The sequence below is a fragment of the Apteryx mantelli genome, chromosome 1 (assembly GCF_036417845.1).
Source record: "Apteryx mantelli isolate bAptMan1 chromosome 1, bAptMan1.hap1, whole genome shotgun sequence".
Classification (NCBI taxonomy): domain Eukaryota; kingdom Metazoa; phylum Chordata; class Aves; order Apterygiformes; family Apterygidae; genus Apteryx; species Apteryx mantelli.
In genome coordinates, this window is record NC_089978.1 from 201699114 (window position 1) to 201987471 (window position 288358).

The window sequence follows — 288358 nt, forward strand, 5'->3', positions numbered from 1 at the left end:
TAACTAAAGATAAACTGATGAATGTCACAGTTGCTACTACATTATCTTTATGATTATTTGCTGTTCCTGAATTGTCACTATGCCAGAGAGTCAAGGTGTGTTCTAGCATGATAATACATAATGTAATGTAAAAGTTAAGCTTTGCAAGGAAGTCAGGTCCCATCGTTCTCTGACACGTGAAACCAGAAGTAAATACTTAAATTAAATATCTAATATATTCGGAGAAGACTTGAAGTGTGAACTAGCCAGCATTTTTTCAGCAATTATCATTAATTTCCATGAAAACAGAAAATGTATGTTTCATAAAACTGAAATTTTCCATTGGTTATTTTCAGTTTTCTGTTGTATTATCAAGAAGAGAGCTATAACTGCCCACGTTGACTGCTCTTGCCCCCTGTATTTCAGCCTTTGGGGAAAACTGCAAAACTGACAAAACTCCCTGACGTGGGCAGCATAAAAGCATCAACAAAGAGGAGCACAAAGATGAAAAGACTTCACATTTAGCTGCTAGTAACCTCAGTTGAAGACTAATAATTTCATTTTTGGTAAAGGAAGAAGAAGTTGAGAAGTACTTTCTGGGCAGGCAGACAACTAGCAAGCCAATACTCTGTAAACAGCTTTTTTTCAGAGATCTCGCTCTGTTGAAATGACTACATGTAATGTTTAGGGGGGAGTTATTTTATTTTACTTTTCAACCCAATGCAGAAAGCAAATAATTTACAAGCTTTTTTTTTTTTTTTAATGTTGTTTAACCAAATGGATTTCTATTTCCAAACAGATCTACTTATGATCACTTGATTTCTGGCCATGTGCACAACAGACCTCATATGTTTATGTGGCATTTCACTAGAGGAAGGTCTACATGGCTCAGTGAAACCACCCCCACTCTTCCCTGCTCCTGCCAGCTCTTCCCGAAACTAAGTCCCACAGACTTGCAGGGCTCTTCATTCTCCTCCGCTTGGCCCACCACCTCTCAGTGCTATCCCAGCCAGCCTGATCCTTGCCAGCACACTGCCCCGATCCTGACCTTATAATCCTAAACCTGATGATATTTCTGAGGGAGTCTACTTGTGAGTCACAGATGTCACTGTCCTGTTCCGATCAGGAAAGGATTCTTATTCATTTTTTTTCCTTTCTGTATTCTTAACAGATGTCAATAGCTAGGTGGAAGTCAGAAATGGGTCTGAGGTTAGGTGACATTCGGAAATAAATGTGTCTATATATTACTTTTGTAAATTACTTTTCATATACAGGTGCCATTTTAATTTTTCATACAATGTTAGATTTTTATTCTACTGACATTTTCTATGCAAATTTTTTATATTTTATTTCTTAGTTTTTAAAGTTTTTTATTAAAATGTATATGAACTAAGTTTCTTCTCTGGTAGACTAGTCTGATTTCTGGCTGGAGACTTTGTTTTGACAAATATCTTTTATTTTTAAAAAATCATTTTTCTGCACAAGAGTTAGCAATGAGGCAAACACTGAGCAGAACAGATACAACAAGCAGTACTGAAAATAAATAAGGGTGGGAGCTGTTATTGTTTTCCACAAATACAATTTTGTGAAAACTGGAGCATGAGCTCAGAAGGTGCCTTCCATCAAAATAGCTGTGATTTCTCATCAGCGAAATAAAGTCACAAGCTGCCAGAATCAAGCAGCTACACAGGTAGCAACCTTCAACTGTTTCAGCACAAAGATGTTATCTGTTTATTTATTAATATATGTTTACAATGATAGCAGAGAATAGATTAATGAAATCTGGGAGAGAAACAGCATTTTTCCATTTGTCAGACAAAACCTCAGTGAAAGAGCTTTACATTAATATGTTTTTTCCCACAGCTGTGGCAGACACAAGGTCAGTTATGTTGATTCAGTGGATAGGTCATAACTTGTTAGGCTGCCACAGCTCAACTGTGTTCAGTTGTGTGTCCTGGCCTTCAGCTTATTAACACAGTGTTTCCAGCTGTCTCACTCATTGTTCTATTAATTCCTCAGTTATGCCATTGGTATTTCAGATTTGTACTGTGCAGACCCTTGTATAGTGCTAGCTATATCTGATCCAATCACTGCGGCTTTATATTAGTTCAAAGTGGAGAACATCAGTAGCTGTCAAGTTTTATAAGCCACAAATGGATTATAAAGTGGATGGTTATAAATTTATTATATATGTATAAGCCCACTAAGTCAGAAGAATAAATTACTGTGCTTTACTGTGTGTTTAGCATCATAGGCCCCAACACATACAAACAGCTGCTCCAGTGCACAAAAATAAACATTATGTCTTTAAATCTTTATAGAAATACAAAATCTTCCCTCAGTGTGCTTTATGTCATAATAACATTTTCAGGGAAATTGTAATTACTTCAGGTTTTAATCATTTGGTTAAATCTTAGAGAGCCTCACAAAAGGTTGTAAACTAATAAGCACACTCTTAAATAAGGCAAAACCAAACAAACACTGGCTTTTGTGAGAGGTGGGAATATATTCAGGAGATAATTATGCTTGATACTGTCAGAGTTTGACCTGTTGGAGCCCCCAAAGCTATCATGCATGTGACTGAACAAGGGAACTCTGACTTAATCTTGTGAATGTAACAGTTAAATAAATTATAACTTGTACAGTGAGCCATAGCACATGGGATTTAGCTGCCCTTGGTTTACATATTTAGAGCAATTTAGGTTAAAAAATGTAGCTCAGTTATGCAAAGATTCTTTATTTCTTATTCCTCTGGATAAAATTAAAACCCTAATTTTCTCAGGACTAAAGGAAGAATACAATATCAGGTAGGTTTATCTACCCTGAGTAATGTACCTCCTTATCCATCTATCCAGCTGTATTGCTGTAATCCCATTAACTTCCACAGTCACCTTCTGAGAACAAGATAGCTTCAAGCAGGGATCTGTATTTAAAGCAGGCTTCTCTACTAGCCCAGCAAGAAAGTAGAGATACCAAAACAACTTTTGTAAAGTCTTTCCTTCTTGCTCTGTAGTTGTAATGTCAAACCAGACCAGTCTATAATTAGAGAGTGCAGGGACCAGTGAGTAATTCACATAAAGGTACAATGAAAGCAGCTGCAGTGTTTTCATTATTTTTACTAGTAGGCGGGAATACTAGACGTTCTGATGCTATTCCTCAGACTGCAAATATTGGCACACCCTGCTCAAATACAACCACAGAAAGAAAATACAAAAGAAAAACACCAACTACAGATGCTATAGCTGCTTCTACAGTATTTACAATGTATATGTTCACACCTAGCATGACCAGACTTCCAAAATAAAATTCCCATGTCACTTCTGTAGTGATTCATTTATATTTGTGACCATTAACACAAAGACAACAGTTTTTAAGTTGCTCTAGCATTGTTCTTGTTGCCTTCTCCCTTGTCTTTCACACTTCCTTTGTCTGTAAGACCTTTTCAGCAGCTTGGAGCTTTGGCCAAATGTGTCAGGAAGCAATGGACAGTTGTCATCATTATTCACTAAGACCCAAGAGAATGACTTTGATAATACCTTCACTCTCACTTTCCCCATCAAACCAAACAGTATCTGCAGTACTAAATGCTCAGTCACTGGACTGTCAGCTTCTTCCTGGTAAACACAAAGCTTCAGTAAATATTGTGCAGTTGCAGACAGCATGGATGTTTTGACTGATTAAGTGGCAGGGAGGGAAAGCTGGCTAGGAAGAATTGTGCAAAATATGTTAACACAAGATAAAAAAATAGTAGATTGTCCCAGCAAAAGTCAAGACAGCTGGTGTGTATTGCTATGTGTGCATGTATTTCAATGTGCTCTATTGTTTTTAACATAGATATATAAAATATGTTGGTTCTCATGAGTTATGTACTTTGGTGAAATCCATCTCAATGCCAGGAACCAGTTACAAGATCAATGCACCTTTGAAGTAGTGCCTAGGTTTTGTGTTGACCTTTGATAAGAGGATAAATTTCACCCTATGCTGCCCACAAACATAAAAGGGATGTGTTTACCTTGCCTTAATATCTTTGATATTTACCCACTGGTTTGCTTGAGATATTAGGTATAAAGATGACCCTATCTTTCCTGACTATGCTGAAAAGGAGAGATATTTGTGTTTAAAATAAGGTTCAAACCTAGGCCAATGAAACAGCTCTTGCTGAACCTTTCCCAGCACAGTGCTAGAAGCCAGTGCAGGTGAGCTGATGTAACTTTACTGTAATAGAAGTGAACAAAAAACATTCATGATTTGTCAGTCCAGAGGCCAAAACTTACCCTGAGATAGGGAGTCATGATACTACAGAGACCAGACATTGCCCAGTGACCATGCTCCTCCAGTGGAGGAGAAGAAAAGGTCAAAACAGAAGTTCTCCCATAGTCAACAAGGACGAGCAGCATGGAGGGTGAAGGCCCAGCTCAATCTGCAGGGGCAAATTGCATGGCCATGGCCAGTGCTGCATTACTGAAGCTGATGGTATGACCCTTCTAGAGTAACACTACTTATTCTGTTACTCAGAATGTATTCCTGGAGCCCTTGTCTTGCTGTGACTTAATTTGGGGAGTGTATTACAGAACCAAACATGAACATTTTAGATATAAGCACTGCTGCTATCCGAAGGACAGCTTATAGTCCTTCGAGACAGTGTATATCTTCCCCCAAATCAGTAGATCCAATCTCTTCCTCTTCTCATCTTTACACTGGCTCTTAAGTTAAAGGATTTGGGGGAACTGGTCAGTTGACTGGCAGACAGCAGACAACACAGGTCGCCTGCAAAAGCTGAGTAAATGAGACTGTCTCTGCCCATAAATCAAACAGGCCTTGACCCGTCCTTTGAGCCTGGGAGCAAATAGAGGAGCCCAGCTCGTGTTGCACAGTTGGGATCCCTTACCCCCCAAAACAGGTTGACCTCAGCCGTAGTGTCTGCAGAGAGTACTCCCTAGCCTGCCTTAATTCACAAATGGTTCCTACCATGGTTCTTACAATGGGGATTACCTGAGATAGCACCTCAGATACGCCAGCCAAAACAGTGCCATGGAGCTGGTTTACTTCTAACACTAACGATTAAACTAGAAGGATATTTGTGGGCCAGATCAAACCTGCCTTGGTTTACTAGTAAACCATAGCCTAATTCCCTCAGCAGTTACAGAAGACTCTTAATTTTCACCCATAAATCCCCACAAGAACATGCAAAAGATTATTCAGTGAAAGGGTTTATTTAGTTTAGGACCGCTACCACAGTTTCTCAAGAAGCAAGGGGGAAATCAGACAGAATGATGAATAGACTGATTAATAGATAAATAAATAGCTATATTCACATGCTTTTCAAATAATTAATAGTATAACAAAGCACAACACTCATTAGAAACATCTGGGCTGTGTGTGATTCAATGAAAAGTAGGTCCTCTCTTCAACTTTAGTAATAGTATCATTAGTATTATCAATATCTAAAACATTGATCTAAGTCATAAAAAATCTGACAATGAAATTATTTCAGAAATAGATTCTACATTTAAATAAAGAATTCTGAAGAATTTTCTCTCTCTCCTCCTATTTTGTCAATTATTTACTCCCTATTTCTACTCTCCACTAAGTTCAAGAACCTGCTAGCATACATACTTAAAGAAATGCTAGCCTGAATCGTAGCTTTGAACATCTTCACTAGCATCAGATCAAAATCATTCCCAATAAGTGTCAATTCCCAAGCTATGCTGCAGTGATGTGGAACCTGCTCTGTGGGAAAGTGATTGCACCCATGTCCAGCTCTCTTGTGGGATGGCTTAGCCTACTCCCCTAGCTTACCTCTTTTCTCCTCCATCTCTCAGCCTATTCTATCCAACCTTCTTTATCTCTTTGAAGGAAATGTGTCCTCTGTGTTGCATACGAAAGAAACAGGCCTTATTATCCTTATGTAAGGAAGGCAGAATATTTTTACTGTCTTTCACCTATGTACCTGATAAGGTACCAAACATATTGGGTTTATGATATTAGCACAGTACATAATCAGAATGTTGTGTGTTTGTGTTTGACATTGATATTAATTTCCTTTATGAACATAGTATTAAGAAAATTACTTTGTGGAGGAGCTGGATGAAGTGTGCCATAATGTTTAATGATGTTACCTGTTTCAGAGATGGAATTAATGACAACTGAGTCCATATCACCTTGCTGAAAGATGGATTTATGGGTGATTTAGCTTCAGTTCAGTTACTCTGTTTATCGTCTTTCTCAACTGTGGGAAATATACTATTCAAACAATGCAGCAATAAGAAAAATAAATGAAACTGATGATGACAGTTTCCCAATTTAATTGTCCTCAATGTTTTACAATGTAGATAGCTGCATTATTAAAACAAATTGCTTTACTTGAGTTACAAATCCTGCAAATATTCGTGAATCAGTACATATGTGAAACTTCCAGGTTTTTTGTGAGGTACGGTCACCTCCCTGGGTAGATTATCTGTACAGTGGATGTTGGCTGACTCAGCACCATGAAAACCCAGCTGTACTGCTTCCTGGACTGTCTTGGGTCTGGTATTAGTACTACATCTTTTATATCACAGCCAGGGTGAACAAATAAACTATGCAGGACCTTACCTGGCTCCATGAAGGACAGGCAGCTCTGAAATGCTTTCCCAGAACAGGCAGTCCATTAGAAAACAATGGACAGACAACCAATTGCCTCCAGACTGAGTGACTTATTAACCTATGCTTTTCACAAACCTTCATGGATTTGGCAGTAAAGTGAGCGATGGCAGCAGTGGAGTGAGAGGAAAGTAATAGGCAGTGTCTGCACTACGTTGCTCAAGGTGTATTAACTCAGGTGTAGAGCACAACAAGTGCACAGAGTCACCTTGAAACTGGTGCTGCATATAGTCCTGGAATTCAGCACTCTGGGAAAATGGAAATGTGGAAAGCTCTATAGTGAGCAATGGACAGAAAGAGAATCACCAAAGTTTTGGAAGGGACCTTCAGAAGTCATCTGTCCCTTAGCAAGGATGTTGGGAGCTGGAAGCAGCATGGAAGACCACATAATGTAGTTTAACCAGAGACTGACTCCTTCCAGAACTAGGGCAGGTTTGGGTATTCCTGTCCTTCTCACAAAGTATTCTATAGACTAACCAGCTAGTTTATTCCTCTTAAGTACCTAAATCCAGGTGCACAGATGAAGTATATAGTTGCCTCAAGGTCCCTCTGGAGCCAACGCAGATGGAAAGGCATCATGAGAATGCAATCCAGCCCTCATAAACACTGTTTAAAGTATAAGGGATACAGATAAAACCAGCCCATATAGAACTCAGGGTTAATTCTGCAAGAAAGGGCTTCAGGAAAAAAAAAAAAGTGGCAGAGTACTAATAACTGCAATAGTGCAAACAGCAACATAGCTTAACTTCAACTGAGAATTGCTAGTACATCTGTCCCTGGCAAAATTAGGATAAGGAAAACTATTAAATTTGAGTTTCTACACATTTATTATGATTTCAGAAAAGATATGAGATCTCTCAAGATGTATTTTCTGCACTCTTTTTATTGCCTTGTGAGCTACAACAGCAGCCAGTGAACATGCAATAAAAACTCTAGCTTTCCTCTGGACAAGTGGTTTTCCAGATATTTGGTAAGGTTAAGAATCAATTTTACATGGATCTACCCTACAAAAAAGTGTTCAAGAGAACAGAGTTTATTTAAACTAGAATCTCAGAAGCAAAGATAATCAGAGGCTGTTTTGTGCTTAAACATAGGAACAGAGTTTGAAAAATCCAGTGAGAAACCTCAGGCACATCACAAAGTCTTTCTTTCTCCATCCTCCAGCTGTAAAACGGAGATAAGTTTTCTCCTCTAATTCTCCAGGAGGTTATAGCATGAATTCATTAACATTTGCAAGGCATTCAGATGTTGCATGAATATCTAAGAGCAAAATAGAAAACTGCCTCTAGTGAATGGAGGACTTACATATAGATAATCTTTTTTATATTTCCCATGGAAATTTAAAGCTAATTGTGGAAATGAATGCAAGGATAGGAAATTGGTTCTTTGAATTCTGTAGCTGGAAATCATTAATATCTCTAAGGGAGGAAAGGACTAATAAAAGGACTAATATTAAGCCCTTGCTTAAAAAAAAAAAAAATTAATTTTTGCAATCTCTGCTCCTATCTCTGTTCACTTTCATACTATTTATTCCTTTCCTATTGCCCTTCTATTCCCTTTATTTATGATGTGTGATAAGAGAACTCTTCCATGTAATGTAACATTGAGTTATTTTAATGAGACTGTCTGAAATTTACTGTTTTTAATAACGAGTAGAGATAAGTTGTGAAATCTTGGTTTCATTGAGATCAGTGGGGATTTTTCTGTTGATTTCAGTAAAACCAGAACTTCATGCAGGAATCAATATAGGATCCCTTAGACCTGTCAAAAACTTTGATATATCTTTGATTATGAGAATGCATTGATTTGCTGCAAATCCTAACAGGAATAGATGGTTTCAAAAATCACTCTTTGAAGGGTTCTTCTTCTACCCACAAGAAATAATCGGAACCCAGGACAACAGCTCATTCAGTAGGAGAGTGGCCTCACACACTTGCAGTTTGATTCCCTTGCTAATCAAGCCATAATGAAGGTAATTTTGAAATGGCTTTTGACCTCTTTCCTTTTGTAGCTGAATGGCTGTCCATGCGCAAATTGCAGAACACACAAAATACAAGGAATATTTTTTGGCCAGAAGAAAATGTCTCAGTGTATCCACAGCAGGTCTGTCCACCTCTTACTAAATAAATAATTAGAATTGCTCATAAATTTATGATCGTGACTGAAGTCCCAGGCTGGAAGAACATGTGACAGGTCAACATGATGGAGCCAAAATCCACTGGGGGAAGATGTATTTAGGTCTAATATTTAAAAGGGCAACAAGAAGCAAAAAATGAACTAGAATAATGTCAAGATAGCTAGACCATTTGAAACAGAGTCAATAAACAGCACTACCACTTTCCATTTCATTATTTTCATCCTTTTTTCTTCCAAATACAGTAATTAAGCAGTCACTTTGAAATAAGCAAATAGTTGTTTACTTTGGAGCTCTCTCAAACACAAGAAGCTAACTACGTTGTCCATATCACTGAGGACACCCAGATCACTTTCCTGTATTCGATGGTAGGATCATCTTCCTGCGTTCTTTCTGTCACGAAAGACTATTCAAAGAAAGATATTCTTCAGCCTCATCAGAATTACAGTGTGTCTTGTCTTCATGTGCAAATACCTGTTGGATTAATTGTGTGATATCAGCAGCTATTCTGAGCAATCAGCAGCAAAAATGATGATGGTCACATAAATTAAAAAGAAAAGTACATTGTACATTTTGACAAAAGAATATGCAAAATAAGAATAAAAACTTATGTTTTTATAATTGCAAAATAACAATGATTATCTGGAAAGTAAGAGATTGTCTTAAGGACATTTGCTGCTACAGATTTGCTGTTTATTTTGATCTCTTCACCATTATAGATATCTAGGGCCCAATCTGTTGACTGTCACTCCTTAGAAATGCTCTAATTGACAGATTCACTTGACACCTTACTAGACTCATCTCAATGTTTTGCAGTTTTTTGCCTGATTTCAGTGTAAAACTAGTTTTCAGTATAAATCCATGACAAGCTGGGACACTTTTGTCTAAATTTGTAAAGCCTTTAGATTCAGTACAATCAGTTCTACATGAATACGAATATATATATATATATATTTTTTTTTTTTTTTTTATGTGAGTGCATCTTTAAGTTCCTAGTAGTCTTTAGGGTCTGATTTAACTGACATTGTTGGTTACAAAATGAAATGGATCCTGCCAATGTAAAACACAAGAGGGAAACCTAAGGGGTTAAGAAGAACTTAAGAAGAATGTAAAAATTTTAATTAGAAATGGGTAAATGTAAGATTCCCCTCTACTGAGAAAGGCCTGAGATCCAAACTCCATTTTGGCTGATTGCCACTGATTAAGCTTTGTAAGACTTACTCACAAGGAGTGTAAAACCCCGGAAAACCTAAAGTCAGTTATGACCTTCAAATCAGAACACAAAGTTCCCTGTGGACCTATGTCCAAAGTTATTCCTGGGGATGCTCATGAGTGTTTCGATCTGGGGATCAGTTGCTTAAGTTCTGTTATCACACAGTAACACCCTGCTATCTGTTGCTACGCTACCTTTCATTTTGGAGTTTTGTCATCAGGCATTTAATATCCTATTCTGCTAACTGCTACCATTATCCCATTTTTCTGCCTTTCACCTTTGACTGATTTGATTGACCTTTATGAGAAGGAGATGTCTGAGGATGGTAGTGACTATGATGAAAATATAACCATTCAGAAAGAGGTGACAAGAACACACATGCCAGAAGATTTGCATCAAGCATTTGGTCTTATGAGTTGATAAGATCTCCCAGAACAGTGGCTCATTCCAAGAAGGTCTGGACAAGGTCACCAGGGTGTTGCAAGATTCAGTCTCACATTATAAGAAGACCAAAATCAGTACATAGGTCATATCTCGAGCTTTGTTTTAAAAAGTAGTCAGCATTCTCAGCTGCCAGAACCTCAGCTGCTGAAAAAGTCAGCTTCTTCTTCAGTTAATTAATGATCCTAAGGATCTTATTTCTGCCTTTCCATCCTCCACACTTTATGCACTGTCCCTGTGCACTTTTGTAAGTTTGATGAGAACTCCTCTGGCATCATACCCACAGGTGAGAGTCATTGGGAAAACACATGGGGAGCAGTTAAAGCAGGAAGTAGAATTAGCTTCTTCCTCTCCCTTTCTCCCTACCCATATGTAATTTTTCTTAGACAGGATACACAAGCCAACAAGGAGGTATGGTATGTTCCAGACAGGACTCTGGTCTAGATGAGTCAGAGACCTTTTTCCTAGGGTGCGGTAAAGCTTGGTACAGCCATATTTTATATGACTACTGACATAGTTAAAGCCTTCTGTAAAATCTGCTCATATCTACTGCATGCAGAGAGTGGAAGAGGAGAGCAGTAGAAGCAAAGTATGGAAAGGGATCAAAAGTGTCCTTGTCTTTTTATTTTTAATGGAGAACACTTTGACACATACCAAACTGCAGTAACACCAGAAAGAAAGGTTTAGCAAGGGTTTAAAGTCTGTCAACACAAACTAAAATTAATCCTGGCAAAGGAGGGTAAATTTCCACTTACATCCTGAAATTCAGTGACATTTCTGTTCTCTACAGCAGACGCAGTCCAGGAGAGTTTTAGGATTTTGGGACACCTAGACATCTTTTATAGCAGACAGCTCAAACTCATTTATTTCAACTGGCATTTACTGTGGAGAGGAAACTGAAATACTCATCAATAAGGGGGCACGTAGACCTATTGCGCAGTGGGGAGGCAGTCAGTTGCCATTTTAAAATCAATGTGGACAGCTGAAATTATAAGGTGTTCACAGCTAGTGAACAGGTATGTTTCCTTGCTTGAACTGCAAGAAAATAAAACACACATATATGAAGTAGGGTCAAAGCAGATCGACAGCACACAGGTGCCTGGTGCTAATCATGCTTTGCTTCCTCTTATGTCCGCTGGAGCCAGGACTCAGTCCCTGGAGAATTCAACAATCGTATCATGTGCCATCGGGACACAGACTTGCCCTATTTAACATTACAAAATAGATGTAAACTGGGTTTTTAGGAAATGGTGCTATTCATTATTGACATAAAGATCAAAGCGTGACTTCTGGGTCACATGTAAAAATCTCTAAACAAGAAGTTAAACCAATTACAGTGTTTGAAGCAAGTAAACAAGAGGAACTTCTTGCAACTATTTCATAATATTTTTAATAAGCAACCATTTGAAACACAAGATTTTACACTGAAAGTGAAAGACAGCCATATTTCATTAAAAGCATTACTTTATGTAATCAGAAACAGCACCAACTAGATCAAAGTTATGGCTCTTTATTGATTAGTCCTCAGTGTGTGTATTTAATCAGCTACTGGCCTATTCCAGTTGGACTGAGGATAGTAAATTAACATAGACACTGATCTGATCTGTTCTTGGAAATATCGTGTTGTTGGGCGCTAGGAAGTTCTTTAAAGTACAATGTTTTTAAAGTGAACTCACATGGCCATAGTTTAAATTATCAGCAAGCAGAGGATTAGAGATCTGATGTTTAGCAGCTAATAAGCAAACATATTCCTTTTGTACTATATAATTATACTCTTACCCTTGATGGTAACCTATGCATTTTCTTTTCTTATAGTTATTGTCTGTAGTTACTGAAAGCAAGGTACCTCTTTGAGTGAATTTATTAGGTTCCAGACTGCTGTTCAAAAGTTATTTTGGTTATAAGATTTCTGTTGCATAGGAAGCCCCAGCGGGGATTTTAAACATTCAAATGACAGCAAAGAAAGTGAGAAATCAGTTCTCAGCCCTTTTTAAACAGCTATATTCTCGACAAGGTGTTCTCCATATTTGTGTGTTTAGAACATGTGTCCAGCCTAGATCTTCAGAGGGGATGTAACCAGTCTATACATATTCATCCAGGTTTTATCAATACAGTTGTTACAGTTATTGTTACAGTTCTCATACTAGAGAGCTACTTTGACTACTCTGGCCATCAGCTAGTCAGTGTGCTCTCCAGTCTGGATATGTGTGCTTGTAAAATGCTTGTGGTTCAGATTGTAAATGCTACTCATATAGGGATCGGAAAAGCTCATTGTCCGTATGATTGGAGACACCAGGACTCTTCCTGGAATCACCTCTCCCTAGTTATGTGGCCTCAGCCCAAAGGCAGAGAGGCAGTGTAGTCGAGGGCAGGCTGACACAGGACCCTGACCTGTGTACACAGCAAGTTTGTAAATGCTTGACTCTACTAAGTGGCAGCACTGACCCACGTTTCCTCATGCCATGTTCCTCACGTTCCTAAGCCTATGCCCACCAGCTTGCACATGTGTCCATAAGTCTGGACTCAGCGAGGTTCAGACCTATACCTATATGGGATATTCATAAGGTAGAACCTACCCATATGATTATCAAGCTGAGCCAGGTGCTCTTATGACAGTAACAGTGGCACAACCTCTCTTTTGCCATAGAGGAGAAAATGCTATTCACTGTGAATTCTAGGGGAGGGACTCTTCACCCCCACCCCCTTTCACTGGCTCCAAGCAATCCTGCACATTCTCAGCAGGTACAGTCCCACAAACTAATTAGGTTTATAACATGACCTTATTATAAGCTATCTGAGTCCCATTCATATTATGAATGCAATATGAGCAACTCATTTGCAACTGAGACATTTTTTTCAGCTTTTATATAGGGGGGTTCTTTCTCATTTTGTAGTCTTTCTTTCTACTTTTTAATGGGAAATGCCTCAAACCAGAAGAAAATTCTGAAACTGAGACAATCATTCCGGTGACCTCTTCGATTTTCTGATTCTAGTGAAAAAGGCAGGGGTTTTGCAACTGTGGTTTTCTTTGAGGGCTAGACATATGCTTTGTGTATGTAAGTGAGGTCAGAATATGGCCTTTATTTGAGAATTTGTTTGGTACTTCTGAGACTAGAGCATTTTTTTCAAGTTCCTCAGAGAGCTTGAAGCTTCAGGACACATTACTGCTAGTGCTACCATCCTGATCGCCACCTTTTTCCTGAAGGATATGGAAACAGCTGCTTAAACAAGAAACACTGCCCGAACTATCCAACACCTCCTGCATTTGCACATAGCTTAATCAAGGCAGAGTGCAGCCTCATTTTCTTTCTGTGATAGGGATATCCACACAAACTCCTGGCTTGAGTACTTGTATCACTCCCACCCTGGTCCCAGCTATCCTAGGGAAGAGTATTGAGCATTTCATGGTTTGAAAATGGTCTTCAAAGTAGGGGAGTATTATCACTGTTTCACCAGTTAGGAACTAAGACAGAGCCTGTGTGAACTTACTTGCATGAATGGAAAGCTGAAGCTAAGCAGGAATTCAAGCAGTTTTCCTAGGCCTGTGCTTGTATTTTGGAGGGGATTTCCTCTTGCCTGGCTGTGTAGTAACATGGAATACCATATTCTGGACAAGAGAAAATGACAAAGTGATGATCATCCCAGAACCGCATCCTCATACTCTTCTTGACAAAATCCATGCTCAAGGAAGGAGTACTACCTGGCTATAACCCAGAGAAGAAAATCAAATGGACAGCTATATTGATCCTGCCATATTGAGGAGTTTGATGCAAATACTACATTTAGGGCAGTACTTCAGTCAGGGCAAAGGAAGATGGGAACAGGAAACTTTGAAATTGAAAAGCCAACCATTCAACTGACATAAACCAGCTGGTTGAATTTGCACCAGTCCAGGTGACAGCACTATTAATAATATAGGCAGCAATTCATTTGGGAATCAAAGGAATTGTGGATGTGTGATTAGCAAAATACCTGCAAATCCTGTCTGAATAGAGGGGGGAGCTATGTTTTGTCTTATAAATTATGATCTTAGTTGCTGTGGTAATGTTGCTTGTATAGCTTGCCTGCATAAACGAAACTCAATCTCTGTTGTCTCAAGCCACAGAAGATTATAGAATAATGAAAAATAAAACTAAACCAAGGGAACCCAGTCAACTGAAGCCTTAGGAGGAAAAACATATGTAAAAGTTGGGTTTAATAATAGTTGAGTATTAGTTTATGAGAACACAAACAGATTTGCTCTTTTTGTTGTTTTCATTTCACTGAGGAAAAAAAAAATTGGAAATACTTTACAACTGCAAAACACAGCATTGAGGTTAAAACAACCATGAGCAGCTGTGTCTCTCTCCTGCACCTGCCTCTGGCGCCTTGAGTAGATGTCTTGGAGAAAAAACTTAGAGGTGCTGACTAGCAGCTGATGAAAAGAAGGCCAGGAATAGCAGGGGATAAAGGCAACAACATTTTAGGGTGTAGTATTATAGGATTATAGGATAGATTTGAGGCCACGTAATAGGTCAGTCTCACTGTAATCGATTATGCCCTACACATAGTAATTTTCTTTCTTTTAGCACTGCAAGACAGTTTAAATACACCTGTCCTCGGTACACTGAGTTGGAAAGAGCAAAATAGAGGCAGTTATAGTTTACTAAATAACACTACATTATGTCCAATGTTTTACTGACTTTATCAGCACGTGTAAAGTGTTGCATAAACAGGTTGAGCCAGTGCACAATAAAGCCAGAAATTTGTACCCAGTGTAGCTGCCATTCTACAGTAAACAACCCTGGTCTAATCATCAAATATTATGAAGCCCTGGGAACAGTTTTTGGAAGACACAACATAGCACTTTGTCCAAGTGGCTGAAGCTGTTGGCTGTGGCACTGCAGTAGTTTGGGTCCCTCAGGGAAATCAGTCTGCTTCCTGACACTCATGTCTTTGGCTAAAGAGGGGCCAAAAAAAGCAATAACAAGTGGGCAAATGTCAGGATTATGTAATCAAACCACCTTATTATTTGTCCGTTTTTCCCCTCTTCTGCAAAGGGCTAGAGAAATTAATACGGCATATGCAAGTCATGAGGGAATGGCTCACTTCGCTGGTGGAGGACATTGATTTAACTGTGTCTTACTGATGTAGGATTTTATATGCCTCGTCTGACTATCGAGCTATAAGGAATACAAGCCTTCCGCCATTGCTGACATGTAACTGAATCTTCAAAAAAAAAAAAAGAAAAACCCTGGATTGTACTTGATTTTTTGTAAAAGGCCAAACATTCTGTCCTCATAGCGCTTATCCAGGATTCCTGTGTTGAACAAATCGGCATTTGCTCTTAATCATTAAATTAACTCTCCACCCAGTTATCTACCTCTCTGACTAATTATATCTGGCAGGCCAGTAAATACAAGGTAGAGAAACTTTTGTGTATTTATCTCATATTTGCACCTGGCTAGTAGTGTAAACTTGGACTCCTCCCACAGCTGAGCTGACGTGCCATAACACGCTGTGCCACAGGAATCTTATCAAGAGGTTGATTCCTTTCAGACTGTGCCATTGTTGTCACCCATGGCTTTCTCACCCTAGGATGCAAAGTTCTCCGTGTCCCTAAATCCTGGGATCCCTTGGTGGCTCAGTCCGATGGATCACACAGACTTCCTGAGCTGAGCTGTTCACATTGGCAGGGCTCTAACCCAGGTCCGTGTGGCTGGCAGATGTTTCCAGGTGACTTCAGAGTGTCGGTTTGGAGTCAGCAATCTAGGGATAGCTCAAGATAATGTCTCTGCTGCCCCACACAGAGTAGAGAAGTGGAGGCAGAAAAGTATAGGACTTCCCTTCTCTCCCCCCCATCTGTAATATATGTTTTGAAAGAGACCCCCTAGAGCTGTGTATAACCCAAATTCTGACTGAACTGAGGAAATCAGCATGCTGCAATATCTCACAGCTGAGAACAGCAAAGATACTGGTGATGGAGCCAACATGAACGAGAGGAACTATTTAGCAGAATTGCCTCCACCTTTGATTATAAAGCCTGCTCCATACGCTCAGGTTCAACAGAGACTAGTTTGTTTGGCTGGGCTTTTTTGTATTTCTGATTATGCTACATGGAGTACAGCTTTTTTTTTCCCCTCTTTTTTTTGAGGCAGTTGGAAAAAGTATGAGATAAAGGGAAGAAAGTGTGGGGAAAATATTTGTAAAAAGCATTTTGTCTAAACTTATAGTATCTTTTTTTAATTTATGAGACAGAGAAGCAGAGACCTAAAAAAAAAATGCTAAAGCTGCAACATCAAAATATTAATAGTAAATGTATTATTAAGAAATGTGAAATGAAGAATCAGCTGGATTTTATTGCGGTCTTAAACCATTCCAGATCTCTGTGACATCCCTGCCTCAATCCACTGCCAACCTGCTTCAAGGCTGAAAGCAGCACGTAACTGAGCTCCACAACTCATCCAGTTTGTCCTTGCTTCCAGGCTGCCAGAGTGCAGGTCAGTTCATGGTCAGCAGTATGGGAGGCATCCAACAAATCCAAAGGAATCAGCAGTGACACCTGATTCATCCATCATTGACAAAGGATTATCAGCCAACACAAATATGCGCTGTGACTTCTGTATCAAGTGGTTTGTAAATAACCATGCATTATGGACTAGATTTCAAATAAGCTCAGTGTTGGCCTATCCAAAAAGAAAAGCAGACTATAGCTACAATAGAGCACTAATGCGTGCTGATATGAACTTATGCAAATTCAGTGCTCATAGCACATATGGAGAGTAGAATTTTCTGACCATCTATTGAAGGATCTGGGATCTGACAGAAGGATTTAGAAGCAATTTCCTACAGAGCAGAGATATTTAAGGAAACAGCTAAGATGAAAGTGATATATGTCACTGTGTCAAAAAGTCTCTGTTTTTAAATTTGGATTTATTAGGCACATTTGCTGTGGGAGAAATGTTCAGAAACAAAACTCAGTGTCTCAAATCAACAGTCTTCTAGCAAATTTTCATATGGCATAGTAATTCCCCAAATCACTCGGAGTACAGGTCGTTCATGGTTCTGAGAGTATTCTCTATGTTATTTAGTCCAAATAGGGCTATTTTAATTACTGAAAACAGAGGATAAAGGAGGAATGGTTCTTTATAGGGGTAGAGGGAGGAAACTGTCTGTGTATGTGTCTCTGGTCTAACACCAGGGCCCAATTAGAGATGTTTAGTGGGGAGCAGATTGGTAAACCTAACCTCCCCCTCACACCCTATTGCCCTCAGTCCCTTCTGTCCCAGGTCCCAAATCTCCCAATTCCTCCTGCATCAAAGTCCTCTGAACACTTTCCATGCTGAACTTCCCATCCCACATTGTCCTTTCTCAAAGTCTCTACCATTTCAAAGCACTTTCTGCTTGTACCAAAACCACCCATCTTCCTCTCCAGCTCGTCCTCCTTAGATTTCCCTCAATTCTTGCAACTGTTTTCCCATACCTTTCCCTATTTTTTTGTAACCCAATCTCCAGGGCCAGTCTGCTCAGTCCCAAAACTTTCAACCTATTACTTTTTGAGCCCCAAACCTCCCTTGGGGCTCCTGCCACCTTTCTTCTCCAAACTCTTTATCAAATATTTCTCTAGACCTTAAGTTCCCCCTCTATTTCCAACTCCAGTTTCGTCTTCAGCTTCCCCTCTGCTCCACACCTTCAACTCATATTCCCACCCTTGTTCCTATCCCATTCTCTGTATATCTACTGAACAGTTCTGCCCATTTATTACTTCTCTGTTGACTGCCACAATTTAGTACTATCATCTCATCAACCACTGCCTCCAACAGAGACTTTCCTTTTCTTAGGTTCTTCTCACAGAAAATAAGTAGAAATCCTGGACACAGACCGTACTCATCAGAAATCAATACTGGTGGGACCCTGAGAATAGAGAAAGACATGTATAGTCTAGTTGAAGATGTTGCATATAAAAGCTTAATTCTTTTTTTGTTAGATTTTTGAATAATAATCTGAAAGTTCATTCAATTTGGTTTCTTTACATAAAACAATATCCCCAAATATAAAGTTGTCATCAAGAATAACTATGAGGACAGGGAAAAGATAAGGATGAAAATAAATATTTTATGAAATAGAAAATGACACTAATTATTCTGCAAGAGAGGCAGAAAATGATTAGTAAATTCTATACATTTTTGTTATGTGGTTACCTGAACATAAAAAAACCTAGTCTTTCATAAACTGTTTAATTACATATTTATTCCTGTTTAATTCTGAAATACTCAGAATTAGTGCTTAATTATATATCTCAGCATCAGCAGATTCATTTTAAGTTCACAAAACAACATAATTACAGTAGACTTGTATCTGATATACATAAGAGCAATTATATTGTAATTATTACTAGAATCATTTAATGAAAGTTAAGTTTCTCAGTATTATGCCAGAATGATTACGAAGCAGTTAGTTAAAATTTTGCTTTTAATTACATCTTCATTAAATTCTACTGACCAATGAAAGAAAATTAAAATGGGAAAGAAATGTATGGCAATTCAAAAATGCCTTTTTTACCAGTACCAAAAAGAACTGGATCTAAGAAGTTTTCAGTCACATTATAACTCTGGAAACAATGATTCATGGCTGGCTTCTGGAGCCAGCTGAGACATAGATGCTCATAGACATGTATTTTGTCACTTCAGTCCAAGAATAAAGTGTACATTAATGTACATTAATGTCTGATAAAGCTTCTTTTTTCACCCCCGTTTCCCTGGACAGCTGAAGTTCTACTTTTGTGCATTCCTAGAATTGCCACAGACTGGGCAGCTCAAGGTCTATCCGACTTATAAGCATGGTCATGTTTCTAGAATGGCATATTCTCTGTCCCTCTGGGTTGATAAGCCTGATCCAGTGTGCATGAGCACACCATGTGAAATGCATACCTGCAAGATTACACTTAACTACTTTGCACTGAAGCATGAAATCACTTGAAGAGTCTTTTACGGAGTTGCCAAAAGGGTCAAGGTCCCATATTTATGGTCTAATCTGCAGCCCTGATGTTCTGGTGAGCTGAAAACGGTGGAGGTTCCTGCCATCCTGGATCCCAGGGATTCTCACTAGGGCTAGGAAAGCAAGGAGCTGCATGCATTAGGCAAAGCTGGGGGCACCACAGGGAAGACCATGGTGCAGGTTATCAGAACTAAGAGTTCAGAGCATCTATCTAAGCATTTTGTTCTGAGACATCTGGTGATCAGAGTTAATGGGACAGTGAAATAAGAGACAGAATGGATGGAAGGGCAGGTGATCTGAGAGCTTTTGGGAGCAGGAAGAAACCTCCTGAAACAGAATCATTGGAAACTAATCTGGATGTATTTGCTGTGACATGTTTCTGAAGGAGCATAACCTGGCACCAGTTGAACCTTAATCCCAGTCTAATGCCATGAACAAGGATATCATTTTACAGGACAGGGTAATGGAAGAAAGAATAGATATAAACTTTTTAACTGCTTTCATTCAGTCAATCACATGACAAAAGTTTTTGTACCCAGATTATCTCATGTGATAGGTAGTAAAGTCACTCTGAAACATGAATTGTCCTGCTTACAGTTTTGGATATATAAGACATAGCAAATTATATCTACTGACTATGAAGGCACTTCATTGCAAATGAATTTTGTTATATCCCCTTTCTACAACCTATTAGATGTCCCTCCATGAACAAAACTTTGGAACATCCAAACTTGGATTTTAATCATTTTCCCAAGAAGTATGAGCTTTGGCTTCATTTCCCTTTTCAAACAATGGGAATTCAAACCCATTTCTCCTCCTATTTTGATATTAATCAGTCACTGAATAAGGTGAGCAAACATTCGTGGAAGTAGTAACCAGCATCAAGAACTCTTTCGTCATCCTGAGATGTTTATTCTATAATCCCTAAGCTTCAGGGTCAAGTCCTCTATTGTGTCCTCTTTTTGATTCAGTTAGTCTTTTTTTCTGTGTCGTGTTCCAGCTTCAACCCCCCAAAATGCAATGAGGACTACAGAATAACCTGCATCTAAATAATATGACGCTCACTCAAATAGTGAAGTATTTGACTTTGAAGTTTCTCGGTCTAGCCAAGGAAGGTCTACAGACCAAATTTCGTAATTTTTCCAAATATTAGAAATGCTAATCTTATCATATTATGAACAGAGTTTCACAAGTTCCCTTCTGTTTGCTTTAAAAAAATATGCATGGCTGTTCTGCGAGCAGCTTACTGTTCTCAGTGTTTGCTAGGAATGTTCTGAGAATATTTTATAAGTTAAAGAGGGACTTAGAAGGAAAATTCCTATTTCTGAAACCCGATCAAGTGTTGAACCAGCTGCTGAGCTTCTCATACTGGGGCAATCTGAAATGGGCTGCACAGAACTAAATTCTCATAATAGTAACATTTAACATCAAAGAGGCCCCTAGTGAGTTTAGGTATCTAATATTGGTTTAGCTGCATCTGAGAAGGGGATTTGGGGATCATAATTACATTCAGCTACACTCACATTCCACCAGAAATTCCTCAATTCCTTACTGGATCAAAACCAAATCTTTTTGTGGATCTGCCCTTGTTTTGATTTTTTTGAATATCAGTGCTTCAAAATCTCTTCCAGATCATTCTGGGAAACAAAGAATTTTGAACTGTTTTTTTCCTTCTGTCCTCCATGCTTGGACAGAATTCAGTGGTTCAATAGCCTAGGAAGCCTTTATAGGAGGGATCATGAGATGCTATCACAGAAGTTTACCAAATTCCTGATAGATATTTATGCTGTCTCTTCCCAAAAGCCAGGAACTCTTCAGGAAGGAAGAAAAAAATTTCTAAGTCAACAGAGAAGAGAGGCGCATCTGCCAGAAAACTTTTTGATAGTGAGGAAAGGACCACCAGGCTCTGGGCTGACTCTGTCTATTGTCTGTTATCCTCTGTCAAAGGAGCACATGAGGACAGCTTGTGTCCCTCTCCATGTGTCCGGGGTGCTGGGACTCCATCGTGCTCTCAGACTGAGACCTGTAGCCGCTCTGCAGAACAGTTCCAGCTGGAATGTTGTTTTGACAGATGGATTGACAACTGTCCACTGGAAGTGACCGGAACCACCAATCTATTATGTGAAGAGTGACAAAAGCATCAGATAAAAATTGTAATAATTTCAGTATCCGTGTTTCTTCCAGTTTATACAATATTTCAACATAACTTTTTTTCCTACTTTTGTATTTCCTGTGCCAGAATCTCCTTCCTTTACTTTTTCCTTACATTTCCAAGCCTTGCAACAGTCATTTAAAAGTTGAGTAACCAGCACTGAAAATAATGGACCAAATTCTTTCCAACTGTAACATCCATGATGTTAATGGACTTACATCTGGGGTGGATTCAGCCCTCCTATTTAAAGTTTTAAATTTGCAGTCGCAAAACAGAGTTTTTACAGCAGCCCCCACACTGTCTAGCAAGCTTTGGAAATAAAGCTGCCAGTCCTTTAAAAATCTGTTCTGTCTAAACAGCACCTTTCAATGAGGTAATTGTTGCTGAGACAGAAAACAACAGTGTGAATAAAGCAACATTACGCTGGGATCCATTGCTGGAGTCCCCATCTTTTTAATCTGCTTAAAAATTAAAGAATACTTTTAAATGATACCAGCCTGAAACAAATTAAATCATCTCTGTTACAATTATCGCTCACTTCTGTGAACTTTCCAGAATAAATAAATAGGAAATACCTGTCACAGACATGATGAGCTGCAAAGTAATTTTCCATTTGCTTCCTCCCCAAACAGAATTCTGGTTCTTTTCCAAAAAAGGTTAAAATAAATGTTCTGTAAATCTCTGCATACTGTTTGCTTTCATTTCACTACAAGGAAGATTTCTTCAGTGCTAGTTGTTAGAGCCAGACTTGCTTTACAGTGACCACTTAAGATAACAGTCAAATCACTCACCCTTCTCTTCTGATTCAGATAATACTGATCCAGCCATGCCTTGAGCATTTTACTGCCTAGCTGATTCCCTTGGAAGTGAAGGACTGACTAAAGGACTTGTTACAAAGTCATGAGCTGCTGCTGATAGATAGTTTCTACACAAATTACACACAACATTCGCAGAAAGATTTATCCTCTTGTAGAAAGACTTATACTCTTGCAGTCACACAACTGGGCTGAGCAGAGTTCTGGGGTTGGAGAAATCAGGTTGAACCAGCTAAGCAATCCACACCAGCCATTTAGCAGGTGAGCAAATGTGGTGACTTAAAACTTTTCCTTTGCTTCATTAGACTGAAGATTCAAAGTCTACCAAAGGAGCTTGAGAACTGAAACACTGTTTTGTCTGGCATCAGTAACATTTTTTGCTATATGACAACTGAAAGCCTACCCGGATACGCTGTTTAGCTATTTGCATTGTTCAATCCATGGTGAGATTTACATGGTGCAAAGAGCTCTGCTAATATTTAAAATGTTCCTTGTGTTGATCCTGGAGCATGGTCCCCTATTTTATGTTAGTGGCAGCCAAAGACTGGGCCAGCAGCATGATGAAATGGGAGGCAGGAATAGGAAAGCCATAGAGTGAGATTCATCAGGAACTGAGCATGTTGTTATGTGCAAAGCATGACTAACCATGCAATATGCTGATCCCATCCAAACCCATAATGCCTGACTTTAAGCTGATTTAGCTCCCTCTTTTCTGCTCTTTGTTAAGTCATCACAAGGCTTTCTTGTTCAGGATTAGACCTAATCTTTCTGTGACATCATCCTTTACACTGAGTAATGTATAAAGTGAAGGCGGGACACTGGTCACAATAGCTTCCACAGATTTGGGAATCATAGCATACATAACACTGTTCTTTTTTGCCTCTGTCATAAAATTCAAGTTTGTGTTTTCTCTTTCTAATTTCCACTTAACAACACAATGTAATTTGTTCTACTTCAGTAATTTTTTATAAATAATATATAACACAGCCCAACTTGGGAGAAACATTTCTAGAAATCATTAAATGTTATATTGTCTACAAAATACTTACATTTCAGCTTTAATCCCAAAATTTTCAAATGATATGTTTATCATGTATTAAGAGTGTGGACAGCTATAAGTCCATCACTGAGGTAGAGGTTCTGCTTCATGATACCTGTATTCTTCTTCATCTCTTCATGTATGCATTGTCCATTTTCTCATTTTACATTTCTGTTTTTCCTGTGATTGCCTCCTTCTTTCCATAATTTCCTTTGTTTCAAGATTCTCTTATTCCCTGTTCCTGCTCTAATATGTATTTCTTTCTTTCCCTTTGTTTCCCTTCCTCCTTCTCCATTTCTTCTTCTCTTTTGATATCCCAGCCCCCTCACTATTCCTCTCCATCCCTTTCCCTCTTCTACTGTAGTAAAAGTACTGAGATGATAAAAAAGGCAAATCAGTTATCTGAAGAAAGGTGAAGGTAGGAGAGAAGGGTACCACAAGCCACACATGGCCTGAATTGAATAGGGTCTACTTTTGAATAGGCCACATGAGTTAAGAGGAACTCTTTCAATTCTGGAAAGAATGGAAGGCTGCAGAAAAGCTGAAAGACTAGAACAGAATTTTCTTCACATACAGACTGCTGTAGAAAGCAAAGGAGTGCGGTAACAGAGGGCTTTGAACTACTTAACTTAAAATGCTTGTGGAGTCCTAGGACCCCTCTGCACTCTGTTCCGCCATCTGAATACTCTAACTGCTCTGTCCAATTTACAGAGTCAGTCTCCTTCTCACTGGAGAAAATATCTTTGATTTTCTTTGGAACAACCTCAATGTAAGAAAAGGCAAAGTCCCATCCAGATCAACCTTTAGGAGTTGATGCCTGTCATTGGTTTGAACATTCTCAGAGAGCAAAGAGAATTAAACTTTGTTCTCTAATTCCCATTCTTATGTTAACTGTTGGGCTATTATAATCTTCAGGATGAAACTGAATTTTTGGATTACAGTTTGGCACCACAATATAATTTTAAGGCTGTTTTCCTAAGCCAGTTACTGGATATCACCCAGAAACAATAAGACACAGATCCTCAAATATATTTAGGTGCCTAAATCCCATTTATTTTGGTACAAACTTCACATAAATTGGAAAGGGTCCAATCTCCCCAGTTCTTAACAAGCCCAGCTCCACTGGAGTCAAAAAGTAGACAGATTTAGCTAATTAGTTCCATTTAACAATGGGAGGAGGTTAAAGATTACAGTTATGGCTTGAGATCTAAAAATCTTCAGTCATTGAAAGAGGACTGGTTCAAGTTATCCAGAGTAGAACCAGTGAAGGAAGGGATACTGTGCATAGAAAGAATCAAAGTCAAAGAGCAAAGAGAAGTCTCAGACTAGAAAAGTGCAATGTGTGGGTGACATGGCAGTACTTACTCCTTTCATACCACATAAAAAGCCTGGGTGGCAAAAGGAGGAGCCAAGCAGAAAAAAATTTTGAAGTTATAGATCCTGCACTATCAGTGAGTAACAAGACTGTCTTCTGATGACAGTCCTGTAAGTCATGTCATGTCACTTCCTTGCAGAGAGATTGCAAACAGAAGGGATGTGCAATGCTCAAGGCATTTCAGGATCTCACCTCAGGATTAGATTCCAGGCTGAGCACAGCAGGCTGAGGAGTGATCTGTAATTTAGATAGGACAGCATCCGGTTTAAATTCTAATGTCTAAATGATGCTGGAGGTTTCTCCAGACTGAAAATCACAATGCCCCATTTGCGCTCTGAAATACAAAAAATCTCCAGTTGCTTCAGACAAATGGCAGCTTTGAATATGCAGACCAGTCTGCACAGGTACAGCAGTTTTCCAGCAGCAGCTAGCAAACCCAGAAGAAACCACCCAAGAAAGCTAGGAACCAGCCAGTTGGTAATCCTGTGTCATGCCCAACTATCTTGGTGAATGCCTGTGCTGCACCTTTCAGTCATGGCTAAGAACCTCTTCTGGGCAGATGGAATCACCTCTTTGGACCAGAGAGTGAGTACATTTGTTTTGTTACTGTCTCTTCATTTGAAAAGCTGGTAATCAACTTCTCCTCCAAAAATTAAAAACTATTAAAAACTCCTGAGCCTACAAACATGTGTACACACAGAGTTCTTCACACTAGAACTTGAAGTGATCATTATTCTCTCTCAGTCACAAACTCAGTACTGTATTAACATCAGTGCAGACAATAGATATTAATTTTATTGAAAAGCTTTCATCATCAGGCCCTTCTTACAAAAATTACTTTTAGGAACACATTTGTAAGCAGTTTTGCTGCATTTGCCTGTATGATTTCCATTAACTCTAATGCAAATCATGTAGATAAAACTCCCTATACTACTCCAGTGCTTCAGCCATTGCCCTGAGGTTTTCAAAGCAGGGTGTAGAAATTTGGCTGGAAACTTTTTGCAGATTTTAGTGGGAGTCATATATCTTAATTCATAGATAAATTCAGAGACTTAGTGAGTATTATTTTCTTAAAGTACCTTATCTGTTCAAATCTGAAAACAAGGAGTTGCCAGGGGAAATCCACTTATCAGAAAATAATTTTAACTAATTGCATTGGTTATATTATTGAAATATGACTGTATTTTGAATGACTTTCAGTGTAAATCCACTTAACAGGATTTAGGAAATTCTTTTTTGTAGTCCTCGCAAAATGAGCTCTGATTTGTGAGTAGGATTCCTAAGTATGGTGATAATACAACTAATTAAGTAATAATAATAATGAAGAAAATTCACCAAATGGAGCTACATTGTTTTAAACCACTTTAGAATCTAGTGCTATTCCTCAACATGTCTTTTCTTAAGAGTTATTTGGACTTTCACTGAATTAAGTCAGCATCCCCCAAAATGAGTAAGCCTCCAGATGGTCTCTTCTTTGAGGTGGCTAAGATATTTTGAATAGGTGGGGGATACAATTTCTTTCAGACTGCATCTGTGAGACATTTAGGAAGTTATATTGGTGTTCACATAACAACGATGCTTATCCTGAAAAATCAGCCTGCTCTTTTATGAAAGTTTGTTTTAATTGGTTGCCTACTTAGTGTATCTGTCTTTTCAGCCTACACTTTGCCTGAGTTGGACTGAGATGTCAGAAGTGGAAGAAGAAAATGAATTATTTAAACCTCCACTTAAAAAAACCCACTTGATTCTCTTCCCATTAGACTGATTTTACATTAGTGCATTCAGTTCATCTCTTATATTACTGCATTTTAGGAAGCCACTCCCTACTGAGAGCCTTGTGAGATGTCAACTAGACTTCAGCAGTTTTTGTCATAGTTAAAGATGGGTCTTTATTCTGATATTTGGCTTTATCACCAAAATTTTCTTGGCTCCTGGGATATTCAAATTTATGGAAAAGTTGATTCTGCATCACCAAGTTTGAATCTGAATCAGAACCCTCAAGACCTAGTGAAACTGCATACTCAGTTATCACTTGAAAATCATTTCTCATGCTTTTCCGCAGGGTCTTCTGAACTCAGCTGATTCCAATTTTGTATTATCAAAGACTATCTTAGATATGACTCCATCATTTATTTTATTTGATTGAGACTGTCAAAATTGCTTAAAAGTCCTAAAATCCACTCAAACAGCCTTTTGACGTACTTTAAAGTATTACGTGAGTACAATGTAACAATTTCAGTTAATTTAACACTTAAGTTAAACGTCCACTGACATTTATGAATGTCATATTAGACCCTTGAAAAAGTGCATATAAAATTCAAATAATTCTTTCTAGGCTTGTATCAAAAATTCAATCTTTTTTGTTACATTAACTAAATAAAAATAGCGTTTGCATAATTTAAAATCAGTTTTGGTTCATATTTTAAAAACTGGATTATTTCAGTTGTGGTTGACAACACCCAAATGGAAAATAGAAATGCTTTTAACAATTTTCCAATTAACTAATATTCCCTTAAAAAGTAACCAAATTTACCAGCCAGCCCAACTACCATTTTAGAAGAATTTCACCTGGAACAATTACAAAAGTTATCTTAAATACACTGGTTCATAATTTAGAAGGTTTTTCAGCCTTTATTACAGTCCCAGGGATTTACACTGAGACTCTAAATAATCTTTCTACATCTTTATTTCTGTGTTCTTCCCTTTTCCTTTTTTCCCTCTCATTCAGCTGCTTGTTCTTATCCATACTCAGGCTTCTCACCACTCTTCACAGGTGCTTTAAGAATAATACTGTTACCAGACTATTCTGTAAATGTTACTATGGCTGCCTTCTGATATGTCAGCTGGCCTTCTAGGATAAAGTATTTTGTTTGAAAGCATCAGCTCCGTGGTCAAGGTGAAGAGTAGCACATTAATTTCTTTCACCATCCTAATTTAACATGACATGAGAACATGAGAATCTCAGAGGTGGTGCTGAAAATACACCTGCCTGCTGACTTTCTTGTGTAATGATGGCAAAGAAAGGCAGAAAAAGATTGTATTTTCTTAGAGATACTATTCAATCTCCTTTTTTTACTTGCATAGCTTTCTGTATCACTTTCCAGTTTTCCTAGATAATATCACCTTCACTTTGAGAGAGTGAAATATTTGTGAGAGATTTGTGTGAATATTTACATCTGATTTTCTATTCTAAAAGTCTATTCTTTTTTAAAATCTAAAATTTGCTTGGATAAGAAACTTCAGTTATTATATTTTTATATGCACTCCACTGCAGCATACTATTGTTAAAATTGTACCAATGAGTGTGAAAAACAAGATGCATTAACCAAATACATTATATAAATATTACAGATGCTTCCTATGAAAGAACCAATCAGAGCCATCCATTCAGTAGCTCTGTTAAAATATGCTGAGGTGAGGTATTAGGTCCCTGTTACTGATATAAAAATCTTCTTGTCCTGTGGTTTTTGATTGGATTTATTGTTGCTTGCTGGGTGGATAGATGCTAAATGATGGTCCTTATATGATATCAGCAGGACCTCTTTGTCTCAGAGTCTGTGAGCTAGGAAAGAGTGATTACACTCAATTTTCTGTTTGTACTGAGAATCAGAGGGTATTCTGATTGCTTACCATGTTGCCTAAGATAGATGTAGGTGGAATTTAATTGTGTCTATCTTGATAATGCAAAAGCAGAATGCCCACTGTCCAGGCTGCCAGGCTCAGGACCAGTTGTCACATTCGTATTGGACTGTAAAGACCCCTGACTACCAAAACAGATGTTCTCACACGCATTTCAGCCTAACCTGGTAAGCTCCTGTGTGGTTCTCAAAGAGGGAGAGGGATGTTTGAATCTCACCCACCTCCCCTAGCATTAAGCTTTCTCAGACCAAACATATCATTGACAGGCAGCACTGAGTTCAGTTCAAAACAATTCCTGATACTACAGGCAATATTTTACTGAATAGGCTAGTGGTTAGAGAAGTGGAAGGTCAAACCATCATGAGCTAATGCCACTGTACAACCAAAGTCTTAAGCTCCTGGACAAATGTTCTAATTAGTGGAGTGTTGCATAAAGAGTTGCTGTACTTCCTATTCCATATATGTGTAAAAACAAAAGCATGAGCCTTCAAAGGAATGTCTCCATTTCTAGAAAGGGAGAATAAGTATCCAGATTCAGACATGCTCCCATCCTCAGCATATCCTGGTGGTTAGCGCTAAATAGCAGTGTGCTCAGCATGTTAGTTGTTTCAGATGTCATTCCACAGCAGTTAAGTGCCTAACAGTGAGTTACTGCACCCAGTCAGGAGGCCAAGTGCTTAACTCTTAGGTGCTTTAGCTCCCTTTATTTATCTGCCCTAATGAATTTGCCTCGAGTTCTTCAGGTAGCCTGTCGGGTAGGAAATTAAACTCAGCATTCCCAAGGGCCAGACCATCAACAACCAAGATTTGCTAATTTCATGATGCAAAGTACCTTTTTTGTTTTTTTCTCATCAGGAGCTCTGCAGTGACAATACATCTGTTCTTTGCCTGAAGTGGCTTGGCACTGTTCTATCTAATCTGGCAGATTCCTATAGCTCTTTAGCATAGCAATTTGTTATGAGCAAGTCCATTGTGCTTCATCCCCTCATGGAAATTTGCAAAATGATATACTAACTAGTCCCTCCCTGCCAGCTGATCTTTGGATGTGACACCATGCATCATCACTGCTTGCCGGAGACAGGACAAGCTCCCCTGTAACAAAAATATCATTGAAGATTCCTCCTTGTCTGGAGCTACAGAGCCTAAATTTTGGTTTTGTGTGCATTCCCTCCATATGGACAGGCATCTGTAGCTGTCTGCCTTGCTCTTTCACCTCAATAGTAAGCAATATTGATATGTTTGTCATGAAGGTGCCACATTATAAATGAAAGAGCCATGCGTTCTTGGAACAGAATTTTTGAAGAACCACATCATGCATAGAGATGGAAGGATATTAAATGAAGGTGTTGGGTCTTGGTGGTGCAGGCTACATGAAACAACTTTCTGAGATATGCACAGAAAGATTCAGTGATCTGCTGTTGGTTTGACAGTGTGAATACGATAGAAGGTGGATAATCCACTCTTTTCGCAGGGAAACCCCATAGCATGCTATTAGACCAAGGCCCCTGGAGGCCAAGGTCCGAGCCAAGGTCCCTGGATCACTTGATATACTATCTGACATGCTCTAAGACACCTAGAGAACACTCCATAGGGTATTCTATATGGAAACATTGTGTTAAAGATTTTGTGCCTAGCATGCCACTGTAAACATTGTGATCGGACAGGGCAAATGAAGATTTGTTGCTCATCAAGGAAACAAACCCAAGATTACTGTACAAGGAGGACTTACTTTGCATACACATCCCTTCATGTGAATGGAAAAGAGAATTTAAAGGAGGCCTCTTCTACATGATTTATCTGTGCTGACTTCAGCCAGACCAGGTGGTAGGTGGCAGTCAGATCAGTTGATGGAGGGTATACAGTTTCTTCTACCCCTTTCAGATCTCCTGAAAAACAAAATAATGAGCATATTTCATTGTTCAGCCATGCCTAAAAGGTGGGGAAACCCATCCATTAGGGGATATATTATCAATCACAGAAACAACTAAAAATAACCTTAATGCAGTCTGAACAACTACCACAAGAAAAGACTACATAAAAGCATGGGGATATTATAACGTACTCATTTGCTCCTTGTGTAAGTACCAAGAAAAATGTATATTCATTACCTTTTCTTCCAAAAATAATCAAATCAATTCATAATAAAAGATCTCCTTTGTATATTTATACAGTCCAGTCATCTTGGAATACAAGGTTCATCTGGGAATCCCAAGGATCTCAAAATTGCACTTTAATAGGAGAGAATGGCTGTGTTTTTCCAAATACTCCATCAGTTCCAGTAAGATTTCTTATTTTAAAAACAAACAGACTAAAGCATGTGATCGATCAAGACATTAGACAGGAAAATCGTATTGTGTTTTCTTGGAAGTACTTGGAAATGTTTTGATAGAAGACATGAGGCTCCTTCCTTGGCAGTTTTCAACAAGTGTTCAAAGGAGCTGTGTAGAAGCGAAGGAGGGAGAACTGTTTACAACTTCCCTCTTCAAGGGCTCATTCCATACTGACTCCATCCTTGCTGTAATGTGGACGAGTCTCAGGTCTGCCTAACCAAGGCTGAATGCCCAGCGCTCCCCACCATGCTCCCCACAGAGACTGCGCCAGAATACAGAGGCAAACCTTTCCCTCATGAAATGACCCAGCAAAATGGCAAGGAAAATCCCTGCTTATGACAGCTTCTGGGATCCCCTGAGTTGCCAGAAGAGCACAGTGGGGTCCAAGTGGGGCTGAAGTTCCTGCCTGCAGCTTTTACAGAAATGGCTGTGGAAAGCCAAGTCCCAAAACTAACTTTATATGATTAAAGGTCTCTGTCATTTATTTTACAAATCTCCTGGAACGTGGCACCACCCAAACACTAGTTGTGCCTCATTATCAAGATGAGAGCTTAGGTAAACATGAAAATATCACAGATAAGCTAATTCCAATCCCTGAAGAAGAAAAAATGCCAGAAGTGAACTGAGATGTAACAAGGGCTAAGTCTTGGACTGTCCTGCGACACGGAAAAGCTTGCTCCGGGAAGGGCCCTGGGTCTCGATTGGTTAATTTCCTTTCTCTACAGCATTGGCAGTAACAAGGACATAAAAGGCCTTGCGGCCTTTTTTTCCCCCCCTGATTTGTACTGCGTTTTTGGAAAATGTTCTGTGTCTTCACTGATTCAGGCACCCACAGGGTGTGGATGGCACTGCTACTCTCAATGCTGGCCAACATTCTCCCACTATTTCAATGTTTTCTGTCATTCTACAACCTGCATTGCTAGTTAAGGCAACCCATCATCTTGACCAGTATTATCACCAAGGGATATAAAAAAACTAAGGGGAATTTAAATTGAAGGAGAGCTGGTTGGATGTTTGAATACGGTGATATCGGTAATGCCAACCATGCTAAACCAATGTCTGAATCAGCTGCTTATATTACCTCTCTAAAAGTGATGCATTTTTAGGGAGCAAATTCTGCTCTGATTTACACTCATGTATATCCAGATAAACTCCACAGAAATGAAGGAAGTATTGTGGAGTTGTGTCAGAGTAAGTCAGAAGCAGAATATACTCTGCTGTTTAAATGCCTTGTGGTTTCAAGACTACAAACGAGTTGGGAAGACCTTCTTTAAGTCTTATGAACTCAATGGAAAAAATAATCCAGAAAGACAAAGGTTTCTTAGGACTCTCATGTAGCCATCAAAACCACAGATAGGATACTACTAGATTATAACATTTAGAGTCACACTTGTGGGACAAGAAATCCTACTCGGACAGAGAAAAAAGGAAAATCAGAAGCATCTAATTTCCATTGTGCATAACAGTTTTTCTTTATATTTATTTCCACTTGGAAACAAGTTATTCTTTTGACTTTATAATATATAAAAAGGTATTGTAAACTCATTTGTGTGAGAGCTGGGATTTCCCCTGGTTCTATATAGCAACAATCACAATGAACTGAGAGCTACACACTGGAACTGAAGCTTTTCATCATAATATTCATAATGTATCACTTTTTCACTGTATACCACACAGTACCAGCTTTTATTGCTTTTTTGTGCTATCTTTAGTGAAACAGAAAATTAAATCACTAAATGTCAAGCCTGGAATAATGACTGTAAGAACGGAAGGAAAATGGAGGTCAGTGATACTGGATGGTGTAAGACTTCTGAGAGCAACCTATTCACAGTGGCAAGGTGTAAGAGGGACAACTGGAAACCAATTGCTTTATCTCCTGCTCCCATGAAGCGAATGGTGATATTATGAAGTGTTAGGGACTGAAAGTCCCCACTGATGACAGGCTGTGAAGAGAGAAGTGTCACCATTTTTCCAGTGACATTAAATGAGCAAGCTTAATCCTAATGAAGTCTCTGAAGAACTTCAGAGGGATTCACTGTAGGAAAGCAGCTGCAGGGTTTTGGAGGGAGCCTCTGCCTTGGTAGGAGGTAAGCTGTGAAAGAGAGCTGTGGTCAGATGGGTTCTCCGAAGTTTGCCAACTCCATGGCTTGCTTAGCCCTGAAAAGGTCCCAGAAAACGTCCCTGACTATTACATAGACCTGACAACTCTCACCTTTCCTGAACAAGTTATGTAGTAGGCTGCTGTAGTCTCACATATGACTAGGTATGTTAAGCAGAGCAGAACACACAAACCGTGGGTCAGGAAGAATCATGCTGTATCTTCCCCTGTCCCACTTCCCTTGGTTTTCCAGGCCTGAAGTAGCTTATAATGAACAGAACCAAATACAACTCTGAGCCATGAGACACAACCACAAGGATTTGATATTCACAGCCAAGGTTCATATCCAGTTCTTGTTCTCCTCCCAAAATAGAGAGATAACCAGCTCTGGACTGGTCATGCCCACATGTCCCATCTAAACTCTCTGCCCCTCCAGAACAGAGTACTGTTATCCTTGCTGCCTACTGGGCACAATCCCTGGCTCATGCTGTCCTTAGCAACAAGCCTAGATATTGTCTGTGAGAGTGCAGGCTGGCTCATTTGAAAATATGCCAGAGGCTGTGCTAGCTGTTAAACACTACAGACAATCACAGGAGAGCTTTCAAGCCATCATTGCAGCCCTGATTATTGGTATATACACAGCCCTTCAGAAGACTGAGAAGTCAGCAGAGATTGCAGCACTCAGCAGATCTGAACTGCACATTACTTGAGATCACCCTCTGCTACCTGCTGTGGGCCATCTCTTCTTTGACCTTATCAATGCAAAGCCAACCAGAAAGCCAGAACAAAAGTCCTACATAACAGTGCTCTGAGTAATCTCAACTACCATGATGATTGCCTTTGTCCAAAATAGCGCAGATGGCATTTAAGATGATGTACATAAATGAAGACGAAATATTCCTATTCCAGAGAATCCAGCTAGGGACTAAATGTCCAGAGGAGGCTGGGCAAATTTCCTGAAGACACCGTCCAAAATATCCTGTTTGAAAAAAAAAACATGCAATCACAACACTGATATTTTGTCTTACTTTGAAACCCCTACCCAGTTCCCAAAGAAGAATAGCCAAGTGACCCTATCAAATCTGCTTTTGGAGACAGAAGCTGTTCAGATAAGAAGCAGTATACAGATTTTGGATAGACTCCTAAATAGATAGCTTTTAAATAAATAGTTTAAATAAATAGTTTAAATTCAATTCAGAAAAAAGACACACACAGTTTATTTCTTGAGCCCTCTCATTAGTTTTCTTTTTTATTTATTCAGAGCTCACCAGGGGTGCTAACCAGTTCCCTTAATATTGCCAGCAGTCTCAGCAGTTCAGCATCACTAGCAAATACCAAGGCTTCCAGGGTATTTGTGACATTTGGAATAGAGTTATGATTATGGGCATCTATTTAGAAAGCACTTTCACTCCAGGATCCCAAAACACTGACCACAAACTCAGTACTGGTGCTAACAGGAATCTCTTCGATGCTCCCTGGGATATTAAACCTCTGGCAAGAGAACAGCAGCTATTAATACTACAGTGGAGACAAAGAGGGAATAATAAGGTATCTAACTAAATTACATGCAAGTGTCAGTCAGACAAAATATGTTACCCAAATGGACAGAACCCTCTTGTTAACACCCTGGCTTTGTCCAAAGTGCCAGAGCACTTCTGAAGGTTAAGGGTAGCCAAGAACTTGGTTTTACAGCTCATCCAAAAGCCCATCATGTTTGCATTAGCTCTTGGATTACTAATAATTAGCATTTTAGCAATGTGTTGCAGCTTTGCATATATGAGATTTTTATTGTTAATAGTGCTTGCCTTAAGAGGATCTATCAATCACTGCTTTTTATTTCGAAATTCTGGGCATTTTCAGTCCATTTTAATTCCTGCAGGCATTTTTTATTTTCTGATTCTCTCCCTGATAACAAGCATTTCTGCTTGGTCAAGAATCAGTTATCATGACAATAAAATCAAGCCAGACAGGTTAGGCAGTTTTTCAGAGAAGAGCTCTTAGATTTAAAGAAATGCAGATTTTACACTCTGATCTGCAAAAGCCCACTGCAACTCAAGGATAGTCTGTGACCTGTTCACTGCAGATTTTAGCAAGTCACTCCTTTTTCTTTTTCTTTTTCTTTTTTTTTGTTAGGCGGGTACAGGTGAAAAATGTGAGCAGCAGAATTTATTATATTCTAGTGAGCATCATGGGGAGAGTAATTATAAAGCTTTAATACAAGACTGACACCAGCTGGCTACTGCAGAGTTTGCGGGCTTCATTACATCTGTGTGAAATACTGTTTTTACCTCAGAAATTAAAGTATTTCAACCTCCAGTTCCAAGCGGGGGATACTCTGTACAACCAGCACTGTCTGTGTGTGCCCTGCGGAAGCTGGAAAAGCCAAAGGCTCCCTTCCTTGTGTAGCTGCTCTCAGGGCAGGTGCAGCTGTTTTATTACAACAGCCCTGTGATGTTCCCAACTAAAAATTGTCATTTGGCATAAGCATTTTCTATTAAAACTGATTTGAATTTTTATATGTGTGTGGTGAGCCTACAGCTTTTGTGTTATCTTCTCAGGAACATTCAAGCAAATAAGGTTAGTGGCAAGAATGCCCACTGAGAAACCACAACATTTCTTTAAGTAAATCAACAGAGGCTTAAACTAATGCACTTGAACAATGTACTGAAGTCAACGAAATTGCTTACATTATTAAACTTAAGTGATTGGTTAAGCACCTTTGAACCACAGTTTGAAATAGAAATTTAACCAAACATTGCCTGTTATTCACACAAAGCATGTACTGAACACAACCTATGAACTTCACATCCCCAGTCAGGAAACAAAAATAAGGTAACAACCAAAATTACACTGCAGTTGAATAGCAGACCACAAAAAATATTTTTTTATTTCTCTAACTGCTTTTTTCCAGATGCTTGTAACTTGCTTATTTGCATTTATTTGGAGCAGGATTACTCCTAGCTTGCACTTTTCCCAGAAGTGAGTAAAGCTCACTGCTTTCTCAGACTTGGTGAGTTAGAATGAGTCAGACCGCAAGGGCAGGAGAGGGGTCTTCAGCACGAAATTCACCTCTGAGGAAGGTTTGAGCAGGAAGAGAATTACAAGCCGTAGGCTTCCCTTGGGGAGCCTTTGCTGAGATGGCGCAGCTTTCCCACTTTCCCCTGCCTGGATCAGCAACAAAACTGAATTTAGCCTTTCCTGATTGATAAGCTGAATATTTGCATCCTGGGGGAAGCAGTGGAACTGTGTAATAAACAATAGAGAATGTGACCTGAAGAGACCATCATTACAATTACATGGAGAGATGCTTGAAAGATATTACAAACAGATGGAGAAATAGGATTTTCAAAGTATGAGGTTTCCTTAATAAGAACTCCATCTGGGATTTAAAGTTTGCAGCTTTTTCTAGTTTCCATAGAAAACTATTTGCATATCTTAACATAATTCAGATTATTACTGTGTGTCCATGAAATTTGCTGAAGGAGTGTTCAAACTCTTCCAGGAAGAAAGGAATTGTCGTTCTTCACATTGCATACTAAGTTCAAATTTAGGTGCTTCACCTTGAAGGGATATGATTTTTTTCCTCCTTGCAATCCTGAAAACTGAATACAAGTGTAAAGTAAAACAGATATTTGAAATCCTGATTATACTTTCCTTCCTAATGAGTGGACTTGTGGGAGCCTAACTGATTCCCTAATACATCTTGGAAAACTGCCACCAGCAGAACTACAAAATAGAGCTATGTGAATATCTGTTTGTTTGGTTTAGTTGACAAAAAAAAAAAAAAAAAAAAAGATAAAATAATAAAATAAAAGACAATTTGACCCCAAATGATCTTTTCTTTCCTCATTGCCTTGGAAAAACAGACAAATCAGTGCAAATCATTAGAGGACCAACAGGAAATTAAAACCATTTTTAGACTTTGTGTCTTTTTAAGCATATTTAACATACTACAAAGGTTTGTATTTTTTTTGCTGAAAATAAGGCAACTAGTTTTAATCCGGTGACTGGATTAAATACAAATGCTTCTTCCACTGTTTGTTGTTCTGTGTTTTGTCCATAAAGAACTTAGTGCTTCTGACCATGGCCCATTAGTAACACTGCAATGACTCTGTGAGATGGAGTCAAATACTGCTGCAGGGAGTTGTTTCCCAGATGAGTAGAGGATACCCAGCACCTTGCTGGAGAGAGCTGTATATTACAGACTGGATTCTGTGCTAGGGAAGTACCTGTTTTCTGTATTGTATTTCCTTGATGCATTTATGTGCAGTTTTCTAGCTTCTCTCATAATAGGCTAGTGACAATTTATTAAAAATTCACACAAGCATTTCCATTAGTTCACACTCTTTTCTTATCACAGATGGACCCAAATTGCAAAATCTGGATCCTGAATTAAATGTTCTTTTGCTTTGGTATGTCATATGAAAAGCCTTGCCTTCACTAATGAAAAAAAAACAAAAAAAACAAAAAAAACCAGGGTGTTCTTATTTTGAATAGTTAAGGTAAAATCCTACCAAAGGCAAAGAAACTCATAGTTTTCATTTGGCCTTCAGCTCAATGTTTAATTCATTTGAAACCTATATATGGCCCTGTCTTCACTGTAGTATTATTATGCATTATTGCTCTAAGTTTTGTTGGGTTTTTTTTTAGTGAGGAAAATATCTATGTATATAAGTAAGATCTATTTCCAATCTCAGAAAAATAGTGATGTTAAAAGTATGAAACATGTACTCACTTATCATCTGATTGTGCTTCCAGCATATCGCACGTTGTCAGAGGCAGTACCAAGACGGGCTCCCTGGATGACAGGTATCACTCAGACCTCCTGTACCCTGAGGGAGGACTAAGGTATTCTGCAGAAGACACTGCTGTTTTGCTAGTTTGCATGCAATGACAAGAAAGCACCTCATTTTGCCTGTGCTGGTTTGTGACCCAGGGCCAGTAGCAACAGTATTTGTTCACAGTTATTTTTGGCTGATCTGTGTATTATGACATAAGGAAGAGAAAATGAAGACAGTCAAAATGTAGCGTAAATGAGATGATAATGAAGAAATACTTTCTTTTCAAGGTGCACTGAACAGTTTTTCTGTACCCAGCGATGCTTGGAACAAGATTAATGTGTTTTGTAGTACTGCCAGATCCCTTAACATTGCCCAAGATCAGTCCAGAGAAGGGCTGCTCTTTCAGAAGATTCCTACAGTCATTGTCCTTCCACTGAAGACTTGACATTAAGTAGTCTCATAAGAAGAAATGTGTTTAAGAAAGGAACTGGAAATAGATAAGATGATTACCTGATGCAATTATTCAGAAAAAGAACTCAAATTTAAGGATTGACACAGAAGACCTAATAGAGAAGAGTCTGAAAGAACGCAAACCAAACAATAAAAAATGAAGTCTTTTTTTCTGTCTTGCATCCAGCATCTTAATAAATACCATAATGGAACTGCTAAACTAGCCATTCTTTTTCTAGCCATTCATGTTAAAAAATCCTTCTGTCACATTCTGAATCATGCAAAGGGTTAAGTGCATAAGCTGTGAACTGTTAAAATTCACTGGATCACAAATACTGCAACCAAAGCCAAAATCTTTGGATTGCACTGTCAGCTTTATGATTGTACTTTGTAGCATGAAAAGTATCTATTTCCATTTCATAGCATTTTTTGTTTGTTATGCTTACTGTATGTTTTTTGAAATCCAGAAAACCTTTCAGCACAGCATACTATATCATCAGACAATTTTTCCTGTGGATTTTCCTTGGAAGATTATCATTGTGAATTTTGCAATGTTTTATGATTTATGGTTTTTCCCCATGCCAAATAGATACATACTAACATACTATAATGTATTCTCTCAGTATCATGTCTAAACCAAACACAAATACACAATCTATTAAATACCTGCAAAGTTTACCATATTAGATCATTTACATTATGTTTAAGTGACTCCTCCAAATTCATTTAAAGCCTAAAGAGCTGGCATAAGTCCAGAAGTATCAGAAGGAAGCCAAGACCTACAGGAGATCGATAGGAAACTTTAAATTTAGAGTCTTTGAATCCAAACTGCTGACAAAGACTGAAGAAAAAAAAATCATGTAAACCAGCTAATGGTTTTTCCAAGTAAACATCCAAGATATTTTTTATCATGCAATGAAGCTTTTTATATGTGCAGTTTTCACTCTATTCCAATTCAAATCTGTCAGTAGAAATGTAATCTTTTTCATACCAACAGATGAAAGATCTCAAAAAAAAAATAAAAAAAATCCATGGAAGTGTACCATAGCTATCAGTTTTCAAAAACACAGTTGACTAAATATTGACCATTTTAACATTGACTACTGTCAGGATAGACTTCATGTCAAAACATTGTCTTCCCTTTGTTTTTATTTTTAAGCAGTGACTAAATATAGAAGCAGCACCACATTTATGCTACCATAATTAATGTAGTGACAGCTTTTCTATTATAAATTTCTGTTTTCAGGAATTTATAACTCATCTGTGAAAGTTTGTTCCAGGCAAAAACTTTCTGAAGTGTAAAGATCAAAGACCATACTAAGCTTTATGTTTAAAAGAAAACTGTACCTTTTTTTCTTCAGCACAGCAAGCCAGAAGTTCAAAACAGCAGTGTAAGAAAGGATAAATGAGTCTGGCCTGCTTTATTTTGGCTTCACACTGGAAGAAGCAATAAACTTTATATTATTAATAGTAAACATTAATACCAGAAGATCATTAAACTGTCTTTCGGACAGCATGGAGGCTGGCATTCGCTATCACAATTTAAATTATTTCAGTTCCCTGCAAGACAAGACTGTGTCCCAGGAGTTTCAGAAATAACAATTTTCACTTAAATATTGGGCAAATATTGATTTCAGCAGAGCTATGATTTCACCCCTAGCAGCTTTTGCACAGCAAAAATTTGATTTCATCAAGGGAATGTTTGGGTAAAAGGGATAAATAAAATGAAGATTTATTTAAGCACTGAAAAGAATGATGAATATTAAATCAAGCAGAAGGTTCTAAAAGATTAAAATAGCTAAAACATACTATCTAAATCTTGTTAAACAAAACAGCCCTCCTAAAGCACCCTTATGCCTGTATTTCCACTGAGGTCTGTATTTTTGCAGGACTGGAGATGAAATACAAGAATATCTGTAAAAAAAAACTGCTAGGGATGAAGTCCAGAGAGAGAAACTATCCAAAAGGAATCTAAATGGTTTGGCACCAAAAAAGCACTGTGTCTGTGCTATTTAACCACCAATATTTTTGTAAGTTGTTTGTTGTTTTGTTTTGAAATATGTGTCATGGTTTTTATGTCACGTGGTATATAAAATAATAAGTTATAGATCATTAAACCTGAGGCTATTTTTTCATGTAACATTTATGGTTTATTTGAATGACGGATTTTTTTGCAGTCTGTCTCTAATTATGGGAAAGATTTTTTTTTTTTTTGGTACTGTATTTGCCCTCCATTCACCACTTCTCAACATATGCCATATTTAGGACATGATGTAAAGAATAATGTGTACAGAGTCATATTACTGCTTTCGTTTCAGGGCCAACTAATGAAAGTATCCCTTCAAGTTTGCATCTAAATCTCATTCAGTCAAATGTAAGTCTAACCATGCACTTTTTGGGCCAGCCTGCCCCCAGCGAGGGCTTGGTGGAGAGTTTTGTCAATGGCTTTGTGGAATGACACTCAACGTGATGTTTTTGTCTTTTTAATTGTACGTCAGAAAATGTGGCATTATGCAAGCTAACTTCAAACTGCTATAATCCGATAAACCAAAAATGCCAGTGCATGCAAGTAAGAGGAGACAGAGTTAACACTCAGGATCCCTGCCTGCTGGCCGAGCTGTGCCCGGGATGCACAGCCACCCCCGCAGCTGCACGGGGAGCCCACAGGCACGGGCATGGGGAACACTACCTAATAAGCAATGACAAACTTAAGCTGCCTCTGCATAGCATCCACTCAAGTGCCTCTGAACATGTTCCCAGACCTGCTGCAGAGATGCCCTAGGAGGTGCCTACCAAGCCAGTTCAGTTGTAGCAGGGTTTATCTGTTGGGGTTCAGCGCTGGCCTTGAAGGTTTTAGCCTGGTTCCTTCAGGAAGATAAATTCCAGAGTCAAAACTGCTGGACAAGCTGACATTTCATTTCCTTGCCTCTGTGGGGTTGTGTCTGGTTACTCTGTATTCACATCGGCCCAGTTTGCTGCGCATAGCTGACAAGGTATGTGTTTCCTCCCCCGTGGAGATGGGAGAACGAGCCCGAAGAAAAAGACCTGTGTGGAGATGAAAGTGCAGCTGCTTGTGGAATATAACATTAGCTGATTTTAGGAGACAACCCCAGTGATGGAGTTCTTCTGAGGCATTTCCACTGGGCACTATTGGCTTTGCAGAAGCAGCTCAGGAATCTAACGTTTTAATCTTTAATTTCTATAAGCCCAAACTGTTTCTGTTTATATCTTGCTCTGGATTGTATCTTTCTAGTTCTTATCAGTTATATTTGGCCATTGGCAATAATAATGTCTAAAAAATGATCTTTTACAAATTGAGTATTTGGATAAGATTTCAGTGTTTAGAAAAAAATTATGTTATTTTCAACAGATTCTTTGAAACAATTGTCTTTCAGTTGCCAGGCAAAAATGCACATTTTCTTTTGTCTATTTCCTTATTTCTAGCTGGTTGATTCATTTATGAAATATACGAAAATTCTGCATCCAGGCTGTACTTTATAAGCATAAAATAGAGATCTAACCTCCACATTTTATTCATTCTGCATAGCTGCCTACAATCCAAACCCCTACCACATCACTGCCCTACCAAAGATACATGCATTTTTGTGAATCAGCAGCGGTGCCTGGAACAAATCTAAACCATCCATCCAGTTGAATGATAACACTAACAATTACCATATGTACAGAGTCTATATCTTCTGTTTTCCTATAGACAATAAAGGTCATTAAATTATCTAGTCTGTACTCTTATACATTGCATGTTATTACATTTTACCCACAAAGTCTCTTTATAAATTTAAATATCTTATTTTAGGACTCTGAAAGAAGAGCTGAAATGGTCTGAGTTAAGCTGTTACCATACCAGGTTTTCTGCTCCTTCCCTCTCCCAGCGATTGCTGCCCCTGTAGAAAGGCAAACAGATAACTGTTCCAGCTTGCACTCCGTTGCTCCACCTTTGAACACCAAGGGGGCAGGTGGGAATGCACAGCTGGATGTAATAACACCTTCAAACACAGAAGTTAAATCCAAGCCTGAGCTCATCTTTTAAGTACTTAGATTAAAATATTTTGAACCTCGGTGAGTGATACTGTTTACAACAGGGGGAATCAAGATCTCATCAGTGTACAAGGCCCTGTAGATGATATAATGCTGAAATGGTTTCTGTTGATAACCTTGCTGCTATTCTCTGCATTTCCCTCGTAGTCAAACAAGAGTGAGCTCAAATATAAATAGCAGACCCCTTTATCCCAGGAATCAGAGCATTCTCATGGATTGCCATTGAAGTCAATAGAAGGACTCCCACCAAGGATAGTATTGGTCCTTCTGTTGCCTTTGCCTCGTAAAAATACATGCACCTGTCTTTAGTGTAGAATCTGTGAGTCATGCTCAGGAGAAAGTGTTCATAAAAGGCCACTAATTGGCCACGGGAAGTCCTTCATTGGTATGTACCTTCCCACAATTGCATTAGTCCTGTCTGCACTGCCTGTCTTCCCTCTGCTGCTTGACTTTTTGCAGGTGATGTTTTGGGATTTAGGATCTGATGTATGCCAAAAGGGAGGTTACAAGCCAGGGGAGAGCTCTGTTTTATCTGATTTCCCATAGAAACTTTACTTCAAACAGCACCCATTAGAAAATCCTGCTCTAGCTTTCACTGGGATCAGATATCCTGAAAGCAGAAGCCTGTCACCACTCTCCAGCACACCAAACAGTATTTGTGTAATGCCACGAAGTACACAAGTTAGCTGCCTCGGCTGTACTGCTTCCTGCACAGGATAACTTGGGTGTTCACTATCTAATACAGATTTGCCATGCATATAACCTAAATGAGGGACCCAGATACTTCAAGTTTGCCTATGGCTAGGTGTTAATGCTGTCTTCTCTTTGCCTTCTGTCATGCAAGTTCTTGAAGAAAGCAATGTAAGAAAAGTCACCAGGAAGACTGTCACTTCTGTGGGAAGGCTGGGTGCTATAACCTGTTGAAGTGGGAGTGACAGGCTAGGGAAGTTTTATGTTTTACTTGTTTTATTTCAGGAAACTTGTTTTGTTTTATGCCAAGGAAGATTTGATCCCACTGATTAATGCTGTCTTACTTGTCTTGAGTCACCTTACAATGCAACCACTAATTTCTACTGTCTCAGTAAAAAGATAAAAGATGGAGCAAAGTTCCCATAAAAGTCATCTCAATTAACACTGTGACTGAGGGCTATCTATATGCAGAGATTATACCAATTTAACTAAATGTTTTCAAACTGATTTAGTTAAAATCAATGTAACTCCCATATGTTTCTTTAAGAAATGTATTTGATAGGATGTGTATTAATTTTTGGCACCAAGACAGATTGATGAGTGCCCACAAAAGGGAGTCAGGCCCAATTTATATAAATCAATTTATTATTTGATTGAAAAAGTCTCTATTTTCACATTGGGACTAAGAACAGCAAACTCTCCCTTTTTATCTTATAGCTTTATTGACTGAAATGATTAGAGTCATGTAGCCCTGATTACTGCAGAGAAATCAAACAGCATCTATGTTTGCAGTACCAAAGAGAAGTACGGTCAGGTCTTTACTAAAAGATTTCCTAGAAATGACTGCATGACTTTCTCACAAATCAAGAAACTGTTTTCCTTAGCAGTTGAGAAGACTATCTATGCATAATGTCAGGGATTAAGCAAAAAAGCAGAAACAGAAAAAGGAGGGAAATGTTTGTAAAAGTAAATCTGGTAAATTTCTGTGGAATTTCTGGGGTGTCAACTATTATTATGTGCATGCTTTGCAGTGTGTGTCTCACAGGCGGCACTGAGGATATGGTCCCTGCCCCAACAAGTTTCAATGTGGTTTTAGATTTTAGGTGAGCGGGAACACACAACAGGAAACATTGCAGGTTGTGTTGAACTGCTTATTACTTTCAGCTGGAAAAAAAATTGGGAGAGATGAGATTCATAATAAAATGATGATCATGAGTTTTGCTGAGCCAAGAGAAAATGCTCACCTGGAATGACCACAGGACATGGCAGGTTCAAGTCTGTGCTTGATATTTCAATCCCTGTAATCCAGAAAATTTTCTCTTAAGCATAAAGCCATGAGTCTCTCTTAATCACTTCTGTGGTATAACATATTTGCAAATTCCTCAGAGGAGGGACCTGAAGAAGCCTCTTACCTGTAGAGATGAGTGTTTCACCCATCAGGCCATAGGACTCGATCCCCAATTTTTCCTAACCTATACATCCCTCTATAATGGATCCCACAGCACTTTCCACACATAAAAAGATAAAAAGAGCTCACCAAGAAACTAGTTTATCCAGTACTAAATTGCTGTAACCACCCTAATAAAATATGGTAACTGTTTAATCTCACCGGAACAGAAATTCAGCTTAAAATGAGCGAAGGAAGGGGAATATTGTGGGTTTGCAAAGGGAAAAAACAGGGATGTGTCATGGGCCTGTCAAAGTGTCTTCCACTGGGACACACACCTGCCTACTCTCACTTGATTTCGCTATGCTGAGAGCTTCACACTTCAGGCATTTTCTCTAGCTCAGAATATTCTAAATAAACTTGCAAGCTCTCACATGTTCTCTCCTAAGAGATGAGCCCCACTTGACCAAATGCTGAGCCCCTGCAGGGAGTGCTTGTTCTCCCACACTGTCTGGCATCCTGACACACCTTTCCAAGAATTTCCAAGGCTGAAAATGTTCCAACAAATATTTGTCTCATCAGAGATACAGGTCAGCTGAAGCACAGAACATTTCTGGGTGACTCCAAGCAATTCATGCAATCTTCTGCACTTTGTTTCTCCACCTGCAAAACAGGGCTAATAATGTTTTTTTTTTTCTTTTTCCTATTCTTTTATCTGTCTTGTTGAAGGTTACAGTCTTACTATGAGATATAAATACAAGGAAACATCCCTACAGAAATATAAAGCCATTTTAGCTTTAAAACATCCTGTTTGTGTGTATCCTTGAAAAGAACTGCTCAAAGCTAATATAAGATTCTCACCTTCAGTACCACAGGTCAGCATATCTATTTATATATATGTACGGTTCCTAGCACAGTGCATCCACTGTCTTGGCTCAGGAGCCTTCAAAACTACTATAATGGCATTTTTGGACACCATATAACACCTTGATCTATTGCCTTTTGAAGTATATATTAAGGGAGATACACACAAAGTTGCACCTCTAGGAGCAAAGAATACTGGCCATAGTCTCAGGTAGTGAGGCTCTACAGCGGAGATCACGGCTGAAGAGCACAAAATTAACAAAAGTGGTATAAAACAAACACAAGGAAGTGTGCCTACATCCAGTGCAGATTTAAGGTATGGCTCTTGTCTCAAGTTGCAATGGATGCTAAATGCTGACACAGGATCAAAAATCATTTAGACCAGTTTATGGAAGAAAAATCTGTAACGAGTTGTTGAAAACAAAGACACCTTGCCTGCCTCAGGAAACCCCTTAGCCCCAAACCACAGGTGTCTGGGAGAATATTCTGAAAATTACCATTGGATAACTGCCATGTTCTTATACTCTTCATTAGACATCTTCTCTAGGACACCCTTGGAGACACAGTCCTGGGACCAAGGGAGCTGTTGCTGATGTGGAATGAGGACATTCAAGTGTTCTGATGCAAGGATCACAGTGAGAAGTTGTTGGCTGAATGGTCCCTGGGATCTTATAATGCTTATAGCAAAGAAGGCTAATATGATCTTTGGATCATTAGCTCAATAGTGATTCAGACATCTGAGCTATGCTCTGAGGGTGGGAAAAATGAGGGGCTCTGCAGTACTCTTACTGTAATAATGCTGACCTTGACCTCACTGGAAAATAACTGGTGCCGTTCCAAGGGGTGCTTCTGGGGCAGGAGATAGGCAGAAGGCGCTGGGGAATGGCTATGTCTTCTGCTTTATCACCTCTCTGCCTCCCCAGCTCCCCAGGTGGTTTCGCCTGCTGTTTATTCTCCTATTAATATTTTGTCCTCTCAAGCAGAATCACAGAGACATGGAAACATGCATGTCTGCATCTGTGCGCACAAGCACACACTTGTGAGTGTTTAGCGATGTCACATCTGTACACCATCAGGAGTCAGTGTGTGGCTTTGATACCAGTAAAGAAACCCACAGAGTCAGTCTCACCAAGTCTGTGGACTAGTTGGGACTCCATTAGAGAGTGATATGTGGGTATTTGTTTGTCATTCTTCCACAATAGCTACATGCTCATAGCCTGTATTTATTTATTTATTTATTTATTTATTTATTTTGTTGGCATTGCTCATGGAGATCTTAAATCTAAATGAAACATTTGAATAAAAATGCCTGAGAACTGTCAGTATGAAATCCCACTCTGCATTCTTTTCTAAGCTTTGCATCCAGCCTTCACAGTACAGATGCTTGCAGTCTGGTGTGATATAACTTGCTTTTATTTTCAAATGGTGCATTTGTCAACATTTCAGAGCCATCCAACCTCCATCAGGACACAATGACAGCTGATCACAGGTTTTAAATAGCTGCCTGATATTTGGAAATATAGCTTTTTAAGTGTTCATGATTAACTTCATGATTCATTCAAAGTTGAGAAGGAAGGCAGTTACTCTCTTCTGATGCACTCTGCTTAGGAAGATGATCTATTTTTAAAAATCTCAGACTGGCCAAATTATAAAGTGAGGGAGAACAGTCAATGTGCTAATGAGTGACCACTGCATAACTGTACAGGAAGGTCAGGTATCAGCATATGGCCAGTCAGACACAGAGATGTCCTTCAACACAAGGTGAGGCTGAATTGTCTATAAAATGTTCAAATAGCATTGGCAGCAAAGCAAAACAAAACAAAACCCATCAAATCTCATTCTTGTCTGTTCTTCAGTATATGACCGAGTAGTGTGTGGAGCTGTGCAGACCTGCGGTGGCAGGACCTGAGGCCAACAGAGCACCCAGGAGGTGCTGGCAGCCCACAAAGGAACTCGCTGCAGAGCCCTGGGAGACTGATCCTAGCATCTAGGAGAGGGCGAGTAGTGTAGTGATGGTTGCACAGACCTGAGCTCAAGCTGGAGGCAGAATTAGTCTGGGCTCAGAACAGTGTTCACAGAAATATACTGTTTCTATGACCAAGCCAGCACCAGTGTCTGGTGCAGCATTACACTTTGTAGACACAGCTGTCGCTGAGTTAGCTTAAGGCTCTCTTGAGCATGCACCATTGCAAAACCTAGTCTTGCTTCACTAAAATCCAAGAACCAGAAATGAAATTCCAACTTTGTCGATGTCAAACTTACTGCTTCAGGTACTCACTGTTCTCTACCATTTCTCTTGTGCAATTACTTGCTTTCATTCCACACTATTGTTTCTGCACTTAGACACATTTTTAAAGAGAGAGACAGGGGGGAAAAAAAAAAAAACACAAAAAAAGCAGATAATGAAATCCAATTTTCTAGTAAGCTTTGAAAACTGAGGTAAAATTCCTGAAATAAATTTAGTTCTTCTTTGCATGGAACTATTTGCAAATTGTGAAGTTTAGTTATTTTTGATAATCAACTATTTAAGAAACAAAGTACAAAGAAACAGTCATAAGATGCTACCTGAGACAACGAATACCAGTCAAGTCTGTTCTATAATTCTGAGCAATTCAGGACGACTGATTTGTTGTATTTTAACAGAGGTATTGTAACTAGTTTCAAGTGTGATGATAAGAGAAACTCTTGTTCGTATAAATAACTATTCCAACCTAACAACCTTCTTTACTTTTTAAATAAATGTTGGTCAATGACAAGTCCTAATATTTGATAAAATTGGTATTGTATCTCTTGCCCTACTTAAATATCTTTCTAATGTCCCCTAAAATTGTGTAAACTGATAAGAAATGTGTCACATTCTTATGATAGTAGATAACAAATGACAGCTGACTATAACTCTAGACACTGCCAGAATTTTTCATTAAAGTATCCCCTTCTAGTAAGCAATATTATAAAGAGAAAAGCCAGCACAATATGCACTGTTCCCTGAAGTGTGGAGAGTCTATTTCTTTAAAATATTTGACATGATACTTTGTGGATTATTTGTCTACCAGCCATTTTACTGACTGACTGATTGATTGATTTGCCTAGTTTTGTACCTCAGACATTCTGTTCTGCACTAGCCTGGAGCTTCAGAGATTGACCTGAAATCCTGCAGTTTTGAAATCTGACTTAAAAGAATTATGAATTAAAATTAAAAAATAATAATAAAAAAACTCTCTCCGGTCCCAGTGAAGAGAAGAATCAAAACTGTGGAAGAAAAAATAGGAAACTCAGTGAGCTCATAGTACACCATTCATTCCCTTAGTGTTCTTAACAGAGCCCCTGGAACGGAAAATGAGTAAAACCATGCCTCTGACTCGATATGGAAACAATTCATCTGAAACACTGCCTTTCTTAACTGCTGAAATCTCTTCAAATCTTTTCAAGATCACCATCTACTTTAAAGTAGTTTTAGAGATAAGTTATGGTGTAGACAGGTCCAGCAAATTCATTCCATTTGGAAATGAAAACTTCATTGGGTTCATGCAGATCTGTTGAGTATCAAGCTTTACATGCTGAAACTCATTCATGTAGTGCTCATCCCCGTTCTCCTGCTGCAGTGCTGGTGACCTACACGTTTCGGTGCAGTAACACAGCTTCTCTCTTGCTCTGGAAATCAGAGCTGCTGTGCACAGGGTCCCAGAGCCAAGGAGAGACTGTGCAGCAGCCTTTGTAGTAAGGTCCTGAACACCCGAAAATTAGAAGACCCCCGAGGCTCTTACCAGTGGGTGAGAGAAAGGAGCAAACACGTTAATGTTATATGACCCAAACTGGAAGGCATGCAGCTCTCACTTAAACTAGTATATAAACTGAATAAAAGAAGGATTCTCCTCAGATCTCTGCAAAATATCCTTGTTCTAATTTCTCACTTAAGGAACAAAGAAAGACAATACCAGTTCCCCTTTATGCTGTTCCTCACATTGGTCCAGTCCACTCTCACCATGAACACCCTGCATGGCTCAGCTCCTCCTTGGCTCTCATTTCATATTTGTCCAGTGCCACCAACAATAGCAATAGTCTTCCAGCACTCTCTGGACCTGTTTCCATGCCAAGCAGTTTGATAACTTATTGCCATCATCCCATTCATATGCCTTCAAAAATCCCCCCTCCTCCCCTGCTACTTTCCCTGTGAAAATGGATTACTGGCAATGTTTTACCAGCAACCCCTAGTACTGACGGAGTGACACAATTTACCAGTAATAGTGGCCATTTATTAGCCCTTCCCCACTCTATGCTTTTTCATGACTACTTGATACAACCTGAGATCCTTTCTGTGTTATGTTGAATTTAGTTGGTAAAGAGTTGCTGGAACAAATGCACAAACAGATATGAAGCAAGGAGCAGAACCAAGGTTTTCTCTGTGCCAAGGACGTACTTCTAAATAGTAGCCTATGAAGTTAGGCTCTTTTTTGCTTGCTGTACTCCCATCACTCTTGCATTTCACCTGCACAGTAGATGAACATCACCACAGCCTTGTCCATAGACTGCCAAAGAATGCTGTCTCCTGGGAAGAACAATCTCTTAGTTTGAATCTCCTCAGGATGAGAGAAATATTAAAATCTCCCCCTTTTTGATTAATTTCTCTAATCTTGCTGTAAAAGGCAGTGCGGGGCTACCACATCCTTCTTTAGCTGTGGTTTGGCACCAACTGCTTTGCTCTGCACTGAACTCAGTACTCTCAGTATGAGTTAGGCAGTTAACTTGCTCCCAGATTGTCTTCGACATGAGACAGATGTCAGAAAGCTGCCCTAGCTATGATGGCAGTGGCTCAAGGCACAAGCCACAGAGCTGTGACTACCTCTACATGTGAAGGAAGACCATGGTGTCCAAAGCACTGTTGTGTCATGTGGAAGCATCCAAGCCAACTCTGAGCAGCCTGGCCTGTACTGGAACTGGTGCAGCCCATCTGGACTAACTGGCATTGCTTCCAATTAGCCAGGACTGACATCTACGGTAGCAGAGCTATACAGTTGCATAGCTGTATTTATCTGTATAACTACTTAGAGCATTCCATAGACGTTTTCTCTCCTGGACATTTCCTGTCACCACAGCAGGATGGCTAAAGAGCACAGCACATAGGCCCTGAGCCACGGCAGTTTGTATGTTGGAACAAATTCAGATGTTCAAGTTCAGTCTAGCAGTCTTTGTAAGACAACGCTTTGAACTCTAGCCCAGTTTTCTATCTGCTAAATGAGGGCAGAGACATTTTCTCCTTAGTAGAGAGGTTATGAGAGAAAACATTAAATATTGTGAAGCATGCAGACATTTGGGGACCATGCATCTACCTGAGATAAATTGTTAGAAAGCGCATAATACACTTCTGATTTGTTAGATGGACTGCTTTGTGACCACTCCAATGTATGTATGTTTTACACAGTTATATAGGGGTTATAATCCCTGCATTTTGCAATAGGCAGATTTTTTTCCTTTCTACTTTCTGTCCCACAGTGAAATATTTTTTGAGAAAGGTTCAGCAAATCATTCCATCCACCTGTAAGTTCTGTGAAGGTCAAAAAATACATTTTTTTCCCCTACATTTTACAGAATTAGAAGTGTAGTTTATCCATGACAATAAATTGGGAACATTTGAGAAGAAGAGACAGATTGCCTCCTACAAAACACACAAAGCAAAATAAAAATGCAAGCCCTATCCTTCATGGCAAGTTCTACTTTGCACCTATGAAAGATATTTTTTAAGCTAAAGGCTTAATTCCATTAAACCAGTGATATCAGTTACTACAGACTAAATTAAAATGGCAACATCAAACTATGAGGCATGCTCAAATAAGTCTAAAAGCTAGTGTGAAATACTCCTTCAACAGCATGTCTGGTCGGATTAACTGGTAACAAGCTTTGTTACAATGTGGCTGCTCCCAGGTGATAAATCTGCTCCATCGAGACTGGGTGAACACAAACAGAGCTGGTCCATGGAAGAACAGCCACCGTACCAAAACCATAATTAGCTACCTGACACTATCCAGATGAAGCACTATCTAGACAATAAAAGGGATGAGTGATAAAAACAGAGGCTGTTTTCATGTCACAGAATCACAGAATCACAGAATGGTTGAGGTTGGAAGGGACCTCTGGAGATCATCTAGTCCAACCCCCCTGCTCAAGCAGGGTCACCTAGAGCACATTGCACAGGATTGCATCCAGGCGCGTTTTGAATATCTCCAGAGAAGGAGACTCCGCAACCTCTCTGGGCAACCTGTTCCAGTGCTCTGTCACCCTCACAGTGAAAAAGTTTTTCCTCATGTTCAGATGGAGCTGCCTGTGTTTCAGTTTGTGCCCGTTGCCTCTCGTCCTGTCGCTCGGCACCACTGAAAAGAGTCTGGTCCCATCCTCTTGACACCCTCCCTTCAGATACTTGTACACATTGATAAGATCTCCTCTCAGCCTTCTCTTCTCCAAGCTAAACAGGCCCAGCTCTCTCAGCCTTTCCTCATAAGAGAGATGCTCCAGTCCCCTAATCATCTTTGTGGCCCCTCACTGGACTTGCTCCAGTAGTGCCACATCCTTCTTGTACTGGGGAGCCCAGAACTGGACGCAGTACTCCAGATGTGGCCTCCCCAGGGCTGAGTAGAGGGGGAGAATCACCTCCCTCGACCTGCTGGCAACACTCTTCCTGATGCACCCCAGGATACCATTGGCCTTCTTGGCCACAAGGGCACATTGCTGCCTCATGGTTAACTTGGTGTCCACCAGCACTCCCAGGTCCTTCTCCGCAGAGCTGCTTTCCAGCAGGTCAACCCGCAGCCTGTACTGGTGCATGGGGTTATTCCTCCCCAGGCGCAGGACCCTGCACTTGCCTTTGTTGAACTTCAGGAGGTTCCTCTCTGCCCACCTCTCCAGCCTGTCCAGGTCTCTCTGAATGGCAGCACAGCCCTCTGGTGTATACACCACTCCTCCCAGTTTTGTATCATCAGCAAACTTGCTGAGGGTGCACTCTGTCCCTTCATGTAGGTCATTGATGAAGAAGTTGAACAAGACTGGACCCAGGACTGACCCCTGGGGGACACCGCTAGCTACAGGCCTCCAACTAGACTCTGCGCCACTGATCACAACTCTCTGAGCTCTGCCATTCAGCCAGTTCTCAATCCACCTCACTGTCCACTCATCTAGCCTGCACTTCCTGAGCTTGTCTATGAGGATGTTATGGGAGACAATGTCAAAAGCCTTGCTGAAGTCAAGGTAGACAACATCCACTGCTCTCCCCTCATCTACCCGGCCAGTCATTCCATCATAGAAGGCTATCAGATTGGTTAGGCATGATTTCCCCTTGGTGAAGCCATGCTGACTACTCCTGATCACCTTCTTGTCCTCCACACGCTTGGAGATGGCTTCCAGGATGAGCTGCTCCATCACCTTTCCAGGGATGGAGGTGAGGCTGACTGGCCTGTAGTTCCCTGGGTCCTCCTTCTTGCCCTTTTTGAAGACTGGGGTGACATTGGCTTTCTTCCAGTCCTTGGGCACCTCTCCTGTCCTCCATGACCTTTCAAAGATGATGGAGAGTGGCTGTGCAATAACGTCCGCCAGCTCCCTCAGCACTCGTGGGTGCATCCCATCAGGGCCCATGGATTTGTGGGTGTCAAGTTTGCTTAAATGATCTCTAACTCACTCCTCCTCCACCAAGGGAAAGTCTTCCTTTCTCCAGACTTTCTCTCTTTTCTCCAGGGTCTGGGGTTCCTGAGGGCTGGCCTGAGCAGTAAAGACTGAAGCAAAGGCGGCATTCAGTAACTCTGCCTTCTCTGTATCCTTCGTCACCAGGGCACCCACCCCATTCAGCAGAGGGCCCACATTTTCCCTAGTCTTCCTCTTGCTGCTGATGTATTTGAAGAAGCCCTTCTTGCTGTCCTTGACATCTCTAGCCAGATTTAATTCTAAACAGGCCTTAGCCTTCCTCGTCGCATCCCTGCATACTCTGACAACGTTCCTATATTCCTCCCAAGTGGCCTGTCCCCCTTTCCACCTTCTGTATACTTCCTTCTTCTGGTTGAGTTTTGCCAGGAGCTCCTTGCTCATCCATGCAGGTCTCCTGCCTCCTTTGCTTGACTTCCTACTCATAGGGATGCACCGCTCTTGAGCCTGGAGGAAGTGATGTTTGAATACTAACCAGCTCTCTTGAACACTCCTTCCTTCTAGGGCCCTCACCCATGGGATTCCTCCAAGGAGGTCCCTGAAGAGGCCAAAGTTTGCCCTCCTGAAGTCCAGGGTTGCGATCCTACTTGGTGCCCTGCTGCTTCCTCGCAGGATCCTGAACTCCACCATCTCATGGTCACTGCAGCCAAGGCTGCCCCCGACCTTCACATCTTCCACCAGTCCTTCTTTGTTTGTTAGTACGAGGTCCAGCAGCACACCTCTCCTTGTTGGCTCCTCCACCACCTGTGTCAAGAAGTTGTCACCAATGCTCTGCAGGAACCTCCAGGACTGTTTGTGCCTAGCTGTGTTGTCTTTCCAGCAGATATCGGGGTGGTTGAAGTCCCCCATGAGAACCAGGGCCTGGGATCGTGAGGCTACTTCCAGCTGTCTGTAGAAGGCCTCATCAACTTCCTCATCCTGATCAGGTGGCCTGTAGTAAACACCCACAACAGTGTCACCCATGCTAGCCTGCCTTTTGATCCTTACCCATAAGCTCTCGACTCGCTCTTCATCCACCCCTAGGCACAGCTCCATACATTCCAGTTGCTCTCTCACATAAAGAGCAACTCCACCACCTTGCTTTCCTGGCCTGTCTTTCCTAAAAAGCACGTAGCCATCCATGACAGCACTCCAGTCATGCGAGCTATCCCACCATGTCTCTGTAATGGCAATGAGATCATGGCCCTGCAACCGCACACAGATCTCTAGTTCTTCCTGTTTGTTCCCCAAGCTGCGTGCATTGGTGTACAGGCATTTCAGGGAGGTGATCGAGCGTGCAGGTTTCCCAGGAGGGGTGCAAGAGGATCCTCCATAGCCACATCCCATGCGCACTTCCCTGGCTGCATTCACCTGTTGGAGGCATCCTGACTTGAGCAGTCTTTTGCCAGCTACCCTGTCACTATAACTCTCCCCTTCCCCCATCTTTCCTAGTTTAAAGCCCTCCTTACCAGGTTGGCCAACCTGTTGGCAAAGACCTGCGTGCCCCGCCTCGTGAGGTGGATCCCATCTATTGCCATCAGTTGTCGATCTTCAAACAGGGTCCCATGGTCGTAGAAACCAAACAACACCAGCGCCAACACCAGCGGCGCAGCCAGTCATTAACCTGGAAAGTCCGTCTCCTCCTCCTCTCATCCATCCCCCTCACTGGCAGGATTGAGGAGAAGATGACCTGGGCTCCCAGACCCTTGACCACCATCCCCAGAGCTCTGAAATCCTGCCTGATGGTCTCCAGTTTGCCCTTGGTGTCATTAGCGCCCACATGGAAGAGCAGCAGTGGGTAATAGTCCGAAGAATGGACGAGCCTAGGCAGTCTTTGCATGACATCTCTCACACGAGCCCCCGGCAGGCCACAAACCTCTCTAGACAAGAGGTCAGGTCGGCAGATAGATGCCTCCGTCCCCTGTAGCAGGGAGTCCCCCACAACAATCACCCGCCGCTTTTTCCGGGTGTTCCGGCAGGGCACAGGGTCTGTTGTCCCAGGTACTTCCCTGGCAGCCATGCCCATCTCCTCCTCATCCTGGAGGGCACTAAACCTGTTCTTCAGCTTCAGGTCTTCAGGAGGAGTAGGAGCCTTTCTCCTCCCACGAGCAGTGACCAGTTTCCAGTCTTCTTCTACGATGTTATGATGTACTGTTTCACACGGCACAGAGCCCTCTGGCAACTCCACTGCTGCAGGGGTTTGGGACTCCCGAAGCTGCACAGTCTCCGAGAATACCCTGTCTATCTCTTGCTCTGCTTCTCGGATGCTGCGCAGCCTACTGACCTCCTCCCGTAACTCCCTTACCTGACGACACAGCTCGTCAACAGCAGCACACCTCCTGCAGGAGAGCTGGCTGCCAGCCCAGGCCTCCCGGAGAGGCCCCAAGCACTCCCTGCAGCCTGAGACCTGTAGAGCCGCATCTACTGTCAGAGGGTCGGTCTGGGTCCAAGCCTCTGACACAGCAACTCCAACAGCCACTAGGGAACGCGCTGTGCGGCGTGTCAAAGGCTTTGAGTTACCAACATTCAAATGATACAATAAAAGCAAAAGTTGTGGCTTGGTCAATGCTGTGAAGCTTATTCCGTGTACAATTCCACACAGGGACCAAAATTAGCAGTGACACAGAGGTCAGAGGTAGTGCAACATTTATAGACAGATTAAATTGCTTAGATTGTATTTGCCTCAAGCAGGAAATCACCATAGTCATCACAGCGTATTGAAGTGAACCCCAACAGCCACATTCACATGCACATTTTGGAAACAGAAAGTCTTGATATGCTCTATGTCTTTCATACTTTGCTGTGGAATCCGTGTCTGTCCATGTCTCAGAGGCCTGTGTCTGGGCAATTAAACTTCTGTAGCATATTAAAGGTTTAAAGCAGCACATTTAAAAATCTGTCATTCAGACCTGATCTCGTGATAGTGTTATGAAAGAGGATATCAGGTGCTTAGGGATGGTGTCAGTCTCTGCTATGTACCATTCAAGCAATATCAAGAGAAAGTGTCTGCCATGGAAATCTGACCGTCTTAATTAAGATCAGAAGCAACAAATGTGCAATAACAGAACCAGCAGTACAGAAAAGCTAACTAAAGGTTTTTCCACAATAAAGGCTACTAAGGAGAATAAGGTGCCAATAGAATTAGAGGAAGGATTCTTTAATTGTTCGAAAGCTAGTTAGATAGAAAACTAACTATAGGGCTGAAAGGTCATTTTCAGGATGGAGAAAGTTAGCAGTGGAATACCCCCAGGCACAGGTGCTGGAACTAGCTTTATTCAACATCTTCATCAATGACCTGGAGAAGCAAGCATGAAATTTAAAAGTTTTCAGAACATACTAAGCTTTTCAAGTAGACAAAGGCCATGCCAGTGGAGAGGCACTGCAGAAGGACTTCACAAAACTGAGCAAGAGAGTAAAATGTGGCAGATGAGCTTGGTGTAGGTAAATGTAGGATAATGTATCTAGGGAAAAATTATCTGAACCATGCCAACACTATGCTGAATTTTGGAACTGCCAATTCCAGCTCAGGAAAGAGTTTTTGGAGCCACTGACTTCTCACATTTTCAAATCAATGTGGAGCCAGAAAAACTAACAAAATTCTGAGCCTCATTAGGAATGGTACTGAGGACAAGACAGAGGATGTCAGTCTGCCACTATATAAAATTTCTATGCACCCGTATCTTGAGCAACTTGTGCAGTTCTGGCCCCTGCATCTCAGGAAGGATGTGAAGGCATTAAAGAAGGTACAGAGCAAAGCAACCAAAATGGCCATGGAAATGGAACAGCCACCTTACAAGGAGAGATTAAAGATGTTGGTACTCTTCAGTTAGAGAGGGGATTGGTTTGGACTGAGGTTAGAGAAATCTAAGGAGGGACTGGACTGAGGTTGGAATCACCGGATTCCAGTGAGGAATGACTGGAAAGATCATTGATAAGCTGAATGCATAACTGTCACCAAATCTCTTAATAGAAGAATTAGGAAGCATTTGAAGAAGAATTAGGGAGCACTTGATGAGATCACTATGAAGAGATAAGTTTAAAACAGGTAACAGACAGTAGTTCTTTAGGGTGCAGCTGGCAGTGTATGTCTGGAACTTGCTGCTACAGGGAGTTGCAGAGGCAGACAGTATCAGCAGGTTCAAGAAGAGATTAGGCAATTCATGGTTTGTAAACATAAAATTAAAAGAACCTGGTAGTAATCCTCTTGTTTCATCTAACATTCCTAATATAACAGTGAGTACTTGGAAGAATACAAGAGCAATGGATTACAGAAAGTGGTCAGTCCCATGTGCTCTCTCTAAAGTGCATGCCTTGCTACCACTGTAGAAGGCAGAATACTGGGTTCGAGGAACCACTGCTCTGGCTCAATGAAAGTCTTATAAGAGTCATTTTATGTGCTTACTAAGGACCTAACCACATTTCAAGCCACACTGCAAAAGCCTCTGTTCCAGATTTCTCTCCTCCTCCATTAGATCTCTTTTGATTATATGGGATATATGTGAGCACAGTTAACAGACAGAGTGGTTTGTGCAGCATTTCGCGCAGAAGGGTGCACAGGAGGGGGCCAGAAACTCTTCACACATGCTCGGTAATGGTGGTAACATGCCGCAGGGCATGGTCCCTAGCACCTGCCGGAGCAGCTACCCCTGGCACCGTCAGAGGTCTCAGCTCAGACTGAGCTGAGCTCCCGAGAGAGGACACAGCTCTGCAGGTCTGGGACTGAAGGGGTGTTCAGGGCTTCTTGCTGAGGTTGGGGTAGGGAGAGATGATGTACTTGCCTGCAGAAGGAGTGCACTAGCAGAGTCTTTGTGTCACCAGGAACTATGGGAGGAGGTCTGCTTATTGCACAGTATCAGAGATGAGGAAAAGGAGATTGTCTGGACCTTCTCCAACACCCTGCAAATATAAAAGGATCCTCAACTTCTAACTGTACCAATGGAGACACAGGCATAGTCTGAGTTTATCAAGCTGGGCAAAGGAGACTCCTGTGATGGTGATAGCTGGAAGTTTTTGATTCCTGGCAACAGGAGGAAGGCTCCTGCCCCACCTGTAGATTTGCAGCTATAGAAGGGTCACTGTCCTGGTAGCAGACAAGGAGCTGGGAGCTCTGTCCAACAAAGCCACTGAGCTGGCTGACACAAGCCTGAGCCATGCAACAGCATCAGGAGGAAGTGGAGAGTGGTAGCAATGGGAGACTCCCTGCTATAGGGGTTGGAGGCCCCCATCTGCCAACCTGACCTGCTGTCTAGGAAGATTTGCTGCTTGCTGGGGACTCAGAACTGGGATGTGGTGGAAAGGCTAACAAGGCTCGTTCTGCCTCAGACTATTACATCCTGTTGCTCTTCTATGTAGGCACCAACAATATGGCCAGGGGAGACCTGGAGCATATCAAGTGTGAATGCATGGCTCTGGGAGCAAAGGTGGAGGGCATGGGGACCAAGGTGGTAACTCTTCAATCCTATGGTGTCAGGGGGAGCGCTTAAGGAGGAGTGGACAAATCCTGCCAGTCAACAACTGGTTGTGCAGCTAGTGTTGGCAAAAGAGATTTTATTTTTATAAATAAAAATGACCTCTCTGAGGGTCAAGGACTGCTAGGAAGAGAAGGAATCTACCTGACAAAGTGGGGCAAAACCATCTTTGCCAACAGGCTAGCCAACATGGTAAGGGGAGCTTTAAACTGGGAGCAATGGGAGAGGGAGATGATGACCCACAATCAAGTGATAAAGTGGTGGACCAGGCTGGTAAGCAAAGGGTGCAGCATGAGGTGGACAAGAGAGACATTGAAAATGACCAAACAGGGTTGAACAGAGCCAACCACCTGTGTATGCACATAAATAAGGGAGTGTGAAGAGCACAGCACTATGAAGAAAACTCTCATGCTTTTTCTGGGTGCCCATCTGAAGTGCCGATACACATGCAGCATGGGGAACAAACAGGAGGAATTAGAGGTCTGTGTACAATTGCAAGAGTATGATCTCATTGGGATCACAAAGACACAGTGGGATAGCTCACTCAACTGCAGTGCAGCAATGGCTGAATACAGGATTTTTTGGGAAGAACAGGCCAGGAAGGCGAGTTACCCTTTACATGAGAGTGTAGCATGCATGGAGCTCTGCCTGGGGATGGACAATGAGCCAGCTAAGAGCTTATGGGTCAGAGTTAGAGGGCAGGCCCACGTGGATGATGTTATGGTGGTGGTCTGGTACAGATCACTTGATCAAGAAGAAGTAGACTAGGCCTTCTTCAGAAAACTGGAAGAAGCCTCATGTTTGCAAGGCCTGGACCTCCTGCAAGACTTTAACCACCCAGTATCTGCTGGATGGACAACACAACAGGGCACAAAAATCAAGGAGGTTTCTGGAGTGCGTTGATGACAACTCCCTGACACGTGTCATTAAGGAGCAGATAAGAGAAAATGCTCTGCTGGACCCCATATTTTCAAACAAGGAATGACTGGTCAGAGATATGAAAGTCAAGGGCAGCCTTGGCTGCAGTGGTTGTGAGATGGTGGAGTTCAGGATGCTGTAGGGCAGGATGTCGCAGATGAGTGGGGAGTAACACACTTCACTTGCAAGAGAGATGCAGCACTATGTTTATTGCGGTAAGATAGTGACTTAACAAAGTTCAGTCATAAATAAGAATGATTTAACAAGGTTCAATTGGCAAGGTTCACTTGGTTATTTACTTCATGGAGGACAGGGTCAGATGCAAGTGCAAAGGAGACCCTCCTGTTGAGTCATGAGGTTCGGAATGGACACCCTTGCTTTCCAAACTCCTTCTGAGAGGAGTCTGGGTGTGGCTGGATCTGATCCTAACCTCAGACTTGGTCAACGGTTTATGTCTAAGGGATTATGTGCACAATTAATCAGAGATATAACTTAGCAAAGTTTTGTGAAGTTCACAAAGTTTCAGCATGCTGTTAATCACTTACCGAGGATCTGTCATGGGTAAGGAATCTCTCTCAAACTCGAGGAGTAACCTTGAGAGACATCCCTGCTCAAGAGGAGGTTCTGCAGTGCAGCCCACTGCCATGCAGGAGAGCTCCATGGGCTCTGGGCTGCCCCCTATTTATGCGGGGGAGATGTTTGACTCATAGCCATATCTGCATGCTAGGCAGGTCTTAATTGGCACATGCTCAATCAGCCCCTGTCTACGTGCTGTTTACTGGGAGGTCAGGTTGAGGGGGAGAGAGCACATCAGGGCGGAAGGAGCACACCGTCACACAGGAACAAGGCAAATAGCATGATCACAGCCCTAGACTTCAGGAGAACAGTTTGACCCATCCAAAAGACCCATATTGCTTGGAAGAATCCCATGGGAGACAGTCCTGGATAGAAGAGGATTCCAAGAGAACAGGTTGATTTTCAAGGATTACATCCTCCAAGCTGAGGAACAATCCATCCCCAAATATGACAAGTGAAACAAAGGCAGCAGGAGGCCTGTGTGGATGATTAAGGAGCTCCAGACTATACTCAAACATAAAAAGAAAGCCTATGAAAGATGGAAGCAGGGACAGGTCACCCAAGAGACACATTCACAGAGACACTGGCTGAGCATACAAAGACAAGGTTAGGAAAACCTGTAATTTCTTTCTTCCATGCATTCTTCTCATACTCAGTCCACTGATTTCTATGTTTAATGTCTTAGGTGAAGGTTCCCTACCATACCATATCACATCAGACATCTAAGTAGACTTTTAAAGGTATGGTTTAGACTTCTTTGATCAGCCAGGATTTTCCCCATAATTACAACCAAGAGTTATAGAAAGGGACTCCAGTTTGCACCAGAATCACTAGACCCTAGAAAATCTGAATTTTACGTAGTAGTTTTGGCTTACTGTTTTTTTTTTTTTTTTTTTCTAATTTACCACTTTCATAACCTCGATGTGCTGGAAAAACCCTTAGTATGAACACAGCTGTGACAAGAGAAGAGAGCTTTTATCAGATTACCTTATGTCATTTGAGGGGATTGTAAACTATGCCCACAGAGTAACTCCCTTTTGGAATATGCTGCATCTACTAGTGTGCTCTACTGACTTGGCTATGTAGGTCTTACTATGTAGGGAAGGATTTATTCCTGCTTGGGAGAGATCATTATCTGTGAGATCATAACAGCAAGTGGTCCCATTCCCAGGAGGGAATCTTGGACTTCATTTTGCTAACATTCACAAATTTCTGTGATTCTGAACAAACTTGAGGCTCAAGGAGACCATGCAGTATGACTGAATGAAATGTTCCATTACATAAATAAAACAGGTTCCAAAAAAGACCACAGTAACATCTCCAGTTTCCAGATTATATTCAGTAACTGATGACAGCTTATTATGTGTGAGAATATTGAGTGTTGTTCTCTTTATCATTATTTCTAAAGCAGTATTTTTTTACTTTCCAAATCTGAAGAGTTGTGATGATCTCTTGTCCCTGAGCTGTTTAAGAAAAGACAAAATTGATTCCTGCATATTTTCAAAGAATAATAATTAGATTTAATAATTAGTTTAAGCCTGATACTCCTGTCTAAAGTCCTTGCAAACAAGTGGGAGATCATGGTTACTAAATCAATGCAATAGTGGTCTTCTGGTTACTTACTAGTACAAGTATACTGATGGACATCCGCAAAGCTAAAGTTCTGCAGTCTGTTGGCTAGGAATTGATATCACCAAATTTTGGGGGTGGGATTTTGCACTTGCTTAAGACAACCAAATTTTGGTGTCAAAGTGTTTAAGATCCATTTGTAGGTGTCTTGTGCTAGTTAAGATACTCTAAGGCATTTGAGGCATCCTCTTAGAGCTAGAGATGACACTGAATTTGCAAAAGATTTGAAAGCTTTTGGAACAGCAGCTAGAGACAGGGTGCAGTGTCCCATAGCATTTTAAAAGACACTGAGACACCTATATTGGGTAACTGAACACTGATGTAGGTGAGTCTAATTTAGGATGAAATAAACCTAAACTTTGACATCTTAGACTTTGATAACTAACTTTCTGAACAGCCTGTGTAAGATGAACTCTGTGCCTACCATACTTGTTCAAGTAATGAATATGCGTTTCCTCTAGATTTTGTTATCACGTTGCACTCATTAGGTGTATGTGTTTTTAACTACCAGAGATCTCCTGTTTTCAGGTGGTGAGGCAGGGTACAAGATTACATTAGATGCACAGGCATTAAATATACAAACACAGTATGTGCCTTCAACATGAATACAAGGTTCAAGATGAATTGAGGTCCAAGTCCCCAGATAGCTTTGGTCAGAGCAACCACTATGCTTTGAAAAGTCCACTGCAATGTTGCCTCAGCACCCTGCTGGGTACACATTTATCCCAGCTGCTGTTCAGCATTGTGACCTTCCTCCTACTTGGTGACCACTCTGCAAGTGTGCAAGATCAAGTTGACCAGTGGCAGCTGGTATTGCAGTTACAGAGCAGAAGGGAGACTGCTGCTAGGGTTTAAAATACATGTTTTACAGCATGCCAGTGCAAGGCAGGAGCCAATTTTATGAGATTTGGCTGATATTTCTATCCTCAATGCTTTAGGGAACTAAAAAATAAACAGCGCCAAATATGCAAATTCAAATCATTCTACTCCATAAACACATTTTGCTAGTATGATAATGTGCCTGACATTTATGTCCTCAACTAACTCTACATCTAATTTACTTCTCAGCCCCCAGCCCAGCCCTTCTCAACTACCAGTTATAAAAAATGGGCTTTGTAATGCACCTAGAAAATTATTAATCTGGGCTCTCTATATAAATGTCTGCACAACTCATTGTTGGTAATTTGGACACATTGCAACCAAGTGTTCCCTTGTCTTTTCATGGTGATATGATTTGGCTACAATGTTACTCAGAAACTGACATTTATATCTAAAGAATAAAACTTGTGTTGAACTTGAACTTTCTTGAACTATTGTACTATAAAATGTACATACAAGAATCTTTATGTGCATTATATATATATATATACATATATATATATACCTTTGACTTTTAACCTGCTATAAAACCTGCTGTAAATAAATTCTTGGGCTTCTACATTTATCTCAGCCACAGCCTCAATAATACCATAAGTGAAGTCTTTCCTACATTTGTCTAAACTAAAGGGAACATTTACTGGAGCATACTTATGCAGAATTTCTGAACAAAAAGCATCTTTTCCATTGACACTGAAATCCACTTCACACAAACATGCTTTAGCAGCCCAATATTTAAACAACGAACTGGAGAGGCACATTGTATGGCATCCAAGGTCATGAAGCACCTTACGGATAGCATTCAACAGCATTCAGAATCAAATCCAAACAAATCATATGAACAGGAGAACAGCACACACTCAACTTTATTCTCCATCTACTGGTAAAGTCTGACTGTGAAAGTGGTGTGCAAGTGTGCGTGTGCATATGTGAGAGATAGAGAGAAATACTGATGGCTGGTCCTTCCTGGCAGGAAAATAGTAAGTGAATCAAATAGTAAGTGAAAAATCAATACGTTAAAAATAACCTGCTCAGCAGTCATCCTCACTTTGGTTCTTTGTTATATTAATTTGGATTTTTTTATTTTAAATCAACAGGATCAGTCAGGCCAAACAAGTGCGAAACCAACCAAAGCAATTATTCACAGCTGAAAACAAATCGGTAACCAAGCAGCAAAGAAAACAAACCAATAAAAACTTACAGAGATAAATAAGTGAAAAAAGGGAAATAGTAGATGTTGCTTAGTGTTGACAGGAGTAGGATAGGGTTTGGTGTGTACAGCAGAGGCTATAAAGCACTTAATCACCTGCTCAAAGCCACAAAGTAGGCTGGCAGTGACTGAAACTTTTTTACCATATCCTGGTTACTCAGAAGTCATTTTGTTGTGTGGCTGGTATAAGCATAAATCCTCCACCACCCCTAGTAGCCTTTGAGGCTCTCTCAGTAGAAAGAAAACTGCAATATCTGGGACTCCATGGAAGTGAAAAGAGTAACAGATTTCCAGCTGGCTTCGAGAGGCCCAGGGTGTGCTCTGTGCAACTGTGGACTGTGTGACTTTTTAATCTCCTCCTACCTGGGGTCATTCACCTAAATCACTATCAGTGTTCAAAATGCCAAGTCACTTCACAGAAACCCAGGAATATCACATAAAGCCGCAAAAGCCCAATTTCCCACCGTGGTTGAACTACACTACTTGCTTCCTGTCTCCTGTCATTTTCTTACAAATGGGAGCCTAGGGGATTCCCTCTTCTATTGCTTTTAAAAGAGCTGTTTCTAGGCTGTCCTCGCTTTCTTCTTCCTGACTTGCTGCCTTCTATAATGAGTCTGCATTTTTTGACTTGCAATTGCCTGGCTTTTTTTTTTTCCTCCCCCCCCCCCCTTTTCTTTTTTTTTTTTTTTTGAGAAAAGGGATTTCCAGCTAGTTTTCTTGTATCAGCTGGTTTCTGGGAAGCTATTAAATAATCTTGTTGATTTCTCCAGTGTCTCTAATTCTCAAGTATAGCTCAAAGTATTGAGTCCCAGAGAGAGGCACACACCAGACAGACACACCAGTACCACTGCTGACAGGTTAATTTCCCCAGCTGAGAGGATCCTACATACCAGCTCAGCCAGCCCTAGGCTGGGAATCACTGACTCAGTACTGCATTGCACCGTACATTGCCATGGTTATGCCAGGCTCTTGGAAAGCTTCAACATGTGCCAGAAGGTCTGACACCTCATCCATCGCAGGGACCAAAGGCAGCAGGAATGCAGATGAGGAAGTCTTCAAGAAGATTGTTATAGGCAAAAAAACCCTCCAGCGCACACTGAGAGCATGGAGGGTGCTTTAGGAGCCTAAATCTTGGGCTTGCTGTTCAGCTGAGACTTTGAGAAGGCCCCATATGCTCAGCCAGTTCTATAAGTTAAAGCCACTCTAGTGACTATACATGTGATGGTTCACACAGTCAGCAGCTTATTCCAAGCTGGTCAGCATGCTTCTCCTTCACCACCTCACAAATACTTAAGCTTAAGACAGAGATTACAATTTTTAGAGCAGGACGGAAGCTTGATCCCAATTAACTATAGTCAGTTGAACTCACCTAATTGATTCCACTAACCTTCAAATGGACTAACCCCAAAAGCTTTCAAGGTATTTTTTAGTTTCAGATGGCTTCAAGGGAACAGCATACTATGAAATTGCAGCAAGGCAAGAAAGGAGGAATCAGGAATGCGAGAAGGTTTCTGGCATTTCTCATGAAAATGGACCTGGCACAGTACACAACTGTAATAGGGAATGTTGCAAAAGCAGAAGAAGATGGTATTATTTATTCTAGATAGAAATGGAGAAAGTATTAGTACTGTTACTACTGGATCTCTGAGCTCAGAGGCATTCTCTTTTTCCCCAAAGGAATCAAAGTTATTTCATCAACATGGGTTTCTTCTTGGGAGTCATCACGTCTCTGTAGTAAACTTAAGGGACATGGACACAGCAGTGGACATGAACCAGGTGTCCCAACTCTATCAGGATGCCTATTGCCCCAGATGTACTTTATCAACTGGTATTCTTCTGAAAAAAATATATCTCACTTATAAGAGGGATTGCTACATCCCAAATATACCTAAATACTGCACATATATTTTTAAAATTTCTCCTTTCCATAAAAAACACAAATAGCAACAGATTCATCACCTAAAGAAATATCACTAAATGGGTTTCCTGTGCAGTGAAGTATGCTTATGGTTCTTGCTCAACTATGGGAATGGGGGTCAGAGGGGTGTACAAGTTAAACTTTTGCCTGACCAAATTTCATTTTCTTACATAAATTCCTATCAGGACTTCTTGTAAATCCCACAGTCTCATGCAGAACACATCATTAGAGCACTTGTAAACATCTAGAAAAAAACATTCACTGCTGCCATTGAGAGTTTTGGGGCCACCCTTGCCCTGCTGAAGTTCAGTCAGATGTTCAGCGCGGTCAGAGCAGCCTCCCTCCCCGTTCAGCCTCTCGGATGTACAGGCACTGCCAGAAACACAATCCCTCTTCCTGTAACCTCCAGCTAGGCAAAAGGGAAAATTCCAGGCACAACCCGTCTCCTCGTTGTGTTAGGCTTATCAAAGACACAGGCCAGACCTGACAACAAAATATTAAACAAGACTGTATTAGCAACAGAAGGGCTGTGCTTAAAAGCCCCTAAATCCAGCTTCTCTAGCACAGAGCCTTAGTCCCCTCTAGTGGCTGCTACCATAAAGGAAACCTCGTCCGTATTTTAAAAAGACCAAAGGTCTGTTCCACACAGATGTATACAACTTAATGAAATAAATAGATACACACACATATATACATTGTATAGAAGTAGATAAAGATATATACATAGAGTATTTTCATTTATGAGTGTAGATGCTTTTAGACCCAAAGGATGAGCTTTTTAGGATCAATCACACGAAGTTTAATATATTTATACATGCACACTTATGCTTACATGTACATATATGAATGACTTAGTGTTGTTTGATTTGCTTTGGGTTTTAAGTCAGCACCTTACTAGATCAAAATTCCCTTTCTATTTAGGCACTTGCTGCTCATAGACAGACATGAGACAGAAAGAGTTTGGGAAGAATAAACATGATATTCCTGGACATTGCTTCATGAAAGGAAGAGGAAAAGCAACCCAATAACAGGATGTAGATTGCTTCCAACAGAAAATACCAGGGAAACTCCCTGCTTCTCTCAGTAAACCAGAGCAGATTGCTAGCCAAAAGCTAAAACTGACATCATGAGCTAGTGCTACTCTTAATAAGGGAAATGGCACTCTGGGTGACTTGACTGTGTCCTGCACCATGTATTTTAAACATGTCTTTGTGCATGATGTGAAACCGATGCCAGGAAACACTCATCAGTTTGGAATTTCACAGCCTCTCTGAACACTCTAAGTCCCATAAACACAGGAGCTGAACCCCCCAGGTGATGATATGTTCCAGTAAGTTTTCCAGCTTTCAAAAGCAGTTTTCAGGTTAAAAATGCATAAAGTAAAGGAGCGAGGTAAGGACACATAGACACTTGCTTCCCCTGTGGCTGAGTTGAGAAAAGAAACAGCAAGAAATTTAATTGGGAAATTGAGACATGAAAAGTAAGAAAGATCCCTTCATGCCTGTGCAGCAATTTTGTGTCAAAATAACCAGTATAGAAGGTGGATGAGACCCATCATTTAAGGAAATGCACCAGTGTTTTCTGTTTCTGTTTGATTACATTCAAACAGGTTTCATGCCTTGCTGTGTGCAGGTCCTGGGATGCTGCTGCATTTCAAATTATTTGTGAGCTATATATTTTTAATACCACTTAATGAGATATGTTCTGCAGACTTCTTCTCCATCTTTAGATGTGATCCATAGTTCACATCTATTGTATTACATACCAAAAATATGGCTAACAGCTATCATCCACATTCTGAGCACATCACACAAAAAAGGCACAATAGAGGAGGCAGGCAGAAATAGAAATCATAGACAACATCCTAGTATATGATCTAGAAATGTGTACATCCAGCCATACAAACGTCTGCTGCAAAAGTGTACTATAAAGGATGACCTGAAAAGTCAAAAATGCACCAACATAAAGGACTACCTAATTCAGCCTTCTGTAAATGCACTGGTATTGTCTTTCCTTACACGATCTCATCCTATTTTTAGCAAGATCCGTATCTTATCTAGTGCTCTCAGGTTGAATGGAATAGAGATGGGTGGGAAACTGTTTTTCCAAACTGTTTGTAAGCTTCCCCAAAAAATTCTTTTTCTGCGCTGAAATGAATCCTGAGACTTTTATTATAAGGCTGATAGTGCTTTTTAATATAAAATTTAACTACTTAAATTCACAGAAGAGAGGGAAAGAATTCCACCAGCTCAAAAAGAAACAGGACATTTTGCCAGTTTGTTCCACAAAAAGTGAGAAGTGTGGATGAATAGTGATGGTCAGGAGTGTGGTTGCCTGGTGAGGAGCATGTTCTTAGTGGGCTCCATTTCCCATCTATTTCCCCTAAGCATTCCTGCTCCCTCCAGAAGTCTTGGCCTCAGTCTTTTCTTTTCGAAACTCCTGCCTCCCTATCTTGCTCTCATTTTCCTCCCAACAAGCCAGGCCTGCCTTCCATGCCCTGGTCTGCCCATGCAGCCTGGCTCCCCTCTCACCCACTTCTCAGCACTTGTCCCTACCCTCACTCAGTTCTTGACCCTGGGAGCTCAGAGTTCTCACTTCTTCCAATTCCTTAGCCAGTCACAATGTCTCTGCACTGTGCACATCAGCTCCTTGTCCTAGTTTCCTTGCCTAACCAGCCTCAGCGCTCCACATATCACCAAGCTCCTTGTTGGCTCTGCTTTTTCTGCTTGCCCTCTCTCCAGCTTCGGACTTCACTTACCTGATTCTTTTTCCTAGTTTCTTTGCTCCCTTCACAACTGATTGGTCTCCCTACAACCTATTATTTCCTTTTTTAATTTCCAGTCCCTGAGTCCTTGTCTGACTCGTCCCAAGCAATACAATCTATGAATATAGTTTTCAGAGGGAACTGTATCCAACCTTTTAAAGTATCCAAGCAAAGCCTCCTGAAGGATGTCAAAGAAAAAGCTCCATGAGATCCAGTAGGAACCTCATTTTGCTTCTTCCATTTCTTTAGGAGAGAGTTTTATATGTCTCAGAGAGACATGCCAAAGCAACTCCTAGGAACACGAAATGCTTCTCTGCATCATCCTGGAGTAGAATTGTGGAAGAATGAGTCATTTTGCAGATCAAAAGGTCTGGGAATTGTTCTTGTTTACAAGAGATATGGATTCAAGATCTAAGCTGAAAACACACTGATTACACAGGAGATCAAAGTAAGAACATCAGATATATCTGACCCAGATGTAACATGGCCACAAGGGCCTTTACAGTTTTGTCATGTTATGCCAAACCATATTTCCATTTAAAATCAAACAGCACCTTAACTGAATAGGATGGGACATTACAGACAAATGCAAGCTTCACCATTTTGCTTTGTCAAAATAATATATGTAGTTTTCAGGTTTTCATTTCTTTATCCAGGTGCCTGAATGTGTAACATCTGTTGCTTTAATCCCTAATTCCCATGTGATCCACTGCCAAGCTATTAAAGATAGACGTTTTGCAATGCCATGTACTCCTAGTTCAAGCATGTGTCATTTCACTATTGTTTCTGACCTGCTTTGTCCCTCCAGGGAAACTCGGAGGGAACTAGGAAGAGACACCAAACAAATATGCTCCGCATAGTTGCACTTGCTAACAACACTGATGAGTCACTTTCACGTTACTAGAGGATCGAAGGGAAACCAGCTTTGGGGAATGAAATCACAAATTCATTTCGTTATCTAGTATAACAAGCTCCCGGATCTTTACCTTGGGCCAGTGATACTTTAATAAAGCAGGCTGGATAACTGTGGTTTTCTAACAGATATTAAAACCAGATTTTTTAATATTTGTGTTTATTTAACCATTTGTGCTGCAGAGTAAGTGTTGACAACATAAATGTCAATCATAGGCCGTGACAATTGCATCTGATGGAAAGATCAAAAGTGCAGATGTGTAATATACTTGATGTTATCTGAATGGCTAACAGTGCTTTGTTTAATGATCAATTAGTAGCTACTGTACATCAAACCATTATATATATAATGTATATAACGTATATACATGCTAATGAATATAGCATATAGCCTTCTCAGATTTAATTTTGCCAGAGTCTGAAGACCCAGTGAACGGATCAAACTGAAGTTTTGCCAGCTGAGGATCTGGCCAGTTACAATTTTATATATTTATTTATATATTTATATTTATATATTTTCTTTCACTTATTACATTCTATTAATTAGAATAATTTTAAAAAGAAAAGTTCTAAGTAATGTGGTCCTGATATTACGAGACATAGTGGCTTCAAATATTAGTGCAATTAATTCCAGGAGCCCATAGTACAGACACCTATTGTACATAAGGCATAGGAAAGACAATGCTGTATATGACATAAAATAACGGAACACTGGCATTTCTGAAAACAGGTATTTGATTTGTCTTGATAAAGGCAATAGTGAGATCTATCATCTATTCAATATCTGAAAGTGTTCTTTATAGTGTTTTGAAGGATGCAAGGAGAGTAAAGTTTCAAAACATTTCATCAGCATGGTCAATAACAGAAGAGACCACACAGAACATATCACGTGCTGGCCAGAGCTACAAATCACTCATTGGGTATACAGATGAAGTCAGCATGAGCTGACAGGGCATTCACAGGGTAAAGTGCCATTTAACATCAGTATCAAATTTGAACCTCAGCTATTTGCAAGAGACCCAATGAAACAGAAATTATTGTAACGGTAGTTTTTACTACCTCCTCATACGGAGTGAGCATAAAATGTATTTTGTGCTCTTCAGTAAGAACATACAAAGTTTTTTGTCATTATACATCAAATTAGATGCAATTCAATTAATATAAAGCCTGTAAAAAAAGACCCTAAAACTTAATCTGAATTCTACAGTGCAGATAACCCAAGATCAAGTTCCTAGTAGGCAAGGTTTATGTTCCAGTGGTTTGAAAGTATGCAAAAAATAGTGAACACAAATGCTTGGATTTAAAGTAGAAAAGAAGAGGATACACAATCTCCCTGTTAAACAAGTCCTGTACAGCTCTGTTTGGCATGACATTTGCAGGACCTGTTGCATTCACTGCTCTGTGCTTTTCACATTGTGGTACTCTCTTTGCTGGGGAAGAAGTGGAAACAGGTGGTTTCAGTCATTTTTGTGGATTATGTTTAATGAATTGGTATATTCTACAAGAACCTAAATGTCTTCTAGAAGCTTTTTATTATTATTATTATTATTATTATTATTATTATTATTAAAGTGAACACTCAGTAAGGACAAGCATTCCTCCAGCATAGTTTAATTACTCTGAAATCAAGGAAAATTAATAATATGTTTTTCTCCTTCTATATTTCAAAAAGTTCTTTTCTCACTGAGTGGGCACCTTACGTCATAGTTTTGCCTAGTTTTGCCTTATAAATCCACAGGAGAAGTATATCCTAAGAAGAAAGTAATTTCCTGTTCTGACTGCATATAAGCAATGAGTCCCTAATACTCCACAGGTGGTTTTTATTACTTAAGCTGTTCCTAACCCTAATCTATAAAGTAGCTTTGCAATATGGGGGTCTATTTCTGACTGAAGATGTTCAGGTGGGCAGTGTGTAGTAGCCATCTATGGAGTTTGACTGACACATTTAGAATTAGAGGCCTAGTGACGAAAGCTCCCACTTGCCATGAGTAAAGGAGTGTGCAGCCTCTCCACAGTGGGGAGCACATGAGAAATATGGATGTGCTTTTCCGATCCCATATCCCTCAGGCCAACTAGAGGCCAAACTGACTCCTACAGGAGTTTATAACAGCACATAGGCTACTTTGAAGTAGCAAGCTAAAAACTGCTCCTAAAAGCTATGTTTCTAATTAAGGAACAAATTTCTCCTGCTGCTACGTTGTTTTAAATCCATCTGGGAGGCCCTTATGCCAAGGGAATCCTTAGCTGCCCAGTTGAATAAATCATCACCTACTGTGCGACACAAGAGCTCACAAAAAGAGCCTGGAACTGAGGAACTAATCTAGGCCATGGGAATTGAGTAAAGTTTTCTGCCTACAACTTCTAAATCTTTGGGGGTTGTTTTTGAATGAGGTTCTTGAATGTCTGGATAAAAATTTTCCTCAAACTCATCTGCTACCTACAGACAAAGTTGACTCGAGGTCCCTGTGCTGCCACTCTGAAGGGGCCCCACAGCCAGAGCACAAGTGGGTCAACTCCAGATGCACCTGCTGATCTGGAGTCACCACATACGCACTGGAGAGTCCCCAGGACGTATTATGCCCAGGAACTCTTGGCTCTTTTAACAGTCTTTGCATTAGGGTGAACTTCACATGGGCAGCCTATGGCACAATGCAGCCTAGATATTTTAGAATAAATTATACAAAACTTCAACAGTTAAAACCTTTTTCTAGAGCGACTTGATAGAAAAGCAGAGAATTCCTAGGTAGTCCTAAAAGTTGCCATTGCTGGACATTATAAATTTTAGATACACAAGGCTGGGCATATACAAAACTCATGTTTTCCTTTGGAAGACTTGGCAGGTACTAAGCAGGTATTATCACAAATACTAAATAATTTAATTGCAACATACGGGTCTAGTCTCGATTTGTACCTAAAAGGTCTGATGACTTACCACATACTATCAAACATAATTACAGTTTTCATAATTTTTGGAGAAACTATAAAATTGGCACAGAAAATAGAATTTCACAGAGGATTATTACCAATTACAACTGATTAGCAAATTATTTAACTAATGATAATGGATAATTAGATTGAGAAATATGATTTACCGAATTGGTAGACATATTCAAACAACATAACAATAAAATCTTACATTAAAAAAATACACACATTGCATAAGAAGCCTTACCCTAAAATAAATAGCATGCTATTTATTAGTAACAGAGTAGCACTACAGCTACGATACAGCTGATTGGATTTTGGATTAATTACCATTGCTCTGCACCATAGTACTTGTGCAGGCACAAATTCTTACCAATTCAATAAAATACAGTTTATAAAATATGGCTGTCTGTTGATTGAGGGGTGTTCGGTCTGTGAAAAGAACTATTTCCAATGAGAAAAAAAAGGACATTTTTTGTGTTCTTTTTCTGGGTGAAACTGCAATGCAGATCTGCCTCAAAGAAAAAAATATATGCTGATTCTGAAGTCTTAGTGCTTTGCATCCAAGCCTCATTCGTACCCTTAACTCTATGATAACCTGCATTCAAAGTGGTGCAGTACTCCACTGCCAGATTTGATTTACATCACTGTATGACATTGCAATGTCATTTCTGATAATTCAAGCCAAATTAAGCCTCCCTGCAAGATAAATGACTTTACATTTCTAAAAAGGGAGGGACTGATTTTGTTTTCTGAGCTCTACTTTTTTTTTCTCAGCTTTGGCAGGATATAATAGTCAGACATAGTACTAAGCCACTGATACTTCCAAAATAAGCAAATCATCATTAAAGATAACATTTTATTCACTGATGGGTAACAGTCTTTGTGTTCAAAATATTACCTATGTTTGACTTGGAAAACAGTTTCATAAATATTTGTATTTGTGATGTATCAGGCTTTTGTTAAGATATATAAACATGCTGCCAACTCTGTTCAGTACTGCTTAACCCTTGCAGAGGAAGTCTACAACCATAACAAACAACTCATATATACCTCTGTGAAGCACCCATTGAGATCTGTCACTGTACCAAGAGCTGTTCACTCACACCAGCCCAGCTCTGTGCTAGGAGGCACGTGCTTTCTGGAGGCATTTGGCTCCCGAGTCCCAGAGACCCAGTTACACATATCCTGATATTCACCTAAATTCCAGCTCCAGGACACATTTGGGACTTCTTATTTTCTAGAACTTCCCATGTGAGGGGGAAAATCTTCTTTCTTTTCTTTCTTGAGCCTTTGGTCCTTTCTGAAGGCTCATTCACTCCAATATAAAGGAGTCCCCAACATTTGGGATATTCTTCCCTGCAGACCTCTTTAATATACTGGCAGAAAGACTGTTGGGTTTTCTCATGCATTTTTAGCACTCTAACATCTCAGTCATGGTCTAATTAAAAGCTGTGGGAAATTTTCCCATTGATCACAGCAGTGATCACAGTTTAGTTGCAGTTATACCTTAAAATGACAAGGTCAGACACACAATTGAGGCTAGTTATGCACTGACTAGTTACATCTCTTCTGGGGTGTTGAATCCCTGGGAATCATCAAGATTTTACTGGCAAGGAAAAGCTGCAGCTGATATGTCTCTACTCGCCAACACAAGTGAGGTAAGCCGAGACTGAGAGTGGAAAAAATACAAGCAGCAAGCAAAGACCTATGGACAGCTGTGGCATGACCGAAAGGAGAGAGGCTGCAGATAAAAACATGGAGGGAATGTCAGAAGAATGCAGCAGGTGGGGAAGGTGAGGGGTGCGGAACATGTCAAGGAGTTAGCTAGAAAAAATGACTTTCAGCATTGCTTAAATCAGTAACACCAGTCATTCTGAAAGTCAGCTTGGTGTTAAAAACCATCCTTTAACTTCTCTCCTGCCTGCATACGTGCATAACTTTACTAATTAGCTGAATGTACAGGACTTTGAAGATGGAGAAGGCCATCTAAGTAAAATAACTTAATCTGTATTCACAGCTGGAAAAAAATAAAAAATTGTTTCATCCAGATTCAGTGATTTCCGCTATAGTAGAGATTCTGAAAATCAGTTTCTAATTTAAACAGGAATCACTGCATCTAGGAGCTTTTTTTCTGGAAAATATGCTCAGACTCCTGCCAGCAGAAACAAATATTCTGCAAAATCATTCATCATTTGTCACCAGGACATTCATCACTTGCCATGAAAGTATGAGGTTAAAGAAGTTTTTTGAAGTTTGATATTTCTTAACGCATCTCCTCAAAAGATAAATAGATTTTGCTAAGAAGAAAGAACATTTTGTCCTTCTGTTAATGCCATCTCTAACAAGCTTTGCTTTTATTAGAACTGGATTTTTTGGAAGACAAGGAAGAAAATTCAGACACTTCCATTTGGTAAAGAGGAAGAAAGAGGACAGTATGCATTTGCCACGTTGCATTTTTTAATCTCTTCTATATATCTGTTTTATTACTGCTGTGGGAATGTAGGAAAGTGCCAATTCCCTGAACAAGAGGTTGCATAAATTTCAGCAATGAACATATGACCAAACCTTGTACAATCAAAAGCAACTTTTTCTTCCAAGCCTGCATTTGCTTGAGTTCTTGCCAAAAAATGCAGCCACCTGTCCTTAAATATATATATATATTTATATATACACACACACACACATTAATTCTCAGTTTTGTTTAAACTGCTATGGACATACACCTCCTATCACATGCACTCCGTAATCCAAAGCCTGTAGTTATTTCACCATTTTAGCGACTTCTCATTGGGGTATTTGAGTGCTTTTCACACATCAATGGTAATATAAGTTTCACAGAACCATGAAGAAGCACAAAAGTGTTTTGATTCCCATGTTCACTAGCAGTGTTCAGTTTGCACCAGATGCCACTAGGTTCAACCAAAACCAAGGTTGCCATAGGCTTGTCAAGTCCTGCAAAGCAAGTTAGAAAACCATAAGGATGCTCTGAATAACACTAACTACAGGTCAAACGGCCACTATGCTAACTGAGTTTCCTCATTATGATAGCTTGAGGTCAAAGCTTTCTGTTCCTAAGTCAGGCCTCTGAATTCAATGAGTGGCACTGGAGTCATTTCACCCCATATATTAAAGGACAATTCCTCCTACTCACACTGGGCTAACACTCTCTGAGCCAGCCAGACTATTGGACCTATCAAGTAGAGGCCTGTCCAAAAAATAAAGCTCAGAGCAAGTAAATGATCCAAAAATCACACAGGTAATTTATTGCAGGGCTAGACCTATAACTCAGAAATCTTATCCCTGCTATTATTCTTCAAGACTGTCCTTTCCCATGGATTTGTCTACTGACATGCTATTTGAACCTCTTGTACTTGCAAAAAGGCACCTCACATGTGTCCATGTCAAAAATAGATAAAAATCTTTGTCCTTATCTTACAGGATGTAATTGATTGATGCCTTGGCATGCTACCACTGCACCTGTCTTAATTCATCAGTTACATGTGTCCTTGCTGATTGCTGCAGAGGTAAACCAAAAAGCTTTGATGACATGTTCCACAGCTCTTCCTGACAGCCAAAGCTAAATGTTGATGTGCTGTTGAAACGATTTCTGTGGCAAGGGTCTGTTCTTTCCACTTCACTGGTATAGTCTTCACTGTATGCTCAGGATTATTCTTGTTTTCAGAAGATTCCATGCTGTGTTCTACATGTTATCACATCTATTTCTCCCCTTAGTCCCCCTGGTTTAAAAAAAAAAAAATCTTGGGGGTGTAACTCACCTAGAGTTTGGATGTTTTCGTAAAAATCCTATGTTTGCTGCATATTTGGAGGACAACAGCGTTAGGAGATGAGATATTTGCAATGGCAAAGCTCAACAGCAACTGCTTCCCACAACCGCTTATTTTTATGAATGCCCATCATTGCCTCCTTCAACCTGCTACTAAGAATTGTAAGGTCTTTAAGGTTTCCCCAAGACCTTAAATATAACTACCCAAATTAGTTTCCAGTATCATGTCATCCCCCCGCCACCTTTCTTTATACTTATAAACATGAGGACTTAGAATAAAAAGTACAGAACTTCCATTCCTTCACTGGTAAATCCAGAATGCCATGATCCCTTGATAAAACCCCCCTTCCACCCAGAGAATAGTGAGACTTGACAGCATGAATATTTCCTGGAACCATTTTTAAGTTCAGAAATAAACAAATTTCCAATGGACGTTTATTCAATTGCTATTCAAGGAACATTAACTCATGTAGTTGCTTCTTTCCAGTACTGTGCTTCTTACTTGCGTAAACATTGTGTTCTTATTTTACATTATGGGAAGCCTGAATATTATTACAATAAAGAATGTAAGCCAACAGGGAGCTTGTACTACAGCTGACAATGACTTCCCTAGTAAATATCATACTATTTTCAGAGTAATGGCAAATAACTCTTTAGAAGTATAACATTTTCTTGTTTATAGAGTACCATGAAAACTGGCAGGCTTTTAAACTGCTGTTAACAGACACATAAGTTCACAGGATTTGGAACACATGCTCCGATATAGCTAAATTCAACAACCATGAGTGTTTCCCACGGAAGTGTGATCTGGAGAACAGGGGTCAGCATCTTTTCAAATGCAGTGTGCCAGACTACTTTTTTCCCCCCAATGAGAAGTTAAGTGTGTTGGTAGGAATTCAGTGGGAGCTAGGAAATACGTCCTTTCAGACGAATGATGGAGTTGATTGTTTTACCGCTTTGTGGTACCGCAGGGATTTCTGAGCTCTGAACTCAGGGGGAATCAGGAGAGACACCAAACATCTTATCAGGATTCAGTAGCCCCTGTCCTTTATACTCAAGTGCCATTCAGGAGCTACATCTCTCCTGCCTTTGGCATTTATGCCGTGCGCTGTTGATCCTTGCCCTGACTGAAGAATTTCAACCATCAGGTAGAGATCCTCTCTCTTCAATATCACAATGTGCTATAAGAACCCTCCAGGCCGGTGCTGAATGCTCTTACACACATATGAAATTTTAATTGAATTAGTCACACTGAAGACAATGAGATTATTCACAATCTTGAAGTGAAGCATATGTGCTATTGTTTGTAGAGCACCAAGCACAAATCCATGCCGATCTACTTGATTCAGCAAAGTTGATAAGCCTATGCTTAAATCTCACTGACTTTACGGGAAAAGGACTACATATATGTCTGGCTTTAAGTACTTTGTACTTAATCTTTAAGTACTTTAGGAAATAAGGGTAGACATGTGCATATTTGCATGGATTTACTTTCTTCTGGAGAGTTCCCAGACCAGGTAAAATAAACAGACAGACAGACACACAAATTTTGCACTTGAAACAATGCATTCCTTATACGAAATTAGATGGAAGTGACACTTGTAATTATTATATTTGGCATTTATATCATACTGTTTGTATGGTCTTTGTGGCAGGGATAACAAGGAGTTAAAAAGAAAAAAAACATATTTATAGTGATGATGGTTAGAAAAATAAAATAGCTCTAAGGAGCAAAAGACAGACTTCACCTTCATCCTGCAACAGCAGTGCTAACTGCCCAGTCTATATATATTTCAGTTGCTAACTCCCTCCTTGCTAATCTTTCTTTTGTAACTATCAAATCATAAAAAATAAATAAATAAAATGGTAGTACACTAGAATATAACCCCTTTAGCAGGGGTTATAAGCATATTCCTTTAGAAGACTTCTACAAGATTTGGGAAGGAAGTGGTAGAATTTAATTGATTGTAGTGACAAGTCAATGGCCTTATACAGAACATTGTTATTCTGTTCCTAATGAGTCACCAGCTTTCATTAAAGCACATCTGGTACAGGTGGTGCTGGGCTTCAAATTGATCATAAAAGGGGCTCTATTAGTCTTAGCCCTCTGATGATTGTGGGAGCTTCAGATGTGCTAAGAATCATGAAGCAGTTCCAGGTGTTTCTGGTTACATTGTTCTGCTTCTAATTTGCAGAAAACATACTAAGCAGTAGGAGCAACTGCTGGTTTAACTGACTAGCAGAAGGAAAGACTGAAAAGCAGTGACAGAGCAACTCTTGTGCTCTTATTTGAATAAACTATTTGTACAGGTGAGTAATGATGTGAATATACCTGTTTTGTGGAGAAAGATTATGAGCCTTTAAAAACAATATCCTCCTTATAATGAGGTCTACAAAATCTTGTCGAGTATAGTGAACTGTGCATTTGTACCTCCTATGTTGACCATTGCATCACACAACAGATATGTAAACTATATAAGAACAATTTTATTCTTCTTTTGTAATTATTCTGGATTATTTTTCAAATAAAAGATAAGATTTTGTTCCTCTGTCACTTGCAGTATAGGTTAGAGTTCCTTAATCTAATTCATTACAAACTAAGTCTGTTTGTAGTAACTTTACCTAGAAATATATTGTCCACAATCCTATAAACTTTTAAGCTTTATACATGTAACTAGTTTTATTAAACACAATGGAGCTATTGATATGTATGAAATCAAGAGTTCACAGAACTGGGATCTATCCAGGCTGGCAGAATAGACTGACAGGAACCTTATGGAAGTCAACAAGGACAAATGCTAAGTCCTGCACCCGGGAAGGAAGAGCCCCTTGCAATGATACAGACCGAAGCACAATGGTGGGGGAGCAGCTCTGTGGAAAGGACCCCGAGGGTCCTGATATACAGTGAGATGAACATGAGCCAGCAGTGCTCTGGCAGCAAACAAGGCCAACAGCGTTCTGGGCTGTATTGACAGGAGCACAGCCAGTAGATCAAGGGAAGGGATTATTCCCCTCTACTATGCACTCATTAGATCACATCCAGAACATTGCATCCAGTTGTACTGCTTTCCAGTACAAGAAAGATGTCGATAAACTGGAGCAAATTCATTGGAGGGGCACCAAGATTGTTGGGGGCTGGAGCACTTGCCCTGTGCAGAGATACTGAGGGAGCTGAGCTTGCTCAGCCTGGAGGAAAGGTGGCTTCAGGGGGACCAAAGAGTGCCTACGAGATGGTTATCAAGAAGATGGACCAAGGATCTTTGCAGTGGTGCACGGCAGGAGAACAAGAGACAACAGGTGTTAACAGTGGTATACACAGAGGTAGAAGACACCACTCTGGAGTAAGGTTATTAGAAGTTTATTAACTTGAAATCCCCCAAACACAAGGGAAACCACAGGAACCTTGTGGGGAAGAGACCAAGCTGTTCCAGGCACTGCAGAGCATCTGTCCATGGTGAGGTTTGGGGGGGAGGGGGTGGGTTTAAATCAAATTAATAGGTTACAATATGGGGTTCTGCACATGTGCTACAGATAACAAGGGAAGCAGTAATTCTTTAGCAGAACACAAGTCCAGGTTGATACCTATGTGGTGCAAGTCTAAGGGTCGTGACCTGCCATTCCTTATGGGTTCTGCACACCAAGTGTTTTGGCAGCTGGAATAATTGATCGGTCAACATGCTCCTGTCTCCTCTCCAAACTTCCGCTGTTTACCCATTACAGCAGGCATAAGTTGAAACAAGACAGATTCAGACTGGCTATATGGAAAAACATTTTGACCATGAAGGGAGTCACACAGTGGAACAGTTGCTAAATGAGGCTGTGCGTTTGCCAGTTTTGGAGGTTTTCAAAGCCCTGAGCACCCTGCTTAGATCTTTTGGCTGACCCTGCTTTCAGCAGGAGGTTGGACTAGAGATGTCCTGAAGTTCCTTCCAACCTGAATTTTTCTATGTTCTCATTATTTTATCTGACTGGGAAGATCCTGGTTGTTTGTTTTTGGATAGAATGTGGTACAGGAGAGTTATTTAAAGAAGATTTATTTAAAGAAGCATATGACCTAATCATCACTTTTACTTTCCATCCCTGGAAAGGTGATGGAACAGCTTATCCTGGATGCCATCTCTAAGCATGTGAAAGACAAGGTGATCAGAAATAGTGTGGATTCACCAAGGGGAAATCATGCTTAACCAATCTGATAGCCTTCTATGATGGAATGACTGGCCGGGTAGATGAGGGGAGAGCAGTGGATGTTGTCTGCCTTGACTTCAGCAAGGCTTTTGACACTGTCTCCCATAACATCCTCATAGACAAGCTCAGGAAGTGCGGGCTAGATGAGTGGACAGTGAGGTGGATTGAGAACTGGCTGAATGGCAGAGCTCAGAGAGTTGTGATCAGTGGCGCAGAGTCTAGTTGGAGGCCTGTAGCTAGCGGTGTCCCCCAGGGGTCAGTCCTGGGTCCAGTCTTGTTCAACTTCTTCATCAATGACCTACATGAAGGGACAGAGTGCACCCTCAGCAAGTTTGCTGATGATACAAAACTGGGAGGAGTGGTGTATACACCAGAGGGCTGTGCTGCCATTCAGAGAGACCTGGACAGGCTGGAGAGGTGGGCAGAGAGGAACCTCATGAAGTTCAACAAAGGCAAATGCAGTGTCCCATACTTAGGGCGGAATAACCCCATGCACCAGTACAGGCTGCGGGTTGACCTGCTGGAAAGCAGCTCTGCGGAGAGGGACCTGGAGGTCCTGTTGAACACGTTGAGCCAGCAATGTGCCCTTGTGGCAAAGGCAGCCAGTGGTATCCTGGGTTACATTAGACAGAGCATTGCCAGCAGGTCCAGGGAGGTAACTCTTTCCCTCTACTCAGCCCTGGTGAGGCCATATCTGGAGTACTGCATCCAGTTCTGGGCTCCCCAGGACAAGAGAGACATGGAGCTACCAGGGAGAGTCCAGCAAAGGGCTACTAAGATGATTAAGGGACTGGAGCATCTCTCCTATGAGGAAAGGCTGAGAGAGTTGGGACTCTTCAGCCTGGAGAAGACTGAGGGAGGATCTTATCAATGCATATAAGCATCTGAAGGGAGGTTGTAAAGAGGATGGGGCCAGACTCTTTTCAGAGGTGCCCAGCAATAGGACGAGAGGCAACGGGCACAAACTGAAAGACAGGCAGTTCCATCTGAACATGAGGAAAAACTTCTCTATTGTGAGGGTGACTGAGTACTGGAACAGGTTGCCCAGAGAGGTTGTGCTGTCTCCTTCGCTGGAGACACTCAAAAGCCACCTGGACACAACGCTGGGCAAGGTGCTCTAGGTAACCCTGCCTGAGCAGGGGGGTTGGATTAGATGATCTCCAGAGGTCCCTTCCAACCTCAACCATTCTGTGATTAATGTAATCAGTTCCCTTTATGGCCACTAATGAGATGACACTTCTGGCCCTACCTACTGTAACTCTGTGTTCTAGACACTGGCCTCCTGAAGCAGTCAATTTAACATCTTGGAAGCTTCAGAGTACCCTCTGCTGGCTTAACATGAAAGTTGTGAAAATCTTCAGCACAATCTACTGAAACAGTATTCTACAGATGTATTCTTTTTCTAGATGTAGCACAGGGGCTACACAGCTGTGTCATAATATTTATCATCCACAAAGGGACTGCCTAAAACAACATCAAGCTACACCTACTAGGATTCTTTCCTTAACAAGAATTCCAAAGTTATCATTCCATGAGAATGCTTGTCCTGCCAAATACTCTCTCAACACCATCTGTGTGACTAGCTTAATATAAAATAAAGACTTATTCTGGGGACACTTGTTTTGAACATGAACAGTGTGCAATGAATTGATAATGGAATTATGTCCCAAAAAGATGAGTCATTAAGACAAGCTGTTCCCCCTTCTGAACTCTCTGGCAGAGCTTTTCCACCTTCTCCAGCACATACCACAGTCAAATTTCTTGTTGCAACTTTGACATCAGTTAGAAAGGATGCAAGTCAATCACTGAAGAAAAACAGAAAGCTGAACTGCATGTATTATAATGACAACAGAAGATACAAAGTTGTGAAGTACCTCAATTGAAAAGTTTATTACATTTGTAATATGCCTCAAGTTGTGCATGTATGTCTGTGTATGTCTACATATGCAAGTATGCTTTTATACACATAAGCATTTAGATTTACAGACTTGACAATAAATGTAAAGATGGAGTTGAGACACCTTTCTGTATTTCCTAGCATGATTAAGGAGAAGTCTGTTTCAGTCCAGATTCTTGGACTGAAAAATGTTTAGAGATTGCCACTAATGGTGGATGCTACACTACCCCTTTGTTGTGCCCACTTCATACACCTGATGACTTCTCACATTCCCCTTTCTTGATTCCTAGCAATCTGGGATCCTTCTATTTGTAAATAAAGAAATGCACAAGTAACATTCTTCTCAAACTACATTAAGAAGTCTTTGCGTGGATGCAACCACACCGACAGAGCAGAAGTTTTCTGAATTTCCCAAGAGCAAGTTAAAGGGGGACCTTAGCACTGAAACTGTTTTGAGACCTTACCTGTATGTTTCATTGCTGCCAATGGTTGTGACTAGCCATTTCCTTTAAAAAGACGTTTGCATTGCATTTATAGGAAAATTTTGGCTGTCATGTTTTTCTAAATGGTAGTTTCCAGCCGCCTTTGCTCCAGTGCTTGAAAATATGATATTGCCTGCTCTAGGAACTAAAAAATTTGAAGGCAAACTAAAAACTTGATATTGTTATTGTTAAATGCCAGAAAGGAGTCTCACTTCAAGACTGTTCCTCTTCCACCTTTTGCAGGGCAAAAAGCTCTTATATAGGACCATCTTTTGTGTTTGCACATTACCTCTAACAAATGAGGCCAAGATCACAGCTCCATGGGGGATGGTTCCTATTTATTATGCATGTCATTAAAAAAGACTACTATCAGATGAGTACCTGACAATACAGTTTGGTAGATAAAATAATAGGGAATGATGAAAATGACATTGCCTCAGCAATTTTATAGTTGGACACTGCATTCCCAAACGGCCTGGACAGAACAATCCCGCCTTTGGCAAGAGAAGTATAACATGACCCACAAGGTTTCTCCTGTTAGGAGACTTAATTGCTTATCCACACGACCCTTTTCTGTGCATCTTTTCTTGCTGTGCAAAAATATATGTAGGCCATCCCACTTTTTGGTTTTAAGGTATGTGTTCCTCCCTGTACTGATTTCATCAGAAACATTATCAAGAATAAGCAATATTTTTGTTTGTTTTAAACTAAGGAAAAAAAGAAAATCAACATAAAAATTGTTGGAACTAGAAACAATTTTTCTTATAGGTATGCCCGACAAGCAAGAATAATAGGACTCCGATTTCTTGACTGGCTTCCAAAAAGATACTGAAAAAATTAATGTGAAAGAATTAAATTAAGGTGCCTTTTCTCCTCAAGCAAGATAAATATGGTTAGTCCAGGTATGTCTCACAAAAAGCAGACAAAAAATGCTGAGAGTAAAGTTATTTTATGCAAACTCTACCAAAATAACAGATTATTCTGCATGGACATTATGTACAAATCTGCAAAACATGAAGCACCATTACCAAAGTATACATAATGATTTCTTGAATATACTTATATTTCTAAGTATACCCCAAGACGTATTTAAAGATGATTGTCCTACTTGAGCCTCCATCTCATGGCCAGTATGAAATCCAGCTTTTTATTTTTTATTTTTGGACTACTTCTGTCCTGTGAACACAGACAAGTTTAGCAACGGAAAAATGTTTCTCCTAGATGTACAATTTTCTAGACACTATTCAAGCAATTTCTGCAAAGGAGGATGTGGATCCTACAGGTCAAATGCATGATGCAAACTGAGGCCATCAGTCAAGATTAGGACACAATACCATTAAACAAAAGCAGACCAAAAAGATGATCCCCAGTCCTAAAAAGCTTCTAGTCTCCCTACAGACAATAAAGGATGTAAACTGGGAGGTTCAAATCCAATAAAAACACACTATTAAGGAGCAAGAGAGGAAATATTGTTACGTCAGCAGACAAACCACTACAGCAAAATATAATTTTGCCAAAAAGGCAAATAGGATCACAAGCTTAGACTTCAGGAGAACAGTTTGACCTATCTAGGAATCTGCTTAGAAGAATCCCATGGGAGATGGCACAGAGAGAAGATGAGTCCAGGAGAACAGGTTGATTTTCAGGGCTCACTTCCTCCAAACCTGATGTGTAGGAAATGAAGCAAAGGTGGCAGGAGGCCTGCATGGATGAACAAGGAGCTCCTGACTAAACTCAAACATAAAAAAAATGAAGCATACAAGAGGTGGAAGCAGCGACAGGTGACCCAGGAAGAATACAGAGACACTGTCCAAGCATGCAGGGATGGGATCAGGAAAACAAAAGCCCACTTGCAGTTGAATCTTGCAACGGGCACAAAGATCAACAGGAAAAGCTTCTACAGGTACCAGTAGCAATAGGAAGACTAGGAAAATGCGGGTCTGCTGCTGAAAGGGAGCCTTCTGACAAAGGACATTGAAAATACCGAGGTATTCAATGCCTTTTTTGCCTTGGTCTTTAGTGGAATATTTGTGTTAAGGAATCCCAGTCCTCAAAGATCAGTGGGAAAGTCTGGAGAAAAGAAAACACACCCTCTGTGGAAGAGGATCTTAAGAGGACTTAAACAAGCTGGACAGACACAAGTCAATGGGCTCTGGCAGGAAGTGTTGAGGGAGCCAGCTGATGTCATGGCAAGGCTGTTCTTGGTTGTCTTTGAAAGACCATGGCATTCAGGGGATGTTCCCTAAGGCTGGAAAAAAGCAAATCCTATCTTCAGATCTTCAAGGAAGATCTGGGGAACTACATGTCAGTCAGTCTCACCTTGATCCCTGGGAAAGCAATAGAGCAAGTCCTCCTGGAAACCATTTCCAAACTTATTCAGGACAAGAAGGTGCTTGAGAGTCACCAGTATGCATTTACAAAGGGAAAATAATGCTTGACCACCCTGGTAGCTTTCTACGATGAGACCACTAGGTCAATGGATCAGGGGAGAGCAGCAGATGTTGTTTATCTGTTTGTCTGCCTAAGCAGGTTGTGGAGTCCCCCATTCCTGGGGATACTCAAAATCAAGCTGGACACAGCCCTGGGCAGCCTGTTCTAGTTGACCCTGCTTTGAGCATGGCTGTTGAACCAGAAGATTTCCAAAGGTGCCTTACAGCCTCAACCACTCCACAATTCTGTGATCTCAAACCTATCTAGCTTTTATTCCTGGCAATGACAAAACACAATTTTTTTTGAGTAGCAGAATGAGTTTTGGCTGCAGTAAGGGAAGGGTTAGTGGGGTCACAGGCAAGTTTAGGAAGCAGAGTATTTAAGAAAGGTAATTTAACTCCCTGCCAATCCAATCTCAATGGGTAATCAAAGTGGAGGTAATCAGGACCTTCAGTTAAGGGCATTAATATCATAGTAGCAAAACAATGTCATGCTAATCAAGTCCCACCTTATCTCAGGGTACTCCTGCATTTTCCACTGCATTCCGTCAGGAGTGGTGCAGAGGGAGGACCCACACAGTTAGGACTTCTCTCTCTCTGTCTCTCTCTCTGTCTCTGTCTCCCCCTGCCCCAATCTGGGCTTCTGGATTCCACTCTGGGAGCCAGGTACCTACCAGGTGCGAGACAAATGCCAACAGTAAGAGTAATCTGTTCTAACCTCAACTATTTACAATTACTCATCCAGACAGACTCTCTTTGACATCTAAATTCTGGATAGCCAAAGTTAAGCAAGATAATGTCTACTCCCAGCTAAAACAAAACAAAATAAGAAAACCCACACAACAACCATCCACCAACCCCCAACCAGGACATGAAAGAGTGACTTCTCAGTCCTTCTACAAAACTTAGGATGAACAATCAGGATCAGCGAGTTGAAATCATCTACTGATGGCAGATGCACATTCTCTAAAAACCTGGGATGAGCTCACACTTTTCTTTTGATATGTGGCTGGAAGTCTTTCCTACCTCATCACTGAATAACCTAATGTTTGGAGTATTCTTAGAAAGCAGGGGAACTAAGCTCAAGTCTAGATCTTTCATCTCCCAGGAGACAAACCCAAAGATTCGTTTGTCTTCCAGAACCTTGGTTTAAGCAGTCCAGATTCAATAGGACCAATGGCAACTGCCCCACCCCCGAAAGAAATTTCACAAAGACAGGGTAAAAAGGACATGCCTATTATCTTAATTACTTTATATGTGGCCATGTGTGGTCACACAAGAACAATCCATAGGCTTGAAATTAAGCCAAATTTTCTAGTCCTGTAAGAGGAACTATAAACTCAAATATGTGAAATAATGTAACAAACTTGAAAAAGAAGTTAAAATCAAGACAAACCAAACAGGCTAGAGGTGTGGTACAACAGAAATAGTTTCAAAGGTACTTTCAAATAAGAAAGAAAATCTGATACCCCAGTCAGAAAGATTACTACGCTAGCTTCTATTAAAATCTAATTCTAAGAGCAGAAGTCAGAGAAAACAAGATCCTTGCAGACATATTTGATCTCTATCAGCAGATTGTACCTGGATTAACACTGGAACTGAAACCAGAAAATTAGTTATGGTGGGAAGCAACTGAAAGAGATGAGGAAAATTCCACTTTGATCCAAGGAAGGAAAAAAAGCACGGGCAGCTGCTCTGAGTAACCCTAAAAGTTCTTTAACAGATAAGATAAAATCTCAAAAAATAAGCCAGGGCAGACTGATTGAGGGAGGCAAGAGCTTCTTTCTTGGTGCTTCTTCAACTTGTAAATGTCAGTTCAAAGGCTAGCAATGATAATTGGCTGGTTGAAGAGAACCTTTCCCCCATTAATTAGCATGGCATACATCAAACCTCTTTTAACAAGTAAAGGAAAAGTAGTTGTGTTCATACAGGATAATCCACATAGTTCACAATGACCTGTGTCTTGACCTTGTCTATAACCTATGGGCTTTGGCATCTCTCCCAAGAAATAAGACAGTGCCTTGAATTCTTTCAGATGATCTCTGGCTTCCTGAATGAATTATCTAATCATTATCTATTATGCAAAGCAGGCCTTTTTTACCATATTTATGAATGTATGGCATTATGCTTTGCACAGAACTCAGGATCTATGACAGAGATTCTGGGAATTTATGCCAATAAATCCCATATTGAGATTATGCCCCAATGCTCAGATGAAAGCATTTCAGCACATACTTATACGCCTAAATTTAGACATTACAGGAGCACTGTGGTATAAATCATGGATAGAAAGCTTTAATTATAGAGTAACTGTAGTTAATTGTAAAGTAGACCTTCAATTGAAACAGTCAGGCCTGTAGGTTTGCTTGTTGCTGGAAAGTGTTTCCATATGAGCACAAGCTAAATCTCTTGTGGAGTTCAGCTATAACCTACCAGATAATTTTGTCCTTTGAAGTGGCTAGATGACTGAGCAACGCATATCTCATTGCAGAAAGCGTGCCTGGTCTTAGGTCAGTAAACCTGATGACAGGATGACAACCTAAACAGGTTGACTCCAGGAGGAGGTGAGAGAGAATCTAGGCTAATCAAGGTTCAGCAGTAACATTAGCACGTGGTTTTTAATACCAGAAATCCTAAGCAATATTTCACTAAGGCCAAAGCCTTGTTCAATGGGTGTATCAGAACACTTTTGAAGCATTTATCAACATACTCATGTACTTTGACACTTGAGGCCTGTAATTCCATGCAACCGTAAGTACAAGAGCTTGCTCTATATAACTAGCTATTCTTGCAATGTAAGGAACGAAGCGAGCTGTTCCCCTTGCATTTTAACAGCTTTGTGCTTTTTGACTGTAGGATTGGTGTGGTTAACACAAAGCACTTGGCCTTTCTTGTCAGTTTCTACTAATCAGTCAGTTTAAAAACATGTAACTAGATACTGTTTTTGATAATGAGGGTCAAAATCCAAGACAATCAAGAGTCCGATACCCATTCTACACAGGGCAGAGGGAAGGAAAAGGGAAAAAAAAAAGAGGAAATACTGACAGGACAATTCTGAGTTCCTGTCTTTAGAACAGCGTAATAATTAGTCTGAGGTAGCAAAACAGGGATGCAGAATGAAATGAGAGGATTAACTCTTTAGAAACCCAGTGTTGTCTCAATAAACATTCTTTAGAGAAAACTAAATATTTAAATTCACCTTTCTGGAACCCTGACTTCTTTCAAGTCTACCCACAGTAATTTCATGTGGAACAATAGAGAAAGTCATCATGGCAGGGGGGGAGGGGGTGGGACTGGGGAAAAAGGATAATAGTGACTGTTAACACCCAGGGAGCACCTCCCTGCGTTTCTCAGCAGATGTCACTACCAGATGGTTCTACCATGGTAATGGAAAGCTGAGAACGTTATTCTCTGGAACCCAAAGAAGAGTTTGGTTATACTACACACTATTCTTATTACTCAAACTTCTGTGCCTTTTGCAGTCCAGGCCAGGAAAAGTTTCTCCTTTTAATCACCAGAGAACTACAAATTCTTGGAAAAAAAATTTTTTTACATTATTTTATCTTAGAGTTGAGCTTAACTGTCAATTCAGTTTCCATTTTTCTCAAGCTCCGAGAAAAAAAAAAAAAGTAACTGAACGCTTCCAGATTGTAATGTATTGTTTGTAATTAAGGACCTCCTCAGAAACCCCCCAGTAATCCCAAATAACTTCCATTGTCCTCTATACAAAAAACTTGAAGGGATTTTAGAATAGCAAGTTCCTCTTGATATGAGGAAACAGTATTTCTGGCTTGAAACATTTATAGAAATATTTCTACTGGGAAGTTCCTTTGAGTGCAATTTGATGGTAGTTCCTAAACAGAACTGATGCTTCATTTTACTATCAACAAAAACCATTCAATCATCTCCATCAGACTCCTGACATCTGATATTACCATAACTGTCTACACCTGCACCAAAAAACCCCCACACCCTTAAAGGTCCTTGAGTTGTATTCCCTGCGTTCCCAAAACTGTTTATTTTTTCCTCCTTTTAATTTAGCACTTATTAAATACAACACTTATCCTACAACTCAAAGCATATGTGGCATGTAGGCCCATCTCTGGCATTTAGACCAAAAACCCTGGGAAAACACTAAAAGATTTCATTCTCAGGCTGTCAAAGTAAGAAACATATTCTAATCATACCAGCTGAAGGAAAATAACTGGTCTTAAAGATGACTGGTGGAGATATGTTAATACCACTGGGCATTAAAACTTCAGCTCACAAGGTCAGCTCTGACAGCCTTTTTTAACATAAGAAAAAGCAGAGTAATTTTTTGCACAATATTCACATAAATATCTATTGCATACACAGATCCTATATGCACTGATCACAAAAACTGTCTAAACACAGAAATTTTCTTAAGTATATAGAATGTGTTTGGCCTTCAATGCTCAACTGTTCAATACTATTTACACCCTTTTTTTTTTTCTGACTACATCAAGGTAGTGTTTATGACTTCTTTATAGCCAAGCACAGACTATGGTCTTTGTAACCATATTCTCTACTCCTTCCATATCCCTGTATCCATCAACTCAGTGTATTCCAGATTTTTAATCACTTCCCTCAGATCTTTAGCTAATGCATCTAGGTGTGCCTTAATTTACTTACAACTGAAAAGGTCCTGCAGAATACACCAATCAATTTTAGCTCTTAAACTTGCCTTTAAAAGCTTAGAGACATGTAGAAAGTGTTGTCCATGATAGGCTTACTAGCTTTGCCTCCTAAACAGCACAAGAGACAACCTGATTGCACTATGCTTGCTCTGGAAAAAAAAGAGAGGAAATTGTTACGCGTAACAGCAGATTCTAGCGAAAATTATGTATTCATCAATTCCAGAGAGCACTCCCTGCCCAAATGAAAAATACACATAGCAACAAAGTAAGGTATTAATGTCTTAAAAAAATTTAAGACACACTCAAACAAAATAAACTTTTATTGAATGCAGTATTAGGCATTCCATTTCGTTTAAGGGAACAGCATTTCTCCCCCTCCCCAAAAGAGATTCCCTTTGATGATTTCTAAAAACTGTATTTCAGATATAGAAATACTTCTCATGTCAAGAAACACCAAACTTCATTTCAGTTCAGTTCATTTTTTTTTCCTGGAGTTATGAAGTGCAACATAAGTCCTTCCAAAAAGATGATAGTTTCCAGTAGGCACTAGAATGAGAAATCTGCAACTTGTGTACAATTGCTGGGTACAACATTATGTTAATTCAGGTTTTATACTTACCCATCTAAAGTTGTTTTTAAACAACTGTATAAAAAGTGGTATTTAAGAATAAAGAAATGAAGCTTAAAGAGCAGCTTGTCACCATTAAAAAAAAAAATCCTAATGGCAACCTGCATATTTATACCATTTCCACAGTATGTCAGCTATCAGAGCCTTAGTCCAATAATTTAAAAGTTTGGATAGGAATGTCTTTTGATTCTGAATGAAGATCATAAGTCATCATGTCCACCAGGTGAAGGCTCAGTTGCTACAGTCTCTATTTCGTCTCCTGTGAAATTAAGTATCATAATTAGAATACAAATAAGAACATGTATTATTAATTACACCGTATATTTTTGACTTTAGAAATTGTTAAAAGCCCAGACCAGCATGTTTATCAGGACCAGGCAAGCAATAAAGCCATACAGAAGAGCTACTTGTACTAGTCTTCTGGTCTAAGTTTATAAAATCTGTATCAGATGCAAACAAGACATTTCAAAAAAGCTGATATAATACTGGCAGTGGAAAAATAAAACCAGCATAGCAATTTCTATTCTAAGCATTTGTTTTCACCTATTCACAATGAAATTCCTGCTTTCCACATCAAAAGCTCACAAGAAATTCTAGTTTTTGAACATGAGAAGCAAGTTTCACTCAGAATTATCTTCTGTAGTGCAAACTGCTCAGCACAGATATAAAAAACAGCCTTTAAGCAGCAGAACAATTTCATTATGCTGGTAATAGCATTAATCTAGGAAAAAAGTTTAGTTCATTTTGTTTTTATTCTTATAAAATGGCAGGCTACACAAGGGGGAAAAAAAAAATCCCCAAACAAAACACAAACAACAGTAACTAATCTCCTGAGTATCTGTACAGGAAAACCTAGATAGCTATATTTTTAAATGAATAAGAACAGAGAGTACTGAGAGTAAAGCTCTGAACTGAATGACCTTACAAAATACCTGCACAGTACCTGTGCAGTATTACAACCTACTATTGTGAGATGAAAAAGCAGACTGTAGAGTTTAAGGAAAAATAAACAAGCTAAGAACTAGGAAAAATAAAGTCATAATACTGAGTCTGCCTTGCAGCTATCCTCATACAGCCTTTTTTGCAAAAACAATCCTATCTTTTGCTTTGGAAATAAAAAAAACTAAAAAAAAACCACACACAAACTAGCTGGAAAAACAAAACAGTATCGAACATGATCCTGCCCATAATGTTTCATACATTCAAGATCAGAGTTCAAATTATAAAATTTAACATTAAATTTGAATTTCTTGACTGAAGGTACAGCTCATGGTGCGGTCAAAATAAACAGCTCCCTACCGCTAAAAGATATGTTATCTTCTTTCTCCTTCTTACCATCTACCTTCACATCAACTCTGGCACTTGTGTGATGACAAAATAAATAAATTCAGCTCACTCATCCAGCAAAAAGAATTCTGCTTAGTATTCTGAAATTTCAGTGAGTTGAATCAGCTCATCACACAACCAGGTAAGTCCATAAGACATTATAATTAATAACAAAGAAAAAGGAATGGGGAGGAAGAGGACCTCCTTTTTATGATAGCAACAATCTGCTAATTCACTTTAACCATGTAATGGAGCCAGACATTTAGTGACTTTTAAACACAACCTCAAATTCTGCAAAAAAAAATTAACACAACAGGACAAAATGCATTGTCTTTGAGCAATAAAATAGGTGTGCCAGATTAAGTGGCCTCCACCACAAACCACTTGAGACTGCATCTGTAGGAAGAGGAGAAATTACACATGCTGTTTGTAATATACATATTACAGACAACTAAACCTTTAGAGAGAAATATGCTTCTAGGTCATAAATACAGAAGACTTGAAAAATCTGAAGTTAAAGCCACTTGCCTGTTTTTACAGTTTGAACACATGTTCCATCCTTCTCTTCAAACCCTTCTGAACATACACACTTGTAACTACCTTTAGTATTAACACAGTCTTCATTTTCTCTAATGCATGCCTTTTCTGGAAGGTTACATTCATCTATATCTAGAGATAGAACAGAAGAAGGAAGATTCCACCATTATTGTTTTTTTACTTGTACTCAGCCGTATAAAAACAAAATTCTATCCAATCACACAAACAGGATCTCTCCAAGTATTTACAGCACCTCAGTTAATTACCTAGTGGGAACACTGAGGAGCAGAATGCTGCTGCAACAGATTTAATTTCTGTTAAAATAATCTGTTATTATAAACTTGCTTCAGACTGAGTTTCAAACTTATTGAGATAGTACTGTTTTACATGTTTTGTAGGTCCTATGTGAGAAAATGAATTATGTAATTTCATTCCTCTCAAACTACCAAGGATTTCCCATGGTGATATTCTTTTGATGCCATCAAGGTACAACTAAAGAGAAGGGAACCTGTAAATATTGCACCATCATAATCAGTTAACAGGTACTTATCCTCACTACCTTCTATTCTTCTCCTGCAGGGAAACGCCATTTTCACTATTTTTGCTATTATTTCAGTGTTATAATTCACTATTAATTAGTATCTTTTGACTTTGGACATTAACGAATTAACAGAAACACAACAGAATCCCCACTGAAACACTTTATTCCTGTTGCAGCAGGATACAGACTGGATACAGACTCTCACTTCTAAAGAAACACTAAGTAACTGACAGAGATCCATGTATTTGTTTCCTGAACCAGCTATAAAATACTTTGTTTCTTTTCTACCTGTGTTTCACTTTTAAGCCTAGTCATGCATATCAACAACATAAAGAATGCCAACAGAAAGTATTTATTGCTAATACTCATTTTTTTGAATACAGCTGTTGTGGTACTTCCATAGGCTCGAAAACTAAAGCAGACTAATGTGAAAGTGTTCAACACTTCCTCAACTTGGCTATGTAAGAGGAAATTAAATGGTATTCTATAATATACTGTTAAATCCACCAACCTGTACACTTTTCTTCTTCCTTTATGTATCCAGATGCACAGGTCTTACACTTGTCAGAACCTTCCCCTGTGCAACCTACACAGCTAGCATCACACACTAAAGATAAAATAATTTAAGCATAAAAATTCAAATAAATACAGGTTAAAAAAGTATTAGCCTTAAAGCCAGTCAGCTTACCCAAACAAGAAATAACCAGGTAACTTTTCACCTTCCTCAAGCTACTATAGGCCTAAAGCCTCACCCTCCCCACGTCCAGACAGCATTATACTAGATGTCTAGTGTCAAACACTTCTCTAGTGTTATCCCAAGTTAAAAGTTTAAAGTGTATAACAACAGACTAACCTTTTTCTTTCTTAATCTATTTCATCTTGAAAAGCAGGAACAAACCTCCTTCGAAACTTACTATGTAAGAAGTTTATGTGTTAGGGAACTATATACATTTACAGTCCTCTTCAAAATCATGCAAGTTCGCAAGACAGAAAGACATTAGATTATTGGGAAGAGAGGAGGCTTTTCAGTATAAAGAAAAAAAAGAAACAAGAGCCCCCCAAACGGTGTTATTCTGTCAAACAAAATAATGAAGAAAAATGATTTAAGAATCACTACAATGGCTCAAGCTCCTTTTCCAATTTGTACTCAAGATATGTTGTGAGTACAAGTATTTTTCAAAAAATATATGTCTTTAGGTGAGTAAAGTGAAAGTATTGTTCTTTTTCTAGAATACGATTCTAGAAGATAAAATAAACAAGCAGATTAGAAACCTTTGCATGAGAAGGATCCATCTGTATTCAAACAATACTGATCATCTTTGCAAGGAGAATCAGCACACTCATCTATATCTGAAATACAAGAAGTGACAAATTACCTGAAATAGTGGTCATGATTAAGTAGCTGGATTAATATTTCAGTACTATGCTTCAAGATCCTGTAAGAACTGGCTCACAAAAGCCCTGCATTCAAAGTGATCATTACAATGAGTTTAGGATCAGATGTGTGATATCCTGGACATAAAAGTAACTTAATAACTTATATACTGACTTGTCCAGGTTGGACTTGCAAAAACAAAACAAAATTGTGATCCCCAGAAGCTGTTTTGTGATGACAAAAACAAACATACCAGAAATTCAAGAGATTAAGTTAAATAAATTAAAACTTCCGGAATACCTGCCATCCTTGTCATTCTCAAGTCAGTATTTTGCATGTGTTTTTTATGCTTTTTATACAAACAGCATAACAAATAAGCAGGCAGGTTACTGTTCTGTAATACTTTTGATTTTGCTAATTCTACATTACTAAGCTACGGAACTTTTAAAGTATCAAAAAAAAAAAAAAACCCAAAGAAAAAAACCACAAATGCACACACATGGTTTAGTTTCCTATTCAAAGGTCAAACTGGAGAAAGCAAAGTTTTGGTTAGGATCAGTCAAGCTGAAAACCAGTTCTACCCAGGTAGCTAAAACAGGCTAAATCTTGTGAGATCAAGGAAAGGGTACAATAGTACTCACAACTAAAAAAATCAGACAAAGAAAGGCTATTTCAGTTATCTTTGCTGTCCATCTCATCTTCTTGCTGTCAACATCATTCCTACTAATTCTTTAATTTAACTTGTACTTGATCAATTGCTGTGATTATTTTGCAAAACAACTGTACAGATGACAATACTGGAGCATTTTAAAAATCTCTTAGCGTCTTACAGTTGCCTAAGCAGGTATCACAGTTGCTGAAATTCAAATCTTAATTCTCATTAGTATTTTTCAAAAGCAGCGATGTTCACACAACTTTTAAGATACTGTTTCTAGACGTTAAAGTATTTTTTTTAGTGGTTTAATTTGACCAATTAAACAGTGCTATAGGATACTTCATCTACTTGTCGTTAAAGAATTTATGACTGGAATGTGTTCCTCTTCCCCCAGTGCAGTCCTGCATTGGGAATATTTTCAGTATTAGGGTTTTCCCTTAAATGTTTCATACATATCATCTCAAACTGATACAAATGCTATTGTAGAAATAAATAACCAGATTAATGGAAGTGCTGCGCTTGATCTTTCCTGGTATAATTTCTCCTCAAAAATTGGAAAAGTTAGTGTGGCTAGTTTTTAGTGAAATGTTTGAACCTTAACAGGGCTGAATATTTATAAGCATATAATAATGAAAACAATTGTTTAACTACCAAAAAATATTTACGTAAGTTGACAGGAGTCTTCCAGTAGTTGGAAAAGCAGTTAAAAAACAAACAAAAACAACACACAGAGTTGGGCGCTCTTTAATATTCAAATAAACAAACACCATATCTTAAAAGAAGCACCCCACTTGGTATTATCTGTAATCCGCTGAACTGAAAACATAAGAAGTGATCAGTTTGCTGCAGGCAACTATAATCACCAGGTGACGGGGGGCGGGGGAGGTACGGGCACAGTGGGAAATAATGTTTGGTCCATATTTAAGCAGTTAAGAAAAAAAGAGAAGCCTACAAATTGCAGAAATCTAAACTGACAGAACACTCTAAATACTGTAAAACTTGATGCAATCTAATCTTATTTATTAGCCACTGCTGTTGCAAATCCTGTTTGAAGTCTAGCAAAGATTACTCACCCACACAAGCTGCTGCTTCATTTTTGATCCAGCCTTCTTTACAGTCTTGGCAGTCCTTATTACTTGATCCGGTACAAGTTTTACAGGCAGCATGGCAGGCTGAGAAAAGAGAAGACTATGAAGAGCTACACTGAGAGACTTCAAAACAAGTTTACATTTACAAATTCTCAAAGAATGTTATTTAGGATTCACTGGAAGCCACCACACTTTACTAGCTTGATCCTCTTATTCACAAGATTATATCTCAACTTTATGGCAATACAATTTACAGAAATGCAGCTCCATCCTATCAAAACCAACCATCCAAACCAAGAACCATACAGTAAGCTTTTTCTCAGGAAGGTGTTTGCAGTGATGAAGTCAAACCTGGCAATTACAGAGGTGTGCACCACTTAGAACAGAGTGTTGTAAAATTCTACTGACTAGATGTGGCAGGTCCAGTTTTGAAATATTTGGAAAGAAGAGATCTTGAGAAAGTAAACTTCACTCCAACTGCATAGTGATGAGACAATAGTTTATAAACACTAGACTCAGCACTATTACCTAATGAATCATGATATTACTTCATTTCCAACTAGCTATAAGACCAATGTGTGAAGTGATACTAAACTTAAGATCCAGGGAAGCATACCAGAAATCCAGCTGACTGGATAAACCTTTTGTTGTAATACAAATGTGTGCGTGTGTATGTGCATGCGTGTGTGTAAATAAGAATTACTACACAGCTAGATGAAAAAACAATGTAGATAATGTTGAGTAACAATTTTATTAGATTATTAGTCATGACTTAGTTACTAATAACCTTATTCAACATGTAAAAACACATGAAAAACCTAGAGCAACTCAATCTGACTCCCCTAAAAAAAGGTAAAAGTTCATTCCTAAGATCTGGTGAAATTACATGTACTTAATGAACCTTACATGTACTTAACTGGAATCTATGTAGTCTACATTACAGATTAGCTGTTTCCACATCCATTTTTCCAATTAAGCATATCTGAGACATGAGGGAAAAAATGGCTTTAAAAAATACTCCATTAACTTGTGATCAACTTCAGCTCAAGATTTTCCTCATAATACTTTGGCTAAAAAAAAAAAAATAAGCTTTTCTCCCCTACTCCCCCCACCAAATAAATGAAATTCTGCTTAATAAAAATCAAGGGGAGTCTGAAAGGTGACTTACCAAATCCTTGAAATTCCACAACAGTGACTGATTGATATGTTCTTTATGGTTAAAGCTGAGTAATCAAGGACCATTTTCTTTTTTTTGTCCACTTGCCCACTTACAAAGTGTTCCTATTTTTGTTTAGAAAAAGTGAAGACTGAAGACAAGGATCTAAGCACATTACAAGGAGTTTGTTACCTGTACAAACAGAATGAGTCTCATTTTTCAAGGTACTGTAGTAACCATTAGAACAGTCCAAACAAAAATCTCCTGTATATTCCTTGTCACAGCTACATGAGCCGTCTCCATCTCGGGTACCATCACCATCACAGCGGCCGTTTCCATGACAAGGTCTTTCTGACCCACCACGGCAAGCTAAAAAGGATCAAAAACATTTTAAAAGTCAGATGTTAAAGAAAGTAGCTTCCTATTCTCAGCCACAGTCACCTGAAGTCCCTTACTTCACAGACAGTAAAATGTAAAAAGCAGTAGTCACATTAAAACAGGATAGATTTTCCAGAATCTTTTTCCCTTGACCGCAAGCAAAAAAACACAGAACAAGGAATTCTCACTAACATATTAAAGTATAAGAAGAACTCAAAATAATCTCCAGGGAAGTCAAGTTATAAACTTCATCTTGGATAAAGATCATGGCTTGGAATTTTATCTATTTTCCTAGCTTTATGACTGAAGTTGGTATCTTTATTCTGGATTTCTGAGAACGTTTATACAGCAGTTGCAAAAGCTACTAGTGATCATTTGGATCAGTGTCAGGAATTAACACTTCACTTTTAACTGCTAATATAAGATGCCCAGGCTGCTCTCTAAGAGGGTGCAAAATTTTACAAATTTATAAGCTATACAAGCTTCAGTGACCAAAATGCCCTCTTTACCACTCTTACTCATAGACCTTACTTTTCTCCAACTGCCTCCCACCTATTTCTCCCATTCCCTGTTTACCTAATCCTCAACTGTGAATTTGTTCATTTAATCCCCAACAGCATTTTTGCCACTTTATTCTTGAAAAGAGTCAAGGACTGTTGTCTACATAGCTTCTGAAAGGCCACCTGATCACCAGATGTCAGAGACCCTTTCAGCATGGTTCAGGTGTGGATGTGAGCACCATGAGATCACATGGATGCTGCACATACAAGTACACTTGATAGTTTCGTATATTCCTTCATGCCTGGAAGACCTTGTTCAGGCAGGGTGTTCCCAAGGCAGCTACTAAGCAGCAGACAGGCACTTACTACACAGCAGTTGGTGTCTCAAGCAAAGTATTGCACTTTACACATTAGATCATTTGAGGAAAGATTGAGACAAATGGGTAAAAAGCACATTTTTTTCGTTAAAGAAAAATTACCAAGGCAGTCTGGTCCATATGTTCCAGCAGGGCAACAAACTTCTATCATTTCTATGCAAAACCACTTAAACAAGTCAGGATACTTCTTTCTGTATTACAGAAGACATTCATTTATCAATTAAAAAAATAAACATTCTTTGACAGCCATCTCACACATCTGAACTTGCACAATGCAATCCAAAATAGTCTTGAAAATAATAAGAGGGGGTTTTTTTTTTGTTTGTTTTTAAGAATCATGCAAGACATTTATCGCACGTGACAAAAGATTAGACACCTATGCAATGCATTTTCTGAAATTAAGAAAGGAATCTTATTTCATGAACCAGTTTCTAGAAATCCTCCAACTCTTTTTTTTTTTTACGTTTACCTTCTAAACCATAACACTATTATCAGACTCTACTCATATTTTATAGCTTGTATTTAAATAGAAGATGTGAGATAAGTTACCAGTAAAACCACTTCAGTTTAAAGAGGACTTATTTTTTTTATCTTTAAGGATTACTTCCTTCTCAAGAATGTAGAAGAGAACCCGGGACAAGTATTAACATTTGCTCAAGTTACTGCAGATCTCACTTCTTAACAGTGTGCACATTAAAATTCCTCCTCTTTTTAAACATGAATCAAGTAATACTTCAGAAGGACTTTTTTATATTAAGAAGTTAAAAGTCATGTGCTACTCTGTATAACAAGAATATGCTCCAAATTAACAGTAATATCAGTAAATATTTTTTAAGCAAGCATGAAGACTACAGTTCTGAATGATAATTCAAAGGGCTAAGTCCCACGGTATAAATAGAGAGCAAAATCCCAGCAACTTTATCAAAAGGAAAGCTCTACTGAAGGTTCAGAAATTTAGTAGCGTCTGACAGTAGTTATGTCTTCAGCAACTCCCACGACAGGTGCTTTTTTCGGCTTCTTAGACTATTACATCCGGCTGTACCAACTCCAAGGCTCAGGCCCCGAAAAGTGAATTCAAGTACAGTACCACTTACTTAGAATGTAAAAACTTGCCACGGGGGGGGAGGGGGGGGAGGGATATCTAAAGTACCCATGGCAAACTGTCTTTGGAAATTACAATAATAAATATCATTCATTTTTTGGTAAGTGCAAGGACAGAAGGCAAAGTTAATCAATTGCACTCAAAGGTCTATCAAATAGGCAAACTTTCAAAAAAGACACTATTAACAAATACATTTTATGAATGAGTTTGCTGACATTTTAGATCTTCTTGGTCAAATTCTCTAGTTTAAGGCAAATTTCTTTCAGTTCTACAAAGTTAAGAAAGCTTCAGGAAAATGAAAATGAACTAGATTTTACTCTGGCTTGTATATCTCACATTTGCTTCAATTTGCATGTTAATGTACACTCAATTCCTGTACAGTCAGGTAACAAAATCAGCTATGAGGCGATCATTAAGGACCAAACGGGTTAGCAAAAATCCTTATCCAGTGATGAAATGGTATAATGGCAGTTTATCCTATCAAATTCTGGCTGAGTGGCAGTGCTGGCAGTCTAAGGAAGTAAGGAATATTTAGAATAAACGTGATTTGGAGTCAAGAAAAGAAATTTATGTGCTACAATGCCATCCTCGCACTAATATTTTTATAGTGGTACATAAAAAGCTCATTTATAGTGGAAATCATGGGACAGATTGGAAGGCAGATAGGGGCAGCTGCTACACTATCATCCTCAAGGGATCTAACTCTGAGACTTACTAGTATCCAGTTTTGGGGGGTTTTTTTTGATTGCCAGGAGGACAAAATAATGTTTTAGGGTGGAAAAAAAGATACAAGAAACAAGAAGTCCCCTACAATTTAATGGCAAAGGAAGAGAGAAAAATGGGATCAAAATAATAAAATCCAGAGTTTTCCAGTGTTAGTTTGCCTCAATACCCCACTGGTAAATGGAGAGGCAGTAGGAGATAGCCTATGAGAGACAAGATTGGATGTTTTGGTGCAACACTTCAGGAAATGAAAATAAGTGAGTTAAGTGCAACTTTAAGTGTAAGTGCAAATAAGTGCAACGGCACTTTAGAAGTTAGTTTGAACCCAACAGTACCCAATGGCAACTCTTGAAGCGTAACAAAGAATGTCCCATACAGAGCTGGATTGGCTAAGAGCAGGGAAAAAAAGCAGTAGATGAGCCTCTCTACAATGAGAATTTTCAGTTCCCCAAACTGCAGTGTGGGATCCCCAACACAGGCCATCCAATATCACTGCCTGGCTGACAGAATCAAACATTCCTTCCATATATAGCAAAAAAAAGCCTGGGGACTGGAAAAATCTTGGTCCAGCATATTATTCACTCAAGGTAAGAAAAAAAAGCACTCATTTATTGATTATATAATCTTAGAATTAAAGAACAAGTATCAATCATTTTGAGCAAACAAAATACTCCAGAAAACTTTCTTTTTCATCCCAAATCTATTTAGATGCTCTCCCCACTTCCTGCTGTTGTACAGCTGGACACTACTTTCATTCATGGGTGAAAATTTTGATTTGGAGCATGCAGTACAAAGTAAGCTCATAATGATTCTTCAAATTTGCACATCTATCTGTACGTCACAACTGTAAAGAGAACAAAGTGAACTTCTAATTATATACTTTCCAGCTCTGTGCTACAACTAACATATGCTTATTGATCAGACACAGGATTTAACATTAACAGTGCATCCTCTTAGATATTTGTCCACACGGACCTCCACAAAAAACCTGTTACTTACAGTTTGAACCACCACTTCTCTATATGTTCTTCATGCTCTTCTACCATGTTGTTGCATTCAAAGTTGCTGCTGTCACATAGATTCTCTATGATCTCTACTAGACGGATTTCACTAAGAGCAGGGCAGGGGAAAGTCATAAGTTTAATTTTAAAATAGTATGCAACACCATTTTAGATACAATAAGAGAAGCTAAACCTCAGCCTAGACTACTTTATCAGTTTATGGTGTGTTCTGAAACAGTTCCAAGACAAAATAAATACAAGAATAAAAAATTAGTTAACATTATTTCAACTAAAAAGATTAGAAGGATCACTACAAAAACCACTCTAGCTTGTCTGTATTTCTTATTACATTTGCAGATTATAGGTTTATTAGTTTTTATCTTTCCAGCAAATTTGAAGTGCAGTATTTTTCCCAAGTTCAACAGTAAATGTCAGGTATTAGCAATACAAGCCCACGAAGCTGACAGTAACTGAAGTCTGGAAGTCCCACACTTGTATCTCAGTGATCAAACTAAGATTAAAAACTGAATTTGAAACTTGGGAGAAAGATGCCAGATCACTTTACTTAGTAATCAAACATATATACAAAAGACTACAGAAATCTGCGCTTTTTCTAGTTATCTGTTTGAAAACCAAAAGAGTGCAGACTTTAGGCAGCAGTTACCGATTTATTTCTAAAATAACAAGTATGGCAGTACTCCACAACTAAATCCTTTACAACAATAACTTAGTTATACTCTAAAGATCATTATTTTTGGACTTAAATAGCTTAAACAGAAAAAACCCTACTATGACCAATGACAACATTAACTTTTATTGCTGTCAGAAATGAGCCAGACCATTAATAAGGACTTTCAGTCTTTACTCTAAACTGCAAATACTGTGTAATATGCTATATTTTAGTAAGAATTTAGGATTCAGACATATGAACCTTTAGCTGGTTCAGTTTTAAGTTCCAGACAGACTGTGCTGTAAAATTACAGACAGTGAACATTAAAGCACAGCCGAACCAAAAGCACTGAGGCAGCTTACCTGGATTCATACTTCGATAGGGTCTTCTCTTCCCAAGCAGTGTTTCCACCACCAAAATTCTTTTTAGCGGTATCTGCTAATCCCTGACAAATGAAAGTACCAAAAGAATCCAAGTAGAACACAGTGTTTATTTCTAACCAAAACTAAGAGCAGTAGTAAATAGTTAAATGAAAAAATTTAAAAGTGCCTTGCAGAAACTTCAGTAGAGCTCTGAAGCTGCTAATCAAATTGCTATATGAAAAAAGGCAACTGACAACGTGAGAAGTGAGAAAGGACAGGTCATAGCAATACACCATGCTTCACTTTTCATAATATTGAAGAAAAGACTTCACGAGAATTTTCGTTTACATCAAAAAGCATACAGGTGTCAAGATCTATACCTCTCTCTCAGAAACTTCACACACACGTTGAATTGGCCTTCTACTTCATTCTTATCTTCACTGTTAACCACATAACAGGTCAACTTAACTAAACCAAACTACAACAGGGCAATTCAGGTAAACTTCCCTGAGTTACATACAATACTTATCAAATCATATTTCATGAAAATTTCAGAAATTAAACTGATTTAGCAAGCCTACAACACTGAACATAGACACCAAAGGTTTTAAGTATTTGTGATCTCTGTGGCTACAGAGGCCCCCTTGCTGCATATATTGAATTTACTCTGCCTCACTGTCACAAGTAACAGTACACACACTTTTCAGGGGATGGTGTTTTCCATCAACAAGTCACACAAAATCTACATGCTAGAAGAAACGTAGCAAGTTTACCTTTTTGAATTAAATCGCCAAAACAAGCTTTGTTGGCAGCGCATAAGGAGTTTATTAGGCTACCTACTACCTCAAGGACTGAAACTGTTACTTAAGAGGAAAGAAAAATGCTGCCACATATTGATCTGACTTCAGATGGACGCCTGTCGCGGAAAGGACTATCCAGCGGGGCGCTGCGAGGGACCGGGGGGCTTTACCCGTCACGCTGTGAAAGCCGGGAAGCGCCGGAGCTGGCGGCGCCTCCGCTCTCCCTGGCAGACCCAGGCCCAGCCCCCCCTTTCCAGCCGCTCCGCACCCGCCGCTGCCGAGGCCGCGCGAGCCGCTGCGGGCGGCAGCGAGCCCGCACCGGCCCGGAGCCCAGCACCGGCCGCCCGCGGGGCTCCGCCTCGGAGCGGCAGGTGCGGAGCGGCCTGCGCAGCCCCCCCCGCCTCAGGCGTCCCGGGGCCCCGCAGCGAGGCCCCCGCGGGACCCTCCCGGCCCCGGCGCCCACCTGGTTGAACCTGTCCACGATGCCCCGGCAGGTGGAGCACGCCAGGCGGCGGCGCTCGCCGGCGCCCAGGGCGGGCGGCAGCAGCAGGGCAGCGCACAGCGCCAGCGCCACGGCCAGCGGCGCTCGGCCGGGGCGAGGCGCGGGCCAGCGCCGCATGGCGAGGGGAAGGGGGCAGGGAGCCCCCGGGAGGAGGGGCAGGGCCACCCCCGGCCGAGGCGCCAGGTTGCGGCGCCGAGCCGAGCCCGCCTCAGCAACGGCGGCGCCGGCTGCGCAAGCAGCGCGCTTCCCCGGCTTCGTCCCGCCCCAGCCCCGTAGCAACCAGACGGGCGTCGGCCCGCGAGCTCCATTCAGATTTCCGCGTTAGCGCCACGCACGCTCCAACTTCCGGCGCTTATTGGTGGAGGTGCCAGAGCGGAGGAACGTGGTCCAATCAGCGCCCGCCACGCTACGGGCCAATTGGAACCTCCCGCGTGCACTGAAGGTGGGGGAAGAGGGTTGGGTAGCGGGAGCAATGCTGGTCTGTCTCGTGTTCTGCTGCCATTGTAAGTATGGGTAGCCGGCAGCGCCTTAGAGGCTTCAGAGCTGGCCGCCATCTCTATTTAGCAGCTGGGAGCCAGCCTAGAGCCTTTCTGCTGCTGGCGTCGCGCTCTGCCCTCACCTAACATGGCTAGTTCGAGAGTAGGTCACGTGGGTATGGTATTTCCCCCTCCCCTTCTGTTCCCCCTTCCGTACCGCCTCACGTGCTGCCGGCGGCGCCCTCTGTGGGGCGGCCACGTGGACGCCCGGCCGGTGAGTGCGGAGCGGCGGGCTGGGTGGCGCCCTCGGGGGCGCGTGGGCCGGCAGGAGGTAACGGCCGGCAGGAGGTAACGGCCGGCGGGGCGCGTGGGCGGGCGCGCGGGCACCCCGCCTGTGGAGGAGCTGGCGGCGGCGGGCAGCGCTGGGTGACCGCCCGCTTCAGCGCGTTGCCCGCAAAGGCTGGCCGGCCCGGGGCGGTGAAGCCCCGCGCCCCCGCGAGAGGCGGTGCCGCCACGGACACGCGTGCGAGTGCGCGCCGGGATCCGGGCGCGGCGATGCCTCCGCGGGCTGGCGGAGGCTTACTGGGTTTTTCCCTCGTGATTTTCGGTTCCCTGCTGCGGCCTTCTTTCTTGCTTGTCCAGCTGAAAAAATACTAAGCTCTAGAAAGCTCACCGCTTAGTACTTAATCTCAGTTTGTATAGTCCATGCTTGAAGAAAGTCATTCATAACGGTTCTGACTTAAAGGAGGTTTCTGATAACGTATTGCCAAATCGTGATGTGGTGCAAATAAACTGTAGTCTGCCTGAATTGCAAACTTGCCTAGACTTATTAAAAAAAAAAAAAAAAAATTTAAAGTTATGCTGAAAATATTTTAAAATAATTGTAAACCTAATGTAAATGAGAAATTTGGTTATTTATAATAATTATATATAATAATTATATAGTTTTTCTCCTGATTTCGGTGACAGTTTTACAGTCACTAATTATTATCACTAGATTTTTTTTCCCCAGTATTTTCTGGTTCCTGTCATGTAGCATGGCTCAAGAATAGATTAGTGTTGTAGAGGGATGGAAGCAGGGAACTGTGAAGAGAAAAAGAACAGTCTCCTCATTAAGGTAGTTGAATGTCACCTTGGGGAACTGGATACTATACCTGTCTCTACCACTATACCTGTCTCTACCACAAAGTTCCTGTACAATGTCAGAGAAGATATGTATGCCAAATTCTTCAAAAGTTATTTTGAATCTTATGTTATTTCTTTTTTTAGTATTCAGTTTGAAATAGTCCAAAGCTTAATAATAGTAACTTAAAGAGAGGTAATTTTGAATCTGCTTTGAGTCTATAAATCAGTATAGAAAGCTGTATACTTCTAAAAACTGACTTTTGCAATCTCAAGTTATTCATTGGTTATCATTTCTTTGACTCAGTTTCACGCCTGTAGAATTGGAATAATGTCACCTTAACTCATACAATCTAATTGATTAACATGTGTGAATCATTCATGGTAATCAACAGCATAAAAAAAGCCCTGAGGGCTATTTTATTATTCTGTATTTAGAGTGAGGGCTGATAGTATGCAAAACAGAAGATGCAGTCCCCTACTTTGATTAACATACAATGAGATACTGATACCTAGTGTATCTAGCCATTTAATGACTACTAAGCATCATGGACACTTTGTGAGGGAGAAGTCCTTCAGGAAAAAAATAGGTTGTAATTAAAGGCTATCATAATTCATAGAAAAGATATGCAACTTAAGTTTATTTGGCAGTGATCTTAATTTGGTGTTTCTTAGGTTTTGAATGACTTGGTAGCTTCAGCATTTTTGCACATTTGTGGATAACCCTTATTGTGGCTTCAAGGAAGGAAAGAGAACAAAAGGAAATACTGTCCTGTGGATATACCTGCAGCCAAGCAGACAGCTCAGTCCACCAGCAGCACAGCCCACTCTTACTGTAGGTAACACAGCTGGTTGTGGTCTGTTCTCATCCTTCATGGGAACTGGCCACTAGAGGGAGATCAGACACATTTTTCATGGATAGGCTTGGTAGTCTGCTTACAGTAGAGTAGCAGTCCAGTTAAGCTGCCTGCATATCTATTTTTTGACTTAAGGGTGTTCTGTGTTTCTCTTCTCCAGTTCAAAGAATGGTATTTTCCACGTAGCTTCCAAGTACCTCTCTAGCTGGTACTGTCCCAGACTTCCTTTCTTGGGTCAACTTTCTCTTCTCCCCCACACTTTAACCAGTCAGCAAACTTGGGCGGAAACATATGTAAGAATAGCAAGTGTCATTCTCCTTCTTAAAGATGAAAAGGTGATCCCAACAACTATAGGCCTTAAATTTGATCTCATTTGGAAGTTAGCTTTTGAGCAGATTTTGAAAGAAGAACAAACAAAAATAAAGTGAAAATGGGAGCTAATACAACATGACTTTACCCAAACTAATCAAGCCAAGAAGTGAGGACCTAGTGGTGGGATTCTCTTGGTGGTTCTGTTTAAGAGACTTCTATTCCACACTGCATGGGAGAGCAAAATGCAGTCTCCGTAGACTGATTTAACACACAGTTTGGCTGCCAAACTCTAACATATTTATACTGAGCATGTCCAAAAAATGTAAGTTACCCAAATTTGGTAGGCTTTTGTGGGATGAATAAAAAGTACGTTCTTGAGACTTGTGATCCTTCTGCAGAAAAAGCAGAGGCATCAGCCATTTTCAGTGAAACTTTTTTTTTTTTTTAATGTGAGAAAACAATGTATTTTTACCCACTTTCATCCCAGAAAGGGGTGAACTGTTTGTGGTGAAAATCTCCCCTTTTCTGTGATTCAGTGTGAAGATGGACATCTGATAGGGAATAAATGTGGCAGTATTGTAAGGACCTGAGGAAGTTTCTTCTGAGGTGGTCAGAGCGTTAATGATGGATCAAACTCTGATAGCCCTCTCCTTGGGGGGTTGGACTAGATGATCTCCAGAGGTCCCTTCCAACCTCAGCGATTCTGTGATTCTGTGAAAAATCTGTTTCAGTGTTTCTTGAGGTTTTTTTTTTTTTTTTTTTTTTTTAAGAAAATGATAAGCTTTAGTTGCAAATATTTTGCCTTTATGTAGCAAACATATTTTAAAGTTCAAATTCAATGTCTACCTGACTGTCTTGAAAAATTTCACTTGAATATTGAAGTTTGTCAACATCAATTTTTGACTAAGCAAATTATCTTGAAACTTGATTTCTAAATTTATAGTCTTTATCTCAGAAGCCTAGGTGTTGTCTTCATGCTTTGTCTTTTAAAGTGTTTCCCTTTGGGGAATTCAGTGTGTATAATGTATTTAATTATCCTCAAAGTATATGAGTTTGCTGGCAAGCTCATTTTCTTTAGGCATGTAGTAGGATTGAAGTGTACAAGGTAAAAATCCTTGTGATAAACCATGTACGGGATATGTACTTTCACTGTCATTCAGATAATTTAGAAAACTGGGGATCGACTGTATATTTGGTGATAATTAAACGTGTCAGGAATAGGCTATATTGTAGACTGGTCAGAGTATAATCAATGCAGTGTTTACAGGTGAAGGTAATATCTTTTTATTAGATGGCCAATACAGCCAGGAAGGGAAAAAATAGCTTTTAGGACTTGGGCCCTTCTGCAAGGGTCCTAAAATGCTTGAAATGTTGGGAAGCTGAGGCTTCTGAGTGAGGAGTACCTGACCTGTTGATGTTCTACATACTATTTCATATGAAATTCAGGCTATTTGGATGGCTGTGTTGCTATGTGACCTGAGGTAGATTGATTCTTCAGTATCCATTCTTCTCTCAGGCGAATTTGGCCGGAAATGTGAGATGCTTTTGTATTTATTGGAAGAATTCAGTAAGAGAGCTTTCTAGAGGCAAGATTTTGTACAAGATAAATTACACTGTGCAGAGACTTAATTCATGCCAAACACTTCTCAGAGTTGCACTGATGGCAGTCTAAGACCTCTTTTACTACTGCTGTGAAAAAAGCAGTTGTAGCATAACCCATTTTTATCCACCCTCATAAAGAAGTCATACTAGACACAGTTTAAAAAGACTTCTTCCTATTTCATGGGATGTTGTATTTATTTAGGCTCTTAATGCTGCAAAACAAGCCAAAAATCATACAGAGCCACCACAGAGTTCTCTGACTTGGAGCCTAGGACTAAAAGCTTTAGTTACAGTCTGTAACAGTAGCAGTTATGAGAAAAAGAAATGTGAACAGTGTAATATATAGTATGCTATGCAGACACATGCAATCTACAGTGAGTACACACATTTCTGGATTTTTGTTAGCTGTGAAAATAACGTTTAGCTCATTCATTATCTGTCTTATTTTTAATAATGAGCAGAACAAATATGCCCATTAAGGAAAAGGTAACTCTAGGAAGCAGTTGCTAAGTGATCCTGATAAATCTGCCAACTGTCTTGCATTTGCTTAATGGGCATGTTTAGACCAAAACACAGGAGAAAACATCTCTAGCCAAAATCCCAATTGTACCTTATGGGTGCTATTCTTACAGTTTTGTTTCTGTGAGAACAGAACTAGAATAACAGTAATTGAAATCTCTTGTCTTTTATTAAACTGTAAAGTTAAAGTGGGAAACTTAAGTTAAAAGAACATGAAATAGATTACTACATTTTTGCTAGAAATGTTCACAGAAAAGGATATTCTCTTTACTGGCTCATAATTTGAAGTTAAAAAGGATGAGCTGTGTAACTGTTAAAATATGTGTGCTTTCTGAACCCTTGACATCACCTAAAATACATCACAAATAATACCATAAAAATGGTTCAGCACAGTGTTGTGAAACTAAGCACTAGGGATGGATGGCCTTTAGTGGCTCCTAAACTGGAGCATTAAGGATTGGGTTCGGGTTATGCTCAGTCACACAGTAATGACATGATGACATGTGGGATGCGTGCCAGAGGGTTTTCTTCCTTTACCTGCTAAGTCCAGACCTAGCCACTGGCAAACTAGGGAACTCAGAAGTTTGAAGCATCTGTTCATTGCCCTGAACCATCTCTCACCCTCACACTTCCTCTCCCACTAATTTCAGAGTCCTAGAGAAAAGAGAGTATTCTCTAATGTATAAATCCAGTGCAAGATTAAAGTGAGAGCAAATTACAAAGCCGTTACTCCCATGAAACACAGACATAAATGAGACGGTGCTTTCAGCAGTGGTGGCAGTATGGAACACATGGAAATATCTTCTTAAGTAGGTTCAATCTTGTCACAAGGGTTTCTTTGTGTGTTTGTGGGTTTTTGTTGTTGTTGTTTTGGTTTTTTTAGGTGAAAATGAAAAGCTTCATGTTTCAGCAGACAGTATAAATCATGAAATGCCATCTGAATATGCTTTTGACTATGTAATCCATTCACTGAATGTATACAAATAACCAATAGATTGATTCATTACTCTTTGTTTACACTTCTTTTACAGTCTTATCTTTGCATATGAATCAAGCTAATTAACCTTTTCTGTTTATACACATCATGCCATGATGCTAATGTGTTTTCTTTTTCTTTTATTCTCCAGTGATAACAGAATATATGTGAATTTCAAACTCAGGATGTCTCAGAAGAGGAGCTCTAGTAGGCGGTCATTCCCATTGCTGCTGATGATTATTGTTGTGGCCTTTGTGCATTTAACTGTCTGTCCATTTACAAAAGTAGAGGAAAGCTTTAACCTACAAGCCATCCATGATGTTGTGTACCATCGTCTAGACTTGGATAAGGTAAATTGGAAAGACAGTGTTTCTTCCAAGACTCTGTTAAAGACTGCATTTATCCTACTCATATACAAGCAAATGGCAATAGGAGTATGTTTTATCCCAGTTTTCCTTTGTTTCTGGTTTGCCTATCTTACTTAGTTTTTCCTTTTTGCAGTATGACCATCATGAATTTCCTGGAGTTGTCCCAAGAACGTTCCTTGGACCAATTTTTATTGCTGCTCTTTCCAGCCCAGCTATATACATACTTTCGGTATTACAGATGTCCAAGTTCTACTCTCAGCTGATAGGTATGAGACCTTTCAAGTCAGAATAGAGGTATTTTTACTGTTGGGCTAATGTGTAACATTTAAACATTGATCCAAACACTGAATGTTACAAACATGATATCAATGTTTAAAACACGATATACTTTTCCTTAAAGAGAGATTTTGCAAATTGTAGTCACTGCCAGCATGGCAATTTCAGCCCCTTTTTTTGGACCAGCTAGCAACACAGAAAAAGTCTGTGGTAAGATGACAAATGTCTAACAGTGTTGGAAAAGTAAGCGTCTTCAGAGAATACGCTCCCAAGTGTACTTCCACATACATTTCAGAACATAATGTTTTATTTGGGCATAGAAGCATTGATGTTTGTGCAAAAGTATTAAGCTATTTAAAGGAGAATTAAATTAGATGAACTAACAGGGGGGTTTTAAGGAGGGTTGTATTGTGAAGTGTGTAACTTCTTCCCATTACAGCATGTAATGTATTTGTCCATCAGCAGTCAATCTGATATTATTTTTATTTCACACTTTTATTCTTCCAATAGTCCGAGGAGCTTTGGGGCTCAGTGTGATTTATGCATTATGGAAGTTACAGAAAGAAGTTAGAAAGCAGTTTGGAGCAACTGCATCAACAGTCTTCTGTCTCATAACTGTTACTCAGTTTCATTTGATGTTTTACTGTACACGAACCCTTCCCAATGTGTTTGCACTTCCTTTTGGTAAGTATCCACACAGTAATAATTTAAAAATATCAAAATTATTCTCCAGTTCATAGTTAACACATATGGAAAAGGTATAGCCAGACTCCTAATTAGTTAAGCATCAATGATGGAATGTTGCACGTTATTCCAAATTACATTCTTCTCACAGAGGGAGAAGAGCTGCACTAGACGTGCTAGGAGGACCAAGAAAGCATTAGGTGGCAAAGGCTGTGAAAATAGAGGAATAAGAGCATGAATTAAAAGAAGCATTTGCATGCAGAAAACAAACAGTGAAGATGTTCAGTGTGTCAGATGGTGTGTTTTATTTATTTTCGCAGTGCTCCTGGCATTGACATTTTGGATACAGCAAAAGCAAAGACCATTCATTTGGTTCTCAGCTTTGGCAATTATAATCTTCAGATCAGAGCTCTGTATATTCTTAGGCCTCATGCTTCTGGTGACATTATTGAATAAAAGAGTCTCCATTTTAAAGGTGCTTTCCCATGCTGTTCCTGCTGGAATTTTTTGGCTGGGTAAGTGTTTGTTTGGAAAAAAAACAAATGTTTCATCTGAAATCCAACCCAAGTCTTAAATTCTTCAGTTCTTCAAAAATACACCTGAAGTAAAGTGTACTTAAGAAAATTAGAAATTGATAGATCCTCTGCATTTTCCTCACAAGAAAACTTTTTTTTTTTTTTTTGGTAAGCTAGTGAAACTGTAATCTAGGAAAGGTGTGTAATACTTTTAGTTAAAAACTTTATACTGTACACATCAAAATAATAAAGAACTAGAAAATATAATAGTTTTAAATATGTAGAATTTTCTATATATTAGGGTAAAGATTTGCCTGCCTTCTCTGGTGACCTTAGAGTAGTTTTGTCTATGCTTCCATTTAGTAGCAGTATTACAAGGGTGTTTATTTCTTTGAACATTTCTGTGTGAGGAAATAGGTGTACACAGCGCTGTAGAAAGATACTGTGACCCTTGCTTTTAGATGCTTTTAGTATAAGGTCCTGGCCTTGAAAAGGCTTAGACATGCAAGTAGGTTTTAATATATTTAGTACTTGTTCATAGTTGCAGGCACACTATCAACTGCAGTATCTATTGCCATGATAAGCTAATGCCCAGGATAAAACGTAATGCAGCGTGACACAGAGGGATACAGAGCAAGAGGATGGAGTGATACAGAGCAAGAGGATGGTGGGGAGAGTCACAGTTTAGCTTTATGGATGATTCTTGAGGTTTTTAAGAAAATTCTTTGGGCCTCTATTTCCTTATACATTAATTTTAATAGCTTTGGTGATGGTCCATGCTGGAGAGGTTGAAAAATCTCCCTATTTCTACCTATCTGTGGAAGGTTTGTGAACATGCATGTAAATATTTTAAGCTTCTGAGCCAGCTTACCTAATTAAAAATGTTCTTGACAGGTGCCTGGTCGTGAACTCTGGCAGTGTGCTGACCTTTCCACAGTGTGGACAGTAGAAGCAATGACAGATCGTTCTGTGTGCATTTGAAGTCTCCTCATAGTATAGGAGCTCGGAGGCCCAACAGGAATAAGTCACCTGTACTCCTGTTCCCTCTCTGGGCAAACTTTCAAAATACCAGAGCAATTTTCATATAGCTGAGTGGAAGAGATGGGGTTGACAGAGTTCTTGCTCTTCCTGTCTGTGTGCCTTTTATCCATTATCCTTCTTCCCTCCCCCCCAATAAATAGTAGGAAACCACTGGAGACTTGCTTTACTTAACTCATCAACTTCTCAGTAAAAATCTACTTCCTACCATATGAAGTTAAAACAGGTTTCTTACTATTCATTACATTCAATACTCTAATATTTTAAAAAACCTTTAGTTAAACCACTGTTTTTTACACCTGGAGGTGGAAAGAATCTCAACCATATTCCTGTATAACATGCTTCAATTAAGATTTCTATTAAGAAGTGCAAAGTTCAGCATCCCTCCCCTGCTCTTCCGTTGCAAGATAGATTCAGCCTTCTCTGTGGCTTTGGGTGAGGCTGACAGTGAATGTTCCAGTTTATAATGTGGCTTGGATATGCTTGTTTGAATTTCTCTAGTTTTTGATTCATGCAGATTTGTATTTCTTTTAGGACTAACGGTTGCTGTGGACTCTCTATTTTGGAGGCAACTTCTGTGGCCTGAAGGGAAAGTGCTCTGGTATAACACAGTTTTAAACAAAAGTTCCAACTGGGGAGTATCCTTTGGAATGTATAGGAAAAAAGATCTATAGAATGCTGTCAGCTAAGCAAAAGGTTTCATGTAACTGATTCCTGAGATTCAGTTATGATGTTGATGAAATGTCTGTTCCTTAAATCTTTCTCTAAATTTTAACTTTCCTAGGCTGACCTATTCTTCATGCTTCTTCCTGTTCTACGAATATATATCCAGGTTTTTTCTCCTTGATTGTTCACATTTCCCACCATTAGCACCATTTGATGTGGCTTTGTTGCATGATGTGAGAGTAGTTAGGCACCTGCTTTTCTTTCTCAAAGGGTGAGGTAGGAAAATGAAATGTGTAGAAAAACTTGATATAGAAAAAAAAAACATACTGCATATTTGCAAAATTTTTGTAGGCTACTGTAAAGAATAGTTTACCTTACAGACTTGCTGGCAATGAAAGTGTCCTTAACTCTTCTTTTCACCTTGAAGACCTCCCCTTTCTTGTGGTACTTCTATTCAGCCCTGCCTCGTGCTTTGGGATGCAGCATTATATTTGTACCCTTAGGTGCAGCAGAAAAGAGGACTCGGATATTACTTTTGCCAGCACTGGGCTTTATTTTTTTGTATTCGTTTCTTCCACACAAGGAGCTGCGTTTTATCATGTATACTTTCCCTGTCTTCAACATAGCAGCTGCTAAAACTTGCTCACGAATGTAAGTTTGAAGGGTTTTTTTTTTCCTTCCCCTGAAAATATAAAAGAATGTAAAACTGTTATTACTATTTCATGTGCTTCTTTCCATCTTGGAACCTGGATTATCTTGAGATTCTTTAGAAAGGAGGTCTGTATCATTTTACCAATTCTACTAATGAGAGAAATGGCGACAGAGAAGTGAAATGATATGACAGGGTCATTTGGCAAGTCTGTGGCAGAGTCAAGAACAGAGCCCCAATTTTCTGTCATAATGTTACAATTCAGTTTATTTTATCCACCAAAGAGACAGGCACATGCCAGTGTGCTACCATGTTATTACTGTAACTTTTGTCAGGAGATAGTTTAATATACAGTTGAGACTCACGAAATATAGTGTTTGTATCAAATAGATTAACTTGGTTATGCTGAATAAACAAATTGAAGTTAAATTCTGAACCTCTTTGAAAGAAAGTACGTTTATAGCTGATGGTTACAAACACAGAAATACTTAGCTTCATTAATGAGAATATTTATTCTGATCTTGAATATTTGTCACTAGAAGTTAGTTTTTTAGAAATGGGTAATAAATGCATTCCTTATAAACAATTGCTGTATAAAGTTTGCGCTGATCTTTGTTATCTAGCAGGGGAGTTTTTCATAAAAACTCTATCACAATAACCAGTGACCAGTATGAAGGAAAACTAACAGTTATTTCTTGTTCAAATTTTTTTCTCTTACTAGTCTAAATAACTACCGGAAATCCTGGCTATACAAACTTGGATCTCTCTTTGTTATAATGCATCTTCTAGTTAATGCAGCTTATTCAGGAACGTCTTTATACGTTTCGCATTTCAATTACCCTGGAGGAGTAGCCATTCAGAAGTTACATGAATTGGTACCCTCAACAGCAGGTATGTAAAGCTGGTATGAGTTATTTTTCACCTCATTTCAATTGTCATTTTTTCTGCTAGTGTATCTTTTTCTCTACATACATTGGATATTGTTTCTTCACATTGTTTATGTGCATCCTTTCCATTACTATTTTGCTAACTTATTAATCAGACAGTGTTCTTTCAAGCATTTTTATACTGTATTTTGTTTGTTTATGCAGAGGTCTCTGTTCATATTGATGTGGCTGCAGCACAAACGGGAGTTTCTCGGTTTCTAGAAATCAATTCAGATTGGAGGTATGTTATGAACAAGGGATATTGATCTGAAGATAGGCACCTGCTTTTTTCTTTTTTGTATATGCACAGTGGCAAATGTGATGGATATGGTTTCTGTTACCGCATATTTATTAAGCCAGGTCAAGGACAATGTGAATCTCCAGGCAATTTTGATGTATGCAGTGCTACCACCGTAGAACTGGAACATTGCAATATTTTTTTTTAACTGTTTTGGTTCCTTTTTGGCCTAAGTATCATGGATTCTTTAAAGACATAAGAAACAGTGTGGAAAATATTATAAGCTAATGAAAACTCTGATAGCTTTAATGCAACTTCATTTGGTATAATAAAAAAAAGCTGTAGATGAACACTTTCTGCTCATGGCAGAACAATTTGGGGGAGGGGGTTCTTTTTATTTAGTTTATTTTTAAATAATCTGTTGAAATGCAAAGCTTACTGTGTGTTAATATTTGAAGTAAGGTGTTTTTTTCTTTTGTTTTTTTTTTAACATGGAACATCCTTCAAATACATGGCATAGGAAGCTACTGGCATGTGGATTGTTAGTCATGTTCATTAGCTCCAAGGGAAAAAAAGTTGAGTATTTCGTTACTGTAAGCAGCAGTGATGTACAAATAGTTCTAAGAATCAGAATATTTCAATGAATAGTAGGAGACACTTGTGGGATGGTATTGCTTGCTTTTCAGGATACATACCAAAAAAAGGCACACTCTTGATTCTTAGGCCTACCTCTTCAACCAAAGTCTAGGTTTTTTTAATTTAAAATATAATCTTAATGAAATGATTCAGAATAAAGGTACACAGTACCTCACTTTATAGGTGCACAAAACAAAAGCAATACAAGCTGATTTTGGTTTTAGTTTAAGATGCATTCTGAGCATGGAGTTCTTTTTCCCTAGTTACAGTCTTGAGTATCAGATGAAGAATCACAATTTTAATTATTGGTAAGTTTTGAGATAATGTTTTGAGGAGGAAGAAGAAAAAGTAGGCTTTGGGGGAATCTGCAGGAACTGTCTAGGTTGATTTCCCTTATTTTATTACTGTGCTTTTTCATAATATCATGATGGTACTGACTGTTTTTAAACTGTGATTTCCCTCACAGTTACCAATCCAATGTTTATTTCAAATTGTTTTTTGTATATTCAGTCTGGAGGAGTCCTGAGCCATGAACAGTCAGGATGAGACCTTAAACTGCTAGAGTACATATGATAAAACAGGGATGATAACTAAAATGTTCCAATCTTTGTTTATTGAATATACTTAAAAGAATTTTATCTGTAATTTACATATTCTTTAAATTCAATACTTAATTTTGTGTGTTTTTTTTTTTTTTTTTTAATTGCAAGTAACTTTTGCTTGCAAGGCTGTAGTGCAGCAGGATTGGAAAGCAGACACATATTGCTGTCACTGATGGATGTTTCATACTGTTGCAGCTTAAGGGTAGTTTGTCTCTCTCACTTTTATCATACTCATCATAAAAATGCCTCAAGGGAGAGGGCTGATTCATCATAAAGTTTCACATAAAAAAGGGTCATGCAAAATCAGCAACTGAGTATCATACACAGGAGTACCACACTGTCAACAGCACAATAGTCTGAAGTGTAGTGGCACCAGCTGTCTGTCTTCTCTTTATACATGGAAGTGAGTCTTTCAGATGGGCACAAAAATTTACCATCTTCACAGACTGTATACATCAGGTGAAAACAGATTTATGGATGGAGTGGCTATGAAGAATGATGACTCATCAGGATAACTACAGTCCATAAGTAAAAGTGTCTTAAAAGTTAACAGCTTTCAGTGTGCTCAGATTAGATCTATTTGCCTCAAGAAAAATGCAGGTGATCCATTATTTTTCTTCAAAGAGTGATTGAAAGAAGCTTCATGTAGGTTCTAACATAGGACAGGTGTTATGATCTTGTCTTCAATTAGTGCAGTCTCTTTGAACCAGGAATAAATATGCTGTGTAAGCTTGAAGTATTTAAAAATAATAAAATTCAGAAATGCTTGCGACCAGATGAAAGGCACTTTATTTGCTGATGAGCAAAATGTGAAATTATGAGTTGGTAAAGTTGTTACTAAATATTCTATTTCTTCTGCCAGTCAGGACATATGTACCATCCTAAGTGGTATTGTGATCTTTTTGGAAATAAGCAGATGAAATTAGTGTGCAATTTTAAGAAGAAGAAAGCACTTAGTGTGCAAGGTCTAATTCTGTACTGTATGGTGTATTTACTGACACTTCCGGATTCTGTCAGTTTGGGGTCTGTTCTCTATTGTCACCTCCAAAATTTTAGTTAATATACACAAGTCTTCCAGTTTATTGTAGAGTACTTGTTAGTATCTTAAATGTTAATGACCTTATTTTTACAACATTGCCTTAGATAGCAGAAATTGAGATTATTGTTTCCAGTTTTTCCACAGAGGAGTTCAGAGACACTGAAGGCCAAATCTTCAAAGATATACGTGGCAAAAAATGCAGACTGGATTTAGTCCTAGGTGCCTCTAAGAGTATTTAGGGTTGGGATTGCAGCACTTCCCTATCTGTGTCCATGCATGTAACAAAAGCCACAGCCTTGAGTAAGTTAATTGTGAAATGTGTGGGAGGAATCAAGTGCCTAAGAATAGGAGCTGTAAAAGCTGGTGGAAATAGTTTGTAAGGAATGGCAGCACAAAGGGTGAAGAACTGGATACTGTTCTTCACTTGCGATACACAGTATGAATACTCCTGTATAGTTAGATGCCTAGGACAGTCTTGTCATACACAAAACTAAAGGCAAGTGACTTCCATCTTAACCTCTATCTTCTGGACTGCTACCCACTATTAGTGTAGAATACTTTGCTGGGAAAAAGAGCATAGATTTGAACCCACATCTCCCATGTCTTGGAAGTAAATGAAATGGTGGTCTGTAGAGTGTTTTGGGGTGAACTTACCTTATTCTTCCCTACAGAAGTTGTTCTCTTTTACCTAACATAGTTGTTGGATTGAGGACTCTATTAGACTGCCATGTCCTGTGTAAGCATCCTAACCCTCGGGCTATTAATTCCACCTGCTTCTCTTCACTGAATAAAAAACTACTGTGAACTAGAGCAATGTCTGCATGAAACAGTGAGAGTTCTACCTCAAATTCCATAAAAGTAGAGAGGTTCACCCAGTCCTGTGAGATGAGGAACTTCTTTGGTTCAGTTCTGGGCTCAGATGAGACAGAGAATGACTGCATGTGCACCTAGATCTTTCACATCCCTGCCAAATGCTTGAGTTGCTTTCTGTTGCATAAAAGGCAATCTTTTTATGACTTGTTTTGTCATCCTGTAAATTTCCTCTGGCTAGACTGACAAAAGTGCTTTATGAGGTTAAACACATACAGTTCCTTCTAATAAACTCTGCAAATGTACATGTTAAATGGTTTTAGTACTCACCAATTGCTTTTATTTATACACACACACACACGTGCATGTGTGTGTGCACACTTTTATATATTTATTTATGTTTAGGTGCCTAAACATGTTTATAAAAGCTGACCCAAAATGACCTGCCCAAACATGAAGTTTGCATATATCAGGCAACTGAACCCACAAGTAACAAGTGCCAGTTTAATACTGTAATTGCTAGACTGCTCTTTTTTCCTAGAGTGTTCAAGGAAGTCCTCTTTCAGCTATTCTCTCAAGATCCTACTGTAACATTTTACTACCAGAAAAGTTTCTGCTAAAATGCCTCAGAAATTTTTTGAAATTAAAACAAAAAGCCCTCATCCAAACCTCAATTTTCTTAGAATAAAACTTAATCAGTCCAGTTTTCTGCAGTCTTAGGCTTTACTGTAGATACTTATTCTCCGCAGAGTTGAAATAGAGGATTAGATGGGAAGTATTTTGGCAGTCCTGTTTTTTATCACAGTTACAGCAGAAAGACTTGCTTGGAATGACTGACTTTAAACTCTTCAGAAGTATTATTTCCTTCTCAGGTTTAATTTAATCGTGATATAACTGAGAATGTTATAGTTCCTTTTGTATTTCATCTTGGATACTGTGTGGCCTCATGGTAATAGAGGCATTTAATAGGTAAAGAGGAATGTAAATAAGCCTTCTGTATTCTTTACAGGTATGACAAAAGAGAAGATGTTAAACCAGGAGACCAGATGATGTTTTCTTACACACACATACTGATGGAAACAAATCCTCTTCAAATATCCCATTACAAGAAAACCCACAGGCCGCTGGCAAATATACCTGGCATCAGTAAAATTGGGTTGAACCTTACTGCACTACCTCCTTTTACTTTAAACTTAAAGCCAAAATTAGTACTGTTGGAAAAACTTCCGCTATTGTCCTGACTCTGAATTTTAAGCAAGTCTTTTTGATGTAGTTTTGCTGATGAGTGAATAAGACAACTGCAAACTGCCATTCTAGCACTGCAATTCAGCTTCTGTGAAAAGGTATGGAAAATAATCTTGGTATTGATTGGTATTTAGCTCTGTTCTGTTTCTTACATATATATTGCAACACATTCCTAGGCAGTATGTACTCAAATACTGAGCTACATTGTTAGATAAGTTTGAGAAAAGGTACCTACAGTTTAGCACTATTAAGTAAAACCCCGTATTTAGTTCAGGTAGCTGTTTCATAATGCAGCACAGATATGCCCTAATTGCCCTACATAAGACATATAATGGAACCGGTTTGTGCTACTGCAGTGATTTGATATGTAATCTGTGTGTGCAGAGGTGTATCATTTGATATATCTGCAGGATTGTGACCCCCTCAGTTGTCAAATTGCCTGTGTGAAACTTTAATTATGTTAGCAACACAGCAAAGCCATATTTATTGTAGCTTCATAACAATACCTAATTGTGCCCTGTAGGCTACCAAACTAATTAAAGCAAAAGATTCACTTGAAAAGCAGTTGTACTTCTTGGCAAGCACTGTTTCATAACAGATTTGAGTATTAAAGGATGGCTATCTTTATTACAACAGTGCATGAATAAGCAGTGCAGCTTGGATTTCACAGGAAAAAAGATAATTTTTAAAATAATATCTTTGCAGCAGAAGAGGGGAAACTATCTTACTTTGCAGTGCAAAAATTGCCTATGAAGATACTCACTTGAATGCACTTGAAGATAGGTGCTGTTTTCTTTCTGTATGAACTAAGTCCCTTTGGAAAGGAATACTCTAATGTGCCATGTGTGTTATGGACAAATGGGCTGCACTCTGTAAATAAGCGTAAGATAGCATGCTCTGTAATCTCTTCTTAATTAGAAGTTTTTGTTGAGGATGTCCACCTAGCTTGCTGAGTGGAAGAAGTTAAGGTGTATATCAAGAAAACAAGTTAGAATTTCAGTTAGCAGCAGTTGTAATTTGGCAGGAGCTCTAACAGTAAAAATTCAGTGTTTCTGAAATAAGCATGACAGAAAACTTCCTTACTGACTGAAACCTCAAGAGTAAAAAAAAATTCTAACTGAATAAAAGGGTGTTTTTTTTTTTTTTTTTTTTTTTTTCCATCCTTAAAGCATGTTTCATTCAGGGACCTACCTTTACCTGTGTATGCGTTTCAGTCTTTAGGATCATGTTTTCTTTTTTAGCCTCTAGATTATGTATCAGAGGAACTGATCTGGTGGGGTGGAGCCTGCTCCACTGTGGGTGGCTGTTGTGCGGGCTTCCTCACACTGAGATCTGGCAGAGGTAACCTGCAGAACTTGTTACTCCAGTCTCTGGCTTCTCTTGAAATTACTGAAGTATTATCTATTTGACTTCTCTTTGCAAGAAAACTGAACTTCCTCCAGAGCCAATTTGAACATCAAATAGTTCACAGGGTATAGAAGGAAGTACATGTGCAAATATCTGAAAATTTGAAAGAATGGAAAGGAAAACTTCAGCTAAGGATGTAGGCTGCTGTGTGTTAAACATAATAAACAACTTTTCAGTACCTTCCCTCGCAATGTAATCCATAAATTTATCCTGCCCCAGTGAAGACAAATCTGAACTGCTAATCTTACACATAGTTATTCCAGCTTTTCAAATCTGTGGTTGCCTGAGTTCCTTCTGCAGCAACCTCTTTTTCTACTAACTAGAGAAGACCTAGGCCTATTACGCTTGTAATGTTTGTACCTCAAGCTGATGCCTGAAGTTGCACAGAATATGCTGACATTTGGCTCTCTGTAATGCATACAAAGAGTTTAATCTCATTGAGCGTTAGGCACGCTTAGCTGATGGTGTCCTTCCACAGACTTCTAGGTGCCGGTTGGACTTACACCAGTGCTAGTGCTTAGCTGTGGCAGCAGTGTGTAGTACTCCACACAAGCAGAGCTACCAGTGTAAATAGGAGTTCTCTAGTGTATTTGTACACATCTTCCTTTTCTCTACCCCAAACAAGGAGACAAAACAGATTATTGCAATTTTGTGCATTTTCTAAAGTTTATTTAGGTCCTCTTGCATCTTGCTCTGCATATGTGGTTCTTGAAAAGGTCTTAGTTACAGGTGTGAAAGCTGTTTGGGCTTGCAGTCAAAGGACTAGATCATGACCAATGCAGCCATTTCAGTAGTCACCACTGTAGCATGAGTGGCTGCGTGACTTCCGTGACAGTGTGTGTAACCCCCTGCAACATATGCCAGGAGTGTCCTAGTAGCCCACACCTTAAATAGGAAAGACCATCTGTCAAACTAGGACGAGGATTACTGTAATTTTTCCTCAAGCGCTACCTTCAGTAAATAAGAGGTCCTTGGAATAGAAACTAAAAGCCAGCTCTCCTTTCTTTTTAAATGAACGTTCTAATCTGAGTCCTGGTCTTCTTTCTTTAGCTCAGTGAAGGTTTGTGGGCAGAGTTTCCACAGGAAACATACAGCTTATTTTCTTCTTTACTATAGATTAGTACTCTTTAATGTAGATTAATACTTGCGAAGAAGAAAGAAAATGGGGGTTTAAGTCCCCTTAGATATAATAGGGTACTAAGTAAGTCTCGCACACCTTTTACAAACACACAAAGTGGGGTTATTACAAATTCTTCTAGCTTTTGGGGAGGGGCGGAAGGGAAGGTTGGAGGAAGCTCATGTCGTAACTTTGGGTCTTGAAGGTAAGAGACACACTCTGAAAACTTGTTTGGAATTTATCAAGGAACTTTAAAACACTCTCATGAAAACTCAAGTTTTTAAAAGAAAAAAATCCTTTTGTGTCAAATGACTACAAACAACCCTGGCTTAAATATAGCTTTTCTTACTAAGAGCAGAAATAGCTATTATTCAAATAATTGAGGGTTGAATTAAACAAAGCAAAAATATATAGTACAGTCCATCTGTAAATTGTTACATCTATGAGAGTAAAACACAATATAGTATGAAGAAAATGCATTTAACATGTATAATACTGCTGTAGAATAAGATTTATTTTAGGATGTCTTTTAAACTTCCCAGAGGTCATCAAATGTTGAGTAGCATCGTGTATTGCCTTTTGAAGTTTGACTTAATTTCTTACAAGCAAGGTTTGTACCTGTAAATAACAAGGCTAACACGTGAGTAGGACACAAATATATTGCCAGGAATGGCCCAGAGAAGGTGAATAATCAGTTTTGTAGCACAACATTTATGATATCACATAAATTAGCAGGCAGATGTAAAACTAAATAAAATAATTGTATATTGCATGAAAAAGTTATGGAACTCATTCATAGAGGATATTTTGGATGCTAAAAGAGATTCAAAACAAACAGGATTAAACAAATCAGTATCCCATCAAGAAGATCAAGGAACAACTTGCAGTTCTCAAAGTCTCTAAAAAATAGTGTTCAGAGCTAGGAAAAATACCAAACTATTTACCTTACAACCTTCCCTAAGTACCTGCTATAGGTCTCTCGAGAGAATTCTGTGGGGGAGGAACTGGAGAATGGCTGTACTGAATCATATGCATATAAATATTTACCTGTTAACACTGAGAAGAGTCAAAGTATCTCCCACCTATTTCTTTCAAAGCAGCAGAACACAGTCTCAATGCAGTGTAACTGCATAATGCATTTTGAAACAGGTTGATCCCTTTTTCTCACTACCTGATCATTTCACAGATCCCAGTGGTAGAACAGATTACACATTTAGGTGAACAAGACTGAGACTGTGCTGCCTCACCTAGTGTAGAGTGAAAACTGTTCTAAGACCTCTTTCCATAATTCTAAAGAGGTTAAAAGGTGATACGAAGTTTAAGCAGTTGTTTGCTGCATGTCCACATCAAAGCAAATGGGTGTGTGGTGGGGGAGGGAGTACTTTTTAATATAATTTTTTCTGGAAAGCATGCATTCATTTAGGGGTTTCAGGTAAGAAAGTTACTCAAAGCTTTTTTTTTCTTCCCTGGAATTTAAGAATACTTTTTCCATATGTAATAAAAGTTACACAGAAGTCTACTGCTGCCTTCCTCCCTTTGTACCTGTAATTCTCCCCCTTCCCCTCTCAGAGAGTATTCAGTCTTTGTTGTACAAGTGACTTCACTTTCTGTTTGCGAAAGAACAAAACCTCAAACCAAGTTTATCATCAGTGTAAGCAAGACTGTTAGGCCACAGCTGTCTCAATTAGCTGGTTATGTAATTAGTCTCAACTATGTCTTAAATGAAATTTATCACTACCTGGTTAACATAGGACACAGAAGATTAAAATGGTGTTTGCAAAAATTCCTGAAGTTAAGTGACACAGAAAACCTCAGTGAAGGTTTTCTTCATTTTTGCTTTAAATGTTTGTGATTTCTATTTTTAAATAAATGATCTTTTTGTATGTAACTCTTATATCAACTTTTTAGATTAATGTGATCAATTCCAACTACGTCTGGGTGTTCACTTCAGACCTTTGTTTATGATAGCAAGGACAGTCAGTATTTGTCCTGAAACAGCAAATCTTACTGTGATGGGCAGTCTTTCACAAATCCTACTTCATTTTAGCTGCAACTGGCCTTGGTTCTGTACCAAGGCTTGATTTGTGTCCAGTTAGGTCAAATCTAAGGTAAAAGCACTTTCAGAAATGTAGTCCATCTTTTCCTTTAAAACTGCCAATTTGAATCAAGAAACTGAAAGAAGGAATGAGTTTATATAGAAAAAAACTGAGTTAGGGACAGTTTAGGCCTAGATCTAGCCATTTAGTATGCAGGTTGATAGTGAAGTTGGGGATGAAATGAGGTAGTTTTGGGTCAGTTTTTTCTTGTTATTAAGAATAAAGCAGAGGATGTATATTTTTGGAAAGACTAAAATGATAAACAGCTTATAAAATCTGAATAGTCTGGAATTAGAAAGTGCTATTTGCTAATTTTAGTATTTTTATTTTCCTGGGTTTGGGGATACCTAAATGTAAGTATGTTACTGTCAGCTCTGTATAGTGGAGGAAAAAAAGAAAGTTCCTTTTAATAGACAGATCTCCACAAGTGTACACGTCTTTGAGGTGGTCATCTATACTTACATTTAATTAGATTAATCACATCCTTATGCTAGAATTAAACTATGTTCTAGACTAAGATTTCTGTTCTTTGTAAATTCAGAAGCTAATCTTGGGTGGGGAAAAGCTATGTGCATTTCTAGTAAACGGTCACTAGCTAAATTCTGCAATGAAACAAGCTAACTCCCTGTTTACTGGGCAGGGGAGATGTAGGCCAAATGGAAAGGATCCAAGATGGGTGTTTGGGGTGTAGGAAGCATTATCCACAGGTTCCTGGAGCATAATATAGATCTCAATAGATACTTTATATAAATGCTTTACTTTACAAAACTTGAATTATTTCAAAACTGTTGCAGATCTCTTCTTCTCCCTCCTACCTTTAACACTTAAGAGATTTCTTGCTGCATAGTGTACAAGTTACGTTATTACTGCCTACTCCTATAAGAAGCAAAAGCTCTGAGATCCTTATGATTTTGATGATGCATAAAGAAGTATCTATGCTTCATATTTTATGTTCTCTTAAGAAAAAATGTTACTTGCTAAATTTATTTCTTAAGTTGCTAATGTACTGAAATTAACTCCATTTAAAGTTAATATCACTATTCCAGGTTCATCAAGTCAGTATGTATTAGGGTGCTGTCTACTGCTGCAGGATCTGGTTCTGCACAAATTTAACTTCATAAAAACTCCCATTGTTAACAGAGCATGTGCTTTTATTACATTCTGAGAGGATTTGCGCTGTAATGTGAAAATAAGGGAGCTTTCTATGCATTACAAATCTGAGAAGGATTGGAAAGAAACTGAAGGTTTTGGCAATTGCTGAAAGCCTATATTAAAAATAATATTCAAGTGAAAAACAAGTTCAACAAGTGAAAAACAACACAATCTGCCCATTCAATAACTTACCACAATAATTTAATGAACACTTACAGCCTTTCTTTTGAAGTTGTTCTTTTCTCAAAGAAGTCAGTGCCTGAACTGAAGATGGAGATGCTCCCTTAACTCCTACAGAAGGATATAGGTTTACATCCGAAAAATAGCAACTTTGTGCTTTCAGTCCCTCATATGTTTATTCAGGTTTTAAATGACTGCACATCTGAATTTTAAGGCCTTTCAGGCCTGCAGATTATCTTTATAAAGATCTAATGTAAACATATTATTAATTCTGAACCAAGCTGATACTGAAACAGTACAGTCTTAAGAACTAATACCCTTCAAAAAAGGAATCTGCAGTTACAAATAAAACAGAATAAGTGTACTTTAATTGATTAAGTTTTACTTTTTAAAATAGTGACTGTAGTTCTCATGTGCTCTCGGGAAAAGCTTTGACAAAAGCATGACTATACAATTAAATATCCATATGAAGGGGAAAAGGTAAATTAGAGTCTACGAAATGCAATTATTTCAACTTTCCATAGGAGCTACAGTGAAGACTCTTCAAAGTACAGGAGCCAAGCTGCTCATTTCCAGCATACTGGGAATTCTGGGGAAGTTTCTCATTTCCCAGCACTCCTGCTGGTATGATGTAGCTCTCCAATGCTTTAAGCCCAAGGCCATATTCACATTCCAGCCTTGAGTGAAAATTGTATCCCTCGTTTAAATAAATCAAAAAAAAGAAGAAGCTTCTTCACTTCTTCATCCTCCTCCTACCTCTCTACTTGTTTGGAGAGATTAAACATCTTACAAAGATCAAGGTTATATTCACAATTAAAATATATTGTAGAAAAAAAAATTGAGGTAATAATTAACTAGTAACCATTTAAATGTGTTTCCCAATAAGCTGCTTCAAGCTCATCTAGTTTCAGCTATACCTAAACTAGAACAAGTTGTTTTATTGCTGCAGAAAACACGCGTACTTCTCATTTAACCCTAAAAGAAGAATGAAATACTGATTGTTGACAGCATTAAAAGTTGCCTTTTAAAATACCTGAAACAAAATGCAGTATTAGTTCTTCCTAAATTCACTATATAGTAATTTACTTAAATGATACAGGTGTAAATGTAACTGATTAAATAACAACTGAAATAATGGAAACTATAAAATGTTTGGAGGAATGTCATATGAAAACTTAAGCCACTTGGAAAAAGAATTTAACAAATTTTACTGAGGTTGAATAGCTTGAATGACATGAAAAGAACTAGACTCTAGGCCTTAAAGTCCAGAGAGCTAAATGGAAAACTAATCTTTTCACATTGCATGTTCTGTGGTACATTTATGATTATATCAATTTTTATTCAATGGTTGTCTTGAATCCATCTGAAAAGAAAAAGGCAGTGTTGACTACCACTAGAAAATTGCAAATAAAATGTTTAATTTCAGAAACTGAGTTCACCATTTATAAATACACTAAAACATAGTAAATGCAAAATTAGATTAGGCATAGGTACAGTATTTTAACAAAGCTACAACTTTTCTAAAAGGTCATAGGCAAATGATGACTTGTTTCCCAAAAAGTATTTAATGAAAACTGAAATGAGAAGATTAATCTTTCTGAAGTTAAAAAACCATGGAGAACGTTCCTTTCAATTTAAAATGCTGGCTATTTTTTTTTCCACCTTACTTGAAGTTTTGAGGGTGCTATGATATCCCATTTGCCTGCTGGACACTGACAGTTATGAATCAACCCTACTACACAAAATTCTAAGTAGTGCACCATATCCATAAGGCTATTACTGAAAATCAGAAGATCAGTTATTTTTGTACTAGAAACTTTAAGACAGGCTGTTCTACACAATTGAAATTACATTAGGAATAAGGGCTCAATTTTTACAATAGGGAACCTTATAATTTTGATGCACTAAAGATTAGAAAAGGCTTTAGAATGACATTAGAGTGTTCACTGTAAATTTCTTGCCTTTTTTTTTGTACATGGCATTAAATAACAAGCATTAATTCACAAACTTTGATAAAACTTCCAAAGAGCTTTTATAAATACCCAGAATATTTCTGTAGTTCAGTTACAACGTAAAACCTGAACAGGAGAACCCAGAATGGGAAGTTTTACTACAGATTCCTGTATAACTGACATTCTGTATCATCTCAAATTTATTTTCAGATACTAAGTCAATAGTCTCCTGTAAACACATCTTCCTCAATAATTCTTAATTCTTTAAGTACTTTAGGGCTTGCAGTTAAGAAAACACCACAAGATAAAAAGATGGCTTTAACCCCATCTTTTATATACAGCTTTCTTTTGACATCTACAAAAGCTGTTTTGTTGCAATTAAAGCAATGTTCAACTAAAATACAGTACCTGGTTTATGGTTTTTACATAATAATTGAATAAAAAACTACAGAATAGAACTGTTTACATCTTTTTTTTTTTTTGCCATTCTATTAAAACAAATGACTGAGCTTTTTTAAAGTTCATTTACAATTATGGATTAAAACCTACATAATTTTGTATAATTGACAAGACAGGCTATCTCTAGTGTGTACTTTTAAAAAACATATATACAGTATCTGGCCTGAAGTACTATGAATAAGGCACATGTAGACATATTGAAAGCTGAAAAAAGGAAACTAAAATTTGGAATTATAGTCACTGATTAGATGTCATACATGGCCCCTATTGGAGCAATTTAACAATCCAGGTTATAGATAGTTAATATCCAGTGAGCAACAATAGATTTAGTCTAGCAGTTTGTTCATTAGTTTCAATACTGGAAGTATATTAAAGGAAGATTCACTTTCAAAAAGATAAGCTTTTCAAAGTGTTCAATCATTAGCCTTGACTGACTAAAGTTGTTGCTTTCATTGGATGTATTGAACAATCTCTCTGAAGGAACAATGCTTGGTGGACAACCCAAGAACCTGACAGCCAATTTTGACAGTATTGGCCATGATGACTTCTTAAAGTTCCAGTAAGTTAGAGGATCACAGTTATGCTCAAGCACTTCTTCCTCCAAGTAAGAAAGCACCATTTCCTCTGGTAACTTTGCCCTCTCTTTCAGGTCTTTTGTTTTCTTCATGTCACCCATGAGTGACCAAAGATTATCTTCCCCATATGAATTTGTAGATGGTGAACCTATATCACATCCATTGGAAACAAGTTTATCATCATCTGAGGTAGAACTCATTATTTCCAGCTCCCTGATTAAGTCTTGTTTATATTGTTCAGCCTCTTCTTCTGTAAATAGGGATGTTTTATAGCGGGGATCCAGAAGTGTAGCAAAAATGTACCTTGGATCATGAAGTGTGGAGGACAACCTACTCACCATAGCTTCTTTCAAAGATTTCAGCATGGTATCTATGCCCATTGTTTCCTCAAATAACATTTCTATTTTCCTGTTAAGTATGTGAATCATTGGAATCACCTGGCTTAAAGTAGACATGTGTGTACTCATTTCCCTACTTGCAGCTTCAAAAGGTTTGAGAGCATGACACACTGACTGCATAACTTCCCACTGGTCACAGCTTATTAGCTCCCTAAAGCTGCACTCTATTGACATTTCATCAATTGCTCTCTTCTGTTCAATAAGACGTTCAAGCATATGAAATGATGTATTCCACTTTGATGGAACATCTTGTATAAGCTGATGCTGAGGTAACTCATACTCTTTTTGCAACTCAGCTAACTTCTCTCTTGCTTTTGCTGACCGATGAACGCGTTCACAGATCTTTCTTGCAATACTAAGCAAATTCTGAACCATTCTCTGGCTTTTAATAGCCTCATTTACTACGATATTAACAGTGTGACTAAAACACTGCACACTTGAATGATCACCTTCATTTAAGGTTTTTTCTATACTCTGATTATCAGTAACAGTAATCCCAATCTGAAGGCCAATGGAAGTAATCCACGTTTCCCACCAGTACTCTAACTGCTTTTGTATACTGATTCCATTGTAGTCACAATCAATCTGAGATACATTTAATAGTGCTGAACAATGGTAATCCTCACACTGTGGTCGAAATGAGGATTCAAATGTTACCCAATGAGCTGTAAGGGTTAGATATTCTCGTGTTTGGTTGCTCATCCATATTCCAGATGTAAAATGGATCACTCCACTTTCAGCTTCCTTAAGATGTGAAATAATTATTTGTTTTACATTATCATACATATCTGGAATTGCTGTCCTAGAAAAGTAAGACGGAGAAGGTAAAGAATACTGAGGTTGCAAGTATTCAAGAAGCCTGTTAAAGCCAATGTTGTCTACAAAAGAATATGGCTGAAGGTCAAGTGCAATCATTTCAGCTACAAGACTTGTGATTTTTTTGGCAACTGGGTGAGAGTCACAAAACTTGTCATTGGTTTCATCAAAAGTTGAAGATGCTAATAATTCTGTGCTCAGTGGCATGTGATTATCCATAGACGAGGATAATACTGTCTCCGAGACATCAGTTTTCAATACGTTGCTATGAAACCGCTGCAAATGTCTTAAAAGGCAACTTGTGCCCAGATTTGTTGGCTTTTTCCCTCTACTTATTGTACGTCCACAGTGCATACATATTACTTTTGTTGAATCTGCAGAACAAATTGAAAAGTGATTCCACAGTTTTGAGGTCTTCTTGCTATTAACAGGAAATATAATTTGATTATCATGGGTAACCATTGTAGGCAAGTCTGTCAATTTTGAGGATGAACATTCTGCAGAAGCCAAGGTGGCATAAGGAGAATTTGCCAAACTAACATCGATAAAGCTCTTTTGGTTTCCAATTACATCGGGATGGCGTCTATATAGATGTCTCATCAAGCAGCTTGTGCCCACATCTCCTTTTTTACCACGACTTATCATACAGCTGCAGTATCTACATACTGCTTTTAGACTGTCTGCAGGTGACAGTGAAAAGTGATGCCAAACTTCCGATTTAAGCCTCTTCATAATCCTTTTATTTTGCTGAAATACAGCAGCAGGTTCAAATATTAATGGACCTAATCCCTCACACTGCTTCTCAGGTGAAGAAACAAAGGAGACTTCACCTATATCATCAGACGATGACAGCATTGATGAGTCTTCCACTAGAGCATCTCCAGAAGAAAGAGTAGTATGGATCTCCTCAGTCAGTCTGTCTGGAGAAGAAGAAACAGAAGTTGATTCTTTCATTAGTTTTCCAGGAGAGGATGATATAGAATTCAGATCACTATCTGAGGGCAGTAAAGAAGGCAACAGGGTTGGAGGTGCAGTGTAGAGAGGTGGTATACTGGTACCACCTCCATTCTCTTGCAGGACAATGGAACGATGGGCTCTCCACATATGCCTTATCAAACAGCTTGTTCCCAGGTCTTTTCCATTCTTTCCTCTACTGAATTCATTCATGCAGTGGATGCAAACAGCTTTAGAATTATCTAGAGGTGACAAATAAAAGTGTTTCCAGACAGCAGATCTCCTTCTGGAACCTGATGTACTCTTTGGAATTACAACAGTTTTTTCTGCTACATTTTCCACAGTTTCATCATACTGGTTGTTGGGTAGCTGTGGAGATGACCCAACCATTATTTCTTCTTTGCTGCACTTTTCAGAAACTGAGAGATCTGATATTTCTTCAGAAGAAACAATAGAAACAGATTCCTCGATTATTTGATCTGGAGATGGTATTTTAGATGCCATTTTCTTGACCAGTTTTATAGGGGATAACATAGTACTTAGATCTCCAACATCTGCAGACTGAGGAGGAAGTAACAATGTAGGTGAAGAATAGGAGGATATACCTGGCATACTTCCATTTTCTTGAATTAGAACAGTAGGATGGGCTCTCCTCACATGTCTCATGAGACAACTCGTACTTAGGTCCTTTTCATTTTTACCCCTGCTAAATTCTTTCATACAGTACATACATATTGCTTTAGTGCTATCTCTTGGAGATATAAAAAAATGGTTCCAAGCAGGTGATTTTTTTCTGGAGCTTATACTTCTGCTAGAAAGAAGACTTTGTGTCACAGCTTCCATTGCTACATCATACAGCGTACTACTATACTGAGAAAAAAGAGAACCATAATCATCTTCATTTTCTGTAGATAAAAATTTGCCAGGGTTGTTGGTAATGAAGTTCTTTTCTTTGTCTTCTTGTTCATCACTGCTGTCTGCATGTTTGAAATCATCTTGTTCTGTCTTTATATCCATTCTTTCTAGAGTACAGTTAATGCTGTCTTGCTCGTGCTCTACTTTTAAATTGTTGATTTTACCCAAAACAAAATTATTGTCCATTCTGGGGGAACTTGCTTTACTCTTTTCCATAGCTGACAAATTCTTTTTGCCAAATAGTCATTTATTAATAAATATAGATGATTTAAAATATTATTTAAAAATTGATTTAAATGATATATCTTGAATACTGAATGCACAAACACAAATGTACTTATTTGTTAAAATAATCTCTGGTTTATGAATTCTATGTCTGTGTTGTGCATAAGCAAATATGATTGAATTAGTTGTAAAAATGAATTAAAAATTATAGACTTAATTAATGGAATCACAATTTTTTCCCCAGGATCAGGACATTTCAAGTCATAGATGAATGTTCTCAAAAACAGCTACTGTTAAATGCTTCATGTTGTAGACATAACCCTAAAAACTGAATGTTCTGATTTCTTGGTCAAGGAAGCCATTCTGTTCATCTTGATTGGGGAACTGTGATTCTTTTATACCATCTGGAAATAAACCAAACAAAAGACAAAATTAACTAACATGTTCCAAATATCTGTAGTAAATATGCACTGAAAACATGCACTAAATGTTCTGTTATTTTTCTTTAAGACAACAATTCAATATCTATTATTGGAAAAAATACACTTAATATATCTATTGTAGGCAAATACACATCTACACCATGCTGCTCTGGCTCAGCTCTGGCAAAATATAGACTCCAAGCATCACATCTGTATTTGGTTGGACATACCTACATCTACCCCACATCCTAATTCAACCACTGCATAATCATTCATATATATGTGTGCATGTATGTATGTATAAAAAAATACAAGCATTTAGCTGTATTGACACAGAAATATGCAAAAAGCATATGTAAACTTAAAGCATATGTTAAAAGCAAATGTAAACTTATCCTCTGGTATGCGTGGCCCCATCATTCTTGACAGCAGTGATTAAAAATGCTACATTTTACAGGAAACATTTAATAACTGCCCTTTGTAAGGGTATCCAGCATTTAGTCACACTATTCTCTGTACCTCTGACCATAGTCTCATACGGTCATATTCATATCATTGTGCTTCCAGGCAACAACATACCATGGAAACAAGCTACTTTTCGATTTTCATGATTAAAAACTGAAATGTTTTATTTAAGATAACTAGGCTATGCAAATGTTGTACTAAGACTAGGATCTTCCAAAAGCATAACAACATCCCTCAGAAGTAAGAAGGGTTATTTTAGAATGCCCATTTATACCAAGAAAGCTCATTTCCTTCATGGGTAAAGATTCCCTCCATCAACAATCCCAGTACAAAGAATAGGTTTTTGAAGTACTGCTGCATATAAATCACACGCAACTAGAGACTCAAAAAACACCCCCTAGTGCCCCCATACACACCTGAAGAAGCTGTCTGGATGTGCCAGCCACTTTCTTTTTTACTACAGTTCTATCAGAATTCTAAGCTTTGCCTAAGCCTTTGCCACTTATTCTCTTGTATCGTTAATGCAGTTATTGGTATTTTCATTCAAGACAACAAACACTTTTTGACCACATAGCTGATGCTACACTATGCACTCTAACTTCTATAAATTAGATTTTACGGGGCTAATACTCTCCTCAGCTGAGGACAAAATACACAAATTTGAAGCAGGTATTTTAAGAATTTCTCACACAATCTTCACATGTTACTCAAATGCAAGTAGGACTTCAGTAGACAAAAGGTAAAACTAGCCATAACTACAAGACATATGATAGGTCCATGTGGTGCTCACACAGACTTTTCCCCTGTATCAAGACCAATGTCACATTAGCTTTGCTAACTCCAACTAGTATTTCTCCAAGGTCTGTTTACCAGAGAAATCAAAAAGAACACATAGAAACTGTAACTTCCTACGGGTTTCAGACTTCTTCTGGAAAGCCTATTGTAATAATACCTTCTCTCTTTTCCAGTGCAGGGAAAGGGGCAGGAAAAAGGAGGGACGATCAGCTTATTACAGTTATTTTAAGAAAAGCAAGACAGAGCAGTCAAAAATTCCACAAAAGAGGAAGGCAGCAGCTCTGCTTTTCCTTTTTGTGAAAGTTTTAGTACTTGTGCTCTGCTCTGCATTACTCCCTCCTGAGAAAAAAAGAGATCTTTTCAGAGGCTGAGAAATATAAGGGTTGAAGAATTCCAACTATGGGGAAGGGAGCGGGAGAGACCTGAAGAAAAAGGACCACCTTAAATTTCTAAAAAAAAAAACCCTAGCTCCCTAACACACTTTCCACGGATTTGTGAAATCACATCTGACTGGGTCTCAGAACAACAGCTCTTGCAGCAGAGCCTAAATTATTGCTCAGTATAAAATTGAATGAAGTAAGAGTTAGTGATCCCACACGTATTGATTATATGGAAGCAAGTGCATCAGGGACAAGACAGAGAAAGAGGAGGATACTAAGTCAAGATTTTGAGTAGAAACAAAAAGATTTTTATTTTCTCATCTTCATTTGGATATAATTTGTGAATTTTGAGCTTGTATTGCAAACAGGAAAAGCAAGAATATATGGCACACAGGTTGCGACTTGGGATCACAGAGTAGGCCCATGAGCAAGTCACTCCACGCACAGCTAACAGAACATAATCTATGCATGTAAGTGCCAAGTTATGGTAAGCATATTATAAATTCTTCGCCAGATTCACACAAAACACACATCCATCAGCATCGGGTTCTGATGAATTTGTACACTTTTTTTTTTTTGCCTCAAAACAGGCATTGCATCTACAGTCTATAATTTCTTTCCTATGCATTCTAGACTCTTAACAGAATAATCCATGTAGCTGCTTTATTTGTCCCTGCCCTGAGAAGCTGTTACTGCTTAGCACAGTTAAGGGTAACATAGCTGTGACAGGAGTGGTTAGAAAGACTGACAAATCAGGCCAGCTTCAAACTTCAGAATGACACTTTACTAGATTGACATACATTAACAATACACATTGCCAATAGTTAATCATTATCAGTCGTTATCACTACATATTCAAACAGTTAGTCCTTAATCATTTTGTCCTAAATTAGCTTCGAGTACACAATACCACTGAGCTGATGCCATGTAATTAATGCTAATGGCTATGGTCCTTGATGGTCTTAGTTGCTGCAGTTGGGGTGAAGAGGTAAAAAAGCTATTTGGACTCTGAAGCAGGAATCAGGGTGAGAGACTTTTCTTCACTATTTTTCCTTGCTGTTGCTTTGTGCCTTTAATGTTTGTCATCCTCTCCACCAAAAAAAAAAAAAAGGTGTGGGGAGGAATCTCATCTGCTCCTGACTTCTTCTTTAAGGACTAGAACCTGTTCTGGTTCCACCAGACATGCTTCTTGCTTATTCTGTACCCTTTGTTTTTACTTGCAGATTTTACTACTTGAATTGTTGATTCACGCTTTTTCTGCACCCTATTTGCGCGATTAAACACAGGTCTCCCTTTGTCCTTTTGCATTTACACATTATTTTATATACTTACACTTAGCTGTGTTACAAAATTGTTGGTGGTTATGCTACTAGCAGTGTTATAAAATGCTTATATACACCATTACCAGTTATGCTATTGCAGTGTACAGATGTCTGGGTTCAAAGCAAAAAAACATTAATTATATGCTGCTTAGTGACTATTTTATGGGTGTTACAGGCCTCTGCTTGGCTACACCGTGCACAGTTTTCCAGGCATTATTACCTTCTTTTAGGAATGCAGAATAGCTAAGATTCATAGATGAGACTAGTCCGTGCTGCTGTATCACTTTCTGGGAAATCCCCATTGTTGGATGCCCCTGAGAAGATTTTGCATATTTTTTCCATTTTCTTTCATACACCTAAGTACAATCTCTATTACTTTGAGTGTTATATCATACTGTAAAATTAAGTCAAACTCGCTCCCCTCAAACACCCTTGAGGGTTTAAACCTAATAAAGCTTCTCTAAAATATAGTCCCCAAAATGCCCAAGGTTAGAAAGATGGATACGTTTTTCATCTCTCCCTCCCATGCCAACTCCATATAAGAGACAACCTGTAAAATAAACAAATAAATAATTCTATCCTATTTTGAAATTTTACAGTAGCCTAGAACAAAGTATGAATTTGCTTATGACCACCTCAAGTAGTTTATTTACCTGTGGAGACAAACTACTCAAAGTTAAGGACTACTGCTAAACAAATAGGATATTCAAGGAGAGGAAGAATCTTCTGAAAGGTACAAAAGGCTACAGGCAGTCAGCTCAACATTGAAGTGACTTATGCCTTTGAAATCTCCTCAGTTAGATACAGACATGCAATGAAATGCAAAGAATTAAAAGCCACATTGTAAAAAAGGTCTTCAAAGAAAATAAATGGAAACAGAAAACAATTATCTACTCAAATCTACTACTCTAGACTATTAATTCCTAAACTGCAGTAGACAGTCAGTGGTTTGCTATGGTAAATAGTCTGCAGAAACATTTTATAGAATTTTTCCATTCAAAATTAGATGACTGAAAGTGTATAGTGGTTGACAAGAAATGTCAGGGGATGTCACTGATCCAAAAAGTGCAAATTTTCACTGCAGATCATCATAACCAGAAGAAATCACTAGTGAAGGAGGCAGTTAAAAAAAAAGAGAGAGAGAGAGAGAGAGAGAGAAACACTGGTGTTTAGGGATTGCAGAGACATATATTAACATTCAGAGAAGTATGAAAAGTATGTGGGGACACTGAACCATGAGCAGATAATTTGTTTCTAAAGCAGAGAGAACCCTGCAAGCTTTAAGCTAATTTGGATTTTAGATTGAGTAGTTAGGTGATAATCAGAGTTGATTATATTACAGAACCTTAGTGCAAATAATGGCCTAGAGAATGTAGTTTAGAACAAAACACCTTAAACTATATGTGCATATAGTGTAAGTAAATATAGACATGCACGCACTTTGTGCAAAATGCAAGCATAGCGCTTTCAAGAAATATGCCAAATGTGGAGACAAAGTGAAAAGAAAATTATTCACTAGTTTAAAAAAAGATCAACAGTAGTGATAGACTTTGGGAGTAGGAGGTAGACAAAAAACATATTAAACATCAATTTGCACCAATGGATGTCAGCTTTAAAGAAACATTTCCTAAAATAAACAAGGCTAGCACTGTATGTGCATCATTAAGAACATCAATACAAAATATCCCTAAAATTATACAAGAGAGGAGGAGACATTTAAGAAATTATTAACTACCACTTCAATGGCAAGTACTATGCTAATTAAGGAATATTTAAGTACTAAAAAAGCTTACAGTAAGAAATAAGCAGAACAAAAAGAGATAGCCTGGGTAAACCATAATGCTTTTCTGAGTTATAAATCCTTTGAGAAAGGAAAATTAAGAACAGTGGACACTTTTTTTTTTTTTTTTTAAACAGAGACTTAATATGAAAAGATATCAGTAATAGCTCACCCCAAAAGAATTACAGAAGTTTGCAAGATACTGAGTGATTAAAATGTAGTATTAGAAGAGACTTGTACCTAAGTATAAGCATGAACTACAATGGATGCAACTTTATAATTAGGATCAAATTCCAGAAAGTTACGTTTTATACTTAAAAGAAACAAGTTGTTCCAGACCTCACACCAGGTATGATTTGTAGAGGAAAAAAAAAAGAAGAGGGTAAAGCCATATTTATTATTCCACAGCTTCCAGTCAGCTGATAGCCTGATCTACACCTATTTCCTTGCACAGTTACATTTATGTTTAATCCAGATTGTCTGTGAGCTGCATTTCAGATTACATCAACCCTTAACCTCTGTAGTTTTACAAAGACAGTCTCGCCAACCTGTAAAACCTCCTCTCCAACCTGTAGAACACCCTCCTCTGTCTGCAGCCCCAAACACTCCACCTGCCCACAGAGTCAAGTGTGGGAATAGGGTCAGCAATACTGTATATTGCGCCTAGTTGACAGGAATATTCTTTACTTTAACCTGATATTGTTCTTGGACTGGAACTGAATGTGACAATTCGGACAAGTAATATTAGACATTTTTATTAATCTTATATGAAAGAATTGAAGTTTAGAGAAATTTGTGTACTTAAGGGTTTAAAAAAGAAAAAAAAAGTGCATATTAATAGAATGGGAAACATCATCACCAAAGTCATATCTAAGCCAGTAAAAAACAAAAGGGCATAAACGGAGAGAAAAATAACTGAAGCTATTAAAGTGTGTATGTGTGTGGGGAACTAGTGCTAAACACTGAAATTATTTTTATTTAAAATTTCTAATATTTACTTTTTTTTAATCTATATCTTAAAAACGAAAGCCTGAAGTAACAGAAATAAAACCTTGTTGAATATCTATCCAGAAATAATTGTATCTGGGTTAGTTCTTGTTCTGTCTCAAGCTGTTGAGTCTTACAGAAGTTCACCTTTCTCGCTGCAGGAGCGCCTCCCTGCCGCTCAGAGGGGTCGCGCTTCTCCAGACTCATCTGCCTTTTGTTATTCTCTCTATTCCTGCTCCGAGGTCTACAGAGTCACCTTACTGCACGCCATATCCGTCAAGGTCGCACTCTAATGGTGCCCGAGTACTCCCAAAACACTTTTAAAATGAAAAATCTTTTGTAATTCCTTTCAAAGTTCTCTTTTTGGATTGATAGAGACAAACCAAACACCCACCACTACTAAATTAAAAATAATGCAGAAAGATAACAACCAGCAACACAGCTCAGAAGTGACGGGTTTAGATTTTAGACTCTTTTTAAAAGGACAGTGTCAAGTTAAAATCTAACCAACATGTGGGAAAAGGTAACACTGGATAAAATCAAACCGACTTAGCCTTCTACTCTTTTAAAAGCCAGTTTATGTTTTTACATCTCTTCTCCTTTTACTGTTCTAAACTTCAAAAAGTCTGTGGGACTCTACCCATCTTTTTCAGATATTCCCTGAAATCTCAGGAAAGATTCAAGAACTGAAATCTTGTTCCTACTGTAAATTATTCCCCCCTCCTCTCTCATCCTTGTTCAAATGTCTTCATCTGCATCTCAATGTATGGAAGAAACTGCTCATAAAAATGGTCAAACAAAAGGAAAACAGTATGATCTGTAGATTAGTATCATTTAAAAAAAAAGAAAAAACTTTGAAATATACAAAAACAAAAACAAAATAAGATTCCATTCTCATAAATAAAACCATTTAAAAAACCTTGTCTGATTCTTAATGCAGTTCTTATATCAGCATACGAACCATACAACTTTTTTAAAAGATAGGGATATTGTTTTTTAAAAGCTTTACATTTTGTATTTCTTGTTTTGAAGTCTGATATAAATAAGGATGTTTGTGTTAGCATGAATATTGTTCACATCTGGCCAAAGTTTAGTTCTTGCATCCCTATTTAGTGCCCAACGTGATTTGCAAAACATGCAATGTACCCAAATGTATCACCTGACTACAATGATACAGGCTGACTGCTCAGCATTTTTAAGAATAAAGCAGGCATCTGATATAGGGTAGAGAACCAAAATACAAAATTATTTCTGAAAAACATCAGTCTTCATCATTTATTTGACAATGTTTAAACATTTATTTATTTGAAGCATTGGCTGGCATCACCTAGGTTTAAGCAACTCTATGCTAAACACTGTAAATCCCATCACACAGAAATCCCTATTCCACATGATTTAAAATAGTATTTATCTTAAAAATACAAAGTAAAAAAGCAAAGCTAAAACTAACAAAAATTATATTTCATCTAAGCCTAAACAATGCCATTCCAAATACAAAGTTACATGTAAAAAAAGGAAAATATCAGTATGCTACATGTATTGCTGTACATAATACTATGCATCACCATGCATAATAATAACACTACTTACACCTACAACCACCTGAAAAACCTTTAATTGTTGCTACTTTTTTCTTAGTGCACTAAGAATATCATCCGATCTCAAATGGGGATATCTTCCTTCACGTGTCCTTTGCTAACTTCCCATAGCTGTACACTGATAGAAAGGGGAGAAAAAAGCAGACCGTACATGTTAATCATTTCCGTCCTGGCTTTTACAAAGAGAGCTACTCATAAAAAATGGATTTGTCACAGTAAGTAAATTATATTAACATTTGTCTAGAATCTGAATTGTCCCCGAAGTGCTGAAGAACCTTCTCTCTCATCACCTGATATGATACTACTGAAGCAACATTGTCAGGATATGTTTCTGTGCTATGTTCACACATGACAGATATTCCTGTCATTTGTTTTAAGAAATAATTTAATTAAATTTTAAGCAGGATTTTCAGAAATTTTTAAGCAGAATTTTCAGTTCAACTTTGCACCAGGTGAAAGCAACAGGAGATCTTACTCTTATTTTGACATTTTTATCATTTGCAGTTTTGGATAGATAACTAGTACATGCTAACAAAATGGGTCAATTCTTAAAAAAAAGTTACAAAAGAGATAAGGCTGTTTTATTAAGAAAAAAAGATGGATTTTTTTTAAACAGCTGAAGTATGTGCAGTTTGGCTCATCACATTTTTAGTGCAGGACATTCATGTTGTTTTTAATATCTCATGCTGTACAATTTGGGGCTGGGGGAAGGGGATGTGTACAAAGGTTCCAATAACATATTATGATGGTGAAAAATGAAACACAAGAATAAGAACAAAAGTAGGGAACACAGATCAGTAATATCATGAAAGAGGAAAGAAAACACAACCAAAAACACAGTAACAACTGATAAGTTCAGAAAGGCTTAAAGACAAAAGACAAAACATTAACTCCACGTTGCTAGTCAGAAAACAGTGTTCTGCTTTCAGAAAAGTCAGAACATTCAAAGCAAAGCTCCTCCGACACTTATCCCCTAAATGACCCATCCCTCTGTCTAGCCCATAACACTTCTCTTCCTCCTCCCATGAAACACACAGCTGGGGAAATTAATGGGCCATAATTAGGACAGGGATTCTTCACCTGACTACTTCATCTTCCTAGCTTGCAATATACTAGAAAACATATGCCTGTATTTTTTTAATGTCTATCTTTAAAACCATTAAGAGTGAAAGTAAGGATGATTCCAAACAGTTAAAAGTGAAGCGGCTGGAAAGGAGAAAGCTGTGGGTTACAAAGCTGAATAAGCAGGATGACAAAGGATGAGAAAGGAGTTAGGAGATATGTGCCATGCTCAGTGTACAGTAAGATTTCTTGGAACTCTTGCTGAAAGCAACCATATAAATACTATGAGAAAATAGAGCATTTGTACACTTTAGGATATAATATTAAACTGTTTTGACTAGAACACTCCTATATTAAAAACAAAAAAAATTATCTTTGGAACTGTTAAGATTATCATGTGTTACTAGCTACTCTGATACTAATGAGAATCAGGTCTGAAGAGGTCTGTTTTAAAAACCCTTCACAACTACCCATTAATGTAATTCCATGTTCGTATTGATGTCAGTTAGTTGCATGACTTCAGATAACTTCACTTGTGCTGCGGAAAGGTTTTCCATGATTTACTTAGATTTTATTTCTATATATGTAATAAGACACTGCACTATGTTTCTACTAAGCATTTGTATCCTGGAACTCATAGCTTACACATGTAAAGGCAGGCTAGAAAGAAAATGCACTTCATAGTCCCTGAAAATGTAGCAAATATTTTCAAGAGGGTAATACAAATACTAGATTATATATTCCATATAGATTTTTACAGCTGATTTTAATCTTTTTTTTAATCACTAAGCTTTATTTTGAATCAGAAGCTACCATAAATTGCAAACGATTCTCCAAAGAAATCTCTACGTCTCTGTACCCAGTGTCTTCCTTTTCCCTATAATGATAATCTGAAGGAATACATCCAGATTTTACATGAACCAGGAAAAGATCACCTCAATTAACTCTCTTTATTAAATATAATTAAAAACCATAATCACAATAGTATCCAAGATACCTTTTTAGAACGTTTAGAAATACTTTGTTTTATCTTGCTAATAAGAACAAGAGCTGCAACAAAAACAACTAGCTAATTTTAAACTTAAGGTTCCATAACAGATGCAGGCGCAATTGGTCACGGCCATGATGGGAGTGCACTTTTTGATATCCTTTTAAAGTATTTTCTGTTGCACAGTATTTTCAAAATAAACTGTATGTTCATCAGTAGTGACTAATCTTAACATATTAACATCTTCACCTGATATCCTAGTTTAAATTCAGTAACCTCAACTTTGTCCCTCTAAAAACAAGCAATCTAGTTCATAAAATGGTGGAGAGGGTAAGAGAAACGAGCATACAGATTGCCCCACTGCCTTGTCAGCCAGCCTGTCCTTCAGCCGACAAAACACCCTCGCCTCTATGACGAGACATCCTTTCCCTCCTAGCCTCTTTCAGGGACCCATTCTTCTCACCTTCTGCAAGACAAGGTGAGACTGTGCAGCAAAGGCACAGCCAACAGGGACAACCAAGCCAGGAAAACCAGCGTTGCTTCCACCAGCACCACACTGAGCATCAGCAGGAAACCCCAAAAGACACTCCTGTCACTGGCAAACAAATAGCTCAGTCTTTCTCCCCAAAGGACTGGTTATAGGAGAACCATGCTATTGCTGCAGACACAGATTTTAATTTGAGCAAACAGGGTTTTGCTCAGAGGTAATAAACAACTGGACAAGAATTTTAATTAAAAATAAAGCTTTCTATAGTACCTATCCTACCAATGCACTGTATGAGCTTTAATTATGTAATGCAACCTGTAATATAAATAAGTTTTACAGAATATGGTAACATAAGTATGTTTTATTCAGAGCAGGATCTACTACATGTTTAGTGCAAAAACAGGTAAAGAAAAGGAGAGCCTTTGCTGTTTCCATTTGCTTGATTTCTATTAATCTACAGAAGTCAAAATAATTATTTTAATAAACCTACTGTTTTGTGAGATATAAAAAAAGGAAAATAAATACAAACATTTAGAGAAAGGGGAAGGATCAGGAATCACCCTGTTCTTTATGAGCATTGTTGTATTTCCTGTCACGATCAGATTATGGTCTCCCCACAATGCAGTAAGCCACAGAAGATAACTCAAAGGCACCAGGCAAGGAAAAGCAGAATGGAAACTCAGTGCCTCCTATTCCACAGTGCCAAATGCAATCATGCTCCCAACAGCACGGTCTGCACACCGGTTCCTTGAAAGTTGACCTGTTCTTCCTACCATTTCAGTGGTGACTAATGCAAGTAGCAACAAGTAAAAACCTTTCATGTAATGTCAACCCCGTTGTCTTTAGTTTCCTCAGCTGTAGATATGCTCTCATAGTTATTCACTCATGTTCACACCTTCAATCAAGAAGAGAGAAGGGGAACCACAGAATAAAAGCAGAAAGTAGAAAATAAGATATGATTTCCATTGTCGCTGTTGCATTTCAGCACAGATTTGCTGCCGTCTTATATAAGAAAGACTCCAAAAAGCTATGGAAGGAAGTTTGAAACAGCCCCTGAGTTCAGTCCTTCCCTGTTCACTCCCATCATTTCATGGCACATCTAACACTGTTAGGTCCCTTTAACTGGGAACTACATTTTCTCCAACAATCTAAACCGCAAATAAAAGCTACTGCATACAGTATCCACTGAATAATTTTATTCTTATTTATAGTGAATGCTAAAGAATGTAGACTTAAAATTTTAAATTTAAGTAGATCTGAAATGTTATAAAAGAGAAGATAACGTCTGGCCTGCAGAATATCCATATCTTTGTTCTCAGGAAACTCTTCAGCTCCATATAGGTACACATCCTACCAAAACAGTGCCTTCTTGATCCCATACAAAGAAACCACCATAGACAGAAGGAACATTTGAAAAATGCCAGCTCTCTGGACCACACTTTTCAACTCCAGAGCCTCGTATGCAATGACTTGTTCACACAATGTTTTACGGGGCAATCTGTATCAATGAATACATCATATGCTGCATATTGATACACTGAAACACATAGGGAAAGCAAAGCTATGAAGGAGAACATTTTTAAGTGCAAGTTAAATTTGATAAAGTCTAACAGACTTCCACAGAAGAGCAATGCCAAGCAGCAAGTAGTATGAGATTGGTTAAAAATACTACAGTTTTGATATATTCCTTACATTTCATATTCCCCAGCATGAGGAATGTTAACGTTGAATGTTTAATCATATTTAACAACATGATTAAAAAAACACAAAGACTGTTTGTCACAAGCAACTCAACACAGTTTATGCATACATTTTTTAGGCTGACCAAAATTACACTCAAAGTTTTGTCTAAACTCTATTCCAGAGCACTTACAATCTGAATTTCAGCACAGCACAATGCGTATAACAAAAAGTAGGTAACAAAAATGTAGACATTTCTGTTGGAGCTTGTATTAGCATTTATTTTCTTTAAGAGCAGTAACTCACAGATTTCTTATCTACTGAAACAATTCAACTTGCAGTCAACAGTTATTTCATTTGGGAATATAATTCAAGAAATAGTTTGTGAAGATACTAAGACAAGACACTAATTTTCAGTAGGCAGGTAGTACTAAAGTGGTATTTTCACTGGAGGATTTTAACCTTGAGAGCCATATTAAAAAGCCATTTTAGCTAGAACTATAAAAAGCTACAGTACTTAACATCATATAATGAAATGGTACAAAGCATAAAGTGACCCTGATATGTGTATTTAAGAATTCAATATTAAATATATGAGAACAAACTTTTAGATATTCTGGCAAAAACAACACAGTACCTTCTGTAAAATTTCTTTACAATGTTCCAGAACTGACTTGAAAGGCTGCTGCAAATGAAGACTACTCTTTCTTATTCTTCAGCTATGCTACTGGCTTAGAAAGCAGTAACAGTTCATTTTTACTTAGACTCCAATAAAGAAAGATCCAAAAGCAGATATAGGATGTGGCAAAATCCCCCACAGCTTCTTTATGTGTCACCCAGGAAAACTTTCCTGAAAGAAATGAATCTGAATTTTGTTGGTTTTTTTCCTTCCATACTGAGGCTAACAGAGTCTCAAATGCTCCCACCAAGATCTTCTAGCTCAACATTTTACCTATCTTAAACATTTTGTCCATCTGTTGCCAACATGCACGTTAACCAATAATATAGACAGCTTAAAAGTTGAACTGTATTTACCAGGGAAACAGGAAAAGACAAACAGCATGCTCTGAAACATTACACAAGAATAGCGTTTATTACAATGTTAATCTACATATAAACATTTTTTTTCCACTGCATCTTAGTCAGGCATGGAACGTATCTTGAATCTTGTGCCTCTGAAAATCTGTATTCATAGCTCAAACTAATATGTAAAGAAAAAAAATGTTTCAGACAAAAACCCTAGAAGAAAATATTGAAGTTTACGCTGTCAGTGAGGATATGAACACCTGAATAAGCTAAGCATCATCAGAATACAGGATGACTGTACAGCATGCAAGTTACTTCCTTCTTTTTAAGGGGTAGACTGCAGGGTAAGGGTGTATATATTATGCAGGCAATTGCCATAGAGTGAGAGGTGCATCATAAACCGTAAGTATTATTGTGACACTGTAAAGATATCCAGGTCTCCAAACTTAATTTTTAAGTCTCAGGCACTTGCACACACCTCCTGCTAAATTATTAAGCTCCATACAAGTCAATTCACAGGCACATGATTATTCAGGTCCTTCATCAATTGGCTTGCTCTAAATTAATAATAATAATAATACAAGACCCAAACCAAGAAAGCAAGCTGTCTACTAGTTTGCTTGTTTGTTCAGAGGGAGATAAAGTTACACATCTGTTCCACTGCATGCAGGAGGCTTCATTTCAGACTAAATACTTGGTACTCAAACTTGATGATGCTGATTGTTTCTAAGAAAAAGAAGAAAGTAATTCCTTTTAACAGAATTTTTAGTCATCTTAACTGTCATAGTGTTATGGCAAGTCTTGGGATGTTTCAAGTTTCTCTTTAGGTCATAGCTCCAGGAGCTGTATGACTAGTTCTCACTTTTTTCTAAAATCTCTAGCCCTCATGCCTGTCAAGCAAAATTGGACATTTTCAACTCTAGACCTCAAAGCAAAGAACAAAATAACCCACATGGAAAAAAAGGAATTCTAAAAAAGACTTAAAAGTCTTTTTTTTTTTTAACACATCTCAGTGTTGATTTATGGATTCTTTTTATGCTTAGGGATAACCACGTGAAATTCTAGTCTCCAAGATGAGACCAAAGCAACTTAATCACTTCACCTTGTGAACGCAGTTTACACTACACTATGACATTTTGAAGGAGCTTGTCAACACCTTTTTATGCACTACAGGATCCATTTGGCAGCTTGTTATGCCTTCTCTTCATGAGCTAAACATACTACTTACGTACTGCACCTAGCATCTGTATTAATCGACATGTAATAGCATAGGATCAACACAGATTATCATTCCCCATATATAAGAAAGGAAAGACTGCAGTGGAGCATATTGAGTCAGATATTTTGACTGAGCAACAACAACAAAGACCAAAACAGTCTATCACAGGACATATTTTCAGAGTTCTGCTTCTTTAGTCCCACTGATTTTCATGCAGACACAAGCATCATTGTGCAGAGTAACCAGCTGCTTCAGTGCACCACCATACACTAAAAAAAAGAACAAGAAACCTTTTTGCCATCTTAGAAAATCCAGTAGGTCAACTTCTACTCTCAATCTGAATGCAGAAAATGCTGGATTCTGTAGTGGCTAGTGGTCAATATGGTTCTTTGCCCCCTTTCCTAAACTTCATATAGGTCAAGAGTCAACAGCGGTTAAGTCAGCAAAGCATTCTTCCCAACAGCTCACTGCTTATTGCACTTGCTCAGACTGTGGGGCACTTGAAAATATATACATTTCCCTGAGAAGCAGAACACCCCTCAGAGGGAGGAAAGTCCTGATTGCTGGTTTACTGTGCATTATGGACTGAATTACATGTAGCCTCTTTTACTGACATTTTCACTTAAAAAAAAAAAATAGTTCAATACTCCCTATTAAGCAAGAGAAAACATCTTTAGAGCTCTGTGGCGAGGTAATTTGCCTGTTAAGAAGGGACACTTCAGTTGTCCCTACTCTACTGAACATTTAAATAATGTATACAAAGTGGAAGGTGTCAGCTAAGGAGAGCGAGACCCACCCAATTCAGCACACTCAGCAGGAGCAGTTAGGGAGCTCTCTTGAGATGTGGATTCAGCTCCTCAGGTGAAGGAGGGAAGGGAACCTGGCTCTCCCACATTCCTTGCAAGTGCCAGAGCCATCAGACTACAGGCAAGAAAGGGGCACAAATAACGTGTCTTTATCCTTCCTGATGTCTTAAAAAAAATAAAATAAACAACAGAAAAAACCTCTTCCATTCCCATTCTTTCATTTGTAACAGATGACTAGAAAAACGGTTTAAAGCTGAGCCGAATATTTAATTCAATTCAAATTAATGTTTGGGTTTTCTTGATTGCTTCTTTTAGTGAAAAGCATAACAAAGAAAAAGTCTTTTTAGCTGGATCAGCTTACTTTCTTTAGAGATAAAGACTGATTCAGAAAATAGCATACAGAACTATAGCAACAGGTAACCAGCATAATTATCAAAATGCTAATGAGATGAACATATTTGGTACATATTCTTAGATCGCTGTCATATATGAGAAAATAATAGCACAGTATTAATTCTAAATACTTTTTTCCATACATTTTGTAAAAACTTACCAAAGAGAATTACTAAAATACGTCACAGCTGTTAAAACAAGCCTGTTTTCAGATATAAGTTTCAATTTATTGACTACAGAAATCCAGAGCTAGCTTTTGTATTAAATGTACAGAAAATCAGAGCACTCAGTGCAAAAACAACTTTTACCATACCAATGGAAAAATATATCTGCATGGCAGTAGAGAATGCAAACTAGCACTTTTTTTTAAGCAAAAATGACTTAAAAAAAAAAAAAAAAAGCTTGTAGACGGCTACAATAATGAACTAGTACCCTACCTGAACCTTCATGAATGATTGTTCAACCCTGCATGTCACTGCAAAGCAAAGTGGGAGGGGAAAGCGGAGAGAGATGGAAGGGAGGCAAGTGTGCCGTAATAGCTAAACAGTGCGCACAGGTTGCTAATTTCAATAAAGATGATGGTAATACCATAGTATGTCTAACGTCAACATTCACTGAAAACAGTATTACACTGTTGATATCAAAGACCAATACTTTTCTTTCCAATATGTTGTTCGATATCAAAAAGTCACAGTTTGTTCTGGGTTACTAAACTTGAACAAAAACATGGACCTTAAAAATCAAGGTGTTTCCCTCCTGTTATTTTAGCCATCATGTTATGCTGTGCCTCATCAGAGAGGAAAGAAACAGAAGAGTGTGTAAACTACGTACCGTTCAGGACAGAAGTTTCTCTAGTTTGGAATAAAACTGATAAATGTTTTAGTTGTTCTTACTTCTTGTCATGTGTTATTTCTAAAACTTTAAACCCCAGATTTCACTTAAAAGCTATCTTTAGGCCACAGGAATTACTCCATTTTTTCACTAAGCAGCTGAAATTAAACAATCCCACGGCTGTGAATCATCGACGGATAGCAACAATGCCAGTAGCAAATGCAAAATAAACAGCTGAAGTTGCACAGAAAATGCATATTTGCTATGCAAGAGAAGACCTTTTTTGAAGCATATTTTAAAAGCATACAGCTAGAACAGACAACATTACACAAATTACATTTATTTCTGTCAATGCTAATAAAATACCTAAACTATCCTTATTTAAGAAAAAAGTCAAATCTGAGGATGAATTAAACATTACAGTCTACACTGTGCAAAATTCCCAACTAAACTATCTGTAGTAATGCCTTCTACCTAAATCTAACTAAATATACATGTATAATCACAGCTTTTTGCATTAAACAGTTTTAATCATACATTACCATGGCAAACACAATATGCTCATTTTGGACATGAGAACTCCTATTGATTAAAACCAAGCCTCAAAAGACAGAATTTACAGAGTCCCCTTTATAGAGTTTCCAGGCTGTCAATGGTGGTAAAATGCAATAATATGTTGGGAGGTATGTCCCAAAACATCTGCACTCCTTAATACAAACCTCCTCTTAGTCAGAAAGAAATCTCTACAAAGCTTTGTCTTTAGGTTGTGGAAAATTAGAAAAAAACAAGTTTCAAGGAAAAGGAGACAAAAAGTGATGTAACAGAGTCAAAGGCCACATAAAACAGCAGCTATTCCCTGTAAACTAAAGGTTTGCTAAGACTTCCTTCTGTAATACCTGCTTGTTAAGAATTTTTGACCAGAGGATCCCATTTATTGTATATTGTCTATAAAACAAGACAAACAATTTTAAATAAATGCATGTGAAATTGGATTGCCTTCTTGGATTTCCAAAGGACCTGTTATAAACCTTATTGATGTATTATTTGTATTAAAGTAGACCCCCTTAGCACTAACCAAGATCTAGGACCCCATCATACCAGCTGTTTTGCCAACACAATTCCTACTCAGAAAGCTTGTAGTCTTGGTTTATAATGAGCCTAAGTAGGTGGATACACCAAGCAGAGATGGAGGCAGTAGGAGACAAGGTAACAGAAACACAGTAAGCAGTACTCTGAGCTCATCAGCTGTATACTTTGACTTTTGCATTGTAATTGAGGATTCTCTATCTGTCACAATTTTGCTTTGCACCAGTAAATGAGCTGGACAGCTATTATTAAAAAGTAGGAATGATTAGAAGACATTTTTCCCTGAGATGCTCAGTTTAGCCATTTGTGAGGCTCACTTGACTTATTCTCAATCCATTTTTACACTTGTCTTCTTCATGGAACTTGTGCAGAATATATTCTTACTCTCAACATCTGTTAAAGTAGGAAGATATTAGCAATACTGAAAGCCCCAAAGTAGATGGATTTCCAACCGTAAAGAAACTTTCAACACTTTGCCTGCAAGTCTTATTCCTAGTAGAATAACCAGACAGTAATCAAATTTATAAGTCCACAGAAGAACTTCTGCTGCTTTTCATATACAATGAAGGGATGTAAGATTTTTTTCCTCACTCAAAACAGACTCCATAGCAAATAATAACTAGAAAGCCCACCCCCTCTCCCCCAAAAAACTTGTACAAATACAGGATTTCTAGTGGCAGTGTGGTATTTTGGGGACAGATGATAAAGTTTTCCAGACTTCACTTCCCCAAATATGTACTCCACAAATATCCTCCCAAGGATGCATGTCTAAGTTTTAAGTGAAATGTTGCATTATGGAGGACAATCTTCAGAAGAAAAGAATTGTGTTCACTCTCTTAAAAAGCAAAACACATGCAAACACACCATAGCACATACTGGAAAACAACACATAAGGAAAGCCTAATAGGTATGTTCATGTTATGGGGGCTTGAAAGCCTTTCTTTGCTCAGCCTTACAGTTGTAGCATGACAGCTCATGGCAAATTATTGAAACTCTTCAAAAAACTCCCCCCAAAACAAGACACAACTGCTTCTAACACAGAAGCACCAAGCAGAAAAGAAGGGGGAGAGCCAACATTTTTCTACCCTGTAAAGCAAAACACTGCTACACTTAGCAATAATAATTAGAATCACTGCCAATGCAAAACAGGCCTTCCAGATACTTAGCTTTTATCCCATTAATAAATGTTTTTACACTTTCAGTAGATTGCACGTGCAGCAGGCAACTTTAAGCATACAGAATATATAGGATACCCTTCAAAATCCAACCATATGTATTACAGTACAACCAGTGTCCACTGTCAGCAGCTATCCCAGTGCAGATCTAGAAGTTAGAGAAGACATCTTTACGTGTAACAGCAAGTAAAAGTGAAAACGAGCAAAAGTGAAAACGATAAAGTTAAATTCCGCAGTTTTTCCATATGTACCTCTTCGGAGCCAATAACGATTCTGCCCTAAGAAACAGCAGGCTGGAAACTTCACGCGATACAGGAAGAGACGGGGTGTTTACGCTGCCGCTGAAACGTCCTTCTGCCCAGCTCGCAGGCTGCCGGCAGCGGAGGCTCCGGGACTTCCCGGGCTCCCCGGCCCCGCGGAGCCGGGCGCGGCGGCCGCCCGGGCCCGCGCCGGCCGGCAGGGCACGGCCGCATGGTCCCGCTCGCTCCCAGCGCCAGCGCCAGCGCGGGGCCCGGCGCCCGGCGGCGAGGAGCGGCTCCCACCAGGTGGGACGGGGCGGGCAGCCCGCGCCGGGTCCCGCCGGCCCAGCCTGGCCCGGCCCGGCGCGCCGCGGACAATGCCGGCGCGGGCCGGGGCGCAGCCGGCGGGCCGGAGCCCCCGGGCGGGGTGGCCGCGGCCCCCCGCCCCGCCTCCGGCCGGCGGAGGAGCCCCCGGGCGGGTCCGGGCGGGCGCCGAGCCCCGGGCGCCGAGCCCCCGCAGCCCCCGGAGCGGCGCCCGCGGCAGCCCCCGCGCTCGGCCCGGCAGAGCCCCCCGCCAGGGCCTCGCAGACAATGGAGCAGCGGTGCGGGCCCAGCCCCGGCTTCCTGCGCCGCCCCGCCGCCGCACGCCCCCTCCCCGGCCTGGCGGCGCTGTCCTGCCGGCGCTCCCCGGCGGGACGGGGTGCCGCGCCGCCCGGGGGCCTGGCCGCCAGCGCGCGGGCACCAGCGCCGCCGAGGCAGAACCAGATGGCGGCGGCACGGCAGGCGCCGCGGAGGGGAGAGCCGGATCGCGCTGCCCCAGCCCCAGCCCCAGCCCCCTCCCGCTGCTGCTGCCGGGACGGGGCCACTCACCTCCCCGGCCGGCCGCCGCAGGGAAGCCGGAGGTCGCCACTGCCAGCGCCGCGGGCCGGGCCCGAAGGAGTTAAAGGAAGGGTCGGGCAGGACCGTCCCATTCATTAGCCGGGCGCTTTGTCTCCAGCCGCCGCCGCCGCCGCGGCGCTGAGCAGGCTGCCCCGGCTCGGCCGCCACCGGGCGCAGTGCGCAGGCGCTGCGCGCGGAGGGCGGTGCCGCGCCGCGGCGGCACGTACGACGCAGAACATGTCATCCGGGCCGCGGCCCGCAAAATGGCCGCCCCCGGAGCCGCGACGCCCGGCGGGCGTTGGCGCGGCCTCAGCGGCGGCCGTTGCAAGGCGGGTGTCCGGCTGCGCCCTCCTCCGCGGCGGCGCCGGGGCGAGGAGCGCGTCGCAGCGGCGCTGCAGCCGCGCCTCGCCTCGGTTCCGGTGCGCTGGGCGGCGGTGGCGGCGGCCGCCACCGCTCCAAGGGCGGCGGGCAGGGCCGGGCCGGCCCGGGCGGATCCCGCGGCGCGGCCGGCCCGGGGGCGCCGGGGCCTGCGGCCTGCCCCCGCGGGGCTGCAGCGCCGTCCTGGGGGCCGCGGCGGAGTCCTCCTCGGGCCGGCCGGGCGCCCTTTCCGTGCCTGCAGCCTCCGTGCCGGGGCCCGGGGCGCGGCCGGGGCGCAGTCTGCGCGTGGTGGGCCGCGGCGGAGGCCTGCGTTAGGGTGGCTGCCCGGTCGCTGAAGCCGGGACGGCGCTGTCACCACTCCCTTGGGGCACGCGAGCAGCCCGCGGTGACCAGGAACGTAGTCGCATCGTTAGCCGGAGGAGAGTTTTCATGTTTTTAGGATTTGGGGATAATAACTTAAAAGCTTTCACACATATTAGTGCTCTAATAGCTTCTAGATTTGGTACTAGCTCTGTATAGCAGTCCTTGTAGCGTGAGTCTGTATTGCCTGCTGCTTCCTCAGGGGCACTTCACATGGCATTTGAATCTCATCTCCTGTCCATCGTGAGGAAAGCTGTTGAGGGATCAGGGATGTGAATTGTGTTAATTCCAACTAAACAGTAGTCTGCGGTATGCTTGAGTTTTTCTGTATAAAGTCTTTCCTGTTTTGATGGTCAGTTGTTTATCGGTTGTCTTCTGTGACTGAGAAGGTTTAGCCAAAGTTGTTAGTTTAACTGAGTGTTTCACTTTTTTTATTATTACTTGTTTTGTATTCATTTTTTTAAACATAACTTACTTGTATGGAGCAGTGGGTAAGTGTATGATCTGGTGAGACTTTGACATTTCTTGACACTATTCCTAGTGGCAGAATACTTATTTGGTCTTATTTGATTATCTATTTATTTGATTTTGATGTGACTGATCATGATAACTTATGTCTTACCTTTGGGAGCAGAAGCCTTATCTTTGGGAAAGGAAGTAAAACTCACTTGGAAACTCATTGTGTACTCTCCCACTGCACACTTCTGTTTCCATGTGCATCTCTACCTTTTCTACTGTTTTTACATAGGCTCTATTATGAAAATTTCCTTAGGTGTTAATGAGGGTTAATTATTTCTCTAAATTATTTTCTAAGTGACCTGAGAACCATTCAGCATGTAGGTATTTCACGCATTGGGTGAAATAGTTGGAACTTCTTTCTGTTTTACAGGAATATTTTACAGAAATACATTGCAACTTAAGAAAGTAGACTTTAAAAATCTGAGCAAAACTGGGCCTGAAAAAACATCTCACGAACAACTAATTAATATGAAGAATAAATAAAACAAAGAAAGAGGTGGCAGTGATTTGGTGACATGACTGAAAGAAAGTCATCGCAATATGTAGAAAAGGCTCCAGACTGCCAGCTTGTGGTGAGTGTAGCATTGTTGGTGTAGTGGTAGTGTAAGGATATAGGTTCTCCATAAAGCATGCAATCTGAGTTGTAAGGATGTGAAATAACAACCTTCAGTAAGATGGATATCAGAAAAATCTATGCAAGGCATCTGGAAAGGAAGAAAGCAAAACCATTCTTATTTAATCTCAATAGAGTAAATGTAGGTGGCCCCCACACACACCCTCCCCCCCCCCGCCCTGCTTATGCCTTTTATAAAGTTATCTGTTTTAGATATTGCGAATAAACACTTTTGTTTGCACTTTTAATTTAACCTGACATTAATTAAAAGTGATTTCAAAGTAACTGAACATCAATAAGTCATTGCTCATTCAGGACTGTAGTGAACTTATAAACTGGTGCCTTTAACAATCTGCAGAGTACCTAGTCCCTGTTGTGTTCTGTAGAATATCAGAAATCTAAGAAAGTGTCATCCCAAGAAGCTGTTTGAGTTCTCTGGAATATAGGTGTCAGAGAAGAAGGGAGCATCACCCAAGTAGCTATAACTTGTTATGTCATTCTCAATACTAGGGAGCCCACTGAATTTAGAAGGCTCTCAGGGAGCCTATACTAAGAGCCTAAGATCAGTTGGCAACTAGATTAAGACTTAGTCTCAGTTACTACTATTACAAAACTTGAAATATTTCTTTAAAATGTCCACTTCTCTGTCAATATTCTTTGTTACATTTTTGTTAGAAGATTGTAGAGCTTCGATTACTGCAGATAGAGCTTTGTGTTCTGTGGCCCTAGACTCTCTGGCCACTGAACTGTTCATCTTAATCTAAATTTTTCCTTTCTTTCATCCATCTATTTTTTGGTAGTGAAGATAATGTTGATATTGTACCAATGAATTGATGTGGTTCTGTCTTCCTGAATTTGTATACCATTGGAAACATTGAATGTTTAAATGGGCTATTGATAACCCCAGTGTAAGTAGTATTAACTGTTTTGATGCTGTTAGCTGCATAATTCTGCTAAAATTAGATAATGTATTTATCCCCAAACCTACTCTGATAATCTTGTTTTCCCTCAAACCTTCAGCTTCACTTCTGACAACTTCTATATCAGTGATGCATTTTCAGTATGAAACCATGAAGACAAAAACTATTTAAAGAGATGATACTTGTTAAGTCAAGCACATGTTTGTATGCATTAAGATAATATGTTTAATAAAATAACTTTTTTCTTTTTGTACAGAATCCAGCCTGTTCCAGGGTCCTGTGTCGACCATGCAAACTTAATAATCAAAACCTTAAAATAAAGGTCAGGAGTACTAAATTTGGATGTCCAGTTTGATTTCACAAGGGTGTGATTTTTAAAAACACTTAACATAAAAGAGTACTTTATATTTAGCATACATATCCCATTAACTTCAGCTGGCATTTGACACTGCTCATTCAAGCCAAGGTGTGAAACTAGATGCTCAGAAAATTTAAAAAATGAGCACTTATTCACTCCTTAGGAGAATCACAGAATGGTTGAGGTTGGAAGGGACCTCTGGAGAAATTCTAAGTGATTTGCCTGACATAATACAGAATCTCTGTGGCAGAGACAAAGATAGAATTTGGTTTTTCATAGCAGCGTTCCCTGCCAAAACCATGATGCTGTTGTTGTTTTATATTAATTGCCTTGTTTATTACAAACACAACTGGCTAATCTCTGTATTGTCCTGGATTTATAACATGCCAGTGTTGTTATGTCAGTGGTTTTGGTGTGGGGCTGTACATATGACAGAATGTTCATAGGATTCATCCTTACTATGACTAGAACAGACATACAATATGTCTGTTAGGAGTGCTCAAATTGAAGATCCTGTTCTAGCATCTTTTGGAGCTTATTGATGTTCTGCTGGCATTATGGGGTCATATTGCCTTATACATGATTTATATATGCATGAATTCAGAAGATCTCTTTATTAGCCAGCATCAGGCACTGGCCAAGTTACCTGTGTCTGAGACAAGGTAAAGAAACCTGCATAGGGCTCATTACTGCATAGTTGTTAACTGATATGTAAGAGTAGGGTTTCTCTGAACAGAGGATGCCTTTCTTTGGACTCTTTTGAAGCAATGAGTTATGTCTGTTGGGTTTTTTTAATGGGTTTTTGTTTGTTTGTTTTATGGATGTTTTGCTTGGACTTTTGCTTCTGGCTTTTTTTTCTTCCATTTTATTTTTCCTGCTCAGATTTTGATGTGACCTTGCTTTTTGTAGTCTTTCCCCATGTAAATGAGGAGACAGGGCTTTAATTCTGAATGAGCCCATCTATTTTGGGATTTCTTCTGCAGTAAATGACTAGGGATTCTAACAGCAAAGCTTCCTCCACTGCATACCATCTTAATCATCTGCAGACCAGGTCTGTCTTCTAGAATGAATGAGGAAGAGGTAGTACAGTAATTAAGACTGGATTTGTGTCTCAGTGCTGATTGAATTTTAGCTTAATTATACTAAGGCTGAAGTATTAACTCATAGTAAACATCAGAGGTTCTTCCTTGGTGGTGCATGTTTGAGTGACCTAAGAAGGAAAAAAACTTCAGTCACAGTTCACACTTCATTAGATGCCAGAGTTACCAGTTGTGATAATGACAACAAGGAACTGAGAATGGAGAAAGTCACTTTAAGAGATTTAATTCATAAAGGTTAATAATAAATAAAGTTCTGGAGATCTAAAGGATCTCCTTAATTTTATATAAAAGAGAACCACTTTTATTCTGAGGATGAGAAAGATGGTATATACAGGAATTGAGAGTTAGTGAGGCCAAAAGATTTAAAAAAAAAAAAACTTGGGCTCTTCAGCAATTGGTGAACATGGATGAATACCAGTAGTATTTCGTCTCTGTTGACCTTTTTGTCACAATATGGTCAAAAACTTCAGGATCAGAGGAATCAAAGGGAAAATGTACACAAGTCTCCCTAACGATAGAACCATGAACACATTCAATAAAGATTTAGGAGTAAGAAAGGCCAAATGTTTTCTTTGATATTTGAGGCCAGAAGGTTGAACTCTGTTCTGGAATTGTCATCTAAGACTTTGGACCTTATATTCCCCTCAGTCTGGTATGAAAGAAGAGTCTGCCTTTCTACCTAAGTATTCATGATAACTGGGAGATGGGTCACGGATGCATGTATTTGTCTTTAAATACAGTAGTTTCCAAAGATCAACCAAAAGAGGTGCAGAAACATTACACCACCTCACAGACTGAGCATTACCAATTGTGTTTTTGCCATCACATTGCTGATGGTAGGGTCTCACGATAGGGTTTGAAGCATTTTACACAGAGTGCATACTGCTCTAGATTCTGAGAGTTTGGAAGCAATCTCTCTTTTGAGAACAACTGGCCTTGCGCAGTCACACCCCAGAGTACCTTGCCAGTGCCATTCTCTGTGACCGATAAGGTGGGTGAGATGAAAAAACATCCCCTTGCGGGATTCAAGGACTTGTTTACCATAGCAGCATTGTATCCTACAAGGCATGATATTCTAGGGGGCATTGAGATGTGGGGGAGTAAACCATATAGTGGGGAAGCCAGGCTTGAAAAATTTATAGGGATAGTTTGGCTTGAGGCATCTTACAGAGAGATGTCATGTGACTTGCCAAGATTAGGCAGTTTTGTTTTGCCATGGTGGTAGGATGAAGACCTACACATTACACGTTATGGAGGTCCAAAACCTCTCCTGAAATAAAGACTCTTGCAGATATTAAGTGTAGAAGCATTCCACTGAATTCTGCAAACTGGATGAGTATGAGATTAGAATCTCCTTGTAGGCATTTTGATATCTCAAGAATCTGTGGAGTGGGTTCAGCCTTTTTCTTGTCCCTTTACCAGCCAGCTTTTCAGACAGGGAGAGGGATATAGAGCCCCATCCAGGGAAAGTATGTACCACTTAGGTGCTGTGGCAAGTCTTGAGTTGGTCTTTATTAATCCGTGAAGATGATACTATGTAGGTAATATCATTTAGCAATGTAAAAATGTGTCTCATAAAAATTGATCCACAAGGGAAGAGAGGAGGATGCCAAAGCAGATGAATGACTTCTGTATTTACAAGATTGCATGATTCTTCCCTGTTGAAATGATTTTCTTGAGCATTTGATAACTGGTGACAGCTGCTAAACAGAAGATATGCCTTCTGCGGAAGTCTTTTTTTGCACAGTGAGTCAATAGTGGCAACTTGAGTCAAAACCTGATGCTGATAAACAGGAGCATGAAGATTCTGGTGGACTGGGACCCAAAACATGTTGAAATATAGTGCCAAAAAAGGCAGCGAGTGTCCTGTTGTCCTCAAACAATGGTTCAGAGAGGGCCAGTTATATTTCTGCTTAAAATGGTATACTATTCCAGTAGCATTGTTTCCTCCCTTCCTGAAAATTGAGAGAATACTGTTTTGAGGCATTGAGTTTCACTTGTGAGATGGAACAGGCAACAGAAATGGATATCTTCAGGATTATAGAAGTGTGCTCAGGACTGATCAAATGTACCCACCAAGGAAAACTACATACTGTTACATTTTGAAAGGATATGAGCTAACATACTGATATTTAACATCAGGGTCTGAGGATCCTGATCTGGTAGCCTGTCATAAGGTTAATGAGAGGTGATTCAAAAGATGTGTAAGGCCTCTAGTACTGGGTTATGTGTCAAGCCTGCTCTGAATTTGCGCCATTGCTGAGAAGTACTATATCAGGAGTTAGTGCATGCATTCTGTGCCAGAGCCTGGAGAGTTCATAGCAAAAATTCCTCCTACTTTCTCACTGAGAATAATAATTGAGAGGATATAGAACATTGATGAACTTTGCCAGTGGGTTAGTAATTTGAGGTGGAGTCACTATCTTCACTATTGACAGCAGAAAATAAAGCCCAGCAGTCCATTGAAATTCTGTAGAGAATCTGAGGAGCAAGGAGGCCTTTCTGCATTAGGCCAAAGTAGAATAAAAGCCCCTCGTTTAAAAAACATTGGTAGATTAAGTTTGGGCACTGTAGCACACATTGTCATGGTAGATTCAAGCTGTGCTGTGAGTCCTGGGTCAATAGGTTGTTGGAATCAATGAGGCTGCTGTTATATTTTTCATGAAATCATTTTGCAACTACCACTTCCTGCCCTTATCAGCCTGAAGGTTAGAAGACTACACCTCATGGATGGGGTATTTTTACAAAATTTGCCCCATGCACAGGAGACAGAGCTGGAAGATGCATCTCAGGAAAAGTCATGCAAGTATTGCTTACCAGAGAATAAAGCATGGGTTAAAACTGCAAAAAGATGTTGAAATAGTACAAATAAATGCAAGGAGCATTGCATTATTGAAGGGATGTCTAACTATGGAGCACTGTAACTTTGCTGGTAGTAAAAAGAAACTGGAGAAATGCCAGACTTGTGCACCAGATGTGAGAATATGGACACCATCAAGCACCCTGTGGAAAATTTGTCTCCCGTTATAAACATTTGTTCAACTGCAGGACAGATATACATGTGGATTATCACTTAAAAGACAGAATGACATGTTTTCTAGCCTATATGGAATTTTATTATTGTTAGCATTACCTTCTTGACAGTATTTGTCACCCTAGTCATTTTTATCTCAGCCTGTTACTTAAGACTGTGCACTAATGTATGTGATTTAGTATGCTGCTTTCTCTTTAATTTCTTTCTCTCACAAGCTGAATTCCTATGCAACTATATGAACTTAAGTCAGCATGTTGTAAGACTTCTGAGACTGACAATGATTATTTAAATGATGTAACCAGAAAGTGATTCCTCACAAGCTGGACACAAATGAGTTCATATTGTCCTCCCCCCCCCCCCAATGTGAAATTGAAGATGTTTGGCCAATCTGATACTAAAGATCTATTTCTGCACTGAGTGCACTGTACAAATGTTAGCTCTTTTAATGGATTCTGCTTTGTCAGAAAGAAAACTGCTGGATGGTCCCTGACGGGGAAAAATGAGTTAGAAAGTATTTGCACTGTGTATTCCACAGGAATTCACTAGCTAAGTTACTTAAACTCTCTGGACTTTAATTCACTTTCTACAAGTAAATAATGACAGGTGTATCTATTTCTGATGTCCTAGTCATAAACTTATTGTTGGACAAGCTGCTGTTTGAGGTAAGCAAACACAGTCGTACTAGAAACGATGTAAGAGTAAACAGGTAAGTTATCTTGAAGAAAGCTTTACCCAGTGGATGGTTGTTACAGATGGATGAAGAGGACCATACACAGTCTTTACTGCTTTTCTTTTCTTTTTAATACATACAGGGCTTGCTCTGTATGATAGGCAAAGACAAGTGTTTGTCTTGTACTGAGCTATCTTAAAAGAAGACATTTAAGCATGTGGGTGCAGCTGTCTCACAGAAGTATACACAGTAAAATCCTCCAGATCTAGAATATGGCTGTAGTGGCTGTCTAAAAATAATATGTAACAAAGGGCGTTTTTTGCGTGGAGAGCTAGAAATAACTTGCTTTTGTGTTGTCAAAATGTAAGGATATTGCTGATTATTTAAAAGCAAAAGCACAACCTCCATAAGAGTTCACTTTCAAGCTCTGACATTCCCTAAAGAAATAATAAATGCCAGGGAGTGTAGTTTTGAGCCTTGGCTTTCCAACAATCAAGTCCTGTGCTGTCTCCTGCCCCCCATTTTGTTCACCCTGAGCTGAGTGTTTTGGCTTTCTCTGCAAGGGCGGACATTACCGAGCTCACTCGGTGAGCCCGAGCGAGCCGCTTCGCTACTCGCCCGAACAGACATCGCCAAGCAGGCGGGGCCGGGCCGGGCCGGGCCGGGCGAGACCGGCCTCAGCCAGTAACGGCTCGGCGCGGGGCCGCGCGGCCCCTTCCCGCCGCGGTCCCCGAGGCGCGGCGCGCGCCCCGTGCCTGCTCGTGCCAGGGCGCGAGGCGCCCCCACCCCCTCCCAACCGGCGGGGCGGGGGCGGGCGGAGCGGCAGCTGGAGGCCCCGCCCCGCAGGGCGGCGCGGCGGCGGCCCCGGGCTGGGCGGTGCCTGGCGCCCTCACGTCCCTTCCCTCTCCCTCCCCCCCCCGTCGGCGCAGCGCTGTGGTGAAGCCGCATTGTTTGTGCCGAGGGGGGAGGGGAGATTCTCAGCCCCAGGAGCTGAGCGCTGAGCCCGCAGCCGGACTGCGACCTGCGCCGTGCCTCACGAATGCGCCGCGCCCAGCTGCAGCCGCAGCCCCCCACCCACCGCCGGCTCGCCGCCGCCGCCGGCAGCGCGGCCCTCGCAGCGCCCGCTTGCCCGCCCGGGGCTGCTGGGCGCGAGACCAGGCGGCAGCGCCGGCGGGACCTCCGCCATTAAAGCGGCCGCAGCGTCGGCCCGCAGAGGCGGAGCGGGAGGGTCTGTCAGCCGCGCTTCAGCGGCTCCCATAGCGTGAGTGAGGCCGGGCGGGCGGTGGGGTCCGGCGGCGGGGGCTGGGGGCTGCGGGGCCGGCGGGTCCCGGCGCGGCGGAGCCCGCGGGGGGGAGGGGAGGGCGGGTCGGGCCCGGCCAGCGGGGGAGGCGCGGGGCGCAGCGGGCGGGGAGGCTGCGAGGGGGAAGCTGAGCGCGGCGGTTTGGGGGAGGGCGCCGCTCGAGCTGTTTTGTCAGCCGCCATATTTGTGGGCCGAGTATTTTCGCGGAGGGGAGGGAGGCGACTGTTGGGAAGGGCTGGAGATGATGAGCTTGGGCAGGAACCATCCTGGCGGCGGCCGGGAGGGGGGAATGCCGCGGCCGGGCCGGAACCATCGGCGCGGAGGGGTGTGTGCGCGCTGGCGGCTCCCTGGGCGTGGGCAGGAAGTGCTCGCGCAGAAGCCGGCTGTGGGCGGGCCCGTGGGCAGGGCGGCCCCGCGCGCGGGCGGCGGGGGCGCTCCGGGGGCCTCGGCGAGTGCGGGATCCCGGGAGGCGGGGAGGGGAGCGCTGCCGGGGCGTAAACAGCGCCGGCGGCCTCCTGCCAGCACCCCTCACGCTCAGGAAAGATAGTGGCTTTGGTGATGCCGGGCAGCGTAGCCTGCCCGGGCCGATCGGGCGGGTGAGCGAGCCCCGATCCTCTGCGCTCCCCCGAGGGAAATGGCCCTGCTCCGCGGCTGTTGCTGAGGGTGGTGTCTTCCCGGCGTGCTGGTAAGCAGCGTTTGCTTACCCTCATTGTCTGGGGCTAAAGAGCATTCCTGTGTCTTTCTCCTCTTAATGGTCTGCATGAAAGTATCCATTGAGAATGGAATTCTCTTTTCCACTGGGCAGGGGATCCAGGCACCAAAGGCAGTTATCTGAGGAGGAGGAAGGTAACTAGGAGAGAGACTGTAAAAGGGATTCGGAATCAAAAAGCGGATGTCGTTACACTTTCCTGTTGGTTTTAGCTATCCCACACCTTAATAAAAGTACTTTTTGCCTCATACTGTGCGTTCCACATAAGCAGCTGTCTTCATGCACTTTTGTTGTGGTGAGGGAAAGTGTCTGCTGGTGACTTTCTTCCCAAGCAGCTGATGTAATTCTAAGAGACGAAAGCTGTGGGTAACTTTCCAGTTTTATCTCTTACAGCCTTTGAGTTGTTGTAAGAGGCAGAATAGTGCTAACAGAAATATGTTAAATTATTTGTATTTTGCCATAAGCGTGATATCTCTATTAATACTGAACAGAAACTGATGTCTTAGTTTACTAGTTTTCAAACCTGTGCACATGGTCTTCATTCCTGTGGATCTGCAGCTCACTACTGAGGGGAGGGAAGAAAGGTGCCTGTGATAATTAGCTAGGAAAAGCAAACCAGTTTGCCAGCCGTGAATTCATTATGCAGAAATGTGGTCTTCCTCTGGAGTATTTTTAGGATATTTGTAAATAGGAGTTTAAAAAAACAAGAACAAAAAATACTTCTTTAGTTCCTAGAGCATTTAAGTTACTCGCACTGAATTTCTAGAAAATTAGACCAGAGAAGTACCAATTCCAATTCTGTGTTAATTTCATTATATTTGTAGGGTATCCACTTTCCATTTAACCGGATTGTTATGTTTTCTGATTTAGCTTTATTTACAGGTGAGTTTTACAGGAAGGATGCTTAGATGCTAGTCCAATCATTTTTATCCTTCTGGTTTGTACACTTTCTTTTATTTGACATTTATAAAAGCAGTTCTAAGCCCTAAAGGAAAAACTTGTGGTTTAAAATATTTTCTTTCTGTTCTTGTTGCCTGGTTGCAGCCATGCTTAAGAATTTTGGGAGGGGAGGGGTAAGAGTTTGGAAACCTAACTTTTTTTTTTTCTATAATACTGGGTTAAGTTAGATAGGTAAGTGTGGATAAGTAGCATATTTTTTGATTTCTGAAGGCTACCTATCTCGTCCCTCTCCCATTAATTTGTCAAAATAATCACTGTCATGATGAACACTGAGCAGTTGTGCATGTTTAATAGTTGTAGGAAGAGACATTAATTTTGTCTAGACGTTGAAGTTTTTGTTTTTTTCCCAAGGGCAGTTGTAAGAGGGACATTTTTTTAATGATGTGGTTTTTTTTCTTGCTTGTTGATTAAATGAAAGACAAATATCAAAAAAAACCCAACAACATAAAATGATGCCATACTTGTCTGTAACATGTTGCTGTACATTGGCACATCAATGTGTTTTATCTGAATAATCCCTAATGTTGCTAAGTATGTACAATAGTAAACAGAAATCGGGGCCAGTGTGTTTTCTTTGGTCCCTGAATTACAAATTCTGATGTGGGAACTTTTAATTCCAGTTAAATTTTCGGTGTCTCTTTATTTCTAGTTATTGGACCTTTTATAGCACTGTTAGTGTTTTAAACTTCTTCAGTCGGTAAGAAATTGATGTGCTTTAATCATATATTGTCTTGCAAAATTAAATTATTAAGTATTTCACCCAAACTTACATGAAGAGGGGTGATCTTTTCTATTTGTCTGTCATTTATAGAGAGCTGATAAGAGATCTGTAATGATTAAAGTGTTGTCTTTTTTTGTGTGTTTATGATATAAAAACATAGTAAGTTAAGGAATATCCATCTGAAAGTCAGATCTATAAGTAACGCTGGCATGAATAATAAAACTTAGGGTTTTTTTTTCATTTGTCTTTGGGAAAACAAGGTCAGTTTGTGAGAGCAGATAAAATAGCTGTTGGGAGGGTCTGATCTAATGGTAGCAGTTTAAAATATCTCATCTTCCCTTTAAAGGAGTTCTTTCAGAACTTTGAAGGTAGACTTTCAGAGGGATTGGCGTCATAAACTGAACAAAAGCAAATGCAGGCTGTGAATAATTGATATGTTAATTGTTACAGTCTTTCCTATTTTCTTCATGTATTAGCTATGCTTCTCTTTCAGTGTAATTGTATTTTGATCTCCATATTTGTCTATTTGTTGTATGCTAATACTAATTTAATTATTTTAGTGAATAAATAACACTGACTTGAAATGCAGAATTTCTGACTTGATCAGAATTAGAATGGTGAGGCCCTAATACTTTAAGCAAATGGTTAAAGATCAAGAGTATTTTTTTTCTGTAGCTGATGGTTATGCTTGCTGTTTCTTTATTAGGAATTTATTAGGAAGAAAAGGGAAGGGAATAAGAAAACAAACTTTTTAGCTTGACTTTATCAATTTGTCTTTAAAAAATACTTTCAACCCTCAGAAAAGAAAAACATTAAAATACCAGAAAGGCATCAGTTTAAAATACATAAAGTTCTCAATTAGAATTTTTGTAATCAAAATGCGTGCTCAATGGTGGTGAAAAAAGCTACCTTTTTGTATGGTGTATGGTACATATGCTGCTCTTATTCCAGTAGAAGATAAACTTGAAAATGAAGTTGTTTTTTTTAGAAAAGGCTTGGTTGGATTTAAGGGGAGCGAGATTTTTATCTACCCTAATTGCTCTGAGAACAAAGCCTGAAGAATTGGTCAAGAGAGAAGTGTGTTTATATGCACGTTTACACACACACACACACACACACGTGTTTTTCAGTATGTTCTAGGTCAAATCTACTTTACAAGTTGGATATTTCATAGTTACAGTCTGTGCTTCACTGTCTGGCAAATTAGATTGTGTTATTTTGTGCATCTCACTGGAGTTTAAAGTTTTAGCACTGAATGAGAATCATCCTCCTAATGTGGGCCTATTTAAAACAGTAAAATTACATTGGTGCTAGTAACTTTCTAGTAATGGCGATGATGTGATTATTAAATATGACACCGACAAACTTCAGGGAGAACTGAAGAAAACCTGTAGGCGTTGAACAAATTTCAAATACAGACACTCATTAACTGGAAATTTTGTATTATGGAGATGGTTTCTTACAGTATATCAAAACTATAATCTTTTTTTGTGGCACTTCTAAAATGTTATTTTTCTGTTACAGAGTTGTTACAGTTAGTGTTTCTGTAGTGTTTTTTTATAATATGAATTCTATACAGTGGTACTTATGTAAGAAGCTAGTATTTAGGAGATCTTACTTGTTATCATTAGGTAAAATTTTTCAAAACAATATGAGCAGTCCTGTTCAATAAAAGGTGCCAGGTTAACTGATGTCTTGGAAATAGATAGTTTGGGGGTTATACAACTTCAAGGTTTTTTTCTTACTGAAATAAAACAAATATTTTAATATAAATGTTTGTAGTTCATTATACTAACTGTTGCTCTAATTTTAGGTAAACATTACCAAATGAGGAGAAAAGGAAGATGTCATCGAGTATCGGCAGCAAGGCATTCTTCTTCCCCATGCAGTATTAAGCACTCCCCCACACGAGAAACCTTGACATACGCTCAAGCTCAAAGAATGGTTGAAATAGAAATTGAAGGTCGCCTGCATAGGATCAGTATATTTGATCCTTTAGAGATTATATTAGAAGATGATCTTACAGCCCAGGAAATGAGTGAATGCAACAGCAATAAAGAAAATAGTGAAAGACCACCAGTTTGTCTAAGAAGCAAACGGCATAAAAATAACAAAGTGAAAAAGAAAAATGAAGCTCTTCCAAGCTCACATGGTATACCTGCTACAACAGCTCCACTTCCAGAACCAAAAGTGCGGATTGTTGAATACAGTCCACCTTCTGCTCCTCGGCGGCCTCCAGTTTATTATAAATTCATTGAAAAATCAGCAGAGGAACTTGATAACGAAGTTGAATATGACATGGATGAAGAAGATTATGCATGGTTAGAAATAATAAATGAAAAGCGGAAAAGTGATGGGGTGTCAGTTGTGTCACAAAATATGTTTGAATTCCTAATGGATAGGTTTGAAAAAGAGTCTTATTGTGAGAACCAAAAACAGGGTGATCATCAGTCTTTAATTGATGAAGATGCGGTGTGTTGTATATGCATGGATGGTGAATGTCAAAACAGCAATGTAATCCTGTTTTGTGATATGTGTAATTTAGCAGTACATCAGGAATGCTATGGGGTGCCATATATACCTGAGGGCCAGTGGCTCTGCAGACACTGTCTGCAGTCCCGTTCCCGGCCTGTAGACTGTGTGCTGTGCCCAAACAAGGGAGGTGCCTTTAAAAAGACTGATGATGATCGTTGGGGACATGTTGTGTGTGCTTTGTGGATTCCAGAAGTTGGATTTGCCAATACAGTTTTTATTGAGCCAATTGATGGTGTCAGGAACATTCCCCCAGCCAGATGGAAGTTAACATGCTACCTCTGTAAACAGAAAGGTGTTGGTGCCTGCATCCAGTGCCACAAAGCAAATTGCTATACTGCATTCCATGTGACGTGTGCTCAAAAAGCTGGTCTATATATGAAAATGGAACCTGTGAAAGAACTAACTGGCAGTGGGACAACGTTCTCTGTGAAAAAGACTGCCTATTGTGATGTACATACTCCACCGGGTTGCATACGGAGACCTCTAAATATTTATGGAGAAGCTGAAATCAAAAACGGTGTTTGTAGAAAGGAGGGATCAGTCAGAACTGCTAGGTCTACATCAAAAGTCAGAAAAAAGACAAAAAAGGCCAAGAAAACAGTGGTTGAACCCTGTACAGTTATGCCAACAGTATCTGCTCCTTATATCCCCCCCCAGAGGTAAGCAAACCATCCAACTGAGAGAAACGTGCACTTTATTTGTCTGTTTAATTTTAAGCCAATGCTTAGATACAGATTTAGAAGTCTTTATGCATTTCTTATATGCCTCCCTTAAAGGCCATGCTCAGAGGATTAATGTAAGTTGTGTATGCTGTACATTTTTGAAATTGCATTAAAAATGCATTAGCTTCCCCATAGAAATCAGTAGATGGTCTGTCTTGTCTTCAGAAATGTTTTTTTTTGTCAGACCAAATGATTTTTGTGCTTAGTTGTTGTTCGCAATACCTTTGAGAATCAACTACTTAGTTTAGAATAACATATATATGACTCCAAGTCTCAGATAGTGGATAGTTAAAGCTAGTCAAATTAATCTGAATAAATAAATATTTTGAAACTGCAGTCCTTTTTTATTAACGTACGTACTGATTACTGACTGACTTCGACAAACAGCCTTTAGCTCCTGTGTGGTGTTTACAAACGTCAGATTAATTGCATTGTTCTCTGTCATGATTTGCATGGTAGAATTGTATTTTTTTCTGTTTAGTGATGTGCTAAAGAAAAGCTTAAGGTGACAGCAGGTAACATACTGTTATTTAAACAGGTGCTCTTGTTCATGTTGGGGGGGGAGTTCATATAAAACAGTTTGATCTTGACTGAATTAAGGCAATCTGGTTTGATTTTTTTTTTTTTTTGTGAAAGACAAAGTAAGAAGGAACATGAACTAAATGATAGTTGGGAATTAGAATACACATTCCTAGTTCTAATTCTGGCAATTTTTCTCGTAGATAACTTTCATAATACTTAATACTAAAAGGATGCTATCATTAGAATGAAATGATTTTTAACAGTGTCATTAGATGTCAGAACACATATAAAAGGCTTTTTTTTTAATCAAAACTATTTTTTTCCCAAGATTGCAGAGATATTCAGCTTTCTTGCAGATATACTCAGTTTCATGTTACTGAAAACTAACATGGATCCTTACATTAATTGACAAAATTTCCTGATTTTGTGTTCTATATCAGAAGTTTTAAAATAAGCACAGTTTAAAAATATTTTGAAGTTTGGCTCAGTGAGACTCTTGCTTAAGTACTCCTTGTAATGTGAATGCACTTAATCCTAGAAAACTAATATCTGAATAAATAACATAACAGAAATAGTAATATTGAAAGGAGATGTGGTCTTGTTACAGACCCAAATCTCAGTTGTCAAATTTTCTTTAGTTCTCTTTTTTCTGTAGCAAAACTACAGCATGCATTTTTTTAAATATGCATCCATATGTTATTAATGAATGATGTAGAGCAGTTCACAGCAGTCTTCATTTAAATGATTTCTTTTCTCTAATCTGTTTTGTTAAATCTTTTTTTTTTTTTTTTTTCCCCTTGGATCTGGAACCTGATTTGCCTTTCCTGGCAGAGATCTTGAGGAAAAACAATTGAGCCATTTAAATTATTAGAGAAGAAACATATAGGCTCCAAGTTTAAATACTGTGTTTTTCTTCCCCCCCCCCCCCCCCCCACCACTTGCCCTAAAGAATTTGAAATAAGTATGTTCTCCACCTCTCAGAAAACTGGAGCACCTTTGTGGAGTTGTTTGGTTTGATTTAATTTCTTAATGATTAACACCTAGACTAGTAATAGGTCTACTTAGTATATAGTTGGTTCTTTAGAGAAGATAGCTGTAGAAGAATAGCAATGTTAAGATGATAGTGATACTGTTTCCTTATCTGGATGGTGAATGTACATGAAAGATTGTGAGCATCTTACTGACACCATTTGCAATGATGCTGTTCTCCAAAACACCTGTCTTCATAGTCAAGTTATGTTAAAAGGTGTAAACCAACATACTTCATTATTTCTACACAATTTTTTGTAGTTCTTGAATTTCTTTATCATCTTATCTGTAGGTCAAGTTTCTGAGCTACTGCCTTGAATGATTTTTGAGAACTGTACCCTTTCCAGTTACCAGAATTTCTTACACAGATGTCATACTCTAAGCTTTTCATTTACAAGTTATGTAGATGGTGTCATTCTGTAGATCATTTGTAATCTAATTGTATGGCCTCATAGGCTATCACTTGTGAGCTAGTGACACAAGAGCGTACGGTCAGATTTTAGAAGTGTTAAAATGGTGATTATAGGAGGTGAATGCCCGCTTGCTTGATTTCCCTGCCCTCCTTTCTTTTAAGTGGAAGATTTTTTTGTGCCTTTCTTTAAAATAAATAAATAAATAAACACTAAGCATGCATGTGGCAGAATAAGCTTAGTCTCAAGTAGTCACATGCTTCTGGGAAGAGCTACTGAATGTCGGAGGAGCTGCACTGTGTGAATGTGTGTTGGGGGAAACTTAGACTCCAGAGAGTGCTTGGACCCTCTGATACATGGTGCTGGGAATGCTGGCCTCCTGCTGCCACCAGCCTGTTTGTTTATTTGTAAACACTGGCAAATTACGGCTGTGGTGCCGAGGTTCATACTCTGCTGATGGTATGTGATGGTAGAGTTGTGCCTTTTCTGCCCAATAGAAATACTGAAAGTATTTTATTTAGGCTGCAGGTGCAAAACTTAAAAGTTAGGAAATCCTAAATTTTAGAGTTTACTTTACGATCTAAGTTTTGCTCCTTGTCTGTGTGAGTTATGATTCTGTACTGATTCTCTGTTCCCTTTCTTGTGGATTTTCCCCCTTTTGCTGTTCTTCTTTCCCCTTTAATAACTACTGCTTTATATAGTGAATAGGATGGATGCATAAAGAAGCAGAATCATAGTGTTAGCTGGAAAACTTTATCTGTCTTCTCTTATTTTTGAGTGTTTGATTTGTAACACAAATAACATTGTTTTGGTGTAGTCTCTTGATCTTGTGTACCAAAAGAGGCATCTAAAATGTGATTGCCTTATGAAAAGTGAAGCCAGTATCATTTAAAAATCTTGTGTAACTAGGATGTTGTGTGGGCATATACTCAGGGGAAAAACTGAATGTCATATAAAATATTTAAAAGCTTCAGTATATTTTGGAAATATACATTGAGATACAGTGTAATCTGTTTTGTTACAATGCCATTTGTGCAAGTATTGCTCTTCTAAGTGGAAGCAGATATCTTACAGTATATAAATCTTTGCTTTCATCTTTAATTTCTGTTTCTACATGGTGTATATATAGTCTCCGAAGTTAAGAAAGTATCTGAAATGCAATAGTTATAGGGAGCAAAAATAAGCAGCCCCCCACAAACACACATTCGTAACAAACAGGAACAAGGCATTATACTTGTCCATCAAGTTGTGTGCATCAGCTGTATTACTCCATACTGTTGGTAAAAGAGTAAATGATCCTTACAAAAGTAAGTAGTAGGCAGATAACTGCGAGGAAAAACTTCTCAGACTCTTAAATGTTATTTTTTAGGACAGCTGGAAAATATATATATATATATATATATATATATTTTTTTTTTTTCAGTCAGCATTTTCGTGTGCTTCAAGTTACCTGGATTTTCTACATTGACCTTCGCTTTGATTAGAGAACACATTGTTCCTAGTAGTAAAAAACGGGTTTCTGTTACTGTATGCTGTGTACAACCAATATTTCCTTTTATTTCATAATTTCTCCAACATAACTATCCTGAACTTACTTACCAAATAATTAAGTGTCATCTTGATATCTGGACAAAAGCATCTTGATTGCTTTTAAAGGAAGGTGTGAACCAGAAAAAAACCTTATAGGAAGTGATGAAATGCAAAATAAGCTGAAAGAAACACTTACAAAGAGTTAACAGACATTCCTTTGAAACATTATTAGGCTGCATGCACAGACAATGCTTCTTTTTCAGCTGATCTGGGCATTTATTTATTTATTAAGAATACTTTCAGAAATTTGTTAAGTAGGGGGAAATAATAAATCCTGCTTAGAAGTCAGCATAAATAATCATTGGATGATACTACTAGAGACAGTGTTGCAACAACGTGGAAAGCTAAATAAATCCAGAGTAAGGTTTGTTAGCCATTTTACCTCAAATTTGTAAGTATGTATACTTTCACAAAATGATCTGGAAATATTTATTTGAATTACAAAAGAACATGATGCAGATTATGCCTTATAGCTTCAACTAATAATTAGAAAATGCAACTAGGTGGAAGGGGAAATAGCAATTTTGCAGAACAATTACTGTATAACATTGTTGAGTTTGGATGAAGAGTGATTGGATAGTCAGATTATTATAAGAAACCTGTGGACTCTAAAAGAGGTAGGACTTTTGTGTCACTAGTAAAATTGGATGTTTCTTCTAAGATTTGTCGGCTTTAGAACCCTTCTGGTCCCTGTGGAAACTACTGCTGAAGTCAGTGCCCTCTTTGGTTAAATCAAAAAATAATTTTGTTTAAATCAGGAAAAGAGCTACGAGATTGTGGTCACTAGCTTTGTCTCACTGGTATTTTAAAAAATGATAAGGTAACTTCAGAGCTTTCTTTTCATGCTAATTCATCATGACTCTGTCTGAGTTATTAAATTAGAATTAATGAATGTGGTTGAGAAAGTGTGAATTTTTTAAGTACATTGTAAAAGTGGATATTGATTAAAAAAAAATGGAGAAGATGGTTGTATGTCTGGCATTAAAAGTATTTATCTTGACTGATGTTGGGGAGAGAGGGTGTTTCCCCCCTATAAAAGCCCAGAGGGTGGAAATGATGCATCTTATTTAAAGTTTTTAAAAAGGAGGTATAGGAATATGGTGTAGATATCTTTTTCTTCTTTTCTGTTTCTTTCAGAGGTACAGTGAAACAATGGAAATACTTCAATAGAAGCAACAGAAGTACTTCTTTAAGCAGGAAAGCTTAAAATGGAAATTAGTATAGGTTAGGGACTTCTGTAAGGTGCATTATTAGCATCCTGTGTGGCCTCTGAGAGTCTCAGGTGTCAGTGATTCCATATCTGATTCTGCTTATTTTTGTTCTTCAGTTAATAAGATCAAAATTCATGCTGCCAATTTAATAATAGTAAAACGCTACAGCTATTTCAAATATTTTTATTCTTGAATATTTTTGTTTCTCCAGTTGTGTGATTTTTTTTTTTTTAAATTACAAGGTGCAGGATCTTATCAATACTATACAAAGATATAATTTTCAGCATACATTTATATATATATAAAACTTGATAGTCAAGTTATAGAATGCACAAAAAATTAGCAGGTTAATGCTGAGATTTCTTTTATCACAAATAAAAGACAATTTTTGATTAATACTTTATCTTCTGCTAATGGATTTAGCCTTTTGAGATTATTTCGAAATCATATATGGCATGGTTATGACTATGTACAAAAAGTGAAGGAAAGAAAATATTTTGAGTAATTTTAAAGAAAAGTCATAACTCGGAATGTATGATGTATAGAAGGTGGTGGAAGTGAGTCTATGCATGTGACTTTTCAGAGAAGACTGAGGAGGTTTTCCAGTGTGACAGTGTTTTTGTTGGTGGTTGTTTTGTTTTGTTTTTTCCACAAGGTTTGAAAGATCAGAGGTGTGGGTTTGTTTTTTTTTTTTTAATGGAGAAATTGGATTTCTTATTGGGGGAGGGAGTTGAAATAACAAAACTCTCTCTCCACAGCTTAAAAAAAAGTGTAGTGAAAAGCAAGGGTTTACATATATTTTTGGATAGGCAACTGCTGCCAAAGGTTTTATATGAGAAGAATTGAATATTGTCAGTCCAAGCACTCTTTCTCATCTCTGGAAGCTGAAAGTTTTGGATACAGGATTAGGAGGAGTAATTGGCAAGGCCTCAGAATTCATTCCTATTCCCAAAATAGAAACTTTCATAGCTTTTTTTTTTTAACTCTGGTTTTCTGCTAATTCTCTTCTAATTAGTATCTGTGGGATTACTGTAATTGTGTGTGGTTAATTTTTGTGTCTTTTTTTTTTCTGCTTCCTATGAGTGTCAGTATATTCCATGGAATTTAGCAGAACAGGGCTTGGAATTTCAAATGTTCTTGAAAGTCAGTTTACTAAGTTAAAATTTATTCAATTTATACGTTTTATGTTTTGTTCTGACAGTTTTAAAGAACGTATCAATAATCTTTGTGTTGGAAAATAGGATGGGTTTATTTGCCCAGTGCAGTGGAACCTCATTTGATCGTTTATGGGTATTACCATAAATCAAGACAAATTGGTATTTATTGATATTTTAGTATAAGTAGTGTAGAAGTATTATAATTGAAATACTAGTTTTAGTTCATGTTTAAAAGTTGATTGGTTCTAGTGGATATTTAATCTTACTGAACCTTATTAATTATCATATTAAGTTCCTGCTTCCTGAGTTACTATAGTAATAGTGAAAGAATCGCATAATTGCTGTAGGATGGAAATTTTCTCTCTGGTTTATATTTTGAAGAACTTATATTTTGAAAACTCTAAGAATGGAGAGACACTATAGACTCATGTATAGACACATATTATAATACTTGCAGATGAAATCTGTGGGGTCAGAAAGCAGATATTGTACATTAACTGTTTCTTTAATGCCCACTAATGTACAGTCCTTGGGCTGGTTAGTGATGATTAGTAGAAAAATGGCTGGTTGTCTCTTTGCTGGCTTTCCTTCTGTTTGACTGCTGCATAGTTAATCACCAAAAATACTGTTTTCATTTTTTCTTGTAACTAATTGCAGTAGTTGCCACAATGATATGTAACTGAAACTGAGAGAGGAAGCAGTCATGAGTAGGAAGAGGGAGGCTATGAAATTGCAAATATTTTCTCCAATATAAGAGATTTGCTCTTGTCGTATTTTATGCATTTCTGTTTTTTTTAAAAAAAAGAAAAAAACATAGGATTAAGTGTTTGTGTTTATAATTTTTCTCTGAATGCTTTGACCGCTGCATTAAGAGCACCACCCTTTTTGCATGGTGGATTATCCATCAAGTACCTCTGTGTGAGGAGAGGGTTAGTGCAGAACATCTGATAAAGGACGAATTCTCACCAAAGATATTTTAACTTAAAATGAAATTTAATATACATGATTGGAGTCTGTCTTACTCATTCAGAACAGAACAGTTTCCTTCCCTTATCCTTCTGTTGCTTTTGTAAATGCAGGATATTTTTAGTGCTGTAATTTACTCTCATCCTAACTTACAGTTCAGGATCAGAACTGCAAATGCTTTGAAAACTTGAGTTGGAAAAGGAGCTTTCCCCCTATGAAAGATAAGCAGGGGGATTGTAAGATACCTCAGTATCATGTTTGTAGCACATGTCACAGTGTTTTAGAGTAGGATACAAGTGGAGCTGGGGGAGGGAGGCAGTACTGGCTTTCCCAGTTGCTGTTACACAAATACAATAGTTTTCAAAAACGTTTTGACATCTATGTAGTCTTGGAACATAGCCCAAAAAACAGAAAATCAACAGGGAGTATGCCTGGCCGGCATGCCAAGAAATCAAAAGGCAGCAGTAGTTAGCTTGAGAAAATGGCTGGCCTGGAATGATAGTTCATGCATCAGTACTGTTGGCTTTTATCAACCTGCAACCTCGTGCTTCCGTTACAGGATCAGTTATGTAAAAAGAGCTACTGAAAGTCATGGGAATGCAGTTACCTTTTAAGGAACTTTTGAAATACCTAAATTGTACAAGGGTTTTTTGACTGCTAAATTTGCTTTAATTTGTACTGTTATGGAGAGACCACTTGGAGAAATGTATTAATCTTATTTACAGATTTTGTCTCTTATATATATGTATATTTAAAAATAACTGATAAACTGTGTGGCGGGGGGGAACAACATATTTTGGGTCACGCTCACTGTTCAAGCCTCAACTCACTGACACAGGCTACAGTTGCTCAGTCTGTGTACAGTATAAGAACAGTTTTCTTCCGTGCTGAGCCTAATTGTGTTAATCATTTTGCTGTTTTGAGAGAGAAATGTTTAGCACTTAACATGGTCCTTTTCAGAAGATCACTTGGGAATTTGTCTAACAAGTTCTCTGTCCTATAAAGAACTAGAACAGCAATAGTACTTCTGATCTTTTCTGCTTGCTTTCTGTGGTAACTATAGTTGTGGCTTTTTATTTTTGACCTGTCTAAAGTTAATTATATGGTAGGGGAGACAGTAACTCTGGCTGTATTTTCCAAATGTGTGTTCCTAAACTACCTTCTTTGGGCTGTCTTGCACAGTAGTTTTGCTTTTGACAGTCTCAACAGAGAGATCAGAAATACTTATGCAGTGAGATTGCTGTATTATTTCTGAAGAGAAAGTATTACAGCTTAAAGTAATACAATGTTTAATGCATGTTTTAAATCTCTCAATTTTTTTTCTCTCAGTACTTACTATGCTTGGCTTGCAGTTGACACTTGTTGTTAGCAAGTAAAACTACAGAATATTCTTTCTGTGATGTTCTTACACTGGGCAAAATCTCTAGAAAGGCTTTTTCTTCAAGACAGTTATTTTGAAGGAAAAAAAGCCTTTGCTTGTGTGTTTTGTTTATTCTGGGAGCTGATCTAAGTCCTTTTATAAACTTTGCTTCTGCTTGGGGGATTTGTCAGTGTGGTGCAGCAGTTAACCCTGTCTTGTGCAAGTCAGACCATGGATTACAAACTATAAAGTCTTCAGGCAGCTCTCCCTTACCTACCTATAAAATATACATTTTCTTTATTCTTCAAGAAATTCCTATAAATTTTATATATATATATATATATATATATATATAAAAGGAGTATTCAGCAACCTCCTTCAAGACCTCTAAGAATTTTAAAATCTTACCTTTAGTTCTAGCTCAGGTAGGAGCAGGAAGATCCTTGTTCAGGACTGACACATATGTATTTAATATCATGAATGTGTTCAAATTCATTGCAGCCGCATGTATCTTTGTGAATGAGACTTTCTTTCCCAGTAAGATGATAACTGGGTGATGACGATCAAGGACAGGAACTTTAAGGTCAGTAACTGGTCTGTGTTACTCACAGGGTTCTACAGCAGCAGGTGAATCTTGTCTTATTTCCCCCAAATGATTGTATTGCATCTGTCAAAACTTGGAGAGTTGCAGGCAGTAAGAGTCTACCTGGGAGTATGTGACCAAGCAGAAAGACGATAAAAGAACTATGCTGTAGGTAGTGGATTCTTGTGGTAGATGTAATGTCCTTGCCTAGGACATTACGACCATAGTGTGGATGCTTTGTAGATATGTGCCATGTGAAGAGTGCCTGAGCTTCACTGTATTTAGATAAATTAAAGCATGATTTAATTGATGATATATTGCCACTACTTAAGCCTCGTGTCTAACTGAAATATCAACAGCCATTGTTTATTTTTTTGGGAGGGGAGAGGAGTAGGTTTTTGTAATGTGTTAGGTTAGTTTCTGCAGTCTGAAGTACCTTGTGTTTATTTGAATTTTGAAAGTAGGAGAATATCTTCTGCTAACATCTCTTCGAAGCTTATTCTAGTATTTTACTATCACAATTATCTATGACTAGAATGGTTCCTTTTGTGAAAAGGCAAATGTACTTGAAGCTGTAATTAAAGATGTTTGGTTAGTCTTGCCACATCTGATGGGCATGAAGCCAAGGCACCTTTCTTCACGCTGAGTTATGATTCTCTGGTCTCTCCAAATAGGTATATATTTGGCTCTGCTTTTTTTGGCTTAGTTCAGTGGGTTTTGCTGTCTCTGAGAGAGAGATGTGAAAGTGATTGATTGTATTTTATAATTAATTGTAGTTCTGTTGTTGTGTATGAAGTTTAATATGGTCACATAACTCTGAGCACCCCTTCTGTCCTTTGGTAAAAGACTTTTGAAATAGTCCTGAGTCTGTCTATAGACTTTCTGAGCTTCATTTGAATTAAGCTAGAATTTTTCAAGACTGCCTAACAGGTTTAGTTATTCATTGAAAAACAATGTAGTTGAAGAAGGGAAAGGTACTATACACTGTATTTTGAAGAAGACCTGTGCTTGTGCTGCCTGTATTCTGTGGTGACCAAAAGGTCTGTAGCTACAGTTAGCAAAGCACTGAACAGAACTGGTACACCTTACCTCCTATGGGGCTTAGAAAAAATAACTGTGGATAGATGGCTTTTGGTGAAGTCAGAGTAAATTCACCTGTATGCTTTTTTTAAAACTACCGTATAAGTTTCTCAGGTATTTCAAAAATCATTTTATCTAAGGTTTACTTATACCTTTACGTTTTATTTATGTATTTGACTATTTTTTCTTCTATTGCTTGGCTGAGAAGCTGCTTTATTCCTAATATTAAAAAGAGGAAAGCAGAAAAATACTGATGTATCTGTTCAGAATTTTTTTTTTTTAATGGCTCATTGTAGTGCTCTACAAATCGGACATCTCTCCTCAGTTTGCTGCTACTTGTTTTGGTATTAAATTTTGTTGGAGAATCTGGTAAATATGCTATCCTGTGTAGAATTTTGCTGTAAGTAGTAATATACTGGAAAGAAAGCTAACACTTCTGTTCATTTATGTTATCCTGTAATTCCATTTTTACCTCCTGCTAAGGAAAATCCTTACCTCTCTTCAACTGCTTCCCCACCCCAAAGCAAACAACAAAAAACAGAATCACAGAATAGTTGAGACTGGAAGGGGCCTCTGGAGATTGTCTGATCCAACCTCCTGCTCAGTTAAGGTCAGCTAGAGAGGAGGGAAAAAACAAAAAATACCCCCCCCCACCTCAACAAACCAAACCAAAAAAAAAAAACCCAAAACAGAATACAGGTGGTTGGAGCCCTGGGACATAATATTTGCATCTATTTTAAAAGGTTTTGAAGAAAGTGGTATTTAACCAAGATATTTCACTTAACTGATTTTATCATCCTCTCTTGCAGCCTTTCTCTGTGGATATTTTCATCATATGTGTAGGATAAAATCCTAAAGTGTTTGCTCTTTTAAACTTTTTCTTCCCTTTATATACTGAAAGGTTAATGTTAGTACTTCAGTAACACAGACTTTGTTGTAAACTTTATAGAGTGCATTCATACTTTTTTACATAAAAAGTTTGAAGATACATTCTCTTTAAAAGAAACTACTAATTGTGTATAAGTGACTACTAATTCTGCATTATGTTGCATGTATTAAATATGCAACAATCTGAAAACTTCAGTATGAATTTAGAGCTTTATTTCCAATTTTATTTTAAATAGAATTATTTTAAAATTCACATGAAGCTTTAGTCTCAGTCCTAATATTTGGTAGCAACTAAAATGCCAAGGAGATGTATTTGATTGTAATTTACTACTAGGAAGTAATTGGACTAAAAATATGTAGTTGAAAGACATTAGTAATATGATGGTCATTGCTGTTGCTCTATTATACATTTATATATTTTGATGTTGAACTTCTTTAGACAAATATATTCTATGCTTTGCTGCAAAAAATACAATATCAGTTTTTCCATATTTTAGATTAAATAAAATTATGAATCAGGTGGCCATTCAGCGGAAGAAGCAGTTTGTTGAACGAGTGCACAGTTACTGGTTGCTTAAAAGGCTGTCTAGGAATGGTGTTCCTCTGTTGAGAAGGCTGCAGTCCAGTTTACAGTCACAAAGAAGCACACAACAGGTATGTGACACACTTTTCACTTACAAGAAGAACTCAAGAAGTCTCTGTTTTAGTGAATAGATATTAACTAGGACACAGCATTGAGTGAAAACTTTTCCTTATTTTTAAGTAGTGTGTTCTGTACTTAAAATTAGACATTATATAGCTCTTACAACTTTTTAATTTCTTGTGAGATATACAAAATATTTGTGCAGGGTTATCTTTTCTTTTGTTTAAATATTTCACAAAAAATACCATCATCAAAACTCTCCTAATACTATTGTTTATTGATTAATACTACGGTTTTTGGAACTCATTCCTCAATGTGCCATGAATCTTAGTAAGATAAAAATAAATTTTATTTTAAATTCATTAGAAGATGCAAAGTAAATTTAGACTTTGCAACATAGAATTAAGAAAAATGGGAATGTTTTACAGAGTAAAGGTTAGATGTATTGGTTTTACAGTGTTTGAGGTTTGGATCCTTTTGCCCACATTGTTTGGTAGTAACAGAACAAAGAACAATCCTGGTTGAAGTTCAAAGACCTGTTGATTCCACTTTTGGTTTCACTTTTGACATAGTTAAGTGGGACTATAGACAAGCATAAATTTATGCTGATTATTTTGTACAGGTAAAATTCATCCTATCTAAAGTACATCTAAGTTGATTAAACTTTTACTCATTTAGCAGTCAGAATTGCTGAAAATTGGAAAGAAAAACAGTCACTCCCAAGTTTATATCAGATTCAGAAAGCAGTACTTTTCTGCTTCCCATTTTTGTAATATGGTCAACGTTAGGGATATCAGTAGCACTTAATGTCTCATTTCAAGTCACTAAATGACTCTGGAAAATAATTAAAACCTCGTTTGGCTTCTGTGGATAGACCTGTGTATGTAGTCCTTGAAATGCAGTGAAACAGCATAATGTAGGTATTCTTATTGCATACCCATTACCCTTTTTAAATTTAACTGAGAATGTAATTGGCTGTGGTTTTTTTCATCCTCCAGATGTTTATGACTTCCAGGGGAATTGTTCATGTAAAATAGCTTCTAGGACTTACGAATGCATTTTATAACTTTGAAAACTTTGTATATGAGTATCATTTACTTGTATTAAGTTGAGATTTTTTTCCCCCTTTAGAGCTTAACTAGAGCTTAACTATTATTTCTGTTTGAATTGAATTGTGTTGTTGTTTGCTGATAAATCATTAATTGCTACAGTCATAAAAACACCATGGTCAGCACTGCTTCCTAATTGTCTTTGATCTTTCTTTTTTCTTCTGTATTTCTTTTCTTAGCTTTTCATGGGGAAAAAAACTAATTCCTAATTCATTGATATTAGTATTACTTCAGTAACTGATTATCTTTTTAGGTGGAATTAACTTTGATTATAAATTGGCCACTTGTTTATCTTTCTTTCCTTGCTTCTACGTTATCTCAATTTTTATGCTACTTTTTGAGGAGTAGTAACTTCCCTAAATACTCTATTTTAAAATTTTGAATTCAGAATATAATTTAATATATATTAGATAACTGCTCATCAGATGTTATTATGAATTTCTATGTTAATTTCAATGGTTACAGGACTAAACTTCTGTAGAAAATTATATAGGTGGCATGCTGCCTATTTGGATCAGAAGTTGTGGGTTACTTACGTAAACTCTAAAACAGAGTGTGGTCCTATCCCTTCAGTTCAGTACCAGAAATTTCTGTTCTTCAGAACAGCATCTGTCAGTTACCTTGTAATAGTTGCAATTAACTTATTCAGATAATAAACATTTGAAAAATAATAATTTTGAATGAATTTGATTTTAGTATTGTTAAGGACTCAAGCACAAAGTCCAGGGTACATGTGGAAGCGCAGACCTAGCTAGACTATAATTACAGTTCCTGAAAACATTATATTTACTAGTTGATGATTGGGAAGTACTTCTACTGTTAAGATGTCATGTTTTGGTGAATCAGAAGTGCAAAATTTCTAAAGAATAAATTAATAACTGCCAAAGTAAGATGATTGTTATAATTGATGTTTGATTATACCAAAACAAGCCTTAGTCTGGAGCTGTTTAAAATGCCTTCATTTATTTGTGTTCCTGTCCAAACACATGATTTCTTTCTTTTTTTTTTTTAATTTTAGAACAATGCACTATTCTCAAGTAATAAAATAATTAAAATATTGCATTACTTAATTTGAAATGAAATATTTATACTGCTTGATTAAAAACTGGGGTATTTGTTTGACTTCGTTTTGTTGTTGAAAACTTATAATACAATTGATCTGAACTTCATTTTTGAAAAGAAAACATAAGTTTCAAGGAAAGTTGAATAATAAATGGCCCTGCTGATGAAAAATGTGTTGGTAGAGCTCTTCAGTAAGTAGTAAGCATCCTCTGTATGACATTGTGCATGTTTCCATAGCGTCGTCAATTGGTCTCATGAATACCTATTGAAATAGTTGTAGCTGCAAAGCATTTCATGTATTAGTCATCTTTGTTATTCCAAGTATAAGCCAAACCATAATGAAGATTTTAATAATTAGCTATGGCATAGCTGTTAGGAGGAACTCCTCAAAATTGTGCAACGTAGATTACTTGTTCCAGTCAGGTGGGGAAAGCAAGCATAATTACTTTGATAATTTCAGTCTTAGACAGGAAGATTCTTTGACTTCTCCCATAAAATAAGACAAAAAGTGTCAAAGAACCGTAAACATGTTTTCATTCAATCCCAGGAACATAAACACTGAGATACAAATTCAGAGTAGTTTTTAATTGTTTTTCATTTAAACTGAAAAGAAATACTAAAACCAGGTATTCTAAACAAAACTCTGGAATTGATTTCAAAATGCCTAGTAGAAGGTATTTTGATCCCTCTCAAAGAGCATTTGATTTATTAGAATGAATTCGGCAGGGGGAAAAACTTTCCATGATTTAGAGTAACTGCATAATAAATGTGCTTTAGTGCTAAATTATGATATGCTTTTCAAGGTGATGTTATTAAAAACTTCTGTTAGTTCTAAACAGAGCCGAAAGATCTTGACTTATATACTACTTGATATTCTGAAGGAAGAGGAACACTCTGAAAAATGGTTAACGTTTTTCTTCATCCTGTCACTTCTCTTTCACCATCTCGAAGTTCAGGGGAGCGATTGCAGATATCCTAAACAAGCTTACATCCTCATTATTTTATTTTTTTTTCTATACTTAATGTCTGGATAAAAACGAGGCGTGAAATTCAAGTGCAGTGGCTATTCCTGCTGCAGTGAGATTGTTTAAAGACTGCTGTTTGGAAAAACAAAGTGGAAGCTGCTGGTAACTAAGGTCATATCTGCACTGAAGATTTCAGCAAGAACATTGCATTAGTTGCAGTCATAAAATGGTGTTGGCTGACTGTCATTCAAGTGTCAGCAGAGGATCTTAGAATTATAGTGATAAAATTTGATCTTGATCTATGCAATTAGTTTTGTTTGGCTTATGTTACAGACCCTGTAAAGAGTGAGGCTGTCCCCACATATTTGCATCCAGCACAAGGAATGATTTGTTGGTACACGATGACAGTACTCCTACCAGTATACATAGAATGGTAACATATTCTTCATGGTGGGAATTAGAGCTGAAGATTAGTTCTCAATCGATGTATATTCTGTGTGTAGACTTAAGTGTTTCCCTCTTCCCTCTGAATCGGTAAATTTGGCAATGTTAGCTTTTCTAGATAATGCAATTGATGTTCAATAAGAACAAGGTATATCAGACAATGTCATAAAGCTTCTAATTTTTTCTTGTTTCATCAGCTGGAAGAAACTTTCTGGATTTGTTACAGAAAGAAAGAAATTTGGAGAAGAACTTCTATGGAGGTTAATAGAACCAAGGACCTTTGCTTGTCAGAAAGCTTTATAGAACTAACAATTTTGAAAGGAACTCATTTTATCCTAGTTTTCATTAGATAGATATTAGAAGCCAGTGCATCATAGCTCTTTTCAGCTTGCCTGGAACTTTTCATCTTATTAAGGCATATGTTGTATGTCAGGCAATAGGTTAGCGTAAAGGGGATTAATCACAGCTAGTATTACCATATCTGCCAGCGCTACTTTACGTAGAAGTAGCATAAATTTGGAGGCTCTTGTTAGTCCACAAGCAGAAGTAACATTCAGGCAGGCGCGCACAATGAAAAAGCAAAGGAATAGATGCTCTTGATACTTTGGATCAGGTCTGCAGATCTAAACCAATGTGGCTACTTTATGGAATGAAATCATGTGTTTGTCCAGTGGGGGTACCTGTACCGTATCAAACAGCTGATCCAACTAGAAGAATAATCCTTCCAAAAAAATTAATTTTAAGTTATGTTAAAAAATAAAAAATAAAAGTACAACTGCATCTTCAGATTTAGCCAAATACTTACGTCTCAAATAAACCACCCCAAAACCTGGTATAAAAAAGTAATATTTTCCTAGCTGTATTTAAGTTCCTTGTTCTGCCTTAAAACTAGTTTGTTTATGTTGGCTGAGCAATTGCATAGGGCAAAAGAGCAGACAATATTGAGTGGCTGCAAGCAAAGAGAGGACAAGACCTCCACTTTGAGCAACAGCCAAAGCTTATCTTTGGTCCTGAAAAACAGTAAAACTATGAAAAAAAAAATATATATATATATAGCTGTATCAGTTAACAGGTTACTTTTCCATGCATGGGATCTGTGCTCTAAGATGATGAGGTGTGCGAGGACAGGCACTAGTGGCAGTGTAGATTTTCTAGCCCAGTGAGTCCTTGAGAATTCTAAGGAATAGAAACTGCCCATATTAATACTTGTTCTGCTATCAAAATTAACTCTGAAATATCACCCTTATCAGTTAAATTACGTAATAAGTGCCTAAATCTAAACCTAACTACTTAAAAGAAATGGGGGGGGGAAAAAATGTCAATAGTAGTAGTAATTAGGAAAAAGAAATAAAATTTTATGCCTCCAGTTTTTCAGTCTTTTTTTTTGGTATTTTTGAAAAGAGGAACAAATCTTTTTTTCCAAATTGCTGTATCTTATACAGAACTAGTTGATAGACAAGGATTTTCAACTGTAGTGCAATCAGAGTTTTGAAGAAAACAAACTTCATAGCTTCCATAGGTACTTGCATTTACAGTTCCGAAGTACGTAAAGCAATGAAATATTGCGTGGATCTGTCAGCACTCGCAAATCTATTAGGAATTTTTAAACTGCCAATTCTTGCAACTTTATTTTTAGAACCTTCTGTCTGAAAAATTGCACAAGCTTCCTTTAGAGGATCTATAATATTTCTAAATTAACTTCACTTAGGAAGTTTTTTTGCTTGTATGTAACAGTCTGTAGTGTGATCATTTTCATTGTTCCCCTGCTTACCATGCAGTTTTCTTTATTCCTCTGCCATCTAATACTTATAACTTACGGAATTTGGATTTGTTGATTTAAAAGAAAAAAAAAGTTGCTTATTAAGTTTATATTGCTTTATGCTAGTCCCAGGCAAATAAATGAAGCTTTGGATCTTTCAGATTCTTTTATAAAATATTCTCTTTAAATTTAAAAATTCTGTGAAGTGGATGTTTCTTTTGTGTACTTGGTACTAGTTTCAGGACTTCTACTTTTTAATCTCTTCGTTTCTGGCGAATTACCCATCCCTTTTGAATACTCTATGGAGTATTTAGATACCCTTCCTTTTCTTAAAGCTATGTGAAAAATAGCAAAAATGACAACAAGAAAGGGGTTTGTTCACTGTGTGTACAAATCAAGCTAAATACTGCAAGTATGTAAACACTGCCTTTTCCAAAAAATGTGTAAATCAGATTCTTTTGGTCATTCATTAAAAAGTTGTATTACTGTATTGTCCATTTGCCTGTACCATTTGAAGTTATTTGCTGTGGTTTGGGGGTTGTAACTGGCTGTATTTACAGTCTTGATGGTGTCTTAACTTTTTCAGAAGCTACTACTTTTATTTTCCTTCCTCTTCTCCCTTTGGTGGAGAATTGATTTCATTTCCTGTCCTCAGAAGTCATAGTAATCCTGTTACTCTGTTACGAGTGTGTCCTAATTCTGCCTCAGGGGGACTGTGTTGAGCACAGGAAGAACTTGCTTCTACCAGGTTTGAGTGGGACCTTTCTGAAGAAGCTAATGACGTTCCTGCTGGTTTGGATTTTGATGTGAAAACATTGGATCTTATTTTGCAGCTAGATACAGATATATTGCCAGATTGATATTTGCTATATTGTTTTTTCTGATATAAGTTGTCTTCCTCATAGAATTGCTTTCTGGTCTTACAGATGTTACTTTCAACTAGAGAATTTAGAAATTAAAGAAGATACCCTGACCAGAGGGTTTCTTGTTTTTGTTTTGCAGTATGAAGCTTATGACTAAATGCTGTGACTGTAAAACAAGAGTTTCTCCTTTTCCATGAATACGTTGTATAATTGCATTGTATAAAAAGAGATTAGCATTTTTAATTTTTGTTAAAAACTTTTGATTCTTTTCTTAGAGAGAAGATGATGAAGAAATGCAAGCCTTAAAAGAAAAATTGAAGTACTGGCAAAGGCTGCGCCATGATCTTGAAAGAGCACGTTTGCTAATTGAACTTATACGTAAGCGTGAAAAATTAAAACGAGAACAGGTTAGTAGAGTACCTTTTTAGTTTGATGAAACTTTGCTGAAACAAAAGATAGTTTAAGTATTCTTGTGCACAAGTTTTGCAGTAAGAAGACTACAATTTTTGTCTTTTAATCTTCATTTAGGATCAAGAAACACGTGTGCACACGTGCACAGACACATAGTTTAAAATAAATAGAATTATTTAACAGACCTTTCAGTTACACTTACAATGATGATGTATTTCTAAAGAACTGTTAAAAAAAAAAAAACTAATTGATTCTGCCAGCACGTATGCCTATACTGAGTTGCTTTTTTTTTTTTAATGACAAATAAGCTGCATTTAAATCATGCAACATTATGAAATATTAATAGCTGGGAGAAGGAAAATGAGGAAGTGATAATGAAGAATGACAACATTGTATAAGAAAACTGTGAAAGCAACAAGTTTGCCCTACTGAGTCATTAGCCACCTTTTTATACAAACAGCATTCCATTTTTATTTTTTTGTAAGTTGTACCATTCATTGCTAGATAATATAGCCAGAAATTCTTGAATACTTTCATGTATCATTTGCTACCTATAGGAAGATACCTGTTTGTGTGTCTGCATATGTATGTGTATGTATACTTTGTGTGTTTTTATTAAATAAGTACACACATACGCACACACAGTTACAAGCGCACCATTAATGTATCATTGCCATAACAAACCTGTTTCAATGTTTATCTTTTTAAATGTCCTGAAAATAAAACTATAAAGGAGTCTTAAAATAGTCAAAAGTAATGGCAGTTCTAAAGGGTAACCAAATATTTGAAGAAGCTGTAGATTTTGGTATTTTTAAATGATTTTATTGGCATTTACATAGAATGAACATTTTGTTTTTTAAAACAACCCTTTTTTGATTTTTACATGGCCTGTTAACGTTCATCAATGTTGTAAATTCTTATGCTATGTTTTGAACATGGTACTACTACTACAATTTAATTTTAAGCAGGTTACCTTTAAATTTTTTGCTCTTATTTTTGCAGCTGGTTGTGTTATGCAAAGCTATTCATGTGTAATGTCTTCTCTTTAAAAAGAATTCCAGTTAAAAACTGGAACAAAATTCAATTCTTATAGATAAAATATGAATCTAAGTTCTGAAAAATTGTGAAGCTGGAGTTGAAGCTGAGTTTACAGCAAAGGGGGTTGAGAGTGATTATGTAGACATCAGGTGAAAATGTATGTCAGACCAATGCCAACTAATGATATCGAAAGTAGCATAAGGTCTAGAAGTGTTATTTTTGAAAATTCATTTTCTTTGGTATTTCAACTAAGGAGCTCAGTGACTTAAAATATTTATATCGAGTACATTACTCTTACTGCAGAACAACTCAGAACACTATGTTACTGAAAAATACTTAACTGGGTAATTATTACTTGTTTAGGTCAAGATTGAGCAGGTTGCTATGGAGCTTCAGCTTACTCCATTCACTGTACTTCTGCGGTCAGTTCTGGATCAGCTGCAGGAAAAGGATCCTGCTCGTATATTTGCTCAGCCAGTGAACCTCAAAGAGGTATGTCTTAAACTTAATGTTTCCAAAGTGTTTCCTCATGTTTGGATACGATTTAGCTGCGTTTAACAGGAAACAAATCAGTGCACTGCAGAATGGGGAGTAGTATTATCTTTTTTTATCTCTATTCTGGTAATTTATGTTATGACTTACTGCTATGAAAATCTGTTTATGTTCATATACCCCAATTTCCTTTGGGAAACACTTGCATGGAATAACATGAGAACATATTAACCTAAACCCCTTTATAAAAAGCTAAAAAAGGCTAAGGAGTTTTAGGGTTGTTTGGGGGTTTGTTTGTTTGTTTTTGTTTTACTTCTGAAATAATATTATTCGATAAAGCAAGTTTGAAGGGTGTCTTAATAAAAATTAAAATGTGGATACCGTGTTTTTATTTGAAGATAAATTTCTGCTTTTTTTTAAGTGGGAAACCAGATTGTCTTAGGGTGCACATATGTGTGTGTACATATGTATGTATGTGCGTATGTGTGTATATATATATATGTGTCTGTGCATGTGTGTGCATGCATACACACATTCTTCCAGAATTCTGAAAATGAATAGTTTGGGCATCTGTTATTAGAGCTCAGGTTTATTATCTAGGACACAGAATCATGTAATATGTAAACTTCTGTTGGCATGTAAATGTGCGCAAGATCAAAATGTGCAATTCTAAACTACATTTCCCAGCTCTTAATTTGAGGTGTTACCAAATATGGGGAGAAAAAAATCCAAATTGGTTAATAGCTAATGTTACTTTGTCTGTAATAAAATAATTTGATTACATTTTTACCCATTTTTGCTTTAAATATTTATTCAAAGGTTCCGGATTATTTGGATCATATTAAACATCCTATGGATTTCTCTACTATGAGAAAACGGTTAGATGCTCAAGGCTATAAAAACCTCAGTGAGTTTGAAGAAGACTTCAATCTTATCATAGATAACTGTATGAAATATAATGCAAAAGATACAATATTCTATAGAGCTGCAGTGCGATTAAGAGATCAAGGAGGTGTTGTTCTCAGGCAAGCTAGGCGAGATGCTGAAGGGATCGGTTATAATAATGAAACTGGAATGCACTTACCTGAAAGGCCTAAACTTGAGTCACCCCAGCCTTTCTCATGGGAAGATGGTAAGATGTTTTTAGATTTTTTTTTTAAGTTATGTTTTTCATTAAATACAGTCTCTGCCTGCCGTACACATGTTTAAAATTGTACCTGTTCAGTTTTCTGATGTGAAATATTTCTTTTTCCTACTACAGACTTTTTTTTTTTTTTTTTTTGAGGATTCAGTTGATTCTCTTCTACTGCTTCTGTTCTTAGAAAAGTGTCTTCCAGATTCTGGTTTTTAACAAGCTTAGAGCCTAATTTAAAAATATATATATGAAAATGGATTTTAAATTTTGAGTGCTTTCTTTGACATGATCATATATGCTCATAAGTTGTAGAACATGACTGCCAGTGTGCGTAAAAATGAGCATGTTCTTAAACTACCTGTTGAATCAAGAATTTAATGTTTAATAATAGTTCTACCTTTTTTCTTCAATAAAAAAAAATTAAGCAAGTTTGTAATACTGGGAATTAAAAAGTCATCTTTTGACTTAAAAAACTAGAAAGCGGAGATATGTGGCAGTGAAGGAGAAATAACATGCTTTGTTTATAACCGTAATCTCACCCTGCTCTTTGAAAAGAAAAAAATTATGCATTAAGATGTCTTCCTTCAGACCTAAAAATTCTTTGCTCCTCTACTTAGTTTTCTTGATCAGCATTTTGTTTAAGAAGAATTCTAGTAATATTACATAGTATGAGTTTGCTTCAACAGTTCTTCACTGGTGACAGTGAAGCTACTAAAACTGTAATCAAAGTAGCTTTTTGACTTTTTTTTAAATTTCAGCATGTGATTTTTTTTTTTTTCCCTCCTGTTGATATGGTTGTTAATATTCTGGTAAACACTAACACATTTTCAATTATACATATTTTGACTTCAGTGGATAGGTTACTGAATCCTGCAAACAGAGTGCATATGTCCTTGGAAGAACAGCTGAGAGAGTTGTTAGAAAAGCTTGATCTCACCTGTGCAATGAAATCCAGTGGGTCAAGGAGCAAAAGAGCAAAGCTGTTAAAGAAAGAAATCAGCATTATCCGCAGCAAACTAAGTCAGCAACACAGTCAAGCTCCTCAAATAGAATCAGGTATTGGAAGTTTTGAAGAAGAAACTGCAGCATTAGAACAAGAAGGAGAAGAAGAAGGTAAGATTTTAAACTCTCTTTAAGTCAGTACTGTTGTGGACCTCTTCAATCAGGTGCTCTAATCGTGTGAATTAAATAGTGTAATAAATAAATGGTATAATTTATTTGTAAATGGACATATAGTGCTTATTTACAATTAATATTTTAAGACTATCATAATGATCCTTTTAACCAATATCCCCTCCCTTATACTTCACAGTAGCAAGGATTTAAAAAAAATTTTAAGTGTTAAGAAATTAAAATACAAACAATATCAGAATGGAAAAAGATTTGGAAATCTCAGTGCATCTTGGTACTTTTGGAAATCCACTTACAGGCCAAAATATATATAGGGATCATGTGAGTTTAAGTCAATGGCACTGAAAACTCTAGCCATTATACTGTCTCTTGTAGCTTTTCTGTCCTTTAAAGCAGACTGTTTTGGGAGAGTGGAGGGTTAGTTTGTTTTTGCTGCTTTTTTAATAAAGCTAACTAGTGACAGGATTCACCAAACTTGATGTTTTATAATCAAGGCCACCATGTCCAACTACCCTTCCCCTGGTGCCTCTCTTCCTCCTCAAAATAGCGGTCTCAGATCCTTATCTACTCCTAGGTATTTGCCACTGATTTTAGTGAGAGCAGCATACAAGAAAGATCTGACTTCAGGTTACAGTTGAATGTTGTGTTTGTTTTTTGCTTTGAAATCAGTTACTGATATCTTTATTACTCCTCCTTAAATGACACAAACAAAAATCTCCCGGGATGAGGGGGGTATAAAGAGTCTTACTGAGAGTTTGTTCCATGATCAGCATTGCATTTTATTACCTATTTTTCTTGAGGAGAGGTAGAGGCATGTCACATCTTGACTAACAGTACTGGATGGCGGAGGAAAAGATGGAAGGGAAAGTGGAAGCATAATGAAAACAGTAGTCTGTATAGAGCAGCTTGATGCTACCAAAATTTTTGAAAGCTGAACTGAATAAAATGACTGTCTCTAACTGCAGTTCATACAGCAGCTTGATGTTTAATTCTTAGTGTGATTAAGAGAATGATTTTCAAATCTGTAACTTGCTTCAGATTTGAATGACAATGGTAGAAAAACTGTACCTGAATCAGTATCTAACTTATCCATTAAGTTTTGAGGTGCTAATTATTCTTAAAATGTTTAATGATGGTTGGGGTTTGTGGGTGAGTGGGTGGTTTCCCCCCCGCCTTTCTTCCCACTTCCAGTAATGGTGCCACTGAATATAGTTGTTTAGAAATGTACTTTCTGGCAGATAATAAATATGCTATTTTTTGTTACTTCTAGCTTAACATTTTTATGACAACCTTTTATTGTTGGCAGCAGCTGTACAAATAATAGCCTAAAAGTGTAGGTACAATCTCTGACCGGTAACTACTTTCTTTGGTTTGAAATACTTCCTTTAAAAAAAAACATAATGAAAAGCATTATCCAGAGTTGATTGACACCATGATTATAATTATGATCTAGTCAAGAATAGTAAACATTAGTTCAAATTTGGATTCTGCAATGGAATGTAATTGGAGGAGGAGAGAAACAAGCTGCCGAAAAGAGAGCTATAAAAGGTGATCAGTAGAATCCTGTGACAAAAAAGTGAATCTCTACATGAGCTGACTTTAGAGTTGCTATGAATTATCCTTTACAATTCTGTTTTGAATTTCTAATCATGTGACAAGTTGTATCCTAAACACCTGTGGCATATGGTACCAAAATAACTCAGTGAAATTAGTCTTGTAATGTCTAAATAGTTTTTAAGTGTTTTTTTTTGTGCTTAAATCTTTATGTGAATCTTTTCAAATTAATTGTAAATTAATTGTTCAAAAAGCACAGGCCATTCTTAACAGACTTTTTTTTTTTTTTAAGAGATGGTTTTTAAATGGGTTTATCTGCCTGTGGATCTCATTCTTAAGGTCTTCTTGAAATACTATTTACCAATTCTAATTCTTGTATACCTTCAAAGTATGCGAACATAGTCACATTTTATTTTAACTATTTATGTTATTAATATGAATTATGCCTTATACAGATGAAGCAGTCTTTTTGATATGCACAAATCATTGATTTCAAAATAAGCATTGTGGAGCCAAAATCAAAACAATACCTAGATAATATTTAAACCACTGCAGATACAGGGTTCAAACCCTTGGTGTTTCACACCTTTCTTCAGGTGACATAGAAAATTATCTAAACAAAATTGTTGTTTGACAGCATGAATGTTTCTGTTGGATACATTGTTCTCATACAGCTACTCTAGAATAATCATCTTCTTTCTCCTTATTCATATCTTAAATGATTCTTCCTGTTACAGCTAGAAAGTTTTAATATCCATGTATATTTTTGTTGACAATTTTGGGTTAGGAAGTTATTTTACTTTTATTTGGGAATACTCTTGAGAGTAGAATGTTGTTTTGGTTTTGGTTTTTTTCCCATCACTTGGGATGAAAAGCTAAAATTAGTTCTGTACGCTCACAGTAAAATCTCCATTGCCTTTTCCCAGCATGGAACTGTTGAAATTAACTGGGAAATGATTGTGTAAAAGAAGGGGAAGGAAGAAAAAAAATTGGTAGAGGGTGGTTTTTCTGACTTCTCCTGTCAAGTCTGCAAAAGTATATTTGCCAAATAGTGTCTAGTAAAGCAGCAAGACTTTGTTTTTTGATAAATAAAACTGCTATCCACAATTGTAAAGCATCTTTGCAAAACTTGCATGTCTTAAATTTTATAACACACACTAGCTCAGTCTAATAGATCAGGTTAGAAATACAATTTTTTAAAATGCTTACTTGATAAAATTTGCCTTAGGCAGGTAAGGTAAATTACATTTTACAATTTTGTGTATTCATCAAACATCTTACTTTAATGGTGGTGTAATTGCATTTAAAGGATAAGTCATACACCACCCCAATTTTCTGTTAAACAAACAAATCTTAGATTTTAGGTATGAAATTAACATTACTGCATGAGAAGTAAAAAGTATTTATCCAGGTGTAAATTGTTAACACACCAAATATAAACACCTACTTTTCTATCCGTGTTACATTCCTAGTATAAAAGTAGGAACTACTAACTAGGACAGATTGTTGCTAGACAAGGTTTGTTTTTAAAATGTTATGCTTTGTTTCCAAACAACAATTTATTTGGTGGGCTGCACATTTATAGTGAGTTTTATAATAGACTTTCTAACTACGAGTTTTCAAAAATCACACTCTATTTATAATTTTTTCAGGAGATAAATCTCCCCCTAAACTTGAACCATCAGATGCATTACCTCTTCCTTCAAACTTGGAGACTAATTCAGAACCACCAACCCTCAAACCAGTAGAACTCAATCCAGAGCAGAGTAAGCTTTACAAAAGAGTAAAATTTGATAATGAATTATATAGCACTTCCATTCAGAAAGAAATAAATGGACACACTCCAGAACACTTACTTGACAGTAATCTCAATGAGTCGACTGTTTCTGCTGTAGCTGAGTCATCAACTGATGTAAACAGACGTACATCCATTCTCTTCTGCAAATCGAAAAGTATAAGCCCCCAAAAGTCTGCAAAGAACACTGAAACCCAGCCAACTTCTCCACAGCTAGGGACCAAAACCTTTTTGTCTGTAGTCCTTCCAAGGTTGGAGACACTTCTGCACCCAAGGAAAAGATCAAGGAGTGCATGTGGAGATTCTGAGGTTGATGATGAGTCCCCTGTAAAGCGCTTGGATACAGGTAAATGTTCCACAATTTATTTCAATGGATACATCTTGAAAGATGGCATACTTGTTAATTTTTGACATACATGTAACTGTTAATTTTCAGATTTTAGCAGTTTTTGCTTATAGTTGAATAAGCACGTATAGTTACTTGGTTACTGTAGGAAAACTACAGATTCATTGCTATGTTGGCCCTTACAGTTAGACTCAAACAAGTTTTACCATTTCAGACTTCATTTTATTAACTAGATCCTCAAGTTACCTCTGTGTATGGTGTTTTGTTTGCATTTTTTTAGTTATTTTCTATTTCCTTTTGTTGCGTCCAATAGAAAAGGTAAATAAGCTGCTTTTTTTGGAAATTCCCTGCTGAATTACAAAGAAACTTCATATATGGTGCCAAAACTAGAATTCTCTGGAAGAACATGGAAAAATACATTTTCCGTGAACAACTTTATTTTGCTGTAATGGTCCTGCAAGCATATTCCTAGGTTGTAAAACTGATGACTGTGTGCAAGTATACAGCATCTCACATATTATATGGCAGTGTTAAAATCCCAAAGTATAATGACATTTCCTCTGTTTCTTAAGCCTGTGCACTTTACCTTTTTAAAGTTGAAGAATCTAAATGCAAGATTATGGTCTTAATGAGATTTCTCTAAAAAAATTAAAAGAAAGCTAACTTTGGTGCAGTACAGTTGAGAAATTAATACACCTTTTCTTCATGAACCATACTTCTATTTGGAGAAGTTTGAACAAAACACTATTTGAGGAAGAATAGCAACATTGGGAAATTACTAAAGTGCATTTCCTTAATGTTTTTCATGGCCGTTGCTACAACTTCTATTATCTTTTAAAATAAATATTCTGTTTCCTTGTTGTGTCGGTAACACATACACAGGTACGAATACGGCATATAATTTTTATGCCTTTGAATGAAGGCCATAAAAATTGAATTACAAAATCATTTATTGTGAAGATGTGCTCTAAAAGCTGGGTGGGAACTTTTTTTGTTTTTTGGGTGGGGGAATCTTTTTGTTCATCCCTTCCTCCCCCCCTTTTCTGGATTCCTGTTCAAGAAAGGTTGAAAAGAGCCCATTTTTCTGATCTGATAAATTAGGAAGGCATATGTGCACATGTTCTTAGCAGGACTAATGTGAAGGTTTTTTAATATAGGAAAACTGGCTTAATTCTTAATAAATAAATCAATAAATCAGACTTTTGAGTTGTCATTTTGCTCCTTTTCTCTTTGTGGAGTACATGTATGTGGGACAAATATGCTTTGATTAGCTTAAAAAAAAAAAGTCAAACAGCTATGCATAATCTCTCCTAATTTCAGTGCACTTCCCATTTCAGAATTTATTTTTTTATGTGATATTTAAGTCAGTGATGGGAATAAAATCCCAAAAGTTAGAAGAAATTATTTTTTGTTAATATTATTTATGTAGCCTCTTCTTGAAACTAATGAAAATTATGTATAGAAATAAAATTTAAATAGACCTAATACATAGGAGGCATTTAGGTTGTGTAGTGTTTTGTTTCATTTTAAGAAGAGACTGTATCTGCTAATTGAACTCTTTTAGCCAAACTGAATTTATCCAGAAATGTGAATAGCATCTCTGTTCTCTTCTCTCTCTTTTATAAGCATATACAGATATATGTGCTTGTTAAATCTTATTTGTATGTTCTTTTTCATTTTGCAATTAAAAAAGTTTTGCTTTCATATTGAAGACTTTCTTTCTATATTATTTTCGAACTTGTGGCCTCATATGAATTTGAGTGAGCATTTTATTATTGGTAGCTATTTTGAGCTATGGTTTGGCAGGAAGTAGTTCTGTTTGCACAAACCCCAAATGCTTTGCAAGGTGTAAACCCTGCTGAATTATTTCATTTTTGTATATGCAAACTGTGGTAGATCGATGCAGATGTTTATGCTCTGTTAAAAAAGATAGAATGTTCCATACAGTAATGTATTTTTTTTTTTTTTCCTATTTGGATGTTTATCATGAAATTGTAATTTCACACTATGGTAAAATGCTGTTGTTCAAAAGAATTCAGCAGATCACGAGCCTTTGCCTTGAAAGACGTGCAGTCATATGTAAGGCATGTGTTGGGCTCCTTGCTTTCCTTCCTGCGAACTAGTCACTTTGGGAGCAATCATTGTAAATGAAAATGAATGGCTGTTGCAGGATTTTCTCTGACTAGTGTGAATGCTAAATATTATCGATTCTAGTAGATATAGGGAAAAAGTGATAAAAAGGGACTTTGCTTAATATACAAGGCATTGAAATTTTGGACACTAGAAAGAATTTGAAGTGGTCAAGGGCTGCACTTAGGCTGCTGTTTGCTTGTTATTACTGTTCATGCACTGCTTTAAAGTCTATACACTGTCAGGTCTTTCTCCCTTTCCCTATCCATAACCAATGTTTCATTTTTTGCCTTTACGTAAGGATGTTTTGTTGTTTTGTCCCTCACCTTATTCAGTCTCCTGAAAGTATACCATTTTAATGTCACTCATGCATATTCTTAAATAAGAGGTCCAAAATAAGACTCCAAACTTGCCTAATCTAGTTCAATAAAGCCATACCTACTTTGTCTAATGTTTCGTTCTCACAGACTACCTTTTATTATGCTCCCTTGAGTTACATTCAAGGTGGGTGGTATTGCTGATTAGTTTCAAGAAAGATAAATACAGGATCCATTGGTCCAGTGCTTTGATAGGGGTGGTGTTTCATATATTGTTGATTTTCATATACAGAATGATTATTAAAATAATAGTTTTTATCAGAAATAGGTGATTATTGTACACCATAATTTATCATTGAGAGGACTGAAAACAGTTCATTTTAATAATCTTGCCCCCCCTTTATATGTGAAACCTCATTTAAAAAATATAAAGCAATAGTGTAATGTACCTTAAATTTTTATCTGATAATGCTTTTCCAGGTCATTATCGCATACATACATAGCACATCTTTCTCCATGGTTGCTATGTGGAAACTTAGATTGCATAGTAGAGAGAAGTGTTTAAAAGTTTCCTATACATACTTGATGGTGTGGGGTTTTTTGTTTGTTTTTTTTGTTTTGTTTTTTTTCCTGGTATCTAGCAGTTTCAAAAAATAGGTTGTTTTTGCTTAAGAAATCTGGGTCACATAATAATTAGGTGGATGATTCTTTAAGTTGAGCATGTCAAATCTTAACTGAGAAGTGGTTAATGATCCTTGCAAAATATATATCATATACTTCCTTTGCTTGGTTGGAAAACCTGAGTCCTTTTCATCAGGTTAATAACTTAAAATTAATTGGTGCAGTTATTACGTCAGAGGAAAATAAAGGTGATCAATGGATAGAAGATAGATTTTGGTGACCGCTAAAAGATGCGCTTTTATCAGTTGTGTATAGGCCTGATGAACTCTTAGAACAAATAACTGTTTCAAAATACCTTTTGAGTATTATAAAATGGTAAATTAGATTCAGATCCAATTTCCATGTTGTTCTTCATTTTATCAGTCACCTTTAGTCTTTTACAAATCTAGGAAAGAAATTCAGTTACTGATGCTACCCTGCCTTCTAGGCAGAACTTAAGTATTTAGAATTTTCTATCGTAATACGGTCATGTTAAATTATCATAAAATTAGGATTGCAAATAGTGATTAATGCAGTACAGTACTTTATTTTTGTTATTATTTCTTGGCTAAGTAACGGTAATGAAATATTTCACTGGAATGTATTATTTGTTCAATATTCTTCTCGCTGCCAACTACACAGATTTTCTCAGGGCACTGAAACAGATGTCAACAAATACTTAAAACCCGGATCACTGAATTACAGCATTTAACACAGTAAAAAACACACTTCTTGTGTGTGTAAATTTATCATTTACTAATATATACTTTGTATATGGGTGTCAGTGTATGACAAATCTAATGATACCTTGTTAAAACTGTTATTAAATGTTGAGCTGCTTTTGTTTCAGTCCGGGCACTACGAAGTGTTTGATGGCACTTAAGAATTGTCTGCAGGCTACCTATATGTGAATTGCACTTATCGTTGGTGTAGTGTCATATTGTAAAGATGACTGCTTTTACTCATTTTTATTTGGTGTGGTAAGGATAGAGATTCTGTTTTGGGGTAAGACTGAATACAGGTTATTTCTTGAATTCTTTAACATTTGATTTCTAATAAATCTTTGAATCTCTCCGGAGCAAAGGCCAGCTTGATTAAAAGTCAAGCTTCGTATGTGCAGCATTAAATCACCATTCCCTAAATGGAAGAAATGAAAGTAAAACATGCATATTTAAGAACATAATTTGTGTCCTCTAAGTAAATTACAACTTAAATTACAGTCAGCTCAGTGAAGAAATAGTCAAAATTATTGAAGTGCTGTTAACATGGACAAGAATGGTAGTGTATACACATTTTCATATGTAGAATGCAGTAATTTGACTAAATCAGCTGACAGTTCCAGAGTCCTCATACTTTGAATTAAACTATTCTTTTTGTTTTCTTTTTTTCTTTAGATACATACTGATTGCTTCCTGTAAAATCTGATGTGAAATTTAGTTACTAAGCACTTAGTGATGGCCAAAAATGTCAACTGCATTTCTCCAGGAAGTTTCAAAACATAAACGTTTAAAAATGTTTTTGCAAGCTGACATGAAGCATTGGAGTTTGTGAAGGCTTGAAATGAATTGTCCTCTGGCTTGTTAAATGAGTCAGTGTACATAAATAGGGACTACAGCAGCTCAGCTGCTGAGTTGTCAGGATAGAGCCAGGCTACACAGCAGCCCGTAAGTACCCAAGAGGCTGAGAAAGCAGGAAAATTGCCAGTTTTGACTAGAACACTATCAAAATTATCCAGGGGGTGGGGGTGGGGGCTAGTATATTTTTTTGCTTGATTGTTTTTGACAAACTGATGGTTTTTTTGGTGGGATAATGGCCCCCTGGAAAACCTCAACTTGTTGAGTATTTGCAAAAAGACCCAGGCAAATTAAGGAGAGAAACTTGAAAAAACTGAATGCTGACACCTTTAACAATTCGTTCTTTGTATTTGGTCTGCTAAAGATTTAAAAGAAAATTCTGTCAGCCCTACTTATATTTTTGTCAATTTGATTCTGAAAAATTTTGAGAAATAGGATAGGATTTTCTAGGACTTGATATATGTGCAATTACAATGAAGTACATAATGCAGGAAGAGAGGAAAGTGAAACTATTTTATGCCAGTCAGTAATTGGTGTGACACTTAAAAGAATAAATACTCCTTTTGGGTTTTATTTCATCTAAAGGATGAGATAGTACTAAGAAACGCTTCCTTGTGTTTAAAATGCTTTGCTTATTTATTGATGTATTCTGTTAGAACAGAGAGAATTTAGAGCAACATGGGCAAGAACCGTGGGGCATGATGAGCAACTGGATACAATGATTCTCTGTTCTCTTTCAGGGCTTGTGAAGTATGTGCATACATAAGTGATAATATGCCCTAATATTTTAGAAAATTTTCTTAGGTCTTAAACGTCTTTATTCCTTTGAAAGCACTGTTTTTGGAGGGTTATTTTAAGAGGCTCATTCTTAGCACCCAACTTGCAAATGCCCTATTTTCTGTGATCAGTATAACTGAATGCTTTTGTAATAATAAAATATTTCTAGATAACCCTTCTATTTTTCTTGGTGCTGTAGGAGTTGTGGAGATTTTTATGAAATTTCAGCATTTCATTTTTTGGACTGCATAGCTCATTTGTTGGGCCAGGTTTGGCTTTCTAAAAAACAAAATGTCATGATCCTCTGTGCGATTCCTCTGTAGCAGTTAACGCTAATTCATTTTTGTGTGGTGCAGATGGTAATCAGAGAATTAATGAATGTGTTTTTTCTGAAGGTATGAAAAAAAAAAAAAACACCTAGTGAATTTGGAGATCCACATTATGCTTATGAATTAAGGGCACCGTTGCCTTGGTGTTGGGTCTGAGTGTAGATGATTCAGCTTCTAATTCATAAACTTCCCTATACCAAGGTCCCACGTAAAGTACCAGAGTTGATCAGATTACCATCATATTTGACCTGTTTAGAACATATTTGTTTAAAAGTTTTATTTTTCAAGAGTTGGATGATCATAAACGTGTGACTCTTAATTATGTCCCACACTAAATTCAGGCACTGAACTGGGAGGTCAAAAACACGATTATCTTAGGTTTCCTTCCACTAATGAAGAAATGGAGACAGTTCCCACAGTATGATTCACTGTGAGATGAATGTCTCGCAAGATTGGTATGTTTGTTTTTTCCTAGATGAGAACAGATTATGTAGTTACATGCATAGAGAGATATTCGTAAGAGAGATTATGGAGCACAGTATTGTGTACTCTCACTGTATCATAGATACTCTCTGAATCCTTCCTTCCTGAGATGTCATTCTAATATTCCAAACTTGAGATTACTCCTTAAGTCAGCCAGTGAAGTGTTTTGTATCATTCTTTTCCTATACAATGTTTTGTATTCATCTGAAGTAAAAAAGGGGGCATACTAAATCATAAACCCATAAATGTTTTCTAAGAAACAGTTATATTACAGCAATTTGAAAGGGCAGTTCTCATATCTAGTTTGCAAAGATCTGTGTTACCATTTTGGTAGTGACCAGCATTTATTTTTTTTTTAATATATGCATTTAAAAAGTAAATACAAGTGTTCTAAATTGCTTTTTAACATCTTTCCCTTTTTACTCTAGTAGAGTCAAACTCAAGTTAGGGTTAATATTTTTCAGAGGGCTGCATCGCAAACAGGCAAAGTCAAAGTAGAGCAAAACTAATGTAAGTTTTGTATTGGTCTATTAGTGTCCAGGGTGACTGGCCCTAGGAAAAGGCCTCTCAAGTGTTTATTCAGCAGAGAGTTCCCAGCTATAGAGTTAAGAGCTGACAGCCCAGTATAATTCCTGTTAATTCTCTCTTCTAGTAGTGCAAGCGCAATGTACTTTTTGCTTCAACGTCACTGTGAAATAATAGTATTTCTCTTTGTATCTTACAGTATATTCAAACCACAGCTCTATTCAATATGCAGATGAGATCCCCAATATAATTCTATTTAATATATGTTATAGGACAAAAATAAACTTTCTTTTCCTCCTGTGTAGCTTTTGGATACGGGTTGAAGTGTCTTGTTCTTCTAATAATCCTTTTACTTGAAAATGAATTCATGTCTCCCACCCAAAATAAATAAAATCCCCAATTTTTTTTTTTAAACCTGGATCATTTTTGTTTAAAGCACAGTTCCACAAATAGCTGCATTAGTATAAATGGTGGGGACGAACCTTGGCCTAACTTTGGAAGGCTACAGTTGCATTAGAAAGCCAAACGTGTAAAAAATACAAAAGACACAACCTTTTTTGCCCTCTGCTATTTATTGTAACAGAAACCTGGCTTATCTTTCTTTTTTGTTCACCAAACAAAAATTCATATAGGTCACTTTTATCTAATTCATATAGGTCACAGATCTCCTTCTATTGCTATTCCAGTTTTTCAGGTAACTTCTCATTAATGATTAATAAAATAATTTGCCCATTAGGTTTATAAAGTTCATCACATTGTGTCAGGAATATACCTTTTGGTCATAAGCTGTTCAATTTAGAGTGAATACTCCTGGCAGTACATTTTTGGAGAGGTGCAGCTCTCCAAATTTCTCTGTTGTATTCCAGAAAGACTTGTGTATATCTTTTTGCAGTTAACATGCGCTACAAAGAAATGGGTAACATGGTTACCTGTTCCCATTGGGCATTTGCTTGGGGGGAAGGTGGTGAACTTTTTTTCGAGTGAGACAGAAGATCTGCATAAGATCTCTTAAGAAAAGCTGTATTTAATTAAAAGCAAGCACTTCGTTAATTAAATAGCTAGTTTTGCAACTCTCCCCCCCCCCCCCCGCCCCGGTGAAAAAAAAGCCTTATGCAATTTAGGCTTAGAAATATTCTCAGAAGACAAAATACTATCTGCTCGAGTTTCTAGTCCTGCGTGTTGGAAAGCATAAACAGTATTGTTACCGATAGGAATGTGTTAGTAAGTTTTGCTCCTTAGAGTGAACGGGATCTGAAATCTAGTTTCCAAAGGGCATAATGTTTTGAAAAGCATTGCAACTATAGCAAGGTGAACAACTTCCTTTTTGACTGCTCCAGTGGTATTGCACCTTCTTGCAGTTGTTGCTGTTTATCTCTCAAAAAAGTCTTTCTGCATTGTCGCTAGTGGTAAAATATTAACCCTCCATTTGTGATATATTTTTAGCTTGTTGTTGTTGTTGTTCTGGTAGAGCAAACTTTTCTAAATTCAGGAGTGCCTTAGTGTTTTATAAGCCTTTGCCATGTGCTTCATTACATACTCTGTCTTTTGGTGTATGTGTTTTTTCTAAACCAAATATCTCCCATATTCATTTAGATGAGGGCATCCTGCCATTGTGGAGCACTGGGCTTAAGCGCTCTACAAACACAGAGCTTGAAAATGTTTTTTACAAAGTCAGAGGGGAGATTGATTAAAGTTCTGCTGAGGCAGTACTGTAAGCAAAATTCTTAATTTGAAGCAAAAGGTAATTAATATTCTGAAGGCTCCTTTCTGGGAAGGAAAATTTGTTTAGGAAATTGTTTGTGGTAGTTAGGCAATATACTGTCAAAAATGTTTGAGTTGTGTTTTTCATGCTATGAAAAAAATTGTTAGTTTTTTTTTAAACTGGAACTTTTTTTTTCCTGAATCTGTGATGTTCTCTATAATTATAGTGTTGATGGAGCGACACTTTATGACATCCTCTAAATAACAGTAATATCTCCAGCTGATAAGTTAGGAAAAGACAGTTAAATTAATCCTGTAAATCTGGGGACATTGTTTAAAATACAGAGGACAGTTACTGTTCAGTCATGTGTTCTTGGCTTATTAACTCAATGTCTTTTTACATGGAAATGTACTGTTCAGTTTATTCCTTGGAGTGAAATAGATTCTGCTTGCTTTTTGTAGCTAGAACAGAATGGGAGCTGTTGCAATAAATTATATTAATATTTAAGAAAAAAAGTAAAAGCAGCAATTTGTTAGAAAGGATACCTTATACCTTAAAGAATTGCTTTCAAAATAATTTTAAATGTTTTATGAACTGATCAGGGTGTTTTTTTCAGTGTTAGGCTCACATAGCTGTCATCTAACTTAATGAGACAGGAAACATAACCATCTTGTGTTTCAGAACTTAATGGAAGTGGCAATATTAAGTAGCTGAGCGGTGTTACAATTTTTGTTTTTTATGGTAACTGCTGTTTAACAGTTTATTTCACAAAGATCCCACAGGTTGGTAAAAATCACTGCTTTGTTGCATGAGGCACATAGTATTATGTGCTTTCAATATGTGTGATGAATGAAGGCTTGGTGAGCTCTGGCTGTTGACAGGGAAAACTAGTAAACCTTTGAAATTAAAGTAGAGCTGCTGGAGCAGCAACATTTTGTCTTTATGATGTAATCGGTATGCTGGACACAAAATTGGGATGGTAGGTTCACATATGCCTTACTCAGTAGAAAGATATATATCTTATCTTGTGTCCAGTAGTGTAGAATTACCCACAATTCTGTAATTGCGGGAACAGAGTTTTAGTGAGAATATCATTGGAAGTGGTGGTGAACAATATACTTCCCCCCAAAGTGAGAATTTGCTTGCTTCCCGTTATCTCTGTTAACCTGATAAGGGAACTCGAAGAAAAATTCTTTATTCAAAAAATCTTGTTCTTTACCTGTCTGTTGATTTTGCTGATTAGTTTTTGTAACCTGTTCACAAATAAAATTAGCTTCAAGTGGCATATCTGGCTGAGAATCCCTTACCTCAGTCTTGTGGATATACTGTTGTGAGATGTTTTTAATTGGTAGCTCTTGCACTTGTTTCCTGTTGTAGTACCCAGACATAGTTTCTTCAGTGTATGTGGAGGAATTGATATCTGATACAAAGTACTAAATATTTTAACTATTCTTGAAAAAAGTGATACTTGAAGAAAAGTTAATTTAATTTGTTGGTAACCAAAACAGTTCCTCTGTCATTTCCTGGTTTAAATTTGTGAGACCATGCTGTCCTAACATAGTAACTCCCCTCTCCCCCTTTCATTTTCCTCTCTCTCCTTCTTCCTTTTGTCTTTCACTTCCTTTCTTCTCCCTTTTTATCTCCCTCCAAATCTGTAGCAATATGATTGTCACTGTGAAATGACTTCCTAACAACATTTAATTGGAAAAGATGGAGATCAAAGCAGACGTTGACAAGGGAACTAACCTATTGATAAGAATGGATAAATATTCTATTTAAAAAAAACATATTTTTATTGCAGATAAAAGTATTTTAAGCCTGAGAGGAGACAACATACTGTAGATTGATCTGATTAAATCTAAAAAATATGAATTATATAAATATGTGGTTCAGCTTTATTTTAACTCTTCATGTTCAGTGCTGCCTAAAAATAGCAAAGTTGAGTTGGTTTTTAATAGCCCTTGACTATCTTCACTTGAAGACGCTTCAAGCACTGGCAGGCTGACTGCATGAGCTTTGAAACATCTTGTATCATCTTTTCGGGTGCTGTTGTTGAAGTCAGGACAATCTTAGAATAGCAAGCACTGTTTTTAAGTTACCAGCATTGTTAATTTTTACTAGGCAATAAAAAATTTTTAGTGCAGTGTTACATTCTCTTAAAGAACGCATATCATCAGCTTGTTTAAGTACAGTGCAAATTCCCATAGAAGGCTGTTCCACATCTTTAGGAGGCACTGGATCATTTATACTGAATCACTTGAAGTTTCACCTCCTTTTATGAAATTCCTCTCAAGGTGAGCAAAAGACCTGAAAAAAAATAGGTCAAAAAATGCAGCTGTGTAATAACTGACTAATTCAGGGACTTGCAGTTTACTATGTTGTCCTGCTTGGCATATGAAGAGTGGTAGATTTCTGGCAAACACTTCAGCCTTCATCATTTTCTCAGATGGCAACTCCAGTTTCTGCTCACTCTTTGAGAATGAGGCAGAAATTCAGAACTGTTTCTTCTAAACAGCTGTAAAAGGTAAATAAATGGCTTGTTACCTTTCTAATAGAACAGGATTTCTGGATGTGCTTACATAAGAACTTTGAAGTTCGCTTGTGTATCAGTTTTTTTTCCTTTGGGTACCATGCCCAGCGATGATATTCCCCAAATTATGGGGAATGTTTATATTCAAAGAAAATAATGTGTTGGTAAAAGCTCTGCATGAAATCTTTAAGATGGTAATTTAACAAAAAGTTGTAAGAAATTGAATAGTCTGCCTGAGCGGGTCTTGTTGGGCAGCTGTGAAAGACAGCTAGGCTCTAGGGTTTTGATAAGATATTGACAGATAATTCTCATGCTTTCTCATGATTTAGGTTGGGAATAAAAATAAGCTTTATTCATTCAAGTTCTTAACAGCTCTTTCAAATTTTCATTTAGATCAGTATTCAGTAAATGAGAGGATAGAAGTACTTAAATGGAAAATACATAAGTATTTTTCCTAAGATGCCTTTACTGTTTGTATTACTGCATAACTGAGGGGGGGAAAAAAAAGTCAATTCCAATTTTAAATCCTCATAAGTAGTCTATGCCAAGATACATTAGAAGTAAACAATCCTAAATATTAATGGTTTTCTGTGGTCATTATGTTTCTTGATCCTGAATGACATATTATTGATCTGTATGTGATTCAGGCACTTCATCTTGTATTTTACAGTCACCTATGTCTGCGTTGACTTGCCATAAATCATACAAGCTAGAGCTGACTGAATTCACATTGTAAAGTTATTTTTAAATTGCTCAAGTTTTATGCGTGCACTTTTGATGGCATGTAGTGTATACCCATCAGTCATTTCTGTACCATTAGAACAGTTTTGCTTTCTAGAAAAGAGTTTAAAAACATTTTTATGAAACTTTTTTGCTTGTATGGTCTGTATATATATTTTTTCTTTCATATTTGTCTGGAATGTTTTCAAATTCTTCCACCAGTGTTGGCTCCCAGGTGTATATTTTAAACTGTCTTAAACAATAGTTGTGCAGTGAAGTGATCCATTATTGTAGTGTACAGACCTCCAGACAATCCTTATCTTGTGAAAGCTGCAGTTATAGATGCTGATGACTTTTCCTTTCTGTTGTGCAGTTCACATTCGGCTATTCTAGCAGATTCTTCTGATGAGCCAGACTTCTTATTCCCAATTTTAGAAGGATGCTAGTAGATATATGATGATTTCTTAATCATTCTTTTGAAACATATCAAACTTTGACTCTTCTGTGAGCCACCAAAGTGTATTCATTACATGTTACCTATGTTTCCAAACGTGAAAATTTCCTGTTTAGGATCTTGAAAGCTGCTGCTATTTAGCTTATAGGTGTCAGCACTCTCACATCATGGGCTCACACTGAGCTTTCTTAGCTACCTTTGAACATTTGACCATGATCAAGTTTTGGGCAATTTTTGAAAACTTCATTTCCAAGGATACTCTTCACCCCAGACTTTGTCTGTCATCTTCATGTTAAAAGTAACTGGTTCCCGTGTTGTCTGCATACCGTGAGGACTGTTTTGAGAATCTGTAAACTTTGGCATGCTCAGATATTCATCAGTGTATTCTGACAGAAGGGTTGTTCCTAATATTCTTAATGCACTTCAGAATTTACTGTTGGAAATAGACATTCTTAGGGTTACTCTAAGGTTCACTTTTTGAAAACTTTATGGATGCCTTCCTATTGCTACAGTTTGCAAATTTTCAAGGTTTGCATATTTAAGACTTGTGATTATTTACTAACATAAAGTATTCCTTTACCCTGTCTGTGCATATCTATATACATAAATTCTCTTAAAATAGGGTCATCTCTCTTCTTGTTCTTACTGGAGGGATTTTAGACGCATTTCAAAACCATGTTCTTGGTGAAAGTTGTATTCTGTTCTTTCAATGACTTACAAAAATTTTCTTTCTCAAAATGGAGCACTGACTCAAAGTGAAGTCTCTAATTTAGTCTTGCCCCTTTAGAAACTTACGCTGAATGTTAGTATTAGAGTACATGGAACACTTTTATCATTCGCACTGTCTCTGGACACTGCGGTAAGGATGGCTTATTTATTTAAAAGCTTTGTTTCCTTTCAGTGAGACTTAATGGCTTTTTCACTGTCTTCCAGGTTCTCATATTAACTAATATCATGCTGGGTATTTATCTCTTTGGATCCTAATTATTTTCTGTTATCCTCAACATGGAATGGAATTCAATTAAATGATCATTTTGGAACGCAGAAAGACAATTACATTTGAAGTAATTATTTTGGATCATGTTGGAGACACCAGCCATCCTTAAAACAAAACAAAACAAAAAAAACATGAACACTGTTGGAGGAAGTCTTTGACATATATGAAACTATGTTCTTCATTCAATATATTGCCCCATTTCCGTAAGTTATAAAGTTGTACATGTTATAGTATATGTGACACAAATTGGTCGCAGATTTTTGACAGTCCCAGTGTTCTTATTCCCAGAACGTGCTCCGTGAGAGCTGATTAGTTATGGATGTTCTACCTCCATCCTCTTTCCTTCCCCCCCAAACCAGTCCAACCTTCCTTGGAGAAGTAAAGCGTACAAGAAATGCTCTACTTATTTTTGTGCATTTATACAGTTTTGTTAAAATACACATTTTCTAAAATCTACTTTTTTAATGAGCCTGGCTAAGAGGTTTTAACTCATACTGGTAAGTGCACAAGTCAGGGCTTGATCAGCTATTGCTTGGTAAAATGAATTTAAATAGTTTTATGTAAGTACTGGTGCACTCTATGCAGTCTTTTTGTATGTTCCCACTTGTTTACTGGTTGAAATTATTTAAAATTTTTCATCATTTCTCAGCTCTTCAGCTGTGGCTTTAATATAGCACTTTCCTGTATTTGGATATGTTAGTTTTTGCATCAAGCTGTACATAATAAAGTTTGAATAGCTTTAAAAAATTTTTATGTGAGTTCTGCTTATTTTTGTGTCAGCAGAACTACCAAATGAGATTGCAGCCTTAAATGTGCAACTGTGTATTCCAGGGTGGCATGTTGTATGTTCATCGAACATGCTACTCTTTGGACTTTCCTGGGTTTTGTCCCTCTTTCATTTTCCAAACTTCTGCTCTGTCTTTCTGCAGTTTGCCTTTTCTGCTTCAATCAATTTGATACGGACATCAGGATCTGACTTGTTTGACGTAGGCAGTTAGTGAATATTTTAACTGCAGTATAAAGAACAAACTGCTACTGTTAAGACAAAGTGGAAACTAATAAATACAATTTCAGGGCAGTAAGAAACCTGCGAACAGCTAGCAAGCTGATCTTCCTTGGCTTTTTTTTTCTTAAGTGTATAGTTGTGTTTATTAGGGTTTCTTTATTTTTAGATGTTTACATTAGTACTTCATGGTTCATATGGCATAAACTGGTTCATGTGGTTCATATCATAAAATTTCTATGTAAATTGAAGTCTAGAACTTAAGATTGGGAACAACAATAATGCTACATTTAAAATTGGTAGCAGTCTTTTTTTTTTTTCCAGAAAAATGTGGAGTTCTGCTTGTAAGATTTGACTGATGGGTTTTTTTTGTTTGTTTCTTTCTGTGGGAGTTTGGTTTTTTTGTGTTTTTTTTGTTTTTTTTTTAAAGAAACTTAAGAGCAGATGGAAAAGAAAAATGAATCATCCAGTAATAAAGCTTTTAGTTTGGTGTCTTGTCCACTTGGAGCTGGGAGGCCTGTCAGTATTGCAGGACCTGACCTAATGAAGTTCTGCCCCATGGCCTCTGCTGAAGTGTAACTGCTTATATGTGTAATACATATCTCTTAACTGTGGAGGACGCTCATTTGATGAACCAAAATCATGAGCTTTTTGAAAACATATATGGGCATGCATGGCTTTGTTGCAAACCTACCCAGGCTAGTAACATGAAAAAGCAGGATGAGCTATTTCTCCCATGGATTTTACTATTGGACCTTCTTAGTAATTTCTTATGCTGAGTCAATAAAATACAAAGGCCTTAAAACAAATGGTCATCTTTAATCTCACCACTCCTAATAGCTGCAGGAGATTAGCTGTTTCTGCATGGGAGAAGGAGATTTGTAATGATCCAGAAAACAAGTTCCCAGTTACAGCATTTAATTGTAGTGCATTTGTTTATTTTTTACACATCAGAGATACCATAAAGCTCTTCAAAACTTCATTGTGTAGATTTTTCTATTAAGTTATAAAGTCATTTGGACAACTGCCGCATCTGTGACTAGATGCAAATATGTTTTGTTTAAAATATGTATTGAGGTCTTCCTTTCTTAAAAGAGTGCCTGTTCCTTTTCATTTCTGAAAGGTGGACTGTGTAAGCTGAGTCTCCTTCCAGGCTTGGTATTCAGGAAATTTTTTCCAGTTTATAGCCTGCATGTTGTTTGTTTTTTTTTCCATGCTTCCACAAGCGAGAGATGAAGCTAAGAAGCTCTGAATTCCTTTGCACTTTAATATTTCGTATTTGTCAGGAAAACAGATTATTGCTTTGCACGACTGGTGACCATTCTACAGATTACAGAAGAAAAGTTTCTGAAAATGAAATGAGTTTAATTAGCTCCTTTCAGAAAAGAGTAATGAGAAATAGCTGATTTGTTGAAAGCTTTACCGAGTTTCTCAAGCACTTCCATATGCAGTCTTACTACTAAACTCGAAACACAAGTTGACACTAACAAACTACGAGTCTTGTTTTATAGTTGAATTCCAATTACTGTTGCTACAGACCTTTATTATCCTTCACAAAATCCTGCGTCTGAGTCCTCATAAAGGAATTAAGCTCTGGGATTTCAAACCCTGTATCAAACAGCAAAGACCGTGGTGTGTACTGGGTTTGTTAACACCACTGTGACTGCTTAAAAACCTTGCTTACTGTAATCTTTAAAACCTGTGTTAGTGAATTAAATGAGTCATTTAATGTTTAACATGGTTTACGTTTAAACCAATACAAGGCTGGACTACCGCTGAAGAGAGCTGTCTTCATTGCTGTAGCTGCATGTTTCCATCGCTTGCCTTTTTTTCAGCATCACATGGTGAGATGAATTAACTTACTGATTAGGCTGGCTTTGGTTGCTTTGCGCACTGCATGGCTGAAGACTATTTTGGTACCATATTTTTATTGGTACTGACACAATGAAGATGAGAAGAATACATTGCTAGGGGTTGAGAGCTGAACTGTCTGCTTCAGCGGCAGTACGTTCATAGACTGACTGAAGCAACTGAAAAGCAATCCCTCCCCTCCCACAAAGAAGCATCAAATAAGAAACGATTTAAACCAGAACCGGTATACGTACTGCATGGCCAAGTCATGTTTGTGACATGTATGGTAGAATGTTTTAGACATACCCTTCCTAGATTAAGCACACATCTCCTTTGACTTTTCCCAGTCTGTTGGGAACCTGAACTCTGCTCTGGTTCTGGTAACTATTTATTCAGTCCCCTAGAATTAAGGGATTAATCTGTAATCTAACATGTTTCTGGTGACAGACGACCTAATAACTAGATACCTGAGTGATAACTTGAGTAATGTGTCTCTGGCTTGTGGCAGGATGAAAACAAACCAGTTTTTAGACCTCACTTGGAAATAGGTCTGATCAGATATCCAAGTATAAAAAATAGTTATCTGCAGAAACCTAAGAGGTTCCCTTTTTATCTTTACAGAATGGCATTTCAGTTTTTTGTCTTGGATACTCTGTAAAGTATACTGTGATAGTTCATAGGGGATTTCAAGTTAGTTTCCTCGTAAAACATACTGATTTGACAGGTCTTTCCGCATAGTCTAGGACTGAACTCCTACTTAATCCCCAGCTGTTTGTACTGACTTGCTGAGAATGAGCATAAGATTAATCAATAGCCTGTAGTTGGATGCTTCAACACTCAAGACATTGCCACCTTTACTTTTTTCTTGTATAGGAAACCAAAATCTGAGAAGTGCTATGTATGTGTATATGTAGTTATCATTTAGGCAAATCTGAGAGTTACAAAACGCTTAGAAGCTTTTAAAATATTTTGCAGTGAAAGATAAATGACAATGAAAGAATTCTTTAAATCTTTTAGAGCATTGAATAAATTCTTCTGTTTCTCTTAAAAATCTGAAGTTGTGTTGTTAATCCAAAATGGAAGCTCTTCTGAGGGAGGAAGAAAAAAAATTTTAAATCACTGTATAGGAACATCTTGAAATAGAACTGGATCATATAAAGTAACTTGCTGAACAGTAGTTCATTAGTTCTTAACCCTCTTTGCAGGGGCCTATATGGCAGACAGATTGAAAGAATTAGAACTTTAAAAGCAGTTCATAAGTGTCTTCTAGTACAGTGTTTTATGTAGAGCCATGTGAAGGTACACAAGTTTATTCAGCTATTTCTGAATGAACAAAGATTGTGATGACCTTTAAGACTGATTATAGGATGGCTGGAACGGGTAGTTCTTTTTTGCCATTTTAGAAGTATGTTGGTCACACATTTTAAATAAAACTTAAATTTATTATAAGGAAATAAATATTCTCAGAAATGAGTTCACGTTAATTTTTTTTTCTCTTTACAGTCTAAAGTCTACAATAACTGATTGTTAGCTAGTTGCATTGTCTTAAGCCAGTTCATTTCTGTTGATAGTCTTGAGTCTGTGTCGGATTCTTTATTAAAAACAAAAGAAGGAAGGGGAGGGTATCCAGTTCTCTTTCTGCCCCTTTTCCCCCTTTTGGGTAAGGCTCCAGAAAACTACACATTAAACCTCTTAATTTGTCCACTTTAATTAAATATGGAAATGGCTTAATAAGAACTATACTTTTTGGGGGGTAAGCAAACCAGAGACAGACTTGTAGCAGCCCAGCATGTACAAATACCAAATCAGTAGCATGTAATATAAAAGCTTTCTGTCACCTTTTCATTACAGTTAATAAAACATTTTCTAATGTATACAGATTCTAGTGCCAAGGAAAGGACAGTCAAAAATAATTAAATATTACTGATTTTGATGCCAGAACTAGACATGATAATTTCAATATGAACTTATTGAAACATTCTGTAACATCTGAAGATACCAAAGGAAAGACTTCCATTGATTTTCAGTAAGAATTAAATAGGGTCATAAGAGAATCCCTACTTCCCTTTACTTTGGGTGTTTGAAAAGGATTTTTAGTAGTGCTTGACTTACAGTTGCAACACTGGAGACAAATGAGTCTTCTGTTGAGATTATGAATCTGCAAGTTTTGTAACACTTCTTTTTTTCTTGGTTTTTCTACCCAGCTTCTCCAGACTGACTGTGACTGTCTTAATATACCACCTGTGGAAACATTACATACAGAGACTAATTTGATAATCCATTTGGCTTTTCCCATACTATAATCTTCACCTTGTTAGTTATCTAAATTTCCATCCTGACTTTAAAAACTGGACTACTAGAGTCTCCTAATTACAATATTGTGTTTTGAAAATGAAATGTTTTGTTATTTTTTGTGTTCTTTCCTTCTGGTCACATGAAAATACTTAAAAGTTACAGAACAGTGGTGATATACATGTATGTATATACACGCTTTTTAAAGAAAATATATAAATGTTATTGAAAACAGTGTGATTTCTGGTTTAATGCAGTGTATTTTTATGTTATGTTACAGGTCTGTCAAATGGTTTTGGAGATGGAAGTAAAGAGAGAACATTAGATGATACTCCTGGAAGAAAAGTTGAACCTCGCCGCCGTTGTGCATCAGAATCTAGTATTTCATCTAGTAACAGTCTTTTATGTAACTCAAGGTAAAAATACAAATCTGAAATATAAATTTGAGGTTGCATATATCAGTTTTATATACTACTTGTGACCCATATTGGAGGATCACAGCTATTTAAAAAAAAAAAAAAGTGACATTTAAAGTTGTGTCAAATTTAAGACACCTTTGAGGACTGCTAGTATTCGTTTTTTATATTCAGATTATTGCAGATGCAGACAGTTACACTTGACTCTACACGTTCATTCTCTTTCTCTCTCAATACATATATATTCTTGTGTGTGTATATCACTTTGTTTTAATTACTTCTCCAATCCTAAAAACTAAAAATGAGTGTGTTTATTGGGGAGGGGGGTGGTCCTTAAGGGAAAGTGAATTCCAAAGCCCAGTTTTCTGCCCAGGGAAGATAATTTCCATAGCTGCAGAACTGTAGAATATTAGTCCATGATTTAAGTTACTGGCCAGTTATTGCAGTGATGATAGCACCAACTATTGACCTTCTCTTTGTGGAATCTTTTGTTAAAGATCCTTGAACTAGACAAAAAGAGGTTGTGTGGGACTGCACATCCATTTGATGCTTTAGAACAGAAAGGAAGGGCACTTGTCTGTCAGAGTGGTGACCTCTGTCATCACTGATACATATTTCTGTGTCACCAGTGCACATCTTCCAAAACATACTAACCTCTGGGTAAGAGGTAGCTAACTCCAGCCCTGGGATGTGAGAATTGGAAAGAAGTGGAATATATAGAAGGGGTGGGGTTTGATAGGCTTGTTTGGGGCCATGAAATGGCAATTATTTTGTGGTCTGCTGACTTCAAAATATGATCTGTTGACAGTACACAACTTATAGTTGTTCATGCAGTGAGGAAGGTGGTAAGGTTGAAAATAATGTAATAGAAGAATGGAGCCTGTTAGAGTGGGATGAGGCATACAGAAATGTAGGACAAATCTGTTGAAGAAGCTTTGTTCATCTGCTCATGACTGGTATTAAATTGCTTAAGGGGATGGTGTTAATGCATTCATGTCAAACTGGCTTTTAGAAACAAAGAGAATTTAATATTCCATCTCTTGTGAATGTGATATATTGAGGATATTAGAATAATTCCTCTTCAAATTCTCTGATCTCTTAAGGAAAATTTAGGTGTGGAGTAGAGGCTCTTGAGAAAAACGTTTCTACTTTATGTGGAGACGTTCTTATCTACTATGGAAAGATTTGAATTTGTAATGAAAAATGAAAGAGAAAGTAGTTGCATTTTATACATAGTGGGGCTGTGGGAGCAGAGGAAACGTTACAGTGGATATTGGCTGAATGGAAACACTTAGGACAAAGCAGCTTCTGTCATGTTGTGTGTGTGTAATTTGCACTGCAATTGAGTTGCAGATGCATGCTGTTTGTCTTTTGCCAATAACCAGACAATTATGTACACAAAAATACTGAGTGTTTTTTAGCTTTTATATTGTTGGTTAATTTGTGTGTGTTTTATGAAATTAGAGCTTACCGCTCTCATTGCAGAATGTGCTGATAAATTTTAAATTCCTGTTCAAAGTCCTGATTTGTAGTAAATGAAGTTAATTATCAAGTAATGGCTTTAATATTAATACTTTCACAGTTTCAGCCTACCAAAGTGTGGTAAAGGTAAACCAGCACTTATACGAAGACACACGTTGGAAGACCGAAGTGAATTGATATCGTGCATTGAGAATGGAAACTATGCCAAAGCAGCAAGAATTGCAGCAGGTATCTACAGACAATGTATTCTTAAGAATACAATATAATTATATTTTGTCTGCTACTGTTACTGTTTGTCAGTACTACTGTCTGCTATCAGCCCTTTAAAACAGAAAATAGTACCAGATTTTTCAAAAACTAAGTTGTTTTTTATGTAAATAAGGCTACTCTTACAAGCAAAATTTGGAATGAGGTACTACTTGTGGTTCTGTCGACATTTTTTCTTTGAGCTTTTTGTTCTAAGGTTTATTCTTTATATACTCTTTTTCATAAACATGTTGAAAGATGAGTAAGACGTGGCCCCCTTTTATTCAGGCAGAATTCAAAATTGGAGAAAATTGTAAAATTTTTAAGAAAATTGGAAATTTCAAAGAACAACATAATAGGTCACCAAATGTTAGGGAAAATATTATGCTTGGTGATACATTTTCAATCAGTTTCTGTATTTTAATTGTATTTCAGGTTTAAATAGGTAGTCTCATCCATAGGAATTGTATCTGTGGAATACAGTGTTCCCTCTGCATCAGCCTTGCTGTGTCTAGCAGGCTTGTTTCCAGTTTCTAACCTTAAAACTGTTCTCCTCCTCATATTGGGTGTTCCTTGTCCAGGACTCCTTCAAGTCTCTCTAATGCAAACAGACTGTTTGCCTTAGTCTGTTATGTCTTCCCCATATGATCAGTTTTGTTTTATTCTTTGCAGCTAATCTGTTTTCATCTGCTGCTTGGTTGCTCTCAAGCTTAACATCTTTATTACATGTATTGTAACCTATTATACAAGTCTTAGCCTTTTCTTTCCATCTGCTTTTTTTCCCCCCTCTGTCCTAAGCAGCCTTGTATTTAACATTTCTACTTGGAATTCCTGCACCCCTCTTTTTTTTCTTTTCTTTTTTTTCCCCCCCCTCTTTCTCCCTACCCAGAACTCTTCTTGGTCTCTCTTGATTACATTTATCAGCATTATTTTTATATTACTATATATTCCCTCTAACTTGCGCTCTTTTAGCCACCTTCTGCATTCTGATACCTCAGCAGGTCAAAAGGGGGAAACAAGTAGGAATGAAGGAAAGTGAAATGTCCTGCATCCATTCTGTGTGTAACTGGAACTTTGTCATGATTTACTTTCATTAGTAAAATCCCAGATTTCACAAAAAATAAATCGCAGGGTTGTCCATTCATAGCAAAATGTCTCAAACAATTTTGCTTGATGAGTATACATGCTTTAGAAACAAACACGGTACATACAGCTGTGCTGGTTTGACTAATTTGAGGATTGATTGGGGAGCAGGTAATAGGGGAACATTTCTCTGTATTGGTCTCAAATAGCTTTTTCCTCTGCATGGTCTGTATTTTCTTGGAAAAACTGATTGATTAAATTATAATTGAATGAAAAACCTATGTTTGAAAGTTATCCTAGAATATATTGCAGAAAATGACTGCCCTCTTCTGCTGATCGCCTTAAGCATTTTCTCTTTGCTATTTGTACTTTTATAAGGTTTATAAAGGAAATGATTATTAGAATTTGAGCTTTTGCCTTCTGAGAATTAAAATGTTTTAGGATGTGCAGTCTCTAGAAGTTTCTAAAAACTTATTTTTTTTATCTGTGGGCTTGGATTAAAGTACTATTTTCATTTAAAGAGGTGTTATAAACATTACCTGTTTTTTGATATGAGGATGAAGGGTGGTATTAAGATACATTTTGATTCTAATGATCATGAGATATGGGTGAGAAAACAACCGAAAAGGGATTGTTTAAGGTTTGATTCTTTACAGTATTAATGTTGTATTTAATTATTATTTCTTCTTAGAAGTTGGGCATAGCAGTATGTGGATTTCAACTGATGCTGCAACATCTGTTCTTGAGCCTCTAAAAGTGGTATGGGCCAAATGCAGTGGATATCCCTCTTACCCAGCTCTGGTGAGTACGCGGCTTCCCACCACTAGTGCGCTAACGATGCTGTTTCTGGTCTGAAAATCTCGATGCATGAATTTCGGATAATTCTTAAGTTCCTATTCAGTTTGAGTAAAAGTGAGTTATTTTGTCCACTTTACAGCTTTTCCATGAATCCAGTTTGTAAAACTATTGCAGTATCCAATGCTGAGTCAAAAATTTCTTCTACCTTACTCATTATCTGACTACCTCTCTTGCTACTCTTTCTTATTGTAATATATGTTATCCTTTGTTTAAAGGATCAACTGAGTAAGCATTTGACTGACTTCTTGTCAGTGTTAGAACTGTATATTTTCTACTTTAAAATTAGTAGAAAAATTTGATCTGCAGTTTATTAAAGAAAAAGAGTTGGAATAAATTGAGTGATTATATACAGTTGTAAATCACGTGACGGAAACTTAAAACTGTCATACCCTTGTTATTTTAAAAGAAATGTGCACAGTTCTGTTTAAATTAATAGCCTGTAGAGAAAGCGTTGTTCATAAAGTGTTTGAATGGCTTCAGGCATTTGTGGTTTTTGGAAACTGTGCAGATATTATGGCTCAATTTATATAATAGACTCTATAATGTTATGACTGTGCTAATATATGACAAGATAAGACAAGAAAACCTACAGAGTCAAGTTGAAACTAGTGGAGGTGAGCTCCAGAGCACTTGACTTCAGGTGCCCACAGTGGGTTGACCCAAGCACACTTGGGTCGGGTGCTTCGGATTTGAGGGGTGTGATTGTCTCTCCAGTGATGCATTTTGGTGTTAGATCTGCTGATCGTGACTAGGAGTTGCCCAAAGGCTCCTTTCCTGTCCCCTCTTTTATGTCCACACTGGTGTTTCTCTGGCTGTGTGACGATTTGACTGAGGAACTAAACAAAAAGAAAGTTGTTCTCGTGATTCCCACACACGCCCCACAGTATTAGTTTTTTGTTGTCTTAGTTTCCTTAATCAGTTTACTCTGTGATACTGTGGAGTGTGGCACCAGTGCTGATGCTGGAAAAAACAACAACCATTTGTTTGTAGGGGAGGAGATGGTTAGAAAGGGCATGGAATAACAACAACTCTTAGGCAACCACTGAACACTTAGTAATGCGGAGCGCTACCTACCAAGCAGGTTTTTTCCATCAGCTGAATTAGTTGTATGTTGTTAGTTGCATTATATTTTATTCTATTTTTGGATGTTCATTTGAAACAATTAGTGATTGTCATTAAATGTTTCAATGGAAAAGTGAGTAGCCTTTTCTGATTGTTAAATTGCTTGGGCAATATTTTGAAAGTGACTTCAGGGTTTTTTTCCTGTTTGTTTGGGTTTTTTTGCTTGGTTAAGGTTTTTGTGCTTCAACTTCTGAGCGCGTGACATCTTTTTCCAGAAAGAAATAATCATACTTGAACATAGGCTATTTCTTTAGGGTGTCTGAAATTCAAAACGCAAAACTTGAGATCAGTTATCACTAGTTGTTTTTAGAAACTTGGTTTAACTTTCTCATTTTGAAACCTGCTTGTCAATCTGCAAAGTTGTACTAAATGAAATTCAGAAGTGACTTAAAGAAGAGCTAATATGGGTAGAAAGTGCTCTATAGATAGTTTTTGTGTTTTTTCTTGTCTGTCCTGTTTATTTCAATTAAGTTTACCCTGTGCCTATTCAACTTAAGCTAAAAAGTTACAGGTGTATGTAACACACAGCCTATTTATATGCAGTGGCTGTTCAGTTTATGGCTCTTTTCCCATTAACTTTATTCATAATAAAGAAGCCCTTAAAGTGGATTGATGTAGTTTTAAAAATTAGAAACTGTCCTTTTTTCTGTTTTTATAGATTATTGACCCTAAGATGCCTCGTGTTGCTGGCCATCACAATGGTGTTACAATACCAGTGCCACCTCTGGATGTATTGAAAATTGGAGAACAAATGCAGACCAAATCAGACGAGAAGCTTTTCTTAGTACTGTTTTTTGACAATAAAAGAAGTTGGTATGTTATTGAAATGTGTTGGTTAATGCAGTGACTTAAAATTTTAAATACCTGTACCTTAAGTCTAAAAGAAAATTGAAACACTGTCTTTCCTATGGATGTATATATTTGAGTCTGTTCTTGGACCAAGGTGTATCACCACTGAAAGATATTTTATTTATGGCCAGTTTGGAAGTAAAACAAATTGTTAGTTAGTAGTCTTTTGGTTTGATTTATAAGCTTTCTGGTTTTGGTCTTGACTTGGCTAAATTGTTTGACTAAACAGACTTTTTTTTTTTTTTTTTTTTAAGTATTTGTCTCTGTCAGCCTTCATCTTTGCTTTCTAAATGGCAACACTTTTCCCACTCTGCTCAGGTGTACTTTCTTTAATTTTGTGATCTCCACAGTTAAATGCTTTATTAACACTCTTATTGCAGTTCTTTGCCGTGTATCAATTCTTCATCAAACCTTCCTTTTTCTCCATTTCTTTTAGTTTCAGCAATATGCTGTGTGGAGTCTGAGAGGAAAATGCACACAATAAAACAGTTCTTTCTCTTCTGTTAGCTCTTTGTTTGTTTGTTTGTTTTCTGTCAGATACAGAAACTTTTCACCTACTTCTTTTTCTTCCTTTCTTCAAGGCCTCTTTTTTTTTTCCCTGTGCTTTCCTTAATCCTTCTCCTTTCTCAGTTCCTCACAGTTAAGCTACCTTTAAATTGTTATGTATCTTAATTCTACTCTTCTTACACTCACTTACATTTCCAGATGCTATTTTCCTTATTAGCTGATTGAATGTGATGTCTATAAATGCTGCCATCCTTCTAATTCTCTCTGTCCCAGTACACTATTGCCTGACTTCTTACCTAAAATTCAGAACTGGCGATTCCTTTCTGTCAGCTTAGATCCATTGGTGTAATCATGATTCTTTGGCTTGTTTCTCTCTGTTGATTCTTTTCTTTATTGCTTCTTTGGCATGTCCTTCAAAGGATCTTCTTTGTTCAGTTGTGCACGATTCTATGAGATTCTGCTTTTCTCTGCCTGTATGTCAGTGGAGAACATCTGTTTTTCAAAGAGATTCAATATTCTGATTCTCATGCTGTCATTGGTACTGCAAGTGTAACACAAGATCTCTCTAGTCACTTTGTTCATCACTGCTGTGACTACCTCTTGCATGATCTTGGGAGTCCTTTAATCTCTCTTGGTCTTCATATCTAAGTTTTTCAAATATTATACATATCCTGCATGGATGAACAGGAAAGGCTAAATATTTTCTCAAGCTTTTTTTTTCCTATATAATGGCTAATGTGTTGCCTTTTTCTTTAATGCTTCTTTTAACCTGATGATTTTGGCCGTTTCAGCACTCATCACTCTAACTCATTTTTGCTTCTTTCACGTGAAACGTAAGCTGACCTTATTCTCTTCAACCCAAGTCTATGACTTTTATCCACATCAGGATATATGTCATCATCATTCTGTGATACCAGCTTCTATAATCTATTGATCTTTTCAAATAAACCTGTCTTTTCCCTCTGTCCTTTGCATTTGGAGGACTTTCTGAAAGCTTTCTCTTAAAAAAACAAAACAAAACAAAAAACTTAAAACTCTCCTCATGATCTGTATTAAAATGATAATGCTTGGACTGCTGCCCATCATGCTGATCACTGATGTGATTAATCTTTACTGTTCTATCTGTATCCTTGTGTTGTCTTTCTAAATATTTTTGGTCTCAATCTGTATGCTCCGTACTTTGGGATTGTAGTCCAGAGTGCTGTAATACAAATAGTATTTCAAAAGAAGCTTTTTTTGTTACTCTTGAAGGAGGGAGAAAAACACAAAATCCTCAGATGAAAAAGCTAATATCGGATACTTTAACACCTAATTTGCAGTTTGTTAAGCTGTAAATGGACTTTCAAACTGAAATCTTTAAACATAAGCATGGTTTCTGCCATTTGCAGGGCTGAAATTGTGGACTACAGTAACATATTTTAATAGATGTTCATTAGTTTATTGACTTTTTATTTTTCTTAATATATGTAACTTAAAATTAATTAAAATACTGATTTATGGAAATGAACAAAATATATTTGATACTTTTTTATTTAAACAGTTAATTTTTTTTCCCCCATTATCTAGAAGCATGGAGTGTAAAACTTTTTTCCTTATCACTCCTCTATCCCCAGCAGTTAATGGTATTCCTGGAACTTAAAACAGGAAAGTACTCTGAATACTGACTTAGTGGGGTTTCATACTGCAGGGTAAAAGCATACTGCTTTTCCACATAAAGACCAAACTGAGATGTCTTCAAAATGTAAGACACAAGAATTTGCAGATGATTAATTTTTAATACTGGAAATGGAAGAATGGAGAAAAGTAATACTGTGTCAACTGAATCTTGAGCCACATCCATTGTTAGTTGCAGTTGTCCTCAAAATAAATTAGTAGTATTTCACTCTAATTCTTTTTAGCTGGTATTTGTCATTGAACAATATATTATTTGTTGAATTTGAATGTAGTCTTTATTTTGCGAAAGAAGCTTACTTAATACTATGTCTCTTTAAAAGATAGATTTAAGGCAAGTAAGTATGAACTTAATAGGAATTTTATCACTTTATTTAAGGTGGCAAATTCTTGACTCACTAAATGAAAAACATGATGTAACAGCCCTTAGATTGTACAAGCTGGACAAACTCCTTCATTTTATTCTATTTTTGACATAATTATTTTGCTCTTTCTTACAGGCAGTGGCTTCCTAAATCCAAAATGGTGCCCCTTGGGATAGATGAAACCATAGACAAGTTAAAAATGATGGAAGGCCGTAACTCAAGCATTCGTAAAGCAGTAAGGATTGCCTTTGATCGTGCTATGAATCATCTGAGTAGGGTACATGGAGAGCCAGTCAGTGACTTCAGTGATATTGACTAACAAAGATCCTTACCAAGGCATGAAAATACCCCACACAGACTTGAACTCCACTAATGAACCTCTTTGTCTAAAAGAATGTATTGAAGATACAACCCCTTAATTGTTGATTCAGTGGCTGAGTTCTGCAAACTTGAAATAGTTGAGCAATTCTTCTAAATCACCATTGCCATATTGATTAATGATATTATCGTGTTGTAGTTTGGAGGAATTTCCACTAAAACTGTTAAAATGTCTTGTTCATAGTGTTCATAATTGTACATAAATGTATATTCAACACTTAACTTATTCTGATTTTAGAAGTAGCTCTTTAATTCTTTTTATAATTTTGTTGGGGAGGGAGTTGGTTTTTGTTTCCATGCCTTTTTTTTTTTCTTCCTTTAGTTATCTAAGCACCATCTTCCAGCTTAAGGTGTTTAGTGCATTTGAAGCCTAATATCAAAATGACATCAAATATATGTTTGCCTAAATCATATACAATATGGTGCTGCTTGTATCATTTCTTCCTTGGTCTGTAGCTTCTGAAAATGACTTCTGAATGTTTGTGTAAATCATTGCTCTTTGCACAAAGTACCACATATTTAAGATTGATGTAAATTTACAGTTACAAATATGTATTTTAAGAAAGGAAGTTGCATTATTTTGGAGGGTACTTTGTGAGAAAGACATCAAGAGAAAAAATTATGCTATGTACATCACTTGCAAATCACCAAAAACACTCCATTGTTGCCCAAAATAACTTCTTATGATTGTTTTTGTTTTAAACAAACCTGGCTTAAAGCCTGCAAGCACATTATTTCTTTCAAAACCATATCCCATTTATCTCCCATGGATTATATTTTGTTGATATAGGTGCCTCCCTGTGTTTTATTTATTGTAGAAAATGTATTAATTTGCTTTATAATGAAAAATAAAATTGACAAATATATTGATATGCATTTTTATACAGGCACATGAGAAAACAACTTGCTTTGGGAGAAAAATGTATTGGAAATTGTATAAAATAATTTGATGGTTTGTGTGTAATTTGATTTTTTTGTAACTTGTAATCTTTTTGTTTCCAATGAGGGGATTTATGTAACTTTTAATTTAGAACACTTTGGTAGCAATAGAAACTTTGGATACATTTTTGTATGGTACATGTGATGTATATAGAATTAGTACTTTATTTTTATTTTTAAGAAGTAAAGCATTATGTTTGGGCAGGGGGAAGAAGGAGGGTGGGTTTCCAGAACTGCATTTTTATATTAAAAACAAAAATAAAGTCAAGATATTGATTGTTGAAGCTACTTTATTCCTATGTTCACTGAAATACTGAATTTGTAACAATGAAAATGACAAGGTATGTTTGCAATGTGATTTATAATGACTCCATTATTTATAAATGCACTGTGTTTGAACTCTTTGCAGTGATATCTTAAATACTGTACCAAGTTATATAATATGAAACACCAAATAATGCATATGAATGCACGAAGTATTTATGCCCAGCTTTTTTATAAAAGATTAGCAAATACAGCAAAACCAATACTTTTTAAATCTTTTTTTAAAACTTCATTGAATAGCATACTTCATTGTTAAACCTGCTTGAATCTTTATTTTAAAGGGACAATTACTTTTTAAATAGTTTTTAATGTTTTTATTCTCTATTGTTTGTAATACCCCCTTAGAAGCTTGAAATAAAATTTCTTTCTTAACTGTTAATTTTGTCCTGAATTTAGCCCCTGAAATTTTGCTGTAGTGCCCATTCTCTTACTCCATGACTGACTTGTCAAAAAGTTGCTAGTTCAAGAACCTGATTGTTTTCTTGCTGTGACATCCAGTGTTGTCCTTACTCAGATCTCGACGTGGTTGGTATTCCACTTAAACCAGTTGCCTATAATGGATTCTAATAATGGCAAAGATTATGTGGATTCTATAAATTTGGTTGAATAAGTTTCACAAATGATTGAGCAAATTGTTTTGCTAGTCTTGATAGTAAACATTGCTTTGGGGGAGTAATGATAGCGGGTATCTCATAAGGATTGCAATTGTAGTGCTGTGCTGTGATAGAAACAATTGCTACATCAGGTGAAAAAAACTTCAATAAAAATTGTTTGACTTGATTAGAACATTGTGGAGTGGCTTGGAGGATCTGCCGTATAACCATGCCCATCTTTGAAGGGAATGGAGCTTCATTTGCGCAATATTAAGATGGTAAAACCATTTGTGATGTTAGAATTGTCTTTTAAGAGAATCTTCATAAAATAGCTTAGTTTTCATAAAATAGCATTAGATCATATTTCAAACTTGGGCCTTCAAATATACTCAAAACTACTGTGTATGAAACTGAATGATGATTCACAGCCTCATTCTGGCAAGCAGTGAAAATGGTTTTTTGGATCTCTCAGATCCTGGGAAAACTAGTTACAGTTTGGAATAGGGAGGTGATAATTTGGTACCTGTATGATAAGAATTTTGGTATCTGTAAAACATGAAATCACAGTATAAAGAGGATATAGACACACCCTGTTGCAAATGATTCTTCAGAAGGTTTCCCAAGTTGTTTCATCAGCTGCTTCTGGTAGTAGGAATATTTGAAGGGGGGAAAAAGGAGTTCCTTTTTGCAAATAATAGTTAATTCTATTTTGTACAAAATTGTTTAGCACATCTTGAGTGAAATCTTTGGTTTGAATTTGGCTGAGACTTCAAGTTCCATTTTCTGGATTTTATCTCCAGAAACAGCTCCATCAGCTCTTGAAGAGGGCAACTTTGCTTTCTTGATCTTACAAGTATCTGCATGTGCTTAACAGAATTCCAAGTGTGAAAGCATTATTATTGATTAAAAGCCACCCCTTAAACATCCTATGTAAAGCACAGTGCATATTCTTTTTATGTGAACTCGCAAGAAAGGCTATGTTGTTTTGTGTATGTAATGAAAGCCGAAATTGCTTGGAAACTGTCCTAGGAATTCTCAGAAGCTGTCTGCAGCAATGGTTACAGCTTTTCCAAGACACTTAATGTCAAGTATGATCCTGTGACCCTACAGGCTGTGTTCAAATTTAAAACATATTCTCAGACTTGTCACTATTCGGTGCAACTTCTGTGTTTTTTAAGGGATTTCATACCTATTTAGAAAAGGAAGCTTGATCTCCAAAGTTTTTATTTTCAAAATCTAGTATCTAACTCGGTACAACAGTCAGATGAATATACACCTAAAATTATATGTTTCCCTGTGTTTTAGACCAAGTTCTTATATGACACCATTAATAACTGCAAAATAATTGTAGAGAGGAAATTAGTATTCTAGTGGAGGAAAAAGAAGGGAAAAACAGATACCTCATAGTTTTCTCAGGGAGAGTTATAGGGATGAACGCAGAGGTGTAGATTTGCCTACTCACCTGCCAATTCTGGTGTCATCACTTCTTACTAATGAAGTGTGAGAATCCCAGATCAGAAGTTAAACCTAAGTTAAAACTTGTCATCTTTTATATTAAAAATGTGAGAAACAGCAGTATATCGGTTTTACAAGAAAAAGTCATGAGTAGATGATGACTCTTTTTTTGGGGGGGGGGAGATCTATATCACTGATACACTGTTTTAACTCCATGGTTGTTGCAATGTTTGTTTATTGTGATTTTTGTATTTTTACACTAGAGGGAGCAATATACCCACACCATCAACATTCATAAAATAAGTATTTGAATATTATTTGAATATATTATTGCAAGCATTCTTTATTAATATTTTAAATGAATACATGTCAACATATTTTCCAGAACAGATCAGTACTGTTATTTGCATTTTACGGATGGGGAAACTGAGCCACAGCAAGGGAAATGATATGCCAAAATGGATCAAGAAACTTGCGTTTCCTAAAGCAAATTGCAACATTCGGTCTGCTAGACCTCATATTCCATTAGACTTTTTTTTTTCATCTCTTCTGATCTTTTCTTAGGACTTATTTAAAACCAGAATTAAAACAAAGGTTATGATGGTGTTCCTAAAGTGCTGCTGCTTAAACTTCTCTTTAGCACATTTATACGTGCCATTCCAAAATGTTAAATAAGATGGATAAGCTCATCTTTTCTTGTAAAAAAAAAACACCACTTTAAAAACAAATAATTGGCACAGCTTTAATTATTGCAAGTTTTTCTTTTACAATGATCCTCGTTTTTAACTATACAAACAGAATCTATTCTTCCTCAGCTGTTTCTCTTTCATTAAAATTAAATGGTGTAACAGCGAACAAATACATTTTAGGATGCATGAAAACAGATAAAATCACAACATGTTACACAGAAGACAGTAGATGTCCTGGGGTCTGGACAATCACTATCAAGTACTGCACTGTAGCCTTTTCCCCTCTATGATTCATGAAGTGCATTAACACATGGGCAAAGGAAGCAAGATGTTTTGACAACTGATTTGACATATAGTCATTGAAGCAATAGTTAGAGGCAAATGGGCAATAAAATTTAACTGGGCAAAGCAACAAAAAAGCTAGCTTGATTATTTTCTGAAAGAGCTCGTGTAGCTCAATTGCTTGCAATAACAAGTGTTTGCCCTTGATGGCCCAAAAGGTCTCTTCCACCACTGTGTTGTTATGTCCTAACTGTTAAGATGCCCCATGAGGGGTGACTATGACTTGTTTATGGCTTTTTAGCTATTTTTAGTAAGTCTCTCTAATGAAGAGAGAATTTTCTCTCTGAATTTTTTTCCCCTAATTCGTACATCAAAATATATAGTCAGAATAAATCATCAGATTTAATAGTTCCAAAGGTGAGGAAAGCAAGCATGCTGGTCTTTTGCTAACCTTTTTTTCTTACAAAGTCACATTCTTTTTATTAGTTACTTCATAATGCTTTGCGATCTTCCAAGGGTGGTGGTGATGGTGATGCTTATACAATGTATATCATTAATAGGTTAAAAAAAAGCTCTAGTCTATTAAAGATGGTGATATTCTAGCTAAATTAAGAAACCAATATAATTCATTTTAATTACCAGAAAATCTTTTGGAATTAAATGAAAAACACTTTTCTTCAAAATAAGCAGTAAGAGGGAACTGTTAGAGATGTTACTGAATTACTCAATTTATCAGAGATTACTTATGTCTGTCAGCTAGAAATAATCTACAAAAATCAGCCAAATAAAACTGAATTTGACAAACAAAACTAAAAATTTATGACATTGTTATTAAATAAAAAGCCCAAATTTCTAGGCAAGGAATAGGAAATTGCATAGAAAATGAGGACAGACAGTTCTCAGTTTAAAGTCAGAATAAAAATAAGTAAGGTCAAAGACAATAGCAGCAGCAGGTATTTGCATGACATTTCCTCTAGAATCTTATAAGACAGAAACCCTGCTCACGTTGCTTCCTTATTATTGCAATAGCTCAAAGTGTCCATCAAATCTTCCATGCTTCATATAAGCTACTTGCAGAAAAATAAACCATTACTATTTTAACATCTCGGCAATAAAAAGTTTTGGCTTTGAAAACACTGGACTTGTTTCATATTTAACATACAGTGTTTTCATTAATCTTTGTTAGTCTGACGCTATGGTTACTAAAGTTGACAGTGATGTATTCAATCAATCCAAGACCTAGGTATGAACTACACAAGTCTGTTTTATTACCTGTCTTTCTAAAATTAGTGTTGGGGACAGTCTGAAGTTCATGTTAGATCTTGTATTCTATTTAACTGTCTCTAATGTTAGCCATATGTGTACAGTTACCAACTAAAGAAAAAAAACAGCCTTGGAAAGTCAAAGTCACAAAGCTGAATATCGTCACTCCACATCATGGCTACATCCAGGCCTGAACAATGTCACGTGACGGGTAAGATTTAGGTTTAACTCTTGTTAAACCTAACAGGAGTTAACTCCTGTGTGTTACTGATATTAAACATTTATACTTTCAAGAGAATCAGTGAGGTATTTTTGCAGTATGCTTTACATTGTATGCACACGTAGTAAGGGTTGACAATCTGAACAGAAAATGTTGTAGCCTAAAGAGAATCAAATGAATCAAGTTTAAAAAGAATTTTAATATTGTCATATTAGATACATGTTAATAGCCAGTAGTTCTCTCCCTCTCTCTCTCTCTCTCTCTCTCTCTCTACACACACACGCATATGTATGAACACCTAATGATTAATTTAAATCAAAATAGGAGGGGAACCAGATTTAGAACATAACAAAAACAATGCATTGTTTAGTTCTGCTAATGAAGGCATTGATTAGTTCTGGTAAAAGTAGAAACCTGTTGGAGGAAAACTGTATCTTGAAGGACAGGGGGAAATTTATGTCTTAAAGGATGGTAAGGAAAAACAATAGCTTCCCAATAGAGATCAAATAGTTTAGCCACATGCAGAACTGTGCAACAACCTATGAATACTGCCTGTAACTGACAGCACAGGTGGAATCATCTATAGGTTATGTATGTAAGTCTGCAAAAACAAACAAAAAAAAATCAGTGATTGTGATGATCCCATCCTTGAGTCAGGTAGTCAGTATTAATCAATGGAGTATCACATATGCATGATGTGTGATGTGCGTGTGTGTGTTTGTGTATGTGCACGTATATATGCAAAGGTACTTTTAACAGAAAGTTTAAAGGGAAATACATCTCTACTGCTTGTGTTCAGTTCTCTACTGTATTGCTTACCCTACTGCTTGTGTCTGGGCTCCTATTTCATCACTTGTTTGGTTTGTTGTTTCACCCTGCCTCATGCCCTTCTGGAGGCTTAGCTGCAATTCAGATGTAACACAAAGCATGTAATAGAGGTATTGTTATCTCTGCCTAGCAGATAAGAGAGTGGAGTAGAGCTGCAGTGACTTGTCCAAGGACACAGCAGAAGCCTGGGACGGAACAAGGAACAGAACTCATGCCTTAGCAACCAAATTATAGTTTCTTTTTCAATCAATTGATAAATTTGGAACTTAATCACTAACTCAGCTGCTCAGTGAATTTTGCTAAGTAAAACAGTTTGGTTATTCAATTTGGTTTCATTTTACATGTGGATCAAAGGTCTTACTTTGGTAATTTTTTTATTTTATTTATTTATTTTTATTTTATTTTTTTACTTATTACAGCAGAATAGTCAACAGTGCTGCAGTTAGAGCAGTCCAATGGAATATGAAAGACTCAGATTTAAGGCCCCACTCTAAACTTGTTTTGGGCAAGGTACTTAAGTGCGTATCTTCTATGCCCCATCTACATCCTCCATACATCCAGATTGGGACTCTTGTTACCCCATCCCTCTGCTTGGGCATTAGGAAGCCTTCTAACAGAAGCCTTGTCAAATGGGAATATTAATGAAAAATTCCAATTGTTAAAAACTTAATTGTATTGAAAAGTTCCTCATCAGTATAATTATTTATCTCAGCCTCTTATCTACTCATACATCTTGTTTCTATCTAGTCTATTTTCCTGTGCTGCAGATGTGAGTCACAATATAAAATGTTTTATAAAAATAGATGCTAACTAATCATAATCTACATACTTATTACAATATCGATTGCTGGTATTAGCTGTTGCCTGTATACAATCCATACAGATATGCCATGACATGATTGTAATAAATAGAAATTGTATTGTGCTTCCTGGAAATGCATGTGAGGACAACCAAAACAAATAATTAGTGCATGCAATTTAAGGCTTTAAAATTCAGCTGTACTCTGTGTAAAGTTATTGATTTTTATCATTCTCTGCTTATTAATTTAGCAACCGTATTTCCATTTCTTTATCTGCAATTTGAAATATCACAGAATCGCTGAGGTTGGAAGCGACCTCTGGAGATCATCTAGTCCAACCCCCCTGCTCAAGCAGGGTCACCTAGAGCACGTTGCACAGGGATCGCGTCCAGGTGGGTTTTAAATATCTCCAAGGAAGGAGACTCCACAACCTCTCTGGGCAACCTGTTCCAGTGCTCTGTCACCCTCACAGTGAAAAAGTTTTTCCTCATGTTCAGATGGAAGCGTCTGTGTTTCAGTTTGTGCCCGTTGCCTCGTGTCCTGTTGCTGGGCACCACTGAAAAGAGTCTGGTCCCATCCTCTCGACACCCTCCCTTCAGACACTTGTACACATTGATAAGATCTCCTCTCAGCCTTCTCTTCTCCAGGCTAAACAGGCCAAGCTCTCTCAGCCTTTCCTCATAAGAGAGATGCTCCAGTCCCCTAATCATCTTTGTAGCCCTTTGCTGGACTTGCTCCAGTAGTGCCACATCCCTCTTGTACTGGGGAGCCCAGAACTGGACGCAGTACTCCAGATGTGGCCTCACCAGGGCTGAGTAGAGGGGGAGAATCTCCTCCCTCGACCTGCTGGCAACACTCTTCCTGATGCACCCCAGGATACCATTGGCCTTCTTGGCCACAAGGGCACATTGCTGCCTCATGCTTAACTTGGTGTCCACCAGCACTCCCAGGTCCTTCTCCGCAGAGCTGCTTTCCAGCAGGTCAACCCCCAACCTGTACTGGTGCATGGGGTTATTCCTCCCTAGGTGCAGGACCCTGCACTTGCCTTTGTTGAACTTCATGAGGTTCCTCTCTGCCCACCTCTCCAGCCTGTCCAGGTCTCTCTGAATGGCAGCACAGCCCTCTGGCGTATCGGCCACTCCTCCCAGTTTTGTATCGTCAGCAAACTTGCTGAGGGTGCACTCTGTCCCTTCATCCAGGTCATTGATGAAGAAGTTGAACAAGACTGGACCCAGTACTGACCCCTGGGGGTACACCGCTAGCTACAGGCCTCCAACTAGACTCTGCGCCACTGATCACAGCCCTCTGAGCTCTGCCATTCAGCCAGTTCTCAATCCACCTCACTGTCCACTCATCTAGCCCACACTTCCTGAGCTTGTCTATGAGGATGTTATGGGAGACAGTGTCAAAAGCCTTGCTGAAGTCTAGGTAGACAACATCCACTGCTCTCCCCTCATCTACCCAGCCAGTCATTCCATCATAGAAGGCTATCAGATTGGTTAGGCATGATTTCCCCTTGGTGAAGCCATGCTGACTACTCCTGATCACCTTCTTGTCCTCCACATGCTTGGAGATGGCTTCCAGGATGATCTGCTCCATCACCTTTCCAGGGATGCAGGTGAGGCTGACTGGCCTGTAGTTCCCTGGGTCCTCCTTCTTGCCCTTTTTGAAGACTGGGGTGGAAGAAGACATTGAAGACATTGGCTTTCTTCCAGTCCTCAGGCACCTCTCCTGGTCTCCCTGACCTTTCAAAGATGATGGAGAGTGGCTTAGCAATAACATCCGCCAGCTCCCTCAGCACCCTCGTGGGTGCATCCCATCGGGGCCCATGGATTTGTGGGTGTCAAGTTTGCTTAAATGATCTCTAACCCGATCCTCCTCGACCAAGGGAAAGTCTTCCTTTCTCCAGACTTTCTCTCTTGCCTCCAGGGTCTGGGGTTCCTGAGGGCTGGCCTGAGCAGTAAAGACTGAAGCAAAGAAGGCATTCAGTAACTCTGCCTTCTCTGCATCCTTCGTCACCAGGGCACCCACCCCATTCAGCAAAGGGCCCACATTTTCCCTAGTCTTCCTCTTGCTACTGATGTATTTGAAGAAGCCCTTCTTGCTGTCCTTGACATCTGTCGCCAGATTTAATTCCAAATGGGCCTTAGCCTTCCTCGTCACATCCCTGCATATTCTGACAACGTTCCTATATTCCTCCCAAGTGGCCTGTCCCCCTTTCCACTTTCTGTATACTTCCTTCTTCTGGTTGAGTTTTGCCAGGAGCTCCTTGCTCATCCGTGCAGGTCTCCTACCTCCTTTGCTTGACTTCCTACTCATAGGGATGCACCGCTCTTGAGCCTGCAGGAGGTGATGTTTGAATCTTAACCAGCTCTCTTGAAAGCCCCTTCCTTCTAGGGCCCTAACCCATGGGATTCCTCCAAGTAGGTCCCTGAAGAGGCCAAAGTTTGCTCTCCTAAACTCCAGGGCTGCAATCCTACTTAGTGCCCTGCCTCCTCCTCGCAGGATCCTGAACTCCACCATCTCATGGTCACTGCAGCCAAGGCTGCCCCTGACCTTCACATCTTCAACCAGTCCTTCTTTGTTTGTTAGTATGACGTCCAGCAGCACACCTCTCCTTGTTGGCTCCTCCACCACCTGTGTCAAGAAGTTGTCACCAATGCTCTGCAGGAACCTCCAGGACTGTTTGTGCCTAGCTGTGCTGTCTTTCCAGCAGATATCGGGGTGGTTGAAGTCCCCCATGAGAACCAGGGCCTGGGATCGTGAGGCTACTTCCAGCTGTCTGTAGAAGGCCTCATTGACTTCCTCTTCCTGATCAGGTGGCCTGTAGTAAACACCCACAACAGTGTCACCCATGCTAGCCTGCCCTTTAATCCTTACCCATAAGCTCTTGACTCGCTCTTCATCCACCCCTAGGCACAGCTCCATACATTCCAGTTGCTCTCTCACATAAAGAGCAACTCCACCACCTCGCTTTCCTGGCCTGTCTTTCCTAAAAAGCACGTAGCCATCCATGACAGCACTCCAGTCATGCGAGCTATCCCACCATGTCTCTGTAATGGCAATGAGATCATGGCCCTGCGACCACACACACATCTCTAGTTCTTCCTGTTTGTTCCCCATGCTGCGTGCATTGGTGTACAGGTATTTCAGGGAGGTGATCGAGCGTGCAGGTTTCCCAGGAGGGATACAAGAGCATCCTCCACAGCCACATCCCATGCGCACTTCCCCAGCTGCACACACCCGCTGGAGGCATCCCGACTTGAGCCATGTTTTGCCAACTACCCTGGCACTGTAACTCTCCCCTTCCCCCATCTTTCCTAGTTTAAAGCCCTCCTTACCAGGTTGGCCAACCTTTCAGCAAAGACACGCGTGCCCCACTTAGTGAGGTGGATCCCATCTCTCCCCAGCAGTTGTCGATCTTCAAACAGGGTCCCATGGTCGTAGAAACCAAAACCCTGCTGCCAACACCAGTGGTGCAGCCAGTTGTTAACTTGGAAAGTCCTTCTCCTCCTCCTCTCATCCATCCCCCTCACTGGCAGGATTGAGGAGAAGATGACCTGGGCTCCCAGACCCTTGACCACCATCCCCAGAGCTCTGAAATCCTGCCTGATGGTCTCCAGTTTGCCCTTGGTGTCATTAGCGCCCACATGGAAGAGCAGCAGTGGGTAATAGTCCGAAGCGTGGACAAGCCTTGGCAGTCTTTCCATGACGTCTCTCACACGAGCCCCTGGCAGGCCACAAACCTCTCTAGACAAGAGGTCAGGTCGGCAGATAGATGCCTCCGTCCCCTGTAGCAGGGAGTCCCCCACAACAATCACCCGCCGCTTTTTCCGGGCGTTCCGGCAGGGCACAGGGTCTGTTGTCCCAGGTACTTCCCTGGCAGCCATGCCCAGCTCCTCCTCATCCTGGAGGGCACTAAACCTGTTCCTTAACTGCAAGTCCTCGGGAGGAGCAGGAGCCTTTCTCCTCCCAAGAGCAGTGACCAGTTTCCAGCCTTCTTCTACGGTGTTATGATGTACCGTTTCACACGGCACAGAGCCCTCTGGCAACTCCACTGCTGTGGGGGGTTGGGACTCCCAAAGCTGTACAGTCTCCGAGAATACCCTGTCTATCTCTTGCTCATCTTCTCAGATGCTGCGCAGCCTACTGACCTCCTCCCGTAACTCCCTTACCTGACGACACAGCTCGTCAACAGCAGCACACCTCCTGCAGGAGAGCTGGCTGCCAGCCCAGGCCTCCCGGAGAGGCCCCAAGCACTCCCTGCAGCCTGAGACCTGTAGAGCCGCATCTGCTGTCACAGGGTCGGTCTGGGTCCAAGCCTCTGACACAGCAACTCCAACAGCCGCTGGGGAACGCGCTGTGCGGCGTGTCACAACCATACTTGAGGAAGCGTACGCCACAGGGAACAGAAACGAAGGTCCCTTCGTGCGCCCTTCTGCGCGAACTGCTGCGGAAACTGCTGCGTCTGTTCGCTGCGTCTGTTCACTGTGCTTAAGGTTTAAACACTGAAGGCTTAAACACTGTATATAAGTTCATTTTACGCTGCTAGAGCTCTAATCAGACACTAGAATCTGATAGGTTGTTAAGTTTAATTCCCAAACTGTATGTTAAAATAGTAAAAGGAGGCAAAAAAGTTTTCATCTTTCTCATTTTGAAAGACTGGAGGCACTGAGTATTAATCAAATGATAGCACTAAATTAGCACAATAGTCTCTGAGGGATTTGAGTACCTCATCCTGATGGATGAGCTGATCACTTAGTACAAATATGCTAAAAAAACTTAGGAGAATTATAATAGGCGTAAGTTTTCTTGTGGAAAACTTTTCTCATTAATATCAGTTTGTAGTGAAAATGCAATCAAATTAGAAACTGCTTAAATACATTTCACAAACATGATTCATTTTTATTAAACATGTGCAACCTTAGTTAAATAGCTCTTCTCCCTCAGAGGTAAGAAATGAACACTCTCAGGAACTGAACTTTACCTGAGCGAAAAGTTTAGGATAAAATATACATATTACTGAAAAATTACCAAACAAATGTTTTTGACACTAAAAGACTAAACCTGGCTAATGCTTTTAACTCTATTGAAGTTGTTCACTTATTTGTTTGTTTCAAGTGTTGTAGAAATGCAAGTAGAGATTTTTTTTTTCTAAAAGAATTTGATATAAGTGAATCAAATTGTGGATATTCTGAAATACAGAAGATACCCCAATACTTAGAAAAGCTTTATCCTAATACACAGTAAACCTCCTTTGTTAGTTAGAAATAAGAAGGACCCAATACCTGTGTTAAGCTCAAATTTTGAGTATGTTTTTTAGAACTATATTTAGTTGATCAGTGATGCTTGGATAAGTTGTGGTAATAGTAGAAAAGCAGAAACATGACAATAATGCTGATGATTGATAGAAATTTAGGGAAAGTAATTTTTGTAGCTGTTAATAATTAGATATTGCCCAATATTAAACCATATGGTTAAATAAAGTTTGGGAGATGAAGGCATAAAGTGAACCGAAAATATATAAAAGATACATTTAGGAGGCAGGCGAGTTGTAACATCATCTCTGGTGATGGTGCAGGACATCAGGGACCTGTTGGCACCAGAAGGACCCTGGGAGGAAGCTGAGCCGTGTGTCTCTCACCTCGGGCTATAGGGTGGTTCTTGGGGATCTTTTACGGGCTGATAAAGCAGAACTGCTACCAGACTGCTCCCATTCCTGCTGGTTTTATATTTCTCTGGTCCTGAAGATGAAGGCTGACATGGGTTATGACCATCCTCTCCACTCCCTCAACTCAAACAAACTGAGCACATCTTCAGAACAGGGCTTTTGCCATAGCACAATGTGAAAGCAAGAAGGTGCTCAAGAAACAGGTTAACTAGATCCTGTTCAAATAAGTGGTCTTAACCAGGACTAACACATTCACACGTGCATGAAAATAAAGATCAAATAAACTGTAGAGTAGAAATTCAGTTGGGCTTCTTGTATTAACTTTTTTAAAAATAATACAGATTACCAATACATACAAATCTGGAAAGATGCTGATTTCCAGACAATATCTGGAAAAGCTCAAACAGATTAAATATACGGAAATAATCTAAAAATAATTAAAGCATTTATTATTTAGTAAATATGTCTGCATCCTGCAAAAAGGAACAGATTCATGTCAAAATGTGTCATGTAATGCTTTTTAGATTAATACCTTTCTTTAGATTATAGAATAGTTGACAAAAGTTTGAAGGATATTGCATTTTGAAATCAATTGCCTTTAGCTCAATTTATAACTATCTGCAATTGTTTAATTCATGTAGTACAGAAATGAGAGTCAGTGTCCTTCAACTACAACTGATATCACAAAGTTGACTTGCTGCTAATGATGTCTAAGGATCATATAGAGAATAGCAAATTCAATAGGCCTTGGGCAGAGAAGGCTGATAATTTTCTAAGACTACTGAATTATGAAAGTTAAGTATTTAGAAGATTGGGAAGCCCTATGATGTGACAGAATTACAACCCTGGCTTGTGCTCTAGGGAAGATACTGAAAAACACTGGCAAGTATAAGTCTTTATGGCATAATAGGTCAGCCACTTTTGCATTAAAAAGTTTTTCATCAGAAAAGTCAGTTTGCTGAACCCCAAACTTCTGTGAAACAGAGAAATTTTAATACTGTTTTTCTAAATGAATATTCCGAGGTCAAAGACAGACTTTTTAGTTAACCCATCAAGGAAGCAATTCTTGTGATCATAGAAGGCTGGCAGCAATCATTTGAGATGGATATGCCAGATCAACTCCGTGCCTCACTTGAATCTGAACCTAAGGAATTTGAACCCAGTTGTGATGCATCTAATGCAAATGTTTTCGCCACAGTCTTCATGGCTACAGTGCCATCAAACTGTTTTATTTAGTATTTTTGGTAGGGTTGCTCCACTTCAGCAAATTTTAAGTTATTTCTACAAAGACTCACTGTATATGTCAGGGAGGAAACATAAGACGTAAGATGTGTAGGTTCAAACTCCTTCCCTGGAGTAGTCACTTATTTAAAGTGGGATAATTTCAGCAGCAGTGAGAAGGACCTTTCTCGCTAGACAAAGTAATTAACCATGATGATTTAAGCTAATCTGTGTGACTTTGCTTTGAAATGAGGGAGGAATACTCACCCAGACAGGCTCTCCTCTCAGCTAGCAAAAAATGTATACTGGAGAGTGTAAAGAGTATACTGGAGAGTGTAAAGCCTGACAAGGAGGGATGGCCTCTCCTTGCAGGCCTTCTGAGCATTTCCACACTGAAGGTGACCTAAGCAATTAACAGTACAGATTTTGAGGCACTTGAAGTGAAAAGCTTGGGCTTAGGCCAAACGTGTAATGTAGATATTGCCACTGTTTTCCATTTCCCATATGTTTTCTAGAGTCTTGGGGGTAAATAATTAAAGGTAAGTTGGGCCCTGATGGGATACACCCACAAGTGCTGAGGGAGCTGGCAGATGTCATTGCAAGACCACTCAATTATCTTTGAAAGGTCATGGTGAACAGGAGAGGTGCCTGAGGACTGGAGGAAAGCCAATGTCACCCCAGTCTTCAAAAAGGACAAGAAGGAGGACCCAGGGAACTACAGGCCAGTCAGCCTCACCTGCATCCCTGGAAAGGTGATGAAGCAGCTCATCCTGGAGGCTATCTCCAAGCATGTGGAGGACAAGAAGGTGATCAGGAGTAGTCGACACGGACTCACCAAGGGGAAATCATGCTTAATCAACCTGGTAGCCTTCTGTGATGGGATGACTGGCTGGGTAGATGAGGGGAGAACAGCGGATTCTGATGGATTCCGTGGAGTTTCAGTCACTAACAATTTAATATGCAAAGTAACATCTATCGTGAACCGTTTAGGTTCAAGGTAATAACTTAGGGGTGGGGAAGTGGAGGAGATGAGCTCCTTTCCAGTCCTATTTTCTATGATTTAATAAAGAAGATGTACACACATGTATACACTGTATACAACACAAAACATGGTTCTATTTCCATTATAATGTCAGAGTCTTATAAGGCAAATTAAGAAGAGTGAAGAAGCTATGCATAAGTACAGCAATCACAAACATTCACAAAACATGAGATTTAAAAAAGTGATACATCTGAGTTTCTTTTATTTCTTCTCTGAAAAGGTTTGAAAACAAGACTTTGAAGTCTTGTTTTTATTTTTTTTTCACAGTAACAAGGGTTAGGATTTATTTGTTTACTTTTTAAAAAAGTGAAACTAAACTTTAAATGAAAGTTTGAATTTTACTTAAAGCTTTTGAGAGTCTTTAAAATATTCCCATATAATTGGAGTTCCTAAGAGTTTGAAAATTCAAAAGAGTTGACAGCTTCAACCATTTGAAGCTGTTTGCTCAGCTCTAGGATGGGTCAAATTTCAGTGTTTTTTTCTGCTACTTCAATCTTTCTGTGTATCTTTATACTTTTGTCACTCTGGAAGCAGTTTTGGGTTTTGACAAGACTTCTAGCAATCCAGCAAAACTACACAATAGGTTTGGCTTCTAATTTTCCTCGCTGTGAGTTATATGTGAACAACAGATTTTTGAAATTTCTGGTCTTAACTCAGCAATATTTCATGGTGTGTGTGTGTGTGTGTGTGTGTGTGTGTGTGTGTGTGTATTAATACTTCAATATGCTATCTCTTTAACTTTTATTATGATGAAAATTTTTACACGTGATGTGAAATATTTTTACATTTTTATTTGCAGAAAGTTAAAAATAAACATAGGCAGATTCTGAAATAAAGTGTTTTGAAGTGGAAAACCAAAATGTCACACACCGAAAAAGCTGAACTGAAACTTTTGAAACTTTCTGACAGAAAGTTCAATCCATATGAGTTCATAAATATTTTTGTTGCCAAAAAAAAGGGAAAGCTATCTAATGCTATAAAAATGACACTAACATTTCAGTTATTAGTGGAGAGTTACACAAATAAGTAATTTTCTTATTTTTCCCCTTTTTTTTGTTTGCATTTGCAAAAATGAAAACTGCTAAGCTAAATTAGTTTGTTGAAATTGCACTTACTCATGCTTGAGACATTTCACCTGACCTGTTAAACACTAATATATTTTAATTTGAACAATATTTTCTTGTGCCTAGCGCTATCCACTTTTAGTAATGTAAGTATTTATAATGAACCTCATTGCATTTCTTACAGTCTTCGAATTGTGAAATAATTAACAATACTGACATTTTAAATAACTTTATAAATATCAGAGCTAGTAACATTGAAATTAATATAATAGTTGAAACTTTAAGAATATCTTTGTTCTACTATGACAGTGTGCTGCACTTTATTACAATTTTAATAGAAAGTTGTTCCATTAGTATGGGTTTTCTATCATCTGAATTCTCATAAAAGTCCTTTGAACAGGAAAGGTGTGTGTGGTTGAGGTGCAAATCTCTTTATCCTGACCTGATTCTATAATTTTTATTCTTCATCTGGTCCAAAATGTGTCCTGAAACTGTGGAGACTTATGGGCAAAGGAGAGGCAAAATCTCCTCTAAAGCTAGTTTAGATGCCATCAAAATCTAATCAAACATCTTTCCTCGTAAGACACAGGTGTTAAGACCTAAGAAACCTCCTAAACCCAGGAGGTTTCTATGTTTGGTAGCAGAAATGAGAACAGTGCAATTGTTTGTGCTTTTATTCCAAATCTTAGTTTCATTTAACTTCACATCCAAATCCTGTTTTAATCCTTTTAATGAACATGCCAACTTTAATTGTACTCAACCTGTACTCAGAAAGCGCCAAATATTACTTGAATAAAAACTCAAGAATATTGACAACTTTGCGATGAATAGCTATTGACACACTTTTATTTTTTATTTTTTGTTTTATTTGTTTGTTTTCACCATGAAGGACTGCTCTTCATGCTGCAGTCCCTTTCTGTGATGGATAATGCCATAGTTTTGTTTTGCATAACGTGTGTCTGTTGAAATAAATCTAAAAGAACACGAAGGTCATACTGATCCGGTCCCAGATATCCCTGTAGACATATGTAAAGATGGGTGGTTAACTCAGCCTCCTGTCCAAAAACAAGATCTGGAGCGTTTTCTCCTTATTCTTGACAGGTGGTCAGCTATTTACAGGGATCTGTGATTATGTTTGTTCAAAATATTTACATGATTTTAAGATGGAACTGTGGGTTCTTTGGATGTAAACCACACACCATTTTCCATTTTCTTTCAAAAATGGTTTACTTGGGGCTTTGAAATGAATTTCATTTTCATGAAAACATGAGTACAAAGTGCTGAGGACAGAACTTAGGTTGTTAGGGCAAAAGCAGCCAAGTTTAATTATGCTGCATTACAATGTATTTCTACCTTTTTTTCTGGAGACATCTGGGGCCACTGCTGAAGTCTCTGTACAACTGATTCACTTCACTAAAGTTTCTGCAAAGCTGCCACTGTTTGAGCACCATGCGTGATGTGGATATCTGTACGAACTAAACCCAGACTAAACATCTGTGTTGTGCAGCTGCATTACCCAGAGGATGATGAACCCCTCTGTCTTGGAAGGTTTCTCCAACAGTGGCACAGTTGCTGTGCTGCCGGACCAATTTTGTAAATCCCACCTTGTTGTTTCATGCAATCCTGCACAGAAACTGTAGTAGTTTCTTATTCTCCAGCTTTTCCTTTCATCAGGAATGGGGTCTGTGAGCGCAGGCCAAGTTATCTCATGCTGGTTAACTCTGTGAGAACATAGCTGATACCACTGCATTGTGAAGTGCTTAGCACTCTGTTCAGCTTACTCACATTATCAGTCCCAACAGGATGATGGAAAATAAACCCATAGCTTTACTTTTCTTGCTCCATGGGGTGGCCTAATTGAGAAGAACCCAGAATCTTGTCCAGCCAAAAGAACCTAGCAGCTGGGTAATAAAAAAGTATGGCAACAAGGTACATATATGTACATACATATACATATACATATATATAGAGAGAGAGTCATGTACAGTTCATATCTTTTTATCTTTGGGTCATGGAGAAATCCCATAACATGTATACCTGTGGTAAATAATGTCAAGGCTCATTTTGTGGCATTTCTTAAGACTATTTCTATAATTCCACCAAGAATATCTGCTTGCACAGATGTAGAATGCAGGTGCAAATCCATCTAGGCTTAATTTTTCAACATAACGGTTGAAATTTTTGGTGAGGCTGAAAATGTGAGTCATCATAGGTACGTGTGGACACACCACAGCCTTTGGTTCTTTAAATCAAGTATAGCAACACTGTTTTTCAAGCCTGTTTTAAAACCACTAAAATTTAAAGCTGGTTTGCAAAGAGATTTTGCTCTGTCGGCTTCTGCATGATGTTAGTTCAGTGTCCTTGTAAACACTGAGGATATATTAAACTAAGTGAAACTAACTAAGTTTATCTTCTTTCTAAAAAAGAAGCAATGGCTGTGACTTTTTAATCAGAGGAATTTTTTAAGTGAATTTTAGCACATGGCTGCAGTAAACATATGGCCTGGCAGATGATTAATTTGTGCATACAGAAATTCTCAAGAAATCCCCATTGCTTTGATGACAGACAAAAATGATTCCCAGTGAGCACGAGGTTCTAATTAATGCTAAAATCAGTTGTTAAAAAAAATCAATTCGCATGAATGTGTTAGCCCTAGAAAGCTGTAATTGTTGATGTGCACACCCTTAGCATTAACTTTATTGATTTCAGCCTAGTGAAGTTTAGCTATTACTTGAAAAGTAAAATATCTCAGCTATATGCTTTTGATGACAGACATGTATATCTAAAACTTTTCTATTGGTGTTTGAATTTTTTCAAAGGAGTAAAAACAGCCCCAAATGTATTCTAGTTGTAGATTAAACTTTTGACATTTGCAAGCTATTTTTCAGAGGTACAAACAATAATTCTGCCTTCATTTTTCTGAGCCAATTGTATTGATTTCATTGAGGAATTCTTTATTATGTGTGTTTCACAACAGGATTTCTTACAAATTGCTCTTTGAAACACCTGGTAGAAGGTCCACTGTTTTGGTTAGCGTGGGCTTTCTATGTTCCTGTGTTTCTGTGGGCCATAACTTCAACTTCAGCTGAAAGCAAAAGTCCCTTCTTGAATTCAGTAAGAACTGAATTTGACTGCAAAACTTTAAAACTCCTATGGAGGAATTCTTGGTCCTACTGCAAACAATCTGGGTTTGTATTGATGAAGCTAGGATTACAGCTATGGATTAACCCCAAATATTTATCAATTCAATCAATAGCCAATAATCTAAACTCTGCTTTTCTTAAATGAAGGTGCATGACCATACTTTTGGATGTTGCAGTGTATGAAAGGAAGGTTTTCCAAAAGATATTGAGAAATACAAGCTACAAGCTACTACTATACAAGTAGTCATATCTTTGGAGCTCATTTGGTTGTATTTATTTTGTTATTCTTAGGGGAAACACTGGTCTTCATACAAAAATGTTTACTTTAATGGGCAACACTGTTGCATAAAATAGGTTTTCTCTTTTTTACTGGCTTTGCTTAATGGTTCATTTTGGAAGTAGCATTTTGATTAAACAGTGGTAATCAGCACTGGAGCTGATTAAATGCTTGTGTCTTTATTGTTAGAACTCACTTTCAAAACTTCAGATTCTGTGAGGTGATATATCCAGGGACATTAAAGGGTAGATGTACTCTTGAGCTACACATATTCATATATTATCTTTAGGTACAATTATATTTTTCTTTTTATGATGTTTAGTGTCACATCTGATGTTTTCACCAAAACTATGATCTACCAGAAAGATGATAATGTAAACATGTCAAAACACATCACATGAAGAGTTGAATATTTGTTATTGTTGTGACTGAAAATATACGGTTCCATTCACATACTTTGGAAGAGAAATTTAATAACAATGGAAAAAGTTGCAAAGTTACAGAACTAGAAGGAAAGATAAAATAATAGAACAGACAAGCTAAGTACAACAGCAAGCATCAAAAAGATGGATGTTGGTTTTATCTGTTATCTCTGTTTATGCCATACCTGTTGTTCTATGGTTATTCTATGGTTTTATCTATTTCTAACTAAAAGAGAATTTATCCACTGATGAATTAAATATCTATAGTCAGATATTTGTAAAATGCAAGTTTCTGACTATTCTTCAAGGCTGATTCAAATCTGTAGCATTATATTGGTTAAGCACAGTTCAGTCTACTTTTAAGTTGATCCATTTTACAAATGAAGATTGCAAGTTCTGTCACATTTCCTTAAATATTTAATTTTAGAAATGATAATAAATATAGAAAATTTAGCATGACAATATTAGGCACATGCATGTGGGAAAATTACAAGATTTTGATCATGAAGGGTGTTAAAAGTACACTACAATAAAACTTAAATTAAATCATTAGTCATAGAGCAAAGCCAAATATTTCCACAGCAGTGGGATGATCTTAAAAGAAGTAGCATCCTAGAAGAATTATAAAAGACATAAATAACTTTCATCTTTAGAAAGAACAAGAGAAAAAGTTACAAATCATGTTTAAGGCATTTCTTTGACAAAATGTATTGGTATGCCCACTTCTTAAATGAAAGGGTGTTTGTATATGGCCTTTCTGAGCAGACAGTATGGAAGCGTGTGCTGACTTTGTGCTTCTGATCCCAAATCAAGCTCCCCGTGGGATTTGGAGGACTACCCATGTCAGCCTGCTTCAGCTACCTGTGCGTTCAGGGGACCTTTCTGAAAACACATGCTTTGGCTCAACCAGCCAGGCTGGCTCAACCAGTTACAGGCTCAGTAACTGCTGACTGGAAGTCTATGATTTTTGTTCTGAGATATTATGATGTTAGCACAGGAGTTCCTTTTGCTACCAAAATCCTAATCTTATTGTTTGGTGGAAGGAAGCTGGTCTGTTTGTTTTCCTTGTTTTATGGGACTGAAAGATTCCCCTGTGTTCTTCTCAGCATGTCTGTGCTCTAGAGAATCCCATTTCCACATCATCATTGACCTGAGCTGTCTGGTCTTGCACTGATACTCAGTGAGATATTTTAAAAGGCAATGTACTTACGTGCCTCATTCAAGATGTTCATGATTCTTATTTCAAAAGAGGAGCAACATTTCTAGTCATTTCATTTAGACTGGACAAAGTTAAAAAAAAAATCAGGTATGAAGAATTTCAAGCTGGAAAGTCAAAATGAAAGTTCACTGTTAAAAGTTGATTTGGTTATTATGAACACAAATGGTTAAATACATTTGCATTTTTTTAACTTGTTTTTCAACTTCTATCATAGATAGAAAGTTTGTATGTTAACTTAGACTCTCCTCTGTGTATTACTTCACCAAATAGATAATAGAGTAAATAAAGGAGAGAGAAAGTTAACTCAGAATGAGTGGTAATTTAATAAAATGTGATAGAAAATTACAGCAGAACTCTCTTATGGTTAACTCGCTGATATTCTAAATTTAACCCATAGTTGAAAACAGCTGCAATACATTGTAAAATATTTTTAAAACGTTTCCACTAAAAAAACCCCAAACCTGTAAGTGAAATGCATATCAGACTGATATTAATCATTGATTATTACTAGATTATTACTATGTGATTAGATTTCAAATTCTTGTTATTGTTTTTCAGAAGCATCTCTGAAATTAAGTGCTAAATGTTTAAACAAAAATGGAATGTCCTTAGTAATGTCCCAGTTTGACACCCTCTTTATATGGTCTATCATCAATATATTGTTAATACAGATCAAGGAGTCCTTTCATCACATGCTGAATGGGTTCTGAAATGAATTTGGGCATTTTGAGGTCTCATAGTAAGCTATATATTAACAATACAAAGAAGGAGCTGCACATGCTGCCGGGCTTTGGGAAACATGAAACAATGCTCTTAGCTTTTATCTTTGGATGAAATAGCCTCCTTGATAGTAGATGACAGAGCATGGAGCATGGCTCATAGTTCCCCATAATGAACCTGCATTCTCCAGATGTGCCCTTCTGTTGGGAGCTTCTGATTGCCTGAGATTTCCAAGCCCAGCAGTCAGGCCACAGGAAAACGGTCTGCCTAGAGAACAGGCAGTTTCAAACAGTGTGACAGTGACAAAATTAAGTACATCATGCATACAATGATGCATGACATATGTATATTGGATACATGCTATCTAACCCAGGCAGTGGTGCTTAAAATTTTCCTTATTGCACCTGCTTTTCCTTGTACACTGTTTTTTTTTTTAAATCAGCCTTCTAAAATATCTTTATGATGTAGATATATTAAAATATTTTAGATCAAAATGTTCAGTAAATAAAATACTTATGCCCACTAATCTCTTCAAAGAAACCACACTCATCTGTGTAATTGGATAGGAGAACATTTTCCTGTACTCAAGCTGCTTTACTGTTAATGTCTGTTGGGAGAGCAGATTTCTTTATCAAGCCACTCTCTCTAAAGGATTTAATTTAATTTTTATGTGTGAATTTATAAACCATTAAATTAAATTGAAAATTCTTGCACATAAAACTGTTCTCTGTAATTGTAAGCATTGCAGCCTTAAAATATTTATTATTAGATATTATTAAATTTTTTTTTTGTAAATTGCAATTTCTCTGATGTTTCAGAGGCACCTAACATCCTTACTTTACTCTTAAGGGTTCATTAAAGAGTCTTTAAAAAAACAATCAAAAAATTTTTTGGAAGGCAATAAATGTGTGATACAAAATCTGTCTTCATCACTGATCACAGGACAGCAAGGCTGGATTTTAAAATTTTCTTCTGCAAATACAATCCACAAGATGGCATTCTTGGACTGAAAGTGCATCCACAAATTATTGCTTTGATAGAGCTGCTGTCGTTGCAACTTTGGAAGTAGGTCTGAAGCCTCACGTGCTTGCTCTGCACCGCAATCATTTGTGAGGTGAACGGCAGCACTTTCGGATGGGGCATTGGTCCCCTCAAAATTGGCAGCTCAAGCAATGCAAAAATATGTCCCTTTGCTCTAACCAGTTTCCAATGTTATTCACTTCAATTCAAGCAGCCGATTTTGAAACTGGTTAAGAGTATAGAGATTGTTTAGTAGTATGAATACCTCTAAATGGCTTCTGTACGTTTATTGAAAACAAAACCATCAAATGCATCCAATACTGTGTATTATCTACTGGATGTAAATGTTACCTGGCTCCCTCCCCATCACAGCATTAAAATTCCTTACAAGAGATTTTTTTTTCTCCTGCTTCTTTTTACAAGTGTCCTTTCTTTTTCAGGAAGGTCTAGAATAGATCCATAAGGAGAGAGGTTTTTTTGCAGACCTTGGTCATGTGCAGGTACACCCATCCAGTCAGGCTTCTCAGAGGATTTTATGAAAGCACTTCTGAAAAGTTATTGCCGTGAGGCAGGCAGCTCTTCCTTCGGTCTTGTGAAAATGGCAGAAGGGTATGCAGAGGCACCACTTCTGATACATAAGGAACTTCACAGACTAGAAATTAGGGTCTTTTTGTATTGCAAACTCCTGCATCATCTCAAGTGGCTCTACACTGGCTGGAGTTCTGCAAATAAACGTATGTATGGTGGCCTACAGCTGTCAGGTACCCAGTGCTTTAAAAAACGATGACACATGGATTTAGTCATCTAAATCCTGCCAAAGCTTTGCTTTAGATGCATTTTTGGACTAACCAGAGTCATAAGAGTTGTCTGCAGCAGAGCTATCCTGACTTAATGCAAGTACAGTCAGTATTAACAAGTCAGCCCAAAAGTAGCTTCTCACCTTTGCAGACTAGTGTCACTCCAGTGGTTTCACGATAATTACCATGGTATATATCCTAGAACGAGCTGCCCATCTATTTCATGGGGCATGCAAAGATTTAAAGGCATGAGGCTAATTTTAAGATTGGACTGTTTAATACAGTATAGATGTTAATGTAATTCTCTAAAATACTTCAGTCTTATTGTAAAAGACTTCTTCACAAATGGGAAAACGGAAGACCTGAGGAGCTGAGCATTTTCATGAGGTCACAGAGAACAAGTGTCAGAGCCATGAATCGGCCCTGGAGTTCTGGTTTAGTTGTTTTTTCCTACTTAAAATATAATTTCAAAACCCAAACAAAGACAAAGCCTTATTTACCGTCTTTAGAGTAAAACCAAATTTTTTATTTTGTGATTTACTTGCATTCATTTAATGAACAAGCTGTACCTGCTCAGTACTGCTTTCACAAATCTAGTGGTGTGCTAAAAGGACAAGAGCTCCTCTGGGGAGCTGCAGTCTCCTGCTTGGTCGGGAAAGTAGTGGTGTAGGCATCCCGGTGTAAGCTGATGCTGTTCTGTAACTATGGGAAATTAGCATCAGCCTGACCTTCTCTGATGCAGTTGCTTTCCTTATTTCTCCTCCTTTCATGTTTTGATCTACATTAGTCTTACTCAGAGGTATGAGGCTATATTTCCTTAAGCTGTACTGCTTTTTGATATCATAATTCTAATTCCCCTAGATACCTTTGTTTTATTTCTCAAATTTCCTTCTATTAGCATCATGTTTTCCTTCTACTTCCAGATCTGACAGGGAAATTTTAAACAAAACTTGATCTACTGCCAGTCTCTTTAATACTTTTGCCCACTTATCAGAACTTCGATATTTATCATTAACTTGTATTTATAGCTATTCAGATAGTTTTCACTCTGCACAAGAGTGTTTATTGCTATTCCAATTGAAATTAATTTTGGAGGTATTAAGGTTTTATGAGACATTACACAAAGTGCTTTAATAAATTTATCTCTCCTCTATCCAGGTCACCTGCAATATTTTTTTGATTCTGTATATATAAGAAAATCATATTTTGCACATTCCAACTAGTATTTCTGGAGGAAAGAAAAAAAAAAAAGGAGCTTACCAGAATGCAGTATTACTGAATTATAGTGTGTTTCGCTGACAGAGTTGACTGTGAAATTATTTTAGACCGTTCTACAATAATTGTCCCTTAGTGTCTCATGCTTATTGAGGAAAGGGCTGAGTCAGAAACACCAGGGGCAGGTTAGCCTTATCTACCACAACTGTGTACTAAGTTTGTAAAAAGGATAATCTAAACACTAAGAGAACCTACCCATATAATTTCTATTTTTATCTCTAATGCCAGCAAAACTACAACACACCTACATAACAGTGCAGAAAAGTGATATTAAAAATTAATATTAAGTAATGGGAAGTCTTTCAGATGCTTTTAATAAGAGGTAAATAAGGCCCTGAGAAAGTAAACTGTCAACAGTTATTTGTGTTAATTGCTAGTCCTTCTTCATGCCAAACTGTGTGAAGAAAAATTACAGCATGTGTGCATGATGGGTGTTTGTTTTTTCTTTTACTGTTTATTTATGTTTACCTTGTGTACATCTGCTAGTCTATATTTCTATGCGTAAAGCTGTATTATTTGCAGAATAATTAAAAGGAGAATGCTTCTCTGCAGTAAGCAAATGCACGGTCCATAGTATCTTTTTACTTGTTATATATACTAAACAGCATGAAAGCAATTATCTTTAAAATAAAATTAAATTAAGAGATACATCACTTTGGGTGCATGAACTTCCTAATTGACTCTTAAGCTTTGGAGGTTGTCACAACCCCCCACCCCCCCCAAAAAAAAAAAAAGAAAAGAAAAACTAGTATGGAAAGTATTATAAAGGTTAAAAAAAAAGGCTTCTAAAAAAATTATCTGTGTAAAAAATGCATTGTATTGTAAAGTGTTGTTGGAGTCTACTACTGAAACTACTATGCTGAAACTACTATGCTACTACTGAAAGTATTATAAATGTAAAAAAAAGTGCCTTTTAAAATTTTTTTACTGCGTAATAAGAAGTCCATTGCATTGCAAACTGTGATTTGTATATGAACAGCATGGAAAGTAATTGTTTTTCTAAGCCACAGCTGTAATAGCTTGTCATTTTACGTTGCGAGACGCACAGCTGGGTACGGCTGAACGCCGTGTTACAGGGTGAGGCGTCTCCTGGCAGCTCTTCCCCAAGGGGCCTCGTTTCCTGGGGTTAAACGGTGGGAGGTTTCAGTAGGCAAGGCAGGGAAATAAAAGGCCATTTCAGCTTCTGAATTTCTTTCTCTCAAAGCGCATGTGTCCTCACGGGCGAGAGCGGCAGCGCGGGCGCAGCCTGCCGCGAGGCCTCGCGGCCGCAGGCCTCTCCGCTGCGCTGCTCGCGGGCGCCGTGGGCCCTGTGCCCGCCGGGACGGGCAGGCCGCCGCGTTTTTGCTTCTCGTCAGCGCCGGGCTTGGTGGCGGCCGGTTGCGCCCGCTGCCTTGAGATGGCAGAGCCGTGCCCCGCAAGGCCTGGCCCACCGGGATCCCGTCACCGCGGTCAATCGGCCGGCGAGGCGGAAAACTCGCGCTCCCTCCCCTCCCAGGCAGCGCGGGCCGCGCGCCCCGTGGAGGGCGCTCCCGGAGCGGTGAAGCCCCCGTCCGCCTGCCTGCTGTCCGTCCGCCCGAGCTGCGTCGGCCTCCCGCCCCGGCACTGCCGGTCGCCCGACTCCGGCCTCAGCCCCGCTGCTACTGCCTTTGGGGGAGAATTATGAATTATGGACGGGGCAGGTCTCATGAACGTAGCACTTATTCCTCATTAAATGAACAGGTCATGAATATACTTTCCAATTAAAAGTCCCTCCCCCCCCCCCCCCCCCGGTCAGAAATGCTTCTTGTCAGCTGTCAGTATCGTAGTTAGTTAAAGAATTTGGGAGGATTTGTTACATTATTTACACTGGAATAAATTATATTAGATTCACATAAATCTGCCTAATCAGCTGTTGCTGTGCTGCGGCACAGAGCTGCGTAGCCTGGAGAGCTGCGTGCGGCCTTGGGGCTGGGGTCTGCAGCTTCCCGAAACCCGGCCCGTCGCTGAGGTCGCTCGAGAGGGATGAGGACTGATTAGTTTTCCCTGAGGCATCAGTTCGTTACATGCCGATACAGGCAAGCAGGTGGATGAACGCAGCCCCGCGCTTTGGGCTGGTTTTCAAGAAGTGCTCCCCCCACTTCATCCACGTCCATCACCTGCTGCTTCAGGTTCGTCACTTGTGAAGTGGGACTAACAGCTGCACTGCCAGCCTCCAGGGTTGAAATACTGTGAACAGTGTTTCAAAATATTACAAGTTTGTCCCTAATATTGTGAGGGTTTTTTGTGTGTGTGTTTTTTGGTTTTTGTTTGTTTGTTTGTTTGTTTGCTATGTAAATGTTTTAGGCTCTTAGGTGGTGTTAGGGAGATGTTTTCATGCTTTCCATTGTAGCTCTAAAGGGTAGAAACTTACTTAAAAATAAGAAATCAAGGCTGGATATTTTCATGTATTCATAATACTGTACTAGTAAGGGGCTGAAAAAAAATCAGCAATTATCAGGAGCAATTTTAGAATTATGAGAAATAGCCTGCAAGAATGAAGTTAATTATTATTTATATGACATTAGTAAGGTGCCAATCACAATGGTTTCAGTTTGGCTGAAAAAGTATCTAAAGTATACCATTTACATAGAATATATATATCATTAATTTAATGCTTTTAATAGTTCAGACAGCCCAGTATCATAGCTCAATTTTAATAAAGATGTTTTGTTCTTAAAGAAATGAAAAAAAGAAACCGTCTCTCCTAGGGGGTGAAGACTCTGAACATAATTCCGTTGGCTTCAGCAGAGTTTTTAGCTTGGGATTTGGTCCAAAACGAGGAGGATTCAACCCAAATTAATCTCCTCTTTTAAGTATTCTATTTCTGAGATCTTTGCTTTCTCCAGAGAAGGTCAGGACAGTAGGAGGTAAAACACTGATGTGATTAATATTCCACACATCTGTCTGGAGCCGAATGCCAGCGCAGAGCGCCAGCTGACCAGAGGACGTTGTTAAAGAAGGTGATGCATCCATATAGCTAAAAGCACAGAGACTGGCAAGCAAACTTCCCAGTTGTAAAGGATAAGGTTTGGGTCTCAGCCTGTCATATCAAATTGGTATAGTTGTATCTTCTTCAGGGATGGAGGAAAATTGGTATGAAACAGATTTTTTTTTTTTTTGTCGCAGTGAACTGTTGTCTTGTTTCAACATAAAATGAACAATCTGAATTTGTTTCATTAGAATTTTTTTTTTGTCAGCAAAAAATCTTTAGAATGGAAGAATTTTCAACACTGTGGGTAATACTGTCCGTAGTTCTACAGGAAAGCTAGGAAAATAATCTGCAAGAACTATATTCAAAAGCTAAATTATATGGCTTTCAGTGAAAAGAAAAGAAAAGGTTTTATGGGACAGTGAAAAACTTTGTAGACGTTTGTGTGGTTCAGTAGCATAGGAAATACTCTGCAATGGCCTGGTAAATGCCAAAACTCCACAGTGAAGAGAAAGTCTCTGTGTGAGTTATTCAGGACCAAGGCTTCCTTTATTTTAATGCGTGCACACTGACTCCTCCGCTGCCTCTGAACAACTAATGATGTGTTGAGAGACAATAGTCATTTTCCTTAGATGCTTTAGAGGAACTTATTTCTTTCAGTGAAAATTTTGATGCAAAGTAAATAAAAAGAGTCATTCTTTTTTCATTTTACCAAGATGTTAAGTATTTTCCTTTTGATAGGGTGAGATACATATCTATTTTCTTTCTTAAATCCGTTCTGTTTTGATTCATATTCCGTAGTAAAATATGGAATAAGGAGACTATAAAATACTATAAACAGACACAAAATTTTGAAGATGAACTTATTCAATATGAACTTTTCTAGTTTATTTTTTCCCCCTTCTTATTTTGTAGGCTATTCGACTTATCACCTTGATCAAAATGGTACCCTGTCAGCATTCTTGAAGAATGGAGAGTTTCTAGTTCATTTGCATTATAGTTCTGAAGCATTTAAAATTTTCAGGTAAAGGGATATTTCACCCTGCAGAATAGAGGACTGAATTGTAGCTCTCTTGCTGCCAGATTTTCTTCTTCCTTGACCAGTGCGAGGGAGGGTTAACCTCTGCCACATAGGATGAAGCCTTTTTTATAAGAAAGAACATTTACTAAAGAATAATATTTTCTAGCTAAAGTCATTACTGCTAAGGTAGGTGTATAAAACTCATTAATAATATTTTGATTTGTTCTTTCCCCAGAATCTCAGTGCAGAAGTTGTTGTGTTTTGAGATCAGAAATAAAGACATTCTGTGGCGGAAGACAGTGCTTCTGCACACTGGAGGTTGATGACAGGAAGCTGTTATGGCTTTCCTATAGAGTAATGACTTGTGTTGCCACTAGACTGAGACAAGGTAGGACCAGGGCTTGTGGTGCTCCATCACTGACAAGCCTCATGCTTCTAATATTGTCAGTGACAGCCCTCACTCCTCCCTGCCTCCTGCATTACCAGAAAGAAAAGATAAAAAAGGAGCCTTAGCTTGGACCCTTTCTGAGTTGTGAAGGGGAGAAGCTTGAGCATGTCCCTGAAATCCTCTGGCACAACGTAGCATATAATGGGTGTTATACAAGCACAGAAGGTACCAAAAACATCAGTTGTGGCTACAGTGAACAAATGGTCTTGAATTAAATATTTGGAAAAAATAAAATGTGTATTAAGAATGTTGGTGTGAGATCCTGTTTCACCAGACTCTGGTCACTTGAAAGGGATTTTCCTGCTAGAGGGCTTCATTCCATTTTGAGTTCACTTTAAAGTAGAAAAAATGAACAAGAATACCGTTAAATAATGCATTACTGTGAAATTCAGTAAATGTCTGTTTAGAGGTTGATTCAAGCTGCAAAAAAAACACTTTATTTTATGGGTGGGCATACGTTAATGACTTTGGTCATGTTATGACTCATTTTGAAATGCAAAGCACCAAAGTTGATTTAAGGAAATACTCAGTGTTGTAATTGTATATCCTCTTTATAATGATGCTGTTAACCTGAGATTTCAGCCCCAGAGCTCACCAAACCTATTTAGATGTTTACTTACCCCAAGGTACTAGCCATGAAAATCCTTGAAAAAACACCACCATTAGCACCCAATTAAGGAGAAAACTTATGCTAATAAAGCCAGAAGTCGCTTTTTACTGCTAGGAAAAGAAAAAATATTTAATGACTATATTTCTGGAAACTCTTTGATGTTCATGATAATTAGTTCAGTCCAGCTACTAAATTAAGGGCAGTTTAAGTATTACACATTTGAAGGTTGCTATATTCAAAGAAGACCTTTTGCAATCCTCTGGCAGTGAGCGACATCTTATTCGATATTCAGATTTAGTCAAAGAAGAAGTTTCAGCAGTGGAAAGCCTACTCAAGGATTCTGTTTGTTTTTCGGATGTTCTTAGGCCAGGAAAGCATAAACTAAAATATTTGAAATGGCAGCTGTGTAGCTGCACAACTTTCTAGTTCATACATTCAAGACTATTGTTATTATCAGCGAAGTACAATGAAAAATCCGTAATATATCATTCTTGAATTTATTCAGTCACAAGGAATTTATGACTGATTTCAACCACAATAAGAAATTTCTGAACCATTTTAGTACTGTGCAGATACCGTTCTGTGTTAAGGGTTGTCATGTGTCTAACAGTAGTTTCAGAATACTTACTAATATACATTTCTGAATACTCTAGATTAGATTTTGATCTTTCCTCAGAGCAATTAAGGGACAAAAAGCTCCGTTAGGTAAATACCTTAGACTTTGCTATGGCAGAGGGGTCTGGAGGAGTACAAAGAAACTATATTGAGAAGGCACAGATCTTTCCAGTCCTTGGCTGTTCCTAAAACCTAAAAGATGGGCTAGTGCAAACTGGTGCAAGTTAGGGGTAAAGTTACTTTAAGTTATATTGGCTTCTCAATGCCACTGTGGCAGCTGTTGGTCTAGAAGGATTGCAGAAGTTTAAAGCCATCCTTGTCCCATCCTTTTCTGTGTACCAGGGACACCATTGATAAATAGGATGATTGACTAGTTGCTGATCTCTTGCACATCTAACACCCTCCTCTCTGGTATATATATGCACAACAGATCTAAAGATAAATAATGAGACTTTTTTGCATAAAAACCTGATTTTTTATTATAACCAAGGATTCTCTTTTGATTGTTTAAGTAAGCTTTTCAATTGCTCACCCCTCCTGCATGAATTCCTTAACGCAGGTAGCAGTTCTTTTCCCTTGTTTCTTTTTCTGTCCCTCTCTTTTCTCTTTTTCTCTGACTCATCTTGCTATAGTTCTATTTTTCCTTTTTTTTCCCCATTCCTCTTGGATTTATTATGTTAATTCTCCATTGGAGTACCTGAACGGAAACTTTTACTAAAGTGAGAGCTGTTGAAGAGTGTATTGTTATGCATGGACCCATTACATATAGCTCTTAACCTCTGCAGATCAGATTCCTTAGGGGTCCATATAATACAGTCCCTAAAACGTCACTGAAATCATATGAAGTCATAGGACCTATATTAAAATGTAAACTGGTTTAAACACCATCACTAATGTAAGGCATTTGGGTATTACATTAAGGAAAGCTGCAAGAATTTTAGTTGTACATTTGTCAGAATATGCCATAGTGTGATTTTGATCTAAGAAGCAGGACTGTGCTAAAATATCCTACTGATCTGGTAGTGATCTAAGCAAATCAAAGGAATGAAAATGTAAAAAATCAGTATTTAAAGTAATAAGTGTATCTCTCTATGGTCATGGACAAGATGACAAAAACATCTAAAGATGCTTAAATAAATGAGAAGAAAATTCTGATCAACTGTGTCTGTGCTCAACCGTGAACAAATGCTGTTTCTACTCACAGCCCACAGCCTTAGCCGGTATAAATCACATAAATCTGACAGACTCTGTAGCAATTTCTGGTGGGCAAGAAGCTGTCATCACCTTTTGAGGTTGCTCTGTCACACTCCTAAGTTAGGATCTTGGGCAAGTCATTTAACCTGCCTGTGTGTTAGTTTTCAAATCTAGATATTAGCAAATAATGCATTCCTCCATCACAGGGCAAATGTGATAAAAAATACGGTTGCAAAATGCCATTAATTATGGGAATGGTGTATTCTCATAGATACGCTGATATCAGGGCTGTGTGTTGTCCACCATACACAGGGACATTCCTGTGATTGTGCTTCTTTTACGTGAATAAGGCAATAGCTGTTACATGAATCAGTGCTGTATTACGGATATAGTCCTGTCCTGCACTGATTGTGGTGGGGTAGTGCTGTGCTGACACAGTGTATATCCCGCACCTGGATGACAGTACATGATGGGCAGCACTGCTGTGGAGTGCATGCGTGGGAGGTAGTCCCATGTTTGTACATGCTAGTTTAGCTTACTGACATAGAAGGATGTTACAAATAATATTTTCTTTGGATGGAGTTGATGAGTCTTGACACTGAGCTTCGGAAATTTGAATGTTATCCAGAAGCATATCAGTCTTCTGCATTCAAATTTTACAACTAAATCATGAACAACAAAACACAGGCCAAATACTAGAAATACATTTCCCTTTACTGGTGAGATAATACTTACATAAACAACAATACAGTACAGCATGTCATAGTCATCAATTCTGTGTGCTTGATTCTGAAGAAAAGGAGTACCTGCACATCTTAGTGGTGTTTGCTGAAGTCTTATATACACAATTTAGAGGTGACTTTACCAATGCTGTCATATATGTGTGTGTGTGCGTGTGTGTATGTGTGTGTAATACCTTTCTAGCTAAATATTATTAAAAGGTTTTCCAATTACAGCAACATTGCCAGTATGGTTTCAAATTTGACTCTTTTCAGTTTACAAAAGTTCTTCAGCCATGCTGTCAAGTAAGAGCACAGGAATAGTTGTCCTTTTGTCATTTTTGTGTTTTTTGTCACAACTGCATCACAGGCACAGAGACACCTGGGCGTGCTTAGGTAACCCTGTGGGCAGTGTCAGAGAGTGAAGCATGCCTGTGGCGTGCTGCAGCTCAGTCATGCAAGGGAGGCAGGCTCACCTGGTTGGTGCAGCACTGCCCAGATGTAGCTGAACCAGAGGCAGTCACTGCAAACCTGGGGAACCACATGTTGGCCTTGATGGGCAGTGTGGTCCTAAGTGATTCAAAGCCTTGAAGGTTATGTATGTGCAAATCCAGACCTGAATGAAATGTAACCAGGTACACACATGTAAAAGTGAAGAATATGATTTTTAATAAGATGTGATATTTAGAATATGATATTTAATACAGAATATGATATTTAATAGGATGTATTTGAGATCCTCCCATCAGGTACTTAGTCATGCTGCAAGCATTAATAGTCCAACTGGAGCTGTCAAAATGAACAGGAATTGTGAAAGTGGACAACTGCAATAACAAGAAAATTGTGTGAGGGATAAGCTTTTTTTTTTTTGCTTTTTTTTTACTTGATAAGTCTATTTCTTAATTCTTGACTCCTTTTAAATAGATTATTATGGATTTGGCTTAATTGAAATGAACTAACTGACTTTCTGGTTGTTCAGCATAATCATGCCCAGGGTTTATTTAAGTTTGGTGGCTAATAATCCTATAAAATAAAAAGTGAACCTGTATTTTATTAATGCCCTTTCCAATGTTCTATTTTGCAAATAGAGACAATGGAAACAAAGACTAAAATGTAGACTTTTTAGTGATGCATTTATTTTTTGTCTCATAATAGCAGTTAAGGGTACCATCTTCATTGTATTCCATTACTCAGCGATGTATATGAGTAACAAAAAAGGTGGTCAGCTAGTCACCAAATTATTCCAGAAGTATTGAATCCAGTTAAGAATGGCAAGCTGTATTTGCCTTCCAAGTCTTATGCACATAAATTCTATTCATGATGACTTTTAGGCACTGAAGAATTGTTTTGAATTTCACCAAAATTTTTCTCTCATATTTCAAGGAGAGATATATTCATTAAGTACTAATTGCTGAGAAGTGTCATGCATTTACACTTGTAGTTACTCCTTTAAAACATACCTATATGGAGAAACCATTTATTTTTTAACACATTTTTAGTGAAAGGGAAACTGGATGTTAGAAAGCAGGGCTAGAAGAGCATGAGGCATTTCATTCCTAGAGGGTGTTTTTACATCTAGGCATGGCACTGACTGTGTCACTCTCATATGATGGCTGTTTGTGTGCTGTGCAGGGTGGATGGAAAGTTTCAAGAGAGAATGCAGGTGGAAAGTTTATGAAATAGCACTAATGGAACTCAGCCCACTTTTAAATCTGTCTGCTTTTCAGTTCAGAAGCAGCCTCTGAATCTAACACTGAAGAATCATCTTCTGTTCCCCCTTTTGGCATTAGTAAATTGCCAAGCATATTTCACAAAGAATAAAATAAATGAAATTTCTCGATATGCATGAATAATTCTGGGCAAGACTGCAAAAATCCAGATGCCCTGGATGTTGTTGCAAGCAAGGTTTGAAGGGAAAATTATGGTACCCAGCTCCTCATTAAGCAGTTATTTTCCTATTCCTTTAGAAAGCACTATCACCTTTTGTGAATTCGCTCCATCTCACTCAGAAAGGAATGACAATTTTGTAAAAGAAGGATTCTTATATTTCAGTACCCCAAATGGACTCAGCAGAGGGATGATGTGACCTGTAAACACATGAATGCCTGCCCTTGATCCCAAAGAAATCTGTCACCTGGATGTTTTGTTTGTAGGTAGACTCTCAAAATAGAGGAGCTGAGATTTCTAACCGCATGGAAATATTCTCTGTAACTGCTTCTCGTTATTTTGATGTTGCTTATTTAGGATTTGTTCGCTCTGGGAGCTCCAGAGCCTTCAAATCTTGTAGCTTTGCATAGACTCTCCGAACACTTTTTTCAGTGCCTTTACTTCTGCAGACCTTCTCTTATAAGAGTAGTCTGGCTTGTCATTTTGCCATTAGTGGTTCTTGTTCACATGCTTGAATAACTCAGATAAATATCCTATTTAACTGTAAACCTATTGCACAAATACTCTGTAAAGACTCCACATACAATGAAAACAATAACTGAATAAAAAGAAGCCAAGCTAAAAATTTTAACCTTATCAAAGCAAAAGGTTTGACTCTTAAAAAAATAGAACTGGCTATCTAACTGCCTGTCTATTCAGAGATCCAAAAATGCTTGACCACTTTGGTAGTTAAGGGACCTTCTTCAGCAAAATACTCGTGATTTCACCTTCCTTCTACCTGGAATAGAAATTACTGGGGACTCACCACACAAATGTTGTCCACGTGGACAAGGTTTTACCAAGTTGATGAGTGTCTAATCAGACATTAGGGATAACTAATTTCCTTAAATAGGGGACCATGACCTGAGGTATCCTTGAATGGGTTGTGAATCCTTACTTTTAAATCAATTTTCTCTGCAGTTTCAATGGACTGTTTGCATTGAGTAAAAAACGCCCATGAATAATGGGAGGAAAAATTATCGGCACCCTGGATCATATGGTTTCTATTGCATAATGTATTGGAATTTGTGAAAGCATTATACACTTGTTAAGTTGGTATTTTGTCTTTTCTACATCATTTATTTTGCATTAATTTGATGACTGGGACCATGAAGAGAGATTCTGGGAGTTAAGGAATGCAGCAGAGGAGGAGTTCTCCCATACACGAGGGAGAAGGTATATCGAAGTAAAGGTGACTAGTCTATGAAGGTTTGGACAGATTTGCTGGAGCAGGCAGTAGGGCTCAGACAACATTAATGAGATTGTTTATTAGTACCGGATGAACAATTCTGCAACTCACTTGACAAATACCAAGCAAAAAGCACCACAGGGGAGCGTCCCACTGCCTTTAGCAACTCTGTGATCTGTGGAATAAAATAATCACTGAAGAAAAACAATCTATTTTCCATCTATTGAGTTTTCTCTGACATATGAAACTGCCTTTATCAGAATTTAAAATTGAGGCTAACCCTGCGTGCAGTCAGGAGGCTTTGTTTAAAAATTGGAATGCTGTTGTTAAAATAGCAACATAAAGCACAAACAGAAATGTTGTGACTGACTTAATAAGCCATGTATGCTGTACTGCATCTATTTCATTGCTGTTTCTTTAAACTCTTTGTTTTGATTCTTAACTTCACAAATGTTACCTTAGCTATAAAGCATTGGATTTTCTTTCTACTATAAAGCTTTGGATTTTCTTATTACTGCAAACACTACTGCACAACAGTGTTTTCCACAGCTGTCTACTGTTCTTGCATGCCGCAGTGTTTGAATTTGTCTGAAATGGATGTTTGTCAGCTAACTTCAGGATGCTCAAAAGCATTCTCACTGGAACACTTTTTTCCTTTTTATTTTTGAATGCATTCCCTTGGGGGTCTGCCTCAACTGAGCTCTGTCTGTAGCAAAAACACTTTTTGATAAATATATATACTTCTATACACATGAAAGTGGTGTGTATGCATGCATCTATGCACACATACATTCCCTTCTTTCCTCCTTCCCTCCCTTCCTTCCTTCCCCTTGCTCTCCCTTCCTCTCCTTCTCTCCCTTTCTCCCTTTCTCTTCCTTTCTCCCTTCCTTCCTCTCCCCCCTCTCTTCCTCTGCCCCTCTTTCCTACTTTCCCCCTCTCTTTTCCTCTCTTTCTTGCCTTCTCTTCCATCTATCCATCCATCCATCCAGTGTAAGAGCAGTTTTCTTATGGTTTGGGGAAAGCAGTAGCCTGTGCAAAATTTTTAGCTTTTACTTTTTTTTTGTCAGTGCTCAAACGTCATTATAAAAATGAATGTGAAGGCTTGATTCTTCTTTTTCACTAAGTCTGTGAAAAGTGACCAGGACTGAAAGGATTTAGTCAACTAGTATGTCCATTCCATTTAGACATAGATCAGAGAGTTTCTGCTTCTTCAACTGGTTGCTAGGATGTTTCTATAATTTCTCAGGTTGCTTGGACTCAAGCATTCAAACCTGAATCTCAAGATCACCTAGTTAAGGTATACTATTTTTGTGAGGATTTTTCTAATGTCTTTATCACATTCCTTATCTCATCTTGTGCTTTCTTTCTTGTGAAGCCAAGATGCTTCCTTACATCCCTGATGCTATGAGCATCAGCTATCATTTTGATGATGATATTGTAGATGCTGAGTGGATTGCTCCCTTTCCTTCTAGTTCACCTGACTTCTCCTTTCCTTCATCATGTTGATGAACAACTGTCTTCTAACTCAGCTGAGAACTTGGAATATGCACCTCTCTGCTCATACAGTGTTGTCCTCCTACAGCCTTCAAAGACCCTTTAGTCATTCTTGATTTCTCATTTAATTGCTGCAGGGATCCATCAGATCCTATTGGGTCTAGATTTCAGTTTTATGGTCTGGAATTTAAAAGTGTTGAGTACACAGCAACTTTATTGTTCCTCAAGATTTACCTTCCCTGACTGTCATATATATTGCAGAAATGAGACATCTTTCTGCTCTTCAGAAGAGCTGCTGTGATACCTGACAACCAAACTCTGCATCTAGAGGGAATTTCTTCCCTACATCTGGTTCTTAAGTTTTCAATTAGCAGGAAATGGAGCAGTTATAGCACCGGAGGTGGCACATGTAAGTCATCTGCTTGGAAAGTTCTTTGCTTACCTGGGTCAACATAAAGCAATACAATGTAGTAACTGTAGAAAGCTGAAAAGCATTTAAAAATACTCTGTTGGTTTTGGTTTCATTTATGCATAGAGTTAAGAACTAAGGAGTGGTTCAAAGGTAACTATAGTCAATAGAAAGTGTTCTATTGTCTGAAGTCTTTGGAATTTACATTTACATTGTAAATGACAGTATCTACAAATCAAGTAACATATGGGGAATAAGTTGGCTGGAGTTGCCCAGATACTATACTCTGTTGCTTACTTAAGCGTGTAACAAAACTGGTATGTTTTGCTCATTTGATGGCTGTTCTGCAGGACAGTTCTTATATGGTAACGAGTAAACAGGGTAATTCTCCAGTTTCTTTTTTCAGCTTCTTATAATATGTCACCTGAGGAATCATATCTTTCGCCATGAATCTGTAGTTGAAGAGCTGAGTTTTGATAGAAGTGTTGAACTCAAAATCTTATGAGCAAAAGTAGGATTCGCTTCATATGTAGATTCAAGAATTAACTGTTAGCCTGATTAAAGTCTTTGTAATGTAATCAAAATACAGCAAACAGTTATCTTTAATTTTGTCTAAATTACTACAGAAATGTCTCATTGATAATGATATCCTTAAAACTGTTACACAAGAAAACTTAGTAATATCTACTCCTTTTCTCTGGGCCTGTGCTCACACTTCCAATATCACTCCGGGTAATACGGGCAATGGAGAAAGCCTTTCTCCAGCAGAGAGGTGATGGGGTGTCCCAGCGAGGCGTCAGCATCCCCCGCCCTTCCCTGGGAGAAATTCAGCGCTGCTGCTCCTGCTCCCTCCTGGTCCTGGGCTCCCGCCCGCCCGGAGGCGCCGCCCGCCCGCGGTGCTGCGGCGGGGCGCTGCGCGGCGAGGGCTGAGCGCGGCCCGGGCGCCCCCCGGGGCGGCTCAGCGGCCCCAGGGCTGCTGGCGGGGGGGGCCGCAGCGGCTCCCGCGGTTTGCCAGACCCTTCCCGCGGGCGGCGCTGGCAGAGCTCGAGCTCACGCCGCGGAGGCGACGGGCGCTTGGCCGCGAGGCCGGCGCGGCAGCGAGCGCAGCCCGGCTCCGGCCGCGGGGAGGGAGCCCGCGCCAGCCCCCAGCCGCCGCGCTCAGCGCCCGCGCAGCCTCCCGCCTCTCGCCGCCAACGGCAAAATTTTATCTACTGGGCTATAATTGAGGAGGAAGGGATACCCATCACCAGTGCCAAAATTGTTATGATTTTAGTTAGACTGATAATAAATTCTTGGCTGCAGCTGTGAGGTGTGTCCCATTTTTTGCCTGTCAGAAGATTTTAAGTGTAATAGAAGAACATTTTAAAATTGCAATAAATAACTTTTTTTTTAAACAAAAGTTCTGGGTCAAATGCTTTCAGATTAATACCTTTGTCAAGAACTTAAACCATATGTATATTAAAATCCTAGTAGATATTTGATGACTGTTTTCAAGTGTTCTAAAATTTACTATAGGTATTTATATTTTATGCTGATGAATTGCCTAAACTTTCTGTGTGAGTTAAAATACAACCTCATTTAATATGTTAATAAAAACTGTAATCTTATCTCTCTTATGTGATAGAGTTGATTGAGTTAATCTTGTTCAATTGGGCTTATCTTTCATTTTATATGGAAATTGAAAATAACTAGTTCACTAAATGCAAATGACCACAAATGCTTTAGGAACCAGCTCCTAGGTCCAGCTGCAACGCATTATCCCTGTGAGAAGCCCCAGGTGAGGAGAGGCTGCAGTGTGGAAATTGCTGTGGTTTTTGGCTTGTTCTTTTGTCTGGTTGCACTCAAGGAATCGGGTGCAGCAGGGAGTAGTTTTCATGCCAAGGAGCATAAAACACCAAGGATGGGTGAGTGAAGCAGAAAAAACCTCCTCTGGTTCCAGCTTCCTTTGCTGAGGAGCTCTCAGGTCTGGTTGCCTTGATCTTGGTGGCTAAGATTACTAAGGACCGTAGCTATCCATGCTTGCTGAACCTCATCAGCTCTGTGGCACTGTGTAGTCACAGCATCTAGGGTATGATTGTTAAGGATCAAATGCTTTGAACATGTCATGGCAGTGATTGATAGTGAGTAAGAATTAACCACTGGGAATATGTATTGTTAATTCGTCAGTCTAGTAAAGTGTTGTTTTGAAGTGAAACTGCCCTGATTTACCAGTCTTTTAAATGTTTCCATCACAGTGATCTCTAACTCCCTAACTGGTATATATGCATGTGTTTTCAGTTGCAACACCAGTATTAGGCAGCCATCCAGGGGCTGAATAGGAATTTTGCACTAAATCACCTGCTCTTGGATTTAGCCTGCCTAGTTGTCTAAAGCTTAGGCATTTAGCCTACGCTAGGCATTTATGGTACACCATAGTCAGTGAGGGAGAAAGGCATCCCACCTGTGCTGGACACCTACCAGGATGCCTACATCTTATTATACAATTATAGAGAAAGCTTATGTGATTCGCTTAGGTTAGGAACTGATTAGTCATTGGTGAGCTGTACCCTATCCTGAAGATTGCCTTTTTAGGTATTTAAATCTTCTTTTAATTCTGGCCCTAGAAACCTAAACACAAAACAGTCAGCCATCCTTATTGAGATATATATTAATTTATTTCAGCGGTCTGTTTGCTGGGAGTTTTGAACAGGAGCTTACATATCAGCGGTAGGAATAGGAGAAAGTTTAGTCTGTTACCCGCTATGCCTGCAGCGAGGCAGGTATACTCATGTTTTATTGAACCAAGTTCAGAGATCCATAGATTATAAAAACCAGAAGGAACCACTGTGATCATTTAGTGTGACCTCCTGCGTAACACAGTCCATCAGAGTTTTTTGAATTAATTCCTGTTTGAAGTCGAGTGTTCCATTTAGAAAAAATATCCAATCTTGTTGAAAGTGTCCCCAGAGATAAGACTGCCATAATCAGTGGCAAATTACTTTAATGTTTTATTAGTCTTTAACTTTAGTGTTTTATATTCAATCTGAATTTGGCTTGCTTCATCTAGATCATTGCATCTAATTATAGAATTACTTGCTAGATCGATGATTCTTCTATTATGAAGTGCCTTTTTGTCATATAGGTACAGAGACAGATCGAACTACTTAAGGACTTCTATTGCGAGGTGTATTTTCCAATCAATAGATCTTCTTTATATAAACTTTTTCCACATTAATAACATGTTTATAGTACTGTAGATCCTGGAGCTGGACAACAGAATATCCCAGCAGGTGTTTGCACCACCGCCAAGTACAAGAAAACAGACCTCTTACCTGTCCCCACTCTCCATCCTGTTTATGCATCTGAGGCTTGTGTGACCTGTCTTGACCAAACTGTTTCATTTGGAGGTTGTGCTCAGCTGATTAGGTCTCTTGACCCCTATGTTCTCAAATAAGTTACTATCATGGGAGATAGATTCTCCCATTCTGCAAGTATGGCTGTATTTGGCCTTATTAAATGCATTAAAAATTCTAAATGCCATGCTGAATGTTTACTGGTGCTCATTTTAGCAGTGAACCAACCTTAGTATTAATGATCTGTCCTCATCATTTAGCTTTCACACAATCTTTTATGTCCTGTACAAATTTGTTAGCAATGTGCTTACTTTTATCTAATCACAGATATTTCATACAGTGTATGTTAAAAACTAACTCCTGTCCGCTCCTGCTGCAAATGAAAATATTTATTTTTACCATTTCTTTTTGGGGGAAGTGCACATATCCAGCTTTAGTTATCTCTGTAACTAGAATCCCAGATTTCCTTATGGAATTGCAGTGAGGGGATCTCCCAGAAGCTGCTTCTGGGCATGCAAGTTACATTTTTGCCCTCTGAAGGAGTTTCTCTCTCTTTCTCTCTGTATCTTATAGAGAGAACCAAGGGAAAATAGCAGCTGAGGTAGAGGCTTAAAGGCAGGAGCTGTTCATACCCTTTATGCAACTATCAGCCCATTTTAATCCTTTAATAGGTTTCACACTGACTTTGTGTTGCTCTAATTTCATAATCAAAATATTGTTAAGCCAAAGGCCTTACAGAAGTCCAAGAACATTACATCAACAATATTAATCAGCTGCATGCACTTACTTTTATCACTTTATTAAGAGTTACAATGTCATCAAAAAGACATTGTTAAGTCTTTCTTATCACACATGAGAGGAAAAAGTCCTTTCCTCTTAATCTCATTAATTCCGTGAAAGTGAACTAGGTTGTCATTGCTATATACTCTGGTCAGTGCAGAAAACCTGCTTCTTTAATGGGATAATCTTGGGATTTCAGCCCCCCCTTCTCATTGCCATAACATGTGAGTGAACTAATTTATCAGTGCGATGTTCAAGAGCTGCTGGGAGGATCAGGCAAAGGAAATTTGACAGTTCTTATCTTGAGAATTTCTTTCAGTGCAAGACATATTCTTTGTATTCCTCTCAGGTTTTGTTTCTGCTGGGGAATGCTATTGCCTAGAAACATGGTATATTTTTCCTTCCTTCTGTAGCATAATTTGACTTGCTTCTCATGTTGATTGTTTGTGTGTGTAACCTTGGGAGGGTTAGACTTACAAATGGCAAAGGAATGTGCTACATCAAATATGTTCCTGGAGCACATGTGCATAGGTTGGGTATGTTTGTGCGTTGCAGACTGAAAGCAGCAGTGACTTCTCTGAAGTTTGAATTGTTTAAAGCACCTGGGCTTTGGTGGGAGTGAAGAGAGCTCAGCAGTCTATGATTAGATGTGTCATTTTTGTCAAAATCAGAAAAGCTTCCATAGTAAGTTGTGGTATGCCCATTGCACTCAATTAATGATACTTGGCTTTCTAGATAGTGATCTTTTCTTTTTCTCTAAGAGACTATGGTGTAATAAACAAAAGCATGAAGATTTCACTGAGATACTAGAAACGGGCTTGTTCTCCTTAAAATTTGCCTCCATAAGGATATTTGAATAACCAGAACAAGGAAGCAAGCATCAAAAAAAGTTCAGCCAAAAATCTGACAGAACAGAAAAGTGTAGGATGATTCTTGTCATTCACTAGTACCTTCTAGATAGCAGGAATAACTATAGTAAATTAGACCACTTTCCACCAAACCAAGCAAATAGCATATGGAGGAGAAATAAAGACTAGAAATATTAGAAAAGGGGAAAAGCCACAAAGATTGTATAGTATTTTAGTCCAAGTAAGTAATTAAAGAGATTCAGTACATAGCATACTGAAAAAAAGAAAAAAAATCCTAGAAAATCATTTAATTCAAAAGTGGGAGAGAATGGTTACTTAGCAATTGACATTTTCATAAGATATAAAAGCAACTTAGGCCTGAGGCATAACAAATTGTATTTCAGCTACCACATAGTTCCACTTTGTGCATAACATACGATTGCCCTAAAGAAGTCAGTGCCAGACAGCAGGAGTAATATGCAACTTAACTGCAAGGCTTAATACCTCAATATCCAGCCCACTGCCTTTATTTAGTTTTATGTTAGGCTAGAATTGCAGCAGAATATTTAATGATGCAAAGGAATGAAAGAAGATGGTGATATATGCAATATTTGGTTGTGATCACACCTTAGTGACACATGGATATAGTTATATATATGCAAGTTATTCTTTAGAATATCTTTTGTGCCATTTCCTTATCCATCTTCTTCAGTGAATTTAGTACCTGTTAATGTTATCAGCCTAGCAGAAGATTCCAAAATCTTGCTCCACAGAATGGGCCTGACTGTACCTACCTTCCCCTTGCCACAGCCTTTGTGCTCACCCTCATGAGGACCAGACTGCAGGGCTGAAGAAGAGGCAGCACGAAGAGCAAATGCTCAGGTTTCATTATAATGCTGTGCTCCAGCACCTCGGCCCTGAGCTGGATGCAGCATCTTTGTTATTTGCATTTGGAAAGGTGCATTCTTAACCTTTTCACACTCAGTGTCCAGTTGCAAATGTAGCATCAGGGCTGAGATGTGTGGAAGGCAACAAGGGTGGCTAGTGACCCCAGGAAGGCATTTGTGTCCAGTGCCGCCCCTGTACAGCATGGCTGTTTGGCACTCCGTGGCTTGTGATGGCTCAGCCACTGCAGACATCCACCTCTCTCTTCTTTTTTAGTCTCTAAAGAGGTTACATTTGCACAGGCAAGATAAGGTGGCCATCACCCTTAATTCGTCTCCCCAGAGCAATACAGTCTGCTATCTAGAGCACTTGATATCTCTGCAAAGACTCTTCCTTGAGAGAAATAGCTGTAGGGTTGTCACAGATCTTTTCTATATTTCCAGTGATATAGTTAACTTTGAGTCTGTTCCAATTGTTGTGTTTAATTCTCATTAAAATTCCTAAATCTTTGCAAACCCTAATTCCCTTGCCAGGATGGATTTTTTTCCTTTTCAGTAGTCTGCATCTTCCTTTGCTTATTGCTGGCTTTCGGTACCCTCTGCATGTGCAGCGACTAAAACGTTGTCCCAGGAAACACATATGCACAAGCATTCATAACTTTTACACTTTTTGAAAGAAGTCTAATTCAAAACCCATAAACTTCTATTAATATCTCTCTCTCTCTCTCTCTCTCTCTCTCTCTCTCACACACACACACATGCGCGCGCGCACACACACACAGAGTCAGTAAAAGTTCAAGGTGGCCATGACAGAGAATTAGTTTAAACTTGATGCCAGCAGATGTTTTTCACTTGCACAATAATGTTAGAGTACTGTTGCAGGTATCCAGGCAATGTAGTTCACTGAACAATGTGTTTTCATGAAGCAAATCTTAAAAGTGATGAGAAAGTACTAGTAAAAACTTATTTTTGATTTTGCAAACACCAGCAATTCTTCATGTACTCTGAAGCAATCAGTGAACAGAAATTTCACCATGCAGCTCCTCTGAGCAATCTTAAAAAAATGTATAGTTTAAATTATGAATATTCAACAGTCCATAAAATACCATAGTTAAGGATTCTTCTAATATCTCTGAATTATGAATAGTTCCAGGAAAGGTGGCTCACAATGAAGAAGAGGAAGCTAAATTTGTTAATTAATTCTCAATGAATTATATACTAATATTATTATATGTAATTTGTATATTATATCTCATGTTTCCTTAACTCTTTCATTCCTATGATCTCAAAATATTTTCAAAAATTAAAAGAATATAATTCATCAGTAAAGAGACTTGGTTGAGAATGAAATCTATAGCAGATGTTGTAAACTCAGTTTAAACCCACATAAAATCTCTAGGTAGCAATTACCACGTAATAGCGTGTTTGAATAACATGAAAATATATTCCACAGGACACAATGAAGGGAAAGCTACAGACAGATAAAAGTGATAAAATACAACATAGTCATTTTCTGCAAAGAGGCAGGGCATGCCAAAAGAGGCACCTTCAGGGTCCAGGGACTGAAGTATGACATGTAGAATAGGTCAGAGCACCTCTGACAAAATCTTTTTTTGACGCTAAAATGTTATTTTGTCAAAACTCAAGTCTTTCTCAGAAATAATTTCAACTTAAGCTGACTAGGAAAGTTTCAGAGGAGAATATTCCAAGGAGAGTACAAACACAAGCTCCATTTCCCATGTTGTGACGTCTCCCCACCTCTTCCCCTTGTATTCCCTTCCTAGGGCAGGAGAGACCCCACAATACCAGAGATAGATGGTACTTGTCAGCAGAATGGGACAGAGAGGATTTTTCTCTTGCAGCCCCCAGCTGAAGAACGACTCGTGGCCATTGCTGGATGCTGAAACTTGCAGCCGTAGGGTTGGTCTCAAAGGGCACCGCAACCTTGTACATTGAAGGTTTGCCTGGCTTTTCTTTTGCTTTCCCCTCAACCCATCAGCTGGGGCCTGGGGCTCTGGCCCAAGGAGTTGAAACAATGACAGTTTCTTTAGTTCAGCGAAATTACTTCAATTTTTTAATTGAGTAGGGGCTAATTGTGCTATCCAATAACTGTAATAATTCTGAGCACTCTCATAGGGCTTTTCATCTTCAAAGAGTATCACTAGCATTAACTAATTAATTTTCTGGTTTTCTTCTAAGACATAGAATTGCAAGCTGTGATCATGCAGACCACCTAAGTAATTATAATTTTCTTTGTATTGAAGATAATTTCAAAGACTATTTTTGTTATTTTAGGTGTAGCCTTGCAAATGCTAATTTAATCAGATAAGAGTTAAAGCTAAAATGATTAAACGATAGAATTTCTGTTGTAAAAACTTCAAGAGTAGCATGTTAGTAATCCTTACTGAAAAAGAATCTCTTTCATCTAAAACTTGACTATTAAGTACTGAAAAATAGTGCTAAAGGACTGATTTTGACAGAGTCCAGGCACAGACAGAAAATGAGTGAATCTAACTTTTATACTATCAGAAAAAGAATAAATTAAATATTCAAAATTTCACTGGGGCTTTTTTCAGTTCTGCGTAGTCTTTTCAGAACATTTTTCACAATGTTTTTCAGCACAACATTAAATAGAAATTGGTCCTTTTTGCCTAAAAGGAGAAATACAAAGCTGTAGTTTGCAATAAATAATTTGCTCAAGATGCATAATGCATGAGACACTGTTCTACTGACCACAGCACTCTCAGTTATTGAAAGCTTCTGTTATTCTAGTGATTATTTCTTGTTACTTAAGGGACAGCAAGTGGTTAAAACGACTAACAGAGTTAACCGTAATAAGAATTAAATAATAAAAGATATTCAAAATGAGCAATAGTTCAGGTTACTTAAATGTCTTCTGTCTCTTCTTTCCAGAGACAAGCAGAACAAAGTGAATCTCATCATTATTTGTCTTTTCAAGGGCAAAGCTGTGATAGACAGGGCTTAATGTGTATCTTGGTAGAATTGGATTTGATCCTCAGGGCTGGGCCAGAGGGCTGCTTTGTTAGATTTGTTAGATTTACTCTCCCTCCTGCACTCTCTCTCTACCACAAACAAAATTACCTCTTGGAGGCCTGCATCAGCCTCAGCATCCTGAGACTATCTCCTGTTCTTGATTTCAGTCACATCTAAATCTGTTTAAACTGTCGACATGATGATTTGTGGAGAGACAGGGATTAAGCAGAAGGGAGATTAACACAGTTGTCTGTCTTCTTCGAAATAATACACCTGCTGACAGTAAGGGCATTCTTCAATTTACATAACTTAGCTCACAAGGAAGGCTTTGCAGTTGTTATTGGGTTGCTTTTTTTGCTATCAGCAGTACAAATTCACCTGCTCCCTGCACATTTAAAACCTTGACAGTCCATCTCTTCAATTACTCTAAGATTGAAAGACATACCCTCTTCTTTTTCTAGATGGAAAGAGCTTCTTTGGTATTTGAGTAATATGCATTCAAATAGATTATTTAAGAAATGTGCATTAAATTCTCCTGGATACGAGATGAATTTCCATTGCCCCCAAGAAAATATTTACATTCTGGTATTCTTTTTGGCAGAGTCAAAACTCTGTGAACTATTGTTTTGAAATTGAGTCATGATCTTTGGGTTTTTCTTTCTATTTATTGGAAGAAAAACCAGACTATTCTTCTAATTGTCTAGGAAAAAAAATATGCAATATTCTCCTCTAATACTTACATAGGCAATTCTTAACAGCACTAACAAAGATAGCTTGGGTGGTATTTTGTGCTTGGCCTCACTGCTGGCACAGAAAGGACTGCAGAAGAACAAGAAAAAATGCCACCTAAATAACGGGATTGAAAATGTCTCTTTTTTCCCACACGTTCTGTATTTTACCTTTGTTCAGTTATAAAGGATAAGGGACAGTGACTTTTCTTCTGTACATACAGGGCTTTTTAAAAGGAATCTTGATTTCAATTAGGAACTGTATTATGAGGTGGCATTATACAAATTAAGGGGAAGCACAAGCTTTGTGACAGCAAACTGGTAAAGGTACCGTTATGACAACATAAGCTGGAAGAGCTGAATATGCAGGAACCAAAAAAAAGGAAATAATTACCCTGACAAAAAGACAGAAGCTTCCTAGGTGTGAAACTTCTCTTTTTGGTACCTTATATTTTTATGTGAAATCTCCCATACAGGCTTCTTCATGATTGCTGGATAACATGCTGTTCCGTTAGGAAGAGGGAGCTTATGTAGTTATCTCCAGCCTTGCTTCTCCAGGAATCTAAGCACTTGCAGAAACATTTGCCGCACCCGGAGCGGGAGAGAGTTCCAGCTTGCAGCTTGGCATTTTGCAGAGGGATGAAGGCGGAAAAGCAGGCAGGCAGTTTCTGGCTTTTTTGCCTCTCTCTGTGTGTCTCACTGAAATGCTAAGGATATTTTTTGAAGTGCTGTATTTTTTTTTAATAATTATTAACAAGTAAAAATGATAACTCAAATAAAATAAGAGCCAATCCATTTCTTAACCCATTTCTCAAATCAAATCTGAAGTAAATCTGTTTCTGAGATCTGAAGAAATCTCATTGTTTTTCTCCTTTTTCTTTTTGTTGACATTAAACTTAATGTTTACCGTTGCATTTCCTCAGTCATATCTAGTAGCCATGACTAGAAAGAGAAGTTCTTTCCCTAAAATCACCAGCTAAACTGAGCAGATAAAAATCATTTGGAGTTTTTCATCAATAACTTTCAAATAGGCATCCAGCCTTTGGGGTTTTTATCAGACTTGAATTGGGTCTTTAAAATTTATGCATCAGTGTTAGAAATTCCAAGAGACACTGCTTTTTCCTTATCTGTATTAAAGCAGCATTTTTAAACAGCTCTTTTGAGTTAACATTTTGGTTACCTAACACTTGGGAGTATCAACATTTCTTTAAGGGAATAAGGACGCAGGCTTGGTCCTCAGTTGTGTTTATATACAGGACAGTGTCCAGTCAGGACACGGGGCTGACAGCCTACCAGCGATGGCAACAGGAGGAGGTGTGCACAGGCAACGTTATGAGTGACACACGCCCTTATGCGCTGAACTCTTATTCCAAAACCAGCTGAAGCTTCTGCAAATCTTTCCATTGATGTCGCTGGGCTTGGGGTCATATCTGTACCATTTATTCTATAGCATATATTATTCTTTTTTTTTTTCATATCAATTAATGCTGTCTTGTAAGAGATGGTTGAAAAGGATTCAAATGAGAAAAGAGAGGCTGTGTGTTACCCAGGCTTAGGACAGGTATTGCAGAGACAGATAACTTCACAAGAAGAGACACAGAATGATTAACAGAGGTAGAATACTTGATAACTATCTCCTTGGAAAAATAGAGCTTTGGGCAGCTGTATGCTTTCCAGTACCTTCTACCTACGGTAACTGCAGTCATTTCTGTGGGTCAGATCCTATTTTTAACTAATTACATTGCTGAATTGCTGAGTTGGGTGTTTTTAGGAAGGACAATCTTAATTTTAGCCTTAAAATCCTAAAAGGCTTCCTTCTAACTAAATAAACCAGTAAGAGAGAATAGGGCACCTCCATAAATTATCCTGACATTCCACTTATGGCAAAAAATTATCTGAAAATTACCTTGTATTGCCACAGACAGAAGAAGTACCAGAAATGCCAAAGGGATGCTGAGAAAGGCTACTGAACTTTCCTTGTCCAGTTTAACTCATTAGTTCATTTACTTTCACTCCTAGGCTTTTTAGAAATAATTGCAAACAACCTCTTGACAGAAAAGAGTTGATCATTCCTTTTTATTATGTGAAATGCTGCCAGCTTTTGCTGGCAAACCTACTGCAAACCAAACCTACTGCATGTAAGGAATTCATATTGTTTGCTTTCTGAAACACTTGTTCTGGTGTGTGCAAGTTTAGAAATATCTGGAATTATGTTTATGACTGCAATACCAAACCTAAAATGGAAACAGAAAAACATTTCCTTCTAAACTCATTCCTCAGATTAAACTTCTCCTCAGATTAAACTTCTCACAATACTCTTTATGGAAGTAAAAAATTGCATGAATGCTCGGCATGAAGAAGCACTGGGATTAAAAACCAAGCCATTCACCTTACTGTGACTTCATATCAGTGGGTTAAATTTGATAAACAGTTTATGTATTCACATCATTTTAAGCTGATGGTTATATCAGCTGAATGAATACATTTGCTGTTGTTTTTTCAGCTCATCAGTAAATCTAGTACAAAATCCGATAGTATACCAGTAGGATTTATATTGCTGCAACAGATAGAGATTATTACTGATGCCAAGAAGACTGATTTTCTGCTGATTTGATTAGGAGAGTAGCTGTGCAAAGCTGCATTTTAATATATAAGAACACCGTAGTGCACTAGAAGCCCAAAGACTGGAATTTCACGTTGGATCTGGCAGACCACAGACCAGTTGTTGCTCTATCCTACTGCATCTATTAGACAATTCATACAAATTCTTTAATCAACCTTTCCGTGTCTGCTAGGAGATGGGCTTTCCATATTAACCAGGGAAATGTCAATTCAAGGCTATAGGGGCTGGTGCTAATAAGGTTAATGAATAGCTGGCCTGAAAAGCAACAGATGGGCCTAGCAGAGCGAGAGCCTTAATGGCATTTATAATGCCTAGGGTCAACTGCACTTTATCTTCATTTTTTTCTCATTTAAAATATTTCAAAGGAATAATAAAGTAAGTTTAAATTTTCCCTACAGGGAGATGAATTTTATGCAGCACTGTTTACTGAATGTCAATGTGTTTGGTTATAAACAGGGGACTGCTGCACTGTGCTAGAATTGTAGTTGTTGCATATCTATATTAGCATTTGCTGAAGAATTTTTCCTTCGGAGCATGTAAAACAGTACACTGTTTTTTATCAAATGCTACTGCAGAATTCTGTTTTCTTTGCTGCAGATACACTAACACAGAAAGTCAATCCCTGGTTATAGATTGTATCTGGGTACACGTCTATTCAGACATGCTGATTCTAAACAGAGGAATTGTAAAGGTAGTGTTTGAATGACCCACGTTGTGGCCTCCCCAAAGATGACAGAATTCATGTTCATTATGATAGAACATTTCATATGCTGGAACATGGTAGAAAGGACAAAAATATATTGTAGACTTCACGAACATTTCCAGCTGTAACAGAAAATATTTCTGATTAAAATGTATTTTGGGGGTTTAACAATATTTTCTGTGACCTCTGTCCTTCATCTCAAAAACATTAGTTTCCCCTGGTAGGAGTAAACTGCACAAGCAGTTTCTGTTTCTGTGCTGAATACAGGCACATGGTGATGTTAAACTCGCATTAATGCATACTAGTGTTGCCTCGATTTAGTCTATGATATCCAAGCTTTCATATCAATTAAAATAATGAAATAAAAATTTGAGGGACATTTTAACAGTTGTTCTAACAAATTTAATTTCTTGACTAGAGATTGTAATGGGAGAAAACCCTGCTTTCTTATTTTTCCTATATCTATCTAAAACTGTTCAAAATAAACATATGGATCCAAATTAGTTTTATCTATGCAACTCAGTTTCATACTTTGGGAATGCATGGCAATAGCTAAGAGTATATTTAAGTCTGAGGATTTATGATAGAGGGTGAGACTTTTTAAAGTGCTCAGCCCTGAGCTGATGTTGCCAAATTTGCTATATCAGAAGCTTTCAGATTATCCCCTTTTTGCTTCTTTACTGCTCCCATAAGTCAGTGATAAAACTCCCATTGACTTTAATGGGGGCAGAGATAGGCCAGTACTGTTGGCTTTTGAAAATCCCACTTTATATGCATTTTTAAGATGCTATTGGATTATTCGTAATGCAGACTATTGATTAAACCATGAATCTGTGCAGCCCACTGATTCCAAAGTATCAGACAAAATTCATCTTGCCCAATATCAGATCTAAAAATTAGGTGTCTAAGTCAAAACTAGCCAGTAGACTATTCAAGCAGATCTTTCTACTGAGGTTGCCCAGAAAGGAACAGAAGAAGCAATTATTTAATAGTTAATAACAGAATTAATTTTTCTACTCATTGTAAAAGATTTATTTCTGTTTAAATACTTTTTTACATTTTGAGTTGCTGATTTATAATACTGTCAATTTAAACATATACATGATTGGTCATAAATTTCAGATGTTGGCTTAATTTGCAAATAACTTTAGATATTTTGCTGATGAATATAATATTTTGCATACAGTCTAGAGTGTTTAAATGCCAATGAACTGGAAGAAAGATTCATTCATCTCTGAATAATTTACTAATTGTTCTACTATAACTATAAATTTGGAAAAAGGAGGAAAAATATTACTGAATAATTTATGTAATGAATTTCATATAACTTGTCAAATAGTGTTTAATCTGATTTGCTCACTGGGATCCAGTTATAGGTCTTTTCAGTATAGCTGTGGACTGGAATAAAACTCATCACATAAATTCAAGACTAGAAACATCTAATTTTTGGTCCCACTCCATCACAGAATTACCCACATCTGCATATCTATCTTTTATAGCTCCATAATGCTTACTGCTCTGGGGACAGGACCATCCTTGTATGGTAGTGAACAGAGCTATCTGCAAAGAGGTGATTTTTACCGTCTTGTGACTGTGTTTACTACTGTACATCGACAAGGGGGCTGCTGTTGGTCTGGGTTAACAGAAAGTGGTTCCACTTGACTTCTGAAAAGTAGCACTGCATTCTTCCTTGATGTATTTTAAGAAGAAGCAATATTGTTTATTAAAATGCACAGGTGACATCTTACTTCTCCCTACCTGAGTCTGTGTTGGGAGTATTGCCTATCTTCTGAATCGTCTGCAATTATTACATTTCCTTTGTTTAAATTACGTTAGGTTTCTGCAGTGTAGATTTACTCATTTAAGGAGAAGAAACAAATTTACAGGTTAAGCTGAAAGTCAGGTAAGACATAGGTGTCTCCTATTTCTGAAATTCTAATTGCATTCCACTGCTTCTGCTGACTTCAGCTTTTCAGGACAAGAGAAAATACACTTTTCGCTAATGGTAACTTCTTTAGAAATTAAGTTTAAAAAATTATTTTGTTTATGGTGCTAACTCTTTCTCCATTATATTAAATGTTACAAACTCTATTTTTACTCCTATTTGATTCAGTACCTTCTGCTGCTAGATTGCAAGTTTCAGAGAGGATTTCAAACTTTTAACTCCAAATGACCATTTGGCAATCAACTGATGTCACTAGAACAAGAGAAGATAACCCATTTGCTGAAAAAGAATTTAACTGATCTCTATAAATAGAAGTAACAGCTTTTAAAAGCAAAGGTAAACTGCTTTTTCTTTTTGACTTCCTGATAGAACAAAGAAGAATATCTCTGTACTTTTTGTAAAATGTATTGTACCATTATGATTAGCTAGAGCTCTGCATGCATGAATTTAGTATATGAATGATCAATGTTTTTGGTTTTTTGTACACTTTCGGTAGTTTAAACCTTGCAAGTGTTTAGTATTAGAGAATGACATGTACATTTGTGTTGCCATAAGGAAAAATATAATTTTAATGAAATCTGATAGATGGCACTGTTGGATTGTTGATAAACCATCTTGAGAGAGTGGCTCCTATGTTACTAGAATTCAGAAGAATATTATCACTTGTTAAAGAACTGTTGCTTTAGACAGCCTGATAGAAACACCCTTATTTTAAGCTGTGTTCTTTCAGTAGTGGGAGTCAATGTAGTGGTCTGGCTCTTGGACTGGATTTCTCTCCTTTTTATTTGCTCCAGAGAGCCTCTATACCCCATTAAGGCTAATTAAGCACATAACAAGGAGTGGGTGTTCATTGGCTCACATTACAGGGTTTCTGCTTACAGCAGAATTTTTTGGGGGAAGAATTCTGAATCTTTCTTCCTTTATTATAAGCCAGGGTGTTCCACATTCCATTCCACATTCCCTTCATATTCCATTCACCTCTCTCCCTGAGATCTTAAGATTGATGACAACCTCCTTTGGGGTTGTCTGTACTTACAGGTGAATTGACTATGATGATGTGAAGCAGATTGAAGGCTAACTTGTCTAGATCTTGAACTAGCTTAAGATCGAACAAATCCAGAAGAGCTGCTGGAACTTGCCCAGGTAAATCCATTGGATTTTGTCAGAATGAAAACCTAAAACAACTCTTGCAGGAATGTTAGAACAAGAATTTTCTTCAAATATTGTCTGACATGTGACTTGGAGTATAACCAAATAAATGATCCTGAACAATGAACAGCTAGCAGATGATTCATCTATCCTTCAATATGTAACAATTTTGTTGAATAAAATGTACATTAAAGAGTTAATTTTATGCACAACTGGGATTCTGCTATACAAAAATCTGCATATCAATTGCGATTTCTTGATTGTTAAGGAAAAAAACAAAGCTAGATAGAGACTTGTTCAACATCTGTTTTGCAATATTAATGCTGTCTGTGCTGTGTCATTTAGTCCCAGTCTTGTCAGCATTTCAGCAAATTAGATCCACAGTGGATGATATTTTGTAAGCAGCTAAATGTATAGCCTTATTAAATAATTTCTCCATTTTTTTCTGTTTTACAATCAATTATAATTGTGCAATTTCTGTAATTTCTAAGTATAATGAATGTACCTAGAATCACTAACTGCACTCATCCACTTAGAAGAGCTCAGCAACACTTCGGAGGAGCTAACAGATTTAACAAGGTTGGATGCTTTATTGCTATAATTGTATAGCTTGAAATGTATCAAGTGCCACTAGAATTCACCCTTATGGTTTTGGGAAAACAACCTTATAATGACTTTAGTGAGTATCTTCTTTCACGTTTGAGGTATCCAGTCAGATCTTCCCTATTTCAAGGAAAAATGGAGAAAACAATGCAAAGCTGAAACTATCCCTGCAAATTTCCTCTTGGGAAGTTTTTCTCCTGTTCGTTCCTTCAAAAGGCAAAATGTTTCCCCTGCTAGATAACAATTTCAGGGCCTGCCTCCAAGAACTCTGAATTCTGAAAGCTGGCTGGGGGCATCCCTGTGATGGTCCTTTGCCTTCACGTTTTCTCTGTGTACCAAGCCTCTTTTGCTCCCTTCCAGAAGAGTGCCAGCAGAACTATTCTTGCTTTGTGATGGCAGCTGGATCCAAGAGCTCAAGTCTCAAATGGCTTTAGAAAGAGATTAAAGTGTAAATGGGAAGAAAACACTACTATTTTCCTCTGAGATAGGTAATGAGATGCTACAAGTCTTGCTTTGCCTCGAGGCTATCCCTGGCTTGCCCAGTTGATTTTTGATCCCATGTATATTGTTGGACATTTACCATTCCTTGCATGGGAACTGGAGGATAAGGATATATACCAGCTTCTCGTCCTGAGTCTTTTCCATTTCTGGTCTGTATGTCCTGTTATATTGAGCTCTTGGGGAATGAACTAAATGTCAGTTATTTTAATAGATAATGCACATTTAAAAAAATCTAGTCGAACACAGGATTAAATCATGAGGACGACACATACTTAGATCTTAGCAGAGTACAATTTATTTGCACTGAATCAAGTCTCACTGAGAAGTAAACTTTTTTTCAGCCTGAAGTATTTGTGCAAAAACAGAACATGCCTATTATTCACATCTTACAAGGCTTTATAATTTCATGGCCTCACAAATCTTGTATTCTTAGGCTACCCTAAGAATGTTCCAATAGAATACTCTAATAGTACCACTTGGTATAACAGAAATCAGTTTATAATGAGTGGCTTGACTCTTTCATGAATCTAGTGAATCTTTAATTAATCTTTAATGCTGACGAATTTTACTCCTTTTGTTTCAAGAGACAGTTTTTACTTGAGAGTTAATGTTCAGTAGAATAAAAATGGAGTTTTAGGTGACCATGTTCTTCATGTAGTGTAACACCTAAGTGTAACTTTTTACTAGGCCAAATTTGATCTAAAATAATTCTGTAGAAAAAAAAAGAAAAGAAAAAAGAAATAACCCCAGTCATGAGTTTGGTCTTTTGAACATTTTATGGCTTTAAAAAGCAGTCTGTTTAAGAAATGCTAGTTGTTGTGCCCCTGTTTCAATAGACAGGTAAATATATAACTAAGAAACTGCAGAATTTTAATGTTAGCAGACATAGACTTTAACCTTCACAAGCATATGTAATAGATGCATTTCATATGAATATGTTCTAGATAATCATCTAGACCATATAGAGTTGTGCCATTTGTAATGTATTGATGTCTCAAACATGTAACCAGATGCTTAATATTCAGGAAAAAAAAAAAAAGTTGTAAATGTTTTAAAAAAATCTGCTCATTTAGGTCCTAGGGGTAACCTGCGGCTACTTGAATGCCTGAAAGAATTCATCAAGGCAGTCATTTTGCCTAGTGATCCAGTCGTGGTTATAAATTATAGGACCAATCTTGTTTTTGTTTCAGCAAAAGAAGAAAAGAAAGGGTTCCTTAAAAAGAAAAGAATTATCTTGCATTTAAAATATTTTGAATATGTTAATATTTTTAAAAAATATGAATTATAATTGCTTTCCATTGATATCTCTCTTTGTCAACTCAAAAACGTGTTCATGACTCTGATCATTTCCCTGAAAGCAGACTAGGGCCTAAGATGTCTTTGTCCTATATTTCTAAAGAGTGAAGGTGAGATTGCCAGTAATTTATGCCAGATTTTTGGCTGATCCACAGGATATTGGGAAAAATATTTCAGTGTTAGAAATTGTTTAGAGATTTACTCAAATATTCATGCACATTTTTTGTTTAAATAAATTAAACAAAATGAGAATCTGTTAATATTAAGATAACTTCATCCTGGTGCAAACCAAATTTACTGAAAAAAGAAACTTTTGCCCTCAGAAATGAAATGAGAGGTCTGACAACCTGGTGAAGTTTGGTGGCAGGAAAATCATTGTTGTGTTGAGGACATACAAAGCTGTAAAGTATGAGTAAGATACACAGTGTAACACATGCTGACTCTGCTCAGCAACTTTTAGAACCACAAATTAGAAATAAGTATAAACAAATATTTCTATGATTTGAGATCTCTGCATAATTTAATCATTTATTTATTTATTTATTTATTGAAGGCAAATACTGAAGGTTGATTGTGGAGACAGCTACTTAAAAGCTTTATGAACTCAGGGTGACAAATATCCAAACCTTGGATGCTCCTATGCATACTGGCTTTAGAGAAGATCTTCCCCTTGAAAAATATGAAAGGCAAGAAACAATTTCTTGCTTTTTAAAAGATTTTAAGGCATGTGGATGAAAAATTGTGTGTATCTAAAAAGTAACTCTGCTGATTACTTATCTAAAAATCAGTAATAGAAAAAAGTTGCCAGTGGCAAGTTGTGTTCCGATAAATTATCAACAAATACACTAAAGCATAAATGCCCCAGTGCTTTTTCCCTCAGGAATGCACACAAAAATGTGTGAAGATATTTTTAAAACCACTTTGAATCTATCTTAATTTATTAGAAAAATATGCGTGGACATCACTTGCAAAAATCAAATATATGTTTGCAAAGGTTAAAGTTTGAGATGAGAATATCTGTTATTCAATCTAAATATAACACTTGCTGTGTATCCCTGGCTTTTTTCTTTCCATCTGTATGTTTTAAAGTGTCCTTTCACATTAAGATCCAAGGGACTTGAAATTACTTTTAGGAATAAGACATGATCTTCGAAGTCAGTCAGGAACAAGGCCAGATCTATGCCTGATGATTTACCCTCCTGTTGTGTGTAGGAAGGAAATGCCAGCCTGAGGGCTGGGAGGGAGGTGTGGTGCTCTTCAACACCTCCTTCAGTCTGGGTGTCTGCTGGACCAGGATGACAGGGCACCCAGAAAAGTGCATTTGTCCTGTCATCTCGACATGCCTTTAGAAAGTCCATGGTGGAGCAGGCTGGTGCCCTAATAACTGAACTGTCCTTGCTGTGTTTTCTGTAGTCAAAATGGTAGAGAGAAGCTGATGGCTTTCATCTCAGACCTTGTGGGTGGTGGAATCAGAAGGGTGTTCAAAACTGGGGGAAAAAAAAAAATTGAGCTAGAATTGATAGTCTGAGAGGAAGGACTAGTGAAAGCTAAGAAGGTGTCTGGGCAAAATCAAGATGGACTGGAGGAGGAAGAGAAAATACTGCTTTTCTTCCAGTTGAGTAGATGTTGATCTACACACATCAGAGTGGACCCTCATTGTTTAAAATAATTTATTGCTTTACAGACAGTTGCATACTGTCTATCATTGTTGAAAGACATGGGCAGATGCAGATCTTGTAATTGTAAATGTAAATGTCCTTCATTAATAGCTGTTGTATTTGGCATTGTTGAGTAAACACCAGCTCTGGATTTGTTACTACTGATAAAAAAAAAGAAGAAAAAAGAAACTTCAATTGCAGCTTGCTGCTTTCTTTCTGTTTTGGAACAGCTCTGCATGTTCACAGAAGTCTCCTCAGTTTCTTGCAGGTTGCTTTTATTGATACCATTTCCTTGTAATGACCATAAATCTGTTGTAACCAGTAAAATTTAAAACAACAGTCAGATATTGTGTATTTATAATCCCACATACCTCAAAACCATTTTCAGTTTTAGGTTTCATCATTATTTTATTTAATGGCACACGTTATGGCTTCAGCAAAAACAGACAGAAACTTATTCACAGTAATAGATAAAACCCTTCAGTTACCCAAGCAACATGCACTCAGCCATTTTCCCCTTTAAGTGAAATATAACTGCTGATCCTGCAAATGTGTGCCCATGTAGCCTTTTTTATTAGATCTAAACTGTTTTAGGGACAAATGATTAGCACTAGGATTGTTTAGCTAGATGTTCAGTCTGACCTTGCCACCCATGTGCTGCAGTTTATTATAGGAGAATTATTTAGGCATTGATTAACAATTGTTTCAAGGAATAGAAAGAGTTGCTGGAAAGTTGAATGTTAATATTTTTTAAAAGGTACAATCATTGTGAAAATATTTCTCCTTTTCTGTAGTGGTTCAGTATGATATAGTCAGTCATTTTTAATTAAAAATATAGATATAAATAGTTAAAAGTCCTGCACACAATGCAGGGAAATAAAACTACTTCATCATTAAAAATAGGATTTTATAGTAATTTGCAGGAAAAAAGACACCATAAAAAAAAAAAAACTTCTGAAATGATGATTTATTTTTTCCTGTGAAAAAGAAAATGAGATAAAAGAGATGAAATATATTATGAGATTTTTTTTCAATAAAAAGCCAAGTCACTCCATTGTAATTAACCTCGCACACAGTTTATCTTTTCAATAAGCAGTTACATTTTAGTCCAGAGTACACATTACGCAGAATCTATTCTGTCTCATCTCAAAATTCAAAATTTAGAAGAATTTTATTTGCTGACCATTAACATTTCAAACTCTATTATCTTTTCTTTGTAAGCTTTTTATGATTTTTCCGAAGAAACATAGTTGTCGTATAATCAGATGTGTTCCAAAAGAGAAACATATACATGACTGAATTGCTTACATACATTTTTCTTAATTTCTGCATAAGCCAGATATTTTCTTTTTGATATAACTCTATTAAAGCCAAGAGAATACTCTAATGGAGAAAGTGGCTTTGCAACAGTCCAGGCTCCCATCATCTATTAATTGAATAGCTGATCCTTGTTTTACAGTAAAATATTCAGGGCACAGTTCTGCAGTCATCTCTCTCCCAAAGCTTTGTCAAGTCAGGTTTCATTTTGGTGTAAATAGGGATGTTATTGAGTAGAAAACACCATTACAACCCCTGTAAAACCTGAAAACAAGTCATTTTTCTGCATCTAGAAAAAGAAGCCAGGTCTCCCCTTTACACACACACATACACACTTAAAATTTCTATGCTACATCTTCTTTTAGAATTAGAAGAATCCAAAACTAAATTAAAGGTTAGTGTAACACTCACATATTTATCCATGTGTTTTTATTCATTATGTACGGGACATGCACAACTGGAAGAAATAAACTTCATGCATTTTGTTAAGTCTTCTTATCTTTAATCAGATAAATTGTCAGCCTGACTTTATCTTAAGAGAGCATAGCTAATGTAGTCTTTGTACTTCTATGAGGCACTGACGTGGGTACAGAAGTCTATGACTTTGGTGGTGTTGAAGAATCAGGGCCCTATATGTTAAAAAAAAAAAAAAAAGTAAATAGCAAGGAAACTGTTTTGCAATGAAGGTGGAACTACGGTTTTGAAACATCCACTTTTCCCAGTCATGTCCCCTTTTTTCTCCTCTCAAAGCACTGTTTGAGCAGATTTTTAAGAAGTGTAATATTGTACCCAGATTTTAGAAAATACCAGCCATAGCAACTGTTGGGTGGTATGTGTGAAGGGAGAGTCAGGAAAAGAGCCGGCTGGTGTGGCTGTAGCAGTCTACATGAAGATGTTGACAGATTTGAATGGGCTTGAAAGGTAGAATGACCAAGTTTGATGCAAGAGCGACCAGCCAGCAATGCCTAAGGGGTGTGCAGGCTCAGAGGTGAGGCGTGGACAAGGTGGGATATAGGTTTTCAGGGGGAGGAAGAGTTTGGAAGGATGTAGGATAATATCAGGATATTAAGGAATAAAAGAATTTGAGGAAAAAGTGAGAGAAGTGTGAGTGTGTTTGGGATAGGGGGAGCAGACTGATTTGGTGAAAATGAAGGTGCTAATGCTAGTGTGGGAGACATTTTGAGTTGAAGGAGGATGAAGAATGGTGGCTGTAGGTGGAGAAGCGCTAAGAGGCTGTAGGGCAAGGCAGGTCAGGGATCAGATTTCAGGAGCAGAAGGGATGGTAACACTGTAGAGCAAAAAACTGAATCATAGAACGACTTAGGTTATAAAGGACCTACAGAGGTCATCTGTCCAACCCTTTATTAGGTTTGGTGTTAGGTCAAGTTTCTCAGGACTTCCTTGGTCAGGAAGAATTGATTCATTCTATCTGGGCACTTCTAATCTGAACCTTGTTTTGGGGCAGAGATATGAATTTAAGATTGGAAGCCTTTCCTCTTCCCTGAAAGGGAATGCCATTCCTCCCTCACTCCTCTGCATTCCCACACATATGGACGCTTGGTTCTGCTGGGCTCCTAGCCTTGTGTTGTTTCTTTTGCTAGAAGAAATGTGGCACCTTTAGTTAGCATGTCATAATAATTCTGCAGCTGAAAAATTTTGCACCAGAACACAAAAACAAAATCACAACCCTGAGCAGGTTATCTAAAGTCCTGATGCGCTAGACTTGTCAGCAAAATTTCTAATCTTCCTAAGGAAAAAAAATATTACTCTCCTAAAGGGAAACATGTTTAAATAAAAGATCTGACTTCCATGTTTTTGAAAATTGCGAAAGTAAAGGTGATGAGAAGAGGCCGTAATAGCTGTCAGGAGACTAACCTATACTAAAGGCCCCCGCATGTATAAAATAACAATAGACACTGAAAGACTGGTGGCAAAGCTGACAGATACATGTTGCAAGTAATTTGTTGATTATCCTGGAAAGATAAGAAAACACCTGCTGCTTGTTAAAGTCAACTATGTATCAGCATTACAGAAAAAAATATTAAAAAGGACTTTCCCCTTCTGCCTGTATTTCTTTTATTTTATGATGCACAACTCCATCACTTTCACATCAGAAGCTCATACCATAAGGCAATTTGATACATATGTTTTTGCATACAGAATGCTACAGGTCAAGATTACTTAAAGTTACTATTTTGAGAAAAGTAGGCTTTTAAAATTCTGTTTTGAATAAGCTCCTCTTTATGAGACCATTTTAACTTTTTCCCCCCTTTTGGAGATAACATGCTACTTGTAGAATAACTTGAGGGAAGCATGTGCTTGTGGGCTTTTCTTTTAAATTACAAAATTACAGGAGAACAAAAAGAGGTCAATGAGAGTTGTAGACTGGATTTTGATACCCACACTCACCATGAGTCACACTGTTCTCCGTGAATCCCAGTGCTGATGGGAGAACTCTTTTTGAACGTGGGTGTGTATTTCACAGGTGAATAAGGATATCGGCATCTGGTCAGGTTCAATAAGTGTGAAAATATTTTACTTTCTATGCTTAAAGCAGAAGAATGTAATAAAAAACAGATAAAATTGCTTTCATCAATACACATTGTCAATGTCTTCCTGAGCCTGGATGCTATTAGATTTTTGTAAGTGTCCTTTTTGGAAACCTGTCTAGTCCAACCCCTTGGGGCTGATCTTATATTCTGATTTGATATTCCTTTTTGTTTAACCTGATTGATAGCATGTGTGAATCAGGCAGTCTCTCTATCTTTTCCTATTCTAATTCGAGCCTCCCGAATGCCATCCAGTTAAAGGTTCAGTGTTTTATGGCCAGAGGGTTGCCTTCTGCTCAGTTTGAGAAAGAATGCATTTTGTGAATGTGTGTATTTGTGATAGCATGTGTCAATCATCTCTAACTCTTCATCTGAAAGCCATCGTGAATGCTTGTGAGCCAACTGTCACATTCAAAATGGAACCTCAATAATTATTCAAGAGGATCAAAGTGTCTGTGTTTGAATTAAGACTTTCCCTTTTTCTGTATAATAAAAATTGCTATTTAAATCATGTTCATCAAACTTTCTCATCAGAAAGGTAAATCTTTTTGGATTAATGCTATTCATTATTTTTGTAAATATGGATTCAAATATGTACTTAGTTTTAGCTGTGCTTTTTGACAACATTAATTTTGGTCTGTAACCATAAAATTTGAAATTACAGTCATTCAAAATAATGTGATAGATTATCACTTAACTGGTGAACAATCTTGAATCACAGTGGTATTTAATAGCATTCTTTGCTTTTACTGGTGTGAGTAATATGATGAAACCAAGAACCTCCAAATTGGTAAATTATGTAGGGAAGTCATGTGGAAAAGTACTTTTCATGTCAAGTTTGCCATGTTTATTATTAATCTGATAATTATAATCACATGAAGAGTTAATGAGAATAAAGGGAAGGGATCTGATGAAATACATTTACAGTGAATCACTCTTGTGAGAAATGAAATCCAAAACCTTGTTGTGGTCATGGATAAGTGAGAAAGCCAGATCAGTCAGAATTTCTGGGAATGCTGCGAAATCCTATCCTAGGTAACTGGGGTGGGGGAACTGAGTGATGGTAGCTGTCTCTGATATAAATTAAAAGTTGCAGTCTTCTCAGAATAGAGCCCACGAAGTCAAAACAAAACAAAACAAAACAGAAAAAGCTACCAGGAGAGAGAAAGGAGAATACGTCTTTCACAAAGACAGTGGAGAGAATGGCACAGGTACCTCTCTATAGCAGATGGCTTTGTTGGTCCAAAGTTTAATTGCTGCATCTCCAAGTTAGGTTCCAATATCATTTCTGAGACATAATTCAGAAGCAATTGCAATTGAATTATTTTCTTGGTCAAAGGATACCTCAAACCAGTCCACTGTGAAGTCCCTTGAGTTGAGTCTCTAATGAACTGGACTTTTTCTGTTGCAATTAATTTAAGTCTCAGATGAATCTTAAGTGACCACAAAGAAAGGAATTAGTTTCAGATATATTCTAGGTTTGCATTTTCCTAGTCTATTCTTTAATTTATTACAGCATTTTCAGTTTTTTCAGTCTAGAACTTAATCCTTTAGTAGATAAAAGCTTGGTGTTGTCTTTTTAATGCTTGTCTAATATTACAATGAATTTCAGCAATGCAGGCAGGTACACAACACAGTGATTTCATTGCAACAATGAAAACAGTAATAATTCAGTGATACAGACAAACCCTTGTTGTGCACCTGCAACCTCAAAGAAGTTTGGAGAGACCAAAATTTGGAGGTGGGTTTCAGCTCCACATTCAGACATCCAGATTTAGTTGTCTACAGCACTGAGGTCTTCATACAAGCAAGGAATATAGCTTTCCATTACTCTCAACTGAGAGTTAAGGCTCAGTTTAGTTGCCTATGCCCAAGCATATAATGCCATTTGAGACACCTAAGGGTATCTGAGACATCCTCATGGAACTGGCAGATATGACACAAGACCTGTGGGAAACTGTACTCTTCCGGGCAAGCAGCTGGAGTGCAAGGAGGATGTTATAGGGCATCTCTAAAGGTACTAAATGCCCTGCAGGTGTGCAACTAAATTAAGTCCTCATCAGTGTTATAAATGGAGTCTAGATGGTAATCCAGTTGAGACATTGTAGATATCTATTTCAGGGTGAGCAAAATAGATTTTTAGACTGCACTGACTACATGATCTAGATCTCTAGTGTTTGTAATAGGACCTCAGATGCCTAGAACATACAAAGACAATTACTTTGTAGAAATCTATATTCAAATATCTGGATATGGAACTGAATCATTTGCTGAAAGCTTTTCTCACATAAATATAGGGACTGCTTTGGGTTTAGAAGTTTGCCATGTCATGTATTACCTACACGAAGGGGAAGAAAAATTTATTGTAGCAAGTATTGTTAAATTCAATAACATCTTCTTAGATTTATCTATGGTCTTTGAGTTGCCTTCTAAAGCTTCTGCAGCCAGAAGGAATTTTGGTATTGAAAATATGTCCTGGCCAAAGAATTATTTTCTCCATAATTCAATACATAGTCATTTGTTTTGTTTCAAATGAGTTCAAATTTTAAACACTGTAATAGGACAATGTTCTTACAGTTAATTCATCTTTAGAGGGTGATGACCTGTTAGGTAGATGACCTATTAGGTCATTGCTTTTTCCCTCTCTTTATATATGGATATACATACATATGAATAGATAGATACTTTAAACATATGGTTAACATACTCTTGAATTTCATTCAGTGTTATGTTTTCTAGGACACTGAAATCAATGGGAGTTTTCCCATTCATTGATTAATATGACAGCAGGATCAAGTCCATGATGATGTATTTCTGACATGTTGGAATTAGAGATCACACAATATAATGTTGTAATAGTATCACTGTCTTTTAGTTTAACAGTAATAATAACAACAGTTATTAATATTGTGAAAAAGCATAACTTCATAGAGTTGGGCAAATACATAAAAGGGATTTAAAGGGCAAGAAATACTATCATCAATGAACGCATTCTTCGTCAGTGTTATCTGACTAACTATAAATCTGGTTAATTGCTTCAAAAAAGTATTTTTCAAATTAAACATCTCTATTTTTAGGTGAATTATTTTCTGGCATTATGTTCTCTGTTCTTGTGGGAACACAGTAGAGATCGTGCACAACTTTACAGAACCCAAGTGATTATTTCATGGAGACAGCATGAGGTTAGAGGCTGTCTTCTGCATTGTATTGGACATCACACAGAGAAATACTTTTATTTCCTATAATTTCCCACAATGCATGTACAGTGGCCCTCATTTTAGCCTTTTTTTTTGGCAATTGAAAAGTACCCTTCTCCTCTTGGGTAAGTATTTCTTTCTCCATCCTTCCCCATCAGATATTGGATGCAATGGTTAAATCTAAGAATGCAAGATGAGAACAAGGGACTATCTTACATGCACCTGATCTGAATTTTCATATTTGTGTCAGCAAACAGAATAATGAGAATAACAGAATCTATTATTGTAGCTGTTATAAAAGCTGCTAGTGACTAAATTAGTCAGGGAGAAAATAGAGGACAGTTTAAAACTACAAATGTTTCAAGTGCATAGAAAGTGTGAAATATATATATTTTTATCAATTAGGAAAGGTATCTTTATAAATGAAGAGTAGGGGATACAATGCAAGATTTCCCTGCCATACCTGAGAAATTAATGCTCTTTTCCAAAATAATGGTCTTCTGTAGTTTTACAGTTTCTTACAAAAGTTGATTTACTATATTATGCTTGTGAATTTCCATAAGTGCTGTTAAAGATTTTGTGTGTACTTGATAACTCTGTTCACAGTGTCCTTAACACAAAGACAGATAACAATGCCTTAATTAGTTTAAATTAATCTATTTAAGTGGTATTCTGTTTTTAATGTCTGTGCTGAGTTTAAGTGTAAAGGAACTGTTTTCATACCTTCTTTGCCTGTTTAGCTGCAGGTTGGATCAACTCTTTCCGTACAAGAGGGGCAAACATTTTATGATAAACCAGAAGTAAATGTCTGATAATGTGTTTGTGTCATGTAATCCTTTTCTATCAAGCTGCAGTTTTCTATAAGATTAAGGAGGATTCGTGTATCACTGCTGTCTTATCTGCTAATTCACTAATATTGGTCAGAGAACAAACATTATTTTATCTTTTCCATCACGTTATTCGTTGTTAAACAGTGATATGTCTTGTAAGCCGTGGACTGTATTTGAATCGAAGTGCAAAGCACGTTTCATATTTTCATGAGATATAAGACAAGGCCCTGGGAAATCTTTTTCCACATAAACTCTGTCTGGTGAAATAAAATGTCTTCTTAATAATTAAATGACCTGGCCAATGATTTGGCTATGAGTAAAAATAGTTGTATTTTGCAGGCAATAGTAGTAACCTGTCAGGTTGAATAATGCTATGGTAGCAACAAAATGCTTATCTTTTATACAGATATTTTTAACTTAATTAGGTAAAAGAAATTAAGCAACTTAGTATCATTATAGCATAAACATGAATGCTTTCTGATCATTTTGGGAAGATTTTATTTTCTCTTTATATGATCTATTGCTGCAGGACACTGAGGATAAAGAACTAAGGCAACATACACAGTATGTAAAGGCCTCGTAAACAGAACTGAATACAGAAATAATCATATTATTATCATAATAATCTGGAACTTTGTGAGAGTCTTCTGGTTTTGTATGTTTTAGGGAGCATGAAATTCAACCTAAATTTCTAGTTTGTTTGAACCAATTTATTGCTTTTTCCACTGAAGTCAAGTGAAATTCGTAATTTATCATGGTTGCAGTTTCAAGCAGGTGAAGTTTAACGGGCTTAACAGAGTTTCAGTCTGAGGTTTGGGATTCTTGGCATTCAGAAGCTCCAGGCTAAAGATGAAGTTAGGAAAACTTAAAATTATAGAAGCAAAGGACAGCATTCAACCATACAGTCTTGGAGATGCAAATTGAAGACCACTTTCTTTAATAAAGCAAATAAAAACCTGTAAATGATAGGCAATACCATATGGATAAATACGAATATTTTTATTAGAGATTAACAAAGCCAAGATTTAATACCTATTGTATAGTGGCATGATTATTTTGAACTTCTCCTATATCTCTTTTTTCCAAAAAAAGAAGAGTCCATCTCCATGGCTAAAAGGTAGCTAGCTTAGCTCTCAACTGATCTAGCACATGCCAATTCAATGGTAGTACTTATATGTTTAAATTAGTACATTGCTTAATACTTCTATTAAAGTGGAGTTTTTTGAACATAATCAAGTAACTGCATCTCTCTGTGCATCAGCTCCACATCTGTAAAAGGACAACAATAGCTCCTTTCCTCCTAGAAATATTCTTAAGATAACTAATGTTTGTAGTTAACTAATGAAGTATATGAACTTTCTGAAGTACATTGTTGCTACAATATTTTTTTAGTATTTCGGTAGGATAATCTGTAAATTAAGGCTATAATAGTTTAGTAATGCAGTTCCCAGGTGCTATGCAGCCCTTCATTTTTTAAAGTTAAGAGCCAGTCTATTTGAAGAATGAGAAGAAGAAATGACTGGAGATCTATTGCTGTTCAAATATCTTATTGTTCTGTGAAAAATGATGACTTGATTTAGAATGAAGCTGTAGCAGTCATGTTTAGACTCTCTCATTGCAACCACACAATGGATGGGGTCAAATCTACCTAAATCCTACCAGAATTGGATCATAGAAAACTAAAAATCCTCTTAAGTTTAGACAGCATTCCAATCTGCTTGGTCAGGCTCAGTATGCATCAGACTCACTAGACTTCAGTCATTTGTGAATACGCAGAAATGTCTCTTCTAGGGAGATTAGTGTTTCTTCTGCCAAGAGCTCTGTTGCCAGGCAAGTTTAGAGGAGCCTGGCACACCCCATCTGCTAAAAAAGGGCACTGTGGGGCTAAAAATGCAATTACAGAGATGTAAGAATTTGGCTTACTGGTAATTATTCTGTGCCCCATCTTCTCATCTTCAATAAAAAGTATTCTTTTTCCCATCTTTTGACTGGTTTTTGTCTGTTGAATTTGTAAATGCTTTGGGTTAAGGATTAACTTATTATATGTATCAAAGCACAGTGGGAATCTCACTTAGGCTTTCTAGAAACTATTGTAATAATACTGATAGTGAGACTCAATCTAACCTTCAAATAAGTTGTATACATCTTCTATGGTGGGTGCTACTAGCTTCAGTTCAGAAAGGAGGTTAGGACAGCAAAGAAGCTTAGGAAATGGGATAAAATTATAAACATATAATCTCTCTTACTCTTTAAGGAACATGATTTTTTTGTGCTTTTCTGTACAGAAATTCAGATGATCCAGTGTTACTGGTGTTCACACTATTTTTGTGTCTTCCTAGTCTACAGAAGATTCTCACTCCAGCAGATACACAAAACTGCTTGGAAATGTTATCCAAGTATATCCTGAAGACTCAGGAACTATCATAACACACACAAACTTAGTAGATGAAATTGCTTGAATATATTATATAATTAAAATCATGATTTCTTCAAATGTTTAGCATTGGCATTGCTACAGCAGTGGTAGAAAGGATATTGGCACTGGCAGAAATGCAAAGATAGAGTCAAAAGGGGATGGTGTGGAATCGTTTATAGATAGGCCAAGAGAAAGTAAAAAGCCCATTTATAAGGGAAAATGGTTTTCTTCTCTTTTTTAAGGTAGTTGAAGAACGGTTGAAGAGTTTGTAGTTTCACAAAACAATCCAAGGGCAGTGAACATTTGGCTTCCCTGCACTCTGCTGCACTCCTCTGTACTCCCCTGCACTCAGGGATGGAGCACACCTCCCAGATGAGAGAATAAAAGCAACAATCCTTTTATGCCACTTTAAGGCATGAGTGTGTACTGCTTAGAGGTACGAAAAGACTTTCTTCAAGGGCTGTTCATTTGTATGCCCAAAATACAGAAGCTAGCTGGGATGCTAGCTTCCTTAAAGGAGGTAACAGCAGAGTCACTTTTTATCCTGTGTTAGATGCTGGCTAAAATTAATGAAGTGCAGAGGTCATTCTTCCAGCATTTCTTAGGGGATCTGCTTTCCTGGCTACTAAGAATGCTGACTGATGAGAAGCTTGTCTGCTATCTTTGTGCTACAGATACACTGTCAAAGACATGTTTTCTCCCTTACGTATGCCTAGGAAATATACTAATAATATAATACATATATAAGCTAACTAATGTATTAACGAGCTACTGAATACTTACAAAACATGCTTTTCCTTCTGGAGTTTTATTTTAACAGATGGGCACAGTGATCTTAGAAACATATTTGTAAAATAATAAGGTAGTGGTAGATTGCTTGACTTGCTGTATCAAAAGAAAAAGAAAAGGGAAAAATTATATTTGATTTAAGCACATAATGTACTTATAATTGGCCAAATATGTGTGTAGCAGTGTACCATCTAATTCAACTTCTGCCTGCTTTCAAGTTAATTTTAGCTCATCAGCCTGTAGCTGTCCTTGTAGGACATGGGAAGTGCTGTAAAGAATCCCTCTTCTTGACACTTTTTTTTTTTAATTGCAAAAATCACACAAAAATCACTCAAAAAATCCAGTGTAATGGAGGATCCACACTTTTCCTTCATAAATCCTCTATCAGCTCAAGTGTATAACCATTTAAAGAGATTATAGAGGTTTTCATTCCAAAAGATCAATGCTTCAAACAGTTGACTTTCTAATAGGCTAAGGCTTTACTTCAAAAAAGGATTTAAGCATGTGGGAAACTTTTGGCACATGAGAAATCTCATCAAAGTCAGCGTTTCTATACATATAGTTGCAACTGCACCTTGTCAAGGATTTTCACCCTCTAAGGTTTAAGTTGCAATCCAGTGGTATGTTGCAGAATATAGTCAGAATTTAAATATATGAGCCTTGTAAATTTGAGACCAAGCACTTATGAAAGTCTAATTTCCAAAATTCCAGAAAACTAGATTTTTGGCACTGGGACATGGGGTGGGAGCTAGCTCCATATAGTCTGTGGTACTGCTGGTATTGCAGTGCTTTTAGAAGTGGGAAAAAAAGTAGTGGCAACAAGACAGGCTATTTAGGAAGAACAAATGAGTCTCACCACTTTCTGTGGTCTGTTCTCCATGTATGCACTTGGCATCCACAACAGTTGTGTTAGAGACGGTAGAAGATATGTCCATGACTACTCCTTTTCAGTATTTGTTTGTGGATTTGCTGCTCATGAATGTTTTAAATCCCTTTGTGTTCCTGTTGTTGCTGTCTGCCTTCACAACCTCCTGTGGCAGCACATTCCAGAAATTCACTTCTCACTGTGTAAAGAAATACTTTCTTTTATCTGTTTGAAATTGATCTCCTATTATTT

General features: G+C 38.1%; 4 protein-coding genes across 13 annotated transcripts; 2 read left to right on the plus strand and 2 right to left on the minus strand.

The window, feature by feature from the left end:
- Positions 1-89659: 89659 nt before the first annotated feature.
- On the minus strand, positions 89660-103351 carry CRELD2 (cysteine rich with EGF like domains 2). The gene is made up of 11 exons (XM_067315752.1): positions 103040-103351; positions 101777-101859; positions 100743-100853; positions 100465-100467; positions 98021-98109; positions 96856-97032; positions 95493-95591; positions 93662-93739; positions 92901-92996; positions 91840-91980; positions 89660-90244 (listed from the first exon to the last, which is right to left on the minus strand). The coding sequence occupies exons 1-11, from the start codon at positions 103193-103195 to the stop codon at positions 90186-90188; spliced, it is 1092 nt and encodes a 363-aa protein (XP_067171853.1). The 5' UTR covers positions 103196-103351; the 3' UTR covers positions 89660-90185.
- Positions 103352-103555: 204 nt separating this feature from the next.
- ALG12 (ALG12 alpha-1,6-mannosyltransferase) lies at positions 103556-147070 on the plus strand. 9 transcript variants are annotated; one of them, XM_067315790.1, is made up of 12 exons: positions 103800-103828; positions 109094-109292; positions 109444-109576; positions 110097-110270; positions 110591-110785; positions 112358-112461; positions 112917-113140; positions 113860-114029; positions 114230-114305; positions 118399-118732; positions 138670-138844; positions 147059-147070. In XM_067315790.1, the coding sequence occupies exons 2-10, from the start codon at positions 109128-109130 to the stop codon at positions 118628-118630; spliced, it is 1473 nt and encodes a 490-aa protein (XP_067171891.1). In that variant the 5' UTR covers positions 103800-103828; positions 109094-109127; the 3' UTR covers positions 118631-118732; positions 138670-138844; positions 147059-147070. The 9 variants fall into 9 exon arrangements, with proteins under 9 accessions (XP_067171935.1, XP_067171891.1, XP_067171898.1 ...); XM_067315797.1 differs by lacking the exon at positions 147059-147070 and adding an exon at positions 140982-141439; XM_067315834.1 differs by lacking the exons at positions 103800-103828; positions 147059-147070 and adding an exon at positions 103556-103581 and having other exon boundaries at positions 138670-139374.
- On the minus strand, positions 125983-150586 carry ZBED4 (zinc finger BED-type containing 4). Its single transcript, XM_067315761.1, has 2 exons — positions 150492-150586; positions 125983-131284 (listed from the first exon to the last, which is right to left on the minus strand). Exon 2 carries the CDS (start codon positions 130869-130871, stop codon positions 127350-127352), a length of 3522 nt encoding a protein of 1173 aa, XP_067171862.1. The 5' UTR covers positions 130872-131284; positions 150492-150586; the 3' UTR covers positions 125983-127349.
- Positions 150587-159354: 8768 nt separating this feature from the next.
- Positions 159355-219905, plus strand: BRD1 (bromodomain containing 1). 2 transcript variants are annotated; one of them, XM_067315840.1, is made up of 13 exons: positions 159355-159713; positions 163956-165336; positions 176693-176849; positions 183316-183447; positions 184853-184981; positions 185801-186113; positions 186969-187229; positions 190454-190942; positions 209567-209702; positions 211285-211412; positions 213205-213314; positions 215152-215306; positions 218021-219905. In XM_067315840.1, the coding sequence occupies exons 2-13, from the start codon at positions 163970-163972 to the stop codon at positions 218202-218204; spliced, it is 3561 nt and encodes a 1186-aa protein (XP_067171941.1). In that variant the 5' UTR covers positions 159355-159713; positions 163956-163969; the 3' UTR covers positions 218205-219905. The 2 variants fall into 2 exon arrangements, with proteins under 2 accessions (XP_067171941.1, XP_067171948.1); XM_067315847.1 differs by lacking the exon at positions 159355-159713 and adding an exon at positions 160043-160437.
- Positions 219906-288358: the final 68453 nt, after the last annotated feature.

Excerpts from the sequence above, each read along its gene's own strand:
- CRELD2 (XM_067315752.1), bottom strand. The coding sequence starts at position 103,195 with ATGCGGCGCTGGCCCGCGCCTCGCCCCGGCCGAGCGCCGCTGGCCGTG. Across the intron at positions 101,860-103,039 it reads TCGTGGACAGGTTCAACCAG|GGATTAGCAGATACCGCTAA; the intron begins GTGGGCGCCGGG and ends TTCATTTGTCAG. Across the intron at positions 97,033-98,020 it reads ATATGGACCAGACTGCCTTG|CTTGCCGTGGTGGGTCAGAA; the intron begins GTAATTTTTCTT and ends GATCCTTTTTAG.
- ALG12 (XM_067315834.1), top strand. The coding sequence starts at position 109,128 with ATGTCTCAGAAGAGGAGCTCTAGTAGGCGGTCATTCCCATTGCTGCTG. Across the intron at positions 110,271-110,590 it reads TGTGTTTGCACTTCCTTTTG|TGCTCCTGGCATTGACATTT; the intron begins GTAAGTATCCAC and ends TTATTTTCGCAG. Across the intron at positions 114,030-114,229 it reads ATTGGTACCCTCAACAGCAG|AGGTCTCTGTTCATATTGAT; the intron begins GTATGTAAAGCT and ends TTGTTTATGCAG.
- ZBED4 (XM_067315761.1), bottom strand. The coding sequence starts at position 130,871 with ATGGAAAAGAGTAAAGCAAGTTCCCCCAGAATGGACAATAATTTTGTT.
- BRD1 (XM_067315840.1), top strand. The coding sequence starts at position 163,970 with ATGAGGAGAAAAGGAAGATGTCATCGAGTATCGGCAGCAAGGCATTCT. Across the intron at positions 209,703-211,284 it reads AGTCTTTTATGTAACTCAAG|TTTCAGCCTACCAAAGTGTG; the intron begins GTAAAAATACAA and ends ATACTTTCACAG. Across the intron at positions 215,307-218,020 it reads TTTGACAATAAAAGAAGTTG|GCAGTGGCTTCCTAAATCCA; the intron begins GTATGTTATTGA and ends TCTTTCTTACAG.